Raw genomic sequence first — 240,638 nt, forward strand, 5'->3', positions numbered from 1 at the left:
AGAAGCGGTGAGCAGGAGAAGGACCTGCCCTGTGGAATTTGCTCTGCTGGTGCATCTGGATGGGGGAAGCACCTTGTCCTGTCATGCCAGCCTCAGGGCCCCTGCCCACCAGCCAGCCCGGACACCCTGCCAGCATCCCTCGTCCCACTGGGTGATAACCCATCCAAAGCTCCTCTAGGGCAGCAGCCTTCAGCTGCACAGGGATTTCAGGAAATGGGCAAGCTGGGAAAAAACAACAAGCGCTTTGTAAACTCTGGAGGGTCTGAGCTTGTGGTCCACACAGCAGCTGAGGCTGGTTTGCTAAGCCCACCCTGAGCCCCTCTCTTCTCAGAACTAGTGTGCTTCATATGATCTCCACATCACCAGAGTCAGTCTCATTCGGAGAAAGATTCTCACTGGAAAGCAAGAACATTCCTTCACTCTTTACAAAGATTTGGCAATACACAGAATTAAAAAAAAAAATCATAGTTACAACAGATTCAGGTTCATTTCATTTAAAGGAAATTCAACCAACAGGAGTGTAAAAGTTATAATTCACAGTTGTGCATTTAAGATATTAGTGTTGAAAACCTCACTTCAAAGAACTCTTGTGCAAAATTGTATTGACAGTAGAAACCATGGCTAGATGCCCTCCCAGTCTCCCCCAGCTGACAGGCCATTGTCTGCCCCGCTGCCTGCACTCAGAGGCAGACGGACAAGGGGGACAAAGGCAGCAGCAGGAGTTGACATAGGAAGATGCAGTATCCTTTCTACAAGTCAAAGCCTGGCCAAGGTCTGAGGTCAAGTCCAACGATTCCCAAAGCCACCAGCTGGTGCCCTGCGCTGCGGTGACGACCGACTGGCCACATGTCCTTATGGCACTGTGGCACAGCATCCGGCATCTGAGTCCCCCGGAATGCAGGCAGGCAGCCGGCGAGGCAGATAAAGTAGATCTGCTCGGGCAGGACACCCCTTGCAAGGGCACAGACTCAGATGCCGTGGCGTCTCCAGTGCGGTCAGGAGAGCCAAGCCCCGGCATTGGCAAACGCTGTCCAGAGGCTCAGAAGTGATCCTGAGCAGGGCACTGGGCTCCTCTGCTTGTGATGGTGCCCACCAAGAGGGTCGGGAACCCCTTGCATTTGTTAAACAGTAAAACTGTAAATACCCTGAGAACAGGGAGACTGGATTTCTTCCCCTCCAAGGAGAGGACCATGCTTTATTCTTCAAGCTAATTAGCAGTAGCAGCTCCTAACCCCTCTGGGTCAGGTACATATTTTCCATATGAAACATCTATGATCAACTATTTTTATGGAAATTAAGTGAAATTATTTCACTTTCCATTACTGGATCTGTACAAATGATGAAAAACAGACATGCAAAAAATTGCCTGCAAATTTTGGAACAGTGCAGCATGGGCAGAAGCAGGAGGTATTTGCTTTGGGATCACATGGCTTTGGTTGGAAAAACTGGCGCTTTTTTTTCCTTTTTTTTTTCTTTTTTTCTATTTTTTTTAAAAAGGGAAACAGACATTGAAACAAATCCATAACCTGCCATAAGAAGCAGAAGTCAGATCCAGGGAGCAACCTCATCCTGGAGAGAGCTGCCTTGACTTGAGCCTTCCCTCCTTTGGCAGGTTTGACAAAACGGATACTGCATCTCAAGTTCACCACCGAGTCAAACACTTCTGACAAACTTTTACATTCACAACACTAGATAAAAACTGGCAAGGTGAGTCCCTCACCGAGGACAGACGCTGTAACATCTCAACATTTTGCTCTGTGAGAAAGGTGCAATATTGGCAGCTCTCTGGGAACCACGGGACTCAGGTCAGCCCGTGCTGACGCTGAGCCGTGTGCTCTCAACGGTGGTGGCCTCGTGCACATCAGAGCAAGGATGGAGGCTAAGGAAATGCTTTCAGATAAGACTCAAAAAAAGTTAATACAAAACTAAATGTGAGAGCAAGGTTTTGGGGGGCCTGTTTTTCTCCTCACTGTGTGCACAAGTTGATACTGTGCAATTTCTGTGCCCCTTTGTGGGGACTTCATCCTCCTGGGTGGCTCCAAGGAAGAAGTGAACCCTTGCCAAGGGGGAGGACAGTAAAAATTAGGGCTGCTTTCTGAAGCCAAAAGAGAGAGGAGGAGGGACACAGGCAGACCCAATTGGCTCTGATACCAGGCACTCCATTTTCCTGTGGGGAGATCCTGCAACAAAATATTGCACCTTTCCAGCCACACAGAAGGACCGCGGGAACTTGAAGCAAGTGCCTTCCCCAGCCCGTCAGCAAGAGAGACGGGGCAGGTGTGCAGGCACAGAGAGCTCTGGCAGTTGCATTTGGGGCTGGGGGCTTCTTTGGGTTATCCCCAAAGAGATTATCCAGGTGTAAAGAAAGGAAGGGAAATGCTACATAGGCAGTGCCCACGGCAGGGTCTTGAAACAGGGAAACCGCAATGCCCAATTTACTAATCCAGATACAGAGGGCAATGTTCACATTTTGTTTGAGACAGCATTGGAAGGGGAGAGAACTGGGGGGATAACTTTCTTCTTTTTTATTCGAGGACTTAAGACTCCATCTGTGGGAGTGGGGAATGGGTGATATACAACTGCCATGGGGTGCCTCTTGCTTGCACCCAGTCTGCATCCAGATTTTTGGTGTGAAGGAAGTGGTTCCTGCTGCCCAAGGATGCCCTGCACCAGTGGCAGCTGGGTGTGAGGCTCTCTGTTCTGCTACCATGGTAATCCCTAAAATGGCTGATAAATGGGACAAGAGAGAAGGAAATGCACTAAATCCACTGAAAGGAAGGAATGTGGCTGGAAACAGCCTGGAAATGAACCTCTCCGAATCCCTGAAGTGCAATACACTCGCGTCTGGAAAGTTTTGTCAGTTCTTGGAGAGGAGAGGATGGTTCTGACTCCTCAGCAGAGCCCATTGTTGCACTGGTAGAGGTTTCCTGTCACCTGGAGCACGTACGTTTGGTGTAATTGTAGCAGCATCTTTCGCGTTAATATTAGATTAAAGGGGGCACAGGGACTGACATTCTGATACTCATCTATTGCTCCAACTCAGCATATTCTGTGATGTAGCAAAGGCTGCACATCTGCTCTGGCCAAGGTAATGATGTGCAGAGCACTATGGCATGGGAGTGCTTGAAGCGTTGTCATTTCAGGTGCACACATTAATTCACCAAGCAATTGTCAGACACATCAATGAAAAATCACCCACTTACTTCACTATGGAAAATTATGCCCAGCTTTCATTTCGCAAGACTGCAGTTTTGCTACTTAGTTCCTTTGCCCCAGTATCATCTTCAACATAGACAAAAGGTTTTGGAGGTTACAAAACTGTAAGTGTAACAATGCTTTTGCCTGTTCTACAAAGAAACCTTCTGAAATTTGAAAGATCATTAAATACCAAAGTAACTGCTCCTTCCCTGAAATTTAACTGGAAGAATGGAATAATCCTCATGCCTTGGCCCTCCAGGTGGCTGAAACCAGAGGTTCCTTGAAGCTCACTCATTCTTAAGACACAAATAACATACAAGTACCAGTTACTAACTTTTTCAACAGGGCAACAAAAAGGACCAGAGAGGGGTGAGAAGAGCCCTAAGGACATTGGAGCCAATTCACAAAACCATGATAGAGCCCATTTCAGGTTCATGAAGGACAGAAACAACTTAAAACTCTGCAAAATACTTTTTAAAAACATGAGCTCTCGAAAAAATAACTGGAGGAGCTTTTAAACTTCTCCATATGTGTTTGAGGAAGAAAAACCCAAAAAGGATCAAAAATACAGATAAAAAATAAACATAATTCTACTTTGCAAGAAGAATTTTCATCGTTCTCAAAGGTGGCTCACCATTCCCAAATTACGTTTGGGGCTTTAGTCTCTCTTGCTCTTTGCTCCTTTCTTCCTGTTTCTTTCTCTTCTGCTCCCAGAACGGATGCAAAAGTCTTTGGTCTCAGAACACTGGATGCAGCACAGTGTTGCAAGCACATACTAATGGTGTTCACACTCAGGGAGGAGGCAGGAAGGAGCGAGGGCTGGTCCTGCTGAGGAGAAGGGATGGGTGGGTTGTGGGGAGTCAGCTCCTAGATGGCTCCTTCACTGTGCATACTGTGGTTGGGCTTGTTGTGAGTCACACAGTTCTGCTCGTTCAGCAGGTTTGCTGTCTCATCCGGCAAACCGTCATGCAGCTCCGTAAGAGTCAGTTCGATTTTAGTGTTTTCACTGTCCGAGGACTGAGGTGTTTTGTCCATCCGGGATGCCATCAGGGCATTTTGGTACTGCTGTCTTGAGATCTGCTCCAAGAACGGGGAAGGAACGAAAAAAAGTCAGTCACATTTTTGTGTCTCCTGTGGGAGAAAATAAAGTGCCCTCCCTTTCCAGATGATCACACTTCAACCCCTCTTTACCTGTTCCTATAAAACATCCCTGTGCTTTGCAAGCCTAGAACATCCCAGCTCAACACCACAGCATGGTGACAATTCCAGGGAGGGTGGAAGCAAAGTGCTGTGCGATCACCATGCTGTTCGAAGGCGGGGATTTATATTCCTATGCAGACATTTTTAAATCAGTCCTCCATTTCCCTCTAACCATGCACACTTTTAGGACCAGAACCAGAGATCAGTGAAGTCTTTCTCCCAACTTCAGTGAACTCCTGGTGAGGCTCTAGGTGTCCCTATAGAGCCCAACCAGCTCTATAGGACAAGTAAAGCAGGCATTACTGTGCTTGTCTAGGCCAGCAAACACAGCTGGAGCTACAGCCTTATATATAAGGATATTCAATTCTAGAAAAGACTGGGGTGTCCATAGACATGAGTCCAAATTAGCAACCCTTGAAGTCTTCCACTGGTCTCTGCAAGAGCTGGCTGCGCTCAGCAGAACAGTCATGACAGGAGCTGGCCTAGAGCACAGAGTGTCACTGCCCATGATGCCCCAGGGGCAAGGAAATCCACAGCCCTGTACATCCACATGTGGCGGTGGAGGGGAAAATTCCTCCTGGAGCCACAAACAATCAGCCCAGTGAACTCCTTCAGATCAACCTTCCCAGCCAGGACAGGCAGCAGGATGCACGTGCACTGGCAGCCCCGTGTGCCACAACAGCAGTAGGTTATCTCGGCAGGCAGGAAGGTGGAAGAGGTGAAACAAGACTTTTAGAAAAACCCTAAGTTTCAGTAGCAACACAAGAGAGGGACTGTAAATGGAGAGAGTCAGATGGACCAGGTCACAAATTCAAAACCAAAATCCAAACATGCATGAGCAGATCACGACCCTGGTTTTACAAGGTATTAACCGAATGAATGACCACATGGCACAGTGAAAACACTAATGTTGAGTACTCTGACCTGTGCGTAAAGCAGAGTGATGCAAGAAGAGGTGTGCAAGTCTGACTGTAGAGATATTAGGACAGTTTAGCACTCATTAGCCTCAGTATGAACACAGTGAGATTTGGAAGGACATAAACCAGGACAGGATGAGCAGCTAGCTGCTCTGTACAGCAGATTAGTCATTGAAATTGTAGTGAGAATCACTTGCCCAGTAATAAACATCTACTGATCTAATCCCTGAAGGATTGAACCATTGACCAATACATTTGCATCTCAAAGTTTTGACAGCAAGACTTTCCTTTTAAAATTTGGCTATGGAATAATCAATTTAGCATTATAGTATGTCTACCCTATTCCACATTCTTAACACTGAATTAAATTTGACAGAAGTTGAGTTCACAAATCATTTGAGTTGCATACAAAGAAACTGTGAACGTGCACCTTATTTAAGAAAAGCATCGAAGTCAACTTCTGGCTATGGGATGTCAGCTTCCCTGGACTCCCGGAGGGGCTGGAATTGCTGCCAGCATTAGCTGTTTCTCAGCTCAGCTAGATTTCCTATCCCCCAGGACTTGCACACATTTCAGCGTGGAATGCACCATGCTGGGGGACAGAGCTGTATTCATGCAACAACTCACTGGTAGTATGAGACATGAGCCTAATACATGTGAAGTTAAGATAAAGAGAAATATCCAAGACTTCTCCAAGCAGAAGAAGGATGGTAAGTCGGAAAGTAAGATCAAGAACCCCAAACTGAAACCAAAACCAGAAGTGAATGAAAACTGCAACCAATGGTAAATGTCTCATCCTTTAGAAAAGGACACTGTCTGATAATGAAGAGTCTCCATTTTGGATGGCTCCAAAAGCTTCACAAGGATACATTCGACTTAAAAGCAGAGAGGTTGTTTTCTATAATCTTTCCTTGAAGGACCTGAAATCCAGAAAATTACATGACCAATCTACTTACAAGCCCAAATGAGAAGAATAGTGAAGACAAATGATTGGACAGCAGATACTGGAAAAAAGTAGTTTAAAGTGATTTTTAAATGGCTGCTTTCATAATGCTATTTACTCACAGAGCAATTTAGAAGGCATTCCCTTCCCCAGGCTCTCCATCCTAGCAGCCAAGCTCGGCTTTCCAGCAAGGTCTTTCTAGCTTTTTTCCTACCTTGACAAACTGAATGTCTGTGAGCGCTTTCACTGAGTAATCCGGGACATACACTTGCAGGAAGGATGCGTTCAGCTGGTTGTTGCTGCTCCCTAACGTCGGTGTCACTGCGTCGATGCGATCACCTCGGTTTAAAGAGTCGGAGTGATTCAAGCCACAGGGCCGAGGCGGAGACTTGTTTTCAGCTAAGAAACAGGCAAGAGCGAGAGATTTCTTAAATCAAGTAGAAAAAGTCACCAGTTTAAAGTCACCAGTTTCAAAGGGACATAAGAAACCATGATGTAGCACAAACAAACTGCAAAGGCTTAATCCACTTAACTAGACATGTGGCTAAACAACCAAATCACCCTGAAAGGACATTTTCAGTCCAGAGCTGGTAGCCAGCATCACTGAGTATGCCCTAAACAAACCTAGACTTGTTTATGCTGCAACAGACACGCTCTGAGAACACAGCGCTTCAGCTGATGAGCAGAAACCACTAGAGAAAGGTAACTTCCCAAGGCTCTCTCTCTTGATAGTTAGATCATGCTTAATACATTTTTTTCTTAATGATTTATAATCCCTGCTCTGTACCAGAGTTTTCATCCACAGTCAGTCTCAGGTAAGCCTTACCCCCTTTTATTCCACCTGGTATCTACACATGCCTTGTTCCCTAAGCTAGAGTAGGCATTTTCAGTAAGAGTGACGGAGTCTTCAGTGGACCAGAGTGCAGTCCATGTGATGATTACTTCAACATTTCCTCTAGTACCTCCCAGTGCTTGAAGGGGCAAAACCTCAATGAAAGACAGCAAGCTCCATGTAGTACATGCCAGTCAGTGACACAGGCAAAACAATCCATGCCACAGAGAAAAATCTGTGTCCAGAAAGGAGTAAACTGCAGACATTATTTTCCATCACTGGCCTTTAGGCACTGCAGGGTTTCACTTGAAGACCTCACAGCTGTCCCTTGCAAGTGTGATTGTACACCGTCTATCTGAAGAAAATGTGCTTTCAGGACACCAAATTCTCCATCTGTGGCTTCCACCCACACTGTGACCCAGAAGACAGAAGGGCAGAAATACATCCTAAGAGAGATTCCAAGCCCTCCTGCATAAGGGCTTTTCCCTGGGTGCACACACAGTACATACTGATCAAAGAACTGTCTTTGGGACTAGTGAATTTTTGGAACCTAATGCAGTTAAAACACATTCAGCCAGCCCAAACTGAGACTTGATGTTAACTATGCTAGTCACCTCATGACCCCCATTCTCAAGCTGAAAGATCATTTTCGTATAATCTTAAAATACAAAGTCTCTTTGAGCAAATCAACAACAGTATCCTTACAAGCTTTTCAAACTCTTTTTTTTTAAGACTTCTATATATAATCTTAATTCTTAAAAAAACCTCAAATTTAATCCTACCTCTGCCACTGAATCACTAGAAATATAGTATCTCCTTGTCCAAATGACACAGCCTGTTCCACATCTCTGCATCCAGCCTTTCCTAAACCTTTCCTAAGATGCATGGTAGAACTGCACTGCTTTGTATTTCCCACTTATAATCTCTCTGATGTTGTCTTTCTTTCAATTTTAGAACAGGGAACAAAAAAATACAGGTTCTGACAACTTGACAATTTTTCCACTGTTTCTGCCCTGTGGGATTAGTGCAGGTCCCTATGGCAACACCAAGGACGGGCTTAGGGGGAAGCACTCAGAGCCTTGCAAGGTTCTCCTCCATGCCAACTCGAAAGCCACAGCAGGCTGCAGTAACTGTGGCCAGGAGCCAAAACTCTACCTGCACACAGGACTTGATGCTGAAATTCCCACTGGAGAACAAGGAACTGTGAAGGCTGACTGAATTTGTCCTCTTTCCCACCTGTATACACAAAATATGGCTGTGTGTGACAAGAAGAGCATCACTGCTGACTAGGATAAAAGTTTCCATCTGAAACAACTTTACGCTAGTGTGACTTGTATCTGCCTTTTCTTTTCACCAGGGATCTTATGGTACATTATTAATAAAAAACAAAGAAGCACAGAGAGCAACATGACAAAGCATAGATAAGAAAAAGAAAAAGGGACAGGTGAAGCAAAAGGACATGAGGACAAAAAAGGACAAAAGCAAAAGGTATGATTTCTCAAAATCCAAGGGAAAGGACATCACTTCAGGATCACATTAAAGACAGGGAGGGAAAAGAAGACAATGAAGAAGGAGAGATACAGAAAAGTAGAGAAAAAGCAGAAGACAGACAAACACCAGGCAGGTCCATGTTTGCAGAACTGTGCCCTGCCAGGCCCCAGCATCCAGATCTGGACAGAGCTTTTCTACCCAGGTTTTCCCAAACTCCTCATCTTCCTCTACAGGGGATAAAGAGCACGAGTCCCAAGATGGACACCAATACAAATGTTTTATGAATCTGGGGTTAAACAATTTTTGGGTTGGGATTATTTTCGGAAGGACCTCACAGAAGGTCTGAGTGTCATCAAAACTGGTACCACATTGCTACAGTGACCAGGCTTAGCACATCAGTTCCTTACAGAGGAGATTCTTCCTACTATTATTTTCCCTTATTGACTTTTTGTAATTTTTTTAATTTAGTTGAGGGAAATCTATGGTTGGCATTTATACTGGAAACAACTTGCACGCACAAAATATACACATATTTGTAACAAAGAAAAGAAAAAAAAAATAAAAAAAGAAGACCTGCCAAAACAAAAGAAACAAGCTAAGAAAGATAATCAAAGTTGCCAAGCTTAAAAGAGAGTCATCAGGTACTTTAATTAAAGAAGGATTAAATTTCTCCCCCTTCTTTGAAGTTTAGCAGCAGGAAACTTTAACAGGGCAGGAAAGAAATTCCCTGCAAGGCAATAACCTGTAGTTTGTTTGGAATGTGCATGAGACTAATTTAAGGACCGATGGTGAAATAAATTTTCACAAGTTAAAAAACAGAGGGGGAAAATACAGAAAGCAGATGGTGAAAGTTGATGAAATGCATGATAAATGTATTAATCTTTAGCAGATGTTTAACTGTAATATGCATATCGTTATCTTGTTTGCTTTTAGGCCTAGGGAAAGACATTTCATCTGAAAAAGAAAACTTCAGAAGGAAGAAATACGCTCACTGTGGCCTAAACAATTTTAGGATTCTGCTCTTCCTCCAGTCCTTCTTGATGCATTTCCATTTTTTTCAACTACTCCGTGCACGCAGTATCTGCAAAGCTCAGTTCTTGACCCTTCCCAATTTCCAATCACTCAAGCACATCTCAGAGCTCTTTTTGGCCCAATTTGTTCCCTCCTTGATCTCTGCTCCCCAAAGGGATTTCTGTGTCAGTCAACTTCGTGATTCAGCAAGGAAAGGTCTTAAGCAAGACAGGAACCAGAAAATCGCACAGGAGGTCCCACAACCTTCTTGCACATTCCACTGCAAATCCATCCACTCAGTAGATCATTGTGCCAGTCCACAGCATTAACCTCACTAAGAGAAAGTTCAAAGCTTTTCAGGAATTGAAATGGCCAGACTGTATACAAAACATAGAATTTACTCATATGAGAATATAAGAATACTTTCATTAAATAAGTTTTCCTTTTATGGCAGTTTAAGCAGTAGACATTCTCCTCTGCCAAATGTGTTTTCTTCAGAATTTTTTAAGCCTCAGCTTGGAGGAGAAAACATTCTTTGAAAAATCTCCCCTCCTAATTTTCCACCAGTGTACATATGAGAAACAAGAACAAGCAGACATTACCAAATACATTTTCTTTAATGTGTTTTCAGTTCTTCCCATTTTGATGACTCTCATGTTGCTATCAGTGACCATAAATGAAAGTTCAGGATACCTACCTGCAAGGCACAACTCTGTGCTGGACTTCTCCCTAATGAGTAAAGGGGTCAGACAAATACAGACTGCAGCTGACTTTTTATGGCATCAGAGCAGTCACAAGAACGGTGAAAATAGAAGCATGCAGATTTACCTGGAGAACCTGCTGCTAACAACTCTGTTCTGCTGACAACAAAGGTACGAGACAGGGACAAGGGAACTAGAAGAGGGAGAGAAAAAGGATGAGATCACGACCAGAAAGGCAGCAGCTATCCACACTTGACAGGGGAAGGAGCCAATTGACATTGAGGAACTAAAACCGAAAGTGCAAATCAACTGTGAAAAAGTAAAGGGTTAAAACAAAAGCAAAACTAAAAAAGACAATCAAACAATTTTAAGAATAAACCAAAAAACAAGGCTAAAGAATCAGAGTGAAGTGAAGTGAACAATTTTCACTTGCTAATTTACAGCACAGAACAGTCCATCAAGGTGCATTTAGTTTTGAAATAGTTCAAAAGGAGCGGTGGTGCCCACTCCAGCCTGGAAGGCAAGACTTAAAACAAGCCATTAAGCATTCAGAGGTGCTCTTCTTTATGGAAGCCAGACAAATAACAGAAATAAAACCAAAAGACACTTCATAGTTCTTCAAGTTTTCAATAAAATGTCAAGTGAGGCTGTGATTCTCCAAGCTCATCCCTTTGGGGATGGTGACTGTACCGCTTGCTCACCATTACTGCAAATCCCTCCCCAGCTGCAGTTGAAGAAAAAACCTTCACTCTTTCCTTGGGTTTTTGGTTTGTTTGTTTATTTTCTGTGTTTTTGTTTGCAGGGTTCTTTGCTTTTTTTGTTGTTTGGTTTCTTTTTAGTGTTTTTTTCTCCTCTTATTGGCTTCATCTTCCAGGTGGGGAGATTAGGCACATGAAGTGTAATTAGGACATACAGAAGAACAAGAGTTTTCTCTTGTTCTGCAATGACTTACACTTTCACTGAGCTTTCCTCTCTATACAGAGCAACAGGAATTTATTTTTATGAGCTCATCTTAACAGAAATCTCAGGATGCTGCAAGACATCATAAACCAAATTCCCTAAACCTGGAGGGAAAACCAACAAAATGAGGGGTTTGCTACAGGTAAAAGCCAATCCGTTGAAGGTAAACAAATCCAAGACTGGCTGAGATTAATTTAAAATAGTGCACATCCTTAAGTGCAACATGACAAAATCTAAGATGGATTTCAGGGCACACAAAGAGGAGACCATCTGACCTGATAGCACTTGGGGTAACTGGCACGGTTGTGGGGAGGGTCAGCAACACAAAAAAACCAAACCAAACAAACAAAAAAAAACAAAACATGAAAACACTCAAACTGAACAGCGTCGGCAAAACAGAGATGCCACAGGTAATTTCCAAGTGTAGGTTTAGTAGGAGAAGGGACCATGCCTACCCCAGCTCCATGCCTGGCCCATGTCGCAAAAGCTGAGGGTATGACGCAGTTGTACACGTGTCACGATTCCACGTGAACACCGTTGCCATCGCTGAGATAAAATCCAACCAGTGCTCTGCAAGCTTTAAAATCTCTCAAACCTCAGAAGGCACAGGCTAGACTGACCAGACTGAAGCGCACATAATTAAGGAAGAATTAGTCTTGCCTGTAAAAGTGTGCTCACAGGTCCAAGAGAACTGCTGCTGTTTGTAGAGTATAACAAGGCCACACTCATCACTTACTAAACCACTTCCATTCCAACGCTGTTTACTAATGGACATACACGTAGGTACACAGACATAAAGGGAATGCTTGTGAGTGTACAGTTAAAGCAAGCTGCCTCTCATGTGCAATATAAACCTGCTATGACAGCAGGACAATTTCAGCATAAGAAATACCTCTCTCTGAAGCTGAGCAAGCAGCATTGGAGCCTACTCTTGGTGGATTACATGACAATTCCCCAATCTCCACGGGTGGGATGTAGCTGCCTTATGTGTGCTGGGAACTAGCTCACATCTCACCCTCAGACATCACCTCTTCTCCCTCACTGATTTCTTGGTTACATTTCCACACAGGCTGACAGGAGCCATCGTTTTTCTGGCACTGCTGCCCTCCTTTTCCTCAAGAGAGCTTTAGAAACAAGACTGGTAAAGAGAATCATCCCCAGATTAACCAGGCTGTTGTTCCTAGCACCACTAGATGTCCCTCTGCCACTAATTACTTATTCTTGTTAATTCACTCTGTTACCCTACCAATGCCACGAGCAAAACTACAAAGCTTTCCACCAGTACCAACCACATCCCTCGCTAAGGCCAACACTCACATCCTCTGGGAGCTGGCAAGCCGCTGCCAGCTGCTGGGTTCCACCAGGGACACTGTGCCAGGTAGGCAGCTTTGCTGGCAAGGAGGCACCATTCACATCAGCCCCTTGGACACGGCGGGGCAGGACTGTGCAGGAGCATGTTCCAGAAGCAGAAGGTGAGAGGACATACCTGGTGATGCTGTGAGGGCCATCACCCCATAGTAGGAAAAAGCACCAGCTTCAAACTTCATCCCCTCTTTCCCAGCCTCCACTTCCACTTTCCCCTGTTAAGGAAAAGGAGAGAGAGCTGCAATTAAAAGGGACCACAGGTCTCAAGGCACAAGACCAGACTTGAGCCCTGAAAGACACTTTTGTCTGACATCCCTAAGCAGTGTCATGGTCCCTTTAGTTTGTAATGGTGCCTGAACAGGGACAGACCCTGAAGGGCAACAGGTTTTTGTGTCCTGAGCTCCCCTGCAGCAGTGTAAGTCTCTGAAGAGGAAAGGATCACCACACAGCTTCAGGTTGGTACCACTGCCCTGCTCCAAGTGCTGTCAGGCTGCTTTCCCTTAATGCAGAGTTAAAAAATACTCCTCCAGGAGCGCAGCAAGCTTATATGTAGCACAGTCATCTGGGATCTTGAGACACAGAGACATTCTGGGCCACAACTCACATTCACACGAAGTCCCCTCTAACACAAACATAGGAAAGGGAGATGGGAGACAACATGCAAGGAGGCTGTCTGTGATTCCCATAGGAACAAAGCCCTTATTCCTGGAGGATCAGCCTTGGGGCTACTTTGGTTTTCTTGGTTTCTAGCAGTTCTCCATATTTCAGCACCCGTAACTTCAGATCCTGCTCTTTCACAGAGTCTTACCTACGAAGGACCCTCAGTGCTTCCCAAACTGTACAAAACTACACTACCATGCAAATGGCACCTGTTTCTGTTGTAGGCTAAACCAAATGTTCATCATGTCCTACGCAGGACTCCAGAACAGAACCCATCATGTCAAACGTAGGTAAATGTGCCAGTTACTCTGGTATACAAGCAGCCAGAAATAACTGGTTTCTTAGTGAGGTCTGGTTTCCACATCCACCCATCCTTGCTAGTATTGAGACTCACAGCACATCACTGCAGACAGAAGAAATCTCATGAAGCTTTCAGGCTGAACTACACAAAAGTTGGAATTTCAGGCAAACAACATAATTACCTGCAATGCTTTCCCCCTCTGTTTAAGCTGGAAAGAGCAGACAGACTGCCCATCCCAGGTGTACTAAGAAGATTGAACATCACCCAGATGCAATCAGGTCAAAAAGAGTCTAAAAGGTAGAATTTATTTCTGTGTTTATTTCATTAAGCTGAATTTAGAATAAACAATCATGCCTTTAAATTTACAACACTGGACTGGGGCAGAAAGAGGTGACAATGAACTCAACCTGCATGAACCCTGATACCAAGTCCATTTGTCTAACTGTCCCAGATGAGAAAACCCACAAAATCTACCTAGCAGGAAGAGAGTGCCCAGCTCACAAATCCACTTTCCTGCTATCACAAGCAACAACTTCATATAATCCCTTTTAAAACCAATTTCACTCCACAACACAAATAAGTAGCTTATTTCTTCATTATAAACCTTCCAGAAGGTAACGATTTAGAGACCCAGGCAAAGACTGGCTACACACAAGAAGAATATACATTTAATTGTGTACTGGCATACATTTACTGTGAAGGCATTCTTGGTCCCTTAATGTGACAGAATAAGTCCAAGTCCGTTTAAGTAACAAAAGCAGAGTATTTATCCCCTCTTGATCCTGGCAGAACCAACCTCGTTACCATTTTTATAGCATGTACCTCCTGCAACACTCCCTTTTCCAAATGCATTATAGACCTGGCACACTATGTTTGCTAAATATTTATTGACCGTAGAATAGCTCAGAAAGAACTGATTGTTCTTTTTGTATTGCCCATGTCCTCCATTTACATCTTTGCAGCATTACATCAAGAGCATTATCTTGCCTCTGGAATATTTCAGATTGCAACAATTCAGCCCATAAGAAAGAGCAGTTAAAGAGTTACAATGGCTCCTCAAACTCTTGAAAAAACTGATCCTTTCTAAAAAGAGAATTACACTGAATCCACAATATAATATTCCGGTGCTTTCTTAACTGTTTATCATTGACAGTGTTTAACTCCCCACAAGTTTCTCTCTTTAAGGTCATGTTAAGATTTCAAGCCCTGTGTTAAAACTTTAGCTACAATGCTTGTACTTTTATAACCAAAACTGATTTTCAGTTATGCAGGACGGAAACATAAGCACCTTTCCAGCACAGTCTCTCTTGAAGGACTATTCCTGCTCAAATGGTGCTAGATGGAAGTTTCTGTGTAAAGCTTTACTTAAGCTATTCAACCATTCCTGACAGGTATCAAAACCTGTACAGCAATCCTGTACAGAACATGCAGAAAACAGTCCTTCCACATCACCTAGGGCTCCAATCTAAGAACCACACATGTGCGGGAACCTCAGGGTAGGGAAAGGGCTTGGATGCCAAGGTTCCCAGGGACTGAGAGTGCCCCAGGGAATGCAGGGGCTGTGGAAGGAGGTGGCAGCAGTTCCGTAGATGGAACGAGACCCCCAACAAAAAGTTGCAACACCTTGCAACACCTTGCATTTCTTGCAACACCTCAGGCACAGACTTCAAAATTGCACAGAAAAATGTCATTTCTCTAAACAGTCAAACTCCCAATGCCCCCTTTTGCAAAAGGGAAAAGTACAGCAGAGAAAACATCCTGGCCAAAGTCCTATGATGTGCTGTTTTTTGCAACCCTACTCTCCAAACAATGCCAGCTGCACACAGGGATGCCTTTGCATTGGCTGTCCTACTGATACCGAAAGCATAAGTAATTTTCAACAGATGATTGGAAGTGGTAAGAGCTTTCTATCCTTCACAACTGGTTTAGCTGAGGCTGAAAGCAGCTGCATGAGCTCTTCAAGGTTGGCATAAAGGAGGCAGCAGCAGTTCCCAGCAGCCATACTTCCCTTCCCATGTTTGAAAGAAGCCAAACTTCAACAACTGGAAGAGGTTCCCAAGAGAGGGATAAGTCAGGAGATAAAGGATTTTGCAAATATCTACATAATCACATGTCTGACCTGTAAAATGAGAACAAAGTAGTCGACGGGCTTGTTTCGCTGGTAGAGGTAGTGTTCTGGGGCTTTCTTGTTCTTCTCATCGTATTTCAGCTCCTGGATGACGTTGGGATGTTTTAGCAGCCTGAGAAGGATCTTCTCTGACATCTGGGATGGACCAAATGCTTCTACTTCTATAACACAAGATACAACGTGGCATTACACCTCATATGCCTGGCAAGAAGTTAGTAACACTCATTAATAAGCATTTGCCTATAAAAGACACACAGATGCAGAGAGATCCATTATGGAATTGCAGGCTTCCTGTCTTTTGAGACTGTTAGATTTGTAAGGGGGGAAAAAACCCACAGTAACATCCCAACTTTCATTACTGAAGTATTTTTCGAAACAACCAAAAACCATGTCTTCATCTGAAAGGGAAAAGAAAAGGACAGCTTTGCCCTCTTGAGAGTTCAGAGTCACAGTTGTAACGGCTCATTGCAGAGTTGTAAAAATGGAAGAGCTTTAAAATTGGGGCACAGAGAACCTCTGAATTTGGTTTTTTCCTTCCCTAAAAGTTACTAAAGTAAAAGCATTTATTGTACTTAAATAAAACTTAAAAAAAAAATAAAAATGAATCACTGCTTGGGACCTAGAAAGTTGCTCTAGATAGATGTTCTACATAAATCAGACACAATTGGGGCTGCCATGGTTCATATGGGAAGAGTTACTCAAAGTGAGAGATAGTGCAGGTCAGTTCAAACCACGTGGGATTAATTCCTGACACACAGAACATATTCTCTATCTACTTGATCTTCAGTGTTCCCAACAGGAGCTGTTTGAAGCAGAAAAGCTCATCCTTGTGTGGTAGAGTGAAGCCAGGGATGACGAGGTTTACACATGCAAATTGATAAGTTTTCCCAACACCTCATTTCAGAAAAAGGACCGTTATGACCCAGTACCTGTCATCTCCTAAAGATACTGTTCTCGATTTAGAACAGAGAAACCAAAACTGTATCTTTCATCTTATTTAGCAGTGGCTTCACAGACAGATCTGGATTTAAGATACACAATCCTTTCATCCACAAAATAAGTAGAGAAGCAGCACTGTAAGAGTATGTCTGTTGAGCAGGTGCTTAGGGAACTCCATCAAGTCTTGTACACTACATGAACAGTGCCTTGCTTGCTGTTAAATCCGCATCTTCCTGTTGAACTGTTTCCTTTCAAGGACATGCTCACGTGCACATGAGCCGTAGGAGTCCGAGCCTTTTAAGGAATTACTGCCCCTCAGCTGAGATGTGATAACCGATCATGTACATTTTTCTTTCAAGTCACAGAGGCAAAATAAAGCATGAAGGCAGACTAGGAGCACCTAGGCAGGCAGTTACTGTATCTTAGAGGAGGGGAAGTACTAATTTCCAACTGGAGCTGACAAACTTGAAACAAAAAAACTTTATAATTTTCCACCCATGAATATACGTTGAACATAGCAGCGAAAGACGCCCGTCTGAAAGGCCTGAGTGTGAGAAGTCTTTATATGTCAAAGAGAGACAGCATGAGCAATAGGAAGGTATTTTTTCCACAAGCTCTCCTGTTAAAAGGTCTCATCTCTGAGGTGAAGGGACCAACTTTATGACGAAAGGCAATATCAGCTGCAAGAAACCATTCAAGGCCCTGGCCTCTGCCTGTTTTAGCCCACCCAAGGGCTAAAACATCAAGGTGTTCTGGGATGGAGACAACTGTCCTCTGAAACCTGAAGTCATCAACGGAGGTCACACAAGCCAGACAGAAATCCATTTTAAAGAGTACAGTTCAACCACCTGTGCAGTCTGCATTAAATGTGTCAGGAGAGTTTTTCACTTGGAGTCAAAAAGTCTCATGGAACAGGTTTAGACCTTCCTGCAAAAAGTCCAGCATCTCTTTCTGGAGAAGGCGCCAGAGTGCAATTACAGTCAGCTGGCCAGTGGTATCGAGTCCTCTTTGGTTTGTTCCCTGAGCTCTTCCTAATGGGGTGTACTTGCTAGTCGTTAATCTGACGGACTCTAGACATGCAGTGCGGCACTTGGCATTCATCCTTACCTTTCAGACCAATTTAAAGTTACTGGTCCACCCCTGGTATATGTCTCAGAGGGTTCATGCCGACACTGAACACAGGAGAGGAGAGAATTTAAAAAGAAAAACACAACAGTGGCATTATTTGTCACCCCACAATCCAGCCTCCCTTCCCGCCTATACTGTCCCACCCACCTCACCGGCCTTTGCTCACAAACTGCCTCCGAGGCTCTGGCACGATTGCAAAAGAAGATAACCCTCACTTGCCTGTTGCCAGGAACCGGTGCATTGCCAGGAGGAGCTGCGGTGATATTTTAACCTTCATCTCGCTGTCTGTCTGCTTGAAGGCAGAGAAGTCCTGCTTCCTGTCCCGATGAGCTACTTTCTTTTTCGTCTTGTTATCAGCTGGGGAAGGGAGGGTGGGAAAAGAAAGGAAGGAAGTGATTTCTGTTAGAACGGGGTCCAATACGAACCACACTGCCTGGAGTCAGCCAGGATGCCCAGGATGCCCAGGATGCCCACCCAGAGCTACCACAGGGTGCTGGTAGACCCCTCTGCAAAGCCCTGCTCATCAGCACGCAGCACAAACCAGAAACAACCAGTGAGCTGTGAAGCTGTGGGGCCCTGTCCTGCAGAGCCCATCATCCACAGCCTCTGTCACCTTGATGGGGGAAAGTCTCTGCTTGCAGACACCTGATCGCAGAGCGGCTCTGCACGTTACACGTGAAGTGTGTGTGCATTTCCAGGTGGGGAAGAGGAGTCCTGCTCAGTGTTACTAAAGATCTAAAGGTGTTGTTTTGCAAAAATAGTTGTGACAGCTGCTTTTTCCAAATATGTTCCCTAGAAAATTCCCAGCAAGCACACAGAGGAAATAAGAAATAACTTATTTCTTATGCTGTACCACAGCTTCATTGACTCTTGACAACTGCGGCAAAATCCACATGCCTTTGGTTGAAGTAATTCCCAATGTCTAGAATATGCAGTTTCCTTTGTCCTGTCCAAACATCAGCAAAGGCTGGCAAAGTGTACAGCCAGGAGGTGGGAGACTTAATTCATCTGTGTCTTAAAAGAGGTTCTGTGGTGGGGAATCCCCATTTGTGAAAAACAACATGAAAGCGACACAAACAACCCAGCAATTGTCATCCACCCACTGAGCTAATCTGCCAAAATGTTTAAGAAACCAGGTAAGCAGAGAGCTACTAGTATGTTGGAGTATGGTATACATCAATTCCAGGGAGAAGAGGTCTCTGCTTAGATGGTAGGGTCTTGCTCTTCTCTGCTGACATGATGGCAGTGTCTATAAGCAGCAGAATACTGTCAAATAGCTCTGAGCTCCACTGTATAGTGCAGGAAATCCAAGTGTTGAGGCAATTCCTGTGAGCCCCTCAGAGATGAGGCACGGCTCAGGTTCTAGGGCCTTAGCAGGGAAAAATCCTGAGAACACTAGAGCTACTTGTCTATCAGACCCTTAGTCAATTGGTTTAAAATGACTGAACTTTTCAAGGACCACAGGTAATTCTGGTACATTGATTCACTGCAGACAATTTGGGCAAGCACACAAAGAGGTGTAGGTGAAGCTGAAACTTTGCACATACTCCCAGGTGCATGTTGCCAGATTTCGGGTTATGCACGCAAAGATGATTAAAGTGATGCACTGTAGCAAGGAAGCCCCTGAGATCTGAAGTCCTTTACATGTCCAAATATATTCTACAGACTACATAAATCTCAGAGTGGTGGAGTTCGAGGAATGGAAATGCACATTACCGGTAATTTATACGTTTTTAGATTTTCCCAAGTCACCTAGTCTTTTAGATATGAATACATATCTTGAGCTTATTCTGTGAGCAGTGCAAATCAGAAAATTTGAGATACTTGCTCCCAAGCACATGGAGAGGAACAATGATGACCCATACCCTTTTTCTTTTTTTGAAACCAGAAGCCTCTTACCCTAGTAGTACTTTATCCAGGACCTTGGCTACATCAGGGACCACACCTTCTCTTCCAAAAGCAGGAATAGAAACCACTTAAGGGAGTGGCTACAGACTAAAAACAATCCCTGCCTTAGAAATATAGTCTGAGACAGAACTTATCTTGAAGTTACAGGAAAGATGGATACCAAAGCAATAGAAAGTGAAGAGGAGAAAAGTCCCCTAGCTGTAATAGGTAAGAAGAATAGAAACTGTGCTTTTTCTGAAAAGCTCAGAGAATGTTATTTTTAAAGTGCTGTACCTGAGAGGCTTTCATCACAAGGAGCTCCATCATTGCTCTGTTCAGGGAGGCAAAAATCACCACAAGTACAAGTTTAGGCCCTGGGACAGAGAAACATCTCTGTGCATCTCCTGTGGATAAGTTGTACCTTTGCAGGCTTCACACTGCATTTTTGGCACCTGAAGACAGGGTCAGCACATGGGGAAAATGCCTTAAATCTTTCTGTCTGTATCAGTCATCAAGGTAAGAGACTCAGGCTCTAAATCAAATGATGGGTGATTTCAACAACTCCTACTTTTTCCTTGGTAGGTTATCCAGAAATCTTCCCTCAAGAAAAATGTTACACAGTGAGAGCAGAGCCACATGGCTTAAAGCCACTATCTTGGCTTATTTTTGCAAGGGATGGTCTTAAATTGTTCTTCGCTATCCAAACAACTTTTGAGCTTTTTGTATGAGATAGGAACCAGGGATTGGATTGTGACAGATGTAACTGAATATGGACCAGGTATTTCCTGCCTGTCCCTTCTACAGTAAGTGAGATGGAGACACAGGCACTGAAATTATCTTGGCACGCTGAAGTGATCTCTGCTTACAGAGTTCTGTGACGCTGTTTGGTTCTGCAACGTGAACAGTGCAACGCATGAGAGATATTCTCACTATAACTTTTGGTGAGATATCAACACATATTGCAACCATCTTCAGTAATTTCTGGGAATACTTAGACTTTTCCTTCAAATCAAAGACAACAAGAGCTTCTGATGAGTGAGAGAACTCAAGAGGAGTGATCTAAATACGATTAAGACTGTGATCTCTCTTGTAATATTCCTGAACTTCGAGGCCTGATGCATAACATGAAAAATGATTGCATAGACTTCTCTGAAGGAGCCAGCTACAGAACAGGGAGTTCAATCCTCAGATCACCAATTCAGTTGGATGGGCAGGTAGGCTGCAGGCTGACAGGTCCTGCAAATGCACTGAGGCAATGTTCTAGGAAAGTTCCTATTCTCCTCCTGAGCTCTTTGTCTTTAGGACAAAGGATAAATCTGCAGTGAGATCCAGACAAGCCAAAGAGGACAAAAATATTTTATCAAATGGACGTGTGGTTCTGTCCAGCACACAAGAACTGTACAAGGACAGAGACAAGCAACTGCTTGAGATGGACATTTATCAGATACTCCAGGAAAACAAGGTACAGTTCCCAGAGGACTAGACTTGTCCACAGTCGGTACCAGGATGCCTAGTGCAGGCAGTCAGAGCTAGAGGCCAGAGTCTCACTCTGCACATCTCATGTCCTCCTCTCCCTCATGCTCCCAGTGATATTCACACTCAGGTTGACAGCCTATGCCCCACACACTGCACAGGGCTTTTTAAGCCTGTGAGATTGTTTCATTTTAAAAGAAAAGTTTAGGAACTAACTAAGGCAGTTTTGTCAGTTCTTTATGTCCCTAGCTGGGAAAGCCAAGTTTCCCTGTGTATCACTCCTATTTAAGCAACTGAAAGAAAGTCAGTGGGACAAAACCTGAAGCACTTTAACAGCCTAACATTGTTTCCCAGAAGGATGCAATACTTCTAGCACCAGCCTACGGGTGCTAGACAGCAGAAGGTTAGCAAGTCCATAGTCCTAATGGTAAAAGGGGGGTTAGAATGAGATGATCTTTAAGGTTCCTTTCAACCCCAATCATTCTATGATTCCATATATTTAACCTACCTGTTTCAACAGCTGTTTGGAAATAGAAGTGTTCAGTAAGATGGAGTCCTCCCCTCAGAGAAGCAACTTCCCAAGGCTAAAAAAAATTCATTAGGTGAAAGCTGTAGAGAGTTGCACTGCTGCAGCTGCCAATAGATGGACCCCAGCCCAGCACGGAATGTCCCTGCAGCACGGCCTGGCCGGAGGTCCTGCTTGCCGAGACACACAGTTGAACAGCACAGGGGTGGGGATGTACAGAGTCTGTAAGATGATGCTTACAACCAGCCTCTTCATCCACAACATGCAGAACACATGCACAAGGGTGTGTTAAGATATTTCAGTTGTAGAAAAATCCTAGATTTTACTTGAGGCAAGCCACCTCTGAATCTGTATGCATGAAAAACAGCAGGATTCCAGTTGCACTAAGGTGATGATTAAACTTGCCTTCAAGCAGAAAGAGCTAAATAAGACAGGTCACCAGTCAAACCTGGATCAGAAGGGTGAACAAGCAGTCTATGCAGTCTGAGGCCAACACAGAACACAAAGCTTTCTCTACTTGGCCTCTGAGAAGGTTGCAAAATGCTCTCCCACCATGACTAGAGCCGTGGGAGTGCAGGACAGATTCCTGTAGTGTGCCAACCATGAAAGAAATGCTCCAACTTTCCAATATTAAGAGCCAAACACACAGACTACTCTTCATGACACTGGCTGAAATGCAGTCAGAGTCACCCACCTGTGTCATGACAGAAACCTCTTCTCTCCACCCCCTTCAGCATTCCCTATACAAAGTCTCACACTCAGAAGTACTCGGTCTACCCAGATGCTGATGGGTCAGACATATTTAATACTTTTTTGTGTTCCCATCTTCTGCTTGCTCTCAACATCTCTGCAAGCCATAAGACATGGCAGAATAGAGCCATCTGAAGAAATACATTTATGTGGCAAGCAACCTCCAGAAGTTCAGCTGCAGAGCCTCAGCAGTGAGAGCAGCTTTCAGCAAAAACTGTAAATACACTATTGCTTCTACTCTAATGCAGTTCAAATAGGTTTTCATGGAAACAACAGAAAGGCACAGCTCCAACACCAAGGTCAGCCATTTTATCAAATTTCAAGTTTCCATCAAAGCAAAACAAAACATTTCTAAAACTTCAGAACAAAGTGTAACAGCGCTGCCAAAATTTTTCATAACGTCTAATTTTAAGTAAACACCTAGTACAGGGCAAATCAGTCCAAGGGTTTCAAGTTGGCTTGATCTGAGCTGAGCAAGGCAGCTTGATCTAATAATGAACAGCATCAGAGATGGGGTTACTAGCCCTGACACTCTCATATCAACACCAAAAATGAGCTGACTTAACACATCACGGACAGTAAAGTACCTTCAGTGAACCCAAAGTATGTTTCCATTGTTCCCATCACTACACCAGCTGGAGGTGGTTACAGCACCTCAATCTGCCCAAATCCAAAATCTGTTACACTTTCTGTGATACTCACAGCTTCTAGGGATTTCTGCTCTCTCCCTTACTGCTACAGTTTCCTTCAATTTAAGCAGTGGAATGAACTTCAGTACCTCATAAAGAAATTAGGAGTTCACCTCCACAGTACATAGCACGATTCACCCCCCAAAATTTTGTGCATCCTCCAGGAAGCCTAGAAAGTTTCCTTCCTGTTCTGAAGCAGGAATTTTCAATAGTAAAACCTTCCCAAGAAGGAGAGTTTTAAGTGAACTCAATGTTCACCAACTCTATGTTGTTAATCTAGGAAGCCTTCAGATAGCAAAATTAAATTCCCATTTCCTTGCTCTCTAACATGCTATTAATGGACAAAGCCTTTTTTGTCCTGAAGAAAAACATGGCATAATCCATGTGTTTTCTCTTAACAAACATGGGGGGGAGAACATTGAAAACCATATGCGGTGTCTTCACTCATAGAAACACGAAAACACCTCAAAGGTAGACAAAGATAGGATCTTTTTAGAGTATAAAAGAAAGTCTGAATTCAGCCTGTAAAAGCATTATGCTGTAACTGATTAGCCCAACAATTCATTTGCGAAGGTATGAAAAGAAATCAATACTAACTGGACCTCTGTGATTTGTATACTGATTAGACTGTTCAGCATATCACAAAACACAACTGTGATTTACACGAACCTTTGGGCACATAAATACTGGTAAAATACTAACCAACTACAGAAAGCAGTTCAGGCAAAAACAAGTAGAAGTATGTCTACCCCCGAGTGTAAAGTGCTCATCAGGAATTTGGCTTGGAGGGAAGACAGAAGATGCTTGCGTTGGCCTGAAAAAGATGCTGTAGAAACATTCCGATCCCTTTCATGAGGAAAGAAGAAGAAAGCAAAGGACAGCTGAAGAGTGTTAAAGATACTTAAAATTATTATTTCTACTATAATAGGATCTAAAGACATCCTTGTGCTGCACGCAAACACATAGTAAAAAATAGCATCTGCCAGCAAGTGATCAAAATACAGATAAGACATACGAAGAATGACAGAAAGGAAGTCCTGTATGCACAGGCCAGATTGTGCAGATGGAAAGAGAAGCAAAGATACTTTAGATAACTGGTCAAAGACCAGATAAACTCTAATCTGGGAAAGAAAAGGATCCAGATCTCTCAAGTCCCAGGTAATGGTTGACCTACAGCATCGTGTCCCTCAACATATGTTAACACAGGGATGGAAGGAGCTGTACTGACTGATAAAAACAGAAGGCATTTAGGACATGGTGGTTTTCGGCCCTGAAGAAGACTTTCCATTCTCAGGAATTCTGAATGAATGACAGAGAGAGATTCTAAAGAGACTCCTTTCCTCTTCCTCGAGGCAAGGTACTTGCCTGCCTTCTTGCTAACGTATGGTAGTACCTGGACTACAGACCCTTGAGACAGAGAGAAGATAGGGGAAAGCGAGCGCTGTAACAGAAAGGTTTAACAAGGTCACAGTGGTGGAGAACAGGTAGCAGGAGAGAAAAGATTGCTGCAGATGCAAACCTCCTTGATGAAAAGGTCAAATAAAGACACTTGTCCTGTTTCTGAATTAATACAGCATAAAGTAGTGAGGTACCCATGCTGTAAAACCAAAAATTGCTTCAACCACTTGAGGGATCTGCAGGTCATTTTGTTAAGGAAACTTCCTTAACAATTTGACCATTAAGATTTTAAATCAGCAACATAACATCTCTCAAAACACAGCTATAAACACAATTGCTGCTGGATGGAGTCTTCTGTCTCATCCATAAACAAATTGCAAATATTTCTACTCACTGTATAGATCTGTTTCATCCAGAATTTCAGACTTGATGATCTCTTCAATCACATCTTCTAAAGTGACAATTCCCAGAACTTCATAAAAAGGGTCCCCTTCTCCTTCATTGTTTACTCTTTGTACTATAGCCAGGTGAGACTTGCCTGCAAGGAGACAGATCAGCAATTCAGACATTTCAGAAATTCCTGAATGATCAGAAATTATAGCAGAACTATAGACACACAGGCATAAATAAAAGACAAAAAGGTTGGTGTTAGGCTTTATGAAAAAAGGTGCAAAGTTTAACAGATGCTTGAAATCAATCTGGTTTATGTCTGAGATACACATTCCTGGGTCACATAAATCCACCTCATACACTAAAAGAGAACAACTAAAGAGATGAGTGTTCCCATTCTAATGTCTTTCCCAGCAAAACAGTCACCCTGGCATTGAATTCATTATATTATCCTGTTAACAGTTGTTCTGCTTCTTGTCTCATGCACTGGCAGAGGAAGGCCAGGCTGGAGCACTCCTTTGCAGTGAGGTCCCGTAGATGTTCTCCTCAAGCTTGGAAACAACAGCAACAATGGCCAAACCACAGAAGCATGGGGACAGGGTAGAGCTGGGGAGAAGGGGTCAGCCCAATCCATCAGTTTCTCTTTTTCTCCTCCCTTCTTCAAAAATAATTTATTTATGTATTCTCCATATAGAGGGAGGACAACTTATTTTGGAATTAATTAACTAAAATATCCAAAGTGACAGTGTCTGATCAACGAAGAGAAAAGCTGAGATATTCTAGTGGCTCTGAAGATCCCTGAGTTGTGCATCATCTGCAGTGAATTCCTAAATTCCTTTCTGCCACAAGGAATAATGATGATGACAATATTATTATGAGCCTTCAAATTGGCTTTGATACCCTTGGTTGCCATTTCCCTGACTGCCACTGAAAGCCAGTCGTTTGTAAAGCTGCATAAATAGTAACATGCATTATGCATTGAAAGGGTCACCAAATGCAAGGGGCATTTTGAAGTACTAATACAGTAAACATAAATATGCTTTCTGAATTATCAGGAGTTAAGCAACGTTGCCTCACATTCTTCTTTGCTGGTATCAAAAACGATACTTATCCCCAATTGCGGAAGACAACCAAAATAGTCCAACTTTGCTTACACCCCCTTTATAGGCAATAATGTCTGCATGTTTTAAGATTCAGATTATTAGACTAACAAGCATTCAAACTATTTGAACCCAGACTTACTCATGCTTAAAGAATGAAAATATCCCGAACAAATTAGACAAGGGAGGAAAACTTATCAATTACTGATATAAACATTGCATCAGGTCAAGTCAATTCACTTTGGTAAGTTTTTCACATCTGCTTTCCCAGGGACCCAACATAAGCAGTTAAAAACAAATTCTTGGTGAATGCTGTCTGTCGAAAGTTAAATTCTTTTGCTATTCCCAGCTTGTGATCATTTAAAAGGAATTTTCCAAAGCAGGGTCTAATATTAGACTCAAAATGAAGTTTCCATTCCACTTAGGCGATATTCTCACCAAAGTAACTACTGCATAATCTGATTGTCTTGGAGCTACTCGTTTAGATGCAGATGGACATACTTTAAATACCAACTCCACAACACTGCTGAGTCTTATCTTGAGGAGACCTTATTCTACAGTGAATTAATAGAAAGATGATTTGTGATTTTTAAACTATCAATATGCATATTGTACTGAAAGTCTTTCACTGTGCCAGATTTTATAGGTTTTATTTCTTTGCATTACTTGCAAGACCTCCAGCTCTTTTTACCACTCAATGACCTGCATTAAAATAAAAAGTGACTTCATAAAAACATGAAAGATTTAAGTGTGGTTATTATTGCCGTTCCCCTATAATATATTACTCCAATTATATCCTTTCAGCATAACAATATTCAATAAAAACTGTGGCACGAAATAACATTACACAGACAAAACAAATATTGCAATTTATTCCCCAGTGCCTGCTCAGATATTAGTATATTTGCTTGCAAGTCAAAAGGCATGGCTCCTTCCAGAACCATTTCTATCACAGACCAGAGCAGCTCATTAGCACATGCTTATTCAGATGCTAATTCCTCAGGATGACCATTCTCACACATTAGTAAATGGAAGATCTGTAGAAGCGGGTTAAATTAAAAAAACAAAAACCCTGAAAGACAATGCTATCAACTTGGTGTTTCAGCTTTGATCAGAATCATCAAATTTGAGTCTTTTCCTCCACTTCTGTACTGCCTATCATAATGCTGAATTAGGTAATGAAATTTTAAATTTTGAAAAGAACAGTGGAGTTCTGGACACATCTACAAGCAATAGGAGAGACTTATGAAAATGGGATTGGGGAAGGACCTGAGCAGCTGGCAATACAATGGGAAGTTGTGCACAGGTTTCATCCACAAACCAGTTACATGCCCTTTCCAGCAGAGTGGTCTCCACCAAGAATTCAGGATCACTAAAATACGTTATGCACTCCTCATGTGAGTAGCTGATCCAAGCAACAGTACCTAATGTGAGACAAGTGACCAAAATCTGTACCAGCTACTGCCCTCTTAGACAAGGTGAGTATATCCAAACTCAGGCTGACACTAACCTTTCTTACCCCTTGACTGCCAAGTTTTCCTGTTCTGGACTTTCACGAACTCATCACTTTGTTGGGGTGAGAGGAATTGAAGCCAATGCAATTAGGCTGCCCCTAAAAGCTTGACTTCTGCTCCCAAGTCTTCTCTTTCCTTTCCATTGGCTCCAATGTTCATGTAGTGACTTGATGAGACAGACCAGATCCGAAAATTACATTTCTTGTGGTTTTGCAAGATAATTTTGACCTAGATGCAATAATTTGCCAGAATTCATCAGACAGTGGAACAAGCCCCAGAGCTGGTGATGGAGATATTACAAAGATGCATTCCCAGACCGACTGCCCTCTCAGACACAGATGACTGCAATATACTCTCCACGTATGGAAGTAGTCAAGGCAGAAAAGGCTAAAGAAAAAGCTAATGGAGTGCAGACTTCTTTATACATCGTAAAAGAGCACAACACAGCATGTGCTCAGCTTTAAAAGTGGTCTGTGAGTAAAATAATGACTCCTCTGAGTGTTTGAAACAGAAATGGGCTACAGCTTTATTCAAATACTTTATCAGGACACTGGTAATTGTTATACCATTTTATTCAACTGAGAAAGAGAGGTTTCAGCTTGTATTTCCCACTGCTAAGGACATATAATACATATCCAATAAAGAGCTGAATAAGGTAAATGTCTAGGTAAGGACATCTGGACTGTCTGTAATATTCCTAGGGCTTTGAGAGCAGAACACAAATTAAACAGAGAGAACAGGTGTGCATGGAAATGATATAAATAAGTTCTGTATTTCACTGGTTAGGCGAAATATAGAAAACTGTGGTTAGGTCACAGTCTCTAACCATACTACATAGATGACACTAATACTTTAATCACTTGTTTTAAGTGTTGATACAATGAGATTTAGCAAGTGGGCAGCTCTGCAGCACTGCCAGATCTCATGACAAAGGCATAAATGACGTGAGTGATGTGTGACCCACAACTCCTCTGTGGCCACAGGCAGGCAGCATTTGCTTTCTGCCTCAGCTTCCCCCATGTACAGCGATGGTCAGTGACACCACCAAGAGCCCGTGGAGCTTACATGTGTACATGGCTTGAGCTACAAGTTGTGACAAATTTTAACCTCTCAGTTACATTCATGGACAACTAAAGCACCAAGCAGTTTTGTTACATGCAAATCCAATCTCATCTCATTGCTTAAAACCCTGCCACTCAGCTTAGATTTTGCTCTGTACCACAATTTTTGATTGATTAATCAAGCTAATTAAGAAACATGAAGATACTTAGTGAAATCCACATGAGCAAGTGAACCCAGAACGAGCTTCTGGGAGTCCATGTGGTTTACTGACCACACAGAACAGAACTGGAAGAAATGCCTGAAATACTCATTCTCTTACAGCACCTTGACCATTTCTTGAAAAATTTATTAACCAAAAAAATCAGTGCTAAATCAAAGCTATGGTAGACATTTATAAAACAGAAGATTGCTTTAAAGGCAGTCTGTGGTAAAACAAGAATCAGGCCAGTCAATTTTTGTTAAAACCAGTAATGTGAGTCTGCTGTTGGTAAGTGCCCTGGTATGTTAAGCTATAGCCTGTTTAATATGCCTTCAATGACATGGAGAAAAATCCCAGGAGGCACTTAGTTGCCCTTGAATTTACTAACTAATGATCTGTGCTTCTGAAAAATCCCCCTGTTTATTCTTACACGACTGTTTTCATTTTGACTGATTTCTACAAAGGTAAACATTTGGGTCTGTCAGTGAGATTCACAGGTTCAATAATACATTACACAAAACAATCAATTTTAAAATGTGTTGTATAATTTAACCATTAAAAATAACTCCCTCTGGGATGGCCCCAGCTTGCAAGCAATTATACCAAAGTAAAAAGTGTTTTCCTAAGTTTCTTTTCTGCAGCACAGTTCAAGGACATTAAATCTCTATTCTTTCAGCAGAAATTTGCATTCATGCTGTTTGCTCTTCCACTTTGATTATTTTCAATGGGGAAATCAGACTGCTACTTTCTCCACACACACACACAAACTGGTGCATGCTTGCCTTTAGGTTCACCACACACCATTCATAGAATTAAGACAAACCCAAAACTTCTGCACAAACATAATCTAGATTTAGACTAGGTTTTTTAGATCCTGCTCCTTTCAGCAGCAAAACACACAATTTTGAATATATGTTTGGGAAGGGAACCTGATAACTAATGTTCATTTAATACAGCCACATGAAACTCATCCAGATCCTCAAGGAAATGAGCGAAAGTATCAGCACAACCACAGGGAATACAGTGATTCTCCTTTAAACTGGAGAGCTCACAGACTTGTACAAACATTAACTAGAAACCACAGCAGCCTTCACAGGAAAATAAAAAAGTAGCACTTTAAATAGACTCTTTGTGTTAAAGTCCATTTAGTGGGAGGACATCAAAAAAAAAGCAAAAATCAGGGAGAGTTTCAGAATGACTTCCTGACAGTGAATTGTATTTGTAAGGAATACTTTCCCAGGGGAAATGACAGAAGCTCAGTTACTTGCAACTTTGAAAACTCGACTGGACAAAGCTCTTAGAAAGGACTCAATTACCGTCCCCTGCCCTGTGGCAGATGAAAGAGAAGCGATGAGCTAACATTTTCCATCTCCAGCAGCCTATCAGTCAGTGCAGGCGCTCCGACCCAACCGCTGCCTACCCTTCAATCCCTTCTGGTAGGACCGTGGTGAGACACACGCTGACAAACTTAATTTGCTTTGCTGATGTTTCTAAATGTGAGAGCGCAGCTCTAGAAAGGTGCAACCTGCTGCAGCTTTACATGCAACTGAACTGAACCTGGCAACAAACTTGGATCACAAGCTGGGAAATCACCATAGGTACATGAGTAAAAGAAATCAGCTGGGAACCAGAAATAGTTCGAGTGCAAAGAAAAAGGTCATTTCAACTTAGAGCTCTGCTATCAAAGTGGAAATCTTAGGGAACAATAAGAAGTGAGAACATCGAGGGAAAACTATTAGCAGGTGTAGGCAGGCAGCAAGAACAAAAATGAGGAGTGAAAAGTTTCAGAAACTCCCTGAATATTATTAATGACTCCCTTGCCATGAACAGCATGACAAGGCTTCCCAGTCAGGCAGTCCTTATGCAGTAGGGAGTTTGGGCTGAATATGGCTGGTGTTGACAATAATCAGGGTCCACGAGGGTGTGAAATGCACATCACTAGCTGGGCTGCTCTCAGTGTTGGCCAGAACTCTGATTTCAGCCTAGTAAATGAACAAACACAAGCTGCTTCCCAAACCTGGAAGCTACTGTCTTTGAGAATTATCCACTGGATCTGAAGGAGAGGAAGAGATGGAAAACATAACACTTGAGAGAGAGAAAACTCTCTTGAAAGCAAAAAGGGTTTGGACACCTCTCTTAGGCTCTAACCTGAGTACAAGGTTGTGATATCAGGACACTGGTGGCTTGAGGTGAGAAACAGGCTGGAAGTTTTAAAAAATAAAAAAATCAAGGAAGCACTTCAGGAGTGCAGCAACTAAAGTCAAGAGAAGAGGTGGCAACAACAAGAAGAGAAAATATTGAATCTGGAGAGAGACCTAGTGTTATTTGGGCTGACACAGAACAAAAAAGTTCATATAAAATTTAAGGCAAGCAAGCAGAATATTGAAGTCATTCTTGGTCATGGTTCAAGTCTTCCATACCAGATTCAAAAGATACTGAAGTGTGACTTATGCTGACGTGATTTTCCCTGTGTCTCCACTTCCCAAGGCACGTAATGACCTTTTGGAAAGAAGTGTAAAAAATGCATCTCCTTACTGCCTCACACCTCCACAGCATGGCCGACAAGGATTTTTTCTTAGTGTTCAAGGACCCTAAAAAGGAGCCATGCTAATTTTATTACTTCCCTGTTTGTTCAAGATTGTCCCACTGATTTCAGCATTCCTTCAGGAATGAAGAGCAGACACCCGCCAGCAGAAATGCCGCCAGCAGAGGGAGCGCAAAACCTTGGGTTTGCGAAATTCAACGCTTCAGGTCCTCCCCAGACCTCAGTCCCTCCGAGAGCAGATGGAGAGGACAGGTCCTGGATTCTGGCATCGGTGGGGCCAGGCTGCTGAATGCTTCGAGAGATGTGAACAGCTGGAAATCCAGACCGATGACCCCTTTCTGCCACGGCCTGTTCAGTGTCTCCTTCTGCAACTTTTCATTGCTGCTATGACTTGTACCCACCCCACCCTCCTCCCACTTCCCTGCCCTAGGGGGACAATTTCTTGAGCCCTTCATAAGGGTGCAGGAGAGGAAACCATCACCCTTGTTAGTCTCCTCCAGTCCAAGAGGCTGCTTCCACTAACCAACAGTTAATCCACTAAATGAAAACAAGAACACCAAGATATGTTTATGAGCAACAAAAATAGAAGCTAAACCAAAACGACGACGAACTCGGATGACTTTGATGTTCAGGTAACCAAAACACAATGCCAACAGAAACAACAGCCTTATTCTGTATCATTACAGCCAAAAATCCTACTGATCTAATCCTCCCCCTAATCCTGCCTCTCTCAGTTCCTAGAACAGACTGAGTTTAATTCAGGGAGCTTCTAGATTTTGGCATCTACACCAAGAGATTTTAAATCCGACAAAGGTAAAGTACTAGAAGGCACAACAGAAACATGTTTGGACATTAGGAGGAGGTTAGCTGAGGCCAACATGCTTACATAAGGACCTAAACCTTATGCTGAGAGCAAAGAGCACAAACTGAAAAGGAAGAACAGCATCTTGGGGGGCGTGAAAGGAACTCAGGGCTGGATATACTCTCTTTTTTTTTATTATTACCATCAGCTCCTACAGTTTACTTTTAGCTCACTATTTAGGACATAAATTTAAAAAGGTTCTTGCGTTACCAACATCTTAAATCATTAATATTCTATTTTAATGACTTGTTTTACTTCAGGCCATTTATATCACATGTAGTCTGCAACTCCAGCAGCCACAAACCCAGCCTGATCGATGGTGCCATCAGATTTTTCAAGCTCAGTGCAAGGCTTTCTAATTTACGTTGCGGCAGGAGCCAGGGGAAGCTTAACAAAAATCTACTCGGTTAACTTTCTAAATTGGTGACAACACCTTCATCCAGCAGGATTTGTAGAACCCCAGAACCACTTACATGTGTGTGCTTTCACAGCAACCAGGGGACGAACACGCCTGTAAACACGATCAGTGCCGGTGACCTTGACTTTGCATGAGTGCAGCATCAGGGCCACGTGAGCACTCGTGCTCTGACACTGCACATTTGTTTCTCTGGAATGTAACATCAGTGCAGGGATTCATGCACTGCCATTACAGAGCAATTTCCAACCACTTCAGCAGAACAGGAAGGATACTGCAGCAATCTGAAGGCACAAGAAGTACAAACACCTTCTCTCACTGGCTTTTAGTTTGGGTCAGGTCCCACGAGGTGTAGTCATGAAAAACCAGCTGCTGCAGAACTGTGCTTCACACTGTCAGCAAATTCAATGGGAAGCGGGGAATGTCCTCCGGCTGGAAAGTGACTCTTTTAAAGGCTGAAGGTATGGCACATCTAAATGTAGCAAAATGCCAAGAGAGACCCAAAATTATGGATCAGAGAAGCTCACTGGAGTGACTATTTTCAACTTTCTTAAGGTACATTTTCACTTTGCTTTGGTGCAATTTTAGCTAGCGAGAGATCACAGCTGAATGCTGGACCCATGCCTCTTCATCAAGAACCTGTACAGATCAGCAGGTATGGATGTGGCAGGGGGGAAGTAATTTAAATCACCCAAAGTCATGCTGGAAGAGTCTGACACAAAAGAAGTACATAAGAGCACTTGCTATTTCAGAACTGGGCATCACAGATATTTAAATGCCTACAAACTGCAAGATTTTTGCAAAATATTAATACAATAACACAGAGGGGAGAAAATCCATGATTTTGCTTTTTTTTTTTTAGGATTTAAGTAGATCTTATCTTGATTATGTGTTATTTTCAAGGCCTATCAGGCAAAAAGCTAGCAAAAGAACTAGTTCAAATGCTCACTCAGCATCCTTGGGAAAAGGAGAGATTACAGAAAACTGTCTTGTTTGAAAGAGTGACAATACTGGTGGTACAACTGAATGTACTCTTACTATTATCGAAGAAAAAATGTGGTATGACTGGTTTTGTTCCCAGGAGTTATCAATTACTCATATATGTAAGATTTTCATGTGAACTACTAATACAACATCATCTTTCCATCCAGACACAGAAAGATTAATTTTCTCAAAAAACAGTATTACTGGGTCAGATTTTAGAAATGGAAACTTCAAAGATCAATCTCTATGGCAATTATGCTATTAATATTTTTAATTACTGACTTTACTCAGAAACTTTAAAAAGTTTCCATTTGTGAACAACCATCTAATTAGTGGGTTTTTGGGCCACCCTGCATAGCTCTTTGGTAGGTTGAGTTTGTCCAGAGCTCTTGAAGGAGGAAGGAAACCTCTCAGATAAGACAGCAAAGCCTTGCTCCTTCAGCAACAGCCACTGGAGAGAACTGAAGATAAGGTGAAGAGGAGAGACTTGCCCCTGAGCAACAAGAGACTCGAGATAAATGAAGAGAAGAAAAGGAGTCTAAGATATTGAATTTGTGAACTTGCCCTCACTAGTTTTGCTGTGATGAAGAGTTCCTTTACTCCAGAAGACTAAATCAGGATTGCTCAACAGCTTTCCAGCTTTTTCCAAGGGTGCGTATGACAGGGGATGACATGTAACTCACACCTACATTACAATATTATTCAAAGTCTCCTTGTCAATATTTACACGAAGTGATGAGCTGCAGTATTTTAGTGATGTAACAGGAATTATGCGAGGAGGGTATTTCTTTCATCTGCCTGTTTAGTTCAGGGAAGGTGTAGTGGAGCCAGTGCTGTTTTCTTTGGTATTCTGCAGAAATCTCTATCATTATTTTAGCCCCATCCAAAATGAATGTTAATTTATTTGCTCCCAAATAACCTAAGTACTTGCTTTAATATCACTGACTTCTGAGGCTTCATTTATTTTGACAATTTTACTCCAGAACAAGCTTTGTGTCATAGTTTCTCATAGGGAATTGGGCTACTGATCTAAGCAGAAGACCTTTTCATTCAATCACCTCTGGCAGGGGACAGACCTCTATTGTCTCTTTAAGACTGTCCAGCTTGTTTGAAATTGTGTGTGTCAGAGCATCTCTATGAATTTATCTAAGCCCAGGCTCTCATACTTTTCTATTAACACCATGTAACAGAATTGCATCAAGGTATCTCAGGACAGCAAGAGCTCACAAGTGTCCATTTGAATCATCTGATACACATGATCCATTCACCTGATGTACCCAACTCCTCCTGCAACAATCTGATGAGAGTTATGGTGAAGCACAACTCCACTGACTATGGAAAGAACCTCAATTACCACAGTTGAACCCACAGGCACAGGCCAAATCAGCTTCCCTTGTGAGGGCAGAGGGTGAATTAAAACTCAAGCAACCCATACAGCTTTGCCCAGAAACCTGTGTCCACGCTAAGAGTGCTCTGACAGTGGCAATACCAGCATCCCTAAAACATTCTGACCACGGAAATTCCATCAGAGCAATGGTGTCCTATTGTGACTCCTGCATCGCATTTGTTTACTTTTAGCTAGGGTTAGGTTGAATTCTTCTACATTCCCATAAACACTAAAGTTAAACAGCTTGAACTTCTGCAAGAAAAGACATGGGCAGCTAGGTCACACAACATACAATACATGCAGTTCATTGTTATCTTCCGTGACCGCTTGAAAATCCAAACATTCTGGGTATGCCACTGCAGCACAAGTCCCAACCAGAAAACCAGTCTACTAGGCTCTGAGGACTTCCAATTAAATCTATAGTATAAACAACAGTATTTATCTAGCATATTAACAATAGCACAACGGATGTCTGCTGCTGTATGTGGTTCCAAGGACTGGGGCATGAGAGTTTGGAAAGCTATAGATTCACAGCCAGACCTCTTCTTGGAGTCTGCAATGCTCTTGAGGTTCTTTCTGCATCTTCTGCATGTTCAAGAAAGGTCCCATCACAAATGCAGCTACTGGCTAGGTGATGCTGCCTTCACAGAACAGGTAAAGGCTGAGCTCTCATCTCCACCTCAGAGGGAGCAATAGGGAAAATCTCCTCTCTTGTCCACACACTTTTCCATGAAACTGAGAGAAAAATGGTATGCCAATGACTTTTAAAGCTATGGAGGACTAGGACAGGTAAGGAAAAAAAAATAAACTACAAAAAATCCCAACCAAACAAAATAAAAACCACCAGACAAAAAACCCCCCACAAATGCCCCCGAGCAACCTCCCTCACAGCAGTAACAGTGCAGACCCTATGCCAGTCCCCCAAACACCAGAAAAGAACAAACTTCAAAACACTGCTATAATTTCCACTTGCAGGAAGAGGCTGTCAGTCCGTCACGACAGTAAAGGAAAAAAAAAAAAAACCAAACCAAAATTTGCTAGAAATAAAAATTATTATATAAATCCCTACTTTATACCACGCACAATTTGTTTAGTTGAAACACCACGTATTTCCAAGTAGAGTTCAAATACACACTTAGTCTAAATAAGCTGAACTATGCATGATCCACTGCTCTGCATCTTAACGCACTCCAGGTTAATACACGTGAAAGCGCCCATCATTCCAGAAGCTGGGAGAGCCCGGCCACGCACACGGCACCGCTGTCCTTACAAGGGTTAGACAAACAGACCAGCAAACGCTGGCAAAAGGAAATGCATTTTGAGTTCACAGTGGGGCTATCGCTTGGCTATTTCTGAAGCGCCTGCATCTAAAAAAAGATCCAGTTCACACAAGTAGCTATTTTACCTTACTGTCCCACAAGATCTAAATGCATTTTTTCCGATTACACTTTCCCACCATAAAATACACAACAAAATGTGACACATATTTTTAAATATTCCTATGAAGGCATTTTGCTTATATATAGAAACATGAGTATATATGGAAACATACAAACCCCTGTGTTTATATATAGATGACTCCTCACTGTATAACTAATATTAGTTCATGGAACTGAAGTCACACACAACAACAACAAAAAAATGAATTAAAGTTCTAGTGAGCCTTGCCATAAAATACACAAAGCAGAAAAAAACCTCTTGGATTTATGATAATCTCTGTATGAAATGCTGAATGGTAAATTCCCTTGAGAACTTCTCTGACACAAGAAATACATAACAAAATAAACAAACGAGGAGACAAGTCTAAGAGGCTCTCACTGAAGAGACATCTAGTTCACTCTTTTCCTTTTTTTTTTTTCTCCTCCACTCCAGCAAAATCTCTGTCATGAACCAGAAGAGAGGCACAAAGAAGTCTTCCTGGGGGCCTCTTCTAAAGCCCATCTCCTGGGGAACAGAAGACCATCAACTTCACTAAGAGAAAGCATTTCAAATTACTACCAAAATTCCTGCTCTTGTGAGAGTTCCACACTGTAATGCCCCATCTGTATAAAAGAAATATACTTTGATAGTTACATGAAGGTGATAAAAGTTCTTCATAAGAATTATTTGCACAAGTGTGAGAAGTTTGACTTTTACTCTCTAATTATTCCTCCATCGTTCGGTGTCCCAAACACCACATTTCTTGCACTTAACCAAAAGATGAATGCAAAATTAACTAATCTGTTTCAGTGTTTAGTCTGAGGGAAACAAAGAAGGCAGAAAATATGAGAAACATTTTTCTGAAGAGATAAAATTTAAATACATTTTCCAGGAATTAGTAAAATGGATGAAGAATACCCCGAGTCTCAATCCCATCTCATCTATTCAAGCACTTATTCTATCCACTCACAGCACTTATACTGCAGTCCTTAAATAGCACAGGAGCCTGTTTTAACACACACCCAAAATCCCCTGCTTGAATGCCTTCCTGGATGAGTACAGAATCCTGGTTTTCATGAAAATGAGAGTTTTCAGCAGCAACGGCTGGACACTTTTGTAGAAATTTTACAATTACCATCAGTAAAAAGGACACTTGGATGACCTGAACACTAAGTAGCTCAAGGTTTTTTCTAAATAAAACTACAGCTACTGAAATGATGGCACAGCCCATAGCCAGCCCTGTGCCTCAGGGTTGTAACTCTGTAACATGCTGGAGTCAACCGGACAAAGCAACCAACTGAGGGCTCTGAAGGGTAAAGGTTGGAGTAGGCACTGTTCTGGAGCTTAGTGGAAAGCCTCAGGCAATAGCTGCTTTTAACAGTAGTGGCAGATGGTTTTCCAAAACTGAAGACACTTCTTTAAATCCTTAAAGGCTGGTGGCATCTCACCTGCTTATTTCCATGGCAACTGCTTACCAAAAAGCTGTTTATCCTAAGCTGTCTTCTCTCCTGCCCTGCATCTCCTGTTGCATCAAATAACCATAAAAGAAAATGGGACCAAGGATGAATAAATCCAATTGAAACAGTAAAATTTCAAAGGTTCCTTACCAAAACTTTACAGATCTCTGTCCTGCTTCACAACATTATCACCTTCTTGATGGCTGAAAATTAGCAACTACATAATAGGTTCAACCTCACAGCACAAGGCAAGGGTACCACTCCCTAATCTAGAGCAAGGCTAGATCAGTGTGGTGAGCACAGAACAGGAGTAGTTCTAGATCCTGGGACCAAGAACTACAAATGTAGCCAGCTTCACAGGAACGCCAAGTTCTTTCATGACCACAAGTGATCAGGAGCTCAGATCCATTATTCATTGAGATGATGACATGTCTGGCAGAACAACAGCTCTTGGCAGGACAGTAAAATATTTATGCAGTGCAACAACTCAAAGAAAATGACTTGCCAAATTGACTGCAACAATGGTCTTCAACCTTTTTCAATTTATGGACTGCTAAAAATGTTCGGTGGGAATGCAGAACCTTGCAATGCTGAGCTCTCTACTGACAAAAGGCTTATTGTTTTTCAGATACCTTTTATTGAGACGTCCAAAATAGTCCTTGGATGCAAGTTAAAAAAAAAAATCACCAGACCACATTATTTTCTGGAAAATATTAAGCAATCTTCCTTACTATACAATAACCAAGACGCAAAAGCCTGAAATCAAATTGTTACAGGTCCCTGCAAAATAAAGATATTCTTCCTAGTGGCCTTAGCAAGAGGTTACATGACAAACATGGAGACGAACCACCACATAAAGTGATCAATAACAGAACTCAAAAGCAGAAGAGCTGCAGGCAAGGGAGAGCAGGGAAGACATGTAGTGGTGCATCACTGAACAGAGAGCCCTGGGCAGAAAGCGAGAGCACACATGACCCTGAGAGGGGCACCGAGTGCTGAATCCCACACGGGTATATTTCTGAGGAAAGCTGAAGCTGAAATTAGGGGTTGGCAACAGTGGTTTTTTTAAAGGCAGCATTTAGAGAATTATCAACAGAAACAAAGTATTGGGTAGGGGGAAGAGAAGGAAAGGGAGGAACTTTGGGAATTGCAAATGAGACTCATGTTATTTCCACTGTGGCAGCATTTGAATCAGTGCTCAAACCACCATCTCTGCCCCAGCTCATTAGACTACCTAGTAATTTGCCTGCTTCTGTACAGTAATGCACAGTGGGAGCCATGGCAACGCAGGGATGAGAGAGGCCAGTGTACCCAGCCTCACTAGGGAGGTGGAAGGACCAGGAAGATGATGGGAGGGACAGTATGACTGTCTCAAGCACTGATGTGTTTCATCACATGTACCAGTTCAGTTGATAGCAAGTTGGGCTGGTGGTCTGGCCATTGCAAGATGGTTGTTTCCTGCAGGAATCACAACAGAGGTGACCCAAGGGGAAGGTTTTGCAGATAATACTAGGAAACGTTCTATGGGCAAAGGGAGCCATGTGAAAGAGGTTGAAGCTGCTCTAGATGTGCAGGGGTGAGACATTTAAAAGGGTACAAGAACAAACAGGAAGTTCTTGCCCACCCTGCATCTCACCTGTGATGATGAGACCTCAATTCCCACCCTCTGTCATGTGCCTTAAATTCCTCACTGCATTCGAGGCAGAATCATATTCTACCCTCACGCTTCTCACTTTAACACCTTGCTGTGAACCACCCTTTCAAAAACCCAGATTGAAAACAGTTCCTTCTTCCCTCGCAATGGGTCTGAGCCAACCTCTGAGATGAGAGCAGAGAGCATGAGGTCCAAATCTTTAATCGAGCTGCAAGCAAATATTACAGCAATTTCTTCATCAAATATGGGAGAACACGTGTTTTTCCAAACACCAGGGCTGGTGAAACTTGATTAGCAGCGGAGCTCTGCGAGAAGATTGCAGTGCTTCTGGAAATAGGTTTAAAAGTGGTATGGGGAAACATAGCAAGAAAGTAGCCTGAGAAAGATCTGACAGGAGAAAAAGACATCTTAGAGCAGCTTACTGTTCTCAAAGGAGATACGGAATATCTTCAAATCTTTAAGGGATTATGAAATGGTGACTGGAATGAAGATGTGCAAACCTAATGGAGAAAGAATAGTATGAATACAAGTGAAACAATCAGAAGTGCCAACATCAGTATGCAAGTTACGCCAGAGAGTGAGCACAGAAAGCACTAAGAAGGAAGGTAAGAGCACACTAGGACAAGATGGCAAAACTGCTGTAGTAGTTACTTGCTGAAGCAAATAGGATACATCAGAACAAGAAAGGGGTTTGTGCACAGAAATTCCCCTGGTCATACGAGTGAGTTGTCCATGGGGTTACCCCAAGCTGTTTATGAAAAAATCTCCTGGACCCTGTGAACAATGAAAGCAGCCCTTTTTCCATCCATCTCTCCCAGAGAGAGTATTTAAAGATTTTAATTTTCCCATCTCATTTTTGGTTCATCTCTCTCTTCCTATAAATAGAGAAGCAGCAGTGCATCCATCTCTTCTTCATCTTTTTTGGTGGTCTAGCATTGCACACATGCTGGAATGTTTTTCTAGTAAATGATAAGCTATGGGAATAAAATCGAAGACAAAGGACAAGAGACCTTGAGCTCAGACAAGTAGGAGAGATGGGAGCCTTCTCTTCTTTCCCAAGAGGCAGGTATCTTTCCTCTGGACCAAAGGGTTTTGTTTTGGAAACAAACATATCTATTTCTGTCACTTCCTTTAGACATTTAGTCTTCATGGGGCTGATTGTAAGACTGACTACAGTGTCTGAGAATGACAATCTGGCCCCCAAAAGAAAGCTTTTCTAACCCAATATGAAACCCAAAGGAAACACACCCCTGCTGCGAGGCACACGTCTCAGTGGACTAATGCTGTGATCTATGCTCTGCTCCCAGAGTCTTTACTTTAATCCCAAGTCCAATAATCAAGTTAGCGCTTTGTGAGGAGAGCTAAAGCCCCTGAGGTTTCTGCCGAGTGGTCGGACGGTGGAGAGGCCGAGCTGGACATCAGCAGGTGGTCGGCTGCCATGGGAAAACAAGCATGCTGTGGGCAGCCAGACAGCTGAGCAAGGAGCTGCAGGAACGCCCGTAGCTCTACCCTGACCCATAGGAGGTCACACACCACTGGATGTTCCCAAGAAAAACAAAAACATGAACAGAAGAGGAAGGGCAAGTCACGGTGAAGGAAGAAAACACCAAGACCAGGCAGTTTGGGTTTGGCAGTTTGCTTCATAAATCAGTGAGCCCCCTTGGAGATGCTTCAGCACAACACAAAGGCAGCACAGGTACCTCCGGCTGCAGCCCTGCTGTGCCACAGCAGCAATGAACAGGATGACCCAGCAGCACTAACACAGCAATGTCTCTGATAGGTGGGGAAGGAGCTGGGCAGAGCAGGAGCAGGGGAAAGCTAACAAATTCCAGAAGAACACAGTCTTGCATCCCTGCATAAAAATAGGAACTGCGGTCAGCGGGTTGAGACAGAGAGAATCAAACCTCAGCATTTGGATCCAGATTTTGAAACCCCAAGAAGTCAGAGTTAATTGATGGTTGGTCATTCAGAGGTCCTGGGACAACTTAAGAATCAAAACCATAAAGTCTTGTTGAAGTTAGGCTCCTATCTCCCATCCAAAAGATGTAACATTATCACTGAAAAAAGCGGTCCTGACCAGCACACTTCCTAGTCTTACGTGCTCAAGACTTGGGGGAAACAAGCAAATTGCCAACTAGCAGTGAGGCAGAGCCTGGTTCCAAGAGAGGCAAGAGGGAACAGCTTTCAAAGTAGGCAGCAGTGGGCAGGTTCTTGTGGAGCTGGCAAGGCCATTGACTCTGGGATAGCCTAATCCACTAACATTTTGTGGCCTAATCCACAAAACATTCCTTCCTGTCTGAAAAGACTTATTTGGCAACCAAAGCCCCCCTGCTTTAGAGTAAGAGCTGGGGAGGAATGTGACCTGTGGCTCTTGATGGGAGAAGGCCCCAGTACATGGAGTACCAGACTAAAAGCTGCCCAAGCCTAAGCACACGGAGCTCTCCAGTGAAACCATCCTGACTCCGCGTACAAGATTGTTGCTTGGCAGGCAGGACACCGGGCACCAAGATTTGCTCCTTGCTGTGCTCTTTAGATATATGGACTAGATGACCTTTAAAGGTCCCTTCCAAGCCAAACTATTCTATGATAACAGACTATCTCTCCAGAGAGCTGAATCTGCAGGAAGGATTCTATTTGGGGGTTTTGACAAACATCATCCCAGGCATAAGGGTTTGGTCTGCTAATTCTACTGACGACAACACAGAAGGAAGTCAATGGGCTAAAATGAAAGGCAAGTGAGAAACTTCTACTTTGGATCCTGCTTCAACATGCTCCTAGATATTGCTCGTACTTGGAGTACATGGCCCATTCTAGGATTTTCAGGCAAAGAGAGAGAAGGAATTACAACTGTGTTACTGCTAGCTGGCCAGGCCTAGTATCCTCCCACGTTATCAATCCTCTGATCAGCTTTTGCTCTATGAAATGCAAGTCCTAGCTTAACAGCACTAGGTTAGCAAATCAAACAAATCAAGCCTTATTGACTGAGATTACTGAAAAAGAGGTACAGATCATCTCTCACTCACATCAGAGTAGTCAAGATTTAGCACATATACTAAAACTAGATGAAAAAGAAAATGCTAGAAAATCCCACCTGGGAAAGTCATTTTTATCAGACAGTGTACCCCAAATGATGCAGAAAGATGCCTTTTGGTTTTTAAATTTTCCAACATTTCTCTTTTCAGCTCTCTAAGCACAGAAGGTTTTGAATGCAGGGATATGTTACACTGCACTGTAGCCACCCCTGCCCAGATAGATATTCACAGCAGTAAAGAGGCTGCAGTCTAGCATGGCATGTGCCCTGCATGACTGCTCACTCATCACCCCAGGTTGTACCAGCATGGGCATCAACACTAAGACAGGAGCCCAAAGATCCACCTTGCAAGATGTGTTGGTCAGCGATGGTGGTTTTGTTTACATAGAGTGATGGAACAGCCCCTTCCCAATGCAAATGTGTGGTAAGAGAAGTCACTGGACCTACTGTGGCTTCTCAAGTGTGCAGAGATAAGCCTTCTTATCAGTCTTAACTCAGTTTAAGATTCAACTGTTTTCCTAAAAGAATCTTCTTTCATCCCATTTCACATCTCATTTGTTAGTAGACACAAAACATTTTTCCCAACCTCAACAAATGACATTTCTCAAGTGCCGAAAAAAAACCAAAAGAAGTTTTACGTTCTGCATCATCTGGGAAAAAGGATCGTCATTTTGATTCACAACTAAAATAGGTATGGAAAAGTACTGGGGTGCCCAGGGTGGGGACAGACACGACAACACACAAAAAAGGAATTTGATAGTTAAATCATAAAAATATGAGGAGAACACAAAGCTGGAAGCACACATACAAATACTTACAACCAGCCATATTTTATACTGATGACTTCTCTTTACACATAACAGAATTGAATGCTATTTTTGTGTTACTGTTCCTTCAAAGAAGGACATATGGAAAGCCTGCATTTAACCAAGAATCTTCTGTATTATATTAGTATCTGGGAGCACCAGACACATACCAAGTGGCTATAATTTGCTCTGCTGTACACAGTAAGATGCAAGTCCCTGTTCTCTAACAAGCTGAAGGATCAACTAGGGCATGATAAGGACTCCCTAGCTTATGAGTACCTGCAGCTGCCAGAAGGAATAATTTAGAGCAAGACCTTCTGAGGGAAAACCTAAACTATCGAGACAGAACCCCTTGAAAATACAGTTCAAACCACTACCATTGATTTTGGTTGGTTTTTTCTGCTAATTTTTCAGGGAGAAACAATCTAAACAATCTCCATTTGAGGCTCTAAGAACATTCAAAAGTTGATGAGAAATCTATCATGGCTCACTTGTCTCTAACAGGATTGTAAATACAGCTCCTGATTTTTTTTCCTCCATGTTTTGGGGAATTTCAGCTGCATGTGAATTTCCTCTCCTTATAATCCCTCACTGGAAATGATCAGAACTGCTTATTACAAGCCTATCACATGGGGGGAAAAAACAAGGCACAGACAAGGCACAAATTCCACCTCCTAGGACAGCAATATTCACTGAAGGGGGGTGAGAGGAGACAAAGAAAGAGAGGGCTCTACTTGAGGGCTCAAGATCACTTCTTCACTTTTGCTGTTGGCAATAGTCAGGTTGAAAACTGCAGAGCTGCTCATGGTAAAGAACACATCTACAATGATAAAACCAGTCATGCTGGATTAGGGAAAATAGATGGAAATTTAATAAAGGAGAGAATTATCAAATAGACAAAACCAAGAGCTCTTTCAGCAAGCTCCCTTTCTCCAAAAATAACCTAACCCCCAGGTAAATTGAGATAGCGAAGCCTCTTGTCTGTGTGGGAGCAACAGTACAGTAGATCAACGAACACAAATGCTCACACATTCAGTTTAGGAGAATTAGAGAGTAACAGATTTTAAGCAAGAGTATGTGGGCCTGTAAGTTTGCTTTCCAAATCCAATATCCCTTCCGATCCCCTCATAACTTCTCATCAGCAGTTTTCTATTTCTACTATGAAGGGCTCTAGCGCAATTATGCTCAGTTACTGAAAGCCTCTTTACTCTAATCCTCTTCTTAGTCTCAGAAAGCAACAGCATCGACTGATACCTGTGAGCTTAGTCTCCTCCACGGGAAACACTCTACAAAGTTCACAGCAGAAAAGCATGCTCAGGACATACCTGTTTATGCCAGCCCCCCCGGTCCTCTTACCAGTGCTAAATGCCAGACTTCTAACAGCCAAAATTTCAAGGCCAAAACTCAAAATTTTGCCATTTTAAAGAAGCAATTTTTTATTGGAAAACTGATGGGAAATGTCAACTTACACATACTGCTTTGTCCTTTTTTTAAAATATTTTTCAACTATTTTAAAATGAAGTTATTTGGGTGGGAAGGGTGTGCTGAAGAAGGGGCACTGTGCTGTTTGTTACTTTTGGCATGGATGTTGAAACCAGGCCCTAACATGCATAATTATGGGGTAGACTGAACTTTTCCCTGACGAGTTTTCACCAACCACGAGGCTAAAGGCAAACTTAAAGAGAAGTATAAACAATTCTTATTCAAGCAATGAAACAAAGAGACAAGCAAAAGTTACAAGCATCTCAGAGGCCTTTTGAGAGTTACTAGATCTATTGAATGACTACAGTTTTCCCTTTAATGCAGAGAGTGCTGTAGGTATTCAAGTGCAGCTGTTTAACCCATGCAATGCATGGTGACCTTTTTATTTTCCATTGCTCTTGCAGTTTTCCAGCAGTTTGAGTTCATTTGGACTAATTACCTCAACATGGAGCTGCAAATGGAAAATGCTGCCGGTAAGTTGTTCCATTCACAGCCATTTAGTCTTGCACTGCTTGCGTCAAGGTGCACTACTTTTTTTTCCTGTCTCCTTAGGCATTGAGGCTTCAGACCTTGCGGTCATTCTGCTCCCAGCGGTCACCAAGGCTCCGAGAAGTCAGTGACCTTCCAGCCAGAGGATTCCACCCCGTGCACAGCATCCACATGTGCACCCCCCCTTTGCAGCCTGCTCTGTTTGATACTCAGGTGAGGGAACAGAAGCCCAGGTGGGCACAGAACTTGGGTGAGCACAGAAGTCCACACTCCTTGACTCACCAGGGAATCTACACTCCTTTAATCTCACCATGGAGGAACAGCCGTCCCTCCAAAGCCAAAAGGTCACTGAGTTTCCATCTAAACCTAAGCTGACACTTTTCTGACCCTGTCTTCCAAAATGCACTAATTCATAAAACATCCCATCAACAGGAAAATTGGTAGGTCTGACTTGGTAATGCAGAAGAAAAATCCCTTTCCCATGCACATCCCAAGTTAACTTGAACAATGACTTTCAAAAAACAGAGTCTGTCAGCTCAAATCTCTCATTGTGGGTTTGGACCTAACTTTGAGATCTGTCATTAAAACACAAAATCGCTGATGTTTTAAACTAGTACTTCTAAGCTGTTTTTCAACTAAGATGGAAAACAAAATAACTTGGTGTGGCTTGCCTATCACCGACTGCTCAATACCAAGATTTCACTAAGGCACAGTTTTAAGCTAACAGTATTTCAGGTACCCTTGCCAGAGCAGTAACTTTTGGGTAATCTCAAGTATCAAAAGAATAGCTAGAAAATTCCTTTTATTTTCCTAAAAGCTGACAGCCTTCCTCTTTCTCCTAATGAAACTGAATCAAAATGCAAGCAGACTTTCGTCAGCAGAAAGAGCTCTTCACTCCCACCCATCCCCTGTTTCCTTCAGAACAAGACTCTGTGCAAGGTTCAGCACTGCTACACGAGGTGCAAAACTCCTCACTTGGAAGTATCCGCTGTCAGGGACCTTAGGAGAGCTGAAAAGGAAAAGCAGAGGGTGCAGGCCTATTGCCTTCAGCTGGTCCTGCAGAGATCTGGAAAAACAGATGCTCAACTACCTCAGAGAGTCCAGGAGAAAGTCTTTAAGAGCCCTGAGAGGAACTTGTCCAAAGCCACCTCCAATTCTCCAGGAATGTCAGGCACAAGCATATCTTACTCAATGACAAAAAAATGCGCCATTCAGTGCGGGTCCAGGGGACAGAGGTCAAGAATCAAGCAATGAGGAAACATTGCCTTCTCCAACACATCAGAGAGCCAGGAAACCAGGGGACAGACAGCACCTGTCCAGGTACTTAACTCCACCCTCAGCACGGGAAAGGCCATCTCAGTACTTGGAGCAATTGCATTTAATCAGGCAGCCACACAGCCTGAAATGCCTTGGTTCTGCTGCAGGCCACAGAGGCTACTCTGCAGCCTTCTTTACAGCCACACAAGGTACACAAATTAAGATCACAAATTCCCTCTGAGACAAAGACTGCAAACCAAATGGTCATTTCTCAGCCCTTGGTAAGAGCCTTATCTCTTAAAGTGATGAGGGTATTTAACACACTGCTTAGCACACTGGGACCAGCATAACTTTTTAAATGGCATTAGACTTAAAGCAAGCATGTCTCTATATCAACACTTCACATGCCCTCATTGGGAGTCTGAAGAGCTTGCCTGAAAAGCTGTATAATTCTTGCACAAATCTGCAGGATAAGTGTAACATTTGGCATGTAATTTCAGAGCCTCACATGTAAAGACAATACACTGGAAAGACAGAAAGCTGACATTGTGCAAACGAAAAAATCAGGCATGTTATCTGGAAAGTACCATCTGTACTTGAGGGGAAAGGTGAAGAGAGGTTCTTTAGATAGTTGATATTCTCGAAAGAGAAACTCCATTTGTCACCCATGGTTGCAAAGCAATTTTTATTTCCCATGTTGCAGATGATCTCAGTTCACATTCCTATTTATTTAGCATCATCTATATTTGTCCCAGCATCACCAAGTGGAAACTTTCTCCCCTGGGTTATTATACCCCTCAAATACTTACAAAGAGTCCTCAGGTGCCCACTCAGCATGGACCTGCAAGGTGAATCAAAGGAATGTGTGGGCTGTGCTCAGGCTCAACTGTAGAAGTGATGCCACAGTCTGTACCACCAGGGCTGTGTGGCCACTTGGGGTACATTAAGTCCATAACCCTGTTTGCCAGCACATATATGGATTTCCCTGAGGACTTACATACTTTTGCTAAGTTCACAACAGAACCCAGGTAGAGAAGCTAAATCTTTGCTACACCAGCATTTCACTTAAATCATTCAAACAAATATTTTGTTACTTAAACTACAAGTACTTATGACTTCCAGCCTCATTTGTCAACTTTTTAGCACCTGACCACTTCTTGGTTTAGGTTCAGGTTGGCTGTTGGACTTTCACACACCAGGTATCCTGGGGCCAACAAGCAGGACTGAGCCTAACGAGGACACGAGTGTGGTTTATTCTGACTAAACTCCAAGTGTGTACATAATACGGTGGCTGAATGGGAAGCAAGGGGACATTCTCTTTACCATTTCTATACCTACACAGGCACTCCAGTTCATGCCTTTCTGTGTTTCTTTAACTACTTCCCTACAGATGGCACTGTACCACTATTCAAAATACCCCTTCAGGAAAAAACAAGCTTAAACCAACTTAGATTCATGCCGAGTCACCAAAGAGGAGCTAAGTGTCCACCAAAGTTCCTGCTTCCTCATCCAGAAGGTCTTCTGAGTAGCAGCATCAAACAGTAAGAGCGCACAAGGCTTTGTACATCTAACCTTCTCTACTGTAGACTAGGAGGAGATCTAGTAGGAAGATGGGTTCTAACACATACAAATCCTTGCTCCACGTTTCCCTGAGGCATTTGGTCCCTACCACTGTTGAAGATGGGATGGTGGGTTGAACAGACCTTGGTTATGACCTTGTCTAGAAATTCCTATGAGAGGCAACTGAGAAACCTCACAAGAAGCCAGTTTGTGTTCAAAGATAAACAATCAGGGCTGCGATGGCAGTAATTGGATGAATGCAATAAAATCTGCAGATTCCTTTTTCTCAGTCATCTGGTATTTCTATTACTTTCTCTGTGACTGTTTTACATCCAACAAAAACACATTGAATAGAAAATACAGTAGTAGACGTTACCCTTTGCTCTTGGTAAGAAGAATAACTCATTAGTTCAGCACATCCCAAGCCATGCCTGAAGGGGAAAAGCACGTGGCTCAAACAGACTCATGATTATAGCAGCAAATTCAATCTATAGCACATTTCACCAGCTGCTTCTTAATTTTGTTCCCCTCAGCTGCTCAGATTTATGTGATGAGTATTTCATCACAGCCTATCATAACTACTGAAATTGTTTTGCTTTTGATTCTCATTAGTGAAAGGTGAAACTTTGCCTTTAGATGCACATGCAGAATTTCTGCAACTTTCTCATCAGAATAATTACAGTCAAGGCCTTTAAGTGTTGAGTTTGAGACTTTGAAATTCATTTCAGAAAGTACTAGAGGGACCTTTTGGAGACATCTCTACCCTGCTGAATATCAGGGCATCATAGGCACTTAAAGACTCCTGCTGTTAGCACTGCACTCCATATCTGCATCAAAAGCAGCAGTTTCTTGAACAGTGCCTGGCTAGGCCGTGTACCAAGTCATCATGAAGTGAAAATAAAATTGTTATCTGCTGAAACTACAAAAGAAAATGAGGACAAAAATGAGAGTAGTATGTAGTCAGGATTAACAGAAATGCCTAAAAATGACAATCAGAACTTCCGTTTCAATCACCAGGAAAGAAGACTTCTATCAGCATTGCGTCTGCAACATCGGCACTGGCCAAACTTCTGATCCTGTACTCAGAGTAAAATGAGGGGGGAAATGTCCACTCTACCTCCACCGCTCTGAGGTTACTCTTGGTCAGAAATAATCCTGCTCAGATTCAAGAAATCTAAAGACATGGTATAAAACTAGATGTCACAGGTCTCCTGGTAGTAAGTCACAGCCTACCACTGCTTTCAAGAGGCTTTAGCACTGGTCCAGGGTCAAATAGACACTGGTGTTTTTTTAATACCACACTTACGTTATGAAATACAAAAATCTATTCAAATCAAACTCCTAAAAGGCATTGTAATTGAATGTTTTGCAGCATCTGGCTACCCTGCACAGTTCTGACTCATGACCTTCGGTTTGCCCAAATTTCATCCCAGCTCTTAAAGGGTCATTACAGATGACAGGCTATTTATTTAGGCAGGACCTTAAGGCCTGTTTAAAAATGCGAGCTCTCTCCTACCTATGAACTTAGGAGCAGATAATAAAAGAGGAGCAAGTGAGAGTATTTCCCAGCTCCTCCTTGGTAGGAGTCATAGGATCTTATCCTTTTCTTTCAGTCTGTTATCCACTGCTTTTGATCAACTCTTTCTTACCCAATACAGCTAAATTCAGTGTTGGTCAACAGCTGCTTTTCCATTAAAATCATAATGCCTGAACCAAATTCCCACCAGGGAATACTAAATGAGTCTTCTCTTCATAAGCATTTAATCACAAATGCCACAAATGAATAAGCAGTCAATAATAGCTCTAATGAGGCTGTGTTTGTCTGGGAGGTTTAACTAGGTATGCAGCTCACCCCTTCAGTAAAAACAACTAATTTTCTACTTTCCATTTTCCAAGGTGATAATGTTGGTATAAACATTAATTTATTTACAACTTTTATCTTACCTTTTCACACAGTAGCAGGACTGGAGAAGTTGTTTGCTACAGATAAATTGTTTTATAGCCCCTTTTATAAGTACCATCTTGCTGTGCTCTTGTTCCCACAACTGACAGATATGCCATTCCAGACCTGACTGCTGTGAGGGCGAAGGAACCTTCCCCACACTTCCAGTAGTAACACATTCATAGTCACTTAATACCAACTCATTCTTGCTCTAATACTGTTCTTTACCTTAACTGGTTCTTCTCTTTTCTGAGGTCTAACCTTCTTATTCATTACAGAAAACAAATATATTGATTTTTGCCCTTTGTTTAGCCAGGTTAAACAAAGCAAGCTTAAACTTCTTCAGATCAGATCATCTCTCCATTCCTGACGCTCACCCTGGTAATCCAACGGAGGCAGGCAGGATCACCAGCTGCAGCTGTCTGAGTGTCACAGATGAATAACAGAGTCTTGGAGTGATGGAGCTAGGAGCACTCTAGATTCTCCCACTAGATCCAGAAGTTGCTTTTCAGAAACCGTCAAATTCAAAATCTAAGTTATTTCAGTTTATATCAAAAAAATTGCGGCTCTTCAATGGAAAGCATGTTCTCTTGGCACTGAGTGGGCAGAGGACAACCTCCCTGCAATTAACAATTGAGTGCAAAACTGGAGAAAGCTTGTTTCTTGAGTAAACTCTGGGAAAGATACCAAGCTTGCAGACCAGTTTATTCAACAGGAAGGGTTTGCTTTCCCAGTGAGATTGTTAGTGTCCGCACGCCAACAAACTCTCAGTACGTGTCTCTCTACACCCCGTTGCAGTTGGCATTGGGATTTGCTGAACAGCAGCACCACCCCAAGTTTAAGTCTAAACTCTCAGAAACTGGGCTGTTTCCAAGATTCCTCTAAGTACATACTGTGTTGCAAGACCAATTCTCTCTCACCAGGGGCCATACCTAGCTTTCCAGTAACTTCAGAGTTCAACTCTCTCAGCTCCAATACCTCACTGCACTCAGATCCCACAGTTATTTGGTTTCTGACTGCTCTGCTGTGTCCAGATGAAACGGGAATGGCACAAACTGGAGTGTGCCGTTATCCCCACATCACATTCCTGGATGGCGAGAGCTAGCTCAGAGCCCATCATACTATAGATCTTTCCTCATTGAATTTAACATGCACCATCACAAAGTCCTTCTGCACTTCTGCCAGACAGTGGTTTTTACTGCACTCTATTAGAGTAATATTCTCACTTTAGGTAAAAAGGAAATTGTACTAACTCCTCTTCATTAAGAAAACAAATCATTTCATCTTTACCTCTGATTCTTTAACTAGTTACAGAGCCACATAAGAAATCTCTTTTATTCCACTGCTGCTTCCTACTAATAATTTGTTGTTTGTAAGACACAACTTCCCTTCACAAAAGCTCTGTGAAGCCACCCCAACACATGCTGTCCATCAATGGGTCCAAATATTGCAGTCCTTAGTTTCTTATCTGCCAGGGGATTTTACAGTCTTCAGAATCACACCCTAGTCAGAATCACACCCTAGTACAGCATTCTCCATACCCCATTTAGTTACCAGAGGGTAACAAATCTGCTGTTGCCCCTGCGTGCCCTGTCCTTGCTGCTTCTTCCACTTCCCTCAGCATGTCATAGCCACTCTCACAAACATCTCTGCAGTTTTCCCCTTGAGAAAGTTACCCAAGGAAAAGAAGCTAAAGAGGAAGGAATCATCACTTCCAGGAGCCTGGACCAGGGAACAGCACATATGCATGAACCACTACACCTGATGCATCAACCCAGCTCTTCCAAGATGCCCAAGGGTGACAAGACACCATAAAAAGACACTGGGATACACACTGACAGCTTCATTGCCTCCCACAGGGCTGCTTCTATATTTGACCCAACATCCATCATCCTTTAGCTCTGACAGCAAGGATTTATGCTTTAAAATTGCAAAACCCAAGGGTTGTGCAGTGAGTGACAGGCGTCAACAGAGGTTATGTCATTTAATGAGACAGAAGTGCTCTGCACATGAGCTTTTCTGGAAGAGGAGCTGAGATGGCAGCTGTAGAGGTGTTCCTTCACCTTCCCAGCCCCTTGCCACAGGTGACAACCTTTGCACAGCCCTGTCACTGCACCTGTACAAAAGGCTGCAGGGAGACATGGGGAATCAATAGCACCTAAAAATAACCACTAGTGGGGGTTAATTTTTTTAATCCAATTTCATTCCCTGACTCAGTTCATGGTACAGCCCAACAGACATTGATATTGGCACAACCAAGCTGACAGAAATAGAGGCTACTGGGGCAAGCTTCTTGTGTAACTTTTGTCATCAAGAAGTGTCTTGACACTTGGTGGTAAGATCTGTAGAATCCAAGCTTGGGTCATGGTCCATTACCCCAACAGTCCGTGAAGTAGACTGAAAACAGCATCTTTATTTCACAGAAGAGTCTAGACAGAGGGAGCTCGGTGGGGCTGTAGTTGCTTTCTCTCCAGTCCATTCTCACTGTTGTTATTTGCATGTTGACTACACACATCAGCCTCAAGTCCTGACCTTCCATGGCAAATGCTGACAGCCCATTACAGGATACATCCTTGTATGGACATTCACAATGTACTTGCCTGAATCTATTATAAATCATGTTGTAACTCTCAGCACACCTTCCCTGCACCCCATAAAAAGAAACCCATCCAAGCCATTGCATACCTTGGAATGTAAAGCACCAAGTGTTTTAAATGGAGGTTGAGGAACATTTCAGCAAGGCAGCACATTCTAAATTAATTTTGACTAACCTTGTATAGTGCTCTTCCCTTCCAGAATGCCTTAAAGATTCAAGCAGCTCATAAAGTCCAGTAATGCATTTGGCATTGATCTTCTTACTCAAAAGTACTCTTACAGAACACTTTCTGCTCTGCTAAAGCTGCATTAAGACCTTCATTTTAACAATGGGGGCTCTACATCAGCTCTGAAAGATAATTTTACGTCAGTGAGGTTTCTTTTCTTATGTCTTTTTTTAAATGAAGAATTTGTCATTACTAACCTTGGGTTTTTTATTTCTTTGTAAGAACTCTTAATACTGTTGAGAGGAGGAATAAATTAATGGCACTGCATCTGATAAAAGGATCTTTGGGTGAGTACATTCTAATTCCAGCTGCAACAGGTTTATGAAAATAGATTTGTTGAAGGATGTTTGAACCTCCTGACTTTTCCTTTGATTTCCTTTCAACTCCATCTAGAGAAAGACACCAGACAACAGTCTAACAGTTCTTTCCAACAGACAGGTGGCTTTACTCACTGAGTAGTTTGTCTCCTTGGATGTAAAAGGGCACCTTGAAATACAAAAGCACCACCTTCCATCTCTTCCATCCTGAGGGGAAGAAGCTTCAAACAGGGCTCATATAACAGGTTGGCAACAAAATGGTGCCAAGCAGAACAAAAACATGCATGGATGGTGCACAACATTTATCTTTACATGCTGCCTTTTATGGATGTAATTTCTTGAGCCGTCAGAAAAACAAGTGTTTTAGTGAAGCTTAACAACTTCAAATTGTGTCCCAGCAGGGCTGTCAAACCCTGCTTGTAGCCTGAGGATGTTACAATGACAAGTTCATGCAACTTTGCAGGAATTTCCTAATTACAGGATCCTGTTTTAAATTAACTTTAATCCACTTTTATTGGCTAATGTTTTCATTCAACTGAAGGGATCCATCATTTTCATAGATCTGGGGAATATTAAAGATTTTTTGAGAAGCTACACAAGCACTTGCCTTCCACTTCCCTCCTTATTTATTCCACATAAATAGAATATTTGAACAGAATGGCTGGGGTTTGGGAAAGCAGATTTTTCTGTGAAATGGAAAAAGGGTTTTCAGCACTGAACTACATCAGAGTTATTATTCTGCAGCATTTCCAAAACACCTAAACAGGAATATCAGTGCGAAATTAATCCAGTCCCACAAGGCAGGCTTTCAGCAGTAAGCAGTCTTTATCAGCAGGGTTTTCTGTGCTGTCTTCAATCACAGAAGTTATCCCCAGGTCTTTAATTTACCAGCCTTTGTTTCACTAAAAATAAAATACAAGCATGGGTCCCTTTGCACAAAAGTTGTATTGACTTACTGTACAAATATATGTTAGAAACAACGTAAGCACTCCCCACAAACCCAGTGTTTTCAGTAAAAAAATTCCAGTGTGGGATCAGTCAGGATGGAGAGGAAGTACTGCATTGCAAAAGAGCTTTGGAAAAATATTACAATTCCAATCCCCTTTTTTTCCCCTGCTAACAGGCTGAGTAGTTAAACACACATGACTGACCACAGGAACGGGTACTTATTTGTCAGTTTGGTTACATCAGTCTTACGTGTCAAAATCCCACCATGTACTCCCTGAGTTTAATGAGCTGATTACAAGGGGCTGTGCTACAGTGGCTCACCAAGCTGTGTTCCCAGAGCTGGAAGTCCCCTGCTCCTCAGCTGAGACTCAGCAACTGACCCCTACACGTTCCTACTCCATTACAAAGCAGAGTGCTATGAGTCTGACAGCACACAGAAAAAGGAATAGGAAAAGGACTTGAGCCCACAGACATTGGGTCTCACCAGGAAAGAAAAGAATTCAAGGGTGCTTGTACTTGTGCCTTTGGGCAATTAATTTCTTTCTGTGAAGAAAACAATTTTGAATGGAGAAGAAGCAGATAAGGAGCAAAGAAAAGAGCTTACATGTTTGTTACTGACAAGTCAGGAACAATAGGTATGAGAGAAAGCTGCAGTTCTTAGAGGCCTCCTACCCAGCACCATCATCTGTTCAATGTCCAGTGAGGAGAAAGAGGGGTCTCCCTACACATCATCTCCTGTGGAATAACAGCAATAGTATGGGCTTTGGTTACAACACATTATTATAATGCCCAACATCTCAAATTTGCAAGCCAAGACCCCAAGAGATTGAACCAATGGAAGGGAACTGAGAGTATTAGTGTGGCTTTTTGGTTTGGAGCCTCCTAGGTATCACATGCATCAGATGTGGATGTCTACAGCCAGCAAAGCTAGAAGCTCACTCTGCAAGATGCAAACATGCATCAACAAAACAAAAATATACCTCCAAGGCCCACACATAATAATCTCATGCTCTACAACCCAGTATTCCTCTAGTTCACTGAAACCCAGAACACACAGTAAGCAGGAACAACACAGTTCGAAACCATGGTTTCCATGTGTACCCTCCCAAGGGAGCTCTTCCGACAGCAAAGACGAACAAGTTAACAGAAGAGGTTGCCCAGAGAGGTCTCCTCAGAGATGTAGGACAAACACTTGAAAAAGAATCAGTGCTCTTCAGGATCATTTAAAGTGTTTCAGGTCATGACAAAAAGACATTGGACCTTAAAATAAGGACATGTTACAATGCATCTTGTTCCTCCCTGGCTTCACAGTTGAAGCAGATCAACATTTGAGCAGATACCTTTTGAACTGTTAAAGTTTGAGACTAATGTTTCATACTGTGTGAAAGCTGGTATTTCAGAGCTGCATTCAGAGACTAACAAAGCAGAGGTTTCTGGCTTCAGCAGTTCACAAGGCATCAGCCACTACAATCAGGTTGAACTTCAGACAGGGAAAAAAGGTAACTTAGAATTAAAATTCCTATTAAGAACTCCAGGAACTGAAAGTCCATTTTCCTTGAGCTAAAAAAAACCAGGTATTTTCAATAGAAAACTAGGTTCTCTGCCATAGATGCACAGTATTTGCTTCCAGCCTGGTATAGCACTGAAAAAAACCAAACATCCTGGATGTCTAAAATTACTGGCAGACCTCTGGCTGTGGTTTCAGATTTAGCAGCAGGGACAGGTAGGCTGAGCAGTCGTCCCTCTGTCCCTGTCTCCTGGGCCAGATCTTGTCCCTACACTGCCATTTGCTGGTTCAGTGATAACACAAACCACATCTGTTTAAGGAACAAGATAAGAACACTTTATTCCTCCTGATTTTTTCTTACATTATGAAATGGTGTTAGGTGTTTGGGCTTTTCAAATTTATAATCTGTATCAAACTAGGAAGAAAGTAGATTTGACTTTACATGCAAAAGATGACAGCATTTAAGCTTATTTTAATAACTCATGCTTTAACTATATAAGAGAAATAGTTTTTAAATGTTTAAGTTCACCTGGACGTGACTTGCATTTTAAAACTGTTCCATCAAAGAGGAGGTTTTGTCTGCAGGGAAGGAAGTGGACTTGTCTGAAGTATATGATAATCAGCTCTTGGAACTAGCAGATGCCATCATCTCAATCCTGCTCTTTTATTCACGGATGGGCTTCCTTTACTTTTTTACCCTGCTTTTTCAATTCCCAACTTGATTTCATTTTGACATTAAAATTCAGAAATTGAAACAGCCTCTCTCTATTCCTTTATGTGCCTTCCTATGATGTCATGGTCATCTAAAGTTGCTTTACCACTTCAAACGAGTTCTGTTTCTGAGTGTTCAGCCAGTGACTTCTACAAATTCAGTCAATAAGTTTAAAACTTCAGCAGAATACATGGACTATTTAACGAGCGTAGGTCTCATTAAGACAGCTACCACTATTTGAATAGGCTGGATCACAATCAAAAATCCTACTAAGTACAACATGAAAGATTTGAGTTTCAATTTTTTTTTAATAATAGATATTTATGCAGCCTGCTCTGAATGCAATACAAATATTCTTTAATGAAAAAGTGCTTTATATAGAAAAATCCACCAGAACAATACCACAGGCAGGCAGCCAACCACAGACTTGGCATATATCTTGGCAGAGGTCAGCGACCCCGACACTGCTTCGTGTTGGTAAAGCTCCTTAGTTTGATCCCTCTTCTCTAGAAAATCTGCCAGGTTTTTACATAATTCCCCCTTCCCTCCCAAGTATGTTGCCCTCATTCTCAGTCCCTTGGTTAATTTTACGCCAGCCTCTGGGAAAAACAATGAAGAAACACCAGTGGGCCACAGCTCACTGCGATCACCACTCCAAAGTGCCCAGCAATTAGCAGCTGGCAAAAAACCCAGTTCTGGCACTAAGTCCTTTGATTAATATAATCTTCTAAGGTACAAGAGAAATAAAAGAGTTGTCCAGGATCCTCCTCTAAGGCTTGCAACAGACATCTCCTTGAACTGAGAAATCCAAGTTTAAACACAACTTCTTAGTTCTATGGTAGGGGTCACTTTTACACCCAACTATCATAATTTCAACTGCAGTGCCCTACAGCACACTTCACCAGAAGCTTCTCCACAACACCATCACTGCACAGAGCAAGGTATGAATTAGTTATATCACTGGAAAACTGATTCTTCTTTATCAGCCAGAAGAAAGCTACTTGCTCCTCAAGGCCTGGGAAGTTTAGTCTACGCAGAGATAGAAGACTGCAGTAACTCTCACACTGAATTAATTTTAAGTTAATAAAGAAATGTTTAACCCTTCATATAAACATAGTTACTGTACATGCAAGACCACAAACTATGTGTGTGCAGACACATACACAGATGGATACAACTGCTGGGCACACACAGTGACTGATGAGATTCAGCATCCATCTGGATTGAGACAAATTAAAAGTTATAAAAAAAAAAAAAAAATCCCAACATGCCACATTCAGTTCTGCTAAGGAGATATGAGGCATGGCTACACACAGGCTGATGTACAGACATCCACAGCCCTCTTCCAGAAGAGAACAGAGGTAATGGACAAAGGTGATGCAAAGAATGTGAAAATGATTGGCAACATTCTGAAAACATTTGATTTAGAGTGAGAGATGAGAAGATGGTAGTCAACACCCTTAGTCTCTCTCCAGCAGCAGTTTCATGGAACAGGGCAGATGCCGACTTGGCTGACTGCTTAGAGAGGGCTGGCTTCCTCTGGGTGAAAAGTAAGTACAGAAAAGGTTCTAGTTTAGTCTCACCCATCTTGAAAGTGTGTTTAATACCTGTTCTGTTAGCCTCACCTCTTAAGAATGAAGAGTCTTGTTGGGACCAAAAGGTGGCAGAGCATTCCACGAATATGACGGCAACCAAGAGATATCCAGTACTAAGATATGGTACCGACCCTTGAGAGATTTTCAGGGTCTTTTTGTTGAAAAATATAATTTTTTTCCTGCATCAAGAGTGATGCTGTCTACAAATCAGAGAACTTAACTTCTACACAACCCCAGAGAAGCTCTGACTCAGGAACAGTCTTTTTCCTCTCCTGGAGGACTGGGTGGCACACGGATCCATGTTCTCAGCAGCCAGGGAGCTTGTAGGAAACCGAGCTCTGGCTACAAAGACTGGAATGTGTAATTCCATGAGCTTTTTTGGAAATTAAGTGGGCAGTGGATATCGGTCATAGTTAAAATTCCCAAACAGATGACCTCTACAGGATTACAGTGGCTCAAAGCTGGATTTATACATGCAATCATTAAAAAATTATGAGGGGATGATCCAGCAATTGGAATGGAGTGTAGGAGTCAGGGGATCCTTGCTCTCTTCCCACTGCAGCCTAGTCATCATCACTGGGGTTGTTCAGCACAGGGAAGAGAAGGCTCCACTGCAGGCTTCCAGTACTTAAAGTGGGCTTATAAAAAAAGGAGAGGGACTTTTTATCCATGCAAACAGTGATAGGAATGGTTTAAAACTAAAAAAGTAGAGATGTAGATCAGATGTTAGGAAGAAATGCTTTACTCAGAAGGTTGTGCAGCACCAGCACAGGTTACTCAGAGAAGTTGTGAATGCTCGTCCCTGGAAGTGTTTCAAGTCAGGTTGGATGAGGCGAGGAGCAACCTGATCTAGTGGAAGGTGTCCCTGTCCATGGTGGGGGGCTGGAACTAGATGACCTTTAAGGTCCCTTCCAGCACAAAACATTCTATGACCCTGAACAAGTCTCCTCTTCTCCGGGCCCATGTTCTTCTGTCTACTCAATGCACCAATACCAATTTATCTTAGCACAGAACTTCACTGAACAGCATTCACAAGCCTGTGGGAGAAGTACCAAAAACCAGAAAAGCCTCAAGTCTACATAGGTGCTTGCAAGCTTACAGCCTATCCAAGGGATATTTGTACCCAGCTAATGACGTCACACTAACAAGCTGTCACCTCCGCTGCATCATTTAGCACTGGGACTTTCTCCTGATGGAGTGGTACCAATCGAGTCAGTTATATCCCAGAGTCATTAGTCATAGAAGAGTAATAACAGGCAGTGTTTCTTTTGCTATTTAAATATATTAATCTTCTAGATGCACTGATTTCATGCAAGTCAGCAAACTTCTCTCCCATAACAAATACACTCGCTTCCTCTCTCCCTTTTTAGGGATTTTAAACATACAAGAGAAACCATGGGAACATATTCCGATTAACAAGGATTTTATTACAGGAAAGTAGGAAGGTTAAATCCAAGTGCTGTTCCAGTCAATTAAATACTATTATTAGTGATGACTACACACTAAGTTCTTGAAAGGTTCAACTGTGTAAGGTACAGAGCAAAGAAGTGAATCACTCAGCACCTCACAGAAGCCCAGGGCAGCTTCCAAAATTGTGCCCATGAAGACCTGCAAATGGGTTAGGGAAAGCTGTATCCCCACTAGAATCACCACTGATTTTAATCAGCTGAGCACTCTAATAAGATTAGAGGTGATTGGCCTGAGTAGTGGGATTTAACCCATCCACTAATCCCCAGAATCTACTATTCACAGTTCAAACCCATTAGCCCTTCAGAGCAGAATGGGCTTCATCCTCCTCCTGAAAGATGCAACAGTTAGAGGCAGTATGGGATACTTGTTAAAGGAAAGTGATCTTTAACAGGGTTAAATGAACACCATTGATTCCTGCCTGCAGAGCCTGTGTCAAAGCTCAGTGGCCTAGCAGGGCTGTTCACTAGCAAACAGCCCCATCCTACCAGCAGACTGCCCAGAAGAACAGTTAGGTTTTGCCTCTGACCTGTCAAAACTAACCAGAACAGGTTGCTATTGAGAGGGAAAGGTGTCCATACAGGAAACTTAGAGGTCAAGAGTTCAAAGTCCCAATGGACATCAGTGACAAGGGGTGTCCCTCAGGGGTCCATACTGGGACCAGTGTTATTTAGTATCTCCATTAATGATGCAGATGAACGGATTGAGTGCATCCTCAGTAAATTTGCAGATGACACGAAGCTGAGTGGTGTGGTTGGCACACTTGAGGGATGTGTGGATGAGCTCAAGAAGTGGGCCTATGGGAATGTCAGTAGGTTTAATGAGACCAAGTGCAAGGTGCTGCACCTGAGTCGGGGCAACCCCTGATATGAACACAGGCTGGGGGGTGAACAGGTTGAGAGCAGCCCTGCTGAGAAGGACCTGGGAGGCTGACAGATGAGGACATGAGCTGCCAACGTATGCCCACAGCCCAGAAAGCCAATTGTGTCCTGGGTTGCATCCAAAGCAGTGTGGGCAGAGGTGAGGAGGGAGGATTCTGTCTGTCTGCTCCACTCTGGTGAGACCTCACCTGTAGTGCTGCATCCAGCTCTGGGGTCCCCAGCACAGGAAGGACATCAACCTGTTGGAGCGAGTCCAGAGGAGGCCAGCAAGTTGATCAGAGAGATGGAGCACCTCTCCTACAAGGAAAGGCTGAGAGAATTGGAATTGTTCAGCCTGGAGAAGAGAAGGCTTCAGGGTGACCTGATTATGGCCTTCCAGTACCTGAAGGGAGCCTACAAGAAAGATGGAGAGACACTATTTACAAGAGCACATAGTGACAGGACAAGGGGAAAGAGCTTCAAACTGAAAGAGAGTAGAGGTATTAGGCAAAAATTCTTCTGTGGTGAGGCACTGGCACAGGTTGCCCAGAGAAGCTGTAGATATCCCATCCCCTGTGCTGAAGTGCATCAACGCCAGGCTTGGATGGAGCTCTCAGCCACCTGGTCCAGTGAAAGGTGTCCCTGTCCATGGCAGGGGGTTGTAACTAGATGATCTTTAAGGTCCCTTCCAACTCGGGCCATCCTATGATTCTATGAAAAGCTGTCAGGAACATACATTTAAAGATTTCTTGACAGATAAGGGTAAAACAAAAAAAAAAAACCAGGAGAATCGGGAAAATTTGATGCAGTGACTGAAGAAAGAGATGAAAATGTATCATCTAGAGAAGCAAGCTATGCAAAATAATTCTGTGTTACAGCATGGCAGTAGGTGGATAAGACAAATATCAAAACATGAAAAAATAGTAGGAAGGCATCTATAGGGATGCAGAAGTATTTTACAAATGTAAGAACATGTTTGTGAGATGAGGAAGAAGAGTGAATGATCAGTGAACCAGCAAAAAATTCTGAGCCAAAACAGCTACCAAGAACACCTTCAGGCTGTTCCTCTAGCCCTTATCAAAATCCCTTAGTTACTTCACTAAGCTCTATATCCCAACATATATCACTCCCCTGCCACTACCTCTTTCCTGAACAGGAAAATTTTAGTGTCTTTTTGGATGTCACCCAAGCACATAGTTCCTGTAGGCAATCGCCTACTCTCCATTTCCTCTCTAATGAACCTCTAGTTATCAAACTATGGACTCATTTTCATGGTCATTTCATATACTGAATTTTCTTCAATTGCAAATATTCAGTGTATTTTCAAAACATCAGAGAGCCTCAGACTACCTGGAGCAGAAGAATCATGCAGGATCCATCAAAATAGCTGTTATTATTTTTGCAATTAGACTGGCAGAGGAAAAAATTAAGTCTGAAGATTTACAGAGAAATAAAGCTGATTAAAAAAATTCCTACGTCTCTAACACAATCAAAAAGATCTCCAGAGAGACAGTTGCATATACCAGCAATCCGCATTGCCCAATTTCCTTAATTTTCTTGGAACACTGTGTTTCTTTTTTGGCCTGAATTTCAGAGTCCTGAGAAGGCTAAGAAGACAGGCTACTAACAGAACAGGTATGAAACACATTTACAAGAAACCCACTTGGTCTGCTGTTGACCTTTCAATAATAGAATCTTTTCATAATGCAATCAATTTTCATTTGGCTAGTGGATTTTGTGGGCAACCACTGACCTAAGGGCCTTTCTAAGGACCTCAGCAGAGTTCAGGAACTGGCCTCTCTGGATGAGTCACCAAGGCTGAAGGAGGCAGTTTGGGGCTGCTCTGTGCCTGAACATTGGGAGAGCAGAGCCTCTAACATAGTTATTTCTGAGAGACAACAGAAAATGCAATTAGCGTGGAGGTTTCTTCCCTTAAGTCAAGGGTTTACCTGAAGTGTTAAAGGCACCTCCGACATTGCTCTTACTGAAATCTCAGAGAAAGAACCACAGTGAGTATAAATATATCTGACAGGATCAGAACCCAGCTGCAGAGATTGCTTCTCATTTTCTGGATGTTTACCATGTGCTAGTGCCTTAACTTCAGTCTATAAGGCACAGACCAGGACAAAATGGCTGATTACACAGCCTTTTCACATTATGGTTTTCAGGTTATAATTAGGGACAAGGTTCACAGAGCATAAGGACAGCAGAACTGAAGTTCAAGTCTCTGCATAAGCACCTCCTCCTGCAGCACATGCTCCTGTTCTGCTAACAGGAGTAAGCACATGGTTGTGCTGCTCCTCCAGAGTCCAGCCAAATCCAGCCCTGGGCACAACCACAGAGCCTACTCAAACATACACTCTTGCACACAGCAAGCCTAATGAGGTAGGAATTCAAAATATGACACATTATCATGTTGTACAGTTACAGAGATAGGTATTCAACACCACAGAGAAATGGAAACTGCTAACCTTAAAGTATAAGGTGCTGTTCACATCAAATATTTATTCCAGGGTGGTTGAAGATGGCAGTTTCATTTGGATATTCACTAGATCAAGCCTTGAGTGCTCTCCATTTCACATCCCACACAGTTGCCATTGACAGCTCTCCATTGCCTTTTTGGGACACTTGTAATGCTCATTCAAATGCATACTGTGAAGGTAAAATGTCAGTAAAACACACAAGCCCTGGCCTGTTTTTCCATTCCGTTTTTCCTCACATGCAAAATCTCAAGCACCAGGAATTTGTCACTCCAGAGAGTGTAATGTCTCCCCTACAGAACAAGGAGTCCAGACTAGGCACCTAATGTGCCTGAGTACAAGAGGATCACAGAGCAGCCAGACTGGATCTCATGACTTCAGCAGTTCCTTTGGATACCCAGCATTTTCACTCTCTGATCAGCAGTGTTTGGTCAGATGCACTAAGTTACTGGTGAGTGGATTTCTATTTATTTATTAGGAAGACTTTTCAAACTGTATCTCTGTAACATGTAAAAATTTCTTTCCTTTTCAGCTAATACAAGACCTGACTTATGCCACCATCTGTGCTGTTTATCTCCTGTATTTCAATCAGACTGAACACTGATTTGGTTTTTGCATGACAAAAACAAATGGCATTTGATAAAATAGAGGACCATGGCAGTGAGGATAAACCTTATTTTGCAGTTTGGAAACCACAGTACCAAAACCATGTAAGTAATCCCAGGCCAGGATGCTTAGAGGAGATAGAATCCATTCCAACCTTTCCTACCAAACGACCACAATACTATAGAAAGCAATTAACAGACAACTGGTATTTAAAAAACCTCAAACTCTTTTTTTCAATAAACTGACTCTAATGCTATTACTCACAGGCCAGGCTCCCTTCCCACAGGTAACAGGCAAGACAAGCTGGACAGGCTTTCTCAGGTTTGCATCCTCTGGGACACGGCAGCACTATCAAGCCATGGGTACTTCTTTCACCATGGAAAGAAGCTGTCTCTTCTTTTGCTCCCCTCCGAAAGGGATTCAGCAGATTGGGTACATTTTCATTTGGTGGCTTGTGGGTCCAGGCCAGGCAGCCACAGGAATTTCTTTCCACACCTCTCCCCTGTAACACTGGTTTTATTTCTCTTCTAGCACTACCTCCCTGAGAGCTGCCCACTGATCGAACTGGAGCAGGGGCTGTGGCCTGCAGCCACAACTTATGGCTGATTAATACAGGAGCAAGGGAAAGAAGCATTTGGCCACTAGTTCTGTGTCAGCACTTCCTTGGTGGCTGCTAACTGCAGTGTCACCAAGGCAGCAGGGAAGAAAAGTGAACATCCTCCTGAGACAGATGGGCTGCTCTTGCTATGATTCCCCTATCTCCCAAGGAGTCCTGTGCTCCTCCAGTACATGTAAGATCACTCACAGATAGCACAAACAATTCTTGAGAATTTTTACACTGAAATCCTGAGTGCTTCAGATGATTCAAACAGGTAGAGAGTTTGCAGCAGGAGATGCTCCTTCCTGAATATACAACATCAGGACTTCGCCACGTAAAGCAGCTGCTGTTAAATGGCAGTTCTCAACAAGAGTTAGAGGAACCACAAGCAATTATAGGAGAAATTACATACTATAGGGATTTCTAGTCATTATTGTTAAATTCTTGTGCCGTAGAACATGCCTGTATAGCCCCCAACCTGAGACTGTGATCCTTCTAAGATCTCCAGATCTTTCTCCCCCACCAAGCTGTGCAGCTGGCCACACAACAGTTACTACAGGAAATCTCCCCTGCAGCATCACACGTGGCCTTGCTCACCCACTGGATTGGAGCTGCACTGGGTAGAGAGGGGGTGAAGGGAACATGGAGGGAGCTGTTACATCAGGAGAACCTGAGGTAAAGCCAATTAGAGCACTGTGCTCAAGCCAAAAGACTTGTTGGACCTGCCCATCATGCCAATTACTGTCCAGATCAGAGAAGATAAAGTCCTTGGTCCCAAAAGTTTTTAACTCCTATATACTGAGGGGGGGAAAAAGGTGGTGGGAGGAGGAAGAAATAGCAAAAGTATTAGAAGAAACTCAACAGGCAGCAAACCTGCAGACAGTGTCAGCTGTGGACACTTCAAACTCACTGATCACAAAACTAAAGCATATGAGGTCTCATCTTTTTAACCACCACAGTTACAGCTCCACAGCATGTTTTTCTGCCTGTGCCACTGTTATCAGCACCACACAGCAAAGAGGCACAGAGAAACAGGCAACACGCAGAAAGGAACAAGTTAACAAGACAGAAACAAGGCAAAGGCCAACTGAAAAATACCAAACAGGAGTATATAAAGGGAAGGGTCAAACAAAGAAAATGCGAGAAAAAAATGGAAGGTGTAGGAGCAATCAGGCGGGATAGAGGTGGGAACAAGATCCTTGGAAGGGAAAGGCTGCAAAAAGTAGTCTGATATTAACAGTAAAATGCAAGAAGTGCTGCAGCAGCTCCGGTAGGCATGTTTCTGTTCAAGTTCATTAGTTATCCTGAGCTTATTGGGCAGAAGTGAGGCAGAGCCACAACCCCAGCACAATTCTAGACAGCAAAGCAAATTCAATATCCTTCCAGAGGGCCACTAAATTTGCAGATTTTTTTTTTTTCCCATGAGCTAGCAATGAGGTCAAATCCTCCTCCCATGAATTTAAACTCCAGCAATCCCATGTCCTCCCCCTCAAATAGAGTTCCTCTTTGAAGAGGAGGGGAGGAACTGGACAAGGCATGCATTCATCCCAGCCTACTTCTCCTGGAAACAGAATGACCAGAATGAGGAGTTTGATCATAGTCCAGCCTATATTTTTTTGCAAGGCTAATCACTAAAGCCAGTCTGCTCCAGACAACTTTCAAGTCTAATATGTTCACCAAAACATTGTGCATGTAAGATTTGAGGCACAGTGAGACCAGCCTAGATGCCATCTCAGGTTCACAGCCTAGTTAGGTTATATATATGTGACTCTGTGTACAAAATATGGAGAACAGAGATGCTTGCTGACACAAAGTTGTCCCTTGTACTGCACATTTAGCCCAGACAGGCCATATGCCCAGGTGTCCCAGCACTGGTGTGCAGGAGGGAAGGAGGCTGGCTATGCATCTCACTTCAGCTATCACTGGACTCTGGGACAAGTGTAACCACCTTATGGCTCCATATAAGACACCACGTTGTCCTAGCACCCTCTCTCCTCCCAGCCACAAGAGACTGTGGAAAGGAGCTAAGTGGAGCCAGAGGCCAACTGAGCAATTCGGACAGCTTCACAGGTTTTCTTCTACTTTAATTGAATGCAGTGTCCTCATATTTGCTTGCCTGCTCTCTTTTCTCATGTGATCAATCTTTCTGGCCCTCCATTATCCCTATTTTTGATAACTGTTGCTCCAAAAGGCCTCCTCACAGCTATTGTGTCAAATATTACTGATCTCTCCCCAGATCACTGAGACTATTCCCTGGGGAGTAAGGTAGGCCATTACCCTGCGTGCTGTATCCTTACAGCATGAGGCCTGATTTCAGAGTAACCAACCCCTGCCACTGTAATAAACACAAAGGTGCCCTCACAGGTGGTTTGACTTTATCAATCCCTCCAGTGTGGCTCTCAGATGTCAGGCAGGGAACCCAGCAGCAGAAAAAGTACACACGTCAAATCAGGGGAGCTCTCAGTTGCCTGAAAATAACAACACGCAGTTGGAAAGTACTGTGGTCTGATGCTGCCTCAGGAATAGCTCAAGAGATAGCAGAACTTATCAGGTCCAAGGCAAGTTTTCCCACTGAAACATAACCTGGCTTATGTGGAAGCCAAGCATCACCTTTCCGTTACATGTACCTGAGACCTCTCCGTTCTGCTTTCAGTGCCCATGTGCCTCTGACACTAAAAGAAGTTTACATACTTAATGTTGCAGTAGCTGCCAGAGGGTGAAATAACATCCCGACAGCAGAATTACTACAAAGAACACATTCAAAATCCACGGAGAAGGCAAAGGTTGCTCAGAGGTCGAAGTACCCTTGGATTGCCCACATCATTTAGGGACAACACTAGAGAAGGTGAGTGATTAAAGCACAAAGAGCACAGTATCATTAAAAAAAAAAAACAACTATGGAGACATCCAGAATGGATGGAATGTGTTTCTTCAGAAAACCTAGATTAAACAGTCAGTGTCAACTTTCACCAGAATAGTATTTCCAGGTAGAAAGATGAGACATCATTTGAGTTGCCCTGACTATAATGCACACTGGGTAAAAATACATAGCAGAAATGGCCAGTAAAAGCTTGCTTGGTTTCAAAGATAAAAAGCATCATCCTGAAAAATGCAGAATGATGCCAGCAAAAGCAAGAGAAATACACCTGATAACCACCACAGAAAGTTTATTCTCAGCTCTACAAGATGGGAGGTAGAGGAGGGTCCTTTGGAGACTGAAAACAACCATAAATTATCAAACTTATCAGAACCTAACCCTCATTTTGAAGTTCATCAGAAAACTACACAGAGACATAAAGTCTTGGGAGAAAGAGACAAAGGGAAATCATCATCACCATCTGCTTCCAGCCAGGAGATAAGCCCTACAATCCCACACTCCCAGTTGCAGATCCTACATGAGGACTGGAAGTACCCATCAGGCACATGTAAAGAGCATGTCTAAAGCAGAAAACAGGCTACAGCACAGAGATAACTCAACCCAGAACAGATCTGCAAGACTCTGCAGCTTGTTAGCCTGCGTACAGCAGCAGATTAGCACAAGTAGACAGGATGTGCTAGCTTCAGGCCCACGGCAGTCAGGAAAATCTCTACACTGGGATCTCCTGTATTTTAGTTTTTTAAGATTAGCCCAAGGAAAGTCAGCTCAGCTTTCTCTGTAACTGTTGGTATAAAAATAACTCATCTTCTGTCAAATAATACATAGCTAAACCTTGTTATAGGTTGTGTCATATTCCTTTCAACTATGCTCTTATGTCCCTGGTCTGCATTTTTTAAGACAAGTCATGAAGTACTCAAGGAAGACAATGAAAAGACATGACTAAGCAAGGAAAAAAATTTTTAAATTAATACACACCATTAATTAACACTGATACTAAAAGGCATGGGAAAAGGAGGGGACGGAAATGAGTAAAAACAGAGATAGTACTCACCTTCTTTTCAAAAACATTTAGTAAGTGGTGAGCAGGAATTCAGCCAGACAAGTCAGGGTGGTCATATAACTAACTACACATGGACTGAATCAGTACAGTAATGGGCACTGTCTACCTAAGACACTAAAACTACTCATATTTGGATATTTGTTTAAAGCACATCTTGGAATTATTTCTAAAATAACATTTTCCCCACGTTCAGTGGTAATAAAACAGATTATCAAAGGAATCTAGCTGTCCTGTACAGAAGTCTAAAGAAGCAGGCACTGTACAAGCAGCAGGCTGAAGCTATCTTGAGCCAAGATAGCACTTTATATTACCTCCAAATCCTGCCTTCCTAAACGCTTTTCCAAAAGTACTCCTATGACTCTTATGTTTTTAAAATAAAGCAGGACAGCAAGGTCAAAACAATCAAGGAGGTAAATAGCCACATGCACTGAAGCCGTGGATGAGGATGTCTTGACTCAGGATACTATGGTGATAAAAATAAATGAGTTAAAAGAGCAAATTGGATGGATTCAAGGAAAATAAGTCAGCTGAAGGCAGCTAAAAACAAGGACACTGCTTCTGTTTCTAGAAAGCCTGCGGCCACAGGCAGTGGGAATTTACATACACTGCAACTGGGAACATCTCAGCACAGCAAAGATATTAAGATGTGATTTTGACCTCACCCAGTCTGATCCAGCCACCAAGACATGTTAACCTGGTGCTAGTGGTGGCAGTGCCAAAGGCAGAGGAGCTCATCACATCTTACCATCCTGCTTTAGTACACTTGGAATCATTTTCCCTGAGGTAGTGGGCCTGAACATCTAACAAAACATTTTGTACACTTGGCCAGCACCTTGAACACCATGTCCAGATCGAAGTATTTTATATTACTGTTAATATACTTATTGCCTCTGAATACTGAGCAGGGTAGGCTATGCATACAAAGCAAGCATAATAGCAAATCAGATTTACTACAGGTTCAAATATTGAGTGAATAGGACCATATATTTTTCACTTGTAATTCCAGTTCCAGCTTGATCCACTCTGCCTGTGTAGCACAAGCACAAGACTGCAAGCACCAAGTTATCCAAAAGGAGCATGTGCTGCTTATTTTGCTCTTAATTTTAAGCAGATTCTGAATAGATTTTCAAAGAACATTAGTCACTTGCCTTGATCCTGCACAAAACAACACTTTCTTGATGGAGAAACAGGAATGGGGACAAGTTCTACTGAAAAAGCCTCAATTCAAATTTGAAAGTTCCATGAGATCAACAAGCAAGTATGGCCACAGGAACCCTGGAGAGTTTGCCACATTTTTCAGAGAAAAAATTAGATGCTTTTAAGAAAATCACCTGATAATTGAAAAATAAATACACAGCTAATTGAAATGGTTGTGACTCATGTATAGGCTACATTTTTGCATCAGGCTTATTACCCCAACTGATTTATTAAAATGTCCAGTTATTTTTAACAAATCTGGCTACCCTTGATGTCACTATTTCATTCGGCATTTTCCATCATCTGCCATCAATATCCGGGCTACACTAGCCAGTACACATGTAAATATGTACATTTCAAGCACCTCACCTGCCCTGGGATCCTGATTGCAAAACAGACTTCTCTGCTGTGCAACAAAAGTCTAAAGTCTAACCTAAGTAAGAAGAGTCCCACTTCAAACAAAGTTACCGTGTTCATATACGGGTTGTTAAAATGCACAGACTTGAAGATGCAAACCTAGAGATTACTCAAACTGGTAGTTTAACTGACTCCTTGCATTGCATCAGCACTATTCACATCGTGCACGTGGCTTGCTTCAGAACAGGCTCATTTTAAGTACTAGAATCTCAATTTTGATCCGATATATTCAAAAAGGGGAAATGTCTCTAAATGCATTGAGTATTCTGTTTCTCGTGACAGACAGCAACAAAAATTACAACATGACATGAGTTGAACAAGTTTCTTCTATTAAGGAGTAATCAAGTGTGTTATAGCAAACAACATCCTGAATGCAACAGTCCACACCCATGCATCCTACTATATCCTCTGATTAGGAAACCTGTTTTCAATAAAGGTCTCTCTAAATAAGAGATTTTTTTTAAAAAAAACAATCCCCATAGCCCACCAACAAAACTCAAAAACCTGACACGACAAAAGCCCAAATCCCTGCCCACTGCAGATTTTCAAACATGTGAAGAGTCAATACAGCACTGCAAGAAATTTGAGGGTTTTGTACAAAAATGTATTCTGACTTGTACTGATATTACAGCAGTTACATCACTTCTAACACAGCGAACAGCCAACTTAAGTATGCTGTTGTAGCCCTAGAAGAAAGCTAGCACCCCCTGCAGCCAAATATATTCTTTCAATAATTATCAATGGAAGAGGGAGTTCTGAGATGTGGTAAACTGTTTCTTCACACAAAACAATGCTTTTAAACGGAATGACAGTGATTATTTCACCTTCTCTCATCTTACAGAAGTCCTTAAGGAGCTGCAATGACAGAAAGGTGAATTTAGCAATTCTAGGCCAAAGCTTTGTGTTTTAATTAAAACACATATGCCAGTAACAGAATTTCATTCTAAGGCCTTTTTGAGCTTTTAAAAGCATGTAATAAATAAGTGGTTGTACTAGGCATTTGGCTTTTCCCCTCCTTAGGTGTTTGGTGGTTTTTTTTAAAAAGCTTTGTACAAATGAGGACAGACAATGTTTTTCCTGCATTCAAACAGGCAGCATGGGATTCCTTCACAGGGCCAATACCAACCCACATCAAATTTAGGGAACTGTAATAGTAACTTTAGAGACAGGGAGGAAAAAATTAAAAATTAAATTATTCTAAATTCACTTAGGGACAACTAACTTCCATATCTCTGGATTGTATTTCCAATTTTTAAACCAAGGATTACATTCTGTTTAACAGTGTAGGATCAGAAAGCTCCTGAGGTTTTGCAATGCACCTACGTGCACTCAAGGTTACACATTAAAAGACTTTTTAGTTTTGAACTCAAGAATATTGTGACTGGGGAAGAAAACTTAACGTTCATTAGTTTAATGACATTCTGGAGCCAAATCCACTGTCAGCTGTTATGTAATCCTCCCCTTTGATTTCCCAAGGCAAGATGACATGCGCAGCCTGCCAAAGACAAACTTTCATATTATTTAACAGTTGGAATAATGTGCATGACAGGGATTGAAGGCAAAAGAGTAAATTAGCTTTTAAATGAAAAATAATAATGGGATAGAAGTTAACAATGGTCTCTGCCCGGCAGGGAAGTGTTGAGTTCTCCATGCTGAGTCACCAAAGCAAAGGTCAACAAGCAAAGCCCCCCTCTTAACCAATCGAGCACCGAGGAATTCTTGCCTTAATTACATGTGAACTGAATCAAGTTGAACAAATCTTTACAAATGAGACCTTCTATAAAAAAAGGAAATTGAGAACTTGGTGCAAAACCAGCCACTGGCAAGAGGTCCCTTGACACATTCATATCAGAAACTATTACTATTGCCTCAAGACATCAAATCAAATATACTCTCATTTGTTTTACAATAAATTTGGGAACGACAGGACGCAAAGCTCTGTCAGCACACAAACACATGACTCTGAAATTGCTTAGAGACTCTCAGGCTTGCTTGGCCAAGCTAGACAACACTAAGAAAGACTATGAATGTTGACAAGAAGTGTATTTCTAGATATCTCAGTTATAGACTTTTACATATTTTGCTGTTCATAGCAAAGACATCCTCCTAAACCAGCAGAACTTTAAAAGAACAACCAAGACAGACACGTGCATTTACCGCGGCAATGCTGTACCAAACACTTCTTCAAGTTCTTCTGGTTACTCTGTCACTATTGCATTCGGGTACCACATCTAACTGGAAATATTTTGCAGATTGGTCTGTTAGGTTGGGGGTGAGTTAAGATTAAAGTGAATAAACCCACTTAATTCTGTCTGTAATTTTTTCAGAACACTAGGGACTCATTAACCAGTAGTGCAGTAATGAACATTTGTGCCGTAACTTGCTGCCTAGGCAACAAGGGACTGTATTTATCAAGCGTGAAATTAGCATTAGAAAGTAGCTCCTATGGAAATTAAGTAGAAGCTGTTGTAGCACTGCAGCTTCCCACCGAAATTTGAACAGTTGTGATGCCCTCCTAAAAGGATGCAAATATGTGGGGGACTGAGGGGAGAGAATCTTTCCTCTGTTGCAGAGGTGAGTTAACAGTACCTCCCAATAAAGTGCTTAAGAGTCACAGTGGTGTAAATTCAGCTGGAGAATTAAGTAGTAATTCTGTAAGAACATACCATAATTCAAATAGTGAGAGTCAAACTGAAGGTCTGGAGAGCAAGAGGAGGAAGGGACTCAGTTTCTATATATTAGAACAATGTACCATATATTGCTTTTGTCTTCTTAATTTTCCCAAAGTCCTACTCCTAGCTGAAATTCAACACGTACCTTGCTTGAAGGCTTATCTGCAGGGCGTCTAGCAGGAGGATTAAAGTGTTTCAGCTAATTAGACAGCGATGCTCTTAGCTCTTTTCCAACAGGAAAGCTTTGTGAACTCACACATCAGAAGCCTTGCACATGAGAACCATTTCTCCACCAAAACAGAAGAAAAGCTGAGTCTGCCCTGCTGAAAAATTTCATGGTTTGTCCTTGGCCCACCTCCAAGAGACCCAATGAAAAGTTCACATCAACTGTAAAATGAAAGACCTCACAATTTCATCGTCCCTTGAAAGTTCATGTCATATGCTTAATTCAAGACACAGACACAAAGAGCTCTATGTCCTTGTGAGCCTTCATAGAGGACCTGCTCCTAAACCCTTCAACTTTTCTAAGTGTTCTTGGTTTCTTCACTGTCCCTTTCCTTTTCCTGATCCTAGATGACTCCGGGTCCTGTTCTTCCCCTACGGTTGATCTCCTTGTACTGCTGTCTGGGCAAATGCACAATGAGACTACAGAAAGTGTAATGAGGTTAGTTAAGACGGGGAAAAAACATTAGTGTCTTCAAAGTCTTGTTGAAATAGTTAATTTTGCCAAATCAGACCTGCTAGCTATTCTTGATGAGACTAAAAACACCTAATGAACAAGATTTATTGGAATATACCAGCTCCACTGGGAAAGCTATTCCTTAGCCCTCCAAGTGTTTTCTCATTAGTAATGAGAAACATGCTTGCCCCAAAGCATAGAAATGCCCTAGCAAAACACCACACAGGAACACAGTCTATAAAGCTGGACAAAAAGGTTTTCAAAATACCACATAGGCTTGATAATCATTTGAAAGCCTCCACATATGCAACCAGACATCACTGTGGATGAACATCATCTATACCCCAAGAGTCCTAGATGTTTCTAGATGAAAACACACTGCATTAAATTGTACTCCTCCTTTCAAAGTTAATATATTATGGTTGTGGATGTCTCTCTGAAGTTAGGAACCAGAATCATATGAACTGGTAGAAGCAAGAATTCCACTTTTCCCCACCACATCTGAACTACAGTAGCATCCACATTAAACGTCTTTAGCAAAGCTAATTTTGGTTTCAGTAAGACTTACTATCCTAAGGTGAAGACAAAATTAAACCCACAGAATGACTGAAGTCCGGTTAAAAGGGTCTGCTTGTTTGATTAAGAGGGACTTTTCATATATAAACCAAAAATTATTACAACTGGCTTTAAGTCACACCAAAATCTTGCAAACAAGTATGATCACATACATGTAAGTGGAATACTGGCACAGATGTGATCCCAAAGATCAGAGAGTTGAGAAAGTTAGGATGCCCACAACACCGACAGAGCTGTGGTGACACAAGTAATGAACTACAATCAGGGCAGGTGTGTGTTCACAGCTCATTAACTCTGCTGCAGTAACTGCCTATATGGAAACTCTTACCCCGCAGTACACACAAGGCAGCCAGCTCCACCTTCTGCCCAAGGGTCAAGCTCTGCTGCAATTACCATGTTATTTACCCACTATTCGAGCTGCCTGTGTAGGCCTGCCACGGAGAAACAAAAGCCAATGTTGCTCTTAGCGTAACAGCTCAGGGTAGCACGTATTGTAACATAAGCAAGATCAAACAATTTTCATCCTGTTCAGCAACTGTTTGGCTTCAGTTGGAGATGTGGCAAATATTCCTTTTTTAAAGGAAGCTGCAACAAAATGAACACTTTTCCATAGACTTCCTTTTTTAACGAAATCCCAACAGATGAAGCAGTTGCAGGCAATACAGTTGTCCACAGATGGCATGCGTGCAAGAAGGACATGAGAAGTGATGTGACAGACTTTTCTCAGAACAGAGCATGATGATTACAGTAGTCTAAAGATGCATCCTAAAGGACAGGAAGCAGCTATTACTGCTCCAGTTGTGGAGTCTTCCCACGTTTTCCTTTAGAAAGGCAGCAATACTGAGCAAACCACCCTTATTCTCCACCTGCACCACCATTACAGCCTTAATTAACAAGCACATAACATCACTTCTAAACCACAATAACAGAGCAGAGTTATGCCCACAGCTTCAGCAGAGCTGGGTGGTTTCTATGTAGAAATAGCTGTAAGAAGCGAGATCAAAGATCCCCAACCCACAATCACTTCTCTCCTCAGGGCCAACAGTAGATGCCAAGGGAACAGAAGCACACAGCAAGCAGTCATCAGCCTTCCCAAGGATGCTCCTCAAGTCCCCAGCAGCTCATTTCATAGGCCACAGGGCTGCATGGCTATTAGTAGAAATTAGCCCACAGAATTTCTCCTGTTCCTTCTTGTAGTGTACTGCAAGTGGCAAGAGCAAATGCAGGTTCAAAATGTATGTTGTAGCCTAGCCACTGGCCAACAAAAGTCAAACATCTCCATACAGACAGCAATGGTTAAACAAGATAAAAAAAGTTTAATAAAAATTAGAAGTGAGATTTACAATAACTTCATTCAGTAAAAGCAATTAACACATCCATAGACTACCAAGAAGCATAATGACAAACGCAAACAAGGACCACTCTCAAGATATTCCACCAGGATTTGCTCAGCAGGGCTGACATCTTCATTTTTTATCCAAGTACACTGTTTTATGATCTATTTTCATGGACTCCTTTCTCTTAACTACAGTAGTTATGTCCATTTTGTAACAGAAATGCTCCTTAGCTACACTGCACAGGGAAGGCTTGATTTGACTCTGAGATCCAATCCAGAATCTCATTAACTGAAAAGACAACACCAGCAAAACCTAACAGATGTTTAACAGATTTCAGTTTTGATCATTTCTTCCTCACCAAAAATATCCCTTTTAGAAATCAATAGTCATTACAGAAAACAATAAAAAGCTATGCTCTGTTGGGCTTGGGCTCAATCATACTGTGAAGAACTATTAATCAACTATCCATGATCAAGAATAGTAATAAGCTTACCTGTATATTCAGGAAACGTTACCTTTAAATGGAAAATCTAGGCTTAATTTACAAACACAGCTGACCCTCTACACCTAGATTAGATGTGGCAGATACCATCCACCATCCACAATTCTCCATCGGTTTCCTTCCTGGTGCATGTGTAACTATCAAACCAGCCATACTTCCAACAAAAACCTTGCAAGCTACCAGGGGAAGAGAAGGTAGGTACAAGAACTGACTGACAGCAGGAGGAAACGCTAGAAGCAAAGCCATGTCCTAAATATCAGGTAATCATTTTCCTTACTTAGGTCAGGGGAATCATCTCAGTCACATATTGTGAGCCTGCTATTTTTGTACAGACTAGCTTTCACACTGAGCAATGACATGATGCTTCCTGGCTTTTGTTTTTTTAAAAGTAATCCTTAAGAAGACACTGATGCCAATTCCAACACTTAAAGCCTTACATAGGTCAAGACCATCTGTTTCTTAACTTGGAAGGGGAGGACAGAAAACTGGATAAAAACACCTCCCCCTAGCCTTTTACATAAATCTAAAGTAGATAAATACTTTGCAGTAAAACCCAAATTATCTAATGTACATCTTTGTTTCCTCCTACATCCCACTACAAAATATATTTAAAGAAACGAAATCAGCAATAATGAAAGCACCTCAAGAATCTGCCCAAGAGAATTACTTCTCAAAAGGCAGCTTATGATTCAGTTTTTATTATCTCTACAAAACTAGTTTGTCAAAGCCGGGTTTGTTTTAGTTTGGTTTTTTGTAGTTAGATGGTTTCTGGGAGAGTTGTTAGTAAAAATCAAAAGAGGAGCAAGGGGAGGGGAGGAAGGAACCTGTTGGGAAAAAATGCAAGCCTAGCACTACCAATTCATCTTCTGGTGTCCCTCAAAGTCTAGTACAGAGTTTCTCATGGACCACACATGAAGGAGGGTCTAAGACAGGAAGATACAGCTTTTCTCGTGACAAAAGAACAGCTAGCAAAGAGCAGTACTGTTCTTCCCCAAACAGCAGCAGTTTTTGTCAGACATAACTCCAACATTAAAACAGTTCTTGCTGTTCATGACCACACAATTCATAACCAGAGAATTATAAAAAGCAGTTATCCTACTTTGGGTTGTTTGGGGTTCTGTGAAAATGGTCTTTGACCATGTGGGTCACGTTTCCACAGCAGAAATGCAGGTATCTCTTCATCTCTATTACCTCTCTCACCCGAGTCCCTGCTATTCACTCTATCTTTCTTGATCTCAAGAGCCACAAGAGGCTGTTGGGAGCCTTCCTAAACCCCTGCTATATAAGGATCCTACTTCTTTCAGTGGTGAGTAAACTTATCCCATGTTAAAGAAGAAAAACTAAGCTCCACTGAAGTAAAAGGAAGATTTGCTATCAACTTTGACAGGAAAAAAATTTAATTTGATTTCTTGGTCAAGTATTGCTGCTCGCAGAAAATCAGGAAAACAAAACTGGAAATAAAGCCAGCATGAGTGACGCCGAGCTGGTAAGACTGTCATGTGTAAACACTCTCTTTCCCACCCCGCCCCAGAAGATACAAATCAAATAACTTTTAAGTGTATTTATAAGAAGATCTTAAAAGCAGGGCCTTTGGAAAAGTGGGCTCTCAAAGTCCTTCCTTCACCCCATTCAAACCATCATATTTCAACCAGATTGCTTAGAAAGCAAATGAACAGGCCGTTTTTCCCACAGTTTTACAGACTGCTATGCAGGAATTCAATAGCATCTAGGAGGTTAAAAACATGTTTTCCATACACTTCTCTGCAACAACAATGAGGGCAGCGCAGAGCTAACCCAGGGCTGAACAGCAAAACAGTCATATCTGCAAATGTGCACATTCTTGGCTATAGCTGTTTACAGGTTTGTGATTCATAATTAATACCCCCAATGAAAACAACTACTCGCGTCTGAAAGCCCTAAAGCCACAACGAGCTAATTACTAATAAAAGCTCTACAGTCTCGGTTAAGCTGTGGGAATGTAACCACCCACAGCAAATAGTGCAATGGTGGCAAAGCTTGAGCACTCTGGGTACTTTTTGATAAACCAGCCTCAGTTCTGCCCCTTCCTCTTTACCCTCAAAAATAAAACACCTTGCTCCCCAGTATGACATAAGAAGGAAGAGGAAGAGATAAGACAGCCCAAGCAGGAAAAACAAAACAAAACACAAAAACCTCACACCCAGGTGTCTCACTGGGACACTGGAGAGCTTCAGTGCAGCCATCACCTGTGGCCAGGCCAGCAGCAGCAGCAGGTGCTGAGCAAGCACTGCCACTGCACCGAAGGCACATCCGATCAGCTTCTCTCTGCAGGGTGCATCAGGCAGGACACGCTGGGATGTGCTGTGCAGAATATACACTTCATCTAAATGTTGCTTTTTCCAGGAAGAACTGACAAGCTGGTTCGAGAGCTACGGATTTACTTTTTTTTTCTTTAAAGAACTATTAAAGTTCATTTTTCAGGGGCAGAAAGGCCTCTCTGGTAGCACCAGAAGTGTAACAAAGACCTCCAGACACATTTTTCCTCAGTTTCTCTCACACGCCTCAAGTTTCACACAGCACAAACAGATAATACATTAAGTTTCCTGCAATTTGTAGCCCTGCTCAAATGTCCTTTTAGATTTAAAAATTAAAGTACCAACATGGCTCTTAAATCAGTAACTACATAGAACTTTGTTTAATTATCTGAGACTTCTCCTTAAGTGATCTGACAAAGGCAGAAACTGCATTTCCCAGGTACGTTGCACAAGTTCAGCCTGTACACTAGGGAAGTCTATTCCTGTCAGTCTGTGATTTTGGACTAATAAGCCAGCTAGCTGTGTTGGAAGCTCAGTACATGTAACTGGAACATAATGTGGTTTATAAAGATCAGTACAGTAAGAGTTTCAACACACTGTTTGCAGAGATTATTATCTGCTGTCCTTATGTTACTGGGCAGTCAATCTACAAAGAGAAAATTTAACAGTGTTGGGATCATCTCCCACTTCTGCTCCTCTTTGGTGAAATTTTGGTACCAGGAGAAGTGAACAGGAGCATGCGCTTGTGCACGGGGAGAGCAAACTATTCTTATCATCCACGAAGGGCTGTCGGTGTCAGACACGCTCCACTGAGCACACATTCCCGGGTAGCTCTCTGCTTAACCCAGTCCCCAATTAGCAGTGATGTTAGCAGAGATGTTCCAACCCATCATGAGACAATTATTACTGCTAGATCATACCAGCAGCAATTGTGTCAATTAACAATGAGGCTGACTAGAGGTATTTGTTCTGAAATTTGGAACTACAAGGTCAGGACAATGCTCTATTTAGCATCAAATCTCAAAGGTCACCTTTATTTTCCTGCTGGCTTGTGTACAACCAGTGCCAAGTCGTAAAGCAACAGTGCTTCTGAGGGGTCTGACTTGTACTTTGGTGCTGCTGCTGAGTGGTTGGTGGGCAAAGAAAAGGAGACAGGAAAAAACATCAGCCATAACTCTTGCAAAATTCAAACAATTCACAAGAACAAGCTGCTGTGTTTGGGCATACAAGAGGGACAACAGACTAGATGCGAGAAGTGAATATTCATGGAGCCACTTCTGTTTAAAAACATGTCCTCAAGCCCAATGTAGGTTGAGGGATTTTAATAAATCCTTCCCTTTGGAAGAATGACCATTATTTATCTATTTATTTATTTATTTAAATCAATAACCACTGCTTCATGAAGATGAGCTGTTCTGAGTGTTTCAGAGGAATCACATGTAAGTGTTTTGTGAGTTGGGTTGTCAAAATGACATAAGCATGGACAGACATAACAGAAATTGTCACTACAGCACTTTAGTTATGACTAAAAGGCCTCCAAGCACTGTGACCAGATTTAATTCTCTACCGGTATGGAGGGGGAAAGAGTAGGTGGTAACTCTTGCCTAAGACATGTCATTGCTACATTCCCTTCCAAGTAAGGCTTAATATTTAGTATCTATCTACACAAGCCTGTTGGTCATTATCCAATGAAAAAAGAAGTGTTGTTTTTACTTCTCAGGAGCACAAGAATTTTAGAAGCGTAAAATTAACAACTCCTTTTCAGCAAATGAGGGCATCCACAGCAGAAGGCAATAGAGCATTTTGACACAGCTTCCACACCAATTGCATTCAGAACCCCTGTGTCTGATGTGAAAGCAGACCAGAAGCATCAGGGTGAGGATGCATCACCTCTTTTCTCTTGTGCACAATCTCAAAATATTATCAGTATTGATTTTGCCTTCAAGTCAGACAAAAATTCAGAACACCTCCAGACTCTTAAGCAAAGGAGGCCAAAAGAGCCAGTCTCACAGCTGCCAGAAACACAACACAACCTTGCTACAGGACAGGCTTCTGTCACAGCAGATTTTCAGCCTTGTTGGAAAAGAAGGCAAGGAGATTTGCTGTACTTGTGTCCATAAAGGCATGAAATATGCATGTGGGATATCAAAGCAGGGTTAATTTACAAGCTGCCCCAACAGCATACGACCATGAACATGACCTCAGCCCGATTCTAAAAATTCTTAATTCCAGTTAGAGTTTCTTCTTTTCTCTGCTTAGTTTCCTTAGTTAACATATTTTATAACAGGAACAGTTAGTGGTTGATGAGCTGCTTGAAGGCTGCCTATGGAATTTAGTGGTTTTGACAAGAAAAAAAAGTTTGGTAACTGCTTGGCAGAGGCCTGATTTTGAAAAATACTCACCAAAAATTAAGACATACATTACATGCTGCACTTTACTTCCAAACCAAAGAGAAAATATGAGTTACTAATTAGCAATTTTTTTTAGGATGAAAAGGGAGTTGACTGACTACAAAACCTTGAGCAGCAAGATACTCCAGACACCTTTAGCTGAAGATGATGAAGACTGCAGAGCAAGAGCACTTTCTTTATTCCTACAAGAGACCTGACTGGCTGTGCGAGTCTGGGGGAACGATTAAGCCTCATCATTTCCATGGATGTGTTATTTGCACAGGTAATTCCATGAAAACCCTTGAGCATATGGATGGTCCCCTACTAACCTGCCCCAAACTCAATGCCTGACTTCACCACTGAATCAATGCATGCAGCTTACAGCACCAAAGCTGTACATTCTCATAGAAATTTTCCACCTCTCCAATAAGCATATGTCTTCTGAGAAACCCCCAAGCTCCTCCAATTTGCTCTTTTTTTCCCCCTTCAATAATCCATCTTGTACCCAAGGTTAAAGTCAATTTAAACCTGCAATATTTATTAACATTTCTATTTAGACTTACCTAGGACATTGGCAAAGCTCCAAGATAAGCAATTAGATTCAAACTCTGAAATCCTCTGTTTTAAGTAGAATAAATTTGGGTTTATTTATAGCCACTATATCAATTTTATCTGATGATTTATAGAAATCAGGTTTGAGTCATCTCTGTGGAACTCAGAGTCAGCATCTATGTTATCAGCTTTGAACTTGCAAAATAAGGACAATAGAGTCAGTAGGGTCAGTACTTGCAAAGCAGGTTGTTGAGATGCTTCTAACACAGTAACAATTTAATAGGTGTGCTTCTTCCTAACTTTATCCAAGGTCCCTACAATGTTACACCATTTTACAGCTGCCAAAGAATTTCTAGTGATGACTGGCCAAGGAATAACTGCCCCACAGGAACAGGATTCCAAGCATTTGCCATCACAGAGGGGCAAGTGCCTTTTTCCACACCAGCAGCCTTTCATTCAAGTTCAAAGTAATTTCTAAACACTTCCCACAAACATCAATTGCTGTGAAAGAGGCAAGCTGTACTCTGAGCTTTCACGTCGCCACTTGGCTGTTTAAGTCCTATGAGAAGCTACTTGCACTGTACAGGATGCAAACTTGCAAAATGCACTTTCACCCTCACTTGGACCCTGGAGAGGTCACTTTCTAAGGAAACAGTGTTAACTGATATCGTTATCATGTAATTATAAGCAGAACACAATAACCTGAAGCTCTGGAAAAATTCCAAATACCAAGAAACAATCTTGCAGATAGGAAAAAAAAAAAAAAAGATGATCTCCCTTGCAGTGAGAGATGCTGCAGTACCACGGTCATTTCAATGGACTGTTGCATGTAGTTTAAACTAAATGGGCTTGTCCTGGTGCCAGTTTTTGTCACCTCTGTCAACCAAACCCTTAGGCCTCACCTCCTACCATTTTGACTAGTCCACAAGCTGGGGGGAAAAGGGACCATGGCAGAACTGAGGAAACATGCTGCTGGGGAAGGGGCAGTTGGATGTCAATAGCTCAGAGGAAAAGATAAAATGGTTATCCCTGACGACAGGCTTTAAAACAACTTCCATCTTCTCTACATGCACAACTTGCTTGATCTGTTTCCAAGTAAGATTCATTCCAACATAGGACAAGAGAAGACTCCATAAGGTACTTTCAGCTAAGCATCCCTAGATGGCCAGCTAGCCAAGCAAACCAAAGAAAATAACACATCTAACACAGAAGAAGCTTTCAGAGCTTAAGGAGAACGAATTTTAGAACACAGTTGTACAAAACAGAGGAGAGGGAACAGTTCAATGAGAGGTCTAGTTTATGCACCTCTTTCAACTTCAGGTACAGGACAGTACCACGGCGTCAGGCAGTCTCGGGGCAAAGAGTTACTCCACACTAGCCTGTGGGGATCACCAAAGAGAAGAGGAAAGGTGTGTCAACACAACCTGACAGCTACAGAGACAGCTGACAAGAACAAACAATACAAGAATGGACACCGGATCTCCACAGACTGCCAGGAGAAGATAGTTACAGTTAGACTTACAGGCTCCAGACTACACCCAGGTCAGTGCTATCCAGCATGAGCCAAAGAAGGTTCAGACATCAAGATAATCTCACCACTGCCTTAAAAGGAATGGAATTAATGACCACCAGCATGAAGACCATAGTTTTGTGAAAGGTCAAACAGACGCTTCCTGTCAAGTAACAGACCCCGCCCTTTAAGTGGCATCAACAGCATCAAATGGAGCTTCCCATTAGTCTTCCTCTGCTGAAATAAGCCCCAGTTCCCACGGGGTTCTCAACTCAAACACATAAAATGATACACTAGGTGACATCTCCCATCCACCCTGGAAGGCCAGCTAAACTTATGCCAGTCACTGACATGAAATAAAAAGAGGACATGCTGCTCAAAGTGTTGCTACTCGGCCCAGCAACCCTAGAAGTGTTTAGTTCCTCCTCACCAGCATGAGAAGGAACTGTTGGTGAACAGTTTCTCTAACTCTTGATAGTCTTCTGCACTACTGAAACCACTCAGATAAAATAACAACACAGACTAAAATAAAGAAGAAGACAGCTTTTCTCATTTCACCTTAAACCACATTGCTCTTCTATACTAGCCCAAGGAAAGTTTTGTTTGGGTTTCGTGCTTAATTTCCCTCCCACATTATGGTAACAAACTGAATTCACTGCAGTTGCTGAATCTGCAGGCTCAGAGGGAATACATCCATCCAAAGGACATACTTGACCTCCAGGACTGTTTGCCACAGCACAGTATCCCCTGCATTATGGTTCTGGGTGCCTACCAGATATGTGCCTATTCAGAAGAATGTTTTGCTTACCCAGCAAAGCACCTTTATGAAAGGACAACAAATGAGTTGGATTTCTGCCTGAACCATCAAGTGCAGGCTGTGGTCCCCTCTGGCTGTGGCTCTGCAGTAGGAGGAGCAGCAGAGAGCAGACACAGATGTCTGTTAGCACCAGGTACCACAGAGGACACCCTTAGAAAGGGCAGACTGAATGGCTATTAAAAGTAAATAAAAGTTTAATTCATGCTTTCAAAAGTATGAGCACAGCTAAACAACAAAGAGGAAATATGTATCTGTACAGGAGGGTTGGACTAGATGACCTTTAAAGGTCCCTTCCAACCCAAAGTATTCTATGTTTCTATGATCTTGTGCCAGTTTCTGTGCTCCCTTCTTATCGCATCTTAGAAAGAGGCACAGAAGTGAATTACATGAGAATCTTATTCCAAGACCTTCTTAATGTTGTTTAAAAAAATTAGAGGTAATATAAGCAGAGACATTTTCAGACATCTTGAAGAACCCCCACCTAATTCAAATTCTTCCAGTAGGAATTACCCAACTGGACTGATTACACTCAACTTTTGACAGGTTTCAGGAGAATTTTGAGAGACAGTGGATTAGACCTCCTAGGTTAAAGGGTATGTTTGGTTTGAAATAAGCCACAAGAGCATTTCCAGATATTTAAACTATGTAGAAAAGAACAGCTTGGCATGCATAAACCTTCCTGAGGTGTTTTCATTTACCTTCTCAAAACTGTGACATCTGTGGTCTGAGAAGCACAAATGCTCCTTTGGCAATCCTAGGCAGCTGCACAGAGCTCTGCAGATTTGGAAATCCATCCCTCTAAAGGAAACACACTAAAAAAACTGCTCCCATTTGGCAATCCATGGGTCACCTGGCAGGAGGAGGTCACACAGTCCCACGAAAGCAGGCATTGTGCAAGGGTGTATGGAGGGCCTATGAGTGTTGTTCAGGTAGTGTGCTATGGCCACACAGATGAATATTTGCTTCTACTCCAGTCAAGAAGCAGCAGCAAGATCACGATTGCTCAGAGTAATGATTTTGTTGTTGAAGGATTATCCTTAGTTTAAAGAAACCAGGTAATTCCTGGATTTGCTTTTATATTTTTCATAGACATGAAGAATTGCTGTAAAGTGCTCAAGGTACGAGAACTGGAAGAAGCACTAGGTTGAGGGTATCTCTGTGAAGAAACTGAAATAGAATCAATATATTACCCATGAAAGTATGAAGTCTAGTTAGTTATCTTCAAAATCCACATTTACAAAAGCTGCACCCATTCTCTAGCCTGTAAAAACAGAAAACTTCTCCAGGATAACAGGTTCTGTCTATTTTAGATAATGGTTTATCAGACTAGATTGTGGCTGCATCCTCATAGGATGTCCCCTGATCTCTCCCAATCGAACCTCTCCAGAAGAATTCTGACACCCAGTAGCAAAAAAAATGCTTCCAGACTGGTTGAACTCAATTGTCCAGAGGCCCCACTCAGGCAAATACCTGAAGAAACAGAAAAATGCTTCTGCAGAGCAGAGAGGTTGCAGGAGGAGAATACAGATCACAAATTCGGGGGCATCGGTGGGGACACACAAGGTAATTCTGTGCTTCTGCCTCGTTCCACTGCAAATTCTTTTCATCAGCTAAATTCAGAGTGCAAGGGTAGCAGGCAGATGGCGAGAGAGAAGTCAGGGTGGAAAGCAGATGAATCACAGAGGAACATAATGTCATGTTGAGTTTCCAAGCCTGAGTTTCCTTTATTGTGCAGATAAACTGTCTACTTTCCCCGCCTATATGGCTGTGAAGGGATGGAAAATATTGAATGCATCACTGTAATTAGAGAGCACATGATGGAGCTATCTTCACCATGACTGATCTGTGGAGACACACAAAGTAGACCTTCAACACAGACTGGCTATTCTACTTAAACAAGGCATACAAGTAGGGAAAGACACATACTCAATTCCTTCCTTACACACCAGAAAGGCTCAGCAGAAGTCTTATCAACATACCACAACAAGACGCAAACCAAATCAACTGCACTAATGTATTAATCTCTTCCCCCACTCTCAGGATTCAATTTTTTTTTTATTTAGGAAAAGTAATTTGTAATTAATGGTAGAAGTCATTGAGAAACCCCAAGGCTCTAAACACACAGTTACACCATCAGCCATTTAGAGGATTAAGGTGTGCAAATACATAAAGTATGAACTCTCAAGATCTCTGCAAGAATCTCTGATTGCAAGCAACCAGATGCACAGCATCTAAATAATTTGTATAAATCCTCAGTCACTGTGTGAACAAACCCAGCTATTTGAGTTTTATCCGTGTGCTCTCCGTGGCTTTAGAGTAGCAGTGTTTCTGTATTCAGGATGCCTGAATTATGAAGAAGAATTAATCAGCCTTGAAACTAAGTCTGTTTCTTTCATCAGTTTCTAATTAATGGCTACAGATAAAACAAATGGAGAGTAGCTTTTATCCTCATGCTGTGTTGGTCCCCCTCTGGTGAAGGCAACATTAAAAGTTTACTTTAATAAACTAACTGAATAGGGTACTGGGAGCCACACTAGGATCTCTCTCCAGAGATCTCCCAGCTGGATTAGAAGGACTAAGCATCACCAAAGCAGACCAGAGAACCATCAACCTAACATAGATAATACACGTGCACATGCTGCTTCAGCAGTTATGCTGGCTTCAGATGTCTCAAAACAGACATTTGGCAATAATCTGGGAAAGTGGAAGCTCTTTTAAATTGGCTTTATGTTGAGACAAGTCACTTGACTTATGTCTCAAGTTTTCAATTTAGTGAAGGTAGCAGAGGTTGTCCTCCGCTGCACCATTTTGACCACAAAGGCATCACTAAACAGATGGCATATTCTTTAACATCTTTCCATCTCATTTTTAGGCACATTTTCACTTTCGTCTGAAAAAAGTCTGTATGAAACTTGAGGCACCAAGAAAACCAGGTGATGCCTGTCCCCTCAATCTAGGAAAAAATTTGTGTGACCGGAATTCTGTCAATAAACGCATTTAGCAAGTCTACCATCTAAAGATCAAGATGAGTCTTCAAGAGATGGATTTTTTTTTTCTAAGACAGGCCAAATTCTGACTCCTGCATGACTCATTTTGCCCCCTTCCAGCAGATCTAATTACACCACAATATGCAGCATCATTGTAACACAGACTCTAGTCCTTAAATCCAGATGGTTTTAACATCTTTGTTATGCTTGTATCATTCAGCCTGATGCCTTCACAGAACCTCCCAGCCTCCTTTGATATTCAGCTTCCTCTGATAATCAACAGCATCCTGCAGCTTACCAGGTCCAGAGAGCAGCATGGATTAATCATCCTCTGCATTGCGGGAATCATCATCCAGAAGAATCCAAGACAATGCCTTGAATGTGAGATTTTAAGGTACCAAATACTGTGACACACCTTGTTGAAATTTCATTATTACAAATCTGTCATCCACAGGCACAAACAGTGGAGTTCCAGCCATCTATAGAAATGACCACTAAATAGGAGCTTTTATGAGTAGCTGTGTGATAGTTACTCAAACTGCCTGCTTTTAGCTTCTTCTTATAATCTTCTCATAACTCTAAGTGTTATGCAATAACATTCTTAATCATGCTTTTTTCCCCGAGAATTTCAGTACATTTCTCTAACTTTGTGCTGTAGTCAGTGTTGTCCGCCACAGGTAAAGCAAAATGTTGTTTGTGAGGAGGATTTATTATTTCATCCTTTTTGAACAGCAGAAGCAGGGCTATTTCAGGAAGGGAAGAAAAAAAAGCAAAAAAAAACAAAACAAAGCAAAAACACAACACCCAAAACCCCAGCCAACCAGAGTTACACAGGCTGGACCACTGGCCAAGTTTGTTTCTCAGATTTCAAGGAAGTCCCTTCTCATCCTATGGTTCATATTTTTCAGATGCTGCCCTGGTTGTTCAAACCAACCCCACAGAGAGCCAGTCTGCCAAGTACTAAGCACCCAACCCTTCCTAAAAACCTGATACCTTTCCTGGTACATTGGACTACAGAGACAACCAAAAAGTATCACTTGTCAAAACACTGCACTCCACAGCCCTACACATCCACAAAGTCCAGTACATTTCCTGTTTTCTTTGATGTGCACCAACTGCTTCCATACTTGTATTATCTCTGTTTACAACTCACAGTGACTCTTGTTAGATTGCACTACTCTTTCTACAATACAAAATCTAACAGATTAAAATGATTTGTATCTCATTTCTGTCTCCTTGAGGGATGGTATGTTTGCCAGTTCACCACAACGGTCTTAATAATTCATCTCACAGTATAATCCTGTACTGTTAATGTTAGAAAACAAGAGAAAGACTTGTGTTTTCCAGAAGAGATCTCTATGAATGGAACATACATAGCTGTGCCAAACCTTGTCCACAACTATCTTACACCTTTTAAAACAGCCACGCTTCCTCTTTGCTTGCCAAATTGAAAAAGAAGGTATGGGATCACAGGAGAAAAAAGCCTACAAAAATCTTTCAGTGAATCAATAAACTCGCAACACATTTTTAGGTCCTATGCTAGGACTTCCAAAGGCAAAATTATTTAAGCCATTATCGGAGGGGAGAAAAAAAACAGAAAGGAAAAAACCCACTAACTTCAGTGAACAATTTGTCTATCCCTGAACATTCATAGTACAGGGTACTGACTATTTTGGCATGTTATCTCCCAAGAGGAAAAGCAATGGGAGGAAAATTGATTTGCTCTGTCATGCACGATGAAGCAACTGCTCATCTCAGGTAGTCACATTTTATTATGCTCTATCAAAGTGTAACACAGCATTTTCAGCATGAAGAAAACCTTCATGCTCTACTTTAAAGAGCCCGGAGACTCAATCTTTGGCAGTCATATGTTTAAATGTTCAATTTATGCCAGAAAAGGACAATATGGAAGGCAATTAAAGCATTTTTGAAATCAAAAAGCATCTCCTCTCTGATGTAAGGCAGATTAAAGTAATGTTTCAGGGTCAGACTATGATGTCTAACAGTGTCTGCATTTCAAGGTGAAGTAGAGATAATCCAGTCCTCAGAGGGAATTCGCTTCTGTGGCTATGAACAAGAACAGGACCTGGGCTAACACCACTCCACAAAAGCATCTTAGTAGCAAACCCACTTCAGGATACACTACTCCCTTCAAAGTCCATGGGAATCGGGTACCTAAAGATTTGGAGTCAAGTGACATTTCAAAAAGCTTCCTCCCTCTCTCCCCATGTTACTCATTCTCTGGCAGAGTGTCTGTTGTTTATTCTTTTTACACTGACCTAAATGCTTTACCACAGGCAGCAGACATGTATCATGGGCCCTCTCCTGGGCAATAAAAAGCTCAGTAAGGGTGTAATTCAGTGTATAATGTTAGTCATTGCAAAGCATAGCAGGGGCAACACCGGGTATCACTTTTGCATGAGGAAGAGATCAGGGAATTGCCTCTCATGCCTTCCTAACGTGCAATACACATAAATATAGGAAAGTACCAGTATCAGAACACAAGATTAAGTTCACCAAGACCTTGAAGGTGACTAAACCTTAAGTTACAATTTTCTCTCATAAGTACATGGAGGATGCAGACAATCAAGTTTACACTGTGAAGCACCATAGAATAATACTGATTTTTAGTATTTGGTTAACTTAATTTTCCAAGCAATTTGCCAGTTGAAAGAATAGCAGTATTATTCCATGAACAAATACCTAACAGACAGAATTTCTTTGCATTGCTTTTAGAATTTACCTATTCAAGGCGAAATTTGTCCAAAAAGGAGGGAGGAAAAGACATAGTTTTTCAGCTACTGTGGAGGTTCAACTCTAAAAAATTAATAGAATGGCAATAATATGATGCTAGAGAAATTCCTTTTTTTTTTCTTCTCCAAATAGGACCTTAAAGATTCTTCTTAAGAAATAATCTTGCTGAAGGTTTCCTAGCTTAGTCACTTGGAAAAGAAAAGTGGTTCCCAAATTGCAAGGTCTCTGTTTCTCATATCTGTCATCTTTCTTCCAAATGGGAAGGCTAGACTGGTCCGGCCTAACATCTATCTCTCTGCAAGCCATGACTGTCTCAATACTAATTAAGGAGATGCAAATGTATTGCCAAATGTTGATGTTGATTCAGTCTATGACTTCTCTGCTCCTTCCAGGACATATACACCATCCAGTCCAATGGGAGCCGATGCATTTCCCCAAAACTACAGGGACAGGGCTCAAGCTCCAGTGCCTAAAGCCTTTGCTGCCACTGAAATGCCATACAAAGATAATTTCCACAGGCTGCAGAGTAACCTTACAGCTGCAGCTGAGTGCCAGAGCAAATACATTCACGTCTATCACAGCCACGCACCTGCCCTGCTTCCACAAACCTCTGACCAGCAGAGTAACGTTTCCCTTCATTTTAGGTGAAGTGAATAAAACAAAAGCATGCCATTTTTAAAAATATCTTTCCTTCAGCAAAGCCTGGGGGAAATACTTAGGTTCTTGCTTGCACAAATATACAGTGTGTGCAGCACTAGCATGGCATAAGTGGCCCCAGAAGAGCACAGAAAAGCAAGGGAATATGCAGAAGCCCTCTCAAACCCAACTATTAGGAAAGGTTTGCTGACACAGGCACATACAGCTCTATACCCTCAGCTCAACAACAGACCTCCTGCAGCACTCTGAATATGCCACAGGCACTTGAGTATGAAAAGGCCCAGAGTTTGCCTGCTGGAAGCTGCTGGAAAGAGCTCTGAGAGAGGAAGAAAGACAGGAGAGGATGGTAAGCTGGCACTCGTCCCTGACACTCTCTGGGGGCTGCAAAGAAAGCACTAATTCCCCTGCAGTTTGAGGTACCCTTAAAAATTTAAGCCTTGAAATGACTGGCAGTGCTACCCCACTGCAGTACCTGGTTATCTGCAAAGGAAAACCTGAGCCGAGAGCTGCCCTGGGGAACAGCAGAGCCCTGCTGAGGTAAGCTGAGGTGAGCCACCACTGCAGCAGCCTGGCAGGGGGAGCTGGGGCCCAACTACACCCAGAAGCACCTCCAGCCCATCGGATCCATCCATCCATCCTGGAAGTCCAGACCAATAGAGAGTCCTAAGAATAAAGTGAGAGTATAGCCCAAAGCACAGCCGACTGGGCCCTGCTGCTGATACCAAGTGCTAAGGCAAGGAGTACTCTGCCATGCTTACCTGATTTTCACATTTTGGGACCTTCACCAGGTCTCTGCTCTGCCTAAATCCTCTCTCTTCAAGCTCTCAATACCCTAAATTGAAGCAGCCCACCTGGAGTTAAAGAATCCTTTGACCAACTTAGAGACAGTTTTGGCTGTTACATCTCCCCATTCCAGAATATTTCCATTACATGATTCAGTTATTTCTGTTCCTAACCATGAAAATAAATATGGGGCTGAACTCATTAAAATCTCCCAGAGCCTTTGATGTAATTTTAATATATATTACCTCACTTCTGTTCTTACAGTTCTCCTGGGCTGAAGTGACACACTTTTCTAACTGCTCTGTCACACAGGTTGGGGTGAGTCAGCTTCTCCAACTGCACAGCAAGGCAAGGCAATCTTTTTTTAATGTTTTAATTCTCAACACAATCTTCTCTACTTAATATTCACTATTTCCTCTATTGAGGAATAAGAGCTGCCGGTGCTTTACCCAATATGTGGCTGTGCAGGAGCTAAACCGTTGCTGCTGAACTGCTCTCTGCCAGCTTCTTACAGAGCCCTTCTTCTGCACACCTTCTCACACCCTCTGTAACTCTCAAAAGTATCACAGTCACTCCCTTCCCTTAGAGGAGAAACCTGGGACCAGAGCAAAGTAAGATTAGCCATGCTGTTGGTCATTTAAAGGCAACTCTTTAGGGACTAAAACTCTTCACTGACTTTGGTTAGAGTCATATATACATGGAATGAACACCACTGCCCCTGGGCATCTGTATTCAGTCACCTTTTGCATTCTGCTTTGAATGCTTCAAAACACAATGTGGCAATAATTCCACAGCTGTTTCTTTAAAAAACAAACAAACAAACAAACAAAACCCAAAGACAAAACAAATAAAAGCAAACAAACAAAAACCACAAAACAAAAACAAACAAAAAACCCCAACCAAACAAAAAAAACTTCTGCCAAAAGAAAACAATTAAAAACACCACTGGGATTTACCTACTCTGAAAATGCAGTTCTCATTTGTCTCTTGCAAAATAACTACCTTAAAAATAGGATCTTTTTCAAGAGTAAAGACATCCTAAAGAGTATACCTAGATCATCCCATATCCCAATAGGACTTAAAGGTGAAAACACCCCCAAAGCTAACACACAAAATACAGGTTATGGATATCAAAGACTAATTAAGAAAAAAAAATAGCATTAGAGAAACAACATTGGGGGGTGGGGGGAGGGAAGCAAAACACACAGAAAAAAACAGATCTTGAGTCTAGTCAGCAAAGTCATCCATTGCAGTGCTACCCAGAAAGTGTGAGGTTGGGGGCGGGAGAGGAAGCACGTTTAGAGAATTAGTTTGTTTGGCAGACTGAAAACATTAAAATGCGTGTTTTCAACTGCAAAGACACAAGTGAGAAATGCTATGCATGTTCACTTTACTGGATGTCACATCTTGCCAGTCATAGGACATCACATACCCTAATTTCACTCTGTGGCATGGCAGTGGTCTGTTCTCTAGCTAAGCTGCAGCACTGAGACTCTGCAGTAACAAGTCATTACCTCAATTTCCTTTCCCACACGGAAAGCGATCAATATTTTATGATGAAAATTCCTGGCTCCCAGTCCTATAGCTCTGTACAGCAGCTCTTTGCAGCAGTTCACATACTGATGCTGTTTCTCATCCCCTGCCCACATGAAGGGCAGCTAAGTGTTATCTATTCCACATTTTTCAAAGATTTTAGCATTAGTTACTTGCACTTCCATTCCATGATGGGAAGCCATAAAACCTCCATATTGTCCAGAGAGAAAACAACTCTAGCCCTGAGGAACAGTTAACAGTTAACCTTACTTTTGGAGGTTCTGAGAACAAATATTCAGCAAAACCTTGTGTTTAGGTAGAACAGTTGCACAAATGAGAGTCCTCCAAACAAAATCCCAACTCTGCCACAAGCATTACAGGACATGAAGTGGCAAGCCAATGTCCTGGGAATGACTGCAGAAAGGGGTCACAAGCACAGTCCCCAATAGCCACAAGAACACATCCTCCACACATGAGCATTTTCCATTCTGACCTGAAGAGCTTCTTGCTCTATGGAACTGATTGACTGTCATAGCTAAAGCAGCTGTGGGTGGGGAGAGAAGAAGAGCTGACTACACACATATGTGGAAGAGGGATCTTTTAGCCAACAGATCCTTATGTATCTGTTAAATATCTCTGAGCTTTGTTCATGCTACCAAGGTCACAGCAGTGTAGCACTGTACATTCCATACTCTAAGCACAGTCAAAGATGTTTTGATCCTCAACTATCCCTAGACTAATACTTTCCTATTATTGTTTTCGGGCATTGCTTCAGTTTAAGTCACCTGCGGGTTCTGCACACGTCAGACATACCTAGGGCTCCCAAGGGAACATGCACTTCGTATCAGTAAGATCACTCTTTTGCTGGCCAAACTCAATCCAGATCTTTAAATGGAGAAAACTGAAACATTATGAAATCTTTGCCCATCTAACTGCATTTATACCAGCACAGACAACTATTATCCCTGACTAATTTCCCATCCTGACACGAAACATTAGCAAGTGGCTAATGTCAGCCAACCTTAAAAGGTCATCAGCTACTTGCTCAGCATTTAAAAGGATCTCAAATTTTTCGCAGAATATTGCTATGTCTTCTCCATACAGCCCAGTAATGCAGCAAATTTAGCCCTGACACAAGATTTCAGGAGCTTTTTTGTTGTTACTGCTGTTGTTTTCAAACAAAGGGTTCTCCAAGCAGAGATCATGCAACCTGAAGAAAATTATCAGCCAACACAGGGTCTTTTCAAATTCAAAACACTGTTTGCACTCACTTCTCAATCAAGTCTTTTGGCTAAATTTCCAGGCCATTACAAACGGTATTAGAATTGTGACAGAGTATTTTCCTCATATTTTTTAAATTAAAAAATTATGGAAAAGTAATTTGTGCAAACAGCATGAATCAAACACAGCAATGCTTACAGTTCTCAGTCTTTTTGGCCAGTTCAAAAAGAGTCAGCAGGCTTTCCATGGAGCCATGCTACCAAAGCCTCCTCAGCATTTAGCTTCTTTTCCTGCCACGCCCTCCACCTTACCCCTCTGCTTTTCTGCTCAGAAAAATACTCACAAAAATAACCAATGAAACCCCTGCATGTTGCAAGCTGGGGCATGAAGTCATGGAGAGGAATCTGGTCATGTCAGGCAACTGTTTTCAGAAAAGGAACTGTACTCTTACATTTTTATTCAAGACCAAACTGTCTGTCTTCTATCATTGCCCACCACCCCAAATGCTCCTACAAAGCAGGTCAAGAAGGACTGTATATAGAACTGTGATCAAGAAATTTCCTTCAGCAGCACCACGGCAAAAAAGTGCTGCAAACAAGTCACATTTTGCAAGCCTGGGCTCCCTGCTCTTGATAAGGAGATAAACACCTACAGACCAATGGAACTGGGCCACAGAAACTAAAGTGAGAAGTTGAGCAGAGTTAGGCTGAACCCTAGGACTGGAGGGCAAGAGCTCATTAACAACGGGAACAACTTGGAAACAACTCGTTACTTCCTACCTGCCTTATTCCAAATCTCCCACGCCCAAGGAACTGATTAACTCTCATTTGGAAAGGCAAAAATCCCCGCAAGGCAGCAAATATGCTGGGGGAGGCACAAGTGAGGGAAAAAGAAAAAAAAAAAAAAGGATGGCTGGAGCCTAGTGGCCTACATGCAGCTGAGATGAAGGTAGACCTTTTAATTTTCCTTCCATGGATTTTAACAGCAGCAAGAGCCAGGGCTTACTCAATTCGGACTCCTAAAAATAGCACTTGCCTAAGTAACCACACAGGACCACATGGGGCTCTATTTTCCTTAACTAGCTTTTGATCTAATGGAATTCTTCAGTTAAGTAAAAGAAGAAATGGGGTCTTTGTGGTGAAAGCACATGATCAGGAGTTAGGAGAACTGGCTTCTCCTCCAGACTGCTACGGATTTGTTGTTTAGTCTTTCGTGCAAAACAATGTAGCTCTTAAAGTATGCTTCTACCTCAGACCAAAACCTGTGACTGCATTTAAAAGCTGAAACATCCGTGCCAGCTTTGCTCCTTCCAGCATGCCAGCCAGCCATGCAGCCAGAGCTCAATGCTCTATCCATGAGCCAGACAAGGATCCAAACAATTAGCCTGGTTGCACTCCACACCTCATAGCTACACTGGCTGCAACAGGGCTGATGTTAAGAGAAGTTTTGGTACATCTCTATGCACTGCATTTATCTTTCTGCACAGTGTTGTAGCACTGTCCTTCGCACTTCTCGCCTCACACAGGAATTGAAAAGAAACCTTCTTATAGATGCAAGCACAGTTCATTAAGCACTGGTAAGGTGTTTGTTTAGCACCCAAAGATGCTCAGATACCACAGCAAACCAACGCAGCTGAAGCACCCAACACAAGGAGGCAGAGCAGCAGCTCAGCGAGGTTGGGAAGCGTGAGAGCAGAGCGGAAGCGACACATGCTGGTATTTCAAACAGTCAACAAGCAGCAAGTAACCTGGTAAGACCTCTGAGACCTTGACCAGGATAGACAGGCTCTGCCCTGCCAGAACCGGCTGCTTTCCTAAGTTTGCAGGACCCTACCTGCTTCCGACACCCAGGAGAGGGCTGCAAAGGGCTCACAGTTGAGATGCTTCCTCCCACCCTGTAACCTGCCAGCAGAGATTAACACTTTCCTCAAATGCTCCCTTCCACCCTCCCCAGCCACTTCGTGAGCTGCTACAGCTGAGGGGTCAGGAGATGGGATTCTCCACCAGAGCAGGTTTAGGCAGAAGAGACTGGACAGCAAAAGACAAGCTGACTGTAACAGCAAATTAACCCCATCTCTGGCTGACAGGAAAGTAAGCCAAGCCTAGTACGAAAGGAGGAGATATTTCAGCAGCCACACTGCAGAGAAAGGACATAACACATCTGACAATACATTTAAACAATGCAAAACATCCTTCCCAATGCCTGCAGCAAGTCAGCCCCTATCCTAAAGATCTAACACACTTGGGCCCAGAAGCCTTGCCAAGTTGTCAACATGGCCTTTGATATCAGAAAGCTTTGAAACCCCTGCCTTAAAGGCCAACACTTGTTTCTCCACCCTTATTTGAAATGCAAGATGCCTGAAAGCTATAGAACTATTTTAACACCGAACATGCAGGAGTCTACACTGCAGAGCGGACACGTTTGCTGGGAACTGCAGTTGGAAAACTAACAAGTCCCCTACTGCTACAATAACCGTAGCTGCGTAACGGAAGACATGCCAGGGATCGCAGGAAGCTCAAGCCTTCCAGCGCTTTCTGCAATCTCCATGGAGAGAGCGGGCCAAGGAGCACCTTGTTTAAACCCATGCTAAATGCCAGGATAGCAAGGGATGTGGGACAGGGTAGAAAAACTGCCACCTTTTTCCTTAAAAAAAAAAAAAAAACACAACAAAAAAACACCCCAAACAACAAACAAGAAAGCTTAAATCAAGTTTTTAACCAAACTGAGGCCTTAAGAGTGTTTGTTTTCATTTGGGGGGGAGGGGAGAAGTCAGTAAAATGTTATTTCCCCACATGTCAACAGAAAACACGTGCATCCCACCCTGCAACTCAAACATTACAGCTTCATGCTTTTTCACCTAGATATAATCCATTCTCTTATTTTACTTCTATTTCTTTTCCAAGGGGTAATATCGATGTAGCTGTGATTTCCTAAAGTCAGAGGACATCCTCTTTGACCCCATGCTTTCTGAGTTTTCCCCCCTTGACTTCACAGCTGAACACACTGTATCCACAGCCATTCTTTGGACCCCGAAGGACTCCACAGCACATGAGATGCTAAGACCACATCATGTGCCACGAGCCACTCACTCCAACCATGATGGAACCCCAAGGCCCCAGCCCTCAAATTTACAGCCACTCTGAACTCATGATTTCACTCCATACACAGCAGAACCATCCACTGACTTCTTAAAGTGCCCTTCTCCACAGACACATACAGAACAGGGCAGCACGTGTTTCAGGAGTCGTCTGGTCTTCACACTTTGGAACAGTAATTTAGGAGTTGTAAAACAAGCACTAAGGCTGGTTTGATCCAGCCTTTTACAAGCTTTACATTTCACACTGATGTTATCAGCTAGTAAATCATACACACTGCAAGCAAAAGAATTTTTTTTATGTTTTTCCTATATGCGTTCCTCACAACTGAGTGTTCCGGATACATTAATTGTTTTCTGTCAGTCATCTTTCCAATCAAGATCTGCTCCTTCCTTCCTTCCTAGTTTGCCAGTATGTTACACAAAATTTAGTTGCTGACATGTTCCAACAGGGACAAGAGGAATGATCAGTAGAGATTAAAGCATGCCATGCATCAGCCAACTTCTGAAACAACTGACAAAAGAAATGCAAAACATCTTGAAAGGAGAGATTTACAGAGATGGTAGCTCTCTTGTGATGGTTGGCCCCAAAATCATCACCATTTCTGTCAGTTGCCAAAAGTGTTTTATGGTTTCATTTAAAAGACTGGCAATTGATCCCCAAACACACACAAAAGAAGAGTCCACAAATGCTCCAAATATCTACATTTTATTAATTCAAATCAAAGCAAGACCAGTTACTTCTTATAGGATCATCTTTAATGTCTACTAAATAGCACTACAGGAGCTCTATTCCAGGTTACGCAGGGGCAGGATCATTGATACAAGTAACATGAAGGCAAAGTTGATTGTGCCCTTATGGATCACTTTCATTAACACAAACATCTAAGCTGTCCTGCAGTCCTTAGGCATTTATCAAGGACTCAGAATCAAGAGCTTTTCTGGTTATAAACATCTTGGTATAGAGTGTGCTATTTTAAGAGACCAGCACCTATCACACAACTCCAGATGAACAGTAAACAAACCATCCACTCAATCCACACAGTAGCTAGTGGTAGGTTTTGTTTTTAAATAAAGATGCTACTGATTGTACATCATCAAGAAGTCAAGTTGCAAGGCATTAACTAGCATGCTCTCATCTCATTTTCCCACCAGCAACAGGATTCTCAGATCCAAGTTTTATTGCTCAATAGCCACAGCTTCTGCCAAAAATCACAAGGGAGCCAGGGGGAGGGGATGGCAAATATGAAATGGGACAACAGCTGTCAAGGTAATTTGATAGCAGCGATGGCTTCTTGAACCAGTGGACACTCTTGAGAATGTGAGCCAAGGCCTCCAGGCATCCACAGAAAAGCCAAGTAAGATAAAGAGCTCGGTGAGAGAGCTGATACAGATGTCTGAGACAGAGGAAAGAACAAAGGCCATCTAACTTCTAAGAACTTCAGTTTTCCAAACAAAAAAAAATTTCAGAGCAAGTGTCCAAATGAACCCTCCCAGCCATGAAGACAAATCATCTTTTGTTTGAAAAATGTTTGCAAGTTTTCCCAGTACTCTTTCCAAAAACATCTCAATACTACAACATCCAAACAGAAAAGAGGAGTGAAGAATGAGCTGACAGATTAAAAGATCAAGTCAATAACCTTCTACAGATTCAAATCTAGCTCAACTTCCACTACCAAGCAGTCACCTGCATTATGAGGCTCACATAAATTAAACTTAACGACAAGTCAATCCCTAATAGACCAATGTCCACAGTCAAAAGTTTTCTTGTATCCATAACACAGAAAATATCCAAAGGAAAGACTTATCACTGGAAACCCTGAAAATTTCCATACTTTTAGTTTAGTTGCTCCACCAAATGAACCATCTCTTCAACAATGAGTCATATCCTTTGGTGGAACAGTAAGAAAACTCCTTTGCTTGTGTCTGTGTGGCACCTGTTTTGGTAACATAAGAGGGATTACTGAGACATGCCAAAAACACAGGCAAGGACAAACTGCAAGTCAGGAGCGTGTTAGCTGTGACAGGAACAGCAGAGGGAGGTCAAATACTTTAATGATTATTCCCATCAGTAGATTTTACTCTTTTTAGGATAGTTTTCATTTTCTTTATTTTATGCTTTAAACTTTCCAATACACAGAACAAGTGGAGTTCTCTCACTTTCCCTCTCTTTACAGGGCTTCTGGATTCTGCTCAACCACCTCAGCAATCTCACAGGAGTTTGTAATAGCTGGAAGAAAAAAGAAAAAGAGAAGCAAACAGAAATGCTCATAGCTTTGTTCTGCATTACTGTCACCTGCTACAGATGCGTGATGTACTAAGAAACATGATCACTGCCAAAAATGCATTTATGGGTACATAAATCATGTATGAGTACATATCAATTGTTTCTTCATGCTGAAACCAGCATTTTGACAGACACCAATGCAGCCAGTCATTTGTGTTAAAAATAGCTTATTCTGACAGGGAAAATAAGAAACACATGACAACTGGTCTTCAAAATTTAGTATCAAAATTAAAATCAGACCTAGCTTAATGTTCCATTTTCTCTAATAAGATCTTCAAACATCATACTCAAGCACAGCAATCACTGGCTTATTCAATTGTGGCTGCAGATTTCTCCACAAGCATTGCAGCTCCCTTACCTGGCCCTGGAGGGACAGTCTACTACTATTTTTGTAAGCACTTACTAAAATCCCCAAATTCAACACAGGAGCTTTTGCCTTAAGTGCTGGTCCTGTAGAGCAGCCATGAGACCTGGGAAGAGGAGGGTGGCTTCTGCAGGCCTCCTGACCCTCACAGTGCAGATAAAGAGAATCCACAGAATGACTGCCTCGAAGCCAAACAGGTTTAACAGCCCTTCACCATCTCTGAGGCAAAAGGCAATTTGCTTGGTATGTCACAGATAAAACGTGCCTGTGTTGAGGCGAGGGTAATGAGACATCTACCCCATGCCACTTCAAAAGGTTAACAACTCAAAGGTTGCAACACTCCCAATATCCTCCTTACAGTCTGCAAAGGCTGCCCTGCCTAGTCCTACCATCACTCCCTTTGGCTCCTTGTTCCAACACAAAGGGATTAAAAATTAAGGAAAAATAATTTAATCTAAAACTAGAAATCTCCTTCTATCACTTCTGGTAGCAACTTTTCCAATGAGACCTCCAAATTGACACTTTACTGAAGAATACCACTCATTCACCTTTTCATTCAGTCAGTCATAGCAAGAAGAATGAACTAGTCCCTTGTCCACCCCTCCCCTGTGCAAGCCTAACCCCTGGGAGAGGGATGAGAAAACAAATCATGCCTTCGCTGTCCCAGTCACATCCATTTTCTGAATGGGACAAGCAGGAAAATTCTCAGCTCTTCCATACTGTTCCTATCTCCTATGTCAAAGAAAACAATAAAGAGCCAAGATGGAGCTAGACAAGTCATTATGATCACAAGGGCACAACTTCATGCTAGCAGAAGTGGTGCCCTGGATTATGAGTCAATGCCAACATTCTGCAGTAACAGACACTTTAATCAGACATCAGACATTAACGGAAGCATCAAGAGACATAGTGATAATAGTATCATCAGGACACAGGTTCTGTGACAATTCTGTGTGTCACAGAGGCAAGTCCAGCCTAGAGCCTGATGTGTACAGGCATCAAAGCAGTGGCAGAACTCAGTCTCTGCCAATACACTCAAAAAACGCAGGACAGACTGAGTGGCATACACACACTGCACCAGCTCAGAGCAGGGTTAGACTGTCCCACGGACAAACCTTGCAAACCCCCTTAACTGCTGACAAATAGAAGGCTCGTGGGCCGAGCTATCCCCATATCACATCACCACACGTGGAATAAGGGAAAGAGCCCAACTAAGCCAGTCTTTTCATCTGAAATGAATGGGATTCACCAATAGTGAAAACAGACTTGATTTGTGTCGCTGCATTCCTCTTAGCCAGTTTGCTTAAGGCTCCTTGGAATGGATTGCAATGAAGAACACTGAAGTGTTACCCTCTGGTGTACATGACCTGTCCGTGGTGTAAGAGTAACCTTCCAGTGGTACCAGGAATAAGAGCTCAGGGCTTTCTGGCTCATGGGGAAGCCAAGGTCTTTAATTATACTTTGGTTACCACCTTGTCACTGACATGAAAAAAGGACAGCTACCCGCATATCCCTTGAGAGTGGGAATTTAAGCACTAACAGCTATGCCACTAAAGACTTGCTTACTAGATTTTCAGCCCAGAAAAACAGAAAAATATTTAGTACATAATTAATCCTAAACTGGACATTACCTTAAAACCATTTGAAAACAAATGTCAAACAGCACAGGATAAAAGGGTAAATGGCATCTCTGACACCATAAGGAAAAAACAACAGATTAAAACCCTCTGTGTCAGCAAGAGGTTAGAAAGCACTCAACAATGAACTTTACAGCAGCAATTTTAGTAGCCATAAAGCTTCACAGAACAGAGCATTAACCATGTACCATTCACCTCAGCTGCGTCTCCACACACTTGCCTAGTGGAATGGCCTCATCTTATCTGTTGCCACTGTCTCCTAGACTCTCTCTGGTTTTCCCCACCTTCTGCCAACAAACAGTGCCAGGAGAACTACACATTGATCTGAAAAAGGAGAATGAAAATGCTAAATAAAGCCAAGGAACTCAGGGCAAGAGAAACAAAATCTGAGTCACTGGAAGGCTTGTCAGTTTAAAGAAAGTTGCAATCAACTTGCAAGGAAGCTGTTAGATGAACATTAAACCAAACTGCTATTATAGAACCTAAATTACAGTAGAAAAGCTGAAACATACCAGCTCCCTGAAAACCTTTCAGTTGATACATGGAAAAGGGACAAAAACAAGTCCGCATTATAGAGCAAAGCAATTGAAGCACAAGGAGAAGGCATCACAGTCAACTGCAACACTGGACAGCTCTAGGAAATCCAAAAGATAAAACCCAACACTTTATCCTTGCCCAACTCTCAATTCACTTGAAGCAATTATGCCCTTGATTTCCTTGGGTCACTTTTCCATAAAAAATACAGGAATAGGAAAATTAAGTCCCCTATATGCTTTAAACTCAGTTTTACAAGGTTAAAAAAAAAATCTGTTCCTATCTGCAAGGATTTTTTCATCTAGTCATATCTTCAGGGTTTTTTATGTCCCAATCATCCTCAAAGCTCCAGGAAACACAGAGAGATGAGAATTCCTTTTGTTAGAATTATTCACAAGCATTACCACAGCAAAAGTTCTTGCTCCCAGAAACAGCATACTGCCTCTAACTATGGGAGTACATGTTTAATCACAGTACACACTCATTCTTTGTCACAACTACTAACTGCAGCTCTGGAGAGGATAGTTATGATAACCTCATTTGTTGAAAGAGGTTTAAAGTACTTCATTCCCTCCCAAATATTCTCTCTAAAAACTGGCAGGACATTGCTGTTCTGGTGTTTTTCAAAGGAAATAGATGCAGACCCAGATACCGCCCAAATCCCCAAACCTACCAGCATCCTCATGGTAGCTCTTCACTCAGCATCCTCCTTTAAACCTTTCAAACACTGCTCAAGGCACTCAGCTCTTTCTTCTGATCAGGAGGTAGATGTAAGCAGAAAGCAGGGTACCTGGAAGCAGCCTCCAATACTTCCAAGCGTGTTTTCATCTAGGGATTAATTGGATAGTGGGAACAATGGCAAACTACAGAGCATCATCAATATAAGCTGGGGAAGTAAGAGACATTTTCTTAATTTCTCTACGCTATGCTTGGATTAAGATAGTCCACAGAGTTATTAGTTCCAGGATGGTTCCATGTCTATTTGAAAAAAAGAGCGCACTGATCTCTCTGCAAAGCCAAATAGTTTAAATGAAACACCATCAGGGATACAGCTAGACAACTTCCCCTTTTCTGAATATTTTCCTTGGAAGTTTTTGGTTGGAGCCTGTGCACTGCATAGGGTTGAGAGGGCTATTACTCTTGGAAGCTATACTCTCAAATTCTTTCCTTTACTGGAAGATGTGAGGTTGATGATTTGCAAAGAAGAAATGTATTAAAGCCTCTTACCACTGGACCATGTTCAAACAGCAGGCAAGAAGCAAGTTTATACATGGTTTTCAGGCCAGTAATCAGAAATGAAAATGACCTCGACACTCAAATGTATGCGTGTCTTCACTCCACCCCACACGCTTCCACAGTGTCTCTCTTATAATAAAATAAAGCTTGTTCAAAGATTACAGCAAAAACTGGAAAATTCAAAACAGCTGCTCTGGAAAGAAAAAAAAAACACTAACAGAATAGAGCCATTGACATCACAGCTCTCCTGGAAGACCTCTCATCCCATGCACAGCAAGCATGCCCATGCAGAGAAGAGATTGGGATTCCCATCTGTGGTGCATCACACAGTACAGGGAAACCTTCATCCCCACCCTTAACCCCAGGGGCATTGAAGAAAGCAGGAAAAAAGAAAGCTACTCTATTTGCTTGCATGTTGGCTCTACAAATGCACTCAGAGGTTCAACCCTATGATTGGCATCGAGCAACAGATTGCTGTAGTTCTTGGAGACTGCATCTAGTAGGTAATTAAGTTTTTTCACTGCCCCAGCTGCCTTCCTCAAGCTCTAACCTCAGGGCATTCCCACACTGGGAGCTTCACCCCCCACCAAGACTGCCTACAGGGTGAACTGTGCAACTTCTCCATTTCCAGGATCTCCTTGGGAGCCTTCAGATAACACAAGCTGAATTAAACCAGTAAGATGCTAAATTAAACTAGTAAGCTACTGGTAAAGAGTTTCACATTAGTGGTTGTAAACCCCCTCTGGGCCTTTCTCAAATGAACAGAAAGACCTACAAAACTGTCAGTCCTGATTATGATAGAGAGGCTGGCTTCATCATATGGAAAGAGAAGAGAGCATTAAGCATGCTGTGATCTCTGCAAGGATCACAGGAAAACACAAATACACTACTACAGAAGGAAAAAAACCCTGGCTTTCCTCTACATATGATACTAGTAAGTCTCCCATTTTCCTTGCAAGTGAGCACTCAAATTTTTAATAGCTGGCACTGAGTCTGAAGTACACTGTACAGTATTTTTATTAAGAGAGAAAAGACAGTGATTTTGACTTCTCTGGGAAATCCCATGCACATAGCACAAGCAATTCCTCAACATTAGGAAAAGAAAAAAATACTCCGTGAGCAGTGTGAAGCTCTTGAAATTTGAGGTTTTGAAATTAGTGTTTTCAAGCCTAACCATTCCAAAAGGCTCCAGGCAAGGATATAAAAACTATTCCCCATGAGGGTAAGGAACCAGCACACAACAAGACCAGATTGCTCCCATACCTCTACAACCATGTAGTTCATAGTAAGCTACTCACAGGCCCATTGCCCTAGCTTCCAGTGAGGCATCCCTTGTTCCTCTCCTCTGCTGGAGGAAGAGGAAGACCTTCAAGTCTTCAAGCAAGTCTTCAAGACCTTCAGCAAGTCTTCAAGGTATCTTGAGAGATGCTCCTTCCCTCACTCCCCACACACTGTGTCAAAACACTACAATAAGAGCTGAAAGTCAAAAAGCTTTATCTGTTCACACACCTCAGTTACACAGCAAGGGGAAAAAACCCACACAAATTCACAAAGCAAAACATATCACCTAATTTATCCATCTTGTACCAGAAACTTAGTGATGTCCCTTGTAGTTCAAGTTAGAGTTACTGATTAACTCTAATTCACAATTTCAGCCTACCTTAAACAGTATAAAATTTAACTGAAGTCTCTTTACTAGATGCCCTGTAATATCAACTGAAGGTCCATGTCTGCACTTGTTGTGTATGGGAATTGTAACTGTGAGAGCTGTGCTTGCTTCCAATGGAAAGATGTCCCAGGCAAGATAGGAAGAACTAAGCTTGCAACTTGCCTAAAACCCACAGACACACCTACTTTCAATGCCAGATTGTAAATTTTTATCAAGAACAAGTTCACACCGGCAGATTTCCTTCCTTTTGGTAGGAATCTAGAAATAGCTGACAAGCAATTCACAAGCAGTAAAACCAGGCAACTGATCGTCCTTGTCCTCACATAACTGCTGCATGGAAAGTGGTCCTACAGGCTCCCTTTCAGCCAAGGGCTGCCCTTTGAACACCCCAGTGCAAAGGGTAGGCAGGACAATCTTCTGAAATCCGGAGGTGGAGTCCTGGAAAGCAACCAGAAATGGCAAGATCCTTCTTAAAATTGTTTGCTGGCAGCAGAGTATCCAACTAAGGCAGAATCAGCATTTCTGTTGCCCTAATTTCCCATGAACAAATGATGAAAATAAAGCCTTGTCCACCTCCACAAAGATCAACTGTCACAAATGGCTCTATCAAATCAGTATAAAAGATTATATCACTGTAAAAAACCTCACTATTAAAAAAACCCAACTTTCATTCACACTTGCTGTGGGAAAGAACCTCAAAGAAGCAGAAGCCTGGTCCTGATGGCACAGTTCACCCTGCAGAAAGCAATGTTACAAAACCACCTTCATTTGAAGAGTAGATCCTTTTAGGGCTGACAGCAAAAGAATAGTGCGATCCCAACAGAAAGCACTGCAGAAAACATAACTATACAGTCCTTTTGCACTAAAAGTATGTGCTCATCTCATCTTCCAGCCCCTGTACCTTTGGCTGGAGCAAAGCTCTTGCTTGGTTAATTAATAACTGCAGCAGAGTTGTGTTAACTTGTAAAGTGTTACGGCCTCCACAATCATGAGGTTTCAGCTCCCAGATTCACAGTCACCACACTGTCCTCCAAAGTATTCCTTGATGAGAAGGGCTGTTGCACCATAAACACTGAAATTATTATACCAAACAATTTTCAAGCAAAATGCTTCAATATAGAGAGACAGAATTAAGTATCAACCACACAAGCTTTCTTAGTTTGAGGTTTCTGTTTAATGGGGCTTGGATATTTTATGACAAGTTGTTTACAAGACAAGTTACTTTTCTAGTATTCTTTTACTGGTCCTCTCAAGCAGATACTATCACCAGTAGGTGAAGAGTAAGTCTGACTCACATCTTTAAATCACAAAAATAACCACAAACACCCATGTAAGAATCCCAGTTTCCAACATGCCAGCCAATCCAGACAATGAAACATCTCTGGCATTACAGGTTGTATACTACAACAACACAGTCCAAGCATGATGGATCTCACTGCCATCTCTTCTTCTGATATTGCAACTTTGTGTTTCAAGTTGGAGTGTCAGATAGGGACCTGATTCTTCAAAGTCCACTTTGTGAAAGATACTGTATGGCTGCATGTCCTGGAGTCATATTAGTGGGGTTTTTTGTTGGGGTTTAGTTTTGGCTTTTTTAAGAAGCTATAGGAAATCTTTCTATAGACTTCAGTTCCTCTGCCTCAACTCATAACTGTTGCAGAATGAGAACTTCCTTACTCCATAGCTATTTAAAACACCAAAGGAACACCTCACCTGTTCGAGGCCATCCATTTCTCTTCCCTACATCTACCTCTCTTTAAGATCACTTACACTGAGGTGACTAGGTCATCTCTTCCCCTCATAGCTCTTTAATCAGCTTTACTTTCCATGCCCTTCTCACAGATGCTTCCTGTACCATCACACTTAGCCCTAGTTTATTCCCAGCATAGCTTCTTCCACCAGCAACTATTGGGCCTTGCTGGTTTCTTGGCAAAGGGAAAAGGTAGATTCCACCAGAAGGTGGTTAATGACAGATCTATGCATCTCATTTATATGATTATACATTGGTGAAAAGTGAAAAAAATCTCATCACTTGATAGTCTTGAAATGACTCAGTGACCTTGGCAGGAACTAGAATGGATCAACCACCTGATCTGGACTTAGCCATGTGCTGTGGGCTGTAGCTCATTAGCATCACGTATTTACACTCTTATTTGTATCTAGTAGGCTGTATTTCAGGACCTCGTCAAATCAACAAGAATGCCAGGTCACACTCACCAGGGTATGGTTCAGGGTACTGGAGCACTCTCTGTTGTTACAAGCTTCATTAGTGAAATTGGAAGGGACTCAATACTAGAAGTGCAATTGGTCTACCTAGACTGGCAATTGCACCACAGTTCTGTAGAGGCATATAAGCTAATGAAAAAGTGAGCTCTTGTTAAGTATTACTGAAAAAAGCACAGCTGGATGGTGTGTAGACTCATTCAACACACTGCTTGGCCACTGCTTTCATTCTCTGCCTAATTCATGGTGACCAGCAGCTGTAAGACTGACTTATCACGCTTACTATTAAGCACCCATTGCTAAGTGTTCAGAAGAGGTGAAGTAGCACGACTTCGAACTCTCCAGGTCTTAATTCCTGTGCACTAGAATGTCTGCCATCCAAGTGAGCAAGACAAAATCTGACACCAATTAAAACCAGGAGATGAGCAGATCTTGTCAGTCTAGTGGCACTGATGCTCCAAGTTAAATGGCTTAGTAACCCCCACAATGCTCCCACTCACTGTAACGATTCCTTCAATAAAAAAGGGAGGGGACTTGAGCTCACAACATATATGAAGTGTGAGGTGGCTCACTCCCTCATTTCCTAAATTACCAGCTAGAGTGATACCACAGCCTGACAAAACAAAACCTACCTTTGAATGGCTTCATACAGAAGTGACAATCAGAAATGTGCCTTTAGATCCACCTCTGCCACCAGCACTCCACAGCTACTGACAGGAGACACCCACTGTTGGTGTTTGTCTATGTGCAAGAGCTGACAAAGGTTCAGTGTTGATTACACAACGCTCACAGAAAGAAATAAGCATCTAGGGCTATTTAATAAAGACAGTATCTTTAGTTCCAGAACTTCCTGAATCGCAGCCTGATGAGATCAGTAAGCTTCCGTGGGGGATAAAATAAATTGGCTCTTTTCTAATACTTTTTCTAAGCAGCCACAGCCATTGTCAGACACAAACTACTGCTAAGGATTCACTGTCATTGTCCTTACACCCTCAGAGTCAACTGAAGTTCACTGAGAAAGTGTTCTGCTCCTCAGAACCTCATGTTGGCAGAGAAAAAATTTAAAAAAAAATAAATTTCAGGATTTTGGAAGAACACTACAACAGTTAAACTACCTGATCATTTTCCTGTGCTTCTGACTTTGCTCAGTAGTTGACATTATGCCTCTCAATTCTATTCTACACCAAAACTGGCCGTGAAATGCTGTTGGCTACACAGCCCAACCTGAAGTTTACATCTGTGCCTATTACAGATAACCTTTACAGACACAGAGAAAGCAGACAGGAGCATGGGTCACTTGTGGTGGAATTCACTCCCATCAGCTTCAGTGCAGGCAAGCATTTGCTAACTTAGCGTACAAAGGAGGAAAAGGTAACTTCTTGTGCTTGTTGACAAGAGCTGCGAACAATCAGCTGAAAAGCAATCAACGAATCATATCCAACATAGGGGTCAGGCTCAAACCTCTACTGCCCAACCCATTTAATTCACTTACTCCTCTCCTTGCCAGCCACCCAAACCACACATTTCTACTCATAAAAGCAGAATGAGGCCTCCAGCTGGGCTCCCCACCCAGGCAAGGGTGAAGGAGCACTGCTGCTCTCCAAGTAGCATCTCTACTCCTGGTCCCCGAAAGAAGTTCACAGTAGAGAGTCCAGGAAGAACTGGAGCTGTTCCCCAATGCATTCCCCTTGACGCCTCTCCCTCAGCATACCAGCAGGAGGGCTGCCTGCAGTAACCCACATCCACTCCTCTCCAGTGGAACGAGCGCGCATCCCCCAGGAGCTCCGCAAGGCCAGCAAAGCTCTTGGCAGCGCAGTACCTGCGGGTGCTGCGCTGTCACACGGCCAAGAAACAGTTTGTCACGAGGCAACCCCCACCCCCACATGCAATTTTTGTTCAGGGAACAAATCTGCAGGCATAGCATGCTAAGACTTCTGTTTCTTGGTGGCAAATTCCTTCCCACCTACTATTCCCACACTCTCTTCACACAGAAAAAGTCTCCACACTGGACCTCCTCAACACCCTTCCCTTTATATAAATTTCCCCAAAAGGATCAGAGGAGGTGCCTTTTATTAGCCAAGCAGCCTTGAAAATGATATTGTTTTCCAAGAAAAAGTTTTATGTGCCTTTCATAATCCAGAAAGGATTTATGTAATTTCATCCAGTTTCTCGTAATGTTGCAGTTACAGGATTACATGGAAAAAAAGGCCCAGGAGACAGACAACCTGCTAGATAAACTAAAAAGTGAGCATTCAGACTTATTAAATGAAATTTATTTGTGGAAGATTGGACTCAGATTCAGCAGGATGAGAATTCATAAAACTTGAAAGGAACCAGGAAAGAAGCCACCTACAAACCTGGATTAAAGCTGCACCAGAAAGATAAGTGACCTAATAACAAAAAAAAAAACCCCTCAGACCGAGTGACCTAATAACAGAAAAAAACCCTCAGACCAACAATAGTAATGAAGAACGTTGGATCCTTGGGATATCAATTACTTGCTGTCCTACCTGCTTCCAAAAAGAAGTTCTATATGCTCAAAAGAGGAGTAAGTAGGTCTAGGTATTCTTCTCTGCACCCCCAAATGTAAGAGGTTTATGTTTCAGGCTGCTGAAGCCTGGTTTTCTTTGGAGGGAGAAGAGCAACCAGAAAAAAAATGGACATTTTTCTCCTATGTCCACACTAAATATAGCCAAACATACCACTAGTAAAAGCAGACAATATAAGACCAACAGAACCCGAAGAGAATGTCATCAAGCTAAATCTGATAATGTTTTTAGGAAAGAAGAATCTTTTAAGGCCCAGTTGGCAACGATTTTAATAAGAAATACAGGAATTTTCTCAAGGCTGCCATGTGATTCAGAAAACAAGAGCTCAGAACTGCTGCCCACAGTTATTGTGATTTCTTTGCAACAGGTTATTAAGCTCTGATCTGTAGTATAAAATAATAGTGGAGACAGATATAAATAAGATCAAAACATATGACTCAAAGTCCCCAGATAAAGAGGACTCCAATTGAGAAACTGCTGTCCTCCAAAGCCATCCAGGGCACCAGGAACACAGATGTACAACGGCTTGCAGAAAGTGGGCCAATCTTGAAATATTAGTATTACAGCATAAAGCTTTTCAAGCTGAATTTTTGTAGCTCCAGCAGGCAGGAAGCTAGAAATAGAATGCTTTGGATTCAGGATCACACCTGCAGAGATCTGTCTGTGAAAAACACCAAGAGCAAGTGCCAGAGAGCATTTGAGCAGAGACCTAAGAAAATTGTCAAAAAGGAATAAAAAAAAAAACCACAACAAAAACAACTCCACACACTTGTCAATAAGAAAAAAAGAGATCAGTGGAGACAGTTCACTAGCTTCTTTCCAAAAATGACTTTGTGGCTCTTTCACTCCCTGCTGCAGATTAGGAGCCAGGACACAAATCAATCCTGGAACAGGTAACTCCTTGCTTCCCTTTACAGCAATGTCCAGCATCAGATTAACTGGGAGTGAACTCATTTCAAATGAAATAAGTGCTCTGCACTGAGCAAAGTCAGGTAGGTAATTTCTTAGGCCAGTATAAAGAGTACCTTACACTTCCTTGCACTAAATTTGAATGATTGAATTCAAGTAAGTTAAGCATAAGCACTCGGTCTGCTCAACTTGCAGGCAAGTGGATTTGACAGCACTAGTAGAGATTTAAGGTCTGTTCTTAGAATAGAAAATTGCACCTATTTCCAAAGCTATTTATTTTTTTGCAAGTACACCATGCTTTTTAGAAGAGAAGTATATCTGTAGACTGCTTCAGAAATCATGTTTATTCACACTTGGAGATTAGAGCAGCAAGGGAGTGGAAAGTGCTGCAGCTCTCTCTTAAAATTAAGTCTCTTGCTTGGCAGCATAGAAGTGAAACAGATACCTATTTTTCAGTTGTGGTCAAAGAACTTTAATAACAGGGTCCACCACCAAATCCTCCAGCTGTTCATTCCATATGCACCAAAACAAGTACAGAACTACCCATCTCCTCTTCTACAACAGCATAACGATCTATATCTTGCCATGCCTGGCTTTTAATCTCCTCCTTGTAAGCCTCCATTCCATATTTAGGTTAAGAATGTTTTGTTTCTGCCTAAAAAGTGAGTTTCAAAAACCTCACCTACCCAGTTAACTACAAAACTTCTAAAAAAAAAAAAAATCATCCTCTTCCTTTAAACCAATTCAACTAAACAGCACTATCAGACGAGCTGCCCAAAAAAGACACACACGTGAGTTTTGAAGCAAGCCAGTTGTCGTGGGAGGTCAACGTGATGGGAAGGGAATGACTGAAAACTGTAACCTTATTTAATTTCAACACCCTACCGGAGAGTAACAGGCAATTTGATTCTCACCCTTAATTTGTACATTCTCATGGGAATTTGGCAAGGTTGCTCTGAAGAAGAAAGTTGGAAGAGCTCTTGCAAAAGACACCGTGCTATGCCAGATCAAGCGAACTATCAGTTATTTACATTCATTTCAAAGGACACAAAGGAAGCCATTTATTTCCACTATCTCTGCACTTTTTAAAGAGAAACCGGTTAGGACAGAGCTGGTCCTAACACAGGGCTTGCCCATACAGACCAACCAGCATAGCTATTCTGGAGTAAACATTCAAGTATGCTCAAACTAGCCTGAATTAACACACACATTAGGAAGTCACCCTAAACTTGTGCTCCTGGGATGTTTCCTAGCACAGGCAAGAAAAGCTCTCTGCCTACATGGGAAATTGATCTGTGGTCTGCACCTCCCAAGCCACTCAGAATTTTTAAGAAGCCTATTTTAAGCACCATTTTCAGGAACTGTAAGGAGGCATATTTGGCTTAGCCGCACTTGCAGGATTAAAACGCACACCTAATTCTCCCAGCTGGTAAATAAAAGGACTGCTAGGCTAACACACAGCAGAGCATTCCAACCTTTCAAACAGGGGAAATAAATCGATCAGCGTAACGTTCATTTCTTCAGGCACATTGATGCAAACAGAACTGGAGAAAACCACAAGTCTCACTACTGGTTAAGAATCCCATCATGCTATCTGGAGTCTGAACAACGGGGGCTGGGGGGGAAGAACCACCCTTCGCCTGCACATGCAGCAAAATCCATCTTAACCAGCCAGCAGTTAAGTGACATCACTGCCTTTCCCACATCCCAGCTGCAGATCCTGCAGTGCAGAAACCACAGCTGAGGGAGGCTCTCTCTCAGCTCCAAAACCAAGTAAGATTTCCTCATCACTACACAGAAGCCAAAAGACAAAGATAACCACTGCTGCACCGGTCAATAAAAAGCAAGAGTATGTTCACTTTCTATCCATGAGGATGAAATAAAGATGAGGTAACCCCCCTAAACGAATTAAGCAGGAAAAGGGAGATCAAATGCCTTGCCCTCAAAGTTTAGCGTGTGGACAAAAACAGCACCCGAAATTTAAGTGGTAATTTGAACTTATTATCTAGGAAGACCATTCACCAAGGTAACTTTTGCAGCTGATAAAAGCTGAAATCAAATATTCCTCATTAGATCTCCCCTCTCAGGCAAATCATCTCCCAGGGACTGAGCTGCTGTATTTTGATCAGATCTCCCCAGGTATGAACAGTCCAGTGGCATTCCAAACATCCTTCAGTTTTCCAGCACAGGAGTCCACACATCCAAACTTGAAATTTCACTTAACCACTACTTTGAAAGCTCTTTCCTGCACAAGCCATACACCATTATTATTTGGCTTGCAGAGAGGAACAGATTTAAAAAGGGAAACAAAAAACCTCTTTTCCTTTCTCATAAGCAAGAGCTTCTACAAGAATTCAGATGCATTTGTCAAATGAACACCTCCCACAATTCAGATAAGGTAAGGACAGAAAGCCTCAGTCCTATTCTGATGTAACCAATACACCAGCTACACCAAAGAGGCAGAAAGGGTCACGTCTCTGCTGATCCTCTGGTCCTGAAGCAGAGGGAAGCATGGGAAAAAAAGCATTGTATCTCTGAAGTGCAGCACCAACAGGTGCTTTCGAATGTATTTTAAGACCCTGAAACAACTTATGAGTTAGAATATCAAACATCAATCAAAATAACTGGAACACAAGCAGAGAGCCAAGGTCGGCCGGCTGAGCCTATGAATGGCGCTAAAACGTCTTGTTTATCTCAGCACGTGTGCGCGCACTAACTAAGCCTGGAAGACACCCGAGCAGCCCACCCGCTCCTCCCCGTCAGGCCAGCTGAAAAAGCACGGAGAAGACACAGCCAAGTAACGGGCGCGGATTCCCGGCAGCGGTTCCCACTATAATGGACAGATGAGTGGAAAAAACAAGAAAGAAAACAACCTTGCTTGGCACCATGCCCACACACACATCCCAGTGCAGTGGGGGAAAAGAGGCCGGGGGCACATACCAGCCGTGTATCAGCTTTCTGGCCCAGAGGACAAGCAGATCTGGCAGATGCCTAAATACCGGCCACTCCATGTCCTGAATGCATCTTCCCACACCCCTCCACAAGCGGGAACCCCAGAGGCCCCTCTGCAGAGCTCCCTTGCTGCAAGAAGGTAGATGCTGACAGCCATCAAACAGTACCTCCCCACCGCGCCCCTGCCACAGGCACAAGCCCACCTTTCTTGAACTCCTCCAGCATAGCATCGAGCTTGGTGTCGTTGAACACAAAGTGCAGAGGATGGTTGTAGAAGCGGGTGATGGTCTTTAGTGGCGTGCAGTCATCGGGGTCCACAAAAGCCAGGTCCTTAACAAAGAGCAAGTCCACGATGTTGGAGCGGTCACCCTCAAAAACGGGGATGCGGGTGTAACCGCTCTCCATGATCTCAGACATAGTGTTGAAGTCGAGCACGGCCTCGGCAGCAATCATAAAACAGTCTCGGAGGGGAGTCATCACATCCTCCACAGTCTTAGTGCGCAGTTCCAGGGCTCCTTGGATAATGTTGAGCTCCTCCTTGACTAGATCGTTATAAGGGTCGGTGACCCGCAGCATCTCCAACAACTTCTCACGGTTATAGACCGTGCCGATCTCCTGGCCCAGGACACAGTCCAGCAACTTGCTGACGGGGTAGGAGGCCGGGAAGGTCATCATCATGAAAAACTTGGTGAGGAAGATGGTGTTGGCGCCCACGGCCAGGCCGTGCCGAGAGCAAATTGCCTGCGGCACGATCTCGCCGAAGATGACGATACCGATGGTGGAGACCACCACGGCCACCAGCCCAGAGCCGGCAATGTCATCCAGCAGGATGGTAAGTGTGGTATTGACCAGGACATTGCCGAGCAGGAGGGAGCATAGCAGGTAGTTGCCCTGACGCCGCACAGGCTCGATGCGCTTGGCATAGTTCTTTTCTTTGTCCGTGCCACAATTCTGCACGATGCGCAACTCCATGGGGTCCAGGGCCATCAGGCCCAGGTTGAGGCCACTGAACATGCCGGAGAGGCACAGGAGGAGAGAGATGAAAATGACTTGCAGCCAGAAGGGCAGCAAGAACTTCTTCTCCTCACCCACGATCATCTTGGTGTCCTCGCCGTCGTGGTAGATCCAGGTGGTCTCACCCCAGGGCGGGGGTCCCGCCGGCCCCTCGGCCCCTGCCAGCCCCCCGGGAGCGCCGGGTCCCAGGGCGGCGGCGGCGGCGGCAGGGGGGGCCGAGACGGAGGTGCACAGGTAATAGGACTTGCTCTTCTCCGTCTTGCGCAGGGGCTTGATCTCGATCTCGATGATGCCCGAGGTGCGGCGGTTGAGCACGATGTGCGGCAGGATGATGATGTCCGAGGTGCGGATGCCGCAGCGCTGCGGGGCCCCGCCGCCGCTCGCCGCCACGCCGCCGGCCCCGCCGGCGCCGCGCCCCGCCGGCCCCGCCGCCGCCTGCCCGCCCGGCTGCCGCTCTTGCTCCGTGAAGGCGATGCGCGACCACGTCTCGTTGTTGATGTTCTGCCCGTAGACCCGCAGCTTCACCCGCGTCCGCTCGCTCACCCGCAGCGCGCCCCCCTCCATGAAGGAGACGTCGTCCGTGTCCTCCAGCCGCAGGCCGATGATCACCGTCTCCTCCGCCGCCGGCGGGGGCACGACGGCGGCGGGCGGCGCGGCGGCGGCAGCGGCGGCGGCCGGGGGCCGCCGGCCCAGGCAGCCGCCGAGCAGCAGCAGCAGCAGCAGCACCCGCGCCCCCCGGCCGCCCCCCGCCATGTTCCCACCGGGCAGCGCGGCCATCTTTAGTCAGGGCTCGGCGCCGCCGCGGCCCCGCATCGCCGTGCGGCGCCTGCGGCGTGCCCCGGCTCTCCCGGCGGCGGCGGTGGCGGGCGCGGCGGCGGCGGGCGAGGCGCGGGCTCTGCTGCCCGCGGGACCCGACGGGCGGCGACTGCCGAGCCGGGCCGACCAGCACCGCCTCTACCCGCGCCCGCCCCGCCCCACCCCGCCCCGCCCGCCGCGCGGGGGCGGGGCCTCGGCCGCGCAGCCGCCAATCAGCGCCCGCCGCCCCGCCAATCACCGCCCGGCCCCGCCCCCGCCGCGCACCGCCCCCTCCCCAGCCCCGGGGGCGCGTGACTCCCGTGTGTACGCCGTGCGCGCGGGGGCGGAGCCGGGCGCGAGGCAGCAGCCAATGGCGGAGGGGTCCGGGGTTGGAGGGGGCGGGGCCTCGGAGGGGGCGCGACCAATGGGGGCGCGGTGCGGCCGGCGCGCGGGGCGCTCGGCGGGAGCGCCCGCACGGGGCGACGGGGCGGCAGAACGGGCCCCAAGGACCCGCTACCACCTCTCTCCCGGCTCCCACCGCTCCTCCCACCGTCCCCGCCCGGCCTGCGGCGGCCGCCGCTGCCCACAGACCCGCCGCGCCGCTCGTTCCTCTCGGCGGCCCCGGAGCGCCGCCCCCCGTCCCTCCGCCGCGCCGGTCGGCGGTCGCGGAGCGCCCCCTGGCGGCCCCGCCGCGCCCCGCAGCCTGGCCCGACGGGGCTCGTCCCGGGATCTGCTGGCGCCGGGGGCGGCCCCTCGCCGTGCCCGTGTCCAGTTCGATGCGGTACCGTGCGACGGTCAGAGATCGAGCCGTCTCGCTCTACCCCGCCGGGCACCCCGCGCCCGCCCCGGCATCTCCTCTGTTCTGTCGCGCCTGAGAGCGAAATTAACCACTGAGTGTTAAATTTAAGCCGCGCTCCTCCCTCACCTCACCTCTGCTCAGCCGCCCCGTGCCGAAGTTCGGCGTGAGCGGGGCCGGGGTTTGGAGCTCCCACCGGGCATGTTCGAAGCCCCTCCAGTTGCCCCGCTCCACTCATCCTCAGTGCACGGATTCACAGAGCGCTGGCACATCCGATTCAGGAAAATACCTGTGAATTAGTGTGTGCTCATGTCCCAGCACCCTGAGACCCCGGTTGTTCCCAAGGCCTCGGCTGCTGTGCAGCGATCCCAGGTGGGAGAACAGACACCCGATGCCTGGCCATCAGTGCTCCATGTCCGTCAGTTATGAGGGATACAGAATGCAGGACACAGTTCAGCATCCCTGAGACACAGCCAGAGATGAACACTGGGAGCTGCAGGTATGGCTTGTGGTGGCTGAGACCCTTTAGAGGAGATAAAACAGCCCCTGCTTTGTTTAAGCTCTTGGAAAATAGAAGAGTAAAGAATTGTGCAGGACGACCCAATACGGCAGCAGAGCACAGGGCTCTGGGGACTGTAGCCACAAATCCTTCCTGGTCCCAAATCTCATTCAGCTCATCCTGAGGGAGTTCTGCAGGTCTGCTCCCCCCAGGGAGGTGGCAGGTGTCCCTGAGCCAGAGTGACCTCCTGCTAAACACAGTGAACAGGAACTCAGGAATCCCTTCTGTTTCCCCCCAACTTTGGGCCGCTGCACTCACAACACTTTCCCTGCCTGCTGTGGGAGGACAACAATGCTGCAGATCTCACAGTGGAAGAACAGGATTTGGGGCACCTCTACAATCATCAAAACACCCAGACCAGGTTGTAGGACAGATTGTTTTGGGGTTCCTCATGTGGGATGAGGCTGCAGGACCTCCTCTTTTCATGGATTGAGGGCTAAAATCCCCAAGGCTGCACAGGTACAAGCAAAGCCAGGCAGACAGGACACCCCCACATCCACAGTATGGTGAAGATCCCTACTCTAATGCTCCAGATCAAAGTCAAGTCCTCTTAGCTGCTTCCTCCCAGACATGCTGAGAATTTGGAAAAAAAATAGTGCTGTGCTAATGCAGTGGCATTTAAGCTGTGGCCTTTTCCCCTATGCACACAAGAGGGGAGACTTCACTGGGGGTGCATCTCTTCCCAGGCAAGTTGAAAGGATGCAGCAGGGATTTATGTCTTTTTAATGAAGGAGTTTGCAGGTAGGACCCCCCGCCCCATCTGCTCTTCCATTCTCACTGGGAAGGCTCTCTTTGATAGCAGAAGCTAATTGCTGCAAATCTCCAGGGGTGAGCTGTTTGGGGGATTTTGAGGAAGTCTTTGTAAGTAATAGAGGAAGAGAGCTATGCAGGAGAGCATTAAGCAGCCTCTTGGTGGTATTTTCAGCAGGTCCCATCACTGAGGTCATTCCACACAATTTCAGAGCTCTTCGTGCCTACTGGTCTCAGCCACCCCCAAGGCTGCTCTGCAAGGGACCCCTACCTGAAACCACGTAATACATGTCCTGATGATCCAGATAACACCAAAGATTCTTTTTTTTAAATCATGGCATAGCTCTAAACCCAACAACTTATGAGTTTTTGTAGACCCAATAGGTCAGGCTCATAGTCTAGTCCAAAGCCAAAGGGACAGGCTGGCAAGGTGACTTTCCAGGAAACCGTATTTAAGGGTATTACTTATATATTTAATCTCTAAAATATTACTTAATTGCTGCCCTGGCCTGGTCAAGCATTCTGGGCTGATACACCTGTTTCTGGACTTCCCATCACTGTGTGACAGTCGGGTATTACCTGTTCATTCGTGCTTTTCATTCCAGGTGTTCTGGAAATGCCTCCTGAACACTTGGACCCTCCTCAGCCACTGCTACTGCTACTGCAGTGCGTCCTTGGCACTGGGCCATGTTTGTTTTTTAACCCAAATTTTACTGTTTGCTTTCTATCTTCCCCCACATCACAGCAAGGTGATATTTAAATAGCATAGAGGGGAAATTTGGCCCCTCCTGGAAAATCAGTGTGAGGGTGGCTGGAAATGGTCCCTCATTTCCAAGCACAGCTGCTCACCTAAGGGCTGTTCAACAGACCCCAGCCTTTCCCAAACAGCGTCTGCAAGCCAGAGCATGCAGGATTCCTGCTGGGCAGCAGGAGTGCAGCCCATCACCTCCCACCGCAGCCTCGAAGCCCTCGCTCTTTGCCCGCTACGGGATGGGGCCAGACGCGATTCTGCTTTTCCAGAAGCGCCGTATTTCCCTGCAAAACTCCGCAAGTGCGGTGCCTGCAGGGGACTCGAGGCTTTCCCACTAGATGGAGTCCAGGAGAAAACAGAAATCTCAGCGACGCTGCACAGGGAAGGAGAGAGCAATTCCCATCTCCTGGAACGAGCTGCAAAGCATGGGGAGCTGCGCCTGGGGCATCCCCGCCCTGAATGCAAATAAAGGGGACATCCTTCCGCAGCCTGTGTGCCACGTTGAGTTCTTGATGGAAAAGCAGGTCTGGCTGAGGCCCCAGGAGCTGACCAATCCTTCTTGCCCACCACCCTGGGGAGATGCTCACCCCACGGGGAGATGCTCACCCCACGGGGAGCTGGCATGGACTCTGCATGGCAGATGCTTGCATATGGAGGGTTAGCACAGCAAGATCAAAATAAGGAAAAGAGCAACTGGGCTGCTTATTGCTGTGCCTTTCACTTCTCAGAAGCATTTAGATCTGAGCTGCAAGCTCCCCAGGACCAAAAATTGGAGCCAGGCTGACACAGAGGAGGGGAATGCTGCAGGATCAGGTCCCCACAGGCTCAGCACCAGCACACAGTTGCTGCCAAGCACACGCCAGATCTGCCATCTCTCATGTTCAGGGACCCACAATCCCTTTCCCACAGAGACTGTCCCAGCCCATGTGTCCAAGCCATGCAGCCACTGCCAGCCCCACAGCGAGGGGACCCACAGGACAGCTGTCTGTCCTCACTGCACCCAGGCACAACCTGCCCCACCACCCCTGACATGGAAGCACAGTACCCCACAGGCCCTGTGGTCCCAGCCATGAGCACACAGCCTCTGAGCTCAGACATTTATTTGCTCTCTGGTGAAAGACATGCCACTGGGGCCATGTCCTCCTGCCTTGCTGGCATCTGCTGGCGTGTGGGCACTCAGCAGCACCCTGGGGGACCACAGGTGCCACGAGGACAGCAGGCAGGACCTGGGGCTGCCAGCTGCTCCAGCAGCTGGAAGGGATTGCAGATCTTCTCCTGCAGGGCAGAGAAAAACCCAGGGCAGGATCAGGTCAGAGGGAAGCAAGAGGTAACCTGAGAGTGACATTTCCCCCTTTCTCAAACCCTACCAGTGCAGAGCAACCCAAGCAGACCCCCTAAGCTCCTGGGTCACTCTAGCTGCTTTTCTCTGCTATGAGGAGGAAGCCAAGAGTTTCTCTGGGACTTTGGCTCTGCTTTTATCTCAGAAATGCCTCCTGCTTGGACAGAGACCCAAGAACATCTCCCCTCCCCAAGTACAAGGCTGCGTTTCAGGGATACGCAGCTGCAGGGCATTATCTCCCTTGCCTCTCCTGGCCCATCTACAGGCTGGAGGGACCACCAAGGAGAAGAAAGAGGTTTCCAGCAGATAGAGTGCTTTGTGCTGCAAGGTCAGGGTTGGCAGATAGGGCCAATCTGCTCTCCCAGCTGCTGATGGGAGAGCAATGGGCAGGAAGGAGCTGCAGGGATGGGCCATCACCTCCTCCAGCAGGCTGTACACAGCCACTCCCCTCAGGGGAAGGATGTCTGCCCTTGGGAGACCTCAGAAAAGTCCAGCTGTTAGCCTCACCAGTCCCCACGGACATGTTGGGGGGGGCAAGGGGTTCTCACACCTGGTGGTTAGAGCAGACCCCCCCCTTTGGAGGGCTCTGACTTGGGCTGGGGTACAGTTTGTCCACACTTAGCACCAGGCACCAACCTCGGTGCCCCATAGGCTTCTGCCTGGCCCAGAAGCACTCGGGTGTCTTGGTATCATGCCATAGACCCTCTGATACCCCAGGGCAACTCTGATGGCACAGGACACCTGAACCCAGCCGAAGAGCTGCCTGCTACCAACCTTTGCCCCCTTGCAACAGTTGCCCTGCGCTGCTGTGGCACTGGCCCCAGCTCGGATCAGGAACTCCTCTGCAAACCTGGAGCTCTGCAAGATTGCAGCCATCTCGGCATCCACGTCCACCACCTCTCCTTCCTGGGAGCAGAGGAACAGTCACAGGGCTGGGGTCCTGGATATGTGTCCCAATGGGCCCCAGCCACCCAGCCAGACAATGGGGGGAGAGAAAGTGGGGGCAGATCTTGGCCCAGAACTCTAGAGAAACACCCACAACAACCAAACAGCGGGCTTCAGACCCTCTTAGGAAGCCACCATGGATGTCCTGCTTCTACTTTACTGCAAAACAGTGCATGGATCTGTAACCCTTTCCTGCCCATTTGCACTCCCCTGGATTTATACAGCCCCTCTGCTCCCACTCATCACCCCTTTGACCAAAGCTTGTCCCCCAAATCACAGAGGACACTCCCGAGTGGCACTGCTTCATCAGCGTTAACCCATCCCTACAGACCAAGACTGCTTGCAGGACTCCCTGCACCTTGAAAGTGAAGTTGGCATCAAACACCAGCTCTCGCTCGTGTCCCATGATCCCGCCGTTGTAGATGACCTGCCCTGGCCCGGCCCGGCTGCCACCCGGCACCTTGAACAGGCGGAAGGTTGCAGAAACAAAGCGGCAGTCTCCTGCAAGGGAGAGGTTGGTGGGCTGGACACTGAACACCCAGGCTGGGATCCAGCAGGGCCTGGGATCCCAGCACAATTCCCCACAGCCACCTGGAGCTGACACTCCCTGGTTGGACCCTCACCGATGATGCCCTCCAGCTCCTTGTCTCCGATGGTGATGGGGCTGGCAGTGACCAGGCACGGGGGGCTGAACCCCACCTCCTCAGTGATGCTGTACAGATCTCTCCAGTACAGGGCTCCTGCCAGGCACTCCCCTAGCATGAGACCACAGACACGGGTGATGGAGACAAAGGTCCAGCCCCCCATCCCATGTCCCCCATCCCAGAGCCCTACGCACCCCACAGCACCCTGTGCTTCCGGATGGTCTCGCTCAGGCGCTGGCTGGCGTAGACATCGCTGAAATACATCTCTCCCCCGGGCTGGAAGGCAGTGAGGAGTGAAGGGAGACCCCCAAGAAGTAAAGGGACAAAAGAGGCACGGGAAATTGGGAACACCCTAATACTACTCTGCTTGGCACCCTCTGCAGAGGTGCCCTCCCATGGCCCCATCCCACGTCTCCACCTTGCTGCATCCCGTTTGCTGCTTCCCAGTGGTACCCTAACAGCAGGGGCACCCCAAGCCTGCTCTGGTGCTCTGGACACAGGCCCAGCATCACCTTCAGCACACGGAAGGCCTCCTGCAGCACGGCCTTCTTGTCAGGGGTGAGGTTGATCACACAGTTTGAGCTGGAAAGGAAGAGACCAAGGCTTATTTGCACTCTCTTCCCCACTGGCTGCAGCACATCCACCAGCTGCTGCACATCCTGTCGCTTCATGCAGGGTTTGGAAACACCGACTTGACGATGAAAAGGGCAGTTTGTATATTCCCAGACTCTAGCCCAGGATCTGCCTTGGGATTTCCCTACTGCTAACATGTGCTTCTGAAGCAGGTGACCCAGTGGGATGTGGACCCAGACTCCCACCCACAGCCCCGGGGAGCAGCAGGACTGGGGGTGACAGTGCCCTGCATGGTACCTACATAACAATATCGTAGCTCTCATCAGCCAGCCCAGCATCACCCAGCTTCTCCATGTAGCCATGGAGGAACTCCACATTTGGCTTTCGGTAGCCAAACTTATTCATGTGGTAGGCAATGTGCTTCTTTGCCACTTCAACCTGGTAGGAGAAAGGGAACAATGGTGGGGGGCTACTGGGAGGATGAGGGGAAGACCCAGCTCTGCACTGTACCTGGCCCTCGGTCATGTCTATGCCGGTGACGTGGCCCTGCTCCCCGACCAGCTGGCTCAGCACGTAGCAGTCTCTGCCGCTGCCGCAGCCCAGGTCCAGGATCCGGCATGACAACAGGCACTCCGGGATCACCAGCCCACAGCCGTAGTACCTGGGCAGAAGCTGAGCTGTGCCAGGTGGAGATGCCCCCATGACATGGCTGTCCAGGGGGCTGCAGCCCATGGGGACACAGCAGTAGGGAGAGATCCTGGGGTTTACCTGGCCACCACCTCCTCATGGACATGCTCCAAAGCATCTCTCACTGCCTTGGGAAGGGGCCTGGCAGAGGTGACACATGCATTGGTTTTGAGGTCCTCTGACTTCTGCAGCTCTTTACCATAGTAATCCTGAGACAGGAAGGACAGGGACCACTAAACTATGGCCAGTTGCGCCCTGGGAACTCCCCATGCTCCAAAATATGGGGGCCATGCCTGTGCTCAGCCTGTACATGCCTCGATGTCCTCCAGCACTGGCATTCTCACTTCCACCCAGCTAAAAATTAGACTAATATCACGTATTCCCTTGCCCCCATCCTCCCCAGCTCCCCTTGCTCACATGCACATATGTGTTTGTGCAGGAGGGAATTTAATTCCCATTTGCAATAACTTTGTAGGCTGCAGCCACCACTTCCCTGGCCGAGGAGGGTGTGGGGAACGAGGGCAGGGAAACACCAGGTTGCTCAGCCCCCTCCACCCCTGTGGGCAACAGGAGCAAAGCTGCTGATTGCACCTGACATTTTCCTCTGGGCCCCAAACAAGCTTTATCCTCTGATGGCAGCAGGGACCCCAGCACATCCCCTGTCCAGCCGCCCCGGCCCCCACCCCTAGCTCCCGTAGCACCCCTCACCTGCACCTCCTGGTGGATCTGCTCTCTGCAGGGAGTTGCCACTGCAAGGAGAATGTAGGGCTGGTGCCTGACACCACAGAGATGGGCATCACATCAGGCCCTCCTCAAGGCTCTAAACCCCACCTCTTCCCCCAGATACCGGAGCACTTTTTGCTCTCCCCCAGCAGAACCTAAAGAGACACCCCAAAACTTGCAGTCTACTCCTGGGGGCACCTAATAACAGTCCCCCCCTCCCTCCAAAAACACCATCCCAGTTGCCATGAAGGGATGACCCCCCAAAACAACCCTGTAGGGTAAACCCCCTCTCCCTGCTTTGCAGAGAGCCCTCTGGCCTGAGGGTGCCCCCAGGGCGGTCCCAGCACCCGCAGCAGAGGCCCCTTGCTGCCATACTGCCTCCAGCTCCAGCGCCTCGGACGGACTCTGCCCGGCCCGGGCCATGCTCCGCCCCGGCATCCCGTGCCACCCCGCGCCTGGCTTCCATCCCGACACCAGCTCCTGCCTCGCCCAGACCCCAGGCACATGGCACTGCAGGCACACTGGCACGGCGAGGGGAGCTGGCCCCGCTCCCATGGTGGGCATGACCCCATCATTCTGTTTGTCCCTGCATCCACAACCCCAAACCCACTCTGCTGCCTGCCCCCCAACAGCTCTGCACCTCCGTGGTACAGCCCTGTCCCTGCTCGCCCCAAATGCAGGGAGATATAAGTTTAATGCCACAGGGCTGCTCCAGCCTCTGCAGAGGACAGGACGTTGGAGGGGATGAGCCACCTGCAACAAGGACACACTGCCTCTGCAAAGATCCTTGAGCTGAAGCACGATGGGGGACACTGGGGGGCAGAGACCCACCATCCCAAACAGTCTCCCTGCCACACAGGAACTGCCACCATTGGCATCCAGCACAGACTCCACTGCAATTTGGTGGTGTTCAGGACAGCTTTTATTCCCAGCAAGAATATTGCAGCTTCTCCAGTACCTCAGGGAAAACCCTCACTCCCATTGCAAAGCTGGGGATCAGGACCCCACCCAAGGCAAAAATACCCACAATGGCCCCTGGGCTAACAGTGGCACCTTCATGGGGATGCAGGAGCTGTGGTGCCATTGTGTGAAGCCCAAACAGGCAGTGGTCCTGGCAGGAATGGTGAAATCCAGCCCAGGAGAAGGCTCTGCAGCACAGGAGCCAAACCCCAGCAGCGCTCCAACAGGAATGTGGCAGGCCAATGCCCACTCTCAGCCTGACTGCTCCTATCAGCTGGTGAAAAGCACACTCAGGGAAACAAGTGCTTCCCGTGCACTCCAAGTGCTCCAGATAAGTGACATATCAAAAACAAGACACAGTGTTTATAGCCTGGGCCTGGTGTAACTCCCCAGGATGTGAACAGGTCACTAGTCCTCAACAGAGCGGTGCAGAACTGGGCACACCAGCTCATGATGCTCTCCTGCCTACTTCCCAGCTGGGCCTTTGGATACCTTCCCAACCAGATACAAACACACACCACAGCCAAGGCTGCTTCATCAATAGCTGGAGCAGCAGCCCAGGAAAAAGAATGCAGTTGAAGGCTGAATGCAGCGCAGATGGGCTGGCAAGGGGCTGACATTCCAAATTCTGGCACAGTGGAAAATAAGATAACCTCTGACCAGGATGCTGGCCAAACAACATCCAGCTAGACCACTGGCAGAGGTGTGTGCCCAGATTCCTGGTTTCAGAAATTCTGGGCTGGGACTGGCACCTCAGCCAATACTGAAGCACCTCTCGCCCACCCAGGCACTTGCAGCTCCCACTGATTAACATGCCCTAAATAAACTGCACTCTGTGCCACCTCTGTGGCTAAATACAGACCAGTGGCAAGCTGCAAGTACCTGCATTTAAACCCCACAGCTCAACTCTATGCACTTCTTTCCAGGGTTGCTGGTGTGAGCAGAGCACCTCACCCTACATGGCAAGTAAGTGGACACGGGAATTGCTGGAGGGAGCAAAGTTTCAGGTGAGTTGGGTTCAGCTGGGCACAGGTGAGCGTTCCGGAGCAGAGGTGTGGATGGAGGCACATGAAAGGGGACCACATGCCCAGAAACACAGACTCTACACATATTCCAGCTGACATCCAGCATGATCCAGACATAGTTCTGAACCCCAGGGCTGGATGGTAGAAGATGTTTTGCTTCCCTCAGTGCCAGTTGAGACATCCTCGTGCCTTTGGCTCCCCTTCACTTCAGCAAGTGATTCAGCTGGTCCTGAAGGTTTGACGACCGCTCGACGCTGGGGACCAAGAGGAGATTTAGAGTGAGATCTGCTCCCCAGACTGTGCTGTGCTGCCTGTGCCCAAGGGACCAGAGCAGCTCGAGTGCTGACACTACAGCAAAGAGAAACCCTGAGGCTCCCCAACCCACTTCCATGCCCCACAGGCAAGCCTCACTTTGTGCACCCTGCTCTACACAGCTCTGCTCCACACCACCCCCATCTGCAATCACAAGCAACCTCACAGGTTCTATCATGTCAGTGAATGGTATAAATCCCGCCTCTTCACTCAAATTCCCATCTCTTCACAATACTGAAACACTATCCTGCTGGGCCAGCATCTGCTTCAAAGGCAGCTGCAAACACCTTTCCACTCTGCTTTCTGCCATCCTACTCCATCATTTTTCCCTTTCCACACCCACAGGTCCCCCAGAACGGTACTCACTTCTTCTGAATTGCTTCTTGCCTAGATGAGAAAAGGAAAGATAAAAAGAGCATTACAAAACCAAAATCTCAGTCATGATGTTATGTTAAAGAAAAGGTACTTGAACAATGGCTCAGGAGACACACAGAAATCCCCTGTTTCTGGATTAAGGCCTAAGGGACAGCAGTGGTACTGGCTTCTTCCCCTTAGCCCTAGATGTGTCACACATGCTCATGGGCGACATGGTACATGGCAAACACGAGGCAGAAATCTCAGCTCCCACTCCAGAACAGCCTGAGCTGTACCAGTGGAGCTGAAGAGGGCTGGAAAATTCCAGCTCCAGGGTCTGCTCAGCTTTGAAGAACTGGAAAAGAGGGATTGGTCTGAGTAGGCTTCACGCAAAGTCTTTAAGGAGAACAGAAAAGGACTGAGGGATCCACTCAATCCCTGAGAGAGAACATACTTACTGGTACTGTAGATGAGTGGTTATTATAGCCATTTTTCTTAAACTCTGTGGAGAACAAAACAAAGAATGAATGCTTACAAAATCACAGTGCAAGCTGTCCCAATACCCTGGGGAGTCACAGCCATCACTGTATCACTGCACTGCCTACAAAATACCCCTGCCAGTATCTGTCAGCAGTGGCACACTCTCCTCTTCTTTCCCAATGACAGGCACAGATATAAGTGCTTTGTTTCAGCCCACAGTCCCTCCAGCTTCCCATCAGAGAGGTCACAGCTGACTGGGCTACAGGGCACTGGGGGGCCAGTGGCACACATGGGTTTGAGGAAGCACTAAACTATCCTGGCCACCAGGCCTGCTTAACGCATGTATTTCACTTCAGGGCTCTGCGAGCATGTCTGCAAACTGTTCTTATCACCCTCCCCTGCTCCTGTCCCTGGAATCACTGTTGCTCGAGCAGAAGAACACAGCTTACATCTTCCGAGTGCAGGATGGCATCTTCTTGCATCACCATGTTCCTCGCAGCTTGACCCAGGAGCTAAAAGACAAATGCACAGACCAGGCTGTGAGGCAGCAGCTCTGCATTTCCCGAGGCCCCTGTGACGGCTCGCAGGGTGACACTCGGGATGACATCTCGGGGAGCACCGCGGTGCCCTGGGCCCAACATCCATAGGGAGCGTCTGAGGCACCGCTCTCGTCGGTCACCCTGAGAAACAACGTGAGGCAGGGGCAGCCTCCCGCCTCCCAGCGCTGCCAGAGGCATCGAGAGCCCCACGGCGCTGCCCAGCCGTGCCCGCATCCCGGTCCCGCTTTCCTGTCTCTGCCCGACACGGGGATGTGTCCTCGCCTTGGACTACAGCTCCCAGCATGCCCCGCGCCGCCGTTCCCGGCGCTCCGCTCTGCACCGGCGGGGCTCGCCCGGGCCCTGTAACCGGCCGTCCGCCGGCACCCGCCGCTCACCTCGGCGCTTCGGGAGCCCTTCAGCACCTGCTTGGTGAGGGCGATCACGTCGGTGCCGCAGCTTGTCACCTTCTCGGTCAGAAGCCCCTTCACCGAGTGCCCGAAGCGCGCCTGGGCGTCCGCCGCGCCCCCCGCCGCCATCTTGCCCCGCCCCGCCCCGCCCGCCCCCGGGAGCCGCTACGGCGAGCGCCGGGGGCCAAAAGGATCGTGAAGGCGAAGGGCCCGCTGTGGGTGGGGGCAGTGCTGGGAGGGACTTCTGTTCCCAAGGGACTCCGCCAGGACACATCAGCTTCGGACATCACCGCGGGCACGGGCATCCCGAGGCTGCCCAGGGCTGGCCATCACTGAGTTTCTGCCCAGCACTGACCAGACTTTCTCAGCACTGACCAGTCCTCACCAGCACTGGTGAAGACTGCCCAGCACTGTCAAGTGCTGCCCGTTGCTCCCCATCACTGACCAGGGCTGACAACCGGGGATGCTCTGGGCTTCTCAGCATTCCCAGCCCTGGCCAGTGTTGTCCAGGGCTTCTCAGCACTCCCAGTGCTTGCCCAGCGCTGCCCAGCCCTCCGCACCTGTGCTGCCCATTCCCTCCCGGGCACATCGAGGTGCTCCCAGGGTGGGGACAGACTCCAGTGCCCCACGAACCCCCCAAGCTGTGCCCATGGCACCCAGGACAGACCTCGAGGGCTCGGTTGTCCCCTCACCCCCCACAGGGCCCTGGGGATGGAACCCCAAGGACAGACCCAACCCTGGGCATCCCCTGGCCCCCAGCCTGCTGGATGCAGCTCCCCCACGGCCACCCAGCGCGGCCGTGGCCCCGCTGCCCTCGCCCCCCGCCATGTGCCCACAGCTGCAGAGCTGGCCACGGGCCCAGGCCCGGCTCCCCCCTCCCCGTCCCCCCGATAAGGAGCCGAGCCCGCCTCAGGGTCAAGGCGCGGCCCCCGCCGGCGCTATAAGGGCCCCCCGCGCTGCCGCAGCCCCTCAGCCGGCCCCGCCATGGCGCTGCTGGGCGCCCTGCTGCTGGCCCTGGCCCTGCTCTGCACATGGGGGCTGGCGCGACGGCGGGACCCCTCGGGAACAGGGACAGGGACGGGGCTGGGGCGCCCACGGAGCCTGCCGGCCCTGCCGTTCGTGGGGAGCCTGCTGCAGCTGGCCGGGCACCCCCAGCTCCACCTGCGGCTGTGGCGCCTGCAGGGACACTACGGCAGCCTCTACGCCCTCTGGATGGGCTCCCACTACGTGGTGGTGGTGAACAGCTACCGGCACGCCAGGGAGGTGCTGCTGAAGAAGGGGAAAGACTTCGCCGGACGGCCCCGCACCGTGAGTCGGTGGCAGGTTTTGGGGGGACCCTTCCCACGGTGGTGTGGGATGAGGCGGGGGCTGCTCCCAAGAAAGGCACCAGCACCCAGCAGGATCCTCCTCCTCTCCCCATCCTGCCCGCAGCAAGCCAGTGGCAGGGCAGCCCCTCAATGCCTCGTTCCCCAGAGCGAACCCTGGGCATCCTCCGTCCCGAGGGTGCCTGTTTTCCCCGCAGCTGGCTGCATCTCAGGACATGGGGACATGGGTTCAGGTATCATCAGGCTCCCCACACCCCCTAAGTTTCCTGGGTACCCTAGAGCCCTTGACCCTGGCACCTGATCCCAAATGCCTTTATCAGTCCTTGGCAGGGGGGAAAGCAAAGCTCATAGCTCAGGCTTTGTCTGCCTGTGCTAACCCCCAGCCCCTCAGACCATCCCTGGGATGAGATGAGATGATCATCCGTCGCCCCAGGTGTCACCCTCACAGAGCTGCTCTGCAGCAGGGTGACGCTGGGACTGCCTGTCCCCCAGGTGACCACAGACCTGCTGTCCCGGGGGGGCAAGGACATCGCCTTCGCCAGCTACGGGCCCCTCTGGAAGTTCCAGCGCAAGCTGGTGCACACTGCTCTCTCCATGTTTGGGGAGGGCTCGCTCGCCCTCGAGAGGATCAGTAAGTGCCTCCCCCCAGCCCCCAGGCTCCCTCCCAGCTCTGGCTCCCTCCTGCACTTAATCCAGGCTGGACTTCTCCTTCCTCTGATTCTCTGGGAACCTCTGATTCCCTGGGAACCAAGGGGAGATCCTGACTCAGCTCAACCCCCCTGGCATCCCCTTGCCGAGCAGGCACTTGGTCCCTCTCCTTCCATCCCTGTTACTTTACCCACACCTCTCCCCACACATTTTTTGCCCCCAGCTTTAGTTACCCTCAGTCATAGATGGGGACATTGAGGCATGCTATTCCCTGCTCCACCCAGGAATAGCACTGAGCCACACTTAGAGACTTCCCTGCATGTCTCCATCCACCCTCCTCCTCCCAGCACCCAGCATTGTCCCTTCTGCCCATCCCAGGCCCTTGGGGCTCAGCCCTGGCAGGGGGATGCTCTGCAGGAAGCACACCCTGAATGAGCAGGGACCCCTCTATCCAGCCCCGAGCTGCCCCCTTCACCCCTTGGCTTCACCATCACCACCTCAGCACCCCCTCGCCTGCCTCTCCTCCACCTCAGTCTGCCGGGAGGCTGCATCCCTGTGTGAGACGCTCGGCGCTGCGCAGGATACGGCCCTGGACATGGCCCCTGAGCTCACACGGGCTGTCACCAACGTGGTCTGCTCCCTCTGCTTCAACTCCTCATACCGGCGCGGGGACCCCGAGTTCGAGGCCATGCTGGAGTACAGCCAGGGTATCGTGGACACCGTGGCCAAGGAGAGCTTGGTGGACATCTTCCCCTGGCTCCAGGTGAGCAGGGACATGGGGACTGCCTGTTCCTCTTACCTCAGACAAGAGGAAGGAGCTGGGATGTGTCCTGCAGGAGCCCCCCAGAGTTAGGAGAGTTCCTGCCCTGGTATCCCAGTATCCTGGTTGGCATGGAGAGACTGCCTGGGGACCTGCAGGGGCTGGGCTGGGCTCAGTTGGAGTCCCTTGCTGTAATGTGGCTTCTCTCCCCTAGATCTTCCCCAACAAGGACCTGGCCCTGCTGAAAAAATGCCTCCAGGTCCGAGACCAGCTGCTCCAGCAGAAATTCACTGAACACAAGGTGCCAGTGGGGCCAGGACAGGGAGATGCTTAGGAGCTGCAGGGTGCTGGAGCTGGGATATGCCCAAGACAGCCCAGCTTACACATGTCCCCTGGCAGGAAGCCTTTTCTGGAGACACTGTGAAGGACCTCATGGATGCCCTGCTGCAAGTGAGGCTCAGTGCTGAGAACAGCAGCCCCCCGGTGCCAGGGCTGGAGCTGACTGACGACCACCTCCTCATGACAGTGGGGGACATCTTTGGGGCTGGCGTGGAGACCACCACTACTGTTCTCAAATGGGCTGTGCTCTACCTGCTCCACTACCCTGAGGTAGGGTCTGCACCCCATGGCAGGGGGCCTGAGCTCCCTCCTGCACCAGGGACATTGTGAGGGGCTTTGGGGGAGGGCAGATGCCAAAAGAGATGTCAGGCCCCGCAAATAGGCAGGATCAGGCTGTGGCTATTTTACTTCTGCCCTACACAACCTGACAGGACATGGTGGTGATGATTGGATGTACCCCACTGTGCACAGGGCAACCCCTCCCTGGGCTCCGGCCCCAGTCCTTGCTCCCTTCCCAGGTCCAGAGGAAGATTCAGGAGGAAATGGACCAGAAGATTGGCCTGGTTCGACACCCCCACCTCAGCGACCGCCCACTACTGCCCTACCTGGAGGCCACCATCAGTGAAGTGCTGCGCATCCGGCCCGTGTCTCCCCTGCTCATCCCACATGTGTCCCTTGCTGACACCAGGTGAGACCCCGCTGGGATGCAGCCAGGTTGTGGGCAAGTGACTTGTGGGAGGGAGCAACTGTCTCACTCTGTGTTCGCCTTCCAGCATTGGGGAATACTCCATCCCCAAAGGTGCCAGGGTCATCATCAACCTCTGGTCCGTGCACCATGACGAGAAGGAGTGGGACAAGCCCGAGGAGTTCAATCCTGGTGGGTCAGGGGATGGCAGGGTGGGTGCAGCCCTGGGGGAGGCTTGGTGGTAGGAGGTCAGATCCTGCTCCCACCTGTCGGGGGCATTTGCAACATCTCTGCTTCTGCAGCTCATGGGAGGGACACGCACGTGATGAACTCAGGCAGGTCTTGATCCCTGCTGATGGCAAGTACCCCTTCCCCTTGCAGGCCGCTTCCTGGATGAGCAGGGCCAGCACATCCACTCGCCCTCACCCAGCTACCTCCCCTTCGGGGCCGGGATCCGTGTCTGCCTGGGAAAAGTCCTGGCCAAGATGGAGCTCTTCCTCTTCCTGGCCTGGGTGCTGCAGAGGTTCACACTCGAGTGCCCCGAGGACCAGCCCCTGCCCTCTCTGGAGGGCAAGTTTGGTGTTGTGTTGCAGGTGCAGAAGTTTCAGGTGAAGGCCCGTCTGCGGGACGTCTGGCGAGCGGCCTCATGATGAGGATGAGCCCTGGATCCCAGGCAGTGGTGGGGTGGGCTGGGACAGGCCCATATAGGCCATACCCTGCCTGCCCCGTGGATGTGGGGTTGTCCGAATAAAGATGTTCCCAACACAGCATGGCTCCAGCTACTTTTTGGGCAGGAGATGGAGGGCAGTGGAGGTGTGGGATGTATGGTGGCCCTGCAACTTTCTGTGAGCACTGGGCTGAGCTGGGAGGCTGTGGTGCCTCTGTGGGGCTGCTACCATGAGGGATTTGGGGTGGGGGGCCCGTGCAGAGACAACCATGAGCCATGGAAACTAGCCTCTCCCACAGCTGACCCCGGGAGAAGGGCCCACCCCAGCCAGGAAAAGTGGGAAAACGACCAGTGGGCAGCTTGGCAGTTAGGGATGCCCAGGCTGTGCCTAGTGGCTGTGACCCTGGGTGGGTGGCCTTGGCTGGCCCCTGCCTCAGTTTCCCCACTGGGAGGCAGGAGAATGAACGCATTGCAAGCTGGGAGCTGAGCCTGCCATGGGGCAGGGAAGAGCTCCCCCAGCCCTGCCTTTCTCTGCCCCATCCCAGGACAGTGTGTCCCAACCAGCCCCAGTGGGGGCTCCCATTGCTCAGGGACATGGAGGAGCACCCAGAGGTGCCCGTACCCCACAGGCTGAGCTCAACTGCAGGCCCCTAGACCCAGTGCGTGGGCACCATGGAGCCAGGGGCTGCCGAAATTCCCTGTGCAGCAGTGTGGCATCTCCCACCTGCAAGGTGTCCAGAGCACTCACTGTCTGGCTGGATTTTGGCCATCACTCCAGCAGCAGCACAACATTCCTGTAACACAAGGGGACGCATTTGCTCCACTTTCACCAGAAACCACTGTGCCATGGAGGGCAGCGTGTAATTAGGTTTCTGGTTCCCTATTACTTGAGCTCTTAATATTTAACTAAATAGCTACACAGCTACGGCTCAGGGCCCTCGAGGGAAAGCAGCCGGGGTGGAGGGGAATACCCTACAGAGACCTAGGACAGTGTGACACCCCCAGCCCTGCACATCCTCATATTTCCCCCCTTTTCTATTTCCCTCTGCCCCTCTCTTGTTAGCAGGAAGGAAAACTGACCTAAAACCTCCCCATCACTAAACTTTCTACTCAGTGTGTCAAAACGTAGGTGTTCTTTAAAATCCCAGCACTTGGCTTTCATGCAGCCCCTTCATCATCCCCCATCTGATGCCAAATGGGTCCTGTGGCATGAGGATGATGAAGATAATGTGTTTGCAGCCTGGCATAGCACTGGGAGCATCCTCCCTCCTCCCAGTCATTCTCCCAGGGGACTCAGGGTAGTAGCGAGGAGCTGGAGGAAGAATTGCCATGCACACACCTGCCCCAGGGACAATCCTCAGGGTGATTTGTGCAGCTAACTCACCGGGCAGAGGGAGTACAGCAGGAGCCCAGCCCCACTGCTGCCGCACAGAGTCTCTGCTGAGCCCCACACTCCTTCCCACTCCCCTGCCTGTTTCCATCACACCAGGGGTGCCATGGGTTTCCAATCCCTCCACTTCTGCTAGCACAGACTGAAGCTGAGTGGGTGAAGGGGGACTGGACTGAGAATGGGCTTTAGGAAAACTTGGCTAAACACGATGCTCTGGGCTTTCCTGGGGACTGGCACCTCCATGCCAGCCTGGTCCTTCCCCTGCCTCAGATCCTGTCCCTGGCAGCACACGCAGGGAGGCTCCTCTCCAGTCTCCTGCAGTCACCAGTACCTGCAGCAACCTGACGCCTCCAGAGGCATCAGCAGGACCTCCAACACCTTTGTGCCCCTTTGCCAAGGCATTTGAGTTTGCTCTTGGTAAGAGAAGGGATTTTCTCCTTGCCCGAATCAACCCGGGGCCAAAACCATTTGCCAAGGCACTCTCGCGCATTCACACTCACACAAGTGCTCAAGGCCAGCAGGTACCTTGGGGCAGAAATGGGGACCTTTGAACCAGGCATGTTTCTAGACTGGAGAATGCCTCCAGCCGCAGCCACTTGCACTCCACATGTGTTTCCCCATTTGCCAGGGCTGGCATATGCTGCAAGCCCCATCACCCCAAGCCCAGCCCTGCTGCAGGGCATCTTGCCCCCTGCCCACCTCGTCTCCTCCCAGCTGGGAAAAGATGCTGCCACAGGGGGATCAGTGCCCAGCACCAGCTGCCTGGTACCTTGGGAGCTGGTAAACTGCCACTGGCATGGCTGCTCCCTGCTCTGGGAACGGGCAGAGACGCTGCTGATTCACACGGCTGGTATTTATGTCCTGACAGCTGCTCTGGGGCCCTGCTGCTGTGTCCAAACCCCCAACCCCAGCAGAAAACTTCACCTGGATTGATGGCACTGGGGCAGTGCTGGATTTGTCCCATAGTGGGCCCCAACATCCTCCCACTCCCAAGGCCCCCATAGAAGTCAGGGTCCCCTGAGACTCAAGACACACAAATCCACCACCTTGGACAAGGCTTTGTTCAGATCTGGCACTGGGCAGCTCAGTGACCCAAAAGCTGGGGGAATGAGGCAGCCATGCCCACGGGAGAGCCAGGAGGAACCTCAGCATCTGCCACCAAGTTTCAGCTGACTGAGCACAGGCAGCCACTGGGAACGCTGAGGCTTTTGCTGCTGAAATAATCCTGCTGCTGTAACAGCTTGGGCTGTGTTGGGTCCCTGCCCTCCTTGGGTTGCCGCTCCTTGGGGTCCTTGCATGGGTGGAACCAGGACAGGAGGGAGAGGTGCTGAAGGGTTTGGAAGGGTCAGGAACTAGCAGCTCCATCTGCCCGATGCAAAGGGGTCTTGCAAGGGAAGAACTGGTGATGGTGGAAAGGATAAAGCTTTTTCATGGCTGTTCCCACACTGTTCCCTGGGTATACCATGAAGCAGATGTGCAGCTTGCTGAGGCAGGATCAGAGGGCACTGGGCAGAGCAAGCCTGAGCCTTTCCATTGCACAAACTAATTTTGGGGGACACAGCCATCCCCACAGCACTCGGTTGACCCAGCTGTGCTACAGCACCCAGCTCAGCAGCCCTTCAAGTTTGAGAGCCTTCACTTTGCACCAGGCACTGGATGACCCTGGACTATGACAGAGTGATGGCCAGTGCAGGAGGAGCAGGAGACGCTCAGAATACCTGCAGGCTCTGCAGCGGGCACGGTGCCAGGAGAGCTGAGTAAGCACAGACCTCAGGACACAGCTGTTCGCTGGCCGAAAACAAATCGAGAAACAGCCCGGCAGCCTGTGACACCCCCCCCCCCCCCCCCCCCCCGGCACAGAGACTGCAGCGCTCGCACCACCGTCGCGACAGCCCCGGTGCAGGCACCCGTCCCATCTGATAAAAACAGATCTGTGCTGCAAGGATGGGGGAAACCAGCTCTGACAATGAGCTGTGGGATGCTGCGGGGCTTGCCTGAGCCAGGGAGCTGCCAGTCTGCCTCCCCTCCTGGCCTGATCCAGGCTTTTCCTATATAAACAAAAGGAAAAAGAAAAGAGGGGGGGGGGAGCCTCCCTGGGATGTGTTGCACAGGAGGGTGAGCAAGAGTTGGAAGGCAGCAGCCTTCAGGGAGAACCAGTCATCTGAGACAGCAAAGAAGTTTGTTCACTGGTGCTGGACCCTGCTCTCTGTCAACCTTTGCCAAGAGGGAGTCACAGTGGGACAAACCCAGCCAGGGCATGCAGAGAACCAGAAGAGATACGGCTGTGGGAGCCTGGGCTGCACGGGGCAGGAAGAGAGCACAGCCCAGGCTCTCACTGCTGATGCACATCCACAAGTGGTGAGGGGTGCTCAGGGAGCCCAAAGCTCCCATTGCCCAGTGGAACAGACTCATGCTGTCAGTGGAGCTGCTGATTTTGCTTCTCCCCAGGCTTCCTGCCCCAGAAAGCTTTTGATGACTGTGTAATGCAGAGGCTTAACTGCACCTCGGCTTTCCTTAGCCTCCAGTTAGTCAGGTAAAGCTCTGAGAGCAGGCTGCCAGCAAGCATCAAGACACAAGCCCCTTCTCCTCCATCTTCAGCCAACACCCATCCACAGGGTTGTACAAACATGCAATGATATGCGGCAGGAAAATCACACCAGTGTTCTCAGAGGAGGAGTTTGCATCATCAGAGCTGAAGAGTCAAGGAACACAGAGGCAATAGTGCAGTATCCAATGCTCCCAGGAGCCTCCGTTGTGCCTAGGGGACACTCCTGCTGAGCCACCACACTGTGCTCTTCACCTGTCCCCAGGTAACATCCCCCAAGCCCACCAGGACACCTGCTGGGTCCTTGCCCTCAGAGCCAATTTTGGTGGCTGAGAACACGCTGTGTAAGCAGATCCACACTGCCATGGACTCCAGCAAGAACAGATTTCAAGGAGTATCAGCAACACCACTTAAAGCAAGTTGTAAAACAAAACACCATGCAGTGGATTGACACTAATTTGCTGTCAAACCTGCTGCACTATTGCAACTCAGTTTTGAAACTACACATTCACATCTCCCATAAAACACTCACCCCTTACAGCTGGGAATGGGTGGGGTTTGGTGCTCTGGTGTTATAGAAGCACACCTGCCCACGTCCTCACAGCTCCAGCACTTACACCCACAGCGTGGATTTGCAGAAGAGCTCTGTTTGGGCCATGTCAGCTTTCTACACAGGGATCAAGTACCTTTCTAAAGCTCCAAAGCTGGAGGTTTGGGAGTCCTCTGTCTGCCTGAAGAGGATGTGTCTGAGGAGCTCACGTGCCCGGTGTTCTGCCCTGCATCACTCCTCCCTATACCAGTTTGCCCAGGCTGCAGGTCTAAAAGCCTAAAGCACTGAGAGCCACTGACAGTCCTGCTCCTCCTCAGGCATTTGTGAGGTCAAGAGACATGGTTTGTGCCCCGTTCGTTTCTTTATGGTCTCTAAAAGCCTGAAAAGCTCCAGGAGTCATAAAACAGGCACACCACTGCTTCTTCCTTTTTAAAAGTAAGAACATCAGCTCAGTTTACTGGTACTCACCTCTATGTCCAGAGAAGCAGCAGCGTGTTCCCCTGACCTTAGTAGGATGTCAGGAAAGCAAACATGGAGATTTTTGTCTTAGGCCAACAGAAATGTTGGCAGAGGGTCTCGCATTGGCATAGGGCTGTCCTCAGGATTTACAGCAGTAAACACCACTCACTATGGACTGATGTGCTTTTTTAGCTTCCTCTGTGGTGTGAGAAACAAAGACAGAGGCCAATACGTACCAAATTCCTGGGGGTGGCACTGGGGATCTTTAATTCTCTTGTCAAAAGATACACCTGGTCGGTGCATACAGCTGAAAGCAACCAGTCCCCAAGCACCCGGCTCTGCGGCACGCACAGCCTCTCTGTTACCACTCAAGCTCCAGGCATCCAGGAATGAGGTCTCCTGAATCCAAATCTAAGTCCTTCATTCTTAAAAGCGCCCTAAGACACAAACTGAAGAGCTGTCTTCATCAGCTGTTCTGATGGAAGAGAAAGGCTGTGATGGGAAAAGGAGCAAGATTCTCCCAAACCTTCTAAGGGAAGAGCATTACTCTCAAACGTGCAGGTACAATGCTGGAATAAGCACCACTTCCCTTGCTCTGTAGCCAGCACAGCACCACATAGCTCTAGTTAGAACAACAAAACAAAACCACAAACTAAAGGCAAATCTTGTTCTTACCTCACAAAATGATACACGTACACATGAGCAAGTTATCAGAAAAGGCATTATATTTTGGTTTCCACCTTATTTAAAACTGATTTTGGTTTTCAATCAATCAAATCTGAGTATGTCCGAGTTCGGTTTTCAATGGTTTTCCTCCCCATAACAGTAATGATCTGGACGACCATAATTATAAAAGGGACAGGGAGAAATCCCAAGAACAAGACACATAGTCTGAACTGTGCTCTCTTCCACACGAGCACTCTAGGGAATGTTAGTTTCAGCTCTTCCTTTTTTTTTTTTTTCCTTTTTTTTCCTTCAGGTTGTTACTATCAAAATCTCTACTGTTTATTAAAGCAAAGCTACAGTAAATTTTCTTGCAGTCTTACAGCAGGTTTTCTTATTACCAGTAGGACTCGCATGCATGGATTGCAGTCACACACACACGCTCACAGACATTATACAGTAGCCAGTTGCCACCATAACAAAAAAAAAAAAAAAAAGAAAGAAAGAAAGAGAAAGAAAACAGACATTCATTTCTTTAAGTGGTCATTATTAGAATCGCACCAAACTTTTGGATAAAAAAAATACTGCACAGGTCTTCCACATGTACATGGTAAGTCATCCCTTCGCAATGGACGGAGCTCTCGTCTCCATTTGTTCAACATGCATCGCTGAAGCTTGAAGGCACGCTGGCCAAGGAGAGCCCTGTTCTTTTTTTGTCATCTTAACTCAAGTGTGCTGCTGTCGGGTGCAAAAAAAGGAAAAAAATAAAGCCAAGCCCTTTTGCAGCACACCGGGAAAAGGTCATTCGGAGACCACAGTACTTGGAAGGCAGCCCAGCTGCCTGGATTCTAACTGCTAACTGTGCTCTTGGAGGCATTGAAGGAACACACTTATCTTTAAAAATTACATATAAAGGCAAATTTCTGCAAACCCTTTCTCTTCAAACTGCTTATGGTAGACTAACACTCCTTCTAGAAGAAACTGGTCCTTCAGTCACCAGCTTCAAGTGGGATATTTCCTACCTGCTGTCTTAAACACTGAAGCACCGGAGATTACAGTGCTGATGTGTTCGGGCATTCATCAGCTTCAGGAAAACTTAACATTGGGAAAAAAAAAAGAAAGAAAAGGAAAAAAGACGAAAAGATATCCCCAATGCCTCAAGAGCACTATTTCAAACCAGAACTCTTGGGCTACTGACTGCCGGCACTGTCAGAAGCTGCTCGCTTCTGGGAAGACACCTGGAGGTTGAAGCCTTATGGTGATTTGGTATCCTCCCAGGGTGAGATCTGCTGAGTTTTACTGATTGTGAGATAAAGCAGTGTTTCAGAAAACTAAAACCAACAAACACATAGTAACCATCACCAAAATCACCATTGGAAAAATTCCATTTGTTAGAAGGTCTCATTGAGAAACATCAGTCCCTGCTCCAAGGAGCAGGACAGTATGATTAACAAAACCCAGAGTAACCCGTCCTCCGCAAGCCGGGCCTTCGAGGACTAGTCCCCGCATTATACTGGAGGGGGAGAAACAAAAATAAACTAAAAAAGAAGGTTGTATCACCTTTTCCTCCTGTTAAAAGTTTTAATCCTCTTATTCCATTTTTATTTCTTGGTATTTTTTTCCCCGATTCTCCCTTCCACTTTGCCGCCTTAGCTGGGGGAGTTATTGGTGCAAGAGTTTGGAGAGTCCTGCTCATTAATTGTGTTCAAGAGCACACACACCGGCTGCCGGGGCAGGTGGTGGTGGCTGTGTTCGCGGTGCTGCTCCTCGGCGGCACTGAAAAGCCCTTCCTCCTCGTCCCCGTGGGGACGGCCACTGCAGCTGTCGCAGAAGTCCAGGGGCCCGTCCAGAGCATCATCGATGAGCCCGTCGAATTCCTTGAGGTCGTCGTCGTGATGACCCCGGTTGCATACGCAGACTTCTATGCCCGAGTCGCCAGTGAAACGGCGCTGCCTGCCCGGCGTCTTGTCCTTCGCGTCAGGAATGGCACTGCTCTGCTCTAAGCTTTCAGAGCTGTAACCTTTCAGCAGTTCCTCCTTGCACTCTGTATCCTTATCGGGGCCGGCCCTCTCCACTAGCTCGGCTCCCATGCTGGTACCGCCGGGCTCGACGCTTTGCATTTTGGCAACTGCTCGCTCGACCAGCATGGTGGTGGAGGGCTCGGGGTCGCCGAGGCCGGGGGCCCCGGTGCTGTCAGTACTGCTGTTATTGCTGATGGGTGCTGCAGAGCTGCTCTGTGCTGGCTGCAGGCTCCTTGGTGTGTCTGGGATTGTGCTACTGCTGCCTGCTGGGATGCACTGCTGATGTAAGGCACTGTATGGTGGCGGGGGGGTCGGCGGGCGGTTCACCACTTCCTCATAAGGAGGTAGTAAATAGTTTGGCAAAAACCCTAGAAGTGGGAGGCAAGGAGGAGAAGTTATTTCAGGAGCAGCTTATCTCAGGAAACGAGTCACTAATACAGGTTGGTATGGCATTTGTCACCTACCAGCACCTTCCCACTGAACAGCTCAGTAGGCTCTACAAGGGATGCCAAAACTTGTCCCAAGTGAGGCGTGTTATGTTTTAGAGAAGCAGCAAATGAGGCACAGGAGGGGCACCATTACAGGATGAGATGGACATAGTTGGGAACAGCAGTCTGATCTCCTGGCTCTCAAATCTATACTTACAGCTACCAGGCAAACCTCCCCGGACCACGTACCCCAACACAGACCCATAAACTGCACAGGGGGATGGCCTGTGTTGGCTGGAGGGAACAACTCCACAGCCCCTTCCAACACTGGCTTCTCAGCCGAGTTTCCATTTTCAAGAGCAAAGATTTCATCTCACAAAGCATTGTACAAATATGAAGAGACACAAGTGGTTACAAGGAACTTGGGATCTTGGCTTTTGGTTGCTGTTTTAGTGCTGGATTTAATTCTTCTGATGCAGTCATAATAAACTGACAGTACTGGCAAAGGAGTTTGATTTATTGTACTTACAGCCCCTCAAATACATGAAATATTTTGTTTATCTATTAAGAGAGAACAAAATAAGTCCATATAGACAGAATGGACCTAAATACTGGAAACATTTAAGGATAGCACGGCAATTTTCCATGTGCAATTGCATATCCCTGGGGTTGGGGAGGAAAAGGCTGCTGGGGATGATTTCTGAGGTGGTTGCCAGAGTTTAATGAGAAAAGCAAGTTCATACATGCAATTCAACAGTCCATTACAAGAAACTCAGCTGTGGTATCTCTAGCCAGAAGGCCAAGACTTGCTGTTCTAGCACAGCATATCAGGGCACAAGGAGAGCATCAAGTCACTGTACCTTCCCTGTGCTGTGGGCAACAGCTCCTTTGTGCAGAATGCTAGGGCTGCTCACCAGCAGTGTGGTCTCGGAACCACAGCACAGGGCGGGAGCCAGTACAGTCCCTGCTGAGGCTTCCAGCCAGCACCGCCACCCAGTTTGTGTGACCAAATTTCATGAAGCCACTTCCCACATCTCAGTCCCACCAGCAGCAAGTGCAGGCTGGAAAGGAGGAACCTTTGCAGAAAAACACCCAGGGAATCACTGCACTCTCAGGACTAGGTGTGAAGGTGCTGTAGCTGGTGTGGTTCAACTCCAGAGTCAAGAGGTTTCAAATACATCCAGCAGCTTGAAATATACCACCTCCTGTCTGCAAGCCATGGTTAGGCAGCATGGTTAAGTGCCCACCACCTCTTGCTGAGTCCAACCACTGCTCCCTCCTTCCACCCACCACCCAAGACAGGAAACTCGCTGCTGCCCTGCTCCCTGTGATCTCCAGGGAAAACAGTGTGAGATACATACGGAAATAAAACGGCAGGGTCGAGTAGTTATGGGCTTCCCGGTAGGCGATCAGGTTGATCTCGTGTTGCCGCTGCTGGGCCTGGAGCCGATGCTTGGTGCGTCGATGATGGCAAACACAACAGCAGCTGAGGATGATGATGATGGTCCACACCAGCCAAAACCCTGCAGCGGGGGAGAGCGAGTGTTAGCCATAGTGTGAGAGCTGCATCCAAAATCAGGAAACCCCAAGAAGCCAAGGGAGAAGATCATCTGAAAGCCTGGATCTGAACCCCACACTGCTCTAAAGGTAGAAATATGTGTTTCACCAGGAGGCTTCCACATAGACCTCCCTGCCTGCATGGGACATGCCTATTCGGGCAGCCTTGCCAGAACTGGGTAACTCTGAACATACTTTGGTACAATGTGGACCATATCCAATAGGTACAACTCTGTACAAGAACTAAGCTCCCTGCTCCATTGCTCTTATCCCTTGGACACCATTTCTTCTAGCCAAAAATATGAGGAGAGCTGTGAATAGCATTGAACTGGCCTCCCACAGCCATTTTGGTTTGAAAATAACAATCAAGACACAAAAGACACTCTGCAGATTGACCACAGAAGAAGAGAAAAACCCCAAGCACTATGTTTTGCTTTTGTTTGCACTGCTCTTTAATTTCCAGTCCAAATCCTTCATTGTTATGTTTAACAAAAACATACTCTTTTTGCATAAATGTCTCAAAATATTTTTAAAACTTATTTTTGTATTCAATGTCCTTAATTATCCAAAATTAAATTAAACTAGCCCCCCACCCTGAATCCTCAAGAAACCTAACTCATGCTCCTTTTGTGGTCACGGCTGGTTTCTGTGCACTGTTGTACCATACGTACACTGCTCCTTAAAAGGGCACTTCCTGAATTTTCCCCACTCTCTCCAACATGTGGAATAACACCCCCTTTTCATACATCCTCCTTCACTCTTATATGCACTAGAAAAACATTTCCAAGACACACTTCAAGGAGCTACAACATTCACTCCAGATTTGGTTTTTGTCTCCTGCAACTGCAGCCTACAGCTCTACCTGCCTTCAGAGGTTCTGTAATCTCCATCTTTTCCAAACTCAGTTTTTGTGGCTAAGGATACCGAGAGAGATCCTGGTAGAAACATATAGGCTTGGCAGCCACTGCTCAGTGGAGATCACAGCACTGTTTTTCTTTCTCTAAGACCTCTGCCACTCTTGCTACCCAAACTGTCAAAATGAAGATTCCTAGTGCTACAGGCTGTTTTCATGATGGCCAGTCTGTCCTATGAGATCAAACTGCTTTTCTCTCACCACTAAAAACCTCTAGTCCTGCCTTTACAATACCTGGATGTTTTCAGCATCCCCTGCTGAGTTCCCAATGTTTTCTCTGCTAAGAGCTGGGTGGGGAAAGGTGAACAGTTTAGGAATTTGAAGAATGAGTGGAGTATTGCTCTGGCTCAGGACAAAGTGCATTTGATCCCTATCACCCATCTCAGAGACCCGCTGGGCTGTTTGTAAGTGAACTGGATATGCCTCTGAGCATTTTGAGCAGGGACTTTCACCTCTCTCTGTCGTAATCCAAATTCCTCATGTATTTTGGCACTGTAAACTGATATCTTTCTCTTGCCTTGCACAATCTATTTCCCTAATCAACTGGAACCTGACTTAATCACAAACTTATCAAAACCTGCTATCAAACGAAGGTGTTACATGCTCCATTTTTTTTTTTTTTGCTTGGCTGGAAATGAAGGTTCCTGAGTAGTTTCTCTAGCCAGCCTGCTCAGCTGTACCACGAAGGGCAGAGAGAACTGTGATCTTCACTCCAGAGAAGCAAAGGACAAAGAATTCATGATGCTCTCTGCACTTCCCAAACTGAGCTGAGGAAGTGTCCACTGCCCTCCAAATACTCTCCTACTTCTGTAAAAAAAGCCTTTTTATATAAACTAAAAGGATTGGTCTAATCCATCCTTCCCTCCAGAGCCAGGCATTTGCAATTGCCCCCACAGCCTCTACCACTACCCAAACCTTGCTACGCAAACCCAATACTTCAACTGCTTCACAGTTTGAAGACTCTCACCAATACACTTTACTTCTTGCTAAGAGAAGGTCCCTTGGCTCTTGCTTGCTGAGGAAGCAAGAACACACTCATCAAAATCAGGTCACAGCATGCCACCGTGCACTGAGGCAGGCCTGCAGTTCATCTTCTAAGTACTCCTTATTTTTGAAGAGCAATCCGTGATCATGAGTTCAAAAACAATGGAAAATTACACCAAGCTATCCAGGGATTTTCGCTACAGTTATGAAAACAGATGCTTTTTAACACATTTGATCACGTTCTTTCCCAAGATTCTCTAGATCCAATGGTAGCAAGCAGCACTTAGTTAGTTAAGATGTCCTGGAGAACTGCCACTGTTAAGCAATCTCAGCTGTAGCAGCCAAATATTTCTGCAGGGAATGGGAATAACTGCTCCCACCCAAGCCTGCATCCAGAAGATTAAAAAAGTATTTCTTTAGAAAACTTCTCTATCCGTTCCAAAAAAAATCCCAAAGTGCTTTGCAGACAAACCAATGCACAAGCTCAGAGTAGGGGTCAAAGTAAGCTCAGCCATTCCTGGGAAGAGGTGCGGCAACTCTGTTAACAACAGGCAGTAACAACATACAACAGCTTAGGATAATAAATTAATGTTGGATCCTACTGAAACCGCAGGTGGCATTTTAAGTAAACAGACCATAAATTAGTGGATTGCAATCTGGCCACAGTGCCAGGAACAACACCTCCATTCTCATGCAAAGGGTCTGTGCACACTCACAAACACCAGTGGATGAGATCTTTTGTTTTTCATGAGAACTTCCAGAAAAAGAACCCACTAATACCACATTATTGCCTGGTTTCCTTAACCGCTGACACTTCCTAGAGCTTCTAGGAATTACTCAACGCCTGACTCAACATGAGCCCCAGAACTAGCCTGGATGATTGCAGAGGATCAGCAGCATGTGCCCACCACAGCCATTTGCTGGCCTGGTTTCTGGTGTCCCCTTTGATGGCTTTGTCACCCTCGTCACCCGTCACATCTGCTCTGCAGCTGGAAGGGCCCCCAGTGCATCAGAAGCAAAAGGATGGGACACAATGGGTGCTGAGGCACAAGGGGCTTCTTGGTTGTCGCTTGGGCAGGGGTCCCAGTGCTGAGAGGAGGACTGGGTGCAGCTCTGGTTGCAAGCCCAGCACGGTGCTGGGAGTCCAGGGCCTCCATAAAAGGCTCTATAACACCCCTTTGCCACAAGTTTGGGCACAGCTGCAATTCTGGCTGCAGAACAGAAAAACTGTAAAAGCCTAGGAAATATATAGCATGGTCATTTATTTGGAATAAAGCTATGTGTACAAGGCCAAATGCAACTGTAAATATTATGTCTAAAAGTATGGAATGAACAGTGAGGACATGGATGGCTGAGCTATGCATTTGTACACCTGGTGAGGCTTGGCTTCAAACCAGCAGCAAGGAGGTGAGCCAAGCAGACCACTGGCCCGTGCAGGCAGCAGCTCATTTGGCAGGAGGGGAATTTCGAATTCACCCAATGACAACACTATATGAGCAGGAAACACGGAGGCCGAGCGCAGCTGCAGTACACGCTGACACCTCCTTCCTTCATGGCAAGAGCAGGTACCAGCTCTGCCTTGTGCTGAAAATGGGTGAGATGTACAGAGGCAACTGAAGTTTGGCATTAAAAATCCTCTAAAAGCCAAGTAAAACCGAGCTTCTAGTTGTCTTCACTATCTCCAAAACTATTCCCTGTTTCCAAAAGCCTTCCTGCTGCAGTTGCAGGAAAAACAGAAAAGAGTGGGAGACACTGGGCATCCTGAGCCAAGTCTGCCATTAAACGTCTGATTTGAGAGTATTCCCCACAGCCAATCTGGCCGTAACCACTGGGAACAAAAGCTCGTGGCAATCTGAGAACAACATGGCACATAAAGAGCAAACAGGGTCTTTGGATAAACAACTCCTGATGAACAGCCTGAGCAGAAGGAAGGTACCATTCCACAGTGAAACAGGCACCAGGGAACCATCCGACTTGAAGGCAATTTCAGGTTTGCTCTTGGTTCATGGAAGAGTCAGAAGCTGGAACACTCTCCAGGCCAAAAAAGGTTTGAGTCCTGAGAAATGCTACTGTATTTTTTGTCAAATTCACTGGTGGTGCCAATGGATGGATAATGATGCAACCAAAGGTGAAACGGAGCCAAGAAGCTGATTTTCACCAAGAGATTTCCTTGCTAGAGCACCAAAACCTTCCATAAAAATAAAAAAAAAAAGTACCAATTGCTTACTAAGCATCACACAGGCTCAGAGCTGTAAGCCTGACACAAGTGGCCAAGCTCAGGGAGTCAGAATGGGAGCTGGAGAAACACCTGGGAACAGAATCAGCTCCCACAAAAGCCATCTCTTGCAAACTGAGGCAATACTGAAGAAAGACAAGGATTCTACATTTACAGCATCCTTGGGAAAGGAAGCCCCATCACATGGTAATGAACCAGAGATGTTTTCTACCAGCTGTGAAAGAACATGGTAGGCCTAAGGCTTCAAGAAAAACCTTTCCAGGACACAAACCACAGTTTTGCTCAAAAGTAATTAAGAATAAAACAATTTAATAATTAAAAAAATCAGAGCATTCGTTCCTCGTGAAGAGGGAGGGAGCAATGTTTGGTCTGATGCTGTACTGTATTTGATGCCTGGGATGTTGTCATCAGTACTGCCATTGAGGGAAGCTCCTTTTGTCCTGCGCAAAATGGAAAATGTTTTCTGGAGCATTCCAAGGGTAGGAACAGAGAAATCTGCCCTCAAGTTCATGGTAAACTTGGGCAAATGCCATGGCTCTGTTGGCAGGAAGTCCCCTAAAAGCAAGCCAAAACATACTGTAAAGTGCCTTTGTGTCTGCCCGACAAGCATCTGGGTAATAGCTTTGGCTCCATGAGAGCTGGTTCTCAACAGACGGAGAAGGGGGACAATTTCATTGACTAAGAAGTTCCAAATGGTGGCCTCACAGTCAGCCGTGGCTGGAAAAAATTATCTTTCTCAGGGCCAACACTGTCATCAAAAGTAGAAGAGAGATTTACTTGGTACTACAACCTGGATGCAGTGGGGTTTAATTGTGTCCTTTGGCACAGAGACCCCATTGTCTCCTGCCACTGCAGACACAAGCGTGTATGAGTAAATGCTGCTGCTCAGGAAATCCAGATGAAGGATCTAGGCCATAGGCCTATGAACATTTTAAGAAGAAAAAAAAAAGCTGCTGAATGATGTGGTCCTCTCCTGCCTGTCTCATCCATACCTCCTGCTGCTTCCTCCACTTCTTCCTGTGCTGGCACAAAGTTGTGAGCAACTGTGGTTTGAACAGTTTTGAGGGAAGCAGAGCAGGTTGAATCTCATTTGCCAAACACAACAGCAGCAAGAAGAAAGACTGACTTTCAGTGACAGCTTTATCTCAGTTTAAGTCATTGGAACTGCAGTCCCAGCTTGACCACACTGCAGGAAAAAGTTACTTAACATTTTTAGAGTACAATGGGAAAAGAAAAAAAGCTGAAGACATCTCTAACTCCTGCTTGCTTGCTCCCAGACCGGTAACACAGAGAAAAGGAAATGGATGTTCACTGCAGTTGGTTTCTAGTTTTCAGAATAGTGTCCAGTATACCTGGCACACCCACTGTCATGAGAAAATGTGGAAAAAGACAGATTTCAGAAAAGTCCTTTGCTTATCTTGTAATGAGAGTGAACTTGAGGCAGTAAATCTGCAGACACTGTTTTTATGCCTCTCTCCTAGGGATGGAGCCTTTGAAGAACAATTGCTCCTGTGCTCCAGAGGACACATTCGTAAGTCCAGTTTCTCCCAAGAGATCTACACTGGTAAAATGCATGTTGAACAGTAGTCCAACAGAGATCAGAGGGGAACAGCCAAGACCATGTCCTGAACATTTGGGAACAAGATCTGGAGAAAGGTCTGCACTAGCAGATCTGGATATCTGGTGAGGAGCTGGGTTGGAGGTATGTAGGGCTGGGGGTGAAAGAGCACCAGCCTTTCCATGCTGTTTAATACAGCCCAGGGGGAAGGGGCCACACAGGGCAAAAGTCAGCATCTGCACAGACAGGCTATGCCAGACAGTTTGCCTTCTGCTTTGGATCTGGGAATTTTAATGAGCCAGACCAAAACACACTTAAGGTGATTTAACTGTCTGGATTAGGCTACAAGAAGTCCCAGGAAATTAGGAAATAACTCCCTCAGTGTCCCTATTTATCATCAGTTTCTGTACAGTTGAGACATCTGTTGTTTGCCCTGTACTGTCAGTGAGGCTTTGTCCTGGGGGGGTTATCACTGAAGCACAGCTGAAGAGTAACAATGGCCAAAGCGGAAGTTTGATACACCTAGAAAAGAGAAAGCAAGTACAACCACATAGGAGGCTGGGTCAAAGGCAAGGAATAGCACAAATCCCTCTCTGAAAAAGGATGTAGTTATACTGAGGGATAAGACAACACGGGGTAAGGAAGAAAACGTGGGACTGATGCATTGTTTGACTGAGGGTTTTGGAGACCGCAGCAAAGCCTTGGAAGTAAATTCTTATTATAAAGCTGACCTGGAATATGTATGTGGTACAGCAGTTGCTTTAGTTTTAGCAACTAACCGGATCCTTGCCAAAATTTTCTGGCAGCATGCTTTTTGGGGAAAAGAGCTGTCTAGCGATTCCAAGGGGAAACGTGCAGAGATGAGCAAAATGTTCAAAATCAGCAAAAACATTGACTGTGCTGCTTGCAAACTGAACATTTTTTTCCTGTACAACTCTTCCACTAGGATCTAAACAGTCAGGGTCTTTTTTCTTTTCTTTCAGAAACAGAGGGGTTCAGAATCAACGCTCAAACAGATGAAATGAAGCAAAGTAGGCACATGCACCATCAAATACTCACTCATCACCAGTGCTGGTTTGTTGTGCAGCACCTGAATGACTCAAGAACAGCTAAGCCCTCTAACTCTGAAATCCCACAACTTTTTGCATCCAGTGACCAGCTGCCTGTTTCCATGCTCCACAATTCCTGAAGCACAGTGTACTATTTTTCCAACCGCACCATGACAAATACTTTTTACAGCTTTGCTTGATGTGTTCAGAGACTCTGGAAACATTTAATTTCAAGCTGGTCCTCAAATTAGGGAAGGAGAGAGACAAGGATGGACATCAGGAGATCTGGATTTACTTTTTAGTCCACATTATACACTTAAACTTTGGAAAATCCAGAACATCTGAGCCTTGCTTCTTAACTTGCAAAAAGCAGGAACGGCATTCCTCAACGACCTTCTCTCCTGTATTTTGAAAAGTGGTATTTTGGAATCTTTAAGCAATAAGACGCCTGTCAGGCTTGGACAAAGGCCAACACTGGAAAACTCCAGCAAATCACAATCACACCACACAAACCTGAATAAAAACTGCTAGTAAACAAAATCCCTTGGCTGCTGCCATTCTCCCAAGACCACAATCTCACCCGTGGGGACTGCGAGTTCTCTGGGGAGCCCAAAGAAATTATTAGACTAAAATGCTGACCCAGCTCATCCACCACCCAAACACCATTCCCTATGTGAGGAAATGCAACAGTGAAGCCACTTCTTCCATTTTACTTTTTATGATTATGTTCCAAAAAAATTAAAAGATATAATGCACCTTTTTCCCCCATGTTAACAGCTATCAAGCTTAAGCTAAGAATTAATTAGACCTTTACATAGCTATTAGACCTATATATAAATCTGAATATAGGTTTATTATTTGGCAACATGGGACTTTTTTTTTTTTTTAAATAAGAGATGGGTGGGGAATCTGAACCGGGCTGTTATCTAATTTTAAACACAGGCTGTCCACCTGCTTGGCATATCATATTCTCCATTCCTCCACTCCACCCCTTAACAAAATAATACCTTCATTTTACATCCTATTCCACTACCCTCAACGACTGGTTTATAATTACTGCAATCTTACTTGCTGCCTAGAAATGTTGAGATCAGCCATTTTCAAAGACAAACTTCCCTCAAATTCCTAAACAGGGAAAAAGATCCTTTTTACAGAAAACATTTCAAGTGGCCACAAAACAGGATCATGTTTCATAAGTCATGTCCAGCAAAGACAGACTAGTTTTCTTTTCCATTTCAAAGGCCACCTACCTCTGCTCCTTCTTCCCACAAAGCTGTGGTGGTAAATAAACCCAGGATTTAATTCAACAGGACTAGCAAGAAGGTCTGTTTTTAGGCACACAAAAGCACTGGTGGTCTGAGAAGGTCAAGAGAAGCAAAAACTTCTCAAAAGCTACCTCAGCACACACATACACTGGTTAAAATCAAAACGGCAGAACAACCACAAAGCCATACTTAAATGGTGCTGCTAAGTTAACTGTTCATTAACCAGAAGTTATTATTAACTTTTAAAAAGCTAATCTGTTCCCAAGCATGTAAAGCTGTTGTTCTCCACTCCATCAATTCACTGCTCATATTAAGGCTATTTACATACACTGTCACTGCTATTCACCTTGAAGGTCTTGAGTGCCTCACATCATGTACCTATCAAAGATACTCAACTGGAGCAGCAGCTAAGCTCACAAACTTTAAAATATGAGTTTTCATTTAAAGGACATGCTCCCTCTTTGACTCCTCCTCCCCCATCCCAGACACTTTTTTTTCTAACACTCATAATGGCAAAGCAAGCTTTGAACACATTAACATAACCTGACATCAATGTCAGATGTTTGCCTGAATTTGCAGAAAGCCTAGAAAACAGGTGTCATGTTTGCATTATTCCCCTCATCTCGGTGTGCTGCACGATGCTCTTTGCAACGCAGAAGGAATGTGAATCTCCACAGAGAAACCTATTCCTCCCGAGGAACCATCCAGCAGTGTGTGCCACCAACGTGTTTATTCCATGATCTCAGCATGACCTGTGTGCTTCCTCTAGAAAGAAGCCTGGAATATTCTGCCTCCTTCTAACAAAATCTGGTTTTATCTTCCAATAACTTTTATGACACAGCCAGGCACTGCCAAGTATAAAACTCTGTGCCATACTGAGAGCACAAAGACAGCTAAACCATCCCATTAAAATGGCAGGGGGCTATTGTTCACACTGTACTGTTTGTATGCAACACAATTAAGCCTCTCTTTCAAGATGTCCTTGGGAGAAACATGGTGACCGTGCAACAAGCTCCAGTGTGCAGCTGTATTCCACGCTGTTGCTCGATTTAGATCCTGCTCGCCACGGAGTCTGTAAGCCCTTGCATACATGCATCTTCCTCTGTATTCCCACCCACACAAATCCAAAACCGGGTTTGACCTTCCCCACTCTGCTTTGTCCATGCATCCCCATCTAGTCCGAACAAATTCCTGCCATCTGTCCTGACTGTGCTGCCGACTGCTACAATCTTATCCGGGCAGTTCAAGGTAGCCATGTATTTATGCCTGTTTCTTAGCCTGCTAGAGTCCCTGGAGTCAACCCTCCCCCCATCCAGAATTGTTTCTTGAGCTGTTTGGACACTGTGGAAAATAATGTTGCTGTACAAGGTCTGCAGTACATTAAAACCCTGCCATTAGTATGGACACAGTCAGGCACTAGTCTGATGCACAGTGTGTCTTAAAGATATCTCTTAGAGTCCTGTTTAGTTTACAACCACATCCTCCATGCTTCACTAGCTAATTTGAAAAGTAAAAGCATGTTTCTAGGTTAAAAGTTGAAGTGTCAGCTATTCCTGTCCTTGGGTCCAGCTTAAGTGACAGTATTTGTATATATATGTTTCCACACGCATGCTACTTCGGCAGAGTCAAACTATGGGCACAACGGAGGGATTAAGTAGAAAGCGCAGTTGCATAAAAGCTAGAAGATACCACTAGGTGTGGTAAGAAAGTATCTCCAGTCTCCAATGTACATGTACAATGTCCAGAGTTCCACATTTCCAAATTCCAGGAGCACAGATGCCCTACCAGCCTGGGCTCCTGGCAGTACAACAGCATGTCAACATCCATGTTCAATCCTTTGTGCTCCTCCTCGAGAAACGAAGACACCATCAGACTGGAACAACTGGCAGTTTTCCTTTAAAATTCAGCATACTTTCCTTTCCTTTCAACTTCCCATTTTTCCATATATCTTCATCAGTTTTGCTGACCTGCTTTGATCTACCTGCTGCCATCTAAAGGGACTTAGCAGGTATGGTCACTCAACCACTCACTGGAAACTGTGGTACTTTTAAATACCACATTTTGGGAAAGAGGAGATAAGAGGGGTTGTAATGGGCAATGTGTGTTGCATTCAGCATTCAACCACTGTAAGCCCACAGGATTCACCCAAGACTCTCTCCCACCCAAAAACTCCAAACACAAAGAGTCCTGAAGAGAATAAGCACCCTGGCCCTCCTCCTTGAAAAAAAAGATTTAAAAAGATAAATCAGATTTCAACTGTTGTGCTTGCAAAGAACTAAAACAATAAGATGAAAGATATCGAATTAATTCCCTGTTTGAGTGTGTCAAACTCCAGCGTTGTATCTGCGTTTCTCCCTCAAGCCGGTTTCCTCATACAATGTTATCTTGAGTACCCTCAGTATTGCCCGCATCAGTGAGAAAACCAAACAGCAGTGGCAAGACGACCCATCAGTCCTCATAAAGCATCCATTGTAACAACCCTACATCCTTGTCATATCAGGGATTGTGTTGCAGTGAAATGCAATGGCAACGCATAACAATGCCTGAAAACAAAACCTCACAGGACACGAGCCAGACCTGTGGTATGGTATGAGAGCCATGCAGATTAGGAAGGGAAGCCATACAAAACGGAAGGACTTACACCAGAGTTCATAGTAGTAGTTGCAACACTGGGATTGTCCACAACAGTGGCCCGTTTCACATATGTAACTTTGATTGTTGACACCCATGCAGGTTTCCTTGTCCTAAAATTAAACAGACACACTTTTAAGATGCTTTGTCAGTATGTTCCGTAAATGTTTTACGCAATGATCTGCAAGCATTTTAAAAGTACAGGTTATGGTCTTGGGAAACTCTTAAAATACAAAAAGAGGTTAAAAAACATCTAAGGGTCACAAAAAACCATAAAGGACTGTTCAGAAGAAAACCCCATACCTCCAAACCCATGAGTTACATTGTTTAGCACCTAGTCAGCGTTGCTTTCTCATTATCCCTTTTCCACTAAAGGTTACCATATTTTGGGAGCCAGGCATTATCTTAAAGAAGACATGGCATTAGTTCCACACTGTACACAATACAGATGCATTAATGGGGCTGAATGCCAAGCAGAAAAAATAAAAGGAACATTATAATTTGAGAAAAGACTGCTTCAATTCATTTAGATCTAAATGGTAATTACAATATGCTCCTGCAAGATTCCAGTCTAAGATGATTCCTTCATAATTAGCCATATGCTTTGTGTAAGATCAGCATTCCTGTAAAACTTCTTCCTGGAATAGCAAAGTAGCCCAAGAGCAGACCCAAATCAGCTGTAGTGTATCACCCAGCAGGTCCTCAAGACACCTAAGATGGAAAAGGACTACGGTGAGAAGTCTCAGTTCCCCACATAGTGCACCACTTCACAGAAGTCTGTGTTTTCCTGCTAGTCTGAAAACACAGGTGTAAAAAAGTACAAAACACAAGAAAACAGAAGCATTTTACAGGTTGTGGTTCGTACGTCCTCTAAGAGGTTTTGGGGCAACCTGGATGTTAGAAGAATACTCCACAGTTTAAGAAACAAACAAATTTTAATAAAAAACATTGATGTTGCAAACAAACCTGTAACAAAATTTTAAATTTTCACTTTCTTTCACTTAAAATTTATTATATGGAAAAGAAAATGTGCTGATGTTTATACAGAAAGACATGTTGAAATAATTAAGTACTGCCTTTCAAATAAAAAAAAAACCCCAAAATACACCAACCTGCAAGAGCCCAACAAAACCCAATGAGCTAATAAGAGCAGCAAGCCCAACCAGCAGGATACAGGGATGCACATCCATAGATCCCAACACTTGCTGAGCTGCACTGTTCCTCTCTTTAATGGGAGTGCACCATGGCCACACTTCTCACAAGCCTCTCACAAGCCACCAGACATGCAAGGGGATGTTTCCATCTCTAATTGCAGAGGCTGGTAGCCTCTTTCAGGAGACACTGCTGAGCTGGCACAGCATGTTCTACTTCAAGCATGCTATTCATTCCCAAAATTGTCATTTTAGTCAGCAAAAGAACCAGAAATAGGACACATCTATTCTCTTATCTATTCTTACTAGTTTATTTACACTTTTCCTCATTTTTGTTGGTATTGCAGAGTTAATGTAACTGATAAACAGCATAGATTTTGGCTCTCATATTGACAGAATTGAGAAATTAAGATGCCATTGCAAAATTGCAATCCTGTTGCTAACGCACAAGCCAGAAAGCAACTGAGGTCTGTGGTTGTGACACGTGAAGATCAGTGTGACCTGTTGAACCAGCCACTGAATCACACAGAATTGGTGAAAGAAAAGAGTACCACAGTGCCATTTCAGAATCTCTGCATCACTCCACTGAACCATCCCTGACCACCTCTGGTTTACTCCCCAAAAATTTGATCCATTCAGTGTTGTCTGCTTCAAAGAGCAGCAGTAAGGAACACATCAGTGTCTTTTGGCAGCAGCAACTTATAACAGCTTCAGCATCACTGTATTTTTCCCCACTTAAGAACTTGCAGCAGTCCTGATTTCAGAGACTTTCATCACACTGTCCTTTCATTTGAACTCCCCAGCACCGTCTTGCAAACGTTATTATATGTGAAAAGACCTTTCCATGCTGCCACATGCTGATGTGCAGGGTTGCTTCTTGTTAGTCCAGCTGGCTAACAGGTGTGTCAGTGTACAGGCTGAACAGAAAATCCTCAGCAGCTAGGTTAGTATCCTGCAGATTGTTCCTGGAGATCAAGTCTCAAGCAACATCCTGCTTCCCATCTAGTTTAAATCTTGCTGTCCAGAGCTTCTTTACACACTGACCAAGACAAATCATGTTCCTTGCTAATGCATAAGAACTTGTACCTTCAAATAGTCTCATGGTTCTCTTTCAGCTCCCACAGTTCAGAAGAGTCAGGGTTTAAAGTCCTTGCAGTGCCAACCACCAGCTATTGCTCCTCAAAGTTCAAGCAGCTCCTTTTGGAGGCCTTCTGCAGCCCCCTGCCAGCCCAGCCACCAATGGGTTTTTGGGAACTATCAGACTCGGTGCCATGTGTCAGACCCAGAACTGTTACTCATGTTTTAAACAGTTTCACAGAATCAAGGAATAATTTAGTTTGGAAAGGATCCCAGCAGGTCACATGGTCTGACTACTGCTCAGAGCCTGGCTACCTCCGACACTAGGTTACGTTGCCTGGCACAGGGAAAGAGATAAAATGTAAAGGCAACAGATCTTCAGAAATAAAAGTCTACTAAGGAAAGATTCCAGCACAAGGAGAGCATTGCTTGGGATATGTTACAGGTGTCTTCTTTCCTCTCCTCACTTATGTCAAGCCTCATTTCTCTGAAAAGTTGAGCCACTGCACAGTTCCCTGCACCTTTTCTGCATGTCGAGGAAGACATTATGTGTGGCCACCATGGCCATGACAGAGACCATGACGTTTTTTGTTAGGAAACTTCTACCTATCGCCAAGCTCTTCAATCTGGCTTCAATTTCTGTTTAAATCCCAGGTTGCATTTTTCATACCAGCAGTGTTATATTATTTCTACTTCCTTCTAGTGTGCATTCTTTGTGCATGCTGCCAAATTGCAACTACTTAAGACATATCAGCAAAATAGTTATCTGTAGTCTAAATGTCTCCTGGAAACAATATCCCAAGTGCTTGTGCTATGAAAGCACATTGTTTCCTCTTTCACACTAAGAGGCATAGACAAGGCACAGGGCTGAAAGAGTAGTTATATAGAGAAGAAAAATATATATGGAGGAAAAAAAATCTCATAGAAGCAAAGTTGGGGTACTCACATTTTACTGACCTGCCTTTGTTTTTAATCTCCATTGCAAGCAGCACTTGTAATGATAATTTTTAATCATTCTTAGCAACACTGAGTTTTTATTGAACTATTACAGAGATTTTGGTTGTTTGTTTTTTTTTAGGCAGTCTTATGAGAACAAGGAAGGGGGAGGGTTTCTTTCCAAAAGCACTTTCTTCCCCAATAGCCGGTGGCTATCACATTCCAGAGCAGACTTCCCTACTGAAGGACAGTCTTGTTTTCTTGTTGTCCAGGCAAGCACATCCCTCCCCACCATCCTTTGTTCAGCTAACTGCAGATGCCTCCAGGCAGGATTACTAAGCAGGATCTACGTGGGTCTGCTCTCAAAGAGCATTCACCTCCATTAGTGCAGAATATTCTTGTTTCCAGACTAAGAAGCCAGAACATGCCATCCTTTATCTCCCACCTGCAAAGCCTAAGAGATTCCCAGCTAATTTCAAGGGAATTACTTACTGGACTTACTTTGTCCAGTAAGTCAGCATCTACTCTAGGCTGCATGGATATCACTGCCTCCCTGGCATCATCTTAAGAGCTGGTCTGAGAACTTGGAATCACTGGATCCCTGACACACATTCCAAGGGTGGGAGCTTTCAGAAGGTTCTGCAGTCCTGGAGCCTGTGTCCCTTCCCAGTCCAGTCCAACAGAAACTATTTGTGAAATATGGTGCAGGCTCTTTCTCATGAAACTAGTTGAGTTGGGAAGACCTCATCTTGGTGCGTTTTGAGAAAATATAGTTCTTTGTATTTTAGATGTGGCATCTTGGATTAGTTTTCACAAGTCAAACTTTATAAAGCAACTCTGAATACAAATAAGATTTTAACTTATTTTCTTGTTAATATTTGGCATTTGTGGCAAACCCACAATCACGCTGGCAACTCCGCCAGTTAAAGCACGCTTTTGCTGTCAAGTGCTTTTACAAATAATCCTTAAAATATCCAGCAATGGAAGGTATAAGAGAATTCAAGGCAGTGCTGTATGTTGTCACATCTGAAGCGACAGCACACAGCAATGTCAGTGCCAGGGAAAAAAGCCAATTATTTTCTTTACCTTCCAGTTTAGTATTAGACCTGTGCTGGAGGTCTACATCACAAATTAAAGGTCAAAATCTGGGGCACGATCAAGACAAGAGGCATTCACAGAGGTCTGCAGGTTGACTAACTGCTCCTCTCTGCAGGGAGGGATGGAAGAGACCTCTTTATCCTACTTTTGTAAAGGTTTTCAGTACTAAATGGTTGGGTTTCATACCCATAAATCTGATAGGATTTACTGCGTCTGAAGCCAATGCAGGAAATGAAGGGAAATGAAAACTTGATTGACAGTGAAGTATCATCAAAATAAAAGGATCAAGGCACTTCACACTCTTGTACTCTCCAAAGTCAGCAGTTAACCCAGGAACATTGTTGCTATGTCAGAAGGGAGAAAGGTGAAGATGAGCAAATTCCAGACTAGTGTGGCTATTTTCCAAGCTGAAAATTAATATGTGCAACTGCAGCAACAAACACTACAGCCCACGCTCAGAAGTGCATAGTTGGCAGTGAACCACCTACAAAAGATGACTCCTCAGTTGGCATTAACCAGGTAACCAAAACCAGCAGTGGCCGGTATCATGAAATCTAATAACCACTTTAGGTTTTTGCTCTGTCTCCTCTTTCCACAGAAATCCGGCCTCCTTTACCCTCAATATGAGCACCTTGCATTTATTTGTCCTCCATGTGTCATTCAACCTGCCAGAATATCTATTCATCCTAACCTTGGTAATACCCTGACGCCCTGGGAAACACCTGGAAATGTGACTTGCATTTACTAGCAGCAGTTTATAGGCCCTTCCTGTCCAGTAGGACAGAAAGTTTTTTAGACTTAATTTCCTATTCTTTCCAAACTTGAGTACAGCATTTATCAAGGTGCTACACAGCAAATTACTATTTGAACTGGAAGAGACAGAAAATAATAACAGAATGACAGGGGGAATAAGTGACTGAATAACAGGCGTACAAACAGTGGGACACAGAGAAAAGCCCAGCAGCAGGCTGCAAGGAAACTGCCAAAATGGCATCTCCTGAAGGGCAAGATGCAACTGCTTTTAACAGGACTCAGGCTCAACCTGTGACCACTCCAGACCTTCTGGTTTCATGGCTCTTACAGGGACTTTGGTAATAAGCATGCGTTTGATAATAAATAAAAATCCTGACCTAGTTATTTCACTAATCTCATTACTCGCAGGCAGCAGTTCCTTGCTCTCAGTACCCAGACACACCCATAACAAGTAGGATGGATTCAAAGCAAGTGACACTATATTCAGAAAAACATATTAAAATTTTGAGTATTAATATTTTGAGTAACTCACAATCAGTATTTGAACCATATATATTTTTAAGTATCCTGAGTAACAGAATGGAAATGACTGTCAGTATATTAAATATGTCAGAAACAACTATTTGATATCCACTATTTATTAGTTCCCACTTGGCTGTTACTCAATCTCACATATCAGACTATCACTAGGTGTTGGTGATCGTTAGCCAAGTGCACCAGCAACAGTTCATGAGAATGCAAACCCAAAGCTACCAAAGATGAGCATCTCTGTCAGATAAGAATTCAAGTGTTAGCAGGTTAAAATTGCTGTTGAAAATACTAGGCTGGAATGCCAAATCTTGCCACAGGGTTTACTACAGTTGCTGGTTTGCTAGCAGCCCCCCAGTTCCCATTCGAAATAATCTTAAATAAAAACTCACTAGATCCTTTCAGAGAAGGACTCTAGGTGGGACTGCAGCAAGGACAGGCAGAACTGCTGGGGAATTCTGGATCAGGACTGACAGACAGCACAGGACTGACAGACACCTGGCTGAGCCTGCACCGAAGCCTCCAGACATATTCTGTGTCTTCACAAATACTACACTTGTTAGTCCTTTAGAACATGAAATCAGAAATCCACAATCTGAGCAAGTGTCATGCCTTTGGTGGGTTCAATTTAACAAAAGCACCTAAGATTGCCAAAGATGAAAGTGGCTTTGACTGCTGGGAGTTACTGGAACCTCGGGTGCCAGGCCCTGCCAGCACGACAGGGGATAGATTCCTGTAAGCCTGCCTTATGACAGACAGCTGAGGCCAGGAAATAAATCAAGTCTGGACATTTCTTCATAAGTCACCCACCACAAATTTTGTTTTGCTGAACATGGAAAAAAAATTGTAATAAGTGCAAATATCCAAATACTTAAAAGCATAATAAGTGGGGGAAGAAAGATGCCTCTGAGCTGTCTCAAGCACAATAAAGATCTCCAAACTGGGAATTCTAATCCACAACATTTATTGCTTCACTAATGCCAGCATCAGGAGAACTATATTTAGATCAGCGTGATTAATCAGCCACAGCAGACCCATCTTCACCCCCAGCAGATGCAGCACCTCCAAGGTTTTATTAACCTTTATCTGAGGAACAAATTGGTTTGTTGCATCCATTTATCCTGAAGAAATACTCCCAACAATCTTTAAAGGAACACTGTCCTTTCACAGATCATGGACACTTTAAATATATTTCAATAAAAGCTGGTTTCATTTTTGTTTATCACAAGTTTCACTTTCAGACTCCAAGGACTACACATTCGGGTTTTAAGCACCATGTGAGACTGTTTACTTCCTCACGCCTTGCTAGAAGCTTCCCACCTGCAGTCCCCAGCCCTCGCACGTTAAAAACGCTCACTTCTAGGAAATTACAGCTTTGAGGAGGCTGCCTTCTGTTGTTTTAAATTACCAAACAGCTGAAAATCTCGAGCAGTTAAAAGTAAAACTGAAAATGTTAAGGAATCCAACATCTTAACCTTTTTTCTTCCTTTTACACTTATGTAGTAAACTAGACGAATGTGTTCAAGCTTCCACCTGCGACTCTAAGAGGAAATGCTCACTCGAAACTGAAAGCTGAGATCCTATACAGTCAAGTTTCCTGGGATGGGAGCTTTAAACACCCACACTGCACTCATGTCAGATACTGCTAACCTCGCTTTTATGCATTTAAATACCAACCCCGCTGCAACAACAAAAAACCCTCAAAACCTGGCAAGCACCCTAATTTTACCATGTGTTCGGCAGTCCATGTGCTACAATGCTGTCGGGTCCCCAGGAAGAAGGAAAGGCAGATGAAGGGGAAGCAGTTGTTCAGTGGGGTGCAGAGAAGGGGTGCCGGTCCTGGAGAGCTGAAGCTCTCACCGTGACCCTTCCGTCCTCGTCACGCAGCTCCCGGGAGGGAACCCCACCCAGCATCTCTTCCCTGAGCTCTCGACCCAGGATCAGGACCCTTGTGTTGAGTGAGAACAACAAAGGACATCCCAGACAGCCAAGTGTTAACAGTCCAAGTGTAAACCAAGAGACAACAGAGGTGATGAGATGTTCCTGAATTTCTCCCACACTTTGAATTAAACAGCACTGTTCACTAACAACACTTATTTTCTGCTCTTTTAGAAGTGGAAAAAGAAATTTCTGAATAGTATCTGCACGCAGGAAACAATCACAAATACTTCAGATTTGATTTTTTGAAGACTAATTGAAGAATGATTAAAACTAAGAAAAGTTCAAGCAGCTGTTTCCCACTATATCCTTCATCAGTGGATAAAAATAGTCAAGAGCTTTGCTCTGTTTTTGAGGCAACACCTTTTTTTCCTGCTTCCTGTAAATGCCTCTATCGATGCTGAAAAGTTACCAGCAGAGGAAAAACGTACCATCCATCCACTGAGATAACCAGGTGTTCACTGTTTGAGTAGATGAAGCCAAATTACACCTACCTTCCACTTTTACACCTTATGCAGCACCTCAAATGCCTGAACACACCTCTAGAACAAAAAAAATAATTTAAAAATAGGAACTTGGAGCAAATCACATCCGTGAGACTCAACATTTGAGGCAGTTATGTCTCACAGCTATTCGAAAGTTACCTAAAGCCATTCAGCCTTTGTGCCCGAATTTCCCTCTTTGGTTCAGCTCCGAGGTTTTTAGGGAAAGTCTCTTTGTCCTGAGAGCTAACAAGTGAACTATTATTATAGGTATTGCATCAATCACAGAAGGTCATTGTGCTAGAGGCAGTTTCTTATGTAAAACTGTTTTCGGTTCAGCAAAGTGGGAGGAGCTGCATTTCACCAAAACTGATCTGATAAGGAAAAAGAGGCAGCACTGTTTACTCAGCAGTGTGCTTAAGGCCTTTTGCCTTCGTTTCTAAACAACCGAAACTAGGCAGTTTAAACCATGCTATGGTCCAATCTTGACTTTTTAATTCTAAATTAGAGACTACAAGCAGCACTCTGATATAATGCAATATGCATTCATTGTGGATTACAGATCACAGCAGTGGTGGAAAGAGTTTACAGTTAAGATTCCCCTACAGACGTGCCTCCCAGACCAAAAAAAGAGTTTGCTCTCCCCGAGCCTAGGAACGCATAGTTGGCACCTCCTCCAGCAGGGAGCAGCTGGGCAGTTGCTACCGTTTCTCATTCCACTCGACACTACCAGCTATTACATTATCCCAAGTTTCTTGTTAAAGCGCAAACTCTCTCAGAACAATTAAAAAGTCACCAAGCTGGGGGTCGCAGCATGTTGCCATTTTCCATTTGGTGACCTTTGTCAAAGATGAGACACACACACACACATATATATACAAATGCCTCAAATGCCTCTTTCCCTATTTTTCTCCTTTTTTTTTTTTTTCCGTTTTAAACCTGCAGTTTAACACTCAAAACACTGCTCGCACAAGAAAACGGTTCATTCGACCTGTTTTTAAGCAATGCAAACACAATTAAGGACTGTGGAAAGTACCCTAAAACGCAACCAAACAACAACTGCACAGGAGCACGACACAAAGAGCCGCCCTGCCGCAAAGCCTACAATAACAAGGGAGTTTCTATCCTTGGCTCACAGTTTTGCTCCTTCCTTACTAATAAAAAGCGTCTCTCACACAACTACGCTCCCCGATCACACGCCACGGGTGGGGAAGTGCTGTTTGTACAGTTCCGTTTCGGGGAAGTCAGAAATCATTTCCTTAGAGGTGAGGGGAATAAAAGTAAAAGCAATCAGTCACATCTTCCACTTGAGCGAGCAGCTCCCCCCGCACCGAAGCCGGTTACCTGTCTGAGACCCAGGAGGAAAGGCATTCTGCAGGCTCATCCTCCACACCAGCACATGGGAAGGCAGGAATTTAAAGCCCCACAGCGACCATTTCCTCATCTGCTGTGGGCAGCCCGCTCCTCCGATCCTATTTAAACCAGGGCTTCCTCGGCTGGGAATGCTAAGTAAACAGGGTCCTGGGACACTGCACGCACTCGCTGGCTCCCCCTCCTCCTCCTCCCACTCCCTGTGACATATCTCAGACGCAGCCCAGCCGGGGTGTTTGCAAGAGGGAAATGACATCAGGTCGGGCAGTTCTGAAAAAATAACCAAAAAAAAAAAAAGGGGAGCCAAAGCAGCCCTGAACCTTAAGACAGCTCGTGGGTGACACCAGCCTGTGCTGCAAAGGGGACCCTGGCAGGGAACCCCGGCAGAGCAGGAGTGCTCTGCTCCCTGCTAACGGGATGCTGCGGTGGAGGGGAGTCTGTTAAAAACGTTGGCAGGAGCCGACAGCTCCTCGGTGATGATTAAATCTCACCAGGCAAAAATAGAAATTTCCTCTGTTTCTGAGGAGAAAGCTAAGTTTGATGCTGCTCGCTGAACAGCACTGTAGTCCTAGGAGCCACCACCACGGTTTCCTGGGGACCTGGGTAAAGCCTTCACAGATCCAAAGCACTCCCATGCCACCTTCTGCCTGCCACCACGACTCCACTTTTTCTGAGCAACACTTAACAGCACTGTTCAACTCTCAGCCCCTCCTGATAACAGCTGTTCCTTTAAAGAAACAGCAACAACTCCCCTGATTTAGAAAGATCAGGATCGGGCCTCTCCAAGATCACACAGGTGATGGGAAGAGATTTGAATACCCCAATGAAAATGTGAGAAGCCCTGTGGAAAGGTTTCTCATTCTACTTGAGCTCATTTCACATTTTCATGCCAAGGGGCAATTAAGCCTTATAAACAAATTAATCATCTGGTGCCCAGGATGGCATGTCTTGTTTGTCCTCCCCCAAGCAAGGAGTACAGCAAGTTCCACAGCAGTGTAGAAGATGACACTGCAGAAGGTAATCTAAATTTAACTCCCTTTTCTATGTCCACTTTGAAAGTTCAGCAACCTCTTTTTTTCGTGCTTCTCTGTAATCAGCAGCTGTCCTCGTCTGTCCAGGAGGGTGGGGACTAGGACACCATCATCCCTCCCTTATGCCCCAGCAACAGCTCCGGATATTTGAAAGAGGAGCAACTCCCCTGGCTTTTGGCCTTCTTGGCTTTGGAGCTCAACACATTAAAATATATTACAAGGAAAGGAATATACATTTTTTCCATAGTGAGTTCACTGAATGCCTTTTTTAGTAGCAGTTTTAACAATAATTTCAGTACTCCAGAAGAGAGAAATCACATAAAATTCTTACAAATGCTAATTTGCAAGAGGAGGAAAAATAAATCAAGAGGAAAGAATAAAAAAAGCAGGACAGACACTCACTCCCCACCTCCAACAGTCAGAGAGCTTGCACCAGTGTCAGAAGAAGACACCCATTTTGCACAAGCCAAAACTACTCAGTGACCACCGCTGCTGCCTCCTCCCAGCCCAGCCCAGGGTGGTTTCCAAAGCGAGAACCCCACTGTGGGGGTCCTCTACACAATTAGGCTGGGAGACTATACACAAGCACCACTTATTTTTAAACCAATCTAAAGGCACCATCTAAACTTGCTGTTTAAGGTAAGCACATCTCTAATTTTCCTAAGAGAAAACAGGCACATAAGTAATTTCCTGGAGCATACAAAACATCAGTGTTAACAAGCATCAGCCAGGCAACGGGATTTTCCAGCTTTTGTGCTCTTGGATCTAACAAACTCTCAACCTTTGCTTTTCCAATTCTGTGGACAAACACCAGTGATATAAAAGGGCAGCTTTCTGTTTTAGTAATCTGTTCTATGGCCTCACGCTGGCCTTTGAAACATCCGATTTTGGCTGTTGCTATCCAGAGCCCTGGACAAGGCAGATCCCAGGGCTGAGCCAATGCAGCAGTTTCTAAATCCCTACTGTCAGAAGGAATCTAACTTTAACCACCCACCTCTCCCCCAGCACATACTCAAAAGGCAAAAGCATCATTCCAGATCTAAGACAAGTTGTGAAGAACTATTGAAGGCAGTAACTTAGCGGAAAAGCGAAGGCATCCTAATTTATGTGTGAATTTAGAAATCCTGGAAAGACTGACACAAAAAAGGTAGTTTCCAGGCAGGCATTACCACATTTGACTGCAGCAGAAGCAGCCACCCTCTCTTGCAGTCCCTGAGTGACAGTGGCCAGTAACATGCTCCACAATTCTGCTATAGGCGACTACAGAAAAAATCCTGTAGAGGGACAGAAAAAAAAAAAAAAAGCTGGACAAGATAGCTCATACCCTTATAAAACCCTAATCAACACATAACCTTTCCAAAACACCTAGGTGCTCTTAATTGTTGCAATTGCTTTGTATATTCCAACTGATATCCTTTCACCCTCTCCTCTTTTTTTTTTTAGTTCATAAGTTCTTGCCCCAAAGCTTTGTCTGGCAGCAACAAGTTTTATAGACAGTGGTTGTAAACAAATAGTTTCTTTCATCAGGAATGAATTCACCACCTTCTAATCTGACTTTCTTATTATTAGCAGGTGGGAAGAGAAGTCCCTATCCATCCTCTCACTCATTCATTATTCTGTACCTGTTAGCTATCTTCTTATAAAAGATATCAATCTCCCCTATCCTCTTAATGTAAAATCTTCTCCCGAAGCCCTCAGATGCTCATTGTCCATTTCCAAAACCTTTCTAATTTTCTATGGCTTGGGGGAAACCAGAGCTGAAATAATAATTATTTTAATGAAAGCAAGAGCAGCTCTAAGGCAGACTTAGCATGGGTTTGCTTCCTTTACACAAACCTGGAGTTTAAGATCTGCAAAGGCCACACGAGAGTGTATTTATCCAATATATAATGAACAGAGCTAACACAAGTTTTCACAGTTTCTCAGCAGATGACTCTTAAGGGCTCTGAAAAGTCACGAATGATGTCAGGACAGATTATGGGATCTACATTACTTTGAAAATTTGCCTGTTTAGGCAGCCACCAACCATCCTTTTTAGGCACGTCAGCATGGATCCCACTTTGGAAAAAGAGGGAATAGAGGCCTCTAGGCATTACCAGACTGTAGTACTGTTCTCCCAAACAGGCCATCTGCCCCAAATATGATGTCAAACAAAGGAAGTTGCTTGACATACCTTCACAAGCCCAACACACAGTGACTTGTGGCCTCAGATATAAACACAAAACTGAAGTAGATTATAGAATTTGTCTCGTCCATTTCAGAATCACTTTCCATGTTGGGAGATGCCTGCAAGCAGGTTTAGTAATCCAGCAAGGTATAGTATTAATTTTGATACACCCTGAGGAGATAGCCTGACCTTTGGGTGATCCAGTTATGATAACATGATTGTAACAAAAACTGAAGTTGTGCATCTCAAATCTGTCACACTTGAAGCACAAGGCTGCTCTCAGGTGCTCCACTATTACAGTTCTAGGCAGGGAGAAGTTCTGAACAGTAAATATGAGTGGTGTGTAATACTCCCTCAGTTAAACTTTAATACCATGGTTCTGCAGCTATATACATACACAGGTTGACTATAAAATTGGAATAATTTTATCAAATTATTCTTCCATTATTCTTCCAAATTTGTCCCAGTGCACCCTGTTATTTTCATGTTGATAAGAGGAGCATCCCTGAAGCACCAGCTATCCATTTTTGTTAGTCAGCCCAAAGCCTTGGGTGCCAAGACTGAGACTACACAAATCTTGCAGGCACTTGAAATTAAGGTGAAAGAAGCAACCTCAGTGAGAGTTACTTTCTTTTTCCCAATCTTGGAGATGGCTCTGGGAACAAAGGGAAAAAAAAAGGAAAGAAATACACAGAAAGGCATAAAAGTAGATCTCTGTTTCTCTAGAATAAGACAATATCCAGGAACAACAAACTGTATCTGGTTTGACAGCAAATATTCTAAAGGGCTTGCTAGCAAAACCAGCATAAGACACAGGGAGATCACCAGTGCTGCAGCAGCAATGCAGTGCTAGATCTGCCAAGAAACCATTTCTGTCTGGCCACCTGCCCACTTGTGGTTGATCCCTGAAGAGTGAAGGGCGACTTCCCCACCCTAATGACACTGTTACAATAACACAATGACTTTCCAATATGAGGACCAGGTGTTGTGGGTTCATGTAACATATGGTATTAGCACTGCCTATCAGGAATGGCATCAACAAATTCCAGAGGACCAGCAGCAACAGGTCAGCCTAACAACTTCCCAGTACCTACAGGACCTGAGTATGTACTCCATTGCTTAGGGGGCAAGTGGTCCAAAGCAAACTTTTCAGACTTCTTGTGGCTTGTACTACTCTACTGTTTAGGAGTGGGATAAGAGGGTCCCCCAATTTGTGTGTAGTTCAACTACAAAACAAGAACACTGAAGTCACTTGCATTTACTATTTGTCAGGCCAAACTGACTTAATCATTGTTAGATAGAACAAAGAATAATTACAGGAAAAGACACCATACATGTTTGGAACTGGCTTGTGAGCCAGCACTGCAACTAGTTTGATGGATCAATAAATTTTAATATTCAGTGAAGCATAAAGGCTTATAGTGGTTAGAATTTGTCTGTGGGCAGGTCCCTTTTCCCCACAGGCTGTCACTTCTGTCAGCTCAGTGGTTTAGAAGTGCAAAAAACTTCTGCAGCGTAGTAAGTTAAGCAAATAGGGACAAGTGCATTTCAACCTCACTACTGTCACCTGTCCTTGTCTCTGAGTAACTGGTTAACCAGGGAGGATGAGACTATGCACTTCAAAACGTGCTCAGTGTTGCAGAGAACCCCAACAACAACAGCTCATGCTTCATTCCAGTCAGCTCTCAGTTCCAGCTGAATCCCAAACAGCAAATGTCAGCCAAGTAGACAAGTGCAAATATGTGCCACCTCTCCACCTGAAAGCCACGTGTGAGCCCTGAACCCAAGTAGGGCAAATTGCAGAGGAAGCCACTACCCACTCTGTCACCTTGTATTTCATTGTATTTCTCTTCGCTGCTCCTATGTGGGTGAAGAAATGGCAACAGTACAGCACTTCTCTTTGCACTGTTGTACAGCAAGCAATCCCTCCTCTGAAGCTGCCTCCTGTATGAAGCTATCCGAAGAAGGGCACTCATGAAAGGGCAGGGAGCAGACAATGTGTGGTTGTGGAGGACACACCCAAGAGGAGTCCTCTCCAACACCCATCTGACAGGAGAAAAAAGCAGCCACATCCAGGCTGTTCCAGACTCCTACCCACTGTGCTGTTTAGCTGATGGAAGAGTGGTGGCAATGAAAAGTCTAGGCTCTTCTGAGACCAGAATAGTTTTTTCTAAGTGTAGCTTGAAATTTCCAGCTCTCAGTGACATTGTTCCCATTGCTGTTTCCTCATGGAGGAGGAAGTGATAACCACAGGTCCAAGCACACTTTTCTCCACAGCCACAGAGTTGTGGCCATCCCAGTGCAACTGACAAAAGACCACGTGAATCATCTACTTTTGTATGACCACTGTTTTGATACCCAGGCCTTCTGGTCAAGCCTAGAGGTCTTAAAAAACTTCAAAGTCCTCACCACTGAGACAGAGGGGGACTAAAGGGTTGAAAATGCACTACTGAGAAGTGATGTTATCTGCTTCAGTGGAGATAGGGTCAATTCTGCCCCTTTAGCATTCCCAGGTTTTTGGGCACCTGAGATGCCCAAATGAAGATGCCAGGCTTCAGTGTTAGTCTGGAGTGGGTAATGAAGTCACTGGAAAGCCTACTCAGCTTTCTCTAAGACTGCAGGGAGGGGGAGGAGGAGGAGTGGGGAGTTCAGCTGTTAAATGACAAGACTGTCTCCAGGACTAGTGTATCCGGGGTGGTACAGGGACACCAGCTTGGCTCCTTGCTTTTTGGCACTGGAGCTCTTGTCTTCCTGATGCCCATGTATGCAAACAGGACTTTGGTAACGGCTCAAGAGGAGACGATCTGCTCCAGACAGGGCAGAAGGCAGAGTCTGCAGACAGTAACAGGATCCCCCAAATGTGGAATCAGACGGTAAGCGTCTGTTCTAGTTTTAGAGTCTGGCACCATGTGGGTACCGAAAATACAGCCTGTGTGTGTCCTTTGGTCACATCATCAGAGGAGACAGCATTGTCCTGAAGCTGCTTACCAGCACAACCTTGGTGGAGATCTTGGATGCCCTACTCTTAGAAGTGCTATTTGATTTCTCTACAAATGACAGCAACTCACTATTTTTAGTGCTCATCTCATGTCTGCTTGGCATTTCCCTTGGGCCTTACCCTTGTTTCACAGCATTGGTGCCAGCTCCCACGAAGCAGTTTTTTTATGCCAGAGGGGCTGATGCCAAGTCTGTCTGTGTTGATGCCAAAATGGCAGCTGGCTTTATTGTTGAGACAGGATTTGCCAAAGCTAACAACACTAGTGCTGGGGTGACTAGCATTGACTTTAAGGTTTTCATCTTCCTTATTCTTCTGTGCCTCTAGATTCCATGGGCTAATGCTGCTGTAAATGATCTTCTGGGGTCCTAGGAGACGGATTTTTTCATCAACAGGCAAGTACACAGCAGACAATCTTAACTTACACGTCCTCAAAGAGAAATATACCTTTATACATGGAGCAGTTATCTGGCACTGCCACTGCTGGGCCAAACTACATAGGGCAAGGCCTGCTGCAGATCAGGCAGGGCTTGAAGTCTCTCTCTTGAGCCTGCGAATGCGTTTATAAAGAACCTACCACAAAGCCAGAGAATCTATTGAAGATAAGGGTGGTGACATGGTATTTCATCACCAAGATATACCTAAGACAGAAGTCTGGAGCAAAAGAGGGTCAGGGATCAGCCAAATTGCATCACAGCACCGTAAGGAAGAAGACAAAAATCCAAGAAAAGTCATGGCCTTTTGCCCCTTTTTCACTGTTTCAAGTGCCGCCGTGTGAAAAGCCACTTTCAGATAAAATCCAGTCTCACACTGAGGCACAGGCACATTGATCATTGGAAACAGCCAGAGAGATATGAATAGATAGCACATAATCACACATGTGCAGATGCATGTAATTTGAAGTGATGGTATTCCTGCAAATTATGAAGTAATTTAATGTTAACCTCTGCTACTTTTCTTATAAACCTAAAAAAACACACCTTGTTCAGAAACAGTGGTGTCAAATGGGCACCCGATTGCCCAAAGACACTCAGCTCTTGCTTCAGGAACGGTGCAGTTGGCTAACCTGACAGGAGGTGACAATTTATAAGGCTTTCTCATCACCTAAGACTTTGCCAGGGGCATCTGTTATGTGTATAGCCTGGTCAGATCCTTCTGAAGTTTGTTGGTCTTTCCTAAGCTTAAGTTTACATCTTGAAGAAATTTAGGAAAGCCCCCAAAATCCCAGCAGTCTTGTTTTCTACAGCTCGTTTTACAAGAAAGAGGTTCTTTTATTGGATTCTGAGAATTAAGTTTTTGTTTCTAGCAGAATAGCACTTCTATATGGCCCTTACCCTTCTTCAAAGGAACAGATTTTCTGGAAAATCCTTTAGGGAAAAAAAGACATCAGCAGCTACCTCATTCTGGGCACGCTGCTGGATATTATGATTTGGTAATGTTACACAGCAGAGCAATATCACATAGATTATACTGAAGAAAACATCCTCAAGTTGTCCTGTGTATACTCTCAAGCACTTTCGTACTATTTTCCCTGAACTCTTCACTCCAGGCCCTGCTGTGGCACCTACCTCTCCATCAATAAGAGGGTTCTGGGTTGCACAAATGACTGGGATTGTGACACTCAAACCACAAACAACTGGCTTAACCAAATCTTCTTCTTCTAGAAAATACGTGTGGATCACAATATGGTATTCCCAAAACTAAAACTCTGTCATTAACCCAGTGGGCTGTGCAGTACCTAGAGTTTTACAGGATTTCCATTATCTAACAGAAACATAAACTCCCCTGTACTGCTACAGGTAGGGTGAGGCTTGGAGTTTGTGGCACAAGCATGAGGAAAGCCCTTCCACATGGCATGGTCTGACTAGCAAAAAGACAGGAAAACTTCTCTTCCAAAGCAAAGGGCACTGAAGATTTCACACACACAGACATATAGATGTAGATATATATACACACACACACATATACTTTCATAAAACCAAAACAAAGAATGAAAGGAAATCACAAGTTTAACCATTAAGAAAGCTCGATACCAGAAGCATTTAAAAGATCACAACACAACAGTATTAAAGACATCACTTTTAAATCCTCAGACAAAACTTCATTGAGAGCTATCAAGTCTTAACCTCCACAGTTAAAAATTTCTTTAAACATACAACTTTAGGGAAAAAACACTTCAGAAAACCTCATCTTAAGATATCTCTAAGTACTTGGAAGAAAAAAATGAGTAAACAAAAATAAATATTATACCAGCATTGTGTATGGTTAAGTGCAGTATCAAGCTGAGTTTACCCGTATCTGTGAAAGAGCAGAAAAGATCAAGACCTTAAAGCCTAATCTCTCCCATTACATTACCAGTTCTTGCTTTGGCCCATATCTTTACAAGGAAGACAAGAAAAGCTCCCCAAGAGGCCATGCACTTCTCTGCTCTGTCAGCCAGAGGAGAGAGGTTTTGAGACTGCCTCAAACAGAAGGGCCCCCAGAAAAGCATTATCTACATAAACCAGAGCTCACAAACACAGGTTTCCAGGTACAGATGAAGTTGGTTTGATCCAAGCACACAGGGCAAAAAATGCAATGCCTCCCATCACCAGCTCCATCATCCTGCCACACTTACGCTCTCGGCAGCTATTTTCCCTAACCATAAAATGTGGATACCTGCCTGAAGGTTGTTTGAGATATTACAACCATTAGACTCTGAATACAACTAATTGTTATTCCTTCTGTGCCTTGCAGAACTGCCACCAGTTACCCAAATACTTCACGTTGGGCTCATCTGGAGGCTGCCCTGGGAGAGCCCCAGGTTATGTAAGGAACAGGCAGCTGGGAGGAAGGGATGTCCGAGTGTCGTGTTTCAGCACTGGCTCTGGCATTACGCAGTTTGCACTTTGCTTAAGCATTAAAAGCACTGGTGGCACCTCGAATCACAGCCAGTTTCTAAGTTTCAGGGACATACCTGCAGGCCAGGCGGCTTTGCCCTCTCAAGGGCAGATACCTCCAACACCCCCTGGTCTCGCTCCCCTACCTTCCTGGTATCTGTAGGATTTTTCCCTTAGGTATATGCATAACGTGTGCTCCCCTTGCATGCATAAGCATGATTATTTCATACAGTGCCCAGTCATTAAAAACTTAATTCAGTTTTATTTTGGGAAGAAATGCTGATAACCGTAGCCTGCCTTTATGGGTATTATCTTATCCCAACTGCTAAAATTTCCATTAGTGCTTGTTATTCCACTGGCAGATAAAGCGAACACTCCCCCTGGCTGTGCAGGGCTGAAGGAGGACAGGGTGACCCACATGGCTTTACCTCTTTCACACGTTTCTCTGCAGCAAGGTTGCAGGCTGCAGGAAGGAGAGAAGGCCAAGCACTCGCCTTCTCCTTGCTCAAGTCTGGCTCCCAGACGTGCGCCTGCTCTAGATCACAAAACCAGTGACCTCTTATTTCTGGCAACCACTGCTTTCTTTTGAATTCTCCTATAGCATAAACCAAATAGTTCATATGCATCTGTATAAACAAATCAAAACTTCATTGACATCCTACCTTTTTACAGGAAATTAACTGGTGCTAATTAGCAGGACTACAGTAAAACAATAAATTTAAAGAAAAAAAAATAGAAAATCACCCCCAACCCCCAAACTGTCAAAAGCCAGTGCACTTTCTTCTTCAAAAGGTGAACAATATACATGTCATCCTCAGCACTCAGAAAGCTCAAAGACTTGTGGGTGACTGTTGAATGAAGAAACTCTAAAGTAAGGAAATATTTTCTGTTTTTAGAAATACTCACTTCTGACACATCGCAGGCTTCTACGGTAATATTTTTCCCCTGAAGGATGTAGTTTGGGGAGTGGGAATTCTGAACATCTCCTTTGGAAAACAAGGACCAACCCCCCTTTCCTGGAAACAAGTGAGAAAACTGCCCACCGATTTAATTTCAGAGACCCAACCTGCACCTTGTAAAGTCATCAGACCACTGAAAGAGAAATCTTCCAGGTAAAAATACATAAGGAACTTAGGGACAGACAGCAACATTTGTTGAGCAGGATTTAATTACGGATTTAATTATAGACTGGTCATCAGACTGTCCCCCTTTCAGCACTTGTTCCTTAATACAGGCTTCAAAAGTCAGGGCTGTTTGAAAATGAAAGATGCAAACCCAGAGGCACCAGGCTGTCAAACTGCTCTGGGAATGATTCACTGCACCCAAAGCATCAACATTTCTCTAACCTACTCTTAAGATGACTGAAATCACTGGTGTCCCCACTGCCTCAACAGGCCACATGCTCCTGTGCTCGATGCCCTTTAAAAATTAGGATTTTTTTCCCATTAATATTAACTCAGGCCTTAGTGCAAAATAAGGCAGTAATTTCTTCTTCTCCACCGAAAACAAGACAACTGATCATAGTGAGCTTCTTAACTTAGCTCACCTGGAAAATTGTTCCATTCCTCTATAAGCTGCTTTTAGAAGACAAATGAAGTCTTTTTTTCTAGACTGCAAGGATTAAATCATGGTTTTACTGGTGTTCTCAGTCTGAAACTTAAACTCATCTTAAAATGTGAGATCCAAAATGGTGCACATCACTTACTAGCATGGAGTATTACAAAATACCTGTATAGGACACTTTTGTTACTACATCACTAAAGATTTCGTGGGGTTTTTTTCCTGAAAGAACTGCACCCAATTTTTTATCCAAAATCCCAGGCTATTTGACATTTTCCACCCACTAAGTACTCTGCATTTTTCCCTCAGGAAAAGTAAAATAGGCTTCGGGCTATTTCTTCAAGTTGTTCTGTCTTAAAAAACACAGACAACCCTCCATCTGCATCTCAAGTGCTTTCTCTTTGTCTCCCAAGCTGTTGGCACAGAGGCAAAACAAACCCCTCCAGGATACCAGTCACCACCACAGACTACTCCTTAGCACATATTCATGACTTAACAGACCCATCCTATTACTATTTGATCCTGAACACAGATCCCTACTCAGCATCCCATAACCAGTGTGCTGCCTCACTCAGGCGGGGCTGTAAAACATTCATTGAATTAACCAAATTAATTCATCAGCCCACCCCACTCACCACCACCACCACCCTGAGGTTGTTCCTGATAAATCCACACTGCTCATTTCCTATTGCCTTAGAGATGCTTATAAAACCTTCAGGGATTTATTCTAGAGAATAAATCTTTAAATACTAATAAATACTTTACTAGAGACTGAAGCGGTTCACTAGTTTCTAACTTCTTCTTACTATTTTTCCTTTAACCTGACCCATTTCCATTTAGTATTAATTTTAATGTGTGTAGATTTATAAGCAGAAGTTTGTGCACTTTGTTTGTTTCTTTCCCCTCCAGAACCAAAACAACAGCAAACCCTTTCAGTCTATATCAGTTACTGAGTTACTGTTCACTCACTTCCCTCCTTAAATTTTAGATCAAAACTTTTTTCTTCTTTTTATTTTATATCAACACTGTTTGCAAAACCTTTTCCTAAGCCTTTGTGTGTTCCTTGCTAGCTGCAATACATTTTTTAAACCAAAGGTGAATTATACAAACAGTAAAATCTTTACTGTCCCTTCAGTTTTAGATGACTGAATTTAGTAGATGGTTTTAAGAACAGCAAAAAACTAATGAAGATAGTAATAAATTTCAGGATCCCTTTAAAATTCAAGTCTGCCATGAGAAAGAAAAATGCTAAGAATTTTTAACACATATACCCCATTTGTGGAGAGGATTCAGCACACACTGACGGCGTGGCTTTATCTTTTAGTGTCAGCACACAGTGGACTGTTTATTGTAGTCTGAGCTCACACCGAGTTGAAGTTGCCATAAGGAAAAGCAAGTGACTGTCAAAAATGTCCTAAAATTCTTGGGAAATGCAAAGCAAAGCAAAATCAGCTAAAGCAATCTTTTGTAAATGTAAAACCCTATTACAGAACCAGTGGCATTTAGTGTGTCCACCATGCACCAAGAGAGATCCTCAGAGATGCTTGAAGGATTCAAGTTGGAACCAGATCCGTAACAGAGATGAATCAACCAGCTTTGCTGCCAGACAAAGCACACTGGACAAGGTTTAATTCTCTAACATGCAACTAGTGTATGCCTGAGCTGTGCAGTTAGAGAAAAGTCTTTGAGCTATTATTATGCTCTGCAGTCGTGTAGCTCTGCACAGCTGAGCCTCTGTACTTCTCCTTTCAAGGCAGGCTCGAGGAAGCGCAACCCCGCTGCTTCCTCATTAGTGTGAGGCACTGCTGGTCAAATTGTCTGCAGCAGCTTTCAAACTACCCCAGGGACAGCCAGACCTCCAAAACCTCAATACACTCATGGAAAATGCTCCTTCCTAAACTCCCCAAGAGCAGAAAGATGCACCAGTGGTTCCTACAGTCTATAAACTGCAACTAGCTCACGAGTGTCTGCTGCTCACAATAGCTCTCAACAGATTCCCGTTCAGGTCCTCCACTTTTTGCCTCTCATTTAGACAACCTGTAAGAAATTTTGATGCACACAGATGCCAAGGATATCCCTTGTGAGTTGCATCCTTAGGTATGAGAAATGCCACATAAGTCATGGGTTTGACTGAGAGCCCAGAACTTGCTGTAATGTGGTAGCTCTGCCACAGTCATCCTGCCAGGTCTATAAATCCCAATATTTCACAAAGTAACAGTGGAATCTGAAATAAGATTAGTTTCTGAAGGACAAGCTGGTGGTCTGGAGGTTTTGTTTTATTTCAGAGTGTTGCTCTAGGTCAGTTGACCACACAAGCAAGGAGCACAGGCACACAGGCTGCTGCTGTACCACTGCAGATGGCAAGCATTCAGTATTGGCAGTAAATGCTAATGCCAGAACAAAAGACAAGACCATTTTCCCAAGTACAACAGCCCTCCACCCCCAGATCCAGTTTTACTTCGATTGTGTATAGGACTAAACAGCCACTTTTTCACAGCAGACACAGTTTTATTCTTGGCAAAAAGAAATACATGGTGGGGCATCTTCAAGAAAGGTCAAGAACTCCCCTCTATATTGCCATAAGACTTACTAAGAATTAACAGAAGTTAAAGAACTCCTCTCTCTATGCAACAGCACAGATTCAGACATTCTGTCAAGATCTGAACATTTCTACCATGTTTTTTCCCAGCACGGCCTGGGACTCAAAAGCATTCTTGAACACGAAGGTTCATATAAACTTACTAAATTAGAGTCAGAAAGATTTTCAAATGTAATCTACAACCCAGCCAGTCAGCAAAAATATGAAAATCTGACAGCTAAAAGAAAGGGCACTACCACGTATATTTCCCCACCCCCCCATAAAAACACTCTGAGAACAGCACTAAATTTGTTTAGCAATAATTTCTTCATGAGACAGTTGATCTTCAGTGATCTAGGAAGCCGTGGATAAAACTCAAGACTGAGAATGTTTTTAGTCCATATTCTTATTTCTCCCCAGGGAATCTTGATCTTCAGAGGAATATTAACATGAAGTATGTAAAACATTTTGTGGACTGTTTATAACCTAATGACTCCAAATGTAACCTTAGATGCCATTCTGCAGAGACTTAGTCATATTCAGCAATTTGAGCAGAGGGAGAATGCTAGAGCCTCTTGGGCAGATGACTTTTATTGCTCTTTTAGCTTTGTTCAAGCAATTTCACATAATATAGTTATCTTAGACTGGTATCAGCAAAACACTGCTCAGAATCAAGCTGACATAAAACTCATGGTTGCATTATTAAGTAGTAAAATCATTCCAAGGACTTGTGTTTGGGAATGTCTGTTCACATATACAGCCAAATCTGAAAATCCAGCTTCAGTTCTTAGTTAAACATTACTTAATGGTAATGTTAAAAATGGCGTTCTTCTGGAAAAGAGATTTTGAAATAAATGCTCTAATCCTCCAATAAAAGACAAACGTGAAAAGCATATGGTTCCCACTGGCTACACTTATTACAAATGGAGTTTCCTTTCTGGAAACTCAATATATAGTTGCTAAATGAAAACAAAACATCTCTTATGGTTTCACAATTAGAATTTAAAAAGCCACATGCTTTGTAGGAATTACTGTTTTCTTCACAACGTTAGTTTACCCAGTTATACATCCTGAAGGCTAAAAAAGAGTATTTAAGGAGGAAAGAGTGTTACAATCTGTGAAGTTAATATTTGTATTAAAAATACTAATGGAAAAATCTAGCTGTTTGCTTTCCAGAAGCCACTATTTGGTCTCTTCTATTTTTCAAATTAGAAGTGGCCTTTGCAGAATTATAAATAAAACACTGAAAGCTCCATGTGACTTTCCCATATGTAGTTTTTCAACAGCCAAGTAATTTCCCCTATCCCATCCCCACTGTTTGGATACCAAGGCTATGTTTGCCAAGTTTGAAGTAGAGAATTTTTAAGCCAAATTTGTAAAGCCAAGAAGATAAAGATTTTGTTAATATCCTTTGATCAGAGATAAACCTCCTAAAAAGAGTTAAACTGTGGAGAAAAACATAGGAAAAAAAAAAAGACTGTATGTTTTGCCATCAATTTACAAGGACTATCACTGTGTCAGTACAGAATATGTACAAAATGCTAAACATGCCAACATTAGCTTTTCTGAGTTTTTGAGAGCCATATATGTAGCCATCCCACTTCTGCACACATTTGAGACAGGAAATATTCTTCACTCATTAAACAAACAAACAGACCTAACCTGAAAAGTGGAAGACTTAAGAGAACATCTCAGTTTTATTCCTCCAGGGCTACTGGCAGATTGCAGCAGACAGAAGGATTTTCCTGTCTGCTGCTTTCCTGGTTGCCTTCATTCCCACTACAATATCCAAATGTCTGAAAGCCCAACATCCAAATGGCTCCCCATGCTACGCATCACATCCAAAAAGCTTGTGGAGGTGACTTAAAACCAGGCCTCCAGCTTTCTGAAGCACCTACAAGGAGCAACACAGCAGGTAATTCTGAGCGAAAAGGAGACAAGCAGGCAAGGCTGAAGCACATGTACCAGGACAACAGAAAGGATTGCCTGCCAGAGGAGAAAGCAGAGGACAAAGTACAGAGCTGGCCATCACCTGAACAAGTAGGGCAGCCCAACAGGGAAGACAAGAAAGTCACCTGCCATACAGCATTAAGATTGCCACATTAGATTGAATGCCACAAAGCCAAAGTCAGACTTATCCTTCCCAGAACACTGAAGTATCTCTTTTCCAGTCTAAGCTGCAGCACAGCATTCATTCCTACTGACCTCACTTTTCCCCTTGGATGAGGAACACACCCCGGGTACTATCTTGATCAATGCAATTACAAAAGGTTGTTCCTTACAAGCAACAGTTCAATAAAGCACATCTGGCAGCATGACAAAAAGCTGCACAGGGACACCTTGAAATTCTCATGTTTGATTTGACCTACATCAAATCCTACTAGTATCTAAGTCCTCCTTTGTCACCAGGAGCAGAGGGGCTGTGGGTGACAGCCTGCAGCTTCACTCCATGCTGTGTCACAAGAGCCAAGACTTACATGAAGACACGGCACACACACCAAAGGGGATGGAAAAGCCTGCTCCACCCTCATGAAGGAAGGTGTTCTCTGGTCCTACTTACAGCCTGAAAAGCGAGGGGAAAGAGGTTCTGTCTTTATTCTTTGCAGTCTTGTTCAGCCGTGCTCGACGCCTGCACTCCTCCTAAGTTTATGGTTACTTCCTGTTGACAAATATGTTCTTCTGCAATCTATTTCATCTATTTTCAAAAAGACAGATAACACATTTTTTAACATTAGCCAGTTGTTTGGGTTTTTTTTGCAAGACAAGTTATGGCCTCTATACAACACAGAACTGGGACTCAAAATAACTAGTGGTCCATTCTCAAACTATACCAAGGCTTCATGTTTGGCAAAGTCACTGTTTTCTAGTCTTTCCTTTTCCACCAGCAGAATAACAGAATTTACTATATCCAAAATAGAGTAAGTAATTAATGTTTATAGATAACACCTCTTACTTCACACTATGCAAAAGATTTAACGTTTGATTTTTCATTTGACATTTTTCATGCCAGTTCAATGTATTAATGTTTGTATATGTATTGACAACTATCAGAATTCTTAAAAGACCACAGGTTTCAGAAATGGACATTCCATGATTTAGTTATTTGCATGTAATAAGTGAAAACCAATACAAGGTCATCCTGTTTGTGAAAACTAGTAATTGTTGATGATGACCATATTTTTAGGGCCAGTCTTTGGAGAACTGTCAGTAAAAAGAAGCACCTTCCTTTTATTTACCCTGACCTACATCAAATATCTATATTAAAAATAAATTAAAAAAATCAAGACAACTGTGTTTTCTTTTACTCTTCCACAAATAACAAGGAGACTGAAAGCATAATTCACTCTAATAATTTTCTGTAAAGGAAGATTTCATTGTTAACTATAGTAAGTAAACACCAGATTTAAATTTCCTCCTGCAACTTACCAATCTTTACATGAGTCAGCTTACAAAAAAAAAAAAAAAAAGAAAAAAAAAAGGTTTCCTTTCTACTTCAGTAACTTTCCTCTTTTAGTCTCCAGCAAAAAGTTGGATAATAATTTAGAAAGATTCCTAGCCATGCATTGGTTCTGGCTGAAATCAGTTACAAACCCAAAAGCAATCAAACAAAATACAGGCAGAAATTGTTTACTGGGTGGTATTCCTTTGCTAAGATAGAACTTCAATAGTGCCTTTATAAAGTAAATCAGCATCAAAAGAAAGGCAAAACTATGTGCTCAATACTTCTGATATACTTGATTGTAACAGAATATTTTAAGTAGGAAGTCATAAATATATTGCCAAGAGTCTCTGAGATAACTGGCAAATAAATGGCATCAGGATTGAAAATGAATAATCTCATAATTTCTCCCAAAGGGCCAAAAACTCAGACCTCCACATGACCGAAGACTCTGTAAAGAGCATATACATATGAAAACATACTTTTAAGACCCACAGGACTGGAATCCACATCACTAAGTGCCACAGTGATAACACAAGTTTTACGGGCAATATTTTTTTTTAATTACATTACATATCTAATTTCCATGTCTCCACACCTCATAATCCACTTTTTGTACCTCAAAATACTGACAAAAGTCACCAGTGATCTCCCACAGCATGAGATGCATGGGAAGCTATACAACAGCCTCTGGGATAGGGAAGCCAACTCAGATCCTAATTTCTCAGCTCAGGAGCACAAAGAAAAGAACACTTGGTACCGGCTTTCACATCTCTTTTCTTCACATCTTGACGTCTCTGCTAACAGATTCTAACAACCAGGACACCAGAATTCATACTTCAGCATCTTCAACTTCTTTCCTGAAGGACTCCAGCTATTGATTCCTGATAACGCTGCCAAGCTGGTCCCTGAAACAAGCCAGAGAGCGCTCAGGAAACATTCAGGAAAAGGTTGAAAGTAAGAGGCGGTTGCAGGCAGATCCCAGCACACAAGAGGTCAATGCCTGACTGCAGGGATTTGCAAGGCTTTCCATATCCCAACAGATCTCAAAGAGATTGCAAGGATTTCCCAACTTTGGAATAAAAAAAATCAACAAGGAGGAACTGTGAAGGTGCAAAAGTCCGTGAGGCTGAGCTGAACCACTTCCAGCTCTCTGTAGACTGGAGAATGTACAGTCCAAAGCCTTTTTGCAAGTAGTAGGTGACTAGATGACAAGTACTATACTGAAGTCCACATTTCTTGACCAGAAACCTGAGTTTAAAGGTCAGATTTAGCAGTGAAGTTTTATGCAAAGATTCTGATGTGAATGTTAGAAGGAACAAGAAAGAAAGGAAAAAAAACCAAAAAAAACCCCACCAGTCAACCAACTATCAATATTTAGAAGAGCAGCTGCCTGGAAGGATTTCAGAAGTACTTGGTCCAAAAGTGTTTCAGTTGCCATTCAAAACACTCTCCCATTGCATTTCCAATTTCATAATCTCTTTGCCTTCAAAGTCTGTGTCCTCCTATACTTTCTTCAAAGGCTCTTGCAATTTAAAAGTCATAGGAAAGCACATTAAAAGTACCAGACTGGACTAAATGCATCAACTCCTCTGCAACCTTTACTCCTTCTAAAGCACCACGTGTGCTTACAAGCATGTACAGATACCAACACAAGTGAAATGGGATTTTCTGCTATAGAAAATACTGCTTCTAGTCTTTTATTTTCCACTTGAACCATAATTCTGAATAGGAAATGCTCCAGCTTTAGTTTAAGCAACTAAACATAAATCTTGATGAAAGGCATTTGGTGTATAAAAATGCCCATTACCACTCTGGACTAGATTTGAACTGGTGACCTAATCATGTGACCCTCAGTAGTTCTTTAACTATCTGTGATCACAGAGATTTGCATCAGCAAATACTTAAATCCCAGGAGACCATACTTCCTTAGGAAGAAAAAAAAGTTAGATAAATGAAATCTTCAGAAATAAAAGATTCTAGATTTGTGCAGTTTTAACAAGCAAGAAAATACAGATAACAGTCACCTGATTCCTGTGAGTTTCTAGAAGATCCTTCTATTACAAGTACACAACACACAAGTTTGTACCAAAAGCCAGTACTTGCAAGGCTCAGCATTCACTACTAGATGGGGTAAACACAGCAAGCCCCAAGAGTCTCCCTCATGGCTTTAGAAATTTACTAAAAATCATGACACATTTTGTATAGAAATGCACAAATAGTTCCACTTTCAGTCAATGTATTAAAAACTAAGATTTTCACGATCTGTTCAACTGCATCACACCAAATATGCAGAACCTGGCATCATAACATTTACCCTTCCAGAACTATTCAGGCTCTTTGCAATGCAGGAGCCTTCCATCAATATCCCAGTGCTATGGCTGTGGAGGTAGGTGCAGGTCCCAATGAGGCAAGCACATGTTTTTTACCTGGTTTCAGATAGGCATCAGCTGAAAGCAGCTATCAAGTTTCCTCTTGAAGTGAAGCATCCTCTAATATTTTATTTGGTTGTAAAAATTTCACAATGGTACATCTGCCAGCGAGGCAGGCAGAGCCAAAAGCACAGTTAACAATTCCCAGCAGAGGGCAGATCCTGTTTAACATATTTCAAGAAGTACTGCACATATGCAGGTGCTCCATTTCATTGGAGAGTCTCCACACAAAGAAATCTCCTGATCAATACCAATACCTATAATTTCTCTGATGAAAAATAATATTCCCCTGAATAGCCATCAGCCCCTCTCCCCATCATATAAGCAAATTCAACCACAAGTGTGACCAATCCTACAAAAGGGCTCTTGAGAAGAAGCATCCGTACAAACAGCTATGTGCCTGCTGGGGGATGGAAGTCCTTTGCTGGGTTTGTTTTGGAACTACAGATGTACTTCAGCTGCCCTACACTCATTCAACCACCCCAAACATACCAGCCAAAAATGTTATGCCATCCACATGAAGACAGTCACGTTCTCCAGTTGGCATTTAAGAGGAGTGCAACTTAGGACTTGCCAAGAATTGCTTATCGTGGTTAATTTTTACAATATCACATGTAACATTAAAATAGCTTCACGAAAGGAAAGAAAAATGTAATATAAATTACAAAGGCAGGTGATAAATCTTCTGTAATGCCTGTAAGGATAAGCAACCTGGTTTCATAAAAATGCTTCCAATTAACCCTTCTGCAGCTTCAAAAAGATACAATCTCTGTTGTTCCTAAGCACATCTGCCAGAGCTTGCCAAGGAAAGCATGAGCAACCAGCTTCAAAGGCAGGATGACGTACCTACAGCAGTAAACCCTAATCCTTGCTGGGGAAACCACGCAACTCAACTTAGTCATAGAAAATGGGATTAGAAACTTTAAAACAAAACAAGGCGTTGAAAGAATTAGCAGTCATACCAAGATCACGTAGAAAACATTGAGCAACATTTAAAAAACAACTTTCATCAGGGCTGATAAAGAGGAGAGTAAGACTAACGACTTGCACAGGAAACCTTTAGAGGATCGGGATAGGAACAGGATATCTGTGTCAGCCTAAAACCTTACACGCTGTCACTGGAAGGTGGCTTGGCAAAGAGTGGAGGTGCCAGAGAACACCACAGTCACCCCTAGAAATTCAAGGACATGGACTCCTAGAAAAAAGTTTCTGTGATTTGATCATAGGAAAGGTGACATGGATTGAAGCAGACAATGCTTTGACGATCAAAGCGGTTGCTCATGTGCAGGGGCAGAGGGAGAGTCTGTGGGAAGCGATTTGGGAAGCACAGCATTATTCTTTCCACAGTTCATAATGTCATGCAAACACATATATACAGGAATGTTGCAACTGCTCAAGTGACCGTCTCCACTAGCGTCATGCACATGGCAGAAATGCAGAGGTCAGGATTTCTGAGGCACTTCCCCAAGGAGACAGTTAATGTGACTTTCTGAAGTTCCCCACGTTTCTTGCACTGTAATTTCCTGGACAACAGCATCGCATATTTTCCAGTGCCCAGACCTAACCCAAATTACATGTTTACACAACCCACATGAAATTCAGGTTTTGATGGATGTGTGTTTTCATTTTTGGACAAGAGCTGATTTTCTAACTTAAGACAATCTTTCTAAAATAAACCATGTCTGCATGTAAGGTCAGGGTGCCTAGAGAGTTCCTAAAACAACAATTAGTTTAAGTGAGTTTCCCCAACCTTCTCACTGCCAAGCAAGCTTCATTAGCAAGTACCAAGTATTCAAATCCTGATCACATCAACAGATAAAATAAAGAGAACACAAAGACTTGAATCAGGAAAAGGAAGGCGGTGGCAGGAACAAAGTAGACAAGCAAAGAGAGAAAAGAATACCTTGAGAAAAAAAGGCAGACCATCATGATCTAAGTGCTGATTAAATCTGCTCCTGAACATATGAATATGACCATAAGGCACCAGTCCAGTCTAGTACAGAAAGCATATTCCCCCTTTGATCATTCTCTGGTGTGGATGGAAACCCACTGGGGTTTGAAGAGATATCAAGTCTTTGAGAGATGAATATCTAACGTAGCATATGGAGGGTGAATGGAAGTAAAAGTAAGTTTCCACCCCTTCTACTGGGGCCCAGGACTATCACTTCCATTTAATGAAGTCAGAGTGCTCAGATTTCAGTCAGCTCTCTCTGCTTTCTCTTTCCCAGTCAACAGTCTCTTCTTTCCTAGACATCAGGCTCTTCTTTCCTTTTAGAAAGGCCTCCATGCCTCCCTCTCCCCATAGTGAAAACAGGACAAGAGAGGTACCAGGTACCACAGCTTACATGCAGTTCTTCATGCCAAGGCAGTACAGCACAGGGCTGTCCAAATTCATGGCAGGAACAGAAGGGCTGCATGGTCTTTCATTTACCATTGACACTGCCATGTGAGTCTTTTCTCCCTTGCAGTCTCACAGATCCCAGCAGAGCCCTGAGGAAGAGTGACCTTGCAGCAACAACCAACCATACAATATGAGGAAGAATTTGGAACTAGGCAGCTCCCAAACCAAAGGCTGCCGTAGGTTTGAGTGGAGAAGTCTGGAAACTACTCATCTAGAGTCTCTACAGGGAAAGCGTAAGGACACTCAAGGATCACCCTGTAGAGCCCCTCTGAAACCTCAAAGGTAACCAGACCTGCACATAAACCCAGAAAAACTATGCAAAAATTCAGCTTCCACCAGCAGCAGTATCCTGAACAATAGCAGAGCCTCTTTGCTATGACTGGACAAAAAAATAAAAGAAAGGGAAGATAGGACATTTTACAGTGTGTTCAGTCTCTTGGAAAATGAAAGCAAAGAGGGTTTTTTTGTTTGTTTGGGGGTTTTTTGTTTTGTTTTTTTTTGTTTAAGTCCTTGCTTAGAAGTTATGGGAGTAAACAACAACTCCTAGTTTTCCTTCCATATTTAGGCCGAGACTTTTTCAGTATTTCCAGTGTTGCGAAACAGAACACAGAAGAAAGCAAATCTACTTCGACTACACAGAAATGCCAAACAGAAAAAAATAAGCCACAGAAGTTTGTATAAATACATGCACATCCCTAAAAACAGATGCACCTATCAAAGCATTGTTTAAAGTTTGTCTGTCTAACTGAACTCTCTGTACTTGCTGTTAAGAACAATTTTACTCAAAATAATAACCAGGATTCAAACCAAGTAAGAAATAATGAACTTGGGTTTAATTGGTTTGCGAGAAACCCAATTTACAAATGCAACCCTTAGCCAGCTATTGAATATACAAGTTGACTGAGCCCAGAAGGCACTGTGATGAGTGGCTTAAGTGGAGGCACCCTACACCCACCAACATTCCTGCTGAATGAATGTGAAATCGGCAAGAATTGCTTTTATTTATCTTACTAAAAGCGTTTCTTGGAAGGGCTGGAAAAATTTATTTCAGATGGATTTTTCAGCTGAGAACAAAGTTGTATTTATTATAATTATGCACTCTCCAGTGTGGCCTGCCTTGCTGAGAAAGAACATTAAATTCAGCTGTGCACGAACTCACGGAAGTGACCTTTTGAATGAAAATGCTACAGCAAGAAACTTGTGGAGCATTCTCACTAAATAATAACCTACTGTCTGCAACTTGCAGATTAGTGCTCAGACCACTGATCTCAGCTGTTACTTACACAGGCACAAGTCTACATGAGGTCAATCAGCTGAGAATAAATCATGTGTGCTGCAGAATACAATATGGAGAACTGTACTTGGGAAACTTCATAGTCTCCAGTCCAGCATGAATGAACCATCATTCAGCAGCATAACATTGCAAGGCATTTTAAAGAGATCTTTTCTGCAGGACACCCAGTATTCATTTACATAAGAGGATCAAAGGTGTTATTGACACAAACTGAGTAAGCTCTCACTTTAAAGAGAGCAACAAATGCAAGGAAGAACACCCACCACCCACCCAGAAATACCCTGCTCTCTCTTTGCAGAAGGGCATGAGGATTATCTGAAAGGCTTCTGCTCCATGGAAAGCCCAAACCCTTGGGGAGAAGACAGGTTAGCACTAAAGAACTAGAAAAGTCAAACTAGAAGGTTCATTCCATCACCTAAATGAAAGGTGAAATGTAAAATAGCAAAAAATCTAAAAGAGTAAAAATGTAGAACAGTAAAATGCTTGTTTGGAAATAAAGGATGTCTTCTCAGTGTGCAAATATAAAATATCCTCCATAGACACATCAGATGATCTTACTCATTGCAGAAAGGTTGGGTATCTCATCCTGTAAGGAACTTAAAACAGATGTCTGAGCCTTCCCAGCAGCTGGGTTGCTGGGCAGTCAAACTCCCCGGTGCCAAAGAAAGCAAGGCAAGCTCGTGTGCTGACGTCCACATCTCAGGGGCAATTGGAAGTCACTCGCTCTGCTGCCCAGACCAACAGCATCCCACAATGGACAAAACCTGCTGGCAACCTGCTCTGGGCTCCCTCTCCCTTTTACTCTCCCAGGTATGCACAGCAGGCTCTCGCGGTTCACGGCCATCTGAAGATTTTGGTATGCAGTTCAAAGGTTTAGAAAAGAGATTACCCTGTATTAAGCATCAAGAAGCCAAAATGCAGCTATAAAACCAGTTTGCGCCGCCAGTTTGGGTTCTGCACTCCCTTTTCAGACTATGTGTGTTTGCATTTCAGCCAGCTTGTTCTCCTCCCACTGCTCTGCTCACTGAACCTGCTGATTGGTCCCAAGTCTGCATCTCTGTGTGCTGTTGTCTCCAAGGGGAAATAATATACAAGAAATTTAATGTCTTGACTTTGCTACAGAACCAATTAATTGAGCTGCAAAGAAGGAAAGGCTTTCACTTGAAGTAATTGTTTTCTGTGCAGTAAACACAGCACATGTAATTTGTGAGGGGCACAAAAGCTTGATCCTCCTGTGTCTTCACATGTTGATTATTTACACTAATGCTTTCCAGACAAATAGAAGAATAGTCTCCACTCAAGTACAGAAGAAGCCAAGAACAATAAAACAATTAGGTAAAGTTTGACCATAGTACTTGAGGGCATTGAAAACCTTTGGACCAAAACCTTGCAGAAGAAAACCAGGCATTTCTTGGTTAACAATTAATAATTTAGCCCTGAATTCTCTCATTCAGACATCCAGCTGAAGAGGAAAATTACACAGTAATTATACACCTTGTACCACACAATCCCCCAGTATTTTGATACAAAACCCCACAGTTCACATTCACCATTTTCATATCCCCATTTTAGATGAGAAATGTGAAATTCCTTTCTTAATATCATGTGTTAAGCCAGGATCACAACTGAAGAGTTCTTGTAAAAAGTACTTGTGTGTCAAAGGAAGGACTTGGGAGTACACTGTGGCTTTCAAAAAAAATTTTTAATAATATTTATAAATTCACCCTAAAAAATCCCAACAACAGCTAAACCCAAGAAATTTCTTTTGAAAACTATTTTTCCATTGTTTATCTTTGCACTAATCCCTTGGGTTAAGTAAACTACCAAGACACTTCACCCCCAAGAGCCCTCACCACTGTAGCATATGCAAGATGCCTGCTGCAAAGATAGGGCAAGACAGAAGCAGTGCAAGACCTGTAAATGAACATGTTAATGGGTTGAACCAGATGAAAGAAGTATTTCTAAAGCCTGTTTCTCTAATTAGGGACACCAGTTAAAAGCATAAACAAGTTTTACCTTTCACCCTGTCCTGAAGGAAAGTGCCTTCAGAAGAACTGTTGGCAGGCAGGCAGTGCCTGTGTGAGAGAAGAGCTAGTGAGAGTAAGCGTTCTCAGAGCAAGGATACAAATAAACAAAAAAATCAACTTTTTCTGTGTAATAGCTACAACAACAGCTGCAGCTCAGCCAGCCTTCAGATTACACTCCTGCAAGGTACAGTTTCATGGATACAAATGCACCTTCCATTTGTTTGGTTCCAGAAGATCAAGATGCAAGGGGCACACACCACCCAGACAGGGTGAACATCTCATCTGGTGCTGTTTTGCTCCCCTGCATACCTCTGCATTCTCAAGCCAAATCCAAAATGTTCACTGCTTGCATATGCAGATTCAGGCCTCTTTTATTAGGACACACCAAATGTATTTAATCCTTTGACTGTGCTTCTGAAGTCTTTTAGAGTAGGATCGTAGCAAGAAGAGTTTTGGGTACACACTGCTAGATAATATGACACAGACGAGAAACCATCAGTGTCACTCATTCTGTTTCCCGAAGTTTATCTGCTCTGTTAAAGGCTGTGAAAAAAGGAGATTAGGCTGAGATTCGTCCACCTAAGGAATTCAGCAAGCCCTTACATTTCATATCAGCCTGAAGTTACATGCCATCAAAGGTGAAACGAGGCAAAACCAGATTTGTCTGGCCCTTAATCTAAAGTTTTCCTGGCACAATGCTTCTCAATAAACATATATCATGCTGAAAATACAGGAGGACTACTTCAGCTGGTCCATCTACAGAAAGCAGACTGCAAGTTTCAGAACAAAAAACAATCACTCCAGACCTCCTGAATTCATCTTTAGCAGGATGATCCTTGGACTTTGCAGTCAAAGGATGGGCCTAAGAGCACAAAATGTGTCTGAGGAGAAAAAAACTCCCAACTCTTGTTCCCACAGCCTAACCACTGGTTTAGGATGATCCCAGACTCTGAAAAGTAGAGATACAAGGACAGAGCAGGAAAGCAAGAAATTCAGTAAAAACAATGAGCCACAAACATGAGAGTGATATTAATAACCAAGTATGTGAGATGCAAAACTTCCCTAGTAAGATGGGTAGGAAAAAGGAGCAAAACAATGAGACAAAGAGAATACAGCTAGGGAAAGGAGAGGAAAATAACTTAAGAGCTCTTATTTTTGACAGGGTGATTTAAGACAGGCTCTGTTGGAGTCCAGGTGATAAGTGTCAGTAAATGGAGACAATCAGCAATGACAGATGTCTGCAAGCCTGTTTTATCTAAGTTCAGATCACAGGAGACTGGAGAGTCAAATGCAAGCTGTTTGTGAAGTCTGCATCTTCTAAAAAGACAGAAGTCAAAACGACAAGGTAATTTGAAGACAACACAATACAGACATACTCCTCCTCTTCAGCATTCACTGTTCGAAAAGCAGTCTGCAGACCAACAAATGAGACAACCAGTAAGAAAAGGGGGAATTCATCACACAGGAGACCCAGACATGAGTCATGACCTTCACATGCATTCAGGTAGCTTCCTTACATGCTTTCCAAGCAGAATAAAGGTCTTTCAGATAGTATCTCAAGAAAAGTCTTTCCTACCCCCACAAGAGGGGGGAGTTTGGTAATTTTACAATTACAATTGATGAGCAGGATGTGATGAAGTCAGCCCAGTGTCCTGGCCTTGAAGACACTGCCTTCTTCAAAGGTTTTGTTCAGTCTTTGCAACATCCCATCACCTCCTCCAGCCCTTCCCCTACCTCCTGGCTCAGTCTGACCTCAGTCACCATTTTACCCTTTCATTCCACACCAGTCACTCCCAATTCTTGTTTAGCTCAGCTCTAAAAGGTGCTTTTACAGCAGGCTCCGTGGGACGGATTTTCTGCCCACAATCAGTGGGATGGCTGTCACAGTGGATAATTTATGCAACAGAATGGCCTCATCTTCTGGACAGAGAAGACATGCAGTTCCTGTTGGCAATCCTCCACCACCTGGGATTTAAAGAGGATCCCACATAGAGAAAGAGGTTTTAAAAAAAAAAAAAATCAAGCAACCACTGATACATTATAAACAAATAAAAGTCTTATTACAAAGAGTGAGGAATACAGAACTTGGCAAGGGAGAGGACTTCTGCATATTTTGCACTCTTTCTGTAGCAGGACTCTCTGGTGGCTGCCACAATCACACCGCTGATTTGACTGACAGCATTATCCCAGACTGTAGTGATTATGAGTTCTGGTTCCATAATAAGTAAAAAAAAAAAAGTCTCTCGTGGACAACAGTACTTGACCTGCTGGTCATATCTATGTGCTGGGACACAAGAGAAAAGAGTCATTCAGTTCTACTCATTAAAAACGCCTCTGCACAGTCTGTGAGTGTCTTCCCTGCTTCCAAAGGAACACTTGACACCTTTTACACAGGGAAAGCTCAGGATGGCTGGTGAGATTCCTGGAAAAACACACTCTTCATAGCTGTTTCTACAGCTTATCAAGCCTTTCTCCCCTTCAATTTACTGTTCAGACAGTGGGAGTCAAGAAGACAAACAAAAGTAGCTCTGTAACTACTGGAGCTCCATAAAGCTGACCTCCAATCAGTTCGTTCCACGAGGCTGACTGACTTTGCAGGCTCAGAAACTTTGAGCTCCAGCTGAGGCTTTGGAAGAAGCCAGGGGATGTATCAAGTCAGTCAACCGAACTTACAAATTTTCCAGGGCTAATAAGCTTGCAAATGTAGCTTCTCACTCAAGGATGAGTCCCTGTTTGTTTGCGTTTTTTTAAACTGTCTCTATGCCTACCTCTTTCCAGGAATTCTGGTGAATTCCTGGCATCTTTGAGGTCTCTTGCTATCAAATTTGGTTTAAGTTGGCCAGTAGCTTCAGAATTAATGGGGAGACAGACATTGATAACTGCATAAAGCTCACCTCCTTCTGTGAACTATCTTCTTTCATTGATAAAATCCTTTTCCTGCTCAAGTCACTCTCTGTCCCACTCCAGTATATTTAGCAAATCAGTATCTTGACAAGCTCCTTCGGCCTGAATTAGAGCCAGGATAGGGTTAGTTTTTGCTTTGACCATATTCCCTCCCAGATCTCAAAAATAAACCCCCACAAACGAACAAAACAAACAAGAAAACCCCAAACCAAAACACAAAAAACCAAACCCAAACAAAAAACAAACCCTTGAGCTGCCCCTGAAATTTCTATTACTGCTTTGCACACACCAAAACCAGAGATGACATAAAACCACATCACCACTAGAAGTAACAAACTTCCACCTCATAATAATGGAGAAGATTAAAGAAGGGAGAATCCTTTTCTTCACCGCTGGCAGATCTTTCCTTTCTCGAGGTTCATTCTTTCCTCTGCTAGTCCTAATGACTGCAGACACAATCCTAACGTCTTGATCCTCTATTAGAAAAGTCCCTGTTATCCCTTATTTTCTAAACCCAGCACCCTGCAGCTTGTCAGTCCTGGTAGCTGCTTGCCATAGCCACCTACACACCTCTGCCACCCGTTGTCAGCAAGAGGCCAGCAGCATTTTAAATGGCAAAAGCTCTGTCCCCTGATGCACTGGGGATTTCTGCCATGCCCAAACCATCACTTGATAGCAAGCCTCCCGTGCTTGGTGGGAGTGGTTGGATTTGATTTAAAATATGCTGGCATTAAAGTGCTTGTGAAGAAGGAACAGTCAGAAAACTGCATCTAAATCTCCTACACAACCCAGTTCTCACATCCTTTTCTTTGGATCAGCCTCGGGCAATGCCAGGTGGATGGAGACTGGCTCAGCAAAGGCCTGCAGACCAGCAGCACCACAAGCTGCCTCCACACAAAATAAAGTCTCTCCTTTCTATTTGCAGGTGTTGTTCAGGGCACAGCATTGGCCACACTGGCACTAAATGGTTTGGCCTGCTGTCTCAGCCTGCCAGCATCACCTCACTTTGCACCCAGCAAGCCCCGGCATGGAAAGTGCTCTGTTACAGTTTCACAAGCCATTGCAGAGACCACAGCCATCATCTAAAAATAATACTGGGGGCAGTGATCTCACTGATAATCACATCATTAGAGGAGAATCAAATTCCTCCTTGTCCAAGCAGATAAACAGCAGGTCTCTGCAGCACCTTGAGCCTTCCTTTGCAGTCAAATAGTATCTGCAAAATCACAGAAAAAGCTTCATTTGTGACTGCCATACCAACATGCTTCTTGTAACAGGCAAGGTAAGGGCATGCAATTCCTGCTTAGCAAGCCTGTTCTCTCCAGCCAGTTGTTATTTCAGGCATGTTTATTATGTGCACTGTTCACAGGCTCAGCCTCACAGAGCTCCATTGCCACAGGTTTTGGCATCTCAAAACCTCTCTTCTTAGCTGTGGGCTTTCTAACCACATAAGACAGCAGGGGGAGGGAGGGACCCAACTTCCCTGTCAGCATCTCTCCATGAACTCATACAGGAGTACCATCCCTCCCCTGTGCTCACTTTCTTCTGACTCGGAAGCACAGACCAAAATCTGGCACAATCAAGTTGTCCTGTAATGTGCAATGAGTATCTCTGCCCTGCCATGACTAATGGCCCTCCTGAGATTGTCACCAGCCCTGCCCTAGAGACATCTCTGACATGCTGAGTTCTTTCCCCCACGTTGCAAAAACAGCAGTGCAGCTTGCCAGGTTATCCTGGATTCATGAACCCCCCTCAAACAAATGCAAGACAGGAGTGTGTAGAGCCACAAAGTCACTGGTTAAATGCATTAATAAGCTGAGAAGGTTCCTATGCAGCTAACCAGAAAGGGCAAATTCTTACCCTGTACCCTGTAAAATAGAGCAGCTCAGCTCAGAGGAACATCCCCAAATCCAGCACCAAATACACGCGTTGTCAGGAGACAGAACAAAAGGCCATGTGCAGCTCGGCATTACTGAAACTGCAGGACGTGCCTGACAAGGAGACATTTGTATAGGCACAGCCACAACCACGGGGCACATCAGAGACAACACTGAATGGAGAAGTAGGCCAGAGGATCACCAGCCCAATAATAGCTTTTTGCCACAAGCTAATGTCTGTTCAATCATGCCAATCCTCCCAATATGACTTAAGGGGGGAAAAAAAGCAAAAAGAAAAGGTAGGCGGTTTGCATTTACTAAATATATCACCCATTACCTCAGAGGATGGCCATATGTTTTCAGATTATAAAGAAATACAAACTATTACCGACATTAATGCCTTTCTAATACCACAGAAAGACAAAGGTGAACTTCAGCACAACCCTGGGTTAATACAGGCTGACAGAGCCATATAAAAGAGCACAGTTTCCACTTTTGCCTGCAGAAAAGCAACTGCTGAAGATGCTTAGAGGAGCAGCACCTTTAGGAATCAAAGAGAGGGTTCAATGGCTGTTTGAGCCAGGGTTGAGTAATTGCTGTTGAAATGTGGCCAAACACCGAGCTCATCCATTCCTCTGCCTCACTAGAGGAACTGATGGCAGGATCACCACTTTGGGCAGGATCCCTACTGCCCAGCAGCACTGCACATGCCAGAGCCACTGCTCAGGGATGCTCCCACCAGCCAGATGAGGCTGACCTGGCTCAACAGGCTGGGAGGATGGAAAAATCCCCAACCACAACGAAACAACGCTGGCAGATGAAACTTTCCAAGTTCCCTTCCAGCACAGCACGACTCTGCAACAGCTGCCCAAGTTTATTCTTAAAGAGGTGTTATGTTTTTGCTAACTAATATTTGCAGGGTGGTAGGGAAATCCTCAGAAAGGCAATGACAGGTCCCAGTCACAGAGCTGCCTTGACTCTGCTGAAGAAAACTGCCACACTCCTCCCCAGGATTCACTGGACATTTTCAGACCAGGCTTTCATCTGCTGCCCAGCTGCAGAGATGCAAGGAGCATTGTGTGTAATTGTGAGGGCAACTCACAAACAAAATTTAATCATTGGGAAGGTGTGCTGTACAGATGAGACACTGGAGCTCACGGTGGTATAATCATCACAGAGCGAGCAGTCCTTAATCCAGCCTGCACAGTTATTTAGAGGTTCCTGTTCTGAGCAAGTACACCACGTACTTTGATCTCTGCTGCCTCCTGCCAAAACTGTGGAAATTAGCAACCAAGAGTCACAAAGATATCATGGCAGACAAAACAGATACTATGGTTATATAAGCAGCTCTCCTCCTGGAGGATCCTGGTGCACTTCAGGAGAGACTGAAGGGCAGTTATAACTAATTACCTTTACCTTAATCAAAAAAGTTGCCTTAAATTTAGAGATGAGGAGCCTCTGTTCCGTGTGAGTAATTGAAACTTTGCTGTTCAGTTCACAAACTACCTGAAGTGATGCTCTGAAAGGGCCTGAATCCTGCCAACCCATTGTATGAAGTGTAGTAACTCTGATTGGTGCAATCAGAGCTGTGGTCACAGCCTTGGACAGAAACTCTGTGTTACAGGGGTGTTAGCCACAGTGACAGTCATGCTCAGTTCTTCCTTACAGCAAGGATCTTTGTCACATATGATGAATCATGCCTCAAGTCACAGCACTTCAAGCAAACTCTTTAATTTGGGATGAAATCGGTCTTTACGAGCATGCTTCTGCCAGATTTTGGCTCAAAACCACCTTAGTAGAGAAAGACGGATTCCACAGACTTTGTCACATAGTTAACATTCACTTAAATCTCTTGTTTTTAAAGAAAACAAAAGTTGAGAAAACTATGTGATAATTAAGCTGCAGGCATGGGAAGCAGACAGATAGTTGAGGCAGTCAAATAACCTTTATTCTGCCCTGTAGAGGCAAACTACAATAGAAAAATGATTAATGTTTGAGGCTTTTCATTACAAATTTGATCCAGTTCATTTTAAAATGTATTAAGTTCTTATTTCCTTTTCCCTCAAACCAGAGGGGAACAACCAGCTAAGGTGTGCTGCTAAGGCTATACTTCTATGGCTAGATAAAACTGAGCATGGCTAGATTTCTTCTTCCTGTGACACTTCTCCTGATTTTATTATATAACTGCAATATTCTGCTTGTAATCTACTGAGAAACTCCAGTTAACTGAGCTTTGTGCTCGTAATTACAAATGAAAGTACAGTGAATAGTCACGTAGACAGATAACTTGGTTTCAAGACAGTGATGAGCTAAGTATCACCTTTCTCCTCCATCTACCTTAGTCAAAAGAAAGATCTTTGATGATCCTGGGCAGCCTGGACTTATTTTAACCTGAAAAGTCAGACTCTTCTGCAGAGCACAGTGTGTTCTCGGGAATGTTTGTTCAGTGCAGCTAGGCAGTACAGCTCCACCTCCCGAATTATTTAGAGGACACATTTCCTGCAGCACCTCCCAGCCTTAGACCACCAAGTCTGTGGGACAGTTCTTCCAGGTGAGGAGGGACAGACCCTGAACAGGAAGCAGAGGCTTCCCTGGAAAGCAGAAGCAAGCAGAGCATAGCAGATGTCTGCAAGGTAGACAGAAGTAGACAGCAGTCACCAGAGGCAGGAAGGGCAACAACACTGGAGAGGACAAGAGGCAAATGTTGTCAGGGTTTCAGTAGAAATATGGGAACTCCTGGTGCAGAGATCTTTCAAGTCCAACACTGTCCCTCTGCAGGGCTTCTCTACAAACCCATCAGCTCTGAGGAAATCCGGCTCTAAGGCAACACCAAAGCAGATGAAGTTTTGTTACATGCTTAGTTTCAAGATCCTATATTACCACTTTTGTTTTTGAGTGAGCAGCTGTCAAACTCTATGAAGTGAGATAATACCAGTCTTTTGACAGAGTCTACATTTAAGATCTAAAATAAACTGTGAGAGTTTTATATAGACAAACTGTGGAAAGGAAATAAGTAAAGGATGCATCCGTATCCAAGTGCTCTTAAAGAAAACGTAGGCAGCCAAAGCTCTTCTCTCCCACACTCATGTATTATACCACTCAAGACTTATTATTTTAGGATTATTTCCGGTGCACTGACTGGAGAGGATATCCAAAAGTCACATATGCAACTACTCCACAAGCAACCAAGCTGTACGATTGCTTCCACACCCTTCTCCTTTTCCTTTCCTCCTTTTCTACTTCCTATTCCTTTGACTGATGTAGAAGCTGTGTGAGGCAGGGAGCATCTTGCACAGTCTTCAGAGCAGGTATGGCATTTTTATTAGCACACGTAGGGTTGAAGACATTCACAGCTTCCATACAGATAATCCCATCACCTGACCACTGCTCACAGCTGGAATGCCACAAGAACCAGAGAGCAAAACGGACCCAAGATGTACCTTTAGTTTATGTGCCTCAGCCTGAAGATGAAACGGAGCAAGCACCAGGACCTCCATCTGTTAAAGGCAGTTGAGACAGCATGGAAAACACACAGTTCAACACAATCCTGCACCTGGCTCACTAGGGAAGCTACAGCGAAGCCTTACCACAATATGCCTGAAGGGGATTTGGGATGGCACTACCAACAGGGAATTACACAGCTCTCAGCATCTTGAAAAGAAGAAAATTCAAGAGGGAGATAACATCTGTAGTCGTGGAGGAACTCCTCACCTCCTCCTCCTGCAGAAGTATTGGGAAGTATTTCAGTGGACTCCTTCCAGAAAGACACTGTCTGTCTGCACCCCTGTGACATTAAGCACAATGCACCCCACGGCATCTGTGACCTTCAACAAATGCAAACTGCAGTTTTTATCTTACACAGAATACACCACGTCAAACCAGAAGTCATCATATTCCATCTACGTTCTACATGGGGTGAAAAAGACATATTGCCTCCACAAATGAGAAGATCCAGGTTGCGCACAGGTTGCTAGGCCCAGTGCAGTCCTCTCCGAGTGTCACCGAGCACACACCAAGGCGGGAGAGGTTTACAGGCACCTACAGTGCTGGACTCAAGACCGTCACTGGAGATCTCAACAGCACCAACATTGCCGCATAGACAGGAAACAGAGTAAAGAGATGAAAAAGACAGAATCAACTTCATTAAAACCCTTTCCAGGCATAATGAAGGCAGTAAGCAGGTGGTCAGAGACTACCAAGACAAGGCCTAGTTGCCCTCATCCCAGCTGAAACATGATCCCTCTTCCTTCCCCCTGCCCACAGGAGGTTTGCACGGAATCTCCTCTGCTGTTCCTGGCACGGGAAGACCAGCTCACCTGTCTTGGGCAGCACCGCTCAAGTCCCACTTCCCTGCTGACCCAGGTCCTCTGGCCAGCTGCCCCACTGCCACCCTGCAGCTCACCCCACACCACCTTCAGCACTGCCCCCTCACAGGTCACCTTGTTCCCTGTCACTACCCCCAAAAGTCACCTGCACCTCCACCCGCAGGCCCGCGCCAGCTCCAGCCTCCTGCCCTCACTACAGACACGTTTCCCACGGGCTCCAGTCAAACACCTTTCTCCCTCGTCCTGCAGCCACCCTGCCGCACAAAGCCCTTCCGAGCGGCACTGCCACCCGCTCCTGGAGCCCTGCAGCCGCTCTCCGTCCCCACGGCACACAGGGAACCCCGAACTCTGGGCTCTGCATCTCCTACAGCTTCACTTAAGCCACGGCGCTCCCCAAACCTCAGGCGGGACCCCAAAAGCCTCTTCCCCCAGACACCCCTGTCAGCCCCGCCGGACCCGCTGTCCCAAGGGCCGGCGCAGCCCCCCACATCCACAGCTGCCCCCCGTCCCAGGGACGCAGCCCCCCGCCACGACGCGACCCCAGAGCCCCCCGGGCGGCCCCCTCCCCTACCTGGGCGGGCTCCACGCCGGCGGGCAGCCCCTCAGGCAGGGCCTGGAGCAGCAGCAGGGCCATGGCGGCGCGGAGCCTCCTCGCCATCCCCCCCACCCCCCGCTCCCGCCTGGCCGGCCCGACTGCGGCCCGGGACGGGAGCCGAGGGGCACCCCGCGCCCGGGCCCGCCCCCGCCGCACGCCTATTGGGCGGGTGGCACGCCGCTCGGCTCACTATTGGCTCAGGGCGCTGTCGCTTAGGGCAAAACCGTGAGGGGCGGGGTCTGCGCACTGGGAGCTGCCATCTTGAGTGTGGCGCGGCGGGAAGGGAGCCTGGGGTGGGATTCGGGCCGCCATGTTTTGAGTGGCGGAACTGACTGGAAAGGGGTGCGGGGGCTGCGCCCCCCTGCAGTGGAACCTCGGGAGCAGAGCTGGGCACTGCGGAGGGGGGGGGGCATTGGCATCCTCTGGCTGCCACAGCCTCCCTGACACCTCGGCGGCAGCCAGGCACTCATCCTCCATTCTCCTGGTCACTCCTGGTTACCATGATCCCAGCTCAGCCTCCTCCCACATTGTCCCCAATCCCAACAGCTCGCCCGGTCCTGGGGCATGGAGAGGGTGCTGGGATGGCTGCATCAACATGATGCTTGACTCGAGTTGTCCGGTGGGCAGCTTTGTGTTGGTGCCAGCCCCACTGGGAGACAGGATCAGCATGGAGAGGAGGATCTCCCACTGCGGCTGGATCCCAGAGTTTCTCCATATGGCGATCCCTTGCACTCCCAGGAGGAGTAGGGGCACCGGCAATCGGGATTAATTCACAGCTCCGAGGAGACAGCCAGTGTTTCTGGGGCAGTGTCAGAGGGTTTCCACACTGCCTCTCCCAGTGTGCCAGGCAGCTTCTGTGCCAGATTGGCATGACAAGGTTTATAAGATGTTCAGATAACATGTTAAGAAAAGCCAGAAAAAAACCCCTGACTTAGCAGTTTATCTCCTGCCATGGCATTTTTTTATCAGGCCAGCACTCAGGCACACCTAGGCCGGCCCGATCAGCTCAGCCGCCTGCCCTGGCATGGGCGTTCACCCACTGCACATCGACCCAGCTCCCTCCTCATTCCATGGCAATTGGTTCCCCAGACTCCACCGGCCTTTGGAGCCGTCAGCCAAGCCTTTCTGCTGGGACTGCTGGTGCCTCAGGGAGCCCACCAGCCCCCCATGCCTGTACTCAGGCTCTGCTGCAGACCAACATGACATCTTTGGTGCGGTTGCCATTTGAAGGGAGGTTGTAAACATGCTGGAGCACTGACATTTCGGTCACAAACAGTTACTGAAGAAGCTTAATTCCTGTTCCCAGGTAGCCCTGAAATTAGAGGCACAGCAGGGAGATGGGCAGCAAGTTCGCCAGAGCACAGGACAAGCCCAGATCAGGTGTGACTCATTGCTAGAGAGCAATTAACACTTGCTGTTCTTCACAAGCGGGAGTGAGTCTGGCTCTGACTCCTGGCAATGAGGTTTCCTTTTCTGTTGTGATGAGAAATGGAGGCAAGGCTGGCCAGAACATGGGGACTTGCTGGCCACAGCTTGGCACTCTGCTCCCCAGTGACACCAAAGCAGGCTGGGGAGTTACTGTGGTTTTGGGGAGAGCTGAGAAGCACAGGCTGCAGCAACCATCTCCAGAGTGATGTGAGCTGTTGAGATGACTTGAAACCTTCCAGGGAGACTCGAGCTACAACCTACAAACCTAGAAACCCCACTGAGCTAAACTGTCAGCTGGCATAAATCCATGTCGATTTGAAAAGGGAATCCACTGCCGTAAGCTCGGGGTGGGGGGAAGGTCTGTCTAAAGGATCGTTTGACAATTCTCTGAGCCCAGAGCAACCCTTTTCCTCTGCCCATGAGCAATAAACTGCACCATGCCCCACTCCCCAGGGCAGGGGGAGAGCTGATGCAAGATGGCAATAGCTCTTCAGAGGGTCTCTGTGCTCCATTGCCCCTCCAGTATGGCTGGGGACAGGAATAAAGGAGTGGCAAAACAGCTGAGGCTTTGCCACCATGGTCCCAGCCTTGGCTTCATGTGGCTGCTGCCCCGGCATTGCTGGCTGCAGAGCCCTCTGCCCTGCTGGGACCCCCCTAAACTGCCAAAGCAGGAAGGGTCAACAGCAAGAGCATGGCTGTGATGTACAGGGGAAGGGCAGTTTTAGGATGCTGCAGCACATTGTTTTACAAGCATTGCTGTGCACCCAAGCATGCCAGAGGCACCTTGGACCCAAACACAGCCCAGGCAGCTAGAGGTACCTTTCTGAAAGTCCTCAAAGCTGTTTTGGGTGTAGGAGGAGAGCAGCTTGAGTTAAGGAGCTTAAGGAAAGCAGAGAGTGGAGATGTCTCCTTGTAGCTTCTCCCCACGCCCAACAGGAGTGACATCTGTTTCACTTCATGTGCTTATCTGTTATTTTAATTGCACTTTAACAAGAGATCTAATAATGCCAAGGGAACAGATACACAAGTTTGAACATGTTTTCCTACTTTCTACTGGCCTATTAATTATTTCAGAGCTCTTTTACAGCTTTCTAGCTGTAGCTACATGTGGTTGGAGACATTGTCCTCTCCCTGTTGCAGCTTGGGCAGAAGCAAACCTGTTGTGGATACAGCTTGGCCCTTCGAGAAGTACCTTTAAGGTTTGTCTGCTCTCTCTGTAGGAGCAGAGTGGTTAATGTGTCTCTACTCAGGCACGTAGCTGATGTGAGAATCCCTGGGGGATCTGGTATATATCCCTGGCTGGAGAGAGGAGCGTGGACCTTCTGCTGGGCCAAGGGGCTCTGGGAACAGCCATGTCATATGGCTTGTTAGAAACACGCTTGTCCCACCAAGGGATGTTCATCAGCAAGCAGAGAGCCTGGGTGCAGCTGATTAAAAGCAAGGGCTTTAGCCCAGGACTTGGGCTCCTTCCTCCTCCAAAAATAGGCTGCATCAAACTCAAGCTGCTCTTCTTCAGGGTGGGAGAGGCCTCATGGCAGACCCAAGTTAGCATCATGCAAACTCTGCCGGGCCAAGAAGATAAACAGCACCATGGGTGTAGGAAGGGTCACCCAGTGTCATCCCCCCAGTTCCCACAATGGGATAAGTGTCACCATGAACACAGCACTATTGCCTTTTATCACTTCTCTTGGGACTGTTTGCAGCCCCAAGAACCATTTGAGGAATGCTGCATTGGATGCCCAAAGATTTCAGAATTCATGCCAACCCTTACACTCTTCTTCCTTCTCCTGGCCCCTGTGCTGACCCTCACCCTGGTGCCTGGTCAGTCACAAAGCCCACACCTTTCCCTTTCAAGGCAAGCATGAGACCCACATACCAACCCAGCCCAGCCCAGGGAACCAGACACAAAGAGACCAGTCAGGAGCAGACCCCACAACTGTTTTTTAAAAATCATTGCATTTATTTTTCAACCTTCCTCTGTTGTTTGAAGTGCTGGTATTCAGAGCCCAAGTTAATACAGCTCTGTGACAAGAAAGACAAGTAGCTACTGGAGAGGGTCCAGCAGAGGCCACGAAGATGATGAGGGGTCTGGGGCATCTCTCCTGTGAGGAGAGACTGTGTGAGCTGGGCCTGTCTGGGGAAGACTGAGAGAGGATCTCATCAATGCATATATATATTGCAAAGGCAGGTGCCATGAGGATGGTGCCAGGCTCTTTTCAGTGGTGCCCAGCGACAGGACAAGGAGTAATGGCCATGAACTAAACGACAAGAAGTTCCACTTCAACATGAGGAAGAACTTCTGTGCACTGAGGGTGGTAGAGCACTGGAATAGGCTGTCCAGGCAGGTTGTAGAGTCTCCCTCTCTGGAGATATTCAAAACCCACCTGGATGCCTTCCTGTGTCACCTGCTATAGGTGACCCTGCCTTGGCACTAGATCATCTGCCTAGGCAGACTAGATGATCTTCAGAGGGTCCCTAACAATTGTGTGATTTTGTGACACCTGTGTCTTCTTCCCCCATCTAAGGGGGCATAGAGACAGCTGTGCCCCAAAGCTGCAGGTCCATGGTCCTACTTTGGGGACAGTGAGATGTGGGACAAGGGTGACAGCTGGCTTTTGCGATCAGAGGAATGAAAAAATTAGAGCTTAAAAACCATTAGCTATTTCTTTCCTGGATTGCAAAGTGAATAAAACCTGAACCTGAGAGCAAGGAAGGCATAGTCCAAGCACTGGCCTCTGGACTTCGGGATACTCCCTGTGCAGAGGGGACAGGTCCCTTCATGCCTGCCAAGGCATGATCCAGGTCTTGGTAAGAGGCTACTGTGGAGGTTTAAGGCAGGAATGTGGTTTGATTGCTGGTACAATGGCAGGACAACTGCTTTCGGAGGTAGAACTGTGCTTTGAGCTCCAAGTGAGAGAGCCTGATGCCTTGTGGGGCCAAGTCCAGTGACCACAAAAGGCTCAGACAGGCTGGGCAGATCCTCCTGCACTGGGCCAGAGGAAGGCGCAGGAAATACAGGCATTACTCAAGGCAAGAGGGATGTGGGGAAGCACAGACACAGCCAGCAGCAGATGGGGGAGGCTCAGGACAAGCCTAGGTGCTGCAAGCTGGGCACACAGAGCCAGATTCTGCTCCTCCAGTGGAAGGAGGCAGCAGAGAAGATGCTGGGCTGGGGAGCAGATCTGGCTGGACTGTGCTTCTGATCCCTGCTCAGGGGACACGGTACTGGTGGTGGCAGGGGGCCGGAGAGGTGTGATGGCTCCTGAGGTGATCTCCTTTCACAGCCCCTTGTTAAAATAGACATACGGCACTTTGTCCCCGTGCTTGGCCACAATGCTGTCACGCAGCTCCAGCTCAAGGTCAGCCAGCGCAAGGGAGCTGTGGGGAGACGGGGTAGACACTGAGACCTGTGATCCTCCTCCCCAGCCACCAGTCAAACCACCCTCCCTTCCCATTGCCATTTGAGGCCCTCTGCATTCCCCGGGATCTTGAAGGCTCATGTCAAGACCCACCACCCATCCCTGGCATCCACCACTCCGAGTGCTGGAGGGCAGAGAGCTGCCCTTAGAGCTGGGTGTCCCATTGCTCCCAGTACAGAGCTCAAAGAGCAGGGCAGGCACATGCTCTCCTGCTGCCCTGGGCACCAGCATGTACAGGAAAGCGCTGCCTTGAGTTGAAGGGTGGGTGTCCATCACGCTTCTCCTGGGATGGGCAGAGAAGACCTAGGGGAGGGGGAAGTCTCCCGAGGTCTCATGCAGGAGGGGGAAGGAGTGTGACAGGTACCATCTCTGTGGGAAGAGGGCACAGGCTGCTGGCACCATGAACAGGAGGCTGTGGGACAGAAGAGCCGAACGTTAGTGCTGGGGATCACAGCCCATATGCCCCTTGGCCACGGGGATCTCAGCCCAAAAGGTGCTGCTCACACCTCGTGACTCCCAATAACTGGGAAAAGCCCCAGCTGAAAGGCAAGGCTTTGCATTCCTCTGCTGGGAAAGAGGTATTTTTTCTAGCATCCCTTGGAGCCATGCTCCAGGCGCCCGCAGGTGTTTGAGCAGTGAGATACTTACAAGCCCCCGCAGAGCAGCACCTGCAGAGGCCCGTGGAGAACCCGGATTCGCTGCAAGGGAAGAGCTGGGATTGAGTCCCTGGGCCTCACCGCAAGCCCTGCTCACAGTGTGGGCAGACTTCTCCCCTCAATGGTGCTGAATGCCCAACGCCTCCAGTGTGCCACCAAACCCTGCAACTCTTCCACAGCCTCTCCATGTCACTCGAGAGACCTTTGGTGTATCGGTGACTTGAGTAGGGGGCAAAGCAAGCCAGGCTCTGCAACCCCCCATTTCATCTTCTGCATCTTGGCAGCTGGGAAGCAGGGCTGGGGCACCGCAGAACCTACTGGAAAACTGTGGCAGGGGAAATGTGAGCTCACCTGCATGAACGTGAATTTCTCCAGCCGCTCCATGATGATGGGCAAAATAACTAGGTACAGAGAGAAAAGGTCAGGCTCTTCCTGCAAGCCAGCCTGCAGGGCTCTCCCAGCAGCACTGTCCACCTGGAGGCCATGGCAGCAGCTAGTTGTGCTGAGGGCCACTGGGTGTTTGCTTACAGCAAGGATGTTAACCCACACAGATCCATCACCCAGGCAGCATGGTCCGTGCTCCTCATGCTCCCAATCCCTCCTGCTGGGCCTGCGGCATGTCAAGGGTCTCATGAGGTGAGGGGATGCTGGGCTGCTGAGCGAGGGGCTAGGGCCAGAGAGCATGAGATGTGTCCTTGTGGGGCCAAGCTGCCATGAGAGCACCCCATGTCCCCCACAGGCTGTGGGTTGGGATGAGGAAGCCTGGGGGCTTGAGGGACTCCGACTGGAATGGCAGGATAAGGAGATCAGCTCCATTTGTGGGATGAGACCAAATGACACCTGGGATGCAGTGCCACCCTCCCTCTTCTTCATGGGGGAAACTGAAGCAGGGGAGGGCAAAGTAGTGGGTCCCAGGGGAGTCCATGGTCCAGTCCCGCACCCTCCTGCCTTACACTCACTCATGCCTGGTGCTGCCATGGTGATCCTGGAGACCACAACCTGTGTGATGCCCTTCACTGCTGCCCTCTGCAAGCAAAAGCAGCAGGTGAGCCCCTGCAGCGCTGTGTCCCAGCCCAGACCTCCATCCCCAGACTCACTCTCGAGCGACCAAGCTCGTTGTTGTCCCCATCTGTCACTGTGATCCCATTGATGATCTCCCTGAAGGGGACAGGCAGCCATGAGTGGAGGCCAGGATGGTCGGGAAAGCATAAGAACACAGCAGTGGGGTGAGGGAGTGCCAAGGAGGTCCTCTGTGCTGTGCTGGCACAGCAGCACCGGCTGCCCCTGGGGCACGGGCTCCATCACCCCGGGGTGCTGTGGTCCCAGCCCAGCCGATGCTGCCATCTTCAGGGCGCAGCTGCGAGCAGGATCCAGCCGTGCCAGGGACTGACACTGCTTGGGACCCGCAGCCAAGCCAGGGGACAGTCCCTCACATAGCCCCCCACCTCCCTGCACTGCAACTTGTGGGGGACCCCAAGCAGCAGATACAGGTCTCCACATGGGCCCCACCTAGGGTGTACCAGCACCAGGATATCATGGACTGGGGCTCTCCCATCAGCACACACAGGAGACCTTTGGGTCTGAGGGATCTTCCGGCCCAGATCCCAGAACAGCTATCCTCAGCCCAAAATCCCCCTCCTGCTCCAGGCAGAGGCTGAGCCATCCCACCCGGCACCCTCCACCAGAGACACAGCACTGTAAAAACACAGACTCCCGTTCACCTCCCCCTCTATCCTCCCACCCTCTTCAACCCTTAGGGTGAGAATCCAAGGCAGGGTGACCAGGCAGCCCAGGAGCCCAGCTGCCACCAGGTTGCCTTGGGAAGGAGTTGGGTTCCTGGAGCTTCCTATCTGCACCTGACACTTACTGTTGCCGCATCATGGGAATATTGATACAGTTGGCAGCAGCCACAGCTGCAAAGGGGACCCAGCGGGCCAGCAAGGGGGGTGCTCGCTGTGGGAGACAGACTGGCATCAGTGCAGGAGGGCAGGATGTGCCTAGCTGCCCCACCTGGCCCCAGCCTGGCATACCTTGGTGTAGAGGTTGAGTCCCACTGCGGTGGCCAGGGCTGCACCGGTGGCTGTGACATAAGCCACGCCGATTTGCCTGGACAGCGATTTCCAAAGACAGGAGAGAACAGAAACACCAACTCTGACTCAACCCTGTTCCTTCAGTACCCAAGATGGGGCATAGGTGATCTTTACAGGGTCTCCAGGGGGGTGTCAACATAGAGGGTCCCTATTCTGTGCGTGGGATCACTCACCTCAGCGAGATGGGGGAGGCAGCATTACGGTTGGTGTAGTTGACGAAGGCATTGAAGGACTGGTTCACCCACTGCCAAAAAACCACAGCAGGCACCGTCCTGCAGAGGGAAGGGACCAGGAGAGCACACAACGGCTGTCATGGATGCCTGGCCTGTGCCTGTGGCCAGGCTTGGCAGTGAGCCAGCCAAGATGCCCTCAATATACTTGTCATGGTGACTCCAAAAGGAAACTGAGGAACCCTGGCAAAGCCACGAGCCAGTGGCAGAGCTGGGGAATGACCCAGGAATCCTGGCTGCCCTAGGGCTTTGGGGATCACAGGAGGGGGTCCAGCCCTGCAGGGCACTTAGGCAGGAGTGGGAGATGCAGCTCTTAGCAGGGCGGCAGCCATCCTGCTGGGCTGAGATAAGCCTTTGTCAAAGGGAGTAGCAAGGAGGGAACACATGGGGACAGAATAGGCTCTGGGGGACCAGGGTGCTTGGGCTTCTACTGGTGCCTCAGGAACATGGAAGTGGGGCAGGAAGGTACACAGGGAGATGTGGGTCTGAGCAGGCTTTGGGATGCAGGAAGGTGGAGATGGGCTGAGAAGAGAGTGACCCATCGGCACTGGGAGATCTGCCATCCAGACTGGACCTCATCAGCAACTGTCAAACCAGTCTAGCAAAGAGGGGTCAGATTGGATGGGGATCCAATGGGAAAGGAAGTGTATGATCTACATAGTCTGGAGACAGGATTGCTCACCCCCCCAGCAGCTATTTCAGCAGGTAAATGCAGGGAGCTCTCAGCAGGGGCTGGGGATGCTGAAACAACCTGGCCTGGGGGCAGATTTGGTTCTCAGTTCTGAGGACTGCTATGGTCCGCAGACCAAGAGCAGCAGCCAAGTAGGACTTGGTTGCATTAATCACTACAGGAGCTCTGGGAAGTGCTGAGCTGAGCTCAGTGTGAAGTGAGACCATCCTCAGCGATGCCAGAGGCTGAGGGGATCTGTGATGCTTCCACCACAGGCTGGGTGCTGGGGACAGGGCACAGGGACATGCATGGGGCTTGGCCATGGGACACAGGCAAGCACAGCAGCCATGGGCATGCCTTGGGCAGTACTCAGCCCCAGAGGAGGCAGACTGGCCACACTCCAGCCATCAGAGGACCTCTTGAAGGGCTGGAGGCTGTCGCAGCTGTGTCCCCAGCCTGGCAAACTCATGAACTCACCGATAGAACTGGAGCATGAAGCCGGTGATGGCCATGCCCCCTGGCACCTGGAAGGACATCCTCCCGATGAGGTTCATCTTCTCACCGCTGTCAGGGTGGAAGGCTGAGTCGTACAGCTTCTTGGCATAGAGCAGCTGCTCCTGGCTGCTTCCTGGTGGCACCAGCCCGGCCCTGCAAGCCCAAAGCCTATCGGGGAAGCTGCACAGACCTGCCAGCACCTGGCACTGCCGGAGCACAGAGCCCCGGGCATCATACATGAAAGGCAGAGGAAACATCTCCCATGAGAGATACATGTTACAGCTTAGGGCTCCTGGGAAGAGCCTGGGAAACTCTCCCAAAACTGCCTCCAGGGGATGTTAAGTCACAGTGTACCTGCTTGCAAATGACTGCCTCCATGTGCCTGCAGCACTGCAGAATGGTCAGGTATGGCAACGGGCACAGGGACGGCACCTGCCCTGGCTGTACCTCTGCCCCTCACCTGCAGCCTTCCACCAGGGCCTTGGCCCGGTCCAGCTCCTCCTCCGGCACCAGCACTGTCCGCGGGTCGGTGATGTTGAGGAAATGCTTCAGGCGCCCCACGAAGGTGCTCTGGTCCCAGCGCGGGGCGTCAATGTTGAAGCCAAGGGGAACAGTGGACATTTTGCTCTGGGTCTGTCCAGGGGAAGAAGGTGGCTCAGTCGGATCCTGCCTCACTTGCTCATTGAGTGCAGGCCTGCCATGGCCACAGGAGCGGTCAGCTGGGTGAGAGCCAGGGCAGGTTTATGTTTAACGGGATAGTTGGACTTTCAGCAGCCCTGAGCCTGGGAGCCTCCTGCACCCCTGTTGCCAGCAGAACACTGCAGCAAGGCTGCTCCTCCATACACCATCCCACTTGCATGGGGTCCCCCCCCTTGTGCTGCCCCTCAAAGCACCCAGAACCCCCTCCTTGGGGTGGGATATGCTGCACAGCACTGCAGGGCCCAGCTCGCCCCTTCCAGGGCTGCACAGCCCTGCCCTGTGAGCATTCTGTTTGGGAGAAGAGGCCGATGGTCACCTGGCTATTACCTCCTTTCGGATAGTTGTACAGAGCGATAAGATCTCCCCTAAGCCTCCTTTTCTCCAGGCTAAACACCTCCAGCTCCCTCAGCCACTCCTCATATAACTTGAGCTCCAAACCTTTCACCAGCTTCGTTGCCCTTCTCTGGAAGGCACGGCCCGGCCCGGCACAGCACAGCACGGCTCGGCTCGGCACAATCCCAGCTCGCCACGGCCCGGCCCGGTTCAGCTCGGCTCTGCACGGCCCCGGACACCACACCCACCGCCCAGCCCAGCCCTGTCCTGTCCTGCCCTGCCCTGCCCTGCCCTGCCCTGCCCCTGCCCCGCCCCTCCCCTCCCCTCCCGTCCCATCCCGTCCCATCCCGTCCCATCCCGTCCCGTCCCCACGTGTCCCACCTGCGCTCCCCGGGTCCCTCTCCCGCCCACATGTCCCGCCCCCGCCCCGCTCTGCGGCGCGTGGCCGCCCTCAGCCAATCACAGAGCCCAGAGAGGCCGCGCCCACCTCCCCTCGGGGGGCCGCCCTCGTACGCATGCGCTCGTTGGAGGGCCGGGCCTGAGCGTGGCCCCGCCCCCCGGCGCGCGCACGTCGTCGCGCGGGGCGGGTGTGACGCAGTTGCCCATGGTAACCCCGGGCCGCGCCGAGGATGGTGAGCGGGGCGGGGGCAGCGCCGGGACGGGCCCGGCCCGGGGGGGCGCGGGGGGCCTGAGGGGCCGGGGGCGCCGGGGGCGCCGCCACTGCCGCGGAGCGTGGGGTAATGAGGGCCGGAGGCACCACCCGGGGTCTGTCGGGCCCGGCTGGGGCCCAGGGCAGGCACTGGCGGGCCTGGGGCCATGAAGGGGTGTGCCGAGAGGACGGGACCAGGAGTATGGACCAGGAGTATTGCTCGGTGATGCCGGGCAATGGGGCACAGGGCAACGCGCACAAGCTGATGCAGAGGAAGTTCCACTTGAACTTCTTTACTGTGCGGGTGACCACGCACTGGAACAGATTGCCCAAAGAAACTGTGAAGTTTCTCTCACTGGAGAAATTCCAGAACAGTCTGTATGCAATCCTGTGCCATGTGCTCTAGGGTGTCCCTGCTTGATTAGGGAGGTCGGACCAGATGACTCGCTGTGGTCCCTTCCAGCCTGTCCTGTCCTGTGATGCTGTGACACCCACCCGGGAGTCTGGCAGTCCTGGGATCTGAGTGCCCACCTGGGCAGAGTGCGGGGTGCCAGGGACCTGGTGGGGCAGGGGTGTCTGGTCGGGAGTGGGGGGCCCTGGGCTGTGGAGGTTGGGGACACCCAGGCAAAGGGATGGGAACAGTGTAAATTTGTGGCCTCCAGCCGTGGGAAACCCTGGCTGGGGCCCTGGCAGGACACAGAGATTACAGGGGACATGGAGAAGGGAGTTGAGTCCAGACAAGGGCAACAAAGCTGGTGAAGGGTTTGAGCACAAGTCCTATGAGGAACAGCTGAGGGAGCTGAGATTGTTTAGCCTGGAGAAAAGGAGGCTTAGGGGGGGACCTTGGCACTCTCTACAAGTACCTAAAAGGGGGATGTAGCCAGGTGGCAGTCATCCTCTTCTTCCAGGCAAATGGTGATAGGATGAGAGGACGTAGTCTTAAGTTGTACCAGCAGAGGATTAGATTGGACATTAGGAGAAAGTTCTTCACAGAAGTGATTAGATGGTGGAATGGGCTGCCCAGGGAGGTGTTCAACAAAAGACTGTACGTGGCATTTAGTCCCACAGTCTAGTTGATGTGGTGGTGTTGGGTCGTAGGTTGGACTCAGTGATCTCAGAGGTGTTTTCCAGCCTAATTGATTCTGTGAGTTGGATCTTGACAGGGGCTGGGAGACCTGAGGATGCTGTAGGGGCATGGGATCAGCCTGCTTGGAGTTGATTCAGTCAAGGTCTGGAAGGTATAATGGAGGGTTGGGTGTTGGGAGGGCTGGGGAGCAGGATGGCAGTGGCCCATCTGATCTGAGGAGGGAAGGAGCAATGGAAGAGCCTGGCAAGGATGGAGGGCAGTGTTCAGGGATTGACTATGAAGAGTCTAGGACCATCTGTGGCTGTAAAGGGACACTGGACAGCCCAACCAAGGTGGGAGGAGGCCACCCTGTGACCTGAATCCTGGCTGTAGGAGTTCATGAGGATGGACTTGGTGAGGTGCAAGGGCTGGTTGTTGGTAAACAGCCTTAGAACAGGAGTTCAGTCATGGCAGAGAGGCCTGGATGAAGGGATTGCACATTCAGGGATGGGCAGACTGAGATAAACTGCTCAGAGGCTGAAAGAAAACTGCCAGTTGGGTGGGATGGACAGTCTGGTGAGTCACTGGGAAAACCCAGTTAGTGTTGGCTGGGTAGGATAGTTTGCTGGGATCTTCTGTGCTCTGGGGCTGGGGAGATGAGGGACAATCTGGGTTGAAAAGAAAAAAATAAGAATACACTGGGGGAAGGGATGGGAGTGGAGTTTTGATGCTGATGGGAGAAAGAGAGATCCCAGGGAGAAAAGAAGTGTTGGAAGAGAGAAATGAATTGTTTGAGAGGTAGCAATATGGATCGAAGAAAGAAATTGGAGTCTTGGGTGGAGGGCAATGCTGGGATACAGGTAGGGTGGTGAGAGTACACTGCAGTCTGAATTGAGGTTGTGGGAAGGTTGGATGATGGACCAGGGTGTTGGAAACTCTTGGGTTTAAATGCCAGAGTAGTTGGGGTGGAATGCTAGCAAAGTCCAGTGAGGACTGGACTGGGTCTGTGGGTGATGGGTGGTGACAGAGAGATGCTGTGGGTGGGGAGCAGCTGCTGAGGATGCAGCATGAGCAGAGAGCACAGGCAGAAGGAAATAGCAGTGGGAAAGGAGTTTTCCCAAGGGCACAGCTTTATTTTGTCCAGGAGCCCTCTGGACTCAAGCTGGATTCATGCAAATGGACAGCATGGGAGGAGGTATAAGCAAGAGCAGCAAAGGCAGCTTCTCATCTTCACTGGGTTAATTCTGGCTGCATCCCCACCTGCTGGGCTACAGAGAGGGAGATTGAGATAAAGCCTGTGGGATCTGCTCTGTTTCAGATGAGTTGGTGATGGAGCATGTCACACCAGACACCAAAGCCATCACAGGATGGACATCTGCTGTAAAGATGAGGGCAGCTGCTTCCAGCAGTGCAGTGCTTTGTAGGACACATTTGGCCTGCAGCTGTCAAATCTGCTCTTCTGCCTTATGATGTCCCGATAAGCTGGTATAGTCTGGGATCTGGCTGCTCTTATCCAGGCGCTTTGTGTGTGGAGAGGGCAGACTGGGTGTTCTCCAGCGTTCGTGTTATTTGATATAACATTTTACTGCCTCTTTGTCTGTTTTTCATTTCCGGGAGTTGTTTTTTGAATTGTAGCCTCTCAGGCAGGGTGGGTGGCACTTTGAGGTGCCTGGTGGACTGGCTGGACTGGCAGGAGACTGCACTGTCTCTCTAGATTCTCAACTTCCGCTAAAACAGAATTATCCTTCGTGGTAGAAATTCTGAAACAGCAGCAAACGTACTCAAAGCAGCTGTGGCAGCCCCGGGGTGTGGGTCAGCAGTCAGAAATGATCCAAACAGCTTGATGTAACAATTTACTGCTTGTCATCTGAGCTGTGGTAGCTGCCCGTGGACGTGTTCTGCCGTGTCGTGATTGCATTGGGAGGCACTTAAACCCCCTTCAACACCTGCTGGCTCCAGTAATGAGAGGGTTAATGCTGAGGTTTGAATTATTTCAGTGTTCATCCAAGTGAGTAGGTACAGAGGGGAAGTGTCTCCTTCTGCAGAGCATACCAGCATTTCTCACAGCTGTGGGGCAGGGGTGGTAGAAGGTCATAGGTAGAGCATGGAGGGAAGGATGAGCATAAAACTGCATAGCATGAGAGACAATGTAGCGCTGTAGTCTTTGGCACAGTTAAGCAGCATCTGTGGTGGGCACACAGCAAGGGCAAAGGGAGGCTGCTACATGGAAGGTTACGCTGCTTTCCAAAGTTTAGGAAATGCTGTGTGAAGCAGAGCTTGTGACCTCCTCATCACTGTAATAACAATCTTTACCAGGAGAGATGGTATGTTATTGATAGATACTGGGGCCAGAGGATGGCCGGTGTTTTTCTAAAACCATTGATTGAGGATGACATCATTATGTCAAAACCAGAATTGTCAAAGTGTGGCCCCGTTTTACAGTTGAGGAAACTGAGTGATGGAGTGTCTAGCTGATACTAGAGAGGATGAAATACCAGCATAGCTAAATGTGTAGCGGGCATTTTTCTACTGGTCTTGAGCTCATGTTTCTAGGAAAACCAGCATTTATCTCTTGCCTACTGTAGATGTATCTCGTACCTGGAAATTCTTTTTTTTGTCCCTTGTTCCTTAGCAGTAAGGCTCTATTTAAAAAGGCCCCATTAGAAAAAAAAATGCTTTCAAGGGTTTTAATAGTGCCTTACTACTTTAGTTTCCCAGTACAGTTCCATGTCATGTTTTTTGGTTTATTTTACTGATTGCTGAGAGGTTGATAGGAGAAACCACCTGCAGATAGGAGAGTGTATCAGCCACTGACCAAGACTTTGAAGTTCTAAAAGCAGACAAAGACTGCTGACATTGTCCAGTGCTGGGCGTTGGCTTTTCTCTGTGCAGGGCAAAATGCTTCCTTCAAACTTGCTAAAACCAAAGGAGATTGATTTTAATTATGAAAAGAGGATTCGTGCTGGTATTGGGTAATGTATCAAACTGGAAAGTGCTGTGTGACCTCTTTGACAGAAAACTATGTTAGTAGGTTTGAGCTGAAAAAACTCTGTAGGTGACTCGACTCCATTAAATTTTGGATTTCAATTCAGGAAAGAAAGTCTGCATTGAATGACACCATATGGTGGAGACATGCAGCAAGCAAATGATTTTTTGGGAGTTTTGCCAGAGTAAGAAGTATTGAATAAACTGTGCTCAATAGATTAATTTACTTCGGTTGTATTTTGAAAAAGACTGGGTGATTTTATGACCATTAGTGACATTTGCAGTTCTGCAGCCGAAGATAAAGGTAATCAGACGTCATTCTTCAGGGCACCAGCTAATCAGTGCAGTTGTCAGGAAGGACTCCCCTCCTCCAGCTCTGTGTGTGCAGGATTGCACCCTGGATGACAAATGTAGCCTCAAATATCCACTGCGGAAGGCAGAATATTTGGCTCAACTAAGCCCCTCGTCCTTCCCCATGTCAGCTTCTCCTGTTTGACTTTCTGAAACCATCACGTGCACCCTCTGTCTTTAACTTACTCTGTAAAAATGGTGAACTGCTACCATATTGCTTAATTAAAAATAAATTGGGGTCCAGAGCTGTGCTAGGTACTGTGCAGGCAGAACATGGAGTTGTTCCCCATGCCATGGAAATACGGTCTGTCTGAGGTGAGAGATAATCAAGTGATATGAGTGAGGAGAGTCCAAGACAGGTTTGAACTTGACATGTTGGCTGCCTAAACCTCATCAAGGATTGTAGGTGTGGCAGAGAAGGAATTAGCAGAAGAATCATGGGGTGATTTTATGGATATTTTGTGAAGTTTCTCCCACGGTGGTAGGAAAGGCACAAAGGTTTGAGAATACAGCTCAGCAGTGCTGGGGGGCAGCTGTGGGGAGACAGGAGCCGCTATGGCAAATGCTCTTGGCTGGGAAGAGCCTTGAGGATGAAGACGGGGGAAGAGGGCATCTGTGCAGGGGTGTAGGGATGGGGGAGATGTGGTCACAGTGGCAGGCTGAGCTGCTGAGCTTTGTGGCTGTGTTGCATCTTGGTGAATTGATTTGATTCTACCTAAATATCCACATATAGTAGATAAGCAATTGCTGGTGACTAAGGGTGGTTTTATTTTAAATTCATTATCTGAGCTTTGTGGCTAATAAAGTTAAACAGAATACATTTACGTCTCTTTCCTAATAGGAATCAACTGTGCTCTACAGCAGCTTGTGGGCCATGCTTTTTATCCATGCGCCATGTATCCAACCCTCAGTACAAGGGGAAATTGTTCTTTCCATTATGGCTTTATATTGCCAATCTGATACAATATTTAAACAGATTATCTCAATGCTCTGTTTGTCCCAAACCAATTTTTGCTTTGGCCTATAAAGTGAATCTTCCTTTCAGCGGCTTCTGTGGTACAGGATGTAGTTACATGCATCAACTAGTTCAAAAGACCCATATACAGCATGGATTTAAAGCTGAATAAACCCACAAAACCCTTAGCTAGGACTATAAATGTCACTGTATTTTTATATATGTCTGCGTTTTTTTTTTTTTTAAAGAGACTGGGATTACTGCATGCAGCTATAACTGAAAGTCTTTTGATAATTCGGTGGGTATTTTAAACCTAGCAATGATATCTTTTCATAAAACCACACATCCCTGTTTTCTGAAGGATGCTAATAAGATGGTTAGCTTTTCTTTCATGCTTGATGTGTTTGAGTGCTCCTGCCCATTTGGTTTCATCTCGGAATTTAATGCCCCACTCTGATTTCACCGTAATTGTCAGGAGTCTCTTTTTCTTATTGTATGTCCCCACTCACTGTCTGGAAAATGCAGTCTCCTCATTGCTGACCCCATCAGTCTGTCTCCTCATGGTGCTCGTAAGGAAAACCCTCTCCACCAAGGACAAAGATGTTTTTAAACAAGCCAATCTGATATAAAACATAGTTTGCTTAACCCAGAGGTGACCAAGAAGTGATTGCTGGCGGACTGTGCCCAGCCTTGAGGTGCTCTGTCTGGCTGCCCTTCTCCAAAGGCTGTGCACGCTGCCATGCTGTGCTGTTCATTATCTGAGCAGCGTCTGCAGTTCCCTTCTCTGTTACAGATGCCGCAGTCTGCTTAGTTTTGTGCAGATGACACACTGCCCTTACAGTCCTGTGAGTTGTCTCTGCAGCTCCTCAGCCAGCCAGCATCTCAACTGTTCTGCTCAAGACTTGTCCTCCTTCTCACCCTGGACACCCCAGTGAGTGAGTGCCACTGGCCTGGCCGTCCTCCCACTGCTGGTGAAGTTGCAGCACCGAGACATTACCTGCTCTGCTTCAAATATCTGCTCCTGCTCTGTTGCTTTTGAGCATTCTTTTTGCACAGATTTTCCCATTTCATTGCTTTCTATCTGACACCTCTCGTCAATAACAAGGGGTTGCTATCTGACTCTCATCAGCCCAAGTTAGTTTCAGCATTGTGTTTGTGAGCAGAGAAGTGCTGGTCCATCAGTGTGTGTGCAGCAAGGGCTGCTTGTCCCACACAGTGGTGGCATGCAACAGGGAACTAGGCTGAGTTATTTTTTCCAGTCTACTAAGCTGTCAGGAAATGCTTTCTGTCTTCCTAGCCAGTGTGCTCATAAGACCAATTACAAAAAAAAAAAAAAAAAGGGAAAAAAAAGTTAGAAACCCATCCGTGCATGACTTTTCTTAGTTTTAAATCTTCCCTAACTACAGGGATAATGCTGGGTTCAAGTTTTAAATACTATTTACAGAATAGTAACAATCATAGTAACCAATACTATTATTTGGCTCTTGATTTAAGTTGTGTATACAGACCGTGTAACCTATGCCGGCAGCTACTGAAATAAAGTCCACTTCTCTATGTTGGCTTGCTTGTATTCCAGCCTTTTAAATCAGCTTACTTTATACCTTAGAGAATACTTTTATTTCTATATATATCTTCTCTTCTATTGGCTACCCCAGATAATCCTGTGATCAGCCATGCAGCAGTGTCACTTGAGTAGAATATGGAACGATGCTGATCGTTTTCTCATAGGCTGTCATACTAGCCCAGAAATAGCATCCATCTACAATGGGAGAAGCTCTATTAACATTTACAACTGTTCCTCTTCCCGACCCCTGAGAATTGCTCCGTGGTAGATAAGCAATACTTTGTAATACATTTCTTTGCGCTCAATATTTTGGAGTTGAATTCTGAAATATAAAGGCTCCTAATCCTGATCTGCTCTGGGATACACTGCTCTGCTCTTAGCAAGTGGTGCTGTGAATAGGATTAGCATTTCAACAGCTTCTTTTTTTAACTGTGAGCAATAAACTAAAATAATAGGGCCTGATTCAGAGCTCTCCAAAGTCGGCAGTAGTGCTTTGGCTGGTGTGCATTGGCTTTGGGTCAGGCCCATAAGAATGGGAAATTTAGTGTTTCCCTGAAAAGGAAGGAGAATTTGTGAATTTTAGAGTTCCTGCTCCTATGGGTCTGTCCACACCGAGCTGAAATCCATGGATTTACAAGCCAACAAACACAACTGTAAATTTGACAGCAGGTGAAAAGAAAATGTGTTGCTAGTCACAAGTTAAAACTTGTGCTTTTTAATGATGTCAAGAGCACTTAGGACATGCATATAAACATGTGAGCATTAAAGGTATTTTTGCTGCTCTTCTTTTCCTCTTCCCTCCAACGTGTGGAAGTGCATACCATCATGGGGCAGAACGTGGGTTGGGCACTGTGACCAGGGAGATGAGCTGTTGGGCTGGGAGGGTTCACAGTGACTGGCTGCACTGAACGCAGCCCTTCAAGTTCATTAGCCACGAGTCCAGGGGTGAGGGCCAGCCGTGAGCATCTGGCCCTCAGGGCCCAGCACATGGTGATACAGCTCTGTACGCTTCAACTAAAAGGAGTTTGGGGATTTACTGTGCCTATACCAAGCAGAGCCCAGTCCTGATTAACAGCTCTTGAGCAGGGCCTGGATTCCCAGTTTTTTACCAGCCTATTTATCACATATGAGATAGGTGACACCCTGAGCCTGCTTACTGTGTGTTAAGACTGCAGTTTTTCTGTTCTCGCATGAGCTCTGAATTTCTGAACCTCAGCTTTCTACAGTGCTTTTTAAAAGCACAGCAATGGTAGCAGTCCTGAGACTTTGTACAGATATCCTTCGAATGCAGTTTTACCAAGTTCCTTCTCTTTTCCCTCTTTCTTACACGTCACACATGTATTTTGAGCTGTGGCTGGTAATTAAATGGAAAACCGATAAATTAATCTGAAATTGAAAATGCTTAGAGGGATGGATCGAATGTCACGTGTATTTGAATCTCTGTGCATTATTGAAAGCTTTGGCATCATGACCTGTAGTGCCGTGTCCTTTCCAAAGCACTCCCCACCTTGGAACAGTGCAATGAGCAGTCAGAAGCAGCAGTTTCCGAATAGATAAGGTGGGACTCTCCCAGAGTGGGCAGAAGGGCACTGCTGAAGACGGGGGATGCATTGCAGCAGTGACAGTTGTACTGCTTCCTGCAGCTCTTTATCTTGAGGACAAGTTTCTGATTGCCACGATCTGGAGGGGATCAGGAGCAACCTTCAAGGCTCAAATAGTCCTTGGCTCCCAGCAGGAATATTTAGAGGGTTTAGTTCCTCATAGCAACAAAGCACTTCATGACATTTAGCTGATTACACCCTTGCAGGTCGACAAGAAGCATTGTCTCCATTTTGCAAATTGGAGAACAAAAAAGCTTGAGAGATGGGCCCTGTGGGCTCAGGTTTCTGCTGATAGTTGAACTTTCTTCCTGGCTCTGAGGCTCAGTGTGCTTCAACAAGGGAATTGTCAGGGAGATAGGTAGCAGGAGTGCTCAGGGCTCCAGAAGGGGCCCTTAGAGGTGTATCCCTCTCTTGGATTTTCTCAGGCAAATTAGTTGCAAGAGCACCTGCGTCGCCGGGCAAGGTCTCAGTGTGATGTGTGCTGCTTGGGCTCTGAAGAGCAGTTCCTGACAAGCAGGGGCTGCAGAGCAGTGCAGCACTGTGCCCAAGGACACCCAGGCATTCATGGTGTGTCAGCCCGCTCCTGTGCCCTTGGCTGCAACTGCCTGTGGGGCTGGGCAGCGAGAGGCAGGTGGAAATGGGGTGATTTGCATCTCTTGGTTACGTGCCAGGATCCGGAATATTTTTCCAGCAGTTTTTGAGAGGTGCAGGTCTCCGAGTGGTGACACTGACAAAAGCTTGGGTGTGCTGCTGTAAGGTGCCCGTTTGTAAATGAGCTGACCTGGATATTCTGTTTCCTAATCCTGAGTGATACTGTCAGCTCAGAGAGCTGAGCCTGGCTAATGACTGAAATCCACTGTGCTTTTCTTAGTGAGGATGTGTGGTGATCTGAGATAGTTGTTAAGTGCTACATCCTGAGAATCAGAACTGCACGTGCCCCACGGGTCCAGCATGTTTTAGACAGATAAACAGGGTTTGAGTTGACCGGGGAGTTACTATGAAAAGAACAATGTCAGGTACATAGTAACCTGCAGTTAACTAGGAGGGAGATTAAATTAATGGTGTTTTCCTTCTGATAAAGATAATGAAGAGCTTGCAAGGACTTGGTTTGCAGCTCCTACACATGGTGTGTGTAGGCACTGTCTCGCTGGCACAGGGAATGCCAAACAGCTGTGTGACAAGAGCAGTGCAGCCAGCGGGGCACCTCACTGTGTGACATTTGTACTGTCTGAGACCTCGTTGATACTCTGAGATGAAAGAAAATAGGGGGCAAGGGGAATGGGAAATTAAATGGGAATAGGGATTGCCGGAAGGGATTCAAGGTATCCTGGGATCTGCCACCCTACAGAGCCCATTTCAAGGGAGGAGGGCATGACACTGGGGGAGAGAGTCCAGGGGGGAAATAAATACTATGATCTCTCTTGTGGATTTAGGGTTTACTGTCAATCCTGCGCAAACTAAAAAGCACTCCGGACCAGGAGGTGAGAATCCTCCTCTTGGGACTGGATAATGCAGGCAAGACTACACTCCTGAAACAGCTGGCATCAGAGGACATCAGCCACATCACACCAACACAGGTGAGGAAGGCCTTTACCTCTCAGGGCAGTTCTTATGGTCCCACCTGCCACCTTATACAAAGCACTAATGATTCAACAGAGTCTTTCAGTAAAAGGGGGAGCAGCTGGAGCCTGGTGCACCATTAAGTTTGTGTCTTTTCTGCCTAAGAGGAGGCTTCCTGAAGGAGCCAGAGAGCGTCAGGCCAGATCTGTCAGGTAGTGCAAAAGTGGATGAGTGCTGTGGAGTTCTGCAAAAGGCTTTTGGGTCATGCTAGGGTTGCATGGATGAGACTTTGTTCCTGTTGTCCTTGCCAAACAGGGGACATGTACAGTGGATGCTGCAGAACTGGGCAAGCCCCTGTCTCTTTGCATCTTTCACCCAGCCAGCTCCAAGGGTCCTGCATATACCAGTGCTCCCTCTCTAATGCCTCTCATCCCCTTTTGTTGATCCTGAGGGCTAGGGAGAGGGATGTCTCCCATCAGAAGCACTGCAGCATCGCTCCAGAGGAGGTTGCTAGAGAGCTATGGGAGATGCTTCCCCCCACCCTGTAGCTGCCTCCCGAAGCTCCCAGCCCTGACACCCCAATTCCAAGCCCCAGTCCCCTGGGTGGTGTGGCAGCACGTTGCCAGCCCACGCCACATCCTGTTTTTCTACTTGAATGCACTTTCAGTTGGTGCTCTAATTGATGAAATGGACCCTTCAGACGTGCAGCTGTTGCTCTTTTAAGCCTGGCATTAGCTGTGTCGTGTCGAATTGAGCTGAGACCTCTGGCTTCATGTTAGCTGTGACTGTCTACTCAGCTTTCACAAGCTCAACCCTGCTTCTCACAGTGCCCTTGTTTTCTCCTTATCTGCAGCTCTCCCACCTCTTCCTGCACCTACACTGCTACACCTTCCCAGGGCACTAACTGCATCATATGTCTCCATAGCCATGACAGTGTTAACCCTTGACCCAGGAACGCTGGCAAACTGATGGTTTGGTGGCTGTGTTTGCTTTTACCAGTGTCTCTCCAACAGCCGATCCATCTTTGTGGCTGCCCAGCCCATCCTGCTGCACGTTGCAGGCATGGGATATATAAGGTGTTAGTGTCTGCCTGTGAACATGCTCCAGCCGTTCAGGCTTATGCTCTATGTGGCTTTGTTTCTGCTCTTTCCAGGGCTTCAACATCAAAAGTGTACAGTCTCAAGGCTTCAAGCTGAATGTATGGGACATAGGCGGACAGAGGAAGATCAGGCCATACTGGAGGAACTATTTTGAAAACACTGATATCCTTGTGAGTATTGGCTACAGTTGAATGCTGTGTTCATGCAATGGCTTTCCAAGGTCTCAGCCAGAAATTCAGAAACAAGTAATGTAATGTCCCAGTCCTCAGCAACACCATTGCCATTGTAACAGGAGTTATTCTGAGCGAAATGGCAAGATTGGTTGGGTGCAGTAAGAAAAATACAGTAATGTTTGGAGAAATCCTTCGGTTGTATGTTTTTACTTTCACAGGATGGTGCTGTTTATAGCCAGTTCCTTTCCTCTCATCTCAGTCTCCTCCAAATGAAAGAACATTAATAACTTGTACTTTACCCATCTATAGCTCCTTTCACCGGAGACTCTGAAGGCCTGTCATGGGCATTAGTGACTTAAGCCTCGTGTGTAAAGGTAGGTCAGTATGGTGTCCTTGTTTTATAGGTAGGGAAACTGAGGCACAACAATTAAATTCTGTGTCTGCATCAGATAGGAAAGCTTCTGACTGAGGGACACAGAGAGACCCCTTGTCTTTTCTTTTGCTCCTTTAATCATAAGACTGTCTTTTAATGATTTCGACAACTTAGCTGTAATTACCTTACAACTAGCTGCAGATGACTACAATTATATTTACAGTGCAGAACCTTTGTGTTTCCATGCCAGACCACATTGACTTGGGACCCTCCAAGTGCTGTCTTGACCAATTTCAAAGATTGCCTCTAGCCTACAGCCAGACATGCCAGGATGAAGGCAGGCTCGGGGCTCCAGGCCTCTCCCCACCCCAAGCAATGTTGTCTATGGGAACAAAGAAGAGGCAAGGACTGCAGGGCTCCCATGGGAAAGCAGAAAACTCTCTCGGAAAGATGCCCTTTCTCCCTCCTGTTGCGCACACACATACTCACTATGTGTCAGGAGATTCCATGGAAGTATCAGTGCAACTAGGAATAGGACTCTACACTAAGGCTCATGTCCAGGTGCTGAAAGTCCTGGCTGTGCCTGGAGGTTTAGAAAACATTGTCCCAATGAAGCTGTTATTTAACCGTGACTAATAAGCCCTTGGTAATCTCCTTTGCTGATCACCCTTTTTGAGCCTTAATTTGGAATCTGATATTCAAGGGCAGCCACCACTGCATAAACCCAGTTGGTTGTTTTTGCAGAGCATAGCGGAGAAATCTTTCTAGGGAAGAGGTCTGTGTTTGAGAAATGAGCATTGTGCTCCTCTGTGGCATCGAGGAGAGAGACATGGCGTGGCTGTGAGGTGATCGTGCCCACTGAGCTCAAGCTCTGCTGCATGTGGTGGGGAGGCAGTAGGTGTGTGGATCAAAGTCAGCCCTGCAAAGCAGGAGCTCTGGGATCTCTGCCTGCTGTGGCAGGTGCTCAGGCTGCAGAGACTGCGCAACCGAAAAATAGTATCTGGAAAACTCTGCTGGCAAAGGCAGTGAGCTACACTGGCCTGTGGGCTTCCACCCTTCCCAATGTGTGCTGCATGGGAGGTGCAGGAAAAAAGGTGAATTTGAAGATATCTTCAATCACATTTGAAGATGAAAGTGGCTGTTTTCCCTACCCCCCTCCCACCCCAGTTAAAGCAAAGTACAGAAAAAAACCCTCTTTTCCTATGAGTAAGAAGATAGGTAGAAAAAGGCAGAATCAGTTTGGGGGAAACAGCAGTGTGAATTCAGAGAAATAGCTGGTGCAGAAATGGACCTGAGCACCCCTGCCTGCACTCCATGCTGACACCCAGTCCCAAACTGGGAGATGTCAGCATGTTGGAGCAGTGCTATGCTATGTCCATACACACCAAAACTGGAATCAAGTATGTGCTGATGGCTTTCTCTGTCTTCTGCCAGTCCTCACCCCTGTTTTAGCCAGTAAAATTACTGGCTAAAATTAATTTTACCCTCCGACAAACCTGGTGCAGGCTGTGCACCTTTAAATTGAGCCAACGTATCCCTCATGTTATTTCTTCATCCAGTCCTATCACGTGCAATTTCTGCCCAACCCACTTACTCCAGGTTGTGTTTTGGCATGTTTCTCAAAGGAGGTATCCAGCTTTACGGGGATTTCTTTCTCAAAGCTCCATTCTCCAACATGGTATTCAAACTGGCAAACTATGCTACCAAGCACCACAGCCAAAAATAGGCTCTTGAGTGGCCCTGGCCATAGAAGGACATTGGAGATGAGATTACACTACAGTTCCCAGGACCCTCTGCTTCTCTCTTCTCCTAAACTGTATTGCACAAAACAGAAAGGACCCTCTAAAGAGTATTAAAAAGCAGGAAGTGATTACAAATTCAAATCCATGCAGGTGCCTTTGAATGAGAGCTTGGTCTTGCATCACACACCTGTGATATTTGGAAGCTTAACCCAGGCAAATAAGGTGTGGATATCTGGCTGATTGCATATTCAGACAGGCACCTGCAGCTATTTGGCACAGTGCTCGCTGGTTTGGAAGTAGGCACTCGGCACATACTTTACTTTCTCTGTGCTTTTGTTGCTTTTGCCCTGAGCACAGTTGTATTCAGTTCTCATCTTGCAAAATAGCTCCACAGCAAGGAACAGAGCGGTACAGGAGAAACCCTGGCTGGTTGGGACTTGGAGCTCTTCCTTCCCAGTTAGAGAAGCACCGTAATCTGGGAGGTGCTGCCTTTCAATTGAGAAGTAGCACTTGACCATTGCGTTCACGTGTCACTGAACTTTCCCAGAGATGTCCTGAGGGAGGGCAAATGACACTCCAGTCTCACCCCAGAACACAACTGCAGCCCTGCAGCATTTTTTGGTTTGTGTTTCCTACCCCAAATGGGATGCACAGGGGTATAATCTTGGCAGGGGCGGAGAGGACGGGTGTAGCTGATACAGTATTGGTGCACATGCTTGGGATCACGTTGCAGGGAGGGGCTGTGTGTCACGGTGTGCCCACGGCCGTTCCCCATCACATGGCACCGCGTGCGTGCACTGCTGACGCATCCCCACGCAGCTGCGTCCAGCCTGCCGCGTGTCCCCCAGCCTCTGTCACTGCACATCAGCCCCAGGTGATCTGCAGAGGGGTCTGTGAGGTTTGCTGGGTTACCTCCTCAGGCCTGGCATACAGATCCTCCTGCTGCGTGTTTGGTCCTATTTCAAACAACTTGAGTGCTGCTCATTAAGGGAGTGCCTGTAGTTTAATAGATATTGCTGCTAGAGATCTTCCCTCCCCCTACTATTTGGTCAAAATTATCCTGGAAGCGTGGAGTCTTATGCTGAGACTGCCTGCAAGGATGCCATTTATCTTGATGGCGGGGTGCTGTGCTCATCTATTCCCTGAAAACGAGGCTGACACTTGCTCCCCGTAAGCCACCAAAGAGCATGCAGATGACATGCTAGCAGCTTCAATCACTGCTGATGGGGAATGGCAGGGACTGGAAGCAGAATGCTCAGTGTTTGTCACCAGTCCTGTCCCTGTCTGCCATCTCAGCATCCTTCTCCTTCGAAAACCTTCCTGTACCAAGCAATTAAAAAGGCATATGAGGCTATTCTTGCCTTACTGAGGTTTCCAATTTTTTTTTTGATGGTAGCTGAAAATGGAGTCTTACAGGATGGATCAACCAGCTCCAGGACGCTGCAGTAGGATTGCCTGATGGAGAGGAACTTGATGTCTCCAATACATTCCTGTGTCCCCTAAGTGCTATTGTGTGCATTGGTGGGTTATTGAGGAGGTGATGCTGGAGGGCAGCATGGCACAGTCACACCAGTGTGGTGCTGGTACACTTTGCTGGGGTGAAAGAACATGTCTAGCCCCCCAGATTTTGCCCTCCTGCATTCAGCTTCAGCTTGTAAGCCTGTCATTTGAAACAATACCAGAAGTCTCCTATTCTCTTTAGATAACAGAGGCTATGAAGATGGTGAGTGCATCCCCAGTACTGCCCACATCTCCTTTCTGATCCTACCCACGTGGCTGCCCACTCCCCCAACTTTCAAAGAGGTGGTTCCTTTCCTTTCAGAACATCATGAAGTTTTGTCAACATTTGCTATAAATAAGAGCAAGGATCTTTGTGCCCAAAAGCATAATTATTAGGTTCAGCTCACTTAAGCATGTGCTACTGTGGAAGAGTGTCTTCTGGGAAGAGTAACTTTTCCTGTCATTTCTTTTTCAGATCTATGTCATTGACAGTGCAGATAGGAAGAGGTTTGAAGAAACGGGTCAGGTAAGTTACTTATGCCCAGCTTCCTTTGAAGTAACTCGGTGCTCCTGAGTGGCCCTTGCTCACAAAAGTTAGAAAGAGGATTTTGTTGTTTATGAAGGAAATTTGCATTTCAAGGGACTTGCCTTTCAACATCAATGCAGATTATTTTGGTAGATGTGAAACAAGGAAAATAGGTAGCCTAATTCCGTTTAAATAGAACGGTTTTCATTAAAGTTATACAATAATAGCAAATGGAGCCTAATACTGAAAGCAAGAACTTCTCTAAGTCCTTTAAATGTTGCCAAACCAAGACCCCGAGGAATCCTGTTTTCTTATTTACAAAATTGAAATGGAAATCATATTGACTTGATTGTCTTTTGGATGTAATTGAAAAAAAGCTAAGAACTTTCTAACTAGGACTGGCCAGAAAATAAGATTTCTTTTTTGCAAAGTTTTGATGTTTTGTAACATTTTATGTTTTAGGATGGAACAACATTAGGACTTTTGAACTTTCTTTTGTAAAATTCAGAAAGTGACAGTGTCCCAAAATAGCTAGCAACAAATTTACCCCCCAAAAAGGGGAGATTTAGATCTGTTCTGCCTGATTTGAAGAAGGTACTTGATCTTTTGCCTCTCATATATCATGGACACACCCCAACAGCAGAACTGTTGGTTGTTCTAGGAGTGGGGGCAGTCTTCCCCTGCTGGAGCTATTTCATTTTATATAAGTAATTAAATATTCATTGGGCAAAAGAGAGGGAGAGGAAGCAGAAGCTTTTAGAGCGCTTGCCCGAGTCAGGTGGAGTCAGCCAGGACCCCTCCTCATATTTCCACAAACACTTTTGGTTTCAATAAATCAACTGTGTCAGATGAAAGACCTATTTTGTTGAAAAATTCCCAGCCAGCTCTGTTTATAACTCCATTCTCTCATCCTGGTTTCCAAACCAAACATTGCTTTTGGGGGGATGGAGTCGTATTTCCACTGCAGTTTAGCATCTCCCTGACTGCACTCATTTAATCCAAAAGTTTCTACCCAGTGGATAAAGGATGTTAGGACAGTATCTGTGAGCATGAGACCTTTCCAGCTAAATAAGGAGCCCATAAAAATCTCATGCACTCATCTGTCTGCAACACCAGCAGTCCCTACAGGTTCAAGTTCTGCTGAGTTTGTCATACGTTCCCATAGGGAAGTGACTTGAGGCTGGGTGCTTGTTTCATGTGAGACCCTTGCACAACCCTAGGCATGAAGTGTTTTAGCCATCATTGATCCACTGCAGATTCAGATTTGGGCTATTCAGAAAATCTCTGTGAGTCACCCGTTTTTGAATGAGCAAACCCATTCTTCAAGATGCCACCCAGAATGTGTGCCATGCATATGGAGCCAAAATCCGGCTAGTAAAGCTGATTTAGTTTGTTTTCACCTAGCCAATGCCTTCAAAAGCATAAGCACTTTCTTATGGGAGGGAGATTTCCATTTCGGGGAAAGGGGGGAAAGTCCTCTATTCTTCAAACTGCAGTGTATAAAACTTGGAACAAGCCGCTGAAACTCCTTATTAGCAAAGATATCAGGGCTGGTGTCAACGGTTGCTCAGGTACAAATGCCAGTCAAGCAATAACTTAAGACAGATTCCTCATACTGCCAATTTACATGGTTTTTGCTGTTTCATCAGTTTTGGTCTCCTGGGATCAGGAACTGGTAAAACACAGAGTTGTAGCCTTTAAGGCAACTGCTAATTTCAGACCAAAATGAAGATTTTTCTAACCTGTAATTGGAAGAAATAGCTTTTGAACCTTGGGCAGAGATGATTGTATACATTTTTGGTCTCTTATAATAAGATCTAGGTTTCACTGGAACACACTCTTCTAGCATTTGCCCTAAATATATTTCTAATTAGAGACAACCACTGGTGGTTGAAAGTTTTCTACCCTTCCCTCTCTCCATCTTCCCCCCACCTCACTCCCTTGTAAATGACACAGGAGTTGGCTGAGCTTTTGGATGAAGAAAAGCTTAGTGGAGTCCCCGTGCTCATATTCGCTAACAAGCAGGATTTGCTGACGGCTGCCCCTGCTTCGGAGATTGCTGAGGGACTGAATCTACACACAATCCGGGACAGAGTCTGGCAGATCCAGTCTTGTTCAGCTCTTTCAGGAGAAGGAGTACAGGTGAGGCTCTGGAGAAGGCTTGCTGTGCCAGCAGGCCATCTGTAAAAGATTGTTGATCTGCAGGGTGGGGCTGGACCAGCTGCCTCACCAAGGAGGGTCAGCACAGCCAAACCCTTGCAGCGCGGAACGCGGGCGCGTGTGTCTCATTGCCTGTGCAAAGGGAAGGGAGAGCTGTGGGCCCTTGGGATGCCTCCATCCCTGGGAAAGGGGAGAGTGATTACCTCCCCACCCAGGAGCCCTTGGCTGGGCCAGATGAAGACATTGATTTATTTTAAAGAGACTGCTGTCAGGTTAATCATTCTCACAAAACAAATCGTCTTTTACTATTAACCCCTCTGACTGTTACAAGTGTGCACTCTAGAAATCTGATTTACCTTCACTACTGATGTCATTTGGCATTTTGCTCAACCCAGGCGCCAGAGAGAAAAACTGATCAATTTTTCTGATCCAGAGAAATGCAAGAGTTGCACATGGGGCAAGGGCACTTCTAATGACAACATGTGGGGCAGCAAAAACCCACCAAAGGGCCTGAGCTGTGTCTCTGTGCTGAAGTGTAATAGCTGTGTCTTGGGCTCCTGTGCTGTAGCCAGTTCCTGCGGTATAGTAGCTCTTTGTAATGTAAATGGGACCTAGGTTTGTTTATTTCACTCCTAGGCTTTCCTGAATTAATGAAGTATTTGCGGTGCTCTAAATCTGAGTACTCCCTTCACTGATATTTTAAGAAACAGAATGGTGAAGACATTTATCTTCATTGCAGTTTCTGTAAAACCTTATTGCAGACGCTACAGAGATGTTCAGGATAGTCAGATCTCAAGCTGGGTATGAAGAGTGGCAGAAGCAGCCCATCATACTGAGTGGGCAGTAAAATGGCAGATGAAATTCAGTGTTGACAAGTGCAAAATAATACACATGTGGAACAACAATCTCAACTATACACATATGACAGTGGGCTCAAAATTAGCTGCCATTATTCAGAAGCAGACCGTTGTGAACAGCAGCTCTGTCAGAGGCCAGAGAGGAAAATCCAAATACTAGACAATTAGAGGAAAGCAAACAAGAAACATCTTTTCTAGCAGGTTAAAGTCATGGTGGACCCATACCTTGAACATGATATTAATTTCTGCCTCTGCCCCATTTAAAAAGATTTTAGTAGTAGTAGAATCATAAAGTCCAACAAAAAATTAGAGTCTTCAGGAGATCGTTATACCAACTTCATGTTTAAAGCAGGGATAACAGTGAGTCTAGAGGAGATTGCTGAGAGCCTTGTCCAATCAACTTTTAAATATCTCCAAGCATGGAGATTCCACATCCTCTCTAGGTAACCTCTTCTAGCACTTAACTACCCTAATCTGAAAAAATATTGTCCGTATATCTTCTCAGAATTAGGAGAGATTTGAGAATCCTCTACTGAGAATGATCAGTAGCACAGAATGCCATCTGTATACAAGGATAATAAATAAATTAGGACTTGCAGCTTGGAAGAGAGAGGACAGACAATGGGAACATCTTCAGGATTTATAAAATAAGGTATAAAAATGTCAGACCGTATGCTGTTTTTCACATTGCTAGAGGGAGGGTGTTCCTAATGAAATAATCAGACAGCAGCTTAAAAGAAGTAAAAATAAGTGCTTCTTTGCGAGTCGCATAATTAAATTGTAGATCTCACTGGCAAAGGGTGTTGTGGAGACCAAATGTACCAGTCTTAAGAAAAATACTAAGTGAATTTCTGAAGAAGGGATCTGCAGGCAATCACCACTAAGATCTGGAGGCAGCTTTTGACTGAGGAACAGCTTGGGCCATGGACTGGGAAGGAAGAACAGAGCAAGAGAGATCCTGTTCCTACATGGTCTTTCTCCCTGGCATCCAGAAGGAAAGCTGGATGAACCATTGGTCTGACCCAGTACAGCAGTTCTAATTTCAAATTCTCAAGCTGATGTTTAGACCTAAATGTTGTAGATGGTATCATCCAAAGGGCCTTTATTTACTTAGCTAAGATACAAATTCAGCTATGTTCCAGCCAGTCTAGTGAAGGGCTTCAGCTGTAATCTTTATTCTGAAGTGGTGGTGGTAGAGGGAAATGCATTCCACACTGGCAGTGTATATTCCAGTCCAAAGAAATGTGATCAGGAAAGTTGACAGGGTTTCAGGCAAGCATAGGTCACCTTCTTCCCTCCTCCAGGCCCTCCTCTGGTTTATGGACATCCGGCTGTAAAGGAGCAGTAAAGTAGCAGGTGAAATTCAGAGATGTGGGTTGGATGTGGAAGAACTAAATAATAGGAAGTGGCACTTTCTGTTTGTGGGCTTTGAAATATGCCTCCTTCTTGAGCTGATCTGTGTGCTCTGGAGTGGACTGCACCCTTCTTTATTGACAGCACCTTCTTCCTGTGCCTCCTCCCTGAAGTACAGCACATCCCTATACATTCAGTAGTGTAAAATACACAGCCCAATTCCCTCTAGCAGGGAAATGAAATCTGCTTCTGTGCTCACTTCCAAAAAACAGAAGACCAGAGCTAAATAAAAGTATTTGCAGGCCAGTATATTGTGTTCATCATGCTTATCTAGACAGTTTAGGTGCAGGCCAGATAATGTCCCTCTTGGTTGTAGGCAGTCTCGTTTCCCTAAATACTGCAGCTTATTCCATAAATGATCATTGCAGAAAGGTCAGGGACATCACAAACTCTCTGTAGCTCGTAGAAAAAGAGCCTCTACATTTCTCTTCAGGCAAAGCTGCAGGCTTGTCAAATTCAAGCACTCCCTTTCCTTGCAAGTTGAACAAAATGGTTTGGGAGACGGCTTTTAAACTAAACCTGGATCAGCCTAGAAAGAAATGGTGTCTTCAGTCCTGAGACCCTTAAGGACGGGCCAACATGCTGAAAATTTAGGAGAACCAAAGAACTTGTTTAAAGAGTGACATCAAGAATGATGTTTTTGAGGATCCTAGTACACAGTATCTCTGCCAGTGGCTCAGAACATGAGCTCTGTATGTGTAATTGAACCTCAGGTCACTGCTTTAAGAACTTCTTTGAGAAATGACAGTGAGTGACAGCAAAGTAAGTGAAGATGTGGAAGCATCAGGTATTCAGAATGAAAGCCAAGGAGCGGGTACACTAACCATCGCTGCTGATGGAATGAATTAGCTAGAGTAGAGCTGGAGACATCACTGAAGAGTGGTGGCATATCTTGTGCTGAGCACATGCAAGAACAGAGTTCATAGGGGAAGATGTTTGTGATAGCTTGAAGGAAGAGCAGTGAGCAAAGATAAATAATGCCAATACGTGAAGGAGAAATAGTTTGAAGGTCATTTAATTAGTTTAGCTGCTTGCACCATGGTGTATAGAACTGGGTAGTTAAGACTGGGGATTTCAAGGTTAATGAGATTAGATTATGGTTAATAGAATGATATAAATTTAGAGAATTTAACTAGTATTTGAAATGGGTTATTTAATAAAACTATTAATTAAGGGGGGAATCCATATAGTCATCTTCTCTTTTAAAATTAACCACTGGGGACTCTGGAAAAGGGGCCCAGCAGTGTCCTGAGCAGGCTCAGAAGAGAGGTGACTGGGTTAACTGGAAACCCCATGCGGTGTCTCAGGATGCCAGCTGGCAGCCCCTATTATGCCAGCTGAAGACTTCATTACCTTCTGACTGTAACCGTGGGCAGCGCTTGTGTTAATCAGACTTCATGGTGCCATTGAGGGAGGAGTGGCATCACTCACACTCAGAGGCTTTTTCAAGCAAACTGTCTGCTTGGGTCTGATCTTATCCTTCAGCTCTAGTTGGGAAAGCAGGAAAGCTTTTTCTCCCTGCCACAGCCATCTGGGCTGTGCCTCTGGAGCGGAGTCCTGAACAGCCTACACTGAGCCCCTTGCACAGGATTCAGCAAGCGAGGGAGGTGATTGCTGATGTCAGCAGAGGAACACAAGGGAACTGTTGCCTCATAACGGCTCTCTGGTGCCACGTAGGTTCTCTTGGGGTTGTATTGTGACCAGATCTCCAATTGTAGCCCTTGGTGTGCAAAATCTATATACATCTCACCCTGGCTGGCTGTGGTGGGGTGAAAGCAGGCAGGACTCCTCTGCTTTGCAGCCTGCCCTCTTGCTGGAGGTGTTATTTAGGGGCCAGGGTGTGATATTAAATATGCCTCAAGGCTTTGGACCAATCTGTGCTCTGCAGCCTGTTTCTTGTCTGAAGCAAGAGTCTCCGATCAAGGCAGCAGGAGTTCAGCCTGCCCTGAGGAACTGTCCTCCAGAACGATGCTGCAGCGCATTGTGTCCAAAGTCTCCCAAACATAATGGCTCTCTGGAGACCATTAAAAGCCACTGAAACTGAGAGTAGCCACTAAACTTCTCTAATTTATGCCAGAGCCCGTCTGGCCCAAAAGACTGTGGGAAGGGCTGAGCCTCCATCTCCTCCCTGGCTGTTTCAACCCCATTGAGAGTGAAGCCCAAGACCCAAGTTATGTCTTTGCTGCGATTCAACACTTTCATAAGGACTGAACCAGAAAAGGACCCCCTTGGCAATATGGTATCTGCAAAGCTTAAGTTTTGTCTTAAAGATGTCTTAGCCAGGGCAGGCTGAATGGGATCTTCCACATCTTAACAAGGTTCTGGAGCTACTTGTAAATGTGATTTAAAACCAGTTTTGATGACTGCAGCTCTCCTGAGGCAGGCAGAGCATGTTAAGGAAAAGCAACCCTGTTTCCAGATTACGGGGCAGTGTCCTCTGATTTTTAAGCAGGGTAAGGAAGGAGTCTACAGTGCTGCCTCAGGGATATGAGGCCTCAGAGGACAAAAAAAATAAGCTTTCGCCCAGGCAAAAAACAATGGATAATGTACTGGCGGGATCCTGTAAAAGCCAGCCTGTATGATGACTCGAGGTGCAAGGAAATGACAGATAATGAAGGCACAGTCCTGCCTGTGCTGAGGGAGAAGAAAGTGACGGTTAAAATAACGCATACCAAAAATGCTAGAGATGGAGAATTTTGCACTTGCCTGACCCAATTTGTTATGGCAGACAGAGGATTACATGAAAGGATTAAGCTTTGCTGTCCTTAAGGTCACATTAGGGGTCACAAGTTTGTGGCCTTGCCTGATCCCTGGCTTGCAGGGGAGCAGAAATCGGGAGGCTTTTTATGGGGTGGAAAGGACTTGTTCGCTGTGTTTGAAGTCAGATTACTTCACTCCCATAGCCACAAAGCTGATAATACAGAGAATAAGCAAGCAGTGGGCTAATCTTAAGCAGGACTTTTTATTTCTCCCAGGGAAGGCTCTACCAGTACTTTCCCAAAGGGCGTTGGAGTACAACTCCCTTGGCACAATAGCAGATGGGACTGCAGCAAGGCGGGGTTGTGCTGAGCAGCATTTCTCTGCAAGGAGCATTATGCTCTTCCCTGGGGTTCTTTCTCTTTGCTTTGGTAGAGTTTACTAGCTGCTTGTTAAGGAGCTAAGAGAGGCAAAGCTGAAAGATCTGAAATCTTTTCCTGGCTAAGTTTTCCCAGGGTTGACTTGAGGCTGGAATACTAATATTGTATCCGCCTCGATCCTCAGAGTACCTGCCAATGACTCTGTGTCTCAACAAAGCAGCACAAGGACATCTATCAGGATCTAAATGTTACTGTAGGGATTGTACTTTCTTCACAGAGCCATCTTTTAAGCATGCAGATATAGGGACAGGGTGTGTAGGGACAAAGGATGACAACAGTTGACTCCTTATGGACTAGACTGTTTCAAGCACTGTTTCCTCCTTCCCGTGTGCCTTTCCCATAGCAGCTCTTTGTGTTTGTAGCAGCTTCCCTGGATTTCTCTATCTTACCAACATTTCATCCTGCTTCAGACCTTCGGTAGAAAAACTGCAAACATACCTTTTAGTTTCTTTTGCTTTTCATTGCATTTGCTATTCTCCAAAGCATTTGGGGACACTGCAGAACACCCCCCCCCCAAAAAAAAGTTGCACCAGAAGCTGCAGATGTAGCTGAGGAAGGCGTCTCACACGTACCTCTTTGATACAGCTGAGCATGTTAATTTTCCCTTTATCACAGGCAAGCAGAGAGATACTTATGATTAAATGTGCTCTTTTCTGTCAATTAACTCACACCAGAAGAGGGTTTTTAAAATCTATTCCTGCTTTAAAAGTTTGGTGACCTACTTACGTATTTCAAGCCTGTTTGGAGTTCACCTTTCCTCTTGCATTTTGCTATGTCATTCTTTTGCCCTCGTTAAATGCTTCATGCAGCCAGGCTCCCAGCCATGGTAAATCCCATCATAAACTCTGCTTTATGACCCTCGCTGCGCTGGTGCTGAAACGGTCTGTCTTTCCCCTTCCCAAGCTCCCCAATGGCAGCAGGCAGAGTTTTAATCACTGTGAATTCAGGTTGTGGTCAGATTAGGTAGAAGATAGGATGCGTGTTTGTTGTTTTGCAGTGATGTATTGTTTCTGAGATTACTGTGCTGAATAGCAGAGGGTGTCAGCTGATATTTATTACTTTAAGCTGTCTCAGCTGTTCTGGTTCAGCAAATAAACCTACATTCAAAATGAATGAGGAGCTCTGCCTGCCTTGTATGCCATGATGTGTGCAAATGTGATTATTGCTTCCGAGGCAGGGGAAGCTGAAATCATTGTGGGAGCATTTTTATTTATTTATTTAGTTTTACTCTTTGCAGGCAATCATGCAGATTTCTAAAGCACACAATCAAGTCAAAGGCTTGACACCTCTCCTCCTAGCCCCATTGTTAAGCCCTGGCATTCCTCATGCTGGGAATCACTCCCTCCCTCTCTCTAAAGTGATAAGCTTTAAACCACACTATTGATTGCTTAAGGCATTACATGTTTTACACCTAGGTTATCAGTGTTATTGAAAGGGGAAGACACAAAGCTACTGGGCCTTAAAATGAATCTACCGCTCATCTTTTCCCATTTGCTCTGAGGATTTCAGACAATTTGTTTTACACTGATCTCTGCTGTGGAGATAAATAAATGAAACTGGAGACCTCAACCCTCCCCAAGGTTAGAGTTAGAAGTGTTATTAGTGTAGGGCCTCATGTGCACCCTAGCACAGGCTGGGCTCACTTATTCTTTATTTAACACAGCAACAAGGGCTGATTTCAAAAGTTGCTGCTCCCCTTCAGATAAGAAGTGTCACATAGCACAGTTATCAAGGTGAATTGGTATTTTCAAGTGAGAACCTCTCTGCTTCTGATTAAGCCCTGAGGACTCCCTCTCTTCTCTCTTAACTCTTTAGCTCCCCTCCAACATGGTCACCACCTTTGTGGCTGAGGGACAACACAGAGGCACAGCAGTGGGTCTCGGCTCACCCGAAGGGCCTGCCTTGCTGTGCCTTTGACCACCTGTCCTCGGGGAAGTTGAGGTCCTTGGCAGCCTTTTGGCAGTTTGGGGACAAGGGTGCAGGAAGCCAGCAACACTGCTACCATGGGGCTGTTGGCCTGAAGGCTCTGATCTTTCTTAGGGTCTAATTATTATTTTAATGATCCAGAAATGACCACTGAACATAATACAGTGAGATCCCCTGCTCTGAACTCTTAAGGTGACATTTGTCCAATTTCCAAATGCAAATATGTGCTGCTCCCTCTCATCCCCAAACCCCTACCTTTTTGATCTCAGCCTCCCTGTCAGCAGAGATACCTCCTAGGCAGGACAGAGGTAACAGATTCGATGGGACACAAATATGAGGAGACTGTGCATCTTGCGCTCCATTGTGCATGTCTCCTAACAGATAAATGACAGGAGCAGATGAAGTATTGCTGTGGCTTTCAATAGCATATCCTGTTCTGGGATCTCAGCAATAAACTCACAAATTGGGTATTCATGGCACAAGTGTTGCAATCCTGCTTGCAGTGGCCAGAAAAGTCACCCACACATTTTTACAGACATACCTTAAAGAATGTATCAGCCTCTTGAAACATCATCACATTGCTTCTCACTGAATCCCTGTGGGACCCCTGAGGGCCCATATTTTGTGGGGGCCCTGAGGAACAAGGAGTAGGGTCCAGATCTGGGTATTGCAGTGACTTTCATGGATCTAGATTTCAAGGCTTGCAGATGAGCAGAGAATTAGAGCCGTATTCTTAACTGGGAGCTGACTGTATAACAAACAGTCCCCTGAAATCCACAGTCTCAAGATTACTTACCCAAGATTACACAAATCATCTGTAGCCGAACCTGGAACTGAGTCTTCATCTACCACTGACATACCTTGACTGCAAAGGGATCCTTCCTCGAAGGACCTATACATAGCGATGTCATGAGACGATGATACTTTTTATGGTCAGGTGAAAGATTTAATGACCTCTGTGTGACAACATCTACTGAGCAATGAAGCACTTATTTTTTTAACCCACAGTGGTTTTGGGCACAGAGGGACAGGCAGGGGTTCTGTGAGGAGTCAGAACGTGGTGCTTGCAGAGTGGTGGTTGGGTGGGATTGGGGGATTCCTTTTCCCTTCGCTTGACTAACATTACCTTTCTCTGTCTGAAGGACGGCATGAATTGGGTGTGCAAAAATGTCAGTGCTAAGAAGAAGTAAAGCGATCTGAGCTGCATGGAAATGGAGGAGCGGTGGGAGCAGAATTCTAGCCTGAAAACACTAATTTGCTGCTTTCTGACCAAATGTTTTTCCATCTGTGCACAGCTACAGCTGTTAAAAGAAAAAAAAAAGAGAGAGAGAAAAAAAGGGAACAACATCGGTTTAAGCCTACTGCTGGATTTGGAACTTGACCTGCTCTTTAGTATCATTTTTTTATCCCAATAAAGGAATTACATATTTCCTCCCTATGCATAAATAGTATTAAATGTCTGATTAGCAAGCAAATTTGTAAGCAGAAGCAAGACTGTGATTCAGTGTGGAGCAGAGGGAGTGGTGAATTACTGTAGTTGCTTAGATGCATAGGACCTGCCCTATACGCGTGGCTGCTGAGGACACGCTCGGGTGTCAGTCACAGCTTCCCCTCAGTGACAGATAAAATGCGGTTGTGTTACCAATTGTGGGTAGTTTCTTAAAATAAAGCTGCTAAGGAGTCATTTGTGTAACGAGGGTAGAAGACTTCCACACATTCCTATAGCCATAAAAGAGGAGTTTGATCATAACGAGGCACTGTTGCATTGCGACACCGCTGTAGAAGGGAGAGAAGGGTTATATGTGTATAATTGAAGCTCTTTACAGTTGGAATAATGCAGGATGAGCATGCCTAGGGCTTTTCTCACAGCTGAAGGAGAATTTAGCCCAGCGTTTCACCTTGAGCCAGCGAAAACGTGGTTCCTCCGTTCAATAAGTTCCATATGTGAGATTAGTCTTGATGTTGAACAATCCCTGTTGATTTTCCCTTGATGTTAAGGCAACTCTGCAGGAAAATGCAATTAAGTCCATGATTACTTTCTAGAATGAGATATCAGGTCCCAGGTTTCCTTTTTGAAATGTGCAAAATGTATTCTCCTACCCCGCCACCTCAGCAAGCCTCGCCTAGCCCTGCCAGGGACTGGGGGACTGCCCCACAGCAGGCTGGCTGCCCAGTGCCTGAGGTCCTCCCAGCCCCATCCTGGCTGTAGATTGCCCTCGTGGAGGCTGAGGATGCTGATGAACGGCAGATGAGAAGCACTCTTTAAAACGAGATTTCATTCTTCCCTGAACTGACTTTCCTATAAAAGGATGCAGTTGCTGAAATAGGAAAGAGAATGTGTTTTCTGCGTCCTCGCCCCCAGTTCAAATCTAGCCCCAGCTGACAGTGGGCAGGAACGATTAGCACGCCAAAGCAGCCATGTCCTGCATGAAGCAAGCTTGGTGACTCCTGGGCCAGTTTCTAATGCACAGATGGTAAAATAATCCCACTGCCCTGCTTGCCAGCTTTGTTTGCTGCCTGCCTGCGAAAGGGCAGAGAATGACTAGGGACTGCATTACCCCTTCCACCTCCTGGAGACGGACTGTCGGGCAGGATGGGGAAAGCTGCATGTACTAAAGCATGTGGCTTTACCACGCGTCAGCGAGTTGACTCATGGACCCAGGCAGACGGCTGACACCCCTGGAGCTCCCAGCTCTTTTTTCCTCCCTTCCCCTGGATGTCTCCACCTCACGGCACAAACATCTGCAGTGTACGTGAAGCAGCCCCTGGCCGCCTACGTGTTACAGCTTGGCAGATTAAAATCATCTGGGGCTCATTCCAGGTCCCCCCATACATCAGGATGTACAGTAGCGGTTCAGGGTTGATCCGCGTGTAGTTCAGCTGTCTGCTGTGGCTGGGGGCAGAGGGACAGCTGGGACAGCAACTGCTTTAGCAATCCAACTTTAATCTGCCTGCGTCCGTGAGTCAGCACCCTCCGTGTGCATCTGTCTCCAGCACAGAGGCAGGACATGCCTGCTGGAGTAGCACAGCCTTGCTTTAAAAACCAGACGACTGGGGAGGGGGCGGGGAAGAGCGGGCTCGAGTGAGCTGTTAAGCAATAGCTAATGACACAAAGTGACACAGCTCCGGCTTTGCATGGATTGAGTAAGGAGTCATAAGATGAGATGTTCGTTTAAACACAGCTTGCTCGGTGACTCCCCAGCTGCAATGGCTTATCAAGAATGCTGCAGATTTGGGCATGGCTTGTTCCTGGGTCAGCCCAAGGAGGAGAAATTTGTCCCGGCATCACCTTTTCCTTGCAATTAATGCATTTGCCTGATGCAAGTGCTGTAAAGAATTGCAGCCCTCTCCTGTAGGCACGCCTGGTGCTGGCTGAGTGGCAGAGCTTTGTGACGGATACTCCTGAGCTTTTGAGCTTTGGATTTGTCCGCATTGCATGCCAGATGCAGAGGGAAATGCTTGGGTACCTGTCCTGGTCCAGGCAGGACAGAGCAAGGTCCCCCAGGGGGCTCAGGCATTGATCCTTCTCCCTTGCAAGGGACTCGAGTTGGTGCTTTCCTGCTCCCTACTTTTTAAGCAGTGGCAAATTTACTCTGTGACACCCCACCTGTGCCACAGTTGGCTTCCTGGAGCTGAAAAGCATCCAGGAGGGTAATTTGTTTTTTAAGTCTCACATTGGTTAAACTTGAAAATGTGTGTAAAATAGATATGTAGTAATTTTCCTATCACTTTAGTTGGGAAGGGAAAATTGCCTTATTGAACTCAGGATCCAGAAACATTTGCTGGCTCATTCATTATGTTTGCATGTAGCTACACGTATTGGTTGTGTGCATCTGTACTGCCAAGAGTGTCACCTGTAATCCAGCAGTTAATTTGGTTTTCCTGAGCAAGGTAGTGAGAGGAAGACCATGATAGAGTGATGTGTTCTGGGAGGAAGGAGGTGGACGGTTAAAATGACCATATCTTAAGTATATCACCCTGCAGTGATGGCTGTAAATGCTCATTGTATTGTAAACATTTCTCTGTGCAACCTGGTGAAAATGTAAAAGGATTTGAGGTTCTGTTCACTTGCTGCTCCTTATCTGAATGTATTTACATTTGCTATACCCTCTGCAGGGCTCACTGCCCTGGGTGGCACCTGGCTAAACACCACCTGCACAACTGCCTGGGATCAGCCAGAAACGCCTGCCCCTGATCAGTGCAGCCCCTGCCCCTCTCCCAGCCCTTCAGCCGTGCTCTGGTTTACAGCAATGGCACATGCAAGGCTCTGTCCTTCCAACGCTGTCAGCTTTGCCCTCCTTAAGGTGAGGCTGGGGGAAGCAAACCTCTCATTGGTATGGGTGGAGCTCTGCCACACTTCGCATCAATTCATAGATTTTTAAAGCCAGAAGGGATCATTATGTTCCTCTCTCCTGACCTCCCACATAACACAGCCCATTAAACGCCATCCCTCCAGTGGTGACTCACGGTTGAATTAGAGCCCCTCTGGTAGGAAGATACCCAGCCTTGATTTAAAGACATGGAGTGACAGACAGACAGACCCACCCCAGGCCTCTAGAAGTTTGTCACAGGGGTTAATTCCTCTCCCATGGGGAGTTTGTTGTGCTTCACTTTCACATAGTTAAATCTGGTTCTACCTTTGTGATAGGTGGAAAGATGCCTCTCCTGCTCCTACCCCATTGTGTTCCCTGGAGGGGAGAGGTAGTGGAAAAGTGAGATTCTCCAAGGGCACATCAGAAAACATGAGTCCAAGCCCCTGCTCTGACCATGAGCACTGGGTGTGGGCATTCGTATCCCGCCCTGGCTGTGGCTGTGTCCCCCACTGCAGCTCTGGTGGAGGATGTCTCTCCCTGCCATCGGAGAATGCTTCCCAAAGCCTCTTGCAACCTTCTCCCATTTTTCCCACTACCAATAATGTTTCTTGTACGTTAATGTTAATGACTTCTCCCTCTGTCAAAACTATAACTGGTCACCAGACTCTTTTTTATGAAGTGTACTGGGATGAGACCAACCCACTCACACTCGCCTCCCGCCCCACAGGTCTCACCCTTCTCCAAAAAAGGTGGTGGCTGTTGCATTCCTTGGGCCGTCTGAGTCCACACATGCTCTTTCTTTTATGTTCCCTTTTTGAATTTCACCAAAAAGGGGTATTTGCAATATCTGGTCATGTTGTTACTCAGTGTATAATTTAGATGTCTTTGTCAAAAAAAAAAAAAAAAGGAAATAAATTAAAATTTAGTAGAAAGACAACTGGTGTTTAGGGGTGATTCTTTTGTTCTTTGCCGGGTTCATTTTCTGACAGCCATCAGCTGAGAATTGCCTCTTCCCAAGGAGCCCCCAGACAGTCTGCAAAGCTGCTTTTCCACTGCTTCCCTGTCTTCCCATCAGAGATGGTTGCTGGTACTAGAAGTGATCAAAACTGTTGGAAGAAGCCTTTTTCCTTTAGATTTTCACTTGTTCAAAACTATCAGAAAAAGCCATCAAGAAAGGCAAACTTTGGGAGGATCTTCTTGTTTCAAAAATCATGTTGTAGGTTAAAAAAAAGCGTGCCTTGAAACACATTCCCTGCTGACCTGGCAGGAAAAAGGAAGGGGAAAAAGGAAAGCAGCAAATGATTTGGGTTTGGTTCAGTGAAGTGGGGTTGGGAGGGTGTTTGGAGGGAGGGAAACGAATCTGGGGTTGCTTTCCAGCTAATCTGACTCATTACTGTTCCTGCTACACCAGGACAGGCCAAAAAGCGAGAAACTGTTAGAACTCTTAAAAGCATCAGCTCCCTCCCTGCATGGCTGAGATGCCTGCAAGGCTGTCAGAGCAGCTGGAAAAAACACATTATAGATGGTCACACTTAATTTCTTTTCTCTTTTTTTTTTTTTTTTTAAGGCACGCTTTATACTGAGCCTTGGTATTTTTTCAGCAAAGTAGGAAATACTTTTTCATCTTGTTTGCCTAATGGATTGGATGTGAAAAATATTTCTCTGGCAAGTGAACACCCTGAGAGTTGTTTGACTTGTCACAACGTTATGTATCGGCCCCTGCGGCCCCCGGCCCCTGAAGCCGCCGCGCTTCCCCTCTCCTGTTGCTGTTTATGGTGGGACACACTGTAATTTATGGCCAGGCTGCGTGTGACCTTGCATGCGTCTGCTCGAGCGAACCGCAGCTCCCTTCCCCGCACAAGCCCCGCTTTGCATTCACATGATGAATTTAGTGCTCCCGGAAGGACAAGGAACCGGGTGGGTTGGATGTGGGGAGGGAAAAAAAAAAAAAAATAATAATCCACGGCCTGCAGGAGAAAAAAAACACTGAGATTTTTGTTCCTCTTTGAGCGGTATTTCCCTGTTTACGGCCTCGCACCGCCCTGGATGGCTGCCTTTATCAGAGCAGAGAAATGGTCTGCGGCCACAGAGCCGGAGATTTCAGCCTCCACGTTCTCCTTGTGTTGGCATCCCCCAGCCCGGAGGGTCTGCTAGGAGCACATCCGTGAGGGGCAGCCAGACCGATGGCCACGGCCACGCTCCAGCCGACCCACCCAGGCACCCACCCAGGCACTGCGCTGGAGCTTTTTTTCATTTTATTTTGTTTTGTTTAAGTGGAAACAAGCTCCCACCGCAGCCTCATGATTGGCTCCTGCCGAAATGGCAGCTTCGGGCTCAGTTGGCTGAATTTGGGCTTGTTGGATTTTTTATTGCAATCTGTTCGCTTATTTCCCTTCCCAGCACCGACTGGAAGCAAAACTCCTGTAAAGCTGTGGTCAGGCTGTGCCCGTGCTGGGGGATGCTGTCAAAGGCTTTCTGGGAACAGCACGGGGTGGGGGGTGCCCGCTCTCCATTTCCTGTTTAGCTGGCTGACCAAGATGAGTATCTGTATCCTTTTAAATGGGAAAAGGAAAAAAAAAATCCTCAGAAGAGGAAGGGTTGGAAGGAGCCCCTCTGCTTGCAATGTGCTGTGACTGCGTGGCTCCGATCTGCAGCCCTACGAGTGGCACAGCCCCGAATAAATAACCCTACGAGGAAGGGGACCTGGTAGGTAGGTTAGGCCCCATGTCTGAGCTGCATTAGAAGATGGCAGGAACACCTTGCAAGTAAATCACCTGGATGAGAGATATTTTTAAATAGAAGTTGTCCTTGCTGCTTGGCTTTGCAACCTTTATGCTACCAATGGGAGCCGAAGCCTGCAACATTTAATGCTTCTATGGCTGCCAGGAGCTTGGAGTGCTGGGGGGAGTGGGGATGCTGAGAACATCACCATGGGCTGGGGACACTGCTGTCTCCAGCCTGTGACAGCTGGGTCCCAACCGACCAGGCAAAGCCCAACGACTTTGGGTGGCTGAGCCAGCTGTCCTGCCCCGGCTCCATCACCCTCCCTGATGTCAGACAGGAGGATTTATATGTATTTTGGGTTCATTTTTATAGCTGGCACCTGTGAGGCCAGCGCCAGGCAGGGATAACCAAAGGGTCCACACTGCAGGGGGCTATGGGCACAGAGAGCTGGTCTGGGGAATGGGGAAACAGGCATGGCAACCTCTCTGCACCCAGGGACTGTGCTTGGGTCTGGGACTGGGCAGGGAGCTGGGGCCCGACTTACGGATGCTTTTGGAGCCGGGGCAGGAGCCGCAGCTCTCGCAGCCCTAGGGGGGTTGGGGGGACGCTGAATTGGGTGTATTCAGCGTGGCACAGCTGGTGTGGGCTGCGGGGCGGGGGGGGCCGCAGTTGCTTCTGACACTTTTGCCTCTGAATGTGATGATAAACTCCCTTTCCCGATTAGCGCTGATCCCTCTGCCTCCAAAACAGTTGGCCCTAATGAACATACGGCCCAACAGCTGTAAGCGGTTATACATATGCATGGATATATATATTTATCCCCCCCCAGCCCATCCATATATACTGGAGATCACAGCTGTTGCTATTCTTCCTTGCAATGCAGATCAGACGCTCTCTCTCTTTGGAGTCTTACTTGACCTATTTTGCAGGCGCAAGATTTTTTGTGATGATGATTTCCCCAGTTGGTGCTTTTGATTCTGCCTGAAACATCTTGATTGAAGGCAAACAATGGCAGCTCCGGCAGCCGGCAGCGCCCCGCACCCACGCGCCACCCCGGCCCCGCCAGCCGCCACACGCCGGGGGGGCCAGGGATGGGGTCCGGCCGACAGCGGCTGCCGGCTGGTCCATCCCAACCCGTCTCCTCCGATGCCGCTTCCCTGTGCCCACAGGGCGTGACTCTGCCACGTGGCCCATCACCTAGGCCATCCAACCTGGACCTTGAGACTAGTGCTGCTGTCCCCATTCCCTGCTCAGCTGTCCCCTGCTCAGCCCAAGACCGGATGGGGACATGATGCCAGAACTGGCAGAGATGTCAAAACCCCAATGGCTGCTGTATCCCACAGTGCAGTCATGCTCTGAGTATCCTATGGGTGATGGAGACCTTTGAAGCCCTTTCCGTGGGGAGCCCCAGCCTCCACTCACTGCTCAGTGTCACATTTCGGGGCTGTGAGGAAGCCTCCAGTGTCCCCACAGCCTCCCCAGCCACACAGGGTGCCCCAAAGAAGGGCCCCAGAGCCACTGCATCCTGGCAAGGAAAAGCAGCCATCCGGGCGCGCACAAAGCCATTTCTTGTTTGGCGTTTTCGTTTGAAGTGTGTCCTTCATCTGGGTTTCTACAGCAACTGGGAAGTTCCTATCCTGGCCCAGCTGGAGGCAGTGAAGCAGCTGGAGGAGCAGGACGGCAGGAGGTGAGGATGGGGGGTGGGAGGGGAAGAAGCCAAAAAGAAGTTTTTTGAGAAGTAGGACTGCACTTTCCGCTTCCATCCTGGGCCCAGGGCTGCTGCAGCTGGGACAGGACTCCAACCCATCCCCGTCCTTCTCTCCCCAGAGGCAACACAGGCAGCTGGGGCCAAATCAGGGGGTGTAAAACACCAGCCTTTAAGGTCCCTGCACATTAGGGGTAGACTGAGGTGTCCCACCCTGACCAGCCCTGGCATGGCTGCATCCCCTCTGCCAGCCTGGGTTAAAATGAGTGAATTACCTTAAAGCTCTTAAAAGAAAACAACAAAACCCAATGAGCCACCAGTGATTCATCTTAGGCAGTGAGTCTCTTCATTTATTCATTACGAGATAATACCCAAATCTGGCTAATTAATATTCCTGCATATTTTCCAAGGGCTGATGAGGTATCTTAAACATCTCACCGAGATGGGGTTTCATATTTAGAAGGTTGATGTGCAAACTTAGATTGACACTGTCTAAATATACCCTCATGTTTAAGCATGGGGCTTTCACTCCCAGGGTGCCGGGAGCGTTCCCCAGGCTCACACCCTGACTGGAAGCGGGACCTGAGGCTCAGCAGGTGGGAGAGTGTCCCAAAAAGGCTCCCGCGAGGCAGAGCATGATGTTGTGTGGTCCCTCTTTCCACAAAGATGTGAGATTTCTGTTTGCTTCGGCAATGGGAACAAAGTGTAGCAGGCGCTGACCCACTGGTGGTCATGGGGTCAGCAGTGTTTTGGGGTGAAGGGTTGGTGCAAGCACCCACACAGCTGGACGTGCTGATAGGTACCAGAGCAGGGCCTGCAGCTTCCTGCCAAAACCCTTTTCCAAGGTTAAAAATAGGACTTGGTTGCAAACTGAAAGCCTGGTTTGCATTCACCCTCATTATGTTGATTGCTTATTTACATGTATGCAAATGAAGGAAGAGGCAGCAGCTCCTTCACCTGGGGACCCCTTGGCACGGCAGAGCCTGAACCCCAGTGTGTAAATCCCTGCCGTCCCCTCCCCAGGATTGCCCTGAAAATGAACCATCAGCCCCTCCTGACATGCCGATCGAGGGATGAGCCGCAGCCCCGTGCCCTGAGTGTGGTGGCCAGTGGCACGGTGGTTACAGCAGCCATTGCCTCTCCCCTCACCCTGCTCCACCAGATGTGCGTGTCCGGCTCCAGCTGTTCCTCATCAGCCTCCCCCGTGCAGCACCGCCGGCCTCGGGATCCTTTTTCCACCAGGCCCCACGTCCTTCATCAGACACCAATTTGGTCTGCCCCAGCTGCTCATTTTTCTTTCCGCCGTGTGACATGTTTTCACCTGGCTCCTAATCCGTCTCTTTCCATTCACAACTCGAGCTGTTTATGGATGTGCCTCTGCTCTCCCTGCTCTCCACCCCCCTTCCGGACAGAGCCATCCATCAGTAAAACCTTGCTGTGCACCCGAGCATCAGCACTTCGCCTCCCAGGACACCATTATCCCAACCGGGCCATAGACACACGTTCCTCCTGCACCCCCACGGAGCCATTGCCTTCCTTCTCACCACCAGCAACACACGGGGTTGGATGGCACAGTGCTGCAGGAAGCTGGGACACCAAGGACACCAGAGGCCTCTTCCTGGCTGGGAGGGGCCAGAGGGGCTGTGGCCCCAAGGTTTTGCAAGTGGCACCCACTGTTTTGGGGCTGCTCTCTCCAGCAAAGAGTGAGAGTGGCCCATCCCTGGGAGCGTCCCAAGCCTTTGGGGGTTATCCTGTGGGGTGGGGGCTGCGCCCGTGTCCCCCTGTCTACAGGCAACAGGTGCTTTAATGCCTGCCCTGACCAGCAGCTGCTGCTCTCACA

The 240,638-nt window shown here is 45.6% G+C and overlaps 7 protein-coding genes across 29 annotated transcripts; 2 read left to right on the top strand and 5 right to left on the bottom strand.

Moving 5' to 3' along the window:
* Positions 1–468: 468 nt before the first annotated feature.
* Positions 469–114,188, bottom strand: CNNM2 (cyclin and CBS domain divalent metal cation transport mediator 2). 5 transcript variants are annotated; one of them, XM_051800475.1, is made up of 8 exons: positions 112,438–114,186; positions 24,892–25,035; positions 17,994–18,131; positions 15,699–15,868; positions 12,740–12,833; positions 10,421–10,486; positions 6,473–6,657; positions 469–4,275 (listed from the first exon to the last, which is right to left on the bottom strand). In XM_051800475.1, the coding sequence occupies exons 1-8, from the start codon at positions 114,023–114,025 to the stop codon at positions 4,066–4,068; spliced, it is 2,595 nt and encodes an 864-aa protein (XP_051656435.1). In that variant the 5' UTR covers positions 114,026–114,186; the 3' UTR covers positions 469–4,065. The 5 variants fall into 5 exon arrangements, 4 of the variants coding, with proteins under 4 accessions (XP_051656435.1, XP_051656436.1, XP_051656437.1 ...); XM_051800477.1 differs by having other exon boundaries at positions 4,148–4,275; positions 6,381–6,657; XM_051800476.1 differs by lacking the exon at positions 10,421–10,486 and having other exon boundaries at positions 112,438–114,185.
* Positions 114,189–117,994: 3,806 nt separating this feature from the next.
* On the bottom strand, positions 117,995–122,576 carry AS3MT (arsenite methyltransferase). Of its 6 annotated transcripts, none has more exons than XM_051800504.1 (11): positions 122,186–122,576; positions 121,796–121,862; positions 121,169–121,296; positions 120,911–121,061; positions 120,702–120,838; positions 120,340–120,409; positions 120,022–120,103; positions 119,807–119,938; positions 119,542–119,684; positions 119,013–119,144; positions 117,995–118,174 (listed from the first exon to the last, which is right to left on the bottom strand). In XM_051800504.1, exons 1-11 carry the CDS (start codon positions 122,383–122,385, stop codon positions 118,076–118,078), a joined length of 1,341 nt encoding a protein of 446 aa, XP_051656464.1. In that variant the 5' UTR covers positions 122,386–122,576; the 3' UTR covers positions 117,995–118,075. The 6 variants fall into 6 exon arrangements, with proteins under 6 accessions (XP_051656464.1, XP_051656460.1, XP_051656458.1 ...); XM_051800500.1 differs by having other exon boundaries at positions 120,702–120,820; positions 121,796–121,836; positions 122,186–122,390; XM_051800498.1 differs by having other exon boundaries at positions 121,796–121,836; positions 122,186–122,390.
* Positions 122,577–122,709: 133 nt separating this feature from the next.
* On the bottom strand, positions 122,710–126,044 carry BORCS7 (BLOC-1 related complex subunit 7). Of its 2 annotated transcripts, XM_051800514.1 has the most exons (6): positions 125,876–126,044; positions 125,391–125,453; positions 124,920–124,963; positions 124,758–124,816; positions 124,474–124,494; positions 122,710–124,049 (listed from the first exon to the last, which is right to left on the bottom strand). In XM_051800514.1, exons 1-6 carry the CDS (start codon positions 126,014–126,016, stop codon positions 124,015–124,017), a joined length of 363 nt encoding a protein of 120 aa, XP_051656474.1. In that variant the 5' UTR covers positions 126,017–126,044; the 3' UTR covers positions 122,710–124,014. The 2 variants fall into 2 exon arrangements, with proteins under 2 accessions (XP_051656474.1, XP_051656475.1); XM_051800515.1 differs by lacking the exon at positions 124,758–124,816 and having other exon boundaries at positions 125,876–126,039.
* Positions 126,045–126,719: 675 nt separating this feature from the next.
* Positions 126,720–130,498, top strand: LOC127476948 (steroid 17-alpha-hydroxylase/17,20 lyase). Of its 2 annotated transcripts, none has more exons than XM_051800487.1 (8): positions 126,720–127,195; positions 127,705–127,843; positions 128,394–128,623; positions 128,835–128,921; positions 129,020–129,229; positions 129,460–129,647; positions 129,733–129,836; positions 130,026–130,498. In XM_051800487.1, exons 1-8 carry the CDS (start codon positions 126,872–126,874, stop codon positions 130,292–130,294), a joined length of 1,551 nt encoding a protein of 516 aa, XP_051656447.1. In that variant the 5' UTR covers positions 126,720–126,871; the 3' UTR covers positions 130,295–130,498. The 2 variants fall into 2 exon arrangements, with proteins under 2 accessions (XP_051656447.1, XP_051656449.1); XM_051800489.1 differs by having other exon boundaries at positions 126,791–127,195; positions 129,478–129,647; positions 130,026–130,491.
* A 5,464-nt stretch (positions 130,499–135,962) lies between these two features.
* On the bottom strand, positions 135,963–194,528 carry WBP1L (WW domain binding protein 1 like). Of its 8 annotated transcripts, XM_051800509.1 has the most exons (6): positions 194,375–194,466; positions 177,304–177,451; positions 175,665–175,799; positions 150,571–150,673; positions 139,729–139,890; positions 135,963–138,307 (listed from the first exon to the last, which is right to left on the bottom strand). In XM_051800509.1, the coding sequence occupies exons 4-6, from the start codon at positions 150,656–150,658 to the stop codon at positions 137,568–137,570; spliced, it is 990 nt and encodes a 329-aa protein (XP_051656469.1). In that variant the 5' UTR covers positions 150,659–150,673; positions 175,665–175,799; positions 177,304–177,451; positions 194,375–194,466; the 3' UTR covers positions 135,963–137,567. The 8 variants fall into 8 exon arrangements, with proteins under 8 accessions (XP_051656469.1, XP_051656471.1, XP_051656466.1 ...); XM_051800511.1 differs by lacking the exon at positions 177,304–177,451 and having other exon boundaries at positions 194,375–194,454; XM_051800506.1 differs by lacking the exons at positions 175,665–175,799; positions 177,304–177,451 and having other exon boundaries at positions 194,375–194,528.
* A 3,235-nt stretch (positions 194,529–197,763) lies between these two features.
* On the bottom strand, positions 197,764–204,689 carry SFXN2 (sideroflexin 2). Of its 5 annotated transcripts, XM_051800492.1 has the most exons (12): positions 204,524–204,688; positions 203,847–204,019; positions 203,369–203,539; positions 202,165–202,263; positions 201,932–202,007; positions 201,769–201,854; positions 200,999–201,059; positions 200,861–200,927; positions 200,253–200,302; positions 199,894–199,943; positions 199,610–199,657; positions 197,764–199,204 (listed from the first exon to the last, which is right to left on the bottom strand). In XM_051800492.1, exons 2-12 carry the CDS (start codon positions 204,005–204,007, stop codon positions 199,105–199,107), a joined length of 969 nt encoding a protein of 322 aa, XP_051656452.1. In that variant the 5' UTR covers positions 204,008–204,019; positions 204,524–204,688; the 3' UTR covers positions 197,764–199,104. The 5 variants fall into 5 exon arrangements, with proteins under 5 accessions (XP_051656452.1, XP_051656453.1, XP_051656450.1 ...); XM_051800493.1 differs by lacking the exon at positions 199,610–199,657; XM_051800490.1 differs by having other exon boundaries at positions 200,253–200,927.
* Positions 204,690–204,941: 252 nt separating this feature from the next.
* ARL3 (ADP ribosylation factor like GTPase 3) lies at positions 204,942–231,773 on the top strand. Its single transcript, XM_051800513.1, has 6 exons — positions 204,942–205,050; positions 215,023–215,166; positions 216,303–216,419; positions 220,513–220,563; positions 222,520–222,705; positions 231,199–231,773. The coding sequence occupies exons 1-6, from the start codon at positions 205,048–205,050 to the stop codon at positions 231,244–231,246; spliced, it is 549 nt and encodes a 182-aa protein (XP_051656473.1). The 5' UTR covers positions 204,942–205,047; the 3' UTR covers positions 231,247–231,773.
* The last annotated feature ends 8,865 nt before the right edge of the window (positions 231,774–240,638 follow it).

The sequence above is a fragment of the Manacus candei genome, unplaced genomic scaffold, assembly GCF_025592945.1.
Source record: "Manacus candei isolate 608988 ecotype Guabito, Panama unplaced genomic scaffold, ASM2559294v1 h1tg000050l, whole genome shotgun sequence".
Classification (NCBI taxonomy): domain Eukaryota; kingdom Metazoa; phylum Chordata; class Aves; order Passeriformes; family Pipridae; genus Manacus; species Manacus candei.

What these genes read in the sequence shown, in the direction of transcription:
- WBP1L (XM_051800505.1), bottom strand. Translation starts at nt 160,150, where the DNA reads ATGTCATTTCCCTCTTGCAAACACCCCGGCTGGGCTGCGTCTGAGATA. An exon ending in TCCTCCTGGGTCTCAGACAG is followed by an intron (nt 139,891 to 159,867) that starts GTAACCGGCTTC and finishes CCCCCGCTGCAG; the next exon opens with GGTTTTGGCTGGTGTGGACC. An exon ending in GACCCTGCCGTTTTATTTCC is followed by an intron (nt 138,308 to 139,728) that starts GTATGTATCTCA and finishes TCCCACTTCTAG; the next exon opens with GGTTTTTGCCAAACTATTTA.
- CNNM2 (XM_051800475.1), bottom strand. Translation starts at nt 114,025, where the DNA reads ATGGCCGCGCTGCCCGGTGGGAACATGGCGGGGGGCGGCCGGGGGGCG. An exon ending in GCTGGAGGAGTTCAAGAAAG is followed by an intron (nt 25,036 to 112,437) that starts GTGGGCTTGTGC and finishes GTCTCCTTGCAG; the next exon opens with GCAAGTCTCACCTGGCTATA. An exon ending in GTTAGCAGCAGGTTCTCCAG is followed by an intron (nt 6,658 to 10,420) that starts GTAAATCTGCAT and finishes CCTGTTTCTTAG; the next exon opens with CTGAAAACAAGTCTCCGCCT.
- AS3MT (XM_051800504.1), bottom strand. Translation starts at nt 122,385, where the DNA reads ATGATGGGGTCATGCCCACCATGGGAGCGGGGCCAGCTCCCCTCGCCG. An exon ending in GAGAGCTACGATATTGTTAT is followed by an intron (nt 120,410 to 120,701) that starts GTAGGTACCATG and finishes CTTCCTTTCCAG; the next exon opens with CTCAAACTGTGTGATCAACC. An exon ending in ACTGTTGCAAGGGGGCAAAG is followed by an intron (nt 118,175 to 119,012) that starts GTTGGTAGCAGG and finishes TCTGCCCTGCAG; the next exon opens with GAGAAGATCTGCAATCCCTT.
- LOC127476948 (XM_051800487.1), top strand. Translation starts at nt 126,872, where the DNA reads ATGGCGCTGCTGGGCGCCCTGCTGCTGGCCCTGGCCCTGCTCTGCACA. An exon ending in GCTCGCCCTCGAGAGGATCA is followed by an intron (nt 127,844 to 128,393) that starts GTAAGTGCCTCC and finishes CCTCCACCTCAG; the next exon opens with TCTGCCGGGAGGCTGCATCC. An exon ending in ACCTGCTCCACTACCCTGAG is followed by an intron (nt 129,230 to 129,459) that starts GTAGGGTCTGCA and finishes CTCCGGCCCCAG; the next exon opens with TCCTTGCTCCCTTCCCAGGT.
- SFXN2 (XM_051800490.1), bottom strand. Translation starts at nt 204,007, where the DNA reads ATGTCCACTGTTCCCCTTGGCTTCAACATTGACGCCCCGCGCTGGGAC. An exon ending in GCCTCCCCCATCTCGCTGAG is followed by an intron (nt 202,008 to 202,164) that starts GTGAGTGATCCC and finishes ATCGCTGTCCAG; the next exon opens with GCAAATCGGCGTGGCTTATG. An exon ending in ATTCCCATGATGCGGCAACA is followed by an intron (nt 201,060 to 201,768) that starts GTAAGTGTCAGG and finishes TGTCCCCTTCAG; the next exon opens with GGAGATCATCAATGGGATCA.
- ARL3 (XM_051800513.1), top strand. An exon ending in GGTTTGAAGAAACGGGTCAG is followed by an intron (nt 220,564 to 222,519) that starts GTAAGTTACTTA and finishes TAAATGACACAG; the next exon opens with GAGTTGGCTGAGCTTTTGGA. An exon ending in TTTCAGGAGAAGGAGTACAG is followed by an intron (nt 222,706 to 231,198) that starts GTGAGGCTCTGG and finishes CTCTGTCTGAAG; the next exon opens with GACGGCATGAATTGGGTGTG.
- BORCS7 (XM_051800514.1), bottom strand. Translation starts at nt 126,016, where the DNA reads ATGGCGGCGGGGGGCGCGGCGGACGCCCAGGCGCGCTTCGGGCACTCG. An exon ending in AGCCCTCTTCAGCTCCACTG is followed by an intron (nt 124,495 to 124,757) that starts GTACAGCTCAGG and finishes TTTCTCATCTAG; the next exon opens with GCAAGAAGCAATTCAGAAGA. An exon ending in CAAGAAGCAATTCAGAAGAA is followed by an intron (nt 124,050 to 124,473) that starts GTGAGTACCGTT and finishes CTTGGTCCCCAG; the next exon opens with CGTCGAGCGGTCGTCAAACC.